The sequence below is a fragment of the Erythrolamprus reginae genome, chromosome Z (genome assembly GCF_031021105.1).
Source record: "Erythrolamprus reginae isolate rEryReg1 chromosome Z, rEryReg1.hap1, whole genome shotgun sequence".
NCBI lineage: Eukaryota > Metazoa > Chordata > Lepidosauria > Squamata > Dipsadidae > Erythrolamprus > Erythrolamprus reginae.
The window spans coordinates 80,069,961-80,313,753 of NC_091963.1; the positions used below are offsets into that span (position 1 = coordinate 80,069,961).

The 243,793-nt window shown below is 43.4% G+C and overlaps 2 protein-coding genes, 1 long non-coding RNA gene and 1 other non-coding gene across 16 annotated transcripts; 2 read left to right on the forward strand and 2 right to left on the reverse strand.

Moving 5' to 3' along the window:
• Positions 1-6,121: 6,121 nt before the first annotated feature.
• Positions 6,122-73,208, reverse strand: KIAA1143 (KIAA1143 ortholog). 2 transcript variants are annotated; one of them, XM_070727385.1, is made up of 3 exons: positions 73,018-73,204; positions 71,793-71,931; positions 6,122-6,835 (listed from the first exon to the last, which is right to left on the reverse strand). In XM_070727385.1, the coding sequence occupies exons 1-3, from the start codon at positions 73,123-73,125 to the stop codon at positions 6,636-6,638; spliced, it is 447 nt and encodes a 148-aa protein (XP_070583486.1). In that variant the 5' UTR covers positions 73,126-73,204; the 3' UTR covers positions 6,122-6,635. The 2 variants fall into 2 exon arrangements, with proteins under 2 accessions (XP_070583486.1, XP_070583487.1); XM_070727386.1 differs by lacking the exon at positions 6,122-6,835 and adding an exon at positions 56,667-58,125 and having other exon boundaries at positions 73,018-73,208.
• Positions 73,209-73,342: 134 nt separating this feature from the next.
• CTNNB1 (catenin beta 1) lies at positions 73,343-243,298 on the forward strand. Of its 12 annotated transcripts, XM_070727373.1 has the most exons (19): positions 73,349-73,493; positions 75,028-75,310; positions 77,184-77,252; positions 180,623-180,834; positions 201,904-201,961; positions 202,337-202,564; positions 202,641-202,894; positions 202,993-203,231; positions 205,328-205,529; positions 209,523-209,667; positions 211,256-211,359; positions 213,953-214,291; positions 215,747-215,905; positions 238,093-238,212; positions 239,954-240,104; positions 240,181-240,302; positions 241,162-241,222; positions 242,138-242,359; positions 242,562-243,298. In XM_070727373.1, exons 5-18 carry the CDS (start codon positions 201,949-201,951, stop codon positions 242,344-242,346), a joined length of 2,346 nt encoding a protein of 781 aa, XP_070583474.1. In that variant the 5' UTR covers positions 73,349-73,493; positions 75,028-75,310; positions 77,184-77,252; positions 180,623-180,834; positions 201,904-201,948; the 3' UTR covers positions 242,347-242,359; positions 242,562-243,298. The 12 variants fall into 12 exon arrangements, with proteins under 12 accessions (XP_070583476.1, XP_070583474.1, XP_070583477.1 ...); XM_070727375.1 differs by lacking the exon at positions 180,623-180,834 and having other exon boundaries at positions 73,343-73,493; XM_070727372.1 differs by lacking the exons at positions 73,349-73,493; positions 75,028-75,310; positions 77,184-77,252 and adding an exon at positions 149,323-149,571.
• On the reverse strand, positions 128,275-149,110 carry LOC139153443 (uncharacterized). Its single transcript, XR_011556831.1, has 3 exons — positions 148,944-149,110; positions 131,667-131,847; positions 128,275-128,463 (listed from the first exon to the last, which is right to left on the reverse strand). It is a non-coding gene; the product is annotated as an uncharacterized lncRNA (long non-coding RNA).
• Positions 230,987-231,060, forward strand: TRNAN-GUU (transfer RNA asparagine (anticodon GUU)). The gene has a single exon. It is a non-coding gene; the product is annotated as a tRNA-Asn (tRNA).
• Positions 243,299-243,793: the final 495 nt, after the last annotated feature.

Below are 243,793 nucleotides of genomic sequence, written 5' to 3' on the forward strand. Positions count from 1 at the left end.
TCCTGAACAGGCAGGAGAGTCTGGAGCATGGAGCCGCTGCCTTCCCACCCTGATGCCTTGCCCATCTCCCCACAAACACCCTCGGCCAATGGCACCCACCCCACCCACTCCAAAAGCTGCGCTGAGTCTGCCCCGAAGCCCCTGCTGCCAGGACAGTGGGGTGGGGCAGCCTCCAGCTGCTTTCCCCACACAGCCCGGATCCACCGGCAAGAGCTTTGCCTTAGCCGTTTCTTTCGAGGGTGGCCCGCTGTCTTCTTTCCTGGGTGTGGAGTTGACGCCCCCCATACCTCCTCCTCTCTGCTGGGCTCTCCTGGCTTTCCTCCTGCCCTCCCCCCCCCCATTCAAAGAAGGCGAGGGGAGATTTGACGAAACGCCTGGCAGCTTTATTTCTTTTTTTAAACAATTTTTTAATTGAATTTTCAAAAGGACAAACAAAGACATACAGCACTAAACATTTAAGGAGCTACCATTGCTCCTCTTGTCGTAGAAGTCTAACTAATACAAAATTATAAAAAATCCTAACTGTAATCAGATCAAAGCAGAAATGCCACACATGTAAGTTACATTCTTGTTAAATTTAACTCTATATTTTTAATATTAAACTTATTAATTAAATTCATTTATATTTTAAAACATTCTATGCTTATACAAAAGAAAAGAAAAATAATTAAGTATTAAAAGGAAAAAAGGAAATATAATATAGTATATAAAATAGTTTTAATAAAAAAATTTATATAAAAATTAAAAAGAGAAGAAAAAAAAGAGAAGAAAAGAAAGGAAAGAAAGAAGAGAAAAAACCTGTTACAGATTATTTAAAGAAAAAGGAAAGAATTTATTTTAAAAGGAAAAAAATGTTTTTATCTAGTATTCCAAAAATGTAGAAAATTACAAAAAAAAGAAATTAATCAAATTAATCAAACAGTAATTATAATAATCACACTTTGAATTAAAAAAGGAAAAGATATCAAAAATCTAAAAGAGGTCCCAAAAAAATTCTAATAAATCCAAGTGAACTAAATCTAAATTATGCTCTATTAAAATTGTCCAAATAAAAAGTAAAAATGAAAGTAAATCCAAAAACCAGTGTAATCTCCAAGTTCAAATACTTATAAAATAATCCAGGTCTCTTTATTTTGTAAAGAGAAAGCGAAAAAGAAAAATATAAAAAGTATCCTTACACCTCTAATATCACACAAAAAATAGTCCCAGTAAATCCAAGAAAGGAAAAAAAGGAAGTAAAAATAATGTCAAAAGTTTTAAAAATAGAGAAATAAAGTAGATAGTCCAAAATTCATTCCAAATAATTATAACTTCAATAAAATTCCATCCAAATAACGTAGATTCAATACAGTTCAGTTCATGGGTTCATGTATTCAATTCATTAATATATTTTACTTCATCCTCTCAGATTAATTACCAAATCAAACTTTAATTTTTATTTAAAAAGAAGAAAAAATCTATATAGCAAAAATATAGCAAGGGAAAGTAAAAAAAAACAAACACACCACACTATGATCTTAAGGTTGGAAAAAAGTGAAAGTTATACTTAATTATAACAAAGACAAGTAGTTCCGGCTGATCTTCTTATCCGCGTATGGATATCACTTACAGTTTTCTTCTTTTGTTTATGTTCGCCTTAAAGTTAATATCTTCTTTTCCCAAGCTTGTTTAAATACCAAAAGAGTTCCGTGTGGTGCTGTCAATCTCCTTTATCTGCCAATCTGCTCCTCGTAGACTTCTTTTCTGTTTTTTGACTTCCGCTATCGGCGACCACTGTGGCTGTGTCCAGGCAGCCGCCTGGGCACAGCTCTCCATCCCTGCAGCTGCGGGGTTGTCCCTAACCCCCGGGGCCGCGGCGATCCGTCCCAGGGGATCCAGGAGACCCCCTGTCCTGGGCCTACCCCTCTGGGTGTCGGCACAACGCAAAACGGCATCCTGCAGGGCGGAAAGGAAGGCTGCGGTGCCAGAGCTCAGCCTCCGCTCCTCCAGCGCGATCGGCCTCCACCCGGAAGTCCCTGGCAGCTTTATTTCAATTCTTCCATCCGGAAGATCCCAGGTGTTTCTTTCAAAAAGACAAAAGAAAAGCGTCCTCTCCTTCTGGGCTTCTAGATAAAGGGGAACAGAGGCTGGGTGAAGAAAAAAAAACTCCTTTGGCATTGCAGACTCCAAAGGGGGTTTTTGAACAAAGATAGACAATTTTTAAAAAGGTGGAAGGACGGAGTTTATCGTGAAGAGTCATATTCAACCACCATCCAGCGAATTGGTACCTCCTTCCCTGTGCAGGAGGGGCTTGAGCAGAGAGGGACACCAGCGGGGGATTTGCCTTCCATCATGGAGGGGAAGGGGGGTTCATGGCACTGAAGCCTCAGGATCCGCAGTGGGGAAGAGCCCATTGAAGTTTTGGCTGTTCCCCTTTTTCTCTTCCACCTCCTCCCCATTACTTTTTCTTCTTCTGCCTCTCCCCTTTCCTTCTCCTCCTCCTTCCCCTTTTTTCTATCCTGCCTTTATCCCCTCTTCCTCCTCCTTCCTCCTCCTATTCCTCTCTTTCCTTCTCCTCTCCTTTCCTTCATCTTCATCTTCCTCTCCCCCTTCCCCCTCCTCTTCCTTTCCTTCTTCTTCCCCCTTCTTTCTCTCCTGCCTTTCTCTCCCCTCCACTTTCTCCTTCCTCCTCTTTCCTCTTTCTTCCTTCCCTTCTTCCTCCTCCACCTTCGTGCGAGAAAACCCTCTCCCCTTCCCTCCCCACTGAGGGCTGAGCTGGGGTTGCCGGGTGATGCCTGGACCACGCTCCCTCCTCATGGCAAGAGGCTCAATGTGATTCCTGCCGAAAAGCTCTCTTCTATGAGAAAAACCTTTTCTCTCTCTCACACACACACAACTCCTGCCTGCGTTTGAAAGGGGGAAGGAGGGGGGAAGGGACCACAGAGCCCATCATCCCCTCCGCACACAGCTTCCACCCCTGCAGCAGGACCTCCCTCAGCCAGCGCAGTCTACCTCTCTCTCTCACACACACACACTCCTACCTGGGTATCAAAGGAGTGGGGGGTGTTGTTGAAAGGATGCTTCTAAACCCCTCCCTGATTGAAGCACCCTCCCCCGCATCACCCTCCACCTCAGAAAATAAGGAAGAGGAAGGGGGAGAGGGAGAATGAAAGAGGAGAAAGAGAGGAGGAGGAGGAAAAAGGGGAGAGTAGACAAGAGGAGGGAAACGGACCCTCGTGGGACCCTCTGTTCTTCTGCTGCACTGTCAAACTGTCAAAAAAAGAGAGAAACCTGTTCTCTCTCTCTCTCACACACACACACACACATCTCCTGCCTGGGTATCAAAAAAGTGTGGGGGGGTCGTTGGAAAGGGTGCTTTTATACCCCTCCCTGATTGAACCATCCCCCCCTTCGCAGACTTTCTGCATACCCCTCCATCTCAAAAAAGAAGGAAGAGGAAGGGAGAAAGGAAGAAAGAGGAGGAAAAGAGAGGAGGAGGAAGCAGGAGGGGAAAGAGGGAAGAGGAGACAAGAGGAGGGAAACGGACCCTCGTGGGACCCTCCATTCTTTTGCTACGCTGTCAAACTGTCAAAAAAATAGAGAGAAACCTGTTCTCTCTCTCTCTCTCACACACACACACACACACACACAACTCCTGCCTGGATATCAAAGGGGCAGGAGCGGGGGAAGGGACTGCAGAGCCCATCATCCCCTCCACACACAGCTTCCACCCCGGCAGCAGAACCTCCGTTCTTTTCCTGCAACGCTACCCACCTGAGTTGAGAGGGGTTTTTTGGAGGAAGAGCGGAGGGCTCCTCGGACACCGCCTTCACACTTTGCTGTGACAGTAGCAGAAGGGTTGGGGGGTGAAGACCCTGCATGGCAAAGCCTGCCTCCAGTTCCCTTGTGATCCTCAGAGCCTACAAACTTAAAAGCGCTTGTTTTGGCCGCTGCTTGCAGTAGCAACAGCCGAGAGAGAAGCGAGGGTTCGTAAGGCAAAAATGGTTTGTAAGAAAAGGCAAAAAAATCTTGAACGTCCGGTTCATATCTTAAAAAGTTCATATTAAGAGGCGTTCATAAGACGAGGTACCACTATACTTAGAAGCAGATTGTCTTTAGATGTGGAATTCAACCCCAATTTGGTTGAGAGCTGGCTGAATAACTCAGTCACTAATTTTTAGTCCAACTCAATTATTGTGGTAGGAAAAATAGCAGGAATAAGGAGTATTTTTTAAAAATGAAAATAAAAATTTTATTGTAGAAACATTAAAGTATTATATATGTTTACCACCTTGTATTATTTATGAAGCACTAAAGAGCAACCCAAGTTTCAATAGATGATGCATAACTGTGTGAACTGGGCATCTCCAACTTGCTCTCCTTTCTTCATACCCCCCCCCCCACTTTTCACTATTTTCCTGCTTCTCATGCCAATCTCTTTCCTTCCCCTGCTTTCTCCCTTGAGCTCAAGTTTCAATGGATGCATGATTGTTGCAGATTCCTTCCTTCCCTCCTTAAATTTATCCTTAATTCGAGGTTGGTTCTTTCTTTGATTAGTTGCCATATGTTGTTCCTTCCCTATCTTCAGGTGCTTTGGAGAATAGGCTGACCCCTTCTTCTTTGGTGCAGACCCTCAAACATTGAAAGATCAACATCTTTTTTATTTCGTGGTGACCTTTAAGAGATACAATATTCCAAGTGTGGTTTTACCAAGGTATTATAAATACCTTATAATTTATTTATTTATTTGGCTCCGAGCCAGCCACCCACTTTTTATTGCAGGGGCAGGCAAGGTTCCTTTTTTGGGCGAGGAGGGAGACGACCCCTGTCTTAGTTCTCTTGAGCACCATCACAAAGTACAGGTCGTACAGATAGCTGAGATGCTGTGAGCTAGTCCTTCACTGTTTCCAGGGCGGCCCCGCGGCCCAGATCTAACCACATTGCAGGCCGGATATGGCCCTCAGGACTTGAATTTGATTCCCTAGCATACAAACTTTAATATTTGCATTAAATAAGTTTATTTAGAGTTAACTATTTATTCTAATGATTTACAGTTTTTACTTGTGTATTTTTCATAGTTTTGTTAAAGCACTTTTGTTTTTTCTTTGAATATATATATTTATCACTATGTCATTGTGTTTAGCTTTTTTTGTCATTAATTAAAAATAAATAATAAATAAAAAAGAATCAAAGTTGCTAGTATCACTAAGATAAAACCAATTGTCATTAGTCTGACTTTTTATTACCACTAGAATTTTACCAGGCTCAGGGTTGACTCAGCCTTCCATACTTCCTGGGCCGGTAAATGAGGATCCAGATTGTTGGGAAAAATATGCTGACTCTGTAAAGCACTTAAAGGGAGCTGTAAAGCGCTGTGAAGTCTAAGTGCTATGCTATTATGTAAAGCACTATATAAGTCTAAGTGCTATTGCTATTATGGGTTTTATTTTAGTTGATTACTGCTTTATATGTTATCTATATATAATACGTTATAACTCATTGAAGTTGGACAGCCTAGAAATATAAAATATAAACAAATGATGGCCAATCAGATGCTAATAATAATCCTGTGCATTTTCTGTTAGAAGATAATGAATATGTGAATATGAATGCTGGAACCTAAAATACAAAACCCACTTTTGTCTAATACTAAAATATGCATCATACATATCTCCTTGAATATTTTCTTCATGATGACCTTGCTGAATATTTAAAGTTTATAATAGTGAAATAAATTGATAAATTCTGCCTCCTCTGTAAAACTATCTCTTTGATCCTCCTAAGAATCTTCTGAAAATGAAGAAAATATATTTTGCTGCTTGCCAGAAGAACCAGCTTCTAGAAGCAAATACACACTTAAACACCCATAACTGCAGTGTTTGCACATAGCTATCAGAGATGACATGAAGCTATATGTTACAAGCAGTAGGAAAGGCAAACTTACCATTCCAGCTTAAAGTGAAGGTTAGAATAGATAAGCATGTGTCTCAAATGCTTTAGAAACTGGATATCCTTTAAGATTCAATTGCACAGGATAATTTACCCGGTGGGGCTTTCTCAATCATATATTTGAGATCTCTATTGTATTTTTTTACACTAAAGGATAATCATTTATAATATAGGAAATAAGAAAAATATTATATACACAGAAAATCTTCTTTATTTGCTGAATCATAGGGATAAAGACAAAAATATTTTTACAGTCAATTAGTAGTAGCTGTAGAATATCAACTTTACTAAAAACAGCTGTTCAGATCAGCTCCTTGATGAAGCCTTACATAGTTAATCCTGCTACATGTTTTGTAGCAGCACAATCCAAACAAGTTACAAGCTTATGGACTTCCAAATATTTTTCTACCAAAGCCTGCATTGTGTCAGGATCTTCTCTTTGAAATCAATATAGTTAGCATGAGCATAATCCCAATAAATTTCCTCAGCAAAAAATAGGAAGCTTTCTTGAAGTAATATTTACATTCTCGGTCCCAAATAAAATGTCTTCCATTCTACAATGGGTATAATGGATTAAAATGTGAAAGTAATTCTAAGTGCAGAATGCAAAGTCTCATTTATAAAATTTAAAGCCTGTTTCTACTTCCACATTGGACTTTTAGCATTTCCCTTTAAGAAAAGGTGTATACAGTAATTACAGATTGTTCCTAATCATCACTTTCTTCAGCATCAAAAGAAAGCAAGCTTTTATTTTTAACTTGCTTAGCTGAATTTTGAAAATTTGGCGAATTCTTCTTTATCTCTTTAATCTTCTTATTTGAAGTAACTGTCAAACCAAAATAATTTTCTTCTGCTGAACGCTTAGACGGCTTCCGGAATATAATCTTCCCATCTTCAGGATTAGCTTCTAGAGGTAATAATAATAATTTATTGGATTTGTATGCCGCCCCTCTCCGTAGACTCGGGGCGGCTAACAACAGTGATAAAAACAGCATGTAACAATCCAATACTAAAACAACTAAAAAACCCTTATTTATAAAACCAAACATACACACAAACATACCATGCATAACTTGTAATGGCCTAGGGGGAAGGAATATCTCAACTCCCCCATGCCTGGCGGTATAAGTGAGTCTTGAGTAGTTTACGAAAGACAGGGAGGGTGGGGGCAGTTCTAATCTCCGGGGGGAGTTGGTTCCAGAGGGCCAGGGCTGCCACAGAGAAGGCTCTTCCTCTGGGGCCCGCCAAACGACATTGTTTAGTTGATGGGACCCGGAGAAGGCCAACTCTGTGGGACCTTATCGGTCACTGGGATTTGTGCGGTAGCAGGCGGTTCCGGAGGTAATCTGGTCCAATGCCATGTAGGGCTTTAAAGGTCATGACCAACACTTTGAATTGTGACCGAAAACTGATCGGCAGCCAATGCAAGCCACGGAGTGTTGAAGAAATGTGGGTGAATCTTGGAAGCCCCACGATGACTCTCACGGCTGCGTTCTGCACGATCTGAAGTTTCTGAACACTTTTCAAAGGTAGCCCCATGGAGAGAGCATTGCAGTAATCGAACCTCGAGGTGATGAGGGCATGAGTGACCGTGAGCAATGACTCCCTATCCAAATAGGGCCGCAACTGGTGCACCAGGCGAACCTGGGCAAACGCCCTCCTTGCCACAGCCGAAAGATAATGTTCCAATGTCAGCTGTGGATCAAGGAGGACGCCCAAGTTGTGAACCCTCTCTGAGCGGGGTCAGTATTTCCCCCCCCCCACCAGGGTAATGGATGGACAGATGGAATTGTCCTGGGGAGGCAAGACCCACAGCGACTCCGTCTTGTCTGGATTGAGTTTGAGTTTGTTGACACCCATCCAGGCCCCAACAGCCTCCAAGCACCGGCACATCACTTCCACTGCTTCGTTGACTGGACATGGGGTGGAGATGTATAACTGGGTATCATTGGCGTATTGATGATACCTCACCCTATGCCCTTGGATGATCTCATCCAGCGGTTTCATGTAGATATTAAATAGTAGGGGGGGGAGAGGACTGACCCCTGAGGCACCCGACAAGGGAGAGACCTTGAGGTCGACCTGTGACCCCCCACTAACACCGACTGTGACCGACCAGAGAGGTAGGAGGGGAACCACTGAAGAACAGTGCCTCCCACTCCCAACCCCTCCAGCCGGCGCAGAAAGATACCATGGTCGATGGTATTGAAAGCCGCTGAGAGGTCAAGAAGCACCAGGACAGAGGACAAGCCCCTGTCCCGGGCCCACCAGAGATCATCCATCAACGCGACCAAAGCAGTTTCTGTGCTGTAGCCGGGCCTGAATCCAGACTGCTGAGGATCTAGATAATCGGCTTCTTCCAAGGACCACTGGAGTTGGAGCGCCCCCACCTTCTCAACAATCTTCCCCATAAAGGGAAGGTTGGAGACTGGATGGTAGTTATTAAACACGGCTGGGTCCAGGGAAGGCTTCTTGAGGAGGGGATGCACAAGTGCCTCCTTATAAAGGGCTGGAAAGGACCCACTCCCCAAGGAGGTGTTGACAATCTCCTGGGCCAAGCTCCGTGTCACCTCTCGGCTGGCCGAAACCAACCAAGAGGGACACGGATCCAGTAGACAGGTGGCGGAACTCACAGCTCCAATGGCCTTATCCACTTCATCATGTGTCACCAAGTCAAACTCCTCCCAGACTGATGGACAAAGATGTTTAGCCCCAGTCACCTCGACTGACTCATTGTCAGCCGATACTGCTATGCAATTGGAGTAGAGATCAGCCCGGATCTGAGCGACTTTATAAGCGAAAATGAGTTAAATTCCTCGGCACTACCCTGCAAGGGCTCCCCAACTCCCCCGATTTAGAAGGGAGCGGATCACCCTAAACAGAGCTGCCAGGCGGGATTCCACTGATGCAATCAATAATAATAATAATAATAATAATAATAATAATAATAATAATAATAATAATTTATTGGATTTGTATGCCACCCCTCTCCACAATCAAGGCGGCATGGTACGCGCATTTTGCCGCCTTGAGCGCCACTTTGTAGGTCTTAATAAAAGCTCTTACAAGTGTTCGGTCAGATTCAGACTTACTCTTTCTCCATCGCTTCGCTAGACGTCTCTTCTGGCGTTTCAACTCCCGGAGCTCCTTGTTGAACCATGGAGCTTTACGGGGTCTAGTGCCAGAGAGAGGTTGCAATAGCGCAATTCGGTCGAGAGCCTGCGCTGCAGCCTTGTTCCAGGCCTCAGCAAGATACACTGCTGAGCTGTGGACAAGTGAATCTGGTAAAACCCCAAGCGCCCTCTGAAAGCCCTCAACGTCCATCAGGGGTCTTGGGTGGAACCGCCTAATCGGTTCCGCCTCCCTGCGGGGGAGGATTGGAGCCAGAAAATCAAGCCGCGGTAGAAAATGGTCTGACCATGACAAAGACAATGCTTCTAAGCCATTATTCAAATGCTCCGAGAGGAATATCATATCGGGTGTGTGTCCACCCTCGTGGGTCGGACCCTGAACTACTTGAGTCAGGTCCATGTCTGTCATGGTGGCCATGAACTCCTGTGCTAATCCAGAGAAACTGCCGAGTGATGGCAGATTGAAGTCCCCCAGGACAATGAGTCCGGGGAACTCCACCACCAACCTGGCCACCTCCTTGAGCAGCACAGGCAGGGCTGTTGACACGCAGCTGGGAGGCAGGTATGTGAGTAACAAGCCCACCTGAACCCCTGAATCCAACTTCACAAGGAGTGACTTACAACCCGCAATCTCAGGGGCAACGAGTCTACGCAGGCGAAGGTTCTCCTTGGCTACAATAGCCACTCCCCCCCTTCCCTGGGGTCGAGGCCGATGCCATATCTGAAACCCGGCTGGGCATAATTCCGAGAGAGGAACTCCTCCCTCTGGGCCCAGCCAGGTTTCAGTCACACATGCCAGATCGGCCTCCTCATCCAGAATTAAATCCCGGATGAGGAGAGCTTTGTTTAATACCGATTTGGCATTGAGTAGCAGCAGCTTGAGCCTAGGGCCCGAATTACATTCGTCACCAGGACCCCGGATTGAGCTCATGGAACTGGAACAAGGGATCGCTATTAAGCAGCGATCTCTTTTTCCTCCAGAACGGCTAGCCCTGTGACTCCCGCCATATCTACCTCTCCCCAGCAGGACCAGAATATTCTGGCTCTCTGTCACCCCGGAGAAAGATGCCCCTATCCCTCCTGTCTCTCTACCGCCAGGTAGGCTAAATTCTGCATTCAAAATATCCCCATTGTATCCATACATAGCATCCCACCCACCCCACTCATTCATATCATATAAATTACAATTACCATTTACCTCATCCATACCATAATCTGACCCATCCCATCCATTCCGCAAATTAATCCAGTCATTCATTCCATTCATTTCATATATGCCTTCCATCCGATCCCAAATATCCATCGCTAAAATTACCCCCCAATAAATTAGTTAAAAATATATAAAAGTTAAAATTAATTAATTAATTAAAATAGGTTAAAGAGGTCAACTAATCAATTATAAAATTAAACTGAGACAATAATATAAATTAGGATCAGTTAATGTAAGATCAGTTCTTAAGTAAGTAGTTCAAAATTCATCAGTCAATCAATCAATCCAGGTCAGGGTGATAATGTCTTTAGTAAATCCTTCTTTAAGATTGCTGTGTTATAAAGTCATCCACTAGGGGCGCAGTTCTTCAACGTTATTCAGTAGGGAATAGGTAAATGCACAAATGATCATTTATATACTTTCTCGTCTTAATTACAATGATCCTACAGATTATATCAAGTATCCTGAGGAATAAAACCTTTCACAGCATTTACATACAAATTTTTCAGATAATATTCTGCATTGCCACAAGATTCAGTCCTAGGCCCAGTACTCTTTAATATAGAAACATAGAAACATAGAAGACTGACGGCAGAAAAAGACCCCATGGTCCATCGAGTCTGCCCTTTTACTATTTCCTGTATTTTATCTTACAATGGATATATGTTTATCCCAGGCATGTTTAAATTCGGTTACTGTGGATTTACCAACCACGTCTGCTGGAAGTTTGTTCCAAGGATCTACTACTCTTTCAGTAAAATAATACTTTCTCATGTTGCCTTTGATCTTTCCCCCAACTAACTTCAGATTGTGTCCCCTTGTTCTTGTGTTCACTTTCCTGTTAAAAACACTTCCCTCCTGAACCTTATTTAACCCTTTAACATATTTAAATGTTTCGATCATGTCCCCCCTTTTCCTTCTGTCTTCCAGACTATACAGATTGAGTTCATTAAGTCTTTCCTGATACGTTTTATACTTCAGACCTTCCACCATTCTTGTAGCCCGTCTTTGGACCCGTTCAATTTTGTCAATATCTTTTTGTAGGTGAGGTCTCCAGAACTGAACACAGTACTCCAAATGTGGTCTCACCAGCGCTCTATATAAGGGGATCACAATCTCCCTCTTCCTGCTTGTTATACCTCTAGCTATGCAGCCAAGCATCCTACTTGCCTTTCCTACTGCCCGACCACACTGCTCACCCATTTTGAGACTGTCAGAAATCACTACCCCTAAATCCTTCTCTTCTGAAGTTTTTGCTAACACAGAACTGCCGATGCAATACTCAGATTTAGGATTCCTTTTCCCCAAGTGCATTATTTTACATTTGGAAACATTAAACTGCAGTTTCCATTGCTTTGACCATTTATCTAGTAACGCTAAATCATTTACCATATTACAGACCCCTCCAGGAATATCAACCCTATTGCACACTTTAGAGTCATCGGCAAATAGGCAAACCTTCCCTACCAAACCTTCCCCTATGTCACTCACAAACATATTAAAAAGAATAGGACCCAGAACAGACCCTTGTGGCACACCGCTTGTAACCTGTCTCTGCTCAGAATACTCGCCATTAACAATAACTCTCTGATGTCTATGCTTCAGCCAGCTTGAAATCCACTGAACTATCCAGGGATTAAGTCCAATCTTCACTAATTTATCTATCAGCTCTTTATGTGGAACCGTATCAAAGGCTTTGCTGAAGTCCAGATAGGCAATATCCACGGCACCACCTTGATCCAACACCTTTGTGACATAGTCAAAGAACTCAATGAGATTAGTCTGACACGATTTGCCTTCAGTAAAGCCATGCTGATTTGGGTCCAATAAGTTATTGTTTTTTAGATGCTGATTTATCCTCTTTTTGAGTAGAGTCTCCATCATTTTAACTACAACTGATGTCAAGCTAACTGGCCTGTAGTTTCCAGCTTCTTCTCTACTGCCCTTCTTGTGGATAGGCACAACACTGGCCATTCTCCAATCCTCAGGAACATCTCTACATATGAACATATTCATTAATGACCTAGATCAGGGAAGAGAGGTAGAATTAATTAAACTTGCAGGTGACACCAAGCTGGTGGGAGTAGCCAATACTCTAAAGGACAGGCTCAAAATACAGACGGACCTTGACAAGCTTGTACAGTGGGCTCAAACAAATAAAATGAAGTTCAAAGCAGAAAAAAAATAAAATCTTACACCTAGGTAAGAAAAACCTAAGGCATACACACAAACTGGGTGAAACCACATTCAATAGCAGTGACTGTGAGAGAGATCTTGGAATCCTGGGTGACAACCAATTAAATATGAGCCAGCAATGTGCAGCGGCAGCCAAAAAGGCCAATACAATCCTAAATTGCATTAAAAGAGGGATACATTCTAAAACTAGGGGGGTATTAATACCACTCTATAAAGCCCTAGTTTTATAGACTACACCTAGAGTACTGCATTCAGTTTTGTTCACAATACTACAAAAAAGACATTGAAACTCTAGAGAAGGTGCAGAAGAGAGCAACCAGGATGATAAGGGGACCGGAAACTAAAACATACAAAGAGAGGTTGCAGGAACTGGGCATGGATAGTCTAGCAAAGAGGAGGACCAGGTAAGACATGATAGCAGTCTTCTAATACTTGAAGGGCTGCTACAGAGAGGAGGGGGTCAGGCTGTTTTCCAAAGCACCAGAAATGATGGAGAGAGTTAACCTCAAAATGAGAAGAAACTTTCTGATGGTGAGAGGCACAAAACTATGCTGTAATTAATAATTGTCTGAGTAAAGCCAAGCTCCTACAAAGATTCACTTTTGTTGTAAACTTTCAGAAATGCAGACTCTGAATCTATTACAAAATTTAAAATGTATTAGAAAATTATTGTGAACATTTACAAAAATTAATTAAATTTAGAGTTTACCTATTAGAGCCAAAAAGGATACAATTAACATGAATAGTAAATGGATTATTTTTAAAAAATTAAAAATCTTTCTGATCAAGATGATCAGAAATTTGATTAGGGTTACAAATCTTGGTTACAAATATATTCAGATGGCCACAAGACTCACAGCTAAGATTAGATCAACATTTGACAGCTGTAGCTAGGGGGACCTTTGCACAGGTACGCCTAGTGCATCAATTGCGACCCTACTTGAATAAGGAGGCATCTTTGACAGTCACTCATACCCTTGTCACTTCATGGTTAGATTATTGCAACACACTCTACATGAGGCTACCCCTGAAGAGTGTTTGGAGACTACAGTTGGTCCAGAATGGAGCTGTGCAAGTTGTTGTGGGTGCACCGAGGTATACCCATATTACACCAATCCTCCGCAAACTGCACTGGATCTGTGGACGCAATTCAAGGTGTTGGTCATTACCTTTAAAGCCCTACATGGCTTAGGGACAGATTCAAGACCGCCTTCTTGTATACAGTGTTGGCTGGCAGCTGGCTGCCCCAGCTCTCTGGAACCAGTTACCTTCTGAGATCTGGACTATCCCCACCCTATTGGCCTTCTGGAAAGCAATAAAGACCTGGCTTTTCTGGCAGGCCCGGGGCCGATAATCTTATGGTGGTAACCAGTGAGATCTGACCATGAATACTATGCAGGGGTTTAACTGTTTGTATTGTAAATTGTTTTAAAATAGTTTTTAGAGGTTTTTGTACTATTATTGGTGTTTTATATTTTTGCTGTGAGCTGCCTGGAGTCCCAAGGGAGTGGGAAATTGAATGAATGAAAGAATGAATGAATGAATGAATAAGACATCCAAATGACATAGAGCACTGAACACGAGAACTAGACATAAGAACAGTTTTTTTCCTGAATGCCATCACTCTGCTAAACAATTTGCTCAACACTGTGAAACTACAGTGACATCTGTCTTACGAACTTAATTGGTTCCAGGACGAGGTTCGTAAGGTGAACGGTTCATAAGATGAAACAATGTTTCCCATAGGAATCAGTGGAAAAGTGATTAATGTGCACAAGCCCAAAATTCACCCCTTTTGCCAGCTGAAGCGCCCATTTTTACGCTGCTGGGATTAGATTAATTAGATATGCATGCTGCCCCTCTCCGAAGACTCGGGGCGGCTCACAACAACAACAATACAATACATAAAATACATATCCAATAGAGTTAAAAAAACGAGATTTAAAACCCATAGATATTAAAAGCAATCATTACTGTACAATCACATCATTCTCATATATTTCAGTCAGGAAAAAAAGGTGGTGGTGGGGGAAGAGATAGTTATTCCCCCCATGGCTGGTGACATAGACAACTTGCGGAAGGTGGGAAGGGTAGGGGCAATTCGAATCTCTGGGGGGAATTGATTCCAGAGGGCCGGGGCCGCCACAGAGAAGGCTCTTCTCCTGGGTCCCACCAAACGGCACTGTTTAGTCAACGGGACCCGGAGAAAGCCAACTCTGTGGGACTTGATTGGTCGCTGGGATTCGTGCAGCAGAAGGCGGTCCCGGAGGTATTCTGGTCCGATACCATATAGGGCTTTATAGGTCATTACCAGCACTTTGAATTGTGACCGGAAACAGTGCAGGCCGCGGAGTGTTGGCTAAACGTGGGCAGACCTTAGAAGCCCCATGATAGCTCTGGCGGCCGCATTCTCCACGATCTGAAGTTTCCGAACACTATTCAAAGAATGCCCCATGTAGAGACCATTGCAGTAGTCAAACCTCGAGGTGATGAGGGCATGAGTGACTGTGAGCAGTAACTCCCGGTCCAACTGGTGCACCAGGTGGACCTGGGCAAACGCCCTCCTCACCACAGCTGAAAGATGGTGCTCTAATGATAGCTGTGGATCAAGGAGGACGCCCAAGTTGCTGACCCACTCTGAGGGGGTCAATAATTTCCCCCCCAGGGTAATGGACGGACAGATGGAATTGTCCTTGGGAGGCAAGACCCACAGCCACTCCATCCTGTCAGGGTTGAGTTTGAGCCTGTTGACACCCATCCAGACCCCAACAGCCTCCAGGCACCGGCACATCACTTCCACTGCTTCGCTGACCGGACATGGGGTGGAGATGTACAACTGGGTGTCATTAGCATACCGATGATACCTCACACCATGCCCTTGGATGATCTCACCCAGCGGTTTCATATTAAATAGCAGATGGGAGAGGACCGACCCCTGAGGCATCCCGCCCCGCAAGTGTTGTGGTTAGCTCTGGCTCAGCTCCTGCCCCAAGGACTGAGGAGGTGGATGAGGGGGAAACATCAATATGTCATAGGCCTGTTTTGCTGCCAACAGAGTCAGACAGTGAATTGTCCTCTGCAGAAGGAAGTGATGGTGAGATGGAGGAGGGGGGCTTGGAAGACAGCCCAGGAAGAAGTCAATCATCCTTATCTTCCTTAGATTCGGATGAGGAAATAATGATAGACCTACGCATGCGTAGAGCGATGCATAGGAATGAACAGCTTCAAAAGCATTATAGGAGATAATTGAGTCCACCTGTGGTTGGGTGGGGTCCAAGTAATTAGGGCTGCTGTTAAATTGGCAGCGTGCTGGCCTCGCAGTGTGGAGATTATCTGATTGTACTGGTTTGGACCATGACTTGCTGTTTCAGGACTCTGTTCAGGACTCTGTTGATTTTTCCAGACTTTGAAACCAAGGCAGAGCAAAGTGTGTGTTTCAACTCGTGGAAGAAGGAGGGCTGTGACATTTCTTCACAGCTGCTAGCTGCTAGCTTCAGGACTGTTTAAGGGTTTTTTACAGCCTACAAGTTTGTTTTGGGAAAAGCGCTCTTTGCAATACAAAAAGGGTACTTTGTTTCTTTTGAATTTTGTGATAAAAAACAATTTTATTTTTTTTATTTTTATTTTTTTACAAATGTGACATACAAGACAAAAGAAAAAACATACATAAAAACATTTGGGAAATGAAAGTTTCCCCAATTGTTTTTGGATTTTTGATCAGAGAATTACACTTCTTTTACATAATATTAATTTTTGAATTATTTTATTTGACGTGTTGCTTTGCAAATTTTTTTATTTATTTCTTTATTGTTCTTTTCTTTAGCCAATCATAAAATTTTGCCCATGTTTTATAGTAATCTGATTCTTCTTTTCCCTCTAATCTTTTGGATAGTCTCTCCATCTCCACACAGTCTAGTATTTTTTTAAATTATTATGTTTTCTTCCGGTATTTTGTCTGTTTTCCACTGTTGGGCATATACTATTCTGGCAGCTGTTAGTATAAGTATAACTAGGTATCTCACCTCTTTTTCTATTTTTTTATTAAAAATACCCAATAAATATAATTCTGGTTTTTTTTTTAATTTCTTCATTTGCTATTTCTTTTAACCAATTTGTTATTTTATTCCAAAACTTTTTTGCCTGTGTGCATGTCCACCATTGGTGGTAGAACGTGCCTCTTTCTTTTTTACACTTCCAACATATTGGAGAGGTTTTTGGGGACATTTTTGGTAGTCTTTCTGGCGATAGGTGCCACCTGTAGAACATTTTTAATTGGTTTTCCTTGAATGTAGTCGATCTTGTCATCTGCCAGTTGTTAATCCATAATTTTTCCCATTTTTCTAGTTCAATTGTGTAGCCAAAATTCATTCCCCAGCTTATCATATTCTCTTTTACAATTTCCACTTCTGTCTCATAACGAATCAAAAGTTTATATATTTTGCCGATTAATTTTTCATCATTTTTTAATAGTGTCCTGTCCAATTCACCCCTCCCCACCAGAAAACCATATTCCCTTTTGTCTTTTTGGTATGCGTCTTTTAATTGTAAATATGTCCACCAATCTAATTTCTTACCGTTATATTCCAATTCTTCCTTTGTTTTTATATTCATTTGTTGATCTAATAATTCTTTATATCTAATTGTATTGTGGGGCCGGGTTAAATTTGGATGATATGTTAGTTCTATTGGTGAAACCCACTCTGGTACCTTAGTATATTGGGTTTCCCCCCCCCCCCCATATTTGGATAAGAGAATTTCGTAATATATGCTTTTTGAAATACTGTATATATGAGTTTTGTCTCTTCCGTACCAGAGATAGGCGTGCCAGCCTAATAATAAATCGTGCCCTTCTATTGTCAATATACGTTTATTTTCTAATGTGATCCACTCTTTGATCCATACCAATGATGTTGCGTAATAATATAGTTTAAAGTTTGGTAGACCCAAACTTCCTCTTTCTTTCACATCTTGCAATGCCTTTAATTTGATTCTTGCTTTTTTACCTAACCATATATATTTTAATATTACTTTGTCTAATTCTTTAAATAAATTTTTACCTGGGTTTATTGGAATTGTCTGGAAAAGGAAGAGGAGCTTGGGCAGGACACTCATTTTAATCGAATTAATTCTACCTATTAATGAGAGTTGTAAATTTTGCCAATTTTTAAAATCTAGTTTAATTTGATTTATTAAACTTATATAATTGTCTTCTTTTAATGTCGTCGTTTTGGCTGTAAGCCATATTCCTAAATATTTCACTTTTTTGACTACTTGCATATTAGTAATTTGTTCTAGATGTTTTGTTTTTTTGTACAATTTTTGGTGATTATTTTCATTTTTTGTTTGTTTAGAGTCCTGCTACTTCACCAAAATCTTCAATTTGTTTAATTAATTTTGGTGCGGTTGTCAATGGTTCTTCAATTATAAATACCAATTATAAATACCAAGGCCTGGACTTTATAAATTTCTTTTCTTATTTTTAGGCCTTTTATGTCTTCATTTTTTCTTATTTTAATTAGTAGTGTTTCCATCGTTAATATAAACAGAAATGGAGAGAGAGGGCATTGCTGTCTCACTCCTTTCTCAATTTTAAATTTTTTGTGTCTTCTGACATTGACTATGTGTAGTATTTCCGATTCCTTGTTTCTTTTAAGTTTCTCTTCTGTTGTACTTCCTTTTGTTCCTGTTTTCCTTCTTCCAACCTTGGTTTCTCTCTTTCTTCCCTCGGTTCCTCTTCCTCCTGACTTGCTGTCTTTAATTCCTCTCTACTTCCCCTACTTTCCTTACTAGCTTGCTCCTCATATAGTAAATTGTTTTCTTCACAGAATTGTCTTGCTTCCTCCAGTGTATTTATTCTAACCCTCCTTTCTTTCCAAGTTATCATCATCCCTTCTGGTAGCAGCCATCTAAACATTACATTCCTTTGGATCAATTTTCTTGCCAGGAATTGATATTGTTTTCTAATTTCACAGATCTTACGTGGCACTTGTTTAAGAATTATTATTTCTTTACCTCTGTATGATATTGATTGGCTGCGTGACCATTTATATATTTCATCTCTCACCATCCGTCTAGTGAATTTAATATGTACTTCGCGCGGCAGATGATGCCTTCTTGCATAATTGGTATGTACCTGGTAAAGTTCATCTATATCCCGTGCCGTCTCTTGTTGGTCTTTGTGTAAAATTTTTGCTAAGATATCTATCATTTTCTCACCCAAATTCTCATCTTGCTCTTCAATTATATTTTGAAATCTTAAACTATATGAGGAAAGATCTAGTTCCAATTGTGAAATAGATTGGTCCATATTCTTGAATGTCAACTCATTTTTCTCTTCTATCCTCTACCTTCTTTTCTACCTTCTCTACCTTCTCTTCTATTATCTTTATTTTTTGTATATTTTCTTTTAATGCTTGTTGCATATCTACAGTCCTTTCATCCATCTCCTTGATCTTGTCTTTTACTTCTCCCATCTCTGTCTTTAATTCTTCGTGTTGTTTTTTAGCTTCTTCTCTGTTGCCTTCCAAGGCTTTTGTCATTGTATATTGTAATTGTACTATCATATCTTGTATTGATTGTAGACTAGTTGTCGAGCCGGACTTGTCTTTTGTTAACATCGTATTTTTGCACAATAACCTACACTTGTAATCAATCTTACTTATAATAGTTTTATACAGCTTCTGAGATATTTGCAAACTATAGAAGTAAGTAAGATAGAACAGATGCAAAAAGATAATAAAAAGGGTAATGACTACAATAATACAATATTAAATTTATCAATTTCAGTAGATAAGAGGATATTTAATACAGTACATTTAATACATTCCCTATACTTAACCTGTAATTAAGTAATATTTACTAAGTACTATAGACACTCTTATACAATAATCAATCTTAACTTATTTCACTATTTACTTGTTTACTTATTTAAACTATTAATTCCTTTCAACTAATATAATTTTTTACTTAATATAATGAATATATTTATCAGAAATAAAGACAAATCACAATCAACTTCAAAACTAAATTAATCTAGGTAAGGTACTCTAATAAATTTTAATATAAGCCGGGAGGAAAAAGAGGTTATTTAATTACTATTCAGATCAAAACTACAAAAAGTAGAAAAAAGGGAATGGGAGTGAGAAGTGGTAATAATAATTAATAGAAATAAAGAGTCTAGAACAGTAAAAAATTTGAAAGAGAAGAAAAAAATGTAAATATTTCAAAAAATATGAATTAAAATAAAAATATTTTTGTATCTGTAAAAATTATTTCAAAAAAAATGTAGAGAGCAAAAAAGAAAGAAAAAGTATTTATTAATAATGAGAATTTTTGCTGGACTAATCTAACAAAGAAAAAGTTTTTCTCCTTATTGTTTTTTCTTAATCTTTTTCACTTTTTGTATTTTTTTTCTTATAAAAAACAATTTTCAAGTGTGTGTGTCTGAATTTTCTACCCTTGAATTTTTGGGAGGTTCATACCATATTGCCCGGCTAAACAGCAAGGGAGAGACCTAGAGGTCGACCTCTGACCCCCCACTAAGACTGACTGCGACTGACCGGAGAGGTAGGAGAACCATTGAAGGATAGTGCCTCCCACTCCCAACCCCTCCAGCCGGCGCAAAAGGATACAATGGTCAATCATATTGAAAGCCGCTGAGGGGTCAAGAAGCACCAGGACAGAGGACAAGCCCCTGTCCCGGGCCCACCAGAGACCACCCATCAGTGTGACCAAAGCAGTTTCCGTGCAGTAGCTGGGCCTGTATCCTGACTGTTGAGGGCCTAGATAATCGGCTTCTTCCAAGGACTGCTGGAGCTGGAGTGCCACCACCTTCTCGACAACCTTCCCCATAAAGGGAAGGTTGGAGACTGGACAATAATTATTAAGTACGGTAGGGTCCAGGGAAGGCTTCTTGAGGAGTGGGCACACAAGTGCCTCCTTGTAAGGAGGCGGGAAGGAACCCCCCCCAAAGAAGCGTTGACAATTCCCTGGACCCAGCTCCGTGTCACCTCTGCTGGCCGAAACCAACCAAATGGGACACAGAGCCAGTAGGCAAGTGGCGGAATTCACAGCTCCAATGGTCTTGTCCACTTCATTAGGTGTCACCAGGTCAAACTCCACCCAGACAGATTGACAAGGACAGGTCCCCGTCACCTCGACTGACTCATTGTCAGTCGGCACTGCTATCCAATTAGAGTCGAGGTCTGTCCGGATCTGAGCGACTTTATCAGCAAAAAATGGGTTAAAATCCTCGGCACTGCTCTGCAAGGGTCCCCTGACTCCCCCAATTAAGAAAGGACCGGGTCACCCTAAACAGAGTGGCCAGGTGGGATTCCGCTGATGCAATCAAGGCCGCATGATATGCGCATCTTGCTGCCTTGAGTGCCACTTTGTAAGTCTTAATATGAACTCTTACAAGTGTTTAGTCAGATTCAGATTTACTCTTCCTCCATCGCTTCTCTAGATGTCTCTTCTGGCGTTTTAACACCCGGAGTTCCTCGGTAAACCAAGGAGCTCTCCAAGGTCTAGTGTCACAAAGAGGTCGCAATGGCGCAATTCGGTCAAGAGCCTCCATCGTAGCCTTGTTCCAGGACACAGCAAGAGACTCCACTGAGCTGTGGACGAGTGAATCCAGTGAGACCCCAAGCGCCCTCTGAAAACCTTCTGGATCCATGTCTGGGGTGGAACCACCTAGGGTTCCGCTTCCCTGCGGGCAAGGATTGGAGCCTTGAAGTCAAGCCATAGCAGGAAATGGTCTGACCATGACAAAGGCACAACTTCTAAGCCCCTTAGTCTCAGACCATTACTCAACTGCTCTGAAAGAAATATCAGGTTGGGTGCGTGTCCCCCCTCGTGAGTCAGACCCTAAACTACTTGGGTCAGGTCCATGGCTGTCATGGTGACCATGAACCCCTGTGCTAGTCCAGAAGATTCGCCGAGCGACAGCAGGTTCAAGTACCCCAGGACAATAAGTCCGGGGGACTCCACCGCCAGCCCAGCTACCTCCTCGAGCAGCACAAGCAGGGCTGTTGACATGCAGCTGGGAGGCAAGTACGTGAGCAACAAGCCCACCTGAACCCTTAGGTCTAACTTCACAAGAAGGGACTCACAACCCGCAATCTTGGGAGCAGCGAGTCTGCACAGGCTAATAGACGCCTTGGCTATAATGGCCACTCCTGCCCCCCTTCCCTGGAGTCATGGCTGATGCTGTACCTGAAACCCGGCTGGGCACATTTCAGAGAGTGGATCTCCTTCCTTTGGGCCCAGCCAGGTCTCAGTCACACATACCAGGTCGGACTCATCCTCCAGGATCAAGTCTCAGATGAGGAGAGCCTTGTTAACTACCGATCTGGCTTTGAGCAGCAGCAGTCCAGGGTCTGGATTACACTCATCACTAGAGCCCCGGGTTGAGTCCAAGGGGCCAGAACGTGGGATTGCTTTCAAGCAGTGTTCCCTCGTTCCCCTGAAATGGCTTGCCCCATGACTCCCACCATATCTGCCTCTCCCCAGCAGCACCAGGATATTCTGGCCCTCTTTCACCCCGGAGATAGGCCCCCTCATCCCTCCCGCCTCTATATCACCAGGCTGACTGACACAGTCATTCGTTCCTTCCATCATTCCATTCAACTCATACATTCCTTCCATCTGGTCCCAAACATCCATCCCTAAAATTACCCCCCCAATAAGTTAGTTAAAAATATAGATCACAATCACACTCACTATCATTATACATATGCATAATCAGTCACACTCCACTCCCCATCCCACCCCACAATAAAATACCTTTAACAATATATCTAAAAACAATTATTAAACATGGTGTAAAACTCAACATAAAAATTATTAATCAGCATCTATACAAACAGGCATATGGGATTGAACTTAAAAACATCTTCTGTAGGAGTTCTCTGTGGTTTATGTCAAAAATTATAATCTGATATAAAATATTGCTCAGTCTAAATGACAGAGACTGTCTCCTGCTCTTGCTTCCCTTACCATTGTCCATGGTTACCACAGTGATGGAAGATGAATGACCAAGTCCAAAAACCATTAAGAGTCCGAGCAGCCCTAAAAGGAACAGGAAGGGTTGCTCTGGCATACTGGTTATTCCGAGTGCTTCAGCGTTGTTCTTTGGCATCTCTGGATTAAATAGACGCCAGCAGCCTTCTCTGGTGGGCCGCCTCCCCGGAAGCCTTCATGGGCGCCGCCCAGGTCGCAGTGGCTCCCCTCCATGGGAAACCCCACCTTTGGACTTCCGCGTTTTTGCGATGCTGCAGGGGAATCCCAGCATCTCAAAAACGGGCGCTTCGCTGGCAACGGAAGTCCGAAGGTGGGGTTTCCCAATGACGGAAGCCTCAGCAAAATTGCACCATCGCAAAAACACCAAAGTCCTTGAAACCCCACCTCCGAACTTCACTGTTTTTGTGATGCTGCGATTTCGCTGAGGCTTCCTTCGCTGGGAAACCCCACCTCCGGACTTCCATTACCAGCAAAGCGCCCGTATTTGCGATGCTGGGATTCCCTGCTGGGATTCCCCTGCAGCATCGCAAAAACGCAGAAGTCTGGAGGTGGGGATCCCCATGGGGTATCCCAGCAGTGCAAAAATGGGCACTTCGCTGGCAACGGAATGTCCAGAGATGGGGGTTTCCCAATGAGGGGAGCCTTCGCCTGGCAATGGAAGTCCGGAGGTGGGACATCGCAGTGGCGCCGGCAGGTTCATAAGGTGAAAATAGTTCAGAAGAAGAGGCAAAAAGATCTTAAACCCCGGGTTCGTATCTCAAAAAGTTTGTATGATGAGGGGTTCGTAAGACAAGATATCACTGTGTTGCACTACTATTAATCTTCTCATCATTCCCATCACCCAGCTACTGCCACTAATGACTCTATTACTGTAACTTGTTGCTTATTAGGGTGCCCAGGGGAAAAGCATTTTGAATTTCCTTGATATTTCCCTGACATTTCCCTGTAACTTGCCATCTACTAAAGGCATGGTCGTAGATGACGTCATACCAAGTGGCTAAGTTGCAAAGAAATATCAATAGATGAGGAAGCAAGTTGTTGCCACAATTATGCTCATTTTTGTTTAATTCTACCAGGTAGCGCAACCCTTTTTTTAACATGATTTTTCCAACTTTTAAATATTTTAATAGTTTGTTTTCCCCCCTGATTTATTCCATTTTTTTCACAAATTCCCTGATATTTCCCGAACCACCAATTTCCCTGATAATTCCGATTTCCCTGTTTTCCAGGTTTGCTGGACACTCTGCTTATATCCCTACAATTTATGTTGACTGCTTCCTAATATGATTTGCTTATGTACACTGTTTTATGTACACTGAGAACATATGCACCAAGACAAATTCCTTGTGTGTCCAATCACACTTGGCCAATAAAGAATTCTATTCTATTCTATTCTGTATCCAGACCATCATTAAGTGTTGTACCTTATGATTCTTGACAAACGTATCTATTATTTTTTCTACACTGAGAACATAAGCTCCAAGACAAATTCCTTGTGTGTCCAATCACCCTCGGCCAATAAAAAAATATATCTATTCTATTCTATCTATCTATCTTCAGAATGTACTGCATTTCTGTGCTTCTGTCCAACTGCTGTGCAGATTTTGGAAGTTGAATCTTGTTGGTCTGAATGTGACATTTCATGACCTCTCCCATAAGATAATAAAAATGGATTCAGTCAACAATTCAGGAAGCTAGCTTCATCAACCAGGAAGCAAAGGATGAAGATTGAGCAAATAAAGGATGAACTGATGACACAAATCTGAAATTCTTTCACCTATATCAAATCAAACTTGGTACACATAAGTTAAGGAGATACTGGTTCACAACTACCATTCAATTAAATTATACACTCCTAAAAATATGGTGGTTGCTCAGCAACACAGATGCAGACACACACAGAATCCAAGTTCTGAACTGTAATATATATATGGCCCTGGGTTGGGCCGAGAGGCAAATAAGGAGCTGTGATGTTCCTTCAATACACCATGGTGATTCGACACAAAAATATGTAACCCTTCCCGGGTGCAGAGCTGAAGGGATTGGATACTGTAACCTAGAGGATAATTCTCGGCCTTACAATCAAAGGTTGCAGGTTCAAGTCCCAGTGGGTATGGCTAGCTGATGAGGCCAAAATAAGGCCGAAATAGATGTGTCCTAGTCTACCTTAATTTTCAAATTCAGCAAAAAAACATGCATGCAATTTAATACTGAGTTTTCCTGAAAATAAGACCCAATCAGAAAATAAGCCCTAGCATTATTTATTATTTTATATATACAGTATATATATATATAAATCTACAAAAACATATATATATATATATATATATATCATATATATATATATATATACATATATGGATGTATCACATGTTTTTTGCTGAAATTTTTAAAATTAAGGGAGACTAGGATGGCACCATTTCGGCCTTGTTCTGGCCTCATCAGCTAGCCACACCCTTACTGGGATTTGATCCGGCAGCTTCTGCCTTGTAAGGCAGAGAATTAACAGCTGAGCCACCAGACCTGATCCCTTCAGCTGTGTACCAGGGATATATATATATATGGATCAGTTCATGAGGTTGTCTTTTGGGATGAAAATACAAAATCAGTAAAAATCAGCTGCTGGATTAAAGTAGCTCATTTAAATATATATATAAAGTAGCTCATTTAAATATATATATTCAAGGCAGTTAATATATTTATAGCTGACAACTATATTCTGTATGTGTTAAATGTTTTTAGCTGGAATTTTAAAATTAAGGGAGACTAGGATGGTCCCATTTCGGCCTTGTTCTGGCCTCATCAGCTAAGGGAGACTAGGATGGTCCCATTTTGGCCTTGTTCTGGCCTCATCAGCTAGCCACACCCTTCCTTACTGGGATTTGATCCTGTGGACTCTGCCTTGTAAGGCAGAGGCTTAGCAGAGGTGCTATCAGATCAGATCCCTTCCAGCTGTGTACCAGGGAGGGGCTATATGTTTTTTTTTTTTTTAATGTCGGATCACCCTGGTATATTTCAAGGAACGTCACAGCTCCTTTTTTGCCTCTAGGCCCAACCCAGGGCCACTTCAAGGCAGTTAATTTTTATTTATAGCCGACAACTATATTCTGTAAGTGTCAAATGTTTTTTTAGCTGGAATTTTAAAATTAAGGGAGACTAGGATGGTCCCATTTCGGCCTTGTTCTGGCCTCATCAGCTAGCCACACCCTTCCTTACTGGGATTTGATAAAAAACATTTAAAAAAACCATATAGCCCCTCCCTGGTACACAGCTGGAAGGGATCTGATCTGATAGCACCTCTGCTAAGCCTCTGCCTTACAAGGCAGAGTCCACAGGATCAAATCCCAGTAAGGAAGGGTGTGGCTAGCTGATGAGGCCAGAACAAGGCCGAAATGGGACCATCCTAGTCTCCCTTAATTTTAAAATTCCAGCTAAAAAAACATTTGACACATACAGAATATAGTTGTCGGCTATAAATAAAAATTAACTGCCTTGAAGTGGCCCTGGGTTGGGCCTAGAGGCAAAAAAGGAGCTGTGACGTTCCTTGAAATATACCAGGGTGATCCGACATTATATATATATATATATATATATATATGTAGATTGTTCTGAGTTCGGGTTTTGCCCTGTGTAATGTTTTGCATGTCTATGCGACGTTTCGGTGAAATCACATTCACCATCATCAGGCTGGAGTTCCAATCTTTGTGTTTTTGCAAATGAATATTAGCAACTGACATTTCTTCTTAGCATGTAGTGTGGGGGTGGAGATTTGCTTTGAATGTAGCAAATAGATTGGGTGACTATGCTTCCGTGATCTGATTGGTTGGTGTAATCATGGTTATAGAAGGAATGGCATGAAGATTATGAAGTGTTTTGTTTAAGTCTGATTTCCAAATATAAAATTCTAAAATCATAATAATTAAAGGATTGACATATTGATTATAATGAGGTGTTTATTTTGTTTAAGGCTGGTTTCCAAATCTCTGGCAGGCGCGAGGTATCATCCCTTTTATTTAAACAAAAAGATCTTTTTTCAATTTCAATAGCTTCTAGAGAGATTCTTTTATATAAATTCTCTGTTTTGTGGAGTAATTTAGTTTTTTCAAAGTCAATTTCGTGCCCTGTTTTTTTAATGTGCTGGACAAGGGAGGAGGTCTTCTCCTGTTTCTTGACTGCATTCATATGTTCTGCCATGCGCTGGCTCACTCTTCGGTTAGTTTGTCCAATGTATGTGGCTGCACATGTTTTGCAAGGGATTTCATAGATACCTTGGTATTCTAATTGGATTTTATCTTTGGGGCTCCTTAGGATATTAGATATTTTTTGGTTAGTGCAAAATGAGGTTTTGATGTTATGTTTTTGTAGAATTTTACTAATTTTATCCGTGGTGCCTTTGATGTAAGGAAGGATGGTGGTGCCATTGTCCTGTTCTTGATCTTGTTTTTTGGGGGGTGTCTCTTTATTGATTAGGTTTGTTATTGTTTTCTCTTTGAATCCATTAGAAATTAGTACATCTTTGAGTTTGTTCAATTCAGTTTTTAAGTGCTCATGGTCAGCTAAGCGTTTGGTTCTGGTGATGAGAGTTTTGGCCACTGAGGTGATTTGTGCGGGGTGGTGGTGTGAGTGTGCATTTAGATAACGGTTGGTATGGGTTTTCTTTTGGTAGATAGTATGTCCTAGGCTGCCATTGGGTTTTTTATAGACCAGTACATCTAGAAAGGGAAGTTGATCATTGATTTCTGTTTCCATAGTAAACTGTATTTTGGGGTGTAGGCTGTTGAGATGAGTGAGGAAATTGTCTAGTTTTTCTTTACCATGTGGCCAAATTACAAAGGTATCATCAACATATCTCAGCCAAAGTTTGGGTTTGTATTTGGCTTGCTCTAAAGCATTATTTTCGAAATATTCCATATAGAGGTTGGCTATGACAGGTGATAGAGGTGATCCCATGGGGGCTCCCTCTATTTGTTTATATCTTTGTTCATTATAGATGAAGTATGTATTGGTCAGGCAGTGGTTGGTAAGGTCTAGGATATATTTGGGGGGTTTGTGTTTGTCTTGGATAGCTGTCAAGGCTTCTGTAATAGGTATTTGTGTGAACAGGGACACGACATCGAAACTTACAAGTAGGTCATTGGGTTGTAGGTTTTGTTTTTTAATTATTTGTATAAAGTGGGATGAATTTTGAACATATGAGGTAATAGTTTCTGTATATGGTTGAAGGTATTTGGCTAAAAATTTGGCAAGGTTTTGTAGAGGGGAGCCTATAGAACTGACTATTGGCCTGAGAGGTATTCCTTCTTTGTGTATTTTTGGAAGGCCATAGAGTTTTGGACATATGGAAGATTTTTCTCTGGGGATGATTTTTTGCTGGATTTCTTCGCTGATGGGAGAGGCCTTGATTTTAGATTTGGTGGTTTTTTCTAGGTAGGTGGTAGGATCTGTGCTTAGGAGTTTGTAGGCTGGGTTTTTTAGTAGATTTGTCATTTTTTCTTTGTATTCTGCTGTGTTCATTACTATAGTGGAGTTTCCTTTATCAGCTGGGAGAATTATTATATCCTGGTTTTTCTTTAGATTGATAAGTGCCTCTCTTTCTTCCTGCTGTATGTTGCTTTTTGGAGGTTTACTAGAGCACAGAATATTAGTGACTTGGAGTCTGATTTTGTTAGCAGTATCTGGGTTGATTTTATGTAAAGTTGTTTCAATTCCACATATGATATTTTCAGTTGGTATTCGTCTTGGAGTTATTGCAAAATTAAATCCTTTTGAAAGAATATTGGTTTCTGTAGTGGTGAGTATCTTGTCTGATATGTTATGTACTGTTTTGGTCATAAGTTGTTGTGGAGGGCTGGGTTTTTGTTGTACCTCTAGTATTTGGAGTTTCTTATTATGTGTGTCTGTTTTGTATTGGGTTTCTGTTTCTGCCCTCCAGATTGATATTTGTTTGAATTTATCCCAGAGTAAAGGGTGTATTTGGTTACTGATTTTAAGGTGAAGAGAGAGTAGACTTTTGTTGATTTCATCAAGTATGAATCTTTTTTTGTGGAGTTCATTTCTGATTAGGGCTAATTCAGTTCTTTTTAGGATCCTCTCTATGGTTGGGGTTTTTGGGTGGAATTTTAGTTGGAAGTATTTGGGAATTATTTTTTTGTCCCTGCAGTTGCGTAGGAATGTGAGATCACATAAGATGGAGGCTTTTCTGACTTCAAGTTTTTCATAGGTCCTAGTCAGTAGGAAAGTGTCCTCCCCGTAGAGGCAAGATATTTGTTTTCGTAAATTTTCACGGGTATATGTATGTAGATTGTTCTGAGTTCGGGTTTTGCCCTGTGTAATGTTTTGCATGTCTATGCGACGTTTCGGTGAAATCACATTCACCATCATCAGGCTGGAGTTCCAATCTTTGTGTTTTTGCAAATGAATATTAGCAACTGACATTTCTTCTTAGCATGTAGTGTGGGGGTGGAGATTTGCTTTGAATGTAGCAAATAGATTGGGTGACTATGCTTCCGTGATCTGATTGGTTGGTGTAATCATGGTTATAGAAGGAATGGCATGAAGATTATGAAGTGTTTTGTTTAAGTCTGATTTCCAAATATAAAATTCTAAAATCATAATAATTAAAGGATTGACATATTGATTATAATGAGGTGTTTATTTTGTTTAAGGCTGGTTTCCAAATCTCTGGCAGGCGCGAGGTATCATCCCTTTTATTTAAACAAAAAGATCTTTTTTCAATTTCAATAGCTTCTAGAGAGATTCTTTTATATAAATTCTCTGTTTTGTGGAGTAATTTAGTTTTTTCAAAGTCAATTTCGTGCCCTGTTTTTTTAATGTGCTGGACAAGGGAGGAGGTCTTCTCCTGTTTCTTGACTGCATTCATATGTTCTGCCATGCGCTGGCTCACTCTTCGGTTAGTTTGTCCAATGTATGTGGCTGCACATGTTTTGCAAGGGATTTCATAGATACCTTGGTATTCTAATTGGATTTTATCTTTGGGGCTCCTTAGGATATTAGATATTTTTTGGTTAGTGCAAAATGAGGTTTTGATGTTATGTTTTTGTAGAATTTTACTAATTTTATCCGTGGTGCCTTTGATGTAAGGAAGGATGGTGGTGCCATTGTCCTGTTCTTGATCTTGTTTTTTGGGGGGTGTCTCTTTATTGATTAGGTTTGTTATTGTTTTCTCTTTGAATCCATTAGAAATTAGTACATCTTTGAGTTTGTTCAATTCAGTTTTTAAGTGCTCATGGTCAGCTAAGCGTTTGGTTCTGGTGATGAGAGTTTTGGCCACTGAGGTGATTTGTGCGGGGTGGTGGTGTGAGTGTGCATTTAGATAACGGTTGGTATGGGTTTTCTTTTGGTAGATAGTATGTCCTAGGCTGCCATTGGGTTTTTTATAGACCAGTACATCTAGAAAGGGAAGTTGATCATTGATTTCTGTTTCCATAGTAAACTGTATTTATAAATAAAGCATTATTTCGAAAATAATGCTTTAGAGCAAGCCAAATACAAACCCAAACTTTGGCTGAGATATGTTGATGATACCTTTGTAATTTGGCCACATGGTAAAGAAAAACTAGACAATTTCCTCACTCATCTCAACAGCCTACACCCCAAAATACAGTTTACTATGGAAACAGAAATCAATGATCAACTTCCCTTTCTAGATGTACTGGTCTATAAAAAACCCAATGGCAGCCTAGGACATACTATCTACCAAAAGAAAACCCATACCAACCGTTATCTAAATGCACACTCACACCACCACCCCGCACAAATCACCTCAGTGGCCAAAACTCTCATCACCAGAACCAAACGCTTAGCTGACCATGAGCACTTAAAAACTGAATTGAACAAACTCAAAGATGTACTAATTTCTAATGGATTCAAAGAGAAAACAATAACAAACCTAATCAATAAAGAGACACCCCCCAAAAAACAAGATCAAGAACAGGACAATGGCACCACCATCCTTCCTTACATCAAAGGCACCACGGATAAAATTAGTAAAATTCTACAAAAACATAACATCAAAACCTCATTTTGCACTAACCAAAAAATATCTAATATCCTAAGGAGCCCCAAAGATAAAATCCAATTAGAATACCAAGGTATCTATGAAATCCCTTGCAAAACATGTGCAGCCACATACATTGGACAAACTAACCGAAGAGTGAGCCAGCGCATGGCAGAACATATGAATGCAGTCAAGAAACAGGAGAAGACCTCCTCCCTTGTCCAGCACATTAAAAAAACAGGGCACGAAATTGACTTTGAAAAAACTAAATTACTCCACAAAACAGAGAATTTATATAAAAGAATCTCTCTAGAAGCTATTGAAATTGAAAAAAGATCTTTTTGTTTAAATAAAAGGGATGATACCTCGCGCCTGCCAGAGATTTGGAAACCAGCCTTAAACAAAATAAACACCTCATTATAATCAATATGTCAATCCTTTAATTATTATGATTTTAGAATTTTATATTTGGAAATCAGACTTAAACAAAACACTTCATAATCTTCATGCCATTCCTTCTATAACCATGATTACACCAACCAATCAGATCACGGAAGCATAGTCACCCAATCTATTTGCTACATTCAAAGCAAATCTCCACCCCCACACTACATGCTAAGAAGAAATGTCAGTTGCTAATATTCATTTGCAAAAACACAAAGATTGGAACTCCAGCCTGATGATGGTGAATGTGATTTCACCGAAACGTCGCATAGACATGCAAAACATTACACAGGGCAAAACCCGAACTCAGAACAATCTACATACATATACCCGTGAAAATTTACGAAAACAAATATCTTGCCTCTACGGGGAGGACACTTTCCTACTGACTAGGACCTATGAAAAACTTGAAGTCAGAAAAGCCTCCATCTTATGTGATCTCACATTCCTACGCAACTGCAGGGACAAAAAAATAATTCCCAAATACTTCCAACTAAAATTCCACCCAAAAACCCCAACCATAGAGAGGATCCTAAAAAGAACTGAATTAGCCCTAATCAGAAATGAACTCCACAAAAAAAGATTCATACTTGATGAAATCAACAAAAGTCTACTCTCTCTTCACCTTAAAATCAGTAACCAAATACACCCTTTACTCTGGGATAAATTCAAACAAATATCAATCTGGAGGGCAGAAACAGAAACCCAATACAAAACAGACACACATAATAAGAAACTCCAAATACTAGAGGTACAACAAAAACCCAGCCCTCCACAACAACTTATGACCAAAACAGTACATAACATATCAGACAAGATACTCACCACTACAGAAACCAATATTCTTTCAAAAGGATTTAATTTTGCAATAACTCCAAGACGAATACCAACTGAAAATATCATATGTGGAATTGAAACAACTTTACATAAAATCAACCCAGATACTGCTAACAAAATCAGACTCCAAGTCACTAATATTCTGTGCTCTAGTAAACCTCCAAAAAGCAACATACAGCAGGAAGAAAGAGAGGCACTTATCAATCTAAAGAAAAACCAGGATATAATAATTCTCCCAGCTGATAAAGGAAACTCCACTATAGTAATGAACACAGCAGAATACAAAGAAAAAATGACAAATCTACTAAAAAACCCAGCCTACAAACTCCTAAGCACAGATCCTACCACCTACCTAGAAAAAACCACCAAATCTAAAATCAAGGCCTCTCCCATCAGCGAAGAAATCCAGCAAAAAATCATCCCCAGAGAAAAATCTTCCATATGTCCAAAACTCTATGGCCTTCCAAAAATACACAAAGAAGGAATACCTCTCAGGCCAATAGTCAGTTCTATAGGCTCCCCTCTACAAAACCTTGCCAAATTTTTAGCCAAATACCTTCAACCATATACAGAAACTATTACCTCATATGTTCAAAATTCATCCCACTTTATACAAATAATTAAAAAACAAAACCTACAACCCAATGACCTACTTGTAAGTTTCGATGTCGTGTCCCTGTTCACACAAATACCTATTACAGAAGCCTTGACAGCTATCCAAGACAAACACAAACCCCCCAAATATATCCTAGACCTTACCAACCACTGCCTGACCAATACATACTTCATCTATAATGAACAAAGATATAAACAAATAGAGGGAGCCCCCATGGGATCACCTCTATCACCTGTCATAGCCAACCTCTATATGGAATATTTCGAAAATAATGCTTTAGAGCAAGCCAAATACAAACCCAAACTTTGGCTGAGATATGTTGATGATACCTTTGTAATTTGGCCACATGGTAAAGAAAAACTAGACAATTTCCTCACTCATCTCAACAGCCTACACCCCAAAATACAGTTTACTATGGAAACAGAAATCAATGATCAACTTCCCTTTCTAGATGTACTGGTCTATAAAAAACCCAATGGCAGCCTAGGACATACTATCTACCAAAAGAAAACCCATACCAACCGTTATCTAAATGCACACTCACACCACCACCCCGCACAAATCACCTCAGTGGCCAAAACTCTCATCACCAGAACCAAACGCTTAGCTGACCATGAGCACTTAAAAACTGAATTGAACAAACTCAAAGATGTACTAATTTCTAATGGATTCAAAGAGAAAACAATAACAAACCTAATCAATAAAGAGACACCCCCCAAAAAACAAGATCAAGAACAGGACAATGGCACCACCATCCTTCCTTACATCAAAGGCACCACGGATAAAATTAGTAAAATTCTACAAAAACATAACATCAAAACCTCATTTTGCACTAACCAAAAAATATCTAATATCCTAAGGAGCCCCAAAGATAAAATCCAATTAGAATACCAAGGTATCTATGAAATCCCTTGCAAAACATGTGCAGCCACATACATTGGACAAACTAACCGAAGAGTGAGCCAGCGCATGGCAGAACATATGAATGCAGTCAAGAAACAGGAGAAGACCTCCTCCCTTGTCCAGCACATTAAAAAAACAGGGCACGAAATTGACTTTGAAAAAACTAAATTACTCCACAAAACAGAGAATTTATATAAAAGAATCTCTCTAGAAGCTATTGAAATTGAAAAAAGATCTTTTTGTTTAAATAAAAGGGATGATACCTCGCGCCTGCCAGAGATTTGGAAACCAGCCTTAAACAAAATAAACACCTCATTATAATCAATATGTCAATCCTTTAATTATTATGATTTTAGAATTTTATATTTGGAAATCAGACTTAAACAAAACACTTCATAATCTTCATGCCATTCCTTCTATAACCATGATTACACCAACCAATCAGATCACGGAAGCATAGTCACCCAATCTATTTGCTACATTCAAAGCAAATCTCCACCCCCACACTACATGCTAAGAAGAAATGTCAGTTGCTAATATTCATTTGCAAAAACACAAAGATTGGAACTCCAGCCTGATGATGGTGAATGTGATTTCACCGAAACGTCGCATAGACATGCAAAACATTACACAGGGCAAAACCCGAACTCAGAACAATCTACATACATATACCCGTGAAAATTTACGAAAACAAATATCTTGCCTCTACGGGGAGGACACTTTCCTACTGACTAGGACCTATGAAAAACTTGAAGTCAGAAAAGCCTCCATCTTATGTGATCTCACATTCCTACGCAACTGCAGGGACAAAAAAATAATTCCCAAATACTTCCAACTAAAATTCCACCCAAAAACCCCAACCATAGAGAGGATCCTAAAAAGAACTGAATTAGCCCTAATCAGAAATGAACTCCACAAAAAAAGATTCATACTTGATGAAATCAACAAAAGTCTACTCTCTCTTCACCTTAAAATCAGTAACCAAATACACCCTTTACTCTGGGATAAATTCAAACAAATATCAATCTGGAGGGCAGAAACAGAAACCCAATACAAAACAGACACACATAATAAGAAACTCCAAATACTAGAGGTACAACAAAAACCCAGCCCTCCACAACAACTTATGACCAAAACAGTACATAACATATCAGACAAGATACTCACCACTACAGAAACCAATATTCTTTCAAAAGGATTTAATTTTGCAATAACTCCAAGACGAATACCAACTGAAAATATCATATGTGGAATTGAAACAACTTTACATAAAATCAACCCAGATACTGCTAACAAAATCAGACTCCAAGTCACTAATATTCTGTGCTCTAGTAAACCTCCAAAAAGCAACATACAGCAGGAAGAAAGAGAGGCACTTATCAATCTAAAGAAAAACCAGGATATAATAATTCTCCCAGCTGATAAAGGAAACTCCACTATAGTAATGAACACAGCAGAATACAAAGAAAAAATGACAAATCTACTAAAAAACCCAGCCTACAAACTCCTAAGCACAGATCCTACCACCTACCTAGAAAAAACCACCAAATCTAAAATCAAGGCCTCTCCCATCAGCGAAGAAATCCAGCAAAAAATCATCCCCAGAGAAAAATCTTCCATATGTCCAAAACTCTATGGCCTTCCAAAAATACACAAAGAAGGAATACCTCTCAGGCCAATAGTCAGTTCTATAGGCTCCCCTCTACAAAACCTTGCCAAATTTTTAGCCAAATACCTTCAACCATATACAGAAACTATTACCTCATATGTTCAAAATTCATCCCACTTTATACAAATAATTAAAAAACAAAACCTACAACCCAATGACCTACTTGTAAGTTTCGATGTCGTGTCCCTGTTCACACAAATACCTATTACAGAAGCCTTGACAGCTATCCAAGACAAACACAAACCCCCCAAATATATCCTAGACCTTACCAACCACTGCCTGACCAATACATACTTCATCTATAATGAACAAAGATATAAACAAATAGAGGGAGCCCCCATGGGATCACCTCTATCACCTGTCATAGCCAACCTCTATATGGAATATTTCGAAAATAATGCTTTAGAGCAAGCCAAATACAAACCCAAACTTTGGCTGAGATATGTTGATGATACCTTTGTAATTTGGCCACATGGTAAAGAAAAACTAGACAATTTCCTCACTCATCTCAACAGCCTACACCCCAAAATACAGTTTACTATGGAAACAGAAATCAATGATCAACTTCCCTTTCTAGATGTACTGGTCTATAAAAAACCCAATGGCAGCCTAGGACATACTATCTACCAAAAGAAAACCCATACCAACCGTTATCTAAATGCACACTCACACCACCACCCCGCACAAATCACCTCAGTGGCCAAAACTCTCATCACCAGAACCAAACGCTTAGCTGACCATGAGCACTTAAAAACTGAATTGAACAAACTCAAAGATGTACTAATTTCTAATGGATTCAAAGAGAAAACAATAACAAACCTAATCAATAAAGAGACACCCCCCAAAAAACAAGATCAAGAACAGGACAATGGCACCACCATCCTTCCTTACATCAAAGGCACCACGGATAAAATTAGTAAAATTCTACAAAAACATAACATCAAAACCTCATTTTGCACTAACCAAAAAATATCTAATATCCTAAGGAGCCCCAAAGATAAAATCCAATTAGAATACCAAGGTATCTATGAAATCCCTTGCAAAACATGTGCAGCCACATACATTGGACAAACTAACCGAAGAGTGAGCCAGCGCATGGCAGAACATATGAATGCAGTCAAGAAACAGGAGAAGACCTCCTCCCTTGTCCAGCACATTAAAAAAACAGGGCACGAAATTGACTTTGAAAAAACTAAATTACTCCACAAAACAGAGAATTTATATAAAAGAATCTCTCTAGAAGCTATTGAAATTGAAAAAAGATCTTTTTGTTTAAATAAAAGGGATGATACCTCGCGCCTGCCAGAGATTTGGAAACCAGCCTTAAACAAAATAAACACCTCATTATAATCAATATGTCAATCCTTTAATTATTATGATTTTAGAATTTTATATTTGGAAATCAGACTTAAACAAAACACTTCATAATCTTCATGCCATTCCTTCTATAACCATGATTACACCAACCAATCAGATCACGGAAGCATAGTCACCCAATCTATTTGCTACATTCAAAGCAAATCTCCACCCCCACACTACATGCTAAGAAGAAATGTCAGTTGCTAATATTCATTTGCAAAAACACAAAGATTGGAACTCCAGCCTGATGATGGTGAATGTGATTTCACCGAAACGTCGCATAGACATGCAAAACATTACACAGGGCAAAACCCGAACTCAGAACAATCTACATACATATACCCGTGAAAATTTACGAAAACAAATATATATATATATATATATATATATATATATATATATATATATATATATATATAAGCTACAGCTATAATTGATGAGCCAAATTTTATGTTGAAATTACCTGCAATTTGTGTGATTTATAAATAATACATTAGCAAAATCATTACGTTTACTGAGCAACCTGTTTAAATAATAAATCAATTTTTTAAATAAAAACTCACTCCAAACTACTGCATGCAATTTAATACTGCATGCAATTTAATACTGAGTTTTCCTGAAAATAAGACCCAATCAGAAAATAAGTCCTAGCATTATTTTTTAGCCTGCTCGTAACCCTTAAACCTTGCTCTCAAAATAATCCCATTAAGATAATCAGCTCTGATGGGGGGCATGGAAGAATTTTTCTTCTTTCTTCTTTTGCCTCGTGGAATGTTCTACATGATCTTAGTCCACAAAGTCCAATATTCCGTTTCAGAGATGTTTCTTGTTAGTTATCTTCAGATGGCTCACTTCCAAGCAGCCAAACCTCCAATAGATATGAAACCAAAATTAAAAGGCTTTACAGATGTTGTTTGCCGTTCACTATTTTTTTTTCTCCTCCTCTTTGTTATTCTTGTATTATCCAATATCAAATAGTTCTTATTTTCCCATGAAGCATTTGCTATGATTCTGCAATTCTACTATGCTTTGCTTGCCATGAGAATGGGGAGGGTTTTGGTCATGGGGGGGGGGGGGAAGAGTGCCCTGTGTAGTGGGATAAGTTTTGTTTTCCTAGAAACCAGGTGACCAGGAGACCATTAGAAGCTGCATTCCATAAATGTAATGAGGGTTTAAAGATGCGTCTACCTGACGGTTATGGAAACTGGGGATTGGCCAATCTCTAAGATGGGGGGGTCAAAAGGGGTTTTGATATGTATCGCGCCTTTTTTCTCAGTCTTTGCTTTTACTTTGATTGCTTTCAGTTTTGAATTTTGGTACTTTTCTTAAATTCCGACTGTACTAGTTGACATTAAGCAAAGACTGCTTTGAAACAGTCATTCCTGTAGGATTAATTCTACCAGGGACTGAGCAACTATGTCCCAGCATGAAAGCAGAGAGGAGCAATCCGAGGAAGATACCAGCTTAAGAAACCCTCCTCCGCCCATACTCCAAAAAGAGGAAGATTCAGGCCAAAGTGAGGATGATCAGCTTCCAGCTGAGCTGCCGCAGAGAGCCCTCAGATGGTCCATGGGAGTCGGAGTAAGTTGCATATCTGAGGATGAACCTCTTTTTTCTGATGCAAATGTGACCCACCGTAGGAAACAAAAGAAAGGGGAGGGGCTTCTGTTAGCTGAGCTGGTTACAGGCATCAAAGAAACCCTACAAGTGGTGGGGAAAAAATAGCCAGCGAGCTCTAGCAGATCCTACAAGTGAGAAGGAAGGGGAGGACGAGGCTACAGCAGGGCCTTCAGGGCAGGGAATGCAGCAGAGAGCAGCAGCCCAAACCCCCCCTCCGGTGCAAGCCCAACCCCGACCCCCACCAGTGCAAACACAGCAGAGGGGAGGGGAAGCTCAGAGGCGAAGAGTACCAGACGCCCCTCCCTTAACGCAACAATACCTAAGGTATTTCTTGGCCCAAGTGAACCAGTACATGGAAGATTATGAAGGGGAATTTCCAGATGATCCGGCCTGGGTGAGCTCAGCTGTGCCGGACGCGCGAAGACATCGCTCCGTCTTCGAGGAATTTTGATGAGTTTATGACGGCTCTCAGAGCGCGTTTCAAAGATCCTTTAGTGGAAAGGAAAGCCAGAACCAAGCTGAAAAACCTAAAACAGGGCAGGAGATCCATGGCTGAATACACCCAGGAGTTTCGTGAGCTGATGGCATACATCAGCACGTACCCAGTGGGAGTGCTCATGGAATACTACATGGATGGCTTTAATGATGAGGTTTACCAACACTGCAAAGCCAGAGCAACACCTAGAAACCTCCGTAGATGGTTCCAGCTGGTGGTGGAGGTGGAGATTGACCTCCTGAGAGGCCAGCATGAGAGAAGGTCCCCCTCGGGGGGGTGGGACAAGGCCCGAGGAACGGTGCCAGATCAAGCATGGAGAAAATCAGACCTACAGCTTGTTTCCGTTGCGGAAAGGAGGGGCATCGGGCAGCAGAGTGCCTTGCAAAACCTGTGCCGAGTGACCCCTATTGGCGGAAAGAAAACAGAGCAGTGCACCAAAAAAAACCCAGATGCTGGGCGAATGGGGAAGGAGGCTTCCCAAAAAGGGGAGGAGCTGGGAGCTACGGCACGTCTGCTCATCAAGGACAGTGAGCATGAAGAAGCTGTTTTGGTAAGTCCTGCCCCGGATGTATATACATTCCTATTACACTACGGGACCCAACGGGGGGGGGACAAGGGAAACCATGTCAGCCCTTCTGGATTTGGGCTGTACCAGGAATCTTATGTCCCCAGAGGTGGCAGAGAATCCTTATGAGATCCCATCTCATTTACCGAACTGGATTGGTCGATGGCAGGGGGGAAGCCAGCCACACATGAGACTGAGACTTTAATCATGACAATGGGCTCCCATCAAGAGACTATACGATTTATTATGGGGGCCCTACCAGACAATGCAATTATTGTGGAATTACTGTGGCTGCAGAAATGGAACCCTGAGATTAATTGGCGCACTGGAGCCGTGACTGTCACTTACAAAGGGAAGAATGAATTGGGCTTTGTTCTAGCAGAATTGGACTGGAGAAAATCAAAGGGGAGGAAAGAATCCCTAGGGAGTACTGGGACCTCAAGGGAGTTTTCAGTGAAAAGGAGGCAGATATGTTACCACTCCATCGGGCCACAGTGTAGCATTGAGATACTACCTGGGGTTAAGCTGATGAAACTGAAAATGGACTCTTTGACCCCTGGAGAACTGAAAGAACTGTGCAGGTTTATTGACAAAAATTTAGCAAGGGGTTTTGTTCAGCCGGCTAGGTCTCTCAGAATGGTGGTTGATTACCGCAATTTAAATATGATTTGCTTGCATAATGTGTACCCCCTACCACTTATGGAGGACATGTTGGCTTATTTGGACACAGGAAAATTTTTCACAAAACTGGATTTGCGTGAGGCTTACTATAGAGTTCGCATCGCCTTTACAATTTTATGCATGGTATGTCTGTATGTATGTTTGGTTTTTTATAATAATGGGTTTTTAACTGCTTTTAGTATTGGATTATTATTATATGCTGTTTTATTATTGCTGTTAGCCACCCCGAGTCTCTGAAGAGGGGCGGCATACAAATCCAATAAATAATAATAATAATAATAGTAATAATAATAATAGTAATAATAATGGAAGGGGATGAATGGAAAATGGCTTTCAATACTCCCCTAGGGTGTTTCCAGTTCTGAGTGCTCCCATTTGGCCTACAGGGGGCGCCAGGAGTTTTCATGCAATTAATCAATGAGGTACTGCATGAACATTTATATAAGGGGGTCCTGATCTACCTTGATGATATATTGATATTCTCAGAGACATTAGAGCAACATGTGGCCCTTGTAAGGGAAGTTCTAAAGAAACTTAAAGCCGCAGTTATACACGAAGCTGTCTAAGAGCGAATTTCACCAGAGCAAAATTGACTACTTGGGCTATTGCATCTCACAGAAAGGAGTGGAGATGGATCTGAAGAAGGTGAGGGCAGTCCTGGAATGGGAGGCCCCACATACTAGAAAGCAATTGCAGAGTTTTTTAGGGTTTGCCAACTTCTACCGACAGTTTATTCCGGTATTCTTTCTACCGACAGTTTATTCCGGTATTCTTCCAAATAGCGTTGCCTATCACAAATCTGTTGAAAACGAAAGGAGAAGGCAAACCCAAACCGAACGGCCCAGTACAATGGACCATAAAATGTCAAGCAGCTTTCAAAAAGTCTTTGGAGAGGGGCGGCATACAAATCTAATAAATAAATAAATAAATAAATAAATAAATAAATAAATAAATAAATAAATAAATAAATAAATAAAAGAGACTTTTTGCGGGTGAGCCCATCCTCAAGCACCCAGATTTGGAGCGTCCTTTTGTAGTTCAAGTCGACGCAAGCGATGTGGCCATGGGAGCAGTCCCGTTGCAGGGAGATGAAGAACAGGCCTTCGTCCCTGTGCATATACTTCTAGGAAACTAACTGAGATTGAACATAGGTGGGCGGTATAGTAAAAAGAAGCATTTGCAGTGCGGTGGGCCCTACTGTCTCTGGAGGCATTTCCTAGAAGGAATTAAACAGCCGTTTGAGGTATGGACTAATCACATAAATTTAGAAGCATTAAAAAAAAAACCTGGAAATTGTCCCCCAAGCAAGCTAGATGAATGCAGCATTTCAGTCAGTTCAACTTCTCATTGCGCTATATACCTGGGGGAAATAATTTTATGGCAGATGCCCTTTTCAGGTTGCCTCAATATAACAGTGGTAGGCTGGAGATCAGTGGTTCAACCAGTGATCCCGGCACAACAATGGGCGTGCCCAGCAATCACCAGAGAGCAGAAGTCAAAGAAGGCCGATCTTCCGGATGACTTGTCAGTGGAACTACAAAAGGCTTTAGAAACCGATAACTCTTTTTTGACTCATCAGGCAGACTGCACTCAACGGTCTGGATTAGCAAGGATAGGATCCAGAGTGTATGTCCCAGCCTCAATGAGAACTGTCATATTAGGGCCCACGATTCAAAAGTGGCAGGACATTTTGCATTTCTGAAAACCTTACACCTGTTGAGGAGACAATTCTGGTGGCCCTCCATGAAAAAGGACATTGAGACTTATGTGGCAAGCTGCCCTGTTTGTGCAGCAGCGAAGCGGCCCCGGGTCGACCACAAGGACTGTTACAAAGTGTGTCAAGACCCGGGGCACCCTGGAAAGACATTTCTGTGGACTTTATTGTGGATTGTGCCGCTCCGAGTCTTCGGAGAGGGGCGGCATACACATCTTATAAATTATTATTATTATTATTATTATTATTATTATTATTATTATTATTATTATTTATTTTTTTACCTGAGAGTGGGGGGAATACAGTTATTTGGTTTGTTACTGATCTTTTTTCCAAGCAGGTTCATTTTGTAGCTTGCCAAAAAATCCCCACTTCCAGGGCCTTAGCAAGGCTTTTCATGCAGCATGAGTATTATCTTCATGGAGTCCCAGAAAGGGTCATTTCGGACCAAGGGGTGCAATTCACTTTGGACTTTTGGAAAGAGTTTCTGAGCTTGTTAAATACCAAGCAGAGGTTAAACGCCCACCACCCACATACTAACGGAGGGTGTGCATGGGCCAACTCCATGTTGGAGCAATATCTCCGGTGTTATTTAAATTACCAACAAGACAATTGGAGCAAATTTTTGCCGTTCGCAGAGGTTGCATATAACAACTTGCTACATAGTAGCACAGGATTTACTCCGTTTAAATTGGTAAATGGACAAGAATTTGTACCTATCCTGGAGTTACCACAGGATTAACCTAAGTATCGTACCTTAAAGGAATGGGTAACCCAGTTGAAGGCAAATTGGCCAGTGGCTCATAGAGCTCTCGATGAGGCTCATAATGCCCATAAGGCGCAAGCAGACAAAAAGTGGAGTCATGCAGTGGATTACAAAGTGGGGGATAGGGTTTTCCTCTCCACAAAGATCTTAAGGACTACTCAAAAGTTGAAAAAATTTGGGGCCAAATATGTGGGACCTTTCCCAATTGTGCAAGTGGTGAATTCAGTAGCTATGAAGCTGGAGCTACCAAAAATGTTATGGAAGATTCAGCCAGTGTTTCATGTTAGTTTACTCAAACCGGAACGCACATCCGACTTGCGTCCTGCTCAAGCAATCCCCCTCCCACCTTTGCTCATAGAAGGAGAGCAACATTTTGAGGTCAAGGAGGTTCTTGATTCTAGAAGGCACAGAGGCAAACTTCAATACTTAGTGGCATGGAAACATTTCCCTGCATCTCATGCAGAGTGGGTTGATGAGAAACACATGAGAGCCCAGAGGGAAATTGATCGTTTTAGAGCGAAGTACCATGACAAACCGTAATATATAACTGTGTGTTGGTTGTTGTCTTTTCTTTTTTGTTTTAGGACTAAAGTCCCTGTTCCAAGGGGTCTGAATGTTAGCTTTCGCTAGGATTCTGCAATTCTATTACGCTTTGGTTGCCATGAGTACGGGGAAGGTTTTGGTCATGGGGGGGGGAGTGCAGGAGGCCCTATGTAATGGGATAAGTTTTGTTTTCTTAGCCGTTTCTTCAAATGGCTCACTTCCAAGCAGCCAAACCTCCAATAAATATGAAACCAAAATTAAAATTAAAATATGTAACACTTCCCTGGTGCAGAGCTGAACGGATTGGATACTGTAGCTTAGAGGATAATTCTCTGCCTTACAAGGCAAAGGTTGCAGGTTCAAGTCCCAGTGGGTATGGCTAGCTGATGAGGCCAAAATAAGGCCGAAATAGATCTATCCTAGTCTACCTTAATTTTGAAATTCAGCAAATAAAATCTACGAAAACATATATATCTCATATCTATCTATCTCTCTCTCTCTCTCTCTCTCTATCTATCTATCTATCTATTTGTTTTCGTAAATTTTCACGGGTATATGTATGTAGATTGTTCTGAGTTCGGGTTTTGCCCTGTGTAATATTTTGCATGTTTATGCGACGTTTCGGTGAAATCACATCCACCATCATCAGGCTGAAGTTTCCAAGCTTCGTGCTGTTGTAAAATGGAATGTTTGCAACTGTCATTTCTTCCTAGTATATAGTGTGGGGGTGGAGATTTGGTTTGAATGTAGCAAATAGATTGGGTGATTATGTTTCAGTGATCCGATTGGTTGGTGTAATCATAATTATTAGAAGGATTGACATGGTGATTTTTATGAAGTGTTTTTTGTTTAAGGTTGGTTTCCAAATTTCCAAATTCTAAATTCATAATTATTAGAAGGATTGACATGGTGATTTTTATGAAGTGTTTTTTGTTTAAGGCTGGTTTCCAAATTCCAAAATTCCAAAATCATAATTATTAGAAGGATTGACATGGTGATTTTTATGAAGTGTTTTTTTTGTTTTTTTTTGTTTAAGGCTAGTTTCCAAGGAGCCCCAAACATAAAATCCAATTGGAATACCAAGGAATCTATGAAATCCCTTGCAAAACATGTGCAGCCACATACATTGGACAAACCAACCGAAGAGTAAGTGCACGCCTTGCAGAACATGTGAATGCAGTTAAAGAAGAAGAAAAGACTTCCTCCCTTGTCCAGCACATTAAAAAAACAGGTCACGAAATTGACTTTGAAAAAACTAAATTACTTCACAAAACAGAGAATTTATATAGAAGAATTGCTCTAGAAGCCATAGAAATTGAGAGGAGACCCCTTTGCATAAATAAAAGAGATGACACGTCCCGCCTACCAGAAATTTGGAAACCAGCCTTAAACAAAATAAACAAAAAAAAACACTTCATAAAAATCACCATGTCAATCCCTTAATTTTCAAATTCAGCAAAAAAACATGTGACATATATGTATGTATGTATGTATGTATATTGTTCTGAGTTCGGGTTTTGCCCCGTGTAATATATACTGTAGTGATAAATGTAGAGAGCGTTGCAGTAGTCAAACCTCGAGGTGATGAGGGCATGAGTGACTGTGAGCAATGACTCCTGGTCCAAATAGGGCCGTAACTGGTGCACCAGGTGGATCTGGGCAAACGCCCTCCTTGCACAGCCAAAAGGTGATGTTCTAATGTCAGCTGTGGATCGAGGAGAACTCCCAACTTGCGGACCTTCTCTGAGGGGGTCTGTAATTCCCCCCCCCTGGGTAATGGATGGACAGATGGAATTGTCTTTTAGAGGCAAAATCCACAGCCACTCCATCTTATCAGGGTTGAGTTTGAGTCTGTTGACATCCATCCAGACCCTAACAGCCTCCAGGCACTAGCACATCACTTCCACTGCTTCACCGACTGGGCATGGGGTGGAGATGTACAGCTGGGTATCATCAGCATACTGATGATACCTTACCCATGCCCTTGGATGATCTCTCCCAGCGGTTTTATGTAGATATTAAACAGCAGGGGGGAGAGGGCCGGGCACTGAGGCACCCTACAAGAGAGAAACCTAGATGTCGACCTCTGACCACCCACTAATACCAAATGTGGCTGACCAGAGGTAGGAAGAAAACCACTGGAGAACAGTGCCTCCCACTCCGAACCCCCCAGCCAGTGCAGAAAGATACCATGGTTATCTAGGTCCCCAGCAGTTGGGTTTCAGGCCCGGTTACAGCACGGAAACTGCTTTGGTCGCGTTGATGGATGATCTCTGGCGGGCCCGGGACAGGGGTTTATCCTCTGTCCTGGTGCTCCTTGACCTCTCAGCGGCTTTCAATACCATCGACCATGATATCCTTCTGCACTGGCTGGAGGGGTTGGGGGTGGGAGGCACTGTTCTTCAGTGGTTCTCCTCCTACCTCTCCGATCGGTCGCAGTCGGTGTTAGTGGGGGGTCAGAGGTCTCCCTTGTGGGGTGCCTCAGGGGTCAGTCCTCTCCCCCCTGCTATTTAATATCTACATGAAACCGCTGGGTGAGATCATCCAAGGGCATGGGGTGAGGTATCATCGGTACGCCGATGATACCCAGCTTTACATCTCCACCCCATGTCCAGTCAACGAAGCAGTGGAAGTGATGTGCCGGTGTCTGGAGGCTGTTGTGGCCTGGATGGGTGTCAACAGACTCAAACTCAACCCGGATAAGACGGAGTGGCTGTGGGTTTTGCCTCCCAAGGACAATTTCATCTGTCCGTCCATTACCCTGGGGGGGGGGGAATTATTGACCCCCTCGGAGAGGGTCCGCAACTTGGGCGTCCTCCTCGATCCACAGCTCACATTAGAGAACCATCTTTCAGCTGTGGCGAGGGGGGCGTTTGCCCAGGTTCGCCTGGTGCACCAGTTTTGGCCCTATCTGGACCGGGACTCATTGCTCACAGTCACTCATGCCCTCATCACCTCGAGGTTCAACTATTGTAACGTTCTCTACATGGGGCTACCTTTGAAAAGTGTTCGGAAACTTCAGATCGTGCAGAACGCAGCTGCGAGAGCAGTCATGGGCTCATGTTTCGCCATCACTCCGCAGTCTGCATTGGCTGCCGATCAATTTCCGGTCACAATTCAAAGTGTTGGTTATGACCTTTAAAGCCCTTCATGGCATTGGACCAGAATATCTCTGAGACTGCCTTCTGCCGCACGAATCCCAGCGACCGATTAGGTCCCACAGAGTGGGCCTTCTCCGGGTCCTGTCAACTAAATAATGTCGGTTGGCGGGCCCCAGGGGAAGAGCCTTCTCTGTGGCAGTCCCGACTCTGTGGAACCAACTCCCCCCAGAGATTAGAACTGCCCCTATTCTCCCTGCCTTCCGTAAACTCCTTAAAACCCACCTTTGCCGTCAGGCATGGGGGAACTGAAACACCTCCCCCGGGCATGTACAATTTATGCATGGTATGTTTGTGTGTGTGCTTGTTAGTAAATGGGGTTCTTTTTAAAAAAAACTTTTTAAAATATTTTAAATTTATTTGGATTTGTTACGATTGTTATATTTTGCTGTGAGCCGCCCCGAGTCCGCGGAGAGGGGCGGCATACAAGTCTGAATAATAAATAAATAAAATAAATAAATAGTCAATGGTATCGAAAGCCGCTGAGAGGTCGAGAAGCACCAGGACAGAAGATAAACCCCTGTTCCGGGCCCGCCAGAGATCATCCACCAGCGTGACCAAAGCAGTTTCCGTGCTGTAGCCAGGCCTGAATCCTGACTGCTGCGGGCCTAGATAATCGGCTTCTTCCAAGGACCGTTGGAGTTGGAGCGCCACCACCTTCTCAACAACCTTCCCCATACAGGGGTGGTTGAAGACTGGACAGTAGTTATTAAGCACAGCTGGGTCCAGGAAAGGCTTCTTGAGGAGGGGGCACACAAGTGCCTCTTTGGAGGGAGCTGGGAAGGACTCCCCCTCAGAGAAGTGTTGACAATCTCCTGGACCCAGCTCCGTGTCACCTCTCTGCTGGCCGAAACCAACCAAGAGGGACATGGATCCAGTAAACAGGTGGCAGAACTCAAAGCTCCAGTGACCTTGTCCACTTCATCAGGTGTCACCAGATCATATTCCTCCCAGACAGTTGGACAAGGACGGGCCTCAGTCACCTCAACTGACTCATTTTCAGCCGACCCTGCTATCCAATCGGAGTCAAGGTCTTTCCGGATCTGAGCGACTATCAGTGAAAAACGAGGTCCTCGGCACTGCTCTGCAAGGGCTCCCCAACCTACCCACCCTGATTAAGAAGGGAGCGGGTCACCCTGAACAGAGTGTCCGGGCAGAATTCCGCTGATGCAATCAAGGTGGCATGATACATCTTGCCACCTTGAGCACCACTTTGTAAGTCTTAATATGAGCTCTTACAAGTGTTCGATCAGATTTGGATGAATACTCTGCATTCACTGTCTACCCCTGTTCGTTCTCAGGCTGAATCCTAACAAAGCTTTCTCCTCTGTCTTCTGCTTCTAAACTGTAACATAATAAAAAATACAGTACAGTGGAACCCCGACATAAGAGCTGCTCTACTTAAGAGCAACTCGAGATAAGAGCTGGGAGGGGAGAGATATTTTTGTTCTACTTACAAGCCCAAATTCGAGATACAAGCGCCAAGGAGCTGTCTCCTGAAGCCAAACGCTAACTTCCGCGTTCGGCTTCAGGAGACAGCTGCGAAGCGGCGCGCGTGTTTTAAAAGGTTGCAGCCGGCCTGGGGGGCTCGGGGGGGTGCTTGCAGCTTTCTTTCTTGCTCTATTTCTTTCTCTCTTTTACCTTCCCTTCCTCTATTTCTTCTTTTCTTTCTCCTTCCCACCTTCTTCCCTCCCTCCCTCCCTTCACTCATTCCTCTCTTACTCTCCCCTTTCATAAGTTTCCTTGCTTCCTTCCTCTGTTCCTGTCCCTTCCCTCTTTCCTTCCTTCCTTCCCACCCTCCGTCCATTCATTCACCCATTCCTCTCTTGATCGCTTAAAGCCGGTCCCTGGTGCAAAAAGGGTTGGGGACCTCTGTCCTACAGGATTGGGTGGCAGAGAAGTTGAACATATGTAAATTTAAAAGTTTAAGAAAGTTTACAAGTTAAGTGAAAGAAACTTCATTATTCATTTATATGTACATGTACATTTCTTCATTAAAAACATGTCTTTCTGCATAATTTAGACTAACTTTGTGAGTTTTTTGAGGGCTGGAACCAATTAAAATTATTTACATTAATTCCTATGGGGAAAAGTCGTTCGAGATAAGAGCTGCTCAACTTAAGAGCCCAGGTCCGGAACGAATTAAACTCGTATCTCGAGGTACCACTGTATATATTACACGGGGCAAAACCCGAACTCAGAACAATCTACATACATACATACATACATATATGTCACGTTTTTTTGCTGAATTTGAAAATTAAGGGATTGACATGGTGATTTTTATGAAGTGTTTTTTTTTTGTTTATTTTGTTTAAGGCTGGTTTCCAAATTTCTGGTAGGCGGGACGTGTCATCTCTTTTATTTATGCAAAGGGGTCTCCTCTCAATTTCTATGGCTTCTAGAGCAATTCTTCTATATAAATTCTCTGTTTTGTGAAGTAATTTAGTTTTTTCAAAGTCAATTTCGTGACCTGTTTTTTTAATGTGCTGGACAAGGGAGGAAGTCTTTTCTTCTTCTTTAACTGCATTCACATGTTCTGCAAGGCGTGCACTTACTCTTCGGTTGGTTTGTCCAATGTATGTGGCTGCACATGTTTTGCAAGGGATTTCATAGATTCCTTGGTATTCCAATTGGATTTTATGTTTGGGGCTCCTTGGAAACTAGCCTTAAACAAAAAAAAACAAAAAAAACACTTCATAAAAATCACCATGTCAATCCTTCTAATAATTATGATTTTGGAATTTTGGAATTTGGAAACCAGCCTTAAACAAAAAACACTTCATAAAAATCACCATGTCAATCCTTCTAATAATTATGAATTTAGAATTTGGAAATTTGGAAACCAACCTTAAACAAAAAACACTTCATAAAAATCACCATGTCAATCCTTCTAATAATTATGATTACACCAACCAATCGGATCACTGAAACATAATCACCCAATCTATTTGCTACATTCAAACCAAATCTCCACCCCCACACTATATACTAGGAAGAAATGACAGTTGCAAACATTCCATTTTACAACAGCACGAAGCTTGGAAACTTCAGCCTGATGATGGTGGATGTGATTTCACCGAAACGTCGCATAAACATGCAAAATATTACACAGGGCAAAACCCGAACTCAGAACAATCTACGTACATATACCCGTGAAAATTTACGAAAACAAATAGATAGATAGATAGATAGAGAGAGAGAGAGAGAGAGAGAGAGATAGAGAGAGAGATATGAGATATATATGTTTTCGTAGATTTTATTTGCTGAATTTCAAAATTAAGGTAGACTAGGATAGATCTATTTCGGCCTTATTTTGGCCTCATCAGCTAGCCATACCCACTGGGACTTGAACCTGCAACCTTTGCCTTGTAAGGCAGAGAATTATCCTCTAAGCTACAGTATCCAATCCGTTCAGCTCTGCACCAGGGAAGTGTTACATATTTTAATTTTAATTTTGGTTTCATATTTATTGGAGGTTTGGCTGCTTGGAAGTGAGCCATTTGAAGAAACGGCTAAGAAAACAAAACTTATCCCATTACATAGGGCCTCCTGCACTCCCCCCCCCATGACCAAAACCTTCCCCGTACTCATGGCAACCAAAGCGTAATAGAATTGCAGAATCCTAGCGAAAGCTAACATTCAGACCCCTTGGAACAGGGACTTTAGTCCTAAAACAAAAAAGAAAAGACAACAACCAACACACAGTTATATATTACGGTTTGTCATGGTACTTCGCTCTAAAACGATCAATTTCCCTCTGGGCTCTCATGTGTTTCTCATCAACCCACTCTGCATGAGATGCAGGGAAATGTTTCCATGCCACTAACTCCCTTCACTCATTCCTCTCTTACTCTCCCCTTTCATAAGTTTCCTTGCTTCCTTCCTCTGTTCCTGTCCCTTCCCTCTTTCCTTCCTTCCCACCCTCCGTCCATTCATTCACCCATTCCTCTCTTGATCGCTTAAAGCCGGTCCCTGGTGCAAAAAGGGTTGGGGACCTCTGTCCTACAGGATTGGGTGGCAGAGAAGTTGAACATATGTAAATTTAAAAGTTTAAGAAAGTTTACAAGTTAAGTGAAAGAAACTTCATTATTCATTTATATGTACATTTCTTCATTAAAAACATGTCTTTCTGCATAATTTAGACTAACTTTGTGAGTTTTTTCAGGGCTGGAACCAATTAAAATTATTTACATTAATTCCTATGGGGAAAAGTCGTTCGAGATAAGAGCTGCTCGACTTAAGAGCCCAGGTCCGGAACGAATTAAACTCGTATCTCGAGGTACCACTGTATTTATATTAAAAGGCTGCCATTGTTTTCACTACTAATAAAAAAAACTAATACAGATATAGTGAAAACCTGGTTGAAATATGCTGCCAAAATCATAGCGTTTATCCGCAGACAGAAAAAGCTGTGTGCAATAGCCCTAATACTCACTTTATAGTAACACTTATACCTCAAGTGTACTGTAAATATTTATTTTTATTACACATCTTTCTTACTTAATATTAATGGTATTTTTCTCACATAGCAATGGCTGCTATTTCTCAAGGAACAGCATTTTATAATATAGTATATGCTGTTGCAATCCTTTTGAAAAAACAGGACATACAATAAGAAAAATCTTAGGCTGGAACAAGATTGGATATTTCATATAAATCCATCAATCAATGCAGACATGAAAATTTGTGAGAGTTAATACTTAATATTAATGGTATAGAAAGCATTTTGAAAAAGAGAAAAATTTTGAAGAACCTGTAACTTCCAACACAGAGGATTTTAAAAATCCGGATTCAACAATAGAGTATTTGAATAAATCACTTTCTAACATCGAAGAATCACCCATTGCAAAAAAAGGAATCCATTATCGAGGTTATTGCCCCCCAAAATTAGAAAAAGTTACAAAATCATTGACCCTTGAGCTGGTAGGTGAAACAGTAGAAGGTGAAGGAAAAATGATTCAGAGATCATTCTGCAGCTTAAAGATAATTTTAAATCCACTCATGGCAGAAGTGAACAGTTCATGATACAGACTACACTACCAAAGGGTTGGACAGTTGAAAGAATAGAAAATGAATTTAATGTTAGCAATAGAATGGTTAGAAAAGCCAAATCTCTAATTGAACAAAAAGGTTTCATGTCTTGTCCTGATCCTAAACCAGGCAGAACATTAGATGAAGCTATAGTAAGTAAAGTGAAAGATTTTTACAATAGTGATGAAGTGAGGATAATTATGCCTGGCAAGAAAGATTGTGTGTCTATGAAAATGAACGGTAAAAACACTCATGTCCAGAAGAGGCTGGTTCTTACCAATTTGAAAGAAACCTAACTTTTTAAAGAAAAAAATTCCACTTCTGCCAAAATAGGATTTTCAAAATTTGCTGAACTGCAACTAAAAAATTGTGTCCTGGCTGGTGGTAGTGGTATGTATAACACACCAAAACACTAAGTTCATGATTGAAGAGGGGAAGCTGCAAGATATTCAGATTGGTGAGTTCAACCTTGGCGATTATAAAGTATGTCTGTCTCAAATATTGTATCCAGAAAAAGATTGGAGTTGTTACTTCAATATTGCTAAAAAATGTCCTTCACTATTGGCTCTTAAAAAATATTAAATCATTTTGAATATAACTTATAAGCAGTGGATATCTGTTGACAGATGTACTTTCGACACTGTTTTTAGAAGTGCCGAAGATTTTCTAAAATGTTTTTGTGGGTATTTTCCCCCCTCCATACAAACTTTTTCAATACATTTCAAAATACTTTCATATTACAATAAAAACAGTATCGAATTAGTAAAACAAATACAATTGCCCCCCAAAATTATTGATTCTAAATTAATTACTTCCGGTATTCATTCATCCACCCAACCTTAACCTCTGATTTTGTCTTCTAGATATCTAGTTTTCTTCTAATTGAATTTAACATTAATTTCCTTTTGACCTTATTAAGTGAAACATTATTCTCCTGCAAATTCAGATATGCCATCATGCCTGCTCATCTGTCTTAAACATTCTCCAAAACCCTTACAAAAAAAAGACTTATAAAGAAAAAAAAACAGATTACAGTATTAAGAAGAAAAAAAGCCAGACTCTATTACTATGAAAACTTAAAAAATCAACAAAACAAAGAACATACAAAAATAGATATTAATCAATCCATTATTTTAAATCTCCAATTCACATTTATCATATTATAATTATGTGATATTATTGTAAAAGTCTATCAAAACTTCAATATGATAAATGAAACCTTTCCACATTTTGCAATTTCAATCATCTAAATAGTTTGTCTATTTCTATATACAGTGGTACCTCAAGATACGAACCCCTCGTCTTACGAACAACTCGTGATACGAACCCGGGGTTCAGAAAAAAATTGCCTCTTCTTACGATCTTTTTTCGAGTTACGAACGCCAAACCCGAACTTCCGGGTTCGGCGTTTGGAGGCTCCTGGGAAGCCGCCCGGCTGTTTTAAAAGGTGACTGCCGGGCTGGGGGGCTTCCCAGCACCCCACCCCGAACCCGGAAGTTTGGCAAAAGTTCGGGGTTTGGGCGGGGTGCTTGGAAGCCCCCCAGCCCGGCGGTCACATTTTAAAATAGCCGGGCGGCTTCCCAGGAGCCTCCGAACGCCGAAAGCGGAAGTTCGGGTTTGGCGTTCGGCTTTGGGGAGGCTCCTGGAAAGCCATGTCTTTAACTCGGCTCTGCTACGTACATTTTCCCTGCAGTTGATCCAAGCACTGCAAGGGAAGGAACGAACTGAAATGCGAGTCAGGAGTCCTGGAAACGTAACAATAAGGGGGTTGGTGGAATAATCATTGGGAATGGGGTGTCCTGGAAGTTGGGATACAGGCTCTCCCAGCCTCTTAATTCCCCCCCCCCGTTTCTTTAAGGCTTCCCCTCTCGTGTGCAAGGGAAAGCAAGGGGTGGGAAATGCGAGTCAGGAGTCCTGGAAACGTAACAATAAGGGGGCTGGTGGAATAACCATTGGGAATGGAGTGTCCTGGAAGTTGGGATACAGGCTCTCCCAGCCTCTTCATCCCCCCCCCCCTGTTTCTTTAAGGCTTCCCCTCTCGTGCGCAAGGGAAAGCAAGGGGTGGGAAATGCGAGTCAGGATTCCTGGAATCGTAACAATAAGGGGGCTGGTGGAATAACCATTGGGAATGGGGTGTCCTGGAAGTTGGGATACAGGCTCTCCCAGCCTCTTCATCCCCCCCCCCCCGTTTCTTTAAGGCTTCCCCTCTCGTGCGCAAGGGAAAGCAAGGGGTGGGAAATGCGAGTCAGGATTCCTGGAATCGTAACAATAAGGGGGCTGGTGGAATAATCATTGAGAATGGGGTGTCCTGGAAGTTGGGATACAGGCTCCCCCAGCCTCCTCATTCCCCCCCCCCCCCGTTTCTTCAAGGCTTCCCCTCTCGTGTGCAAGGCAAAGCAAGGGGTGGGAAATGCGAGTCAGGAGTCCTGGAAACGTAACAATAAGGGGGCTGGTGGAATAATCATTGGGAATGGGGTGTCCTGGAAGTTGGGATACAGGCTCTCCCAGCCTCTTCATTCCCCCCCCCCCGTTTCTTTAAGGCTTCCCCTCTCGTGTGCAAGGGAAAGCAAGGGGTGGGAAATGCGAGTCAGGATTCCTGGAAACGTAACAATAAGGGGGCTGGTGGAATAATCATTGAGAATGGGGTGTCCTGGAAGTTGGGATACAGGCTCCCCCAGCCTCCTCATTCCCCCCCCCCCCCGTTTCTTCAAGGCTTCCCCTCTCGTGTGCAAGGCAAAGCAAGGGGTGGGAAATGCGAGTCAGGAGTCCTGGAAACGTAACAATAAGGGGGCTGGTGGAATAATCATTGGGAATGGGGTGTCCTGGAAGTTGGGATACAGGCTCTCCCAGCCTCTTCATTCCCCCCCCCCCGTTTCTTTAAGGCTTCCTCTCTCGTGTGCAAGGGAAAGCAAGGGGTGGGAAATGCGAGTCAGGATTCCTGGAAACGTAACAATAAGGGGGTTGGTGGAATAATCATTGAGAATGGGGTGTCCTGGAAGTTGGGATACAGGCTCCCCCAGCCTCCTCATTCCCCCCCCCCCCCCCCGTTTCTTCAAGGCTTCCCCTCTCGTGTGCAAGGCAAAGCAAGGGGTGGGAAATGCGAGTCAGGATTCCTGGAAACGTAACAAAAAGGGGGCTGGTGGAATAATCATTGGGAATGGGGTGTCCTGGAAGTTGGGATACAGGCTCCCCCAGCCTCCTCATCTCCCCCCCCCCTGTTTCTTTAAGGCTTCCCCTCTCGTGTGCAAGGGAAAGCAAGGGGTGGGAAATGCGAGTCAGGAGTCCTGGAAACGTAACAAAAAGGGGGCTGGTGGAATAATCATTGGGAATGGGGTGTCCTGGAAGTTGGGATACAGGCTCTCCCAGCCTCCTCATCTCCCTCCCCCCCCTGTTTCTTTAAGGCTTCCCCTCTCGTGTGCAAGGGAAAGCAAGGGGTGGGAAATGCGAGTCAGGAGTCCTGGAAACGTAACAAAAAGGGGGCTGGTGGAATAATCATTGGGAATGGGGTGTCCTGGAAGTTGGGATACAGGTCTCCCAGCCTCCTCATCTCCCTCCCCCCGCCCGTTTCTTTAAGGCTTCCCCTCTCGTGTGCAAGGGAAAGCAAGGGGTGGGAAATGCGAGTCAGGAGTCCTGGAAACGTAACAAAAAGGGGGCTGGTGGAATAATCATTGGGAATGGGGTGTCCTGGAAGTTGGGATACAGGCTCTCCCAGCCTCCTCATTCCCCCCCTCCCTCGTTTCTTTAAGGAGTCTACGGAGAGGGGCGGCATACAAATCTAATAAAGAAAACTTAAAGAAAGGAGGGGGGGAATGAGGAGGCTGGGAGAGCCTGTATCCCAACTTCCAGGACACCCCATTCCCAATGATTATTCCACCAGCCCCCTTTTTGTTACGTTTCCAGGACTCCTGACTCGCATTTCCCACCCCTTGCTTTCCCTTGCACACGAGAGGGGAAGCCTTAAAGAAACGGGGGGGGGGGGGAATTAAGAGGCTGGGAGAGCCTGTATCCCAACTTCCAGGACACCCCATTCCCAATGATTATTCCACCAGCCCCCTTTTTGTTACGTTTCCAGGACTCCTGACTCGCATTTCAGTTCGTTCCTTCCGTGCCAGCGCTTGGATCAACTGCAGAGAAAATGTACGTAGCAGAACTGAGAGAGTAGGAGAGCCGGCCACCCCTTTCCCTCCCTTGCGAGAGAGGGGGAGGCTTAAAGAAACGGGGGAGGGTGTAAATGAGGAGGCTGTGAGAGCCTGTACAGGACAGCCCACTCCCAATGATTATTCTACCAGCCCCTTTTTGTTAGGTTTCCAGGACGCCTGAAATTTGTTCCTTCCCTGCCAGCGCTTGGATCAACTGCAGGGAAAATGTATTGTAGCAGAGATGAGAGGAGGGTAGGAGAGCCAGCCACCCCTTGCCCTCCCTTGCCCTCCCTTGCCAGAGATGGGGGCAGCCTTAAAGAAACGGGGGGATTAGGAGGCTGTGAGTGCCCGTATCTCAACTTCCTCGTGAAGTTTTCAGGGCACTAAACAACCACGCAGCCCCAAACCTGATGGAAGAAATGTGCCCCCCTGCCATCCTCAGAGCCCCCAGTGCTCCAGTTTTCCTCTTCTTTAGTTGACAGATTGACCTCTCTCTATACCGCGTCTCCATTGCCTGCGCTTCGCTGAGGACCGGAGCTCAGAGGCTTGGTCCCCCTGAGCAAAGGGGAAGGAAAAGAGCCTCCCCCTGTTCTCTACCGGCATTCAGGGACCCATACACACACAGCAGAGTGAGAGCCAGGGAGCCTTGTCTGAAGCCGAAGCTCCGGATTCCCCTTTGCTGCCACCTCCGAAAACACTTTCAAGGAGGGTGTAAGCCCTGCCGGCTGACAAGCTGCGAGGCAGCTTCCCACGTGTGTTAATCACCCACAAAGCTCCATACGCAGCCTCTGCTGTGTCCCCCTTCCCTCCTCCCCCTGTCCCCAAACAAGGATCAGAATGCCGGTTGTCATAAGGCAAAAGGGGCGAGTTTTGGACTTGCACGCATTATTCGCTTTTTCATTGATTCCTATGGGAAACATTGTTTCATCTTACGAACTTTTCACCTTACGAACCTTGTCCCAGAACCAATTAAGTTCGTAAGACGGGGTTCCACTGTAGTTCTATATTTTAATAAAATTTCATAAAATCATACGTATGTTAAAACAACACCTAAATGGATCTAATTACATCATTCCATTATCAATGCATATTTAATAATCTATCATCCCTCCTCACGGTGCCATTTTTGCCAATCCCCAAGGAATTTATTTCTTATCTTTTTGTAACCCATTAACCCATTGTAACCCATTCTCCTTTCCGCTCGTTCTACTCAAGTATAGAATCTTTCCAAACTGATTTTACTTCTGTTCTAGTTCTTTTCTTACTCTGCCTATTCCAGGATGTCGGATCACACCTATTCTCAGTTTTATTCTTATTTTTTTATAATCATCATCATCAAGGATGTGACCCTCAACCCCCTCTTCAATCAAACCATTTTCTGATTCATTTGTCTTTTTGCATCCCTTGCCCTCCACTTTCAACTTATTAAATATGAAATCATCTATCTTATCAATATTATATCCTTTAATCTTTCCCTTTTGAAAGTGTCCATCTAGTGACACTTTTATGTTTCCCTCCTTGTTTCCCTGTTGATCAGTCAGTTCCAGCTGTTCGGCATTGTTCTCTTCTTCTCCCTTGCTTTCTCTAAAGCTTTGAATAAAGGAAATGTTGTTGTTTCTGTTTTCTTCTTTCTTTGATATCTTTAAATATGTCCTTAAATAAGTCTTTTATGTCTTCCATTTCATCCAGGATTAATACAGTGGGTTTTAATTAAATTAATTAATTTTAAGTCCATTTAATGCTAATTAAACAGTCTACTAACAGTACGTCCACTTCTGCTTCCGCTTTAGCTCAGCTTCCGAAACAATTTTTTTCAAAAGTCCATATCAAGCTCTCCCTCCAGCATAGTAGCTCACCCTTTTTTCCAAACTTTCTTTTCCTCAACCTCCAGCACAAAAACTTATCTTTCTTCTTCCAGATGACTTCCAATGCTTTAAATCCTATCTTTCCCGTACGTAGTCACTGTGGCTGTGGGGACAGAGGTCATTTCACCTGCTGCCGGTCGAGGTCGAAAACCATCCTACTGCAGGGTATGCCATCCCCCAAAACAGCGGGGACCATACTAGCCCTATACTAGAAATGGGCTCCATTAAAGTGAAAAAAAAGATATTGCCTAGGGTATGGCAATATTGAAATATGTAAATAAGCCCCAGTGAGATCATTTGAAGTAAGGAAGTTGCCCTTCCTAAGGTCCTGCAAGAAGGTAGACAGTGAGTGCATTTTAAACTTTCTACAAATAGTGTGATGGTTTAGTCGTTTGAGATGTAGAACTGCTCTCCATCCCCCGGAGGTCTTGGGCACCACAAACAAGATTGAGTAGAATCCATGTCTGCATTGATCCTCAGGGACTGCCTCTGTGGCTTGGATATTAAGGAAATGATGGATAGCTGTCTGCATGAGGATGCTTTTGGAAGGTACCCTAGACACTGGAAACTGTAAAAAGAACCTTGGGGGAAGGGAGCAGAATTTTAGACTGAGACCAGACTGTATGGTCTCACAGATTCATGTCTGAAGTGGACTCTTCCCATCAGTCCGGAAACGTGGCCAACTGGCCTTTGATGGGGTGCTTGGGAACAATCTCACTGGGAGCATCAGAACGAATGATCTCCTCCCCCTCAAAAGAGCCATTTGCCTCTAAATGCACAGCCTCTGTCTGGGCATTCATTACATGATCTTTGTCTTTGCCCTGATTGGCCAAAGGACCGCTGTGGCGAGGCACTCATACCATTTGGTCAATATGAAGGGTGCCAGTAGTATTGAGAAGTAGTATAGTCAGCCCGTTGGGATACCAAAGGCAGGATCCTCCAATGTCCTTCATCTGAAATAACAGCAGCTCCAGACATTCGCTGAAAAGCTTGTCTCCCGTAAAGAAGGCTGTCGCCAAGCACCATTTATGGTGGACATCAACCTGTCATGATTTCAGCCACAATAGTCTGTGGGCTGCAAGAGGCTCCAATAAACTTGGAAGCATACCACGCTGCATTCAACGTCATTAGCTGGGCCGTTGTGATCAGCTTGTTGATGTCTCGTTTCATTCAAATATCCAAATATTTTTGCAGATGGTCGAAACTCCCACTCTCTATAATGGGGAAAATTGCTGTAATTAAAAGCAATATACTTCCTAGATTTCTATACCTTTTCCAAACTGCACCCATTAAACTAAACAGGACCTTTTTCAAAAACTTACACAAAAAAATTCGCAAATTTATATGGACAAAAAAAAAGGCCAGGATAAAACTTAAAGACCTACAAGACCATAGGTCAAGGGGTGGATTTGGGTTACCAAACATGGAACTATACTACCATTCCTCAATTGTAAACCTACTGAAAGAATGGATAATACTTAAAAATTCTAGAATATTAACACTTGAAGGCTATGACCTTCAATCCAGGTGGCACAAGTTTCTGATGACAGACATAGATAAAATACCAACATATTTCAGATCACACTACATCCGAAAAACCTTAATTAACACCTGGCACTTCATTAAAAAAAACCATTACCTCTGCATCCCAAAATGGATTTCCCCAACAGAAGCCATTATATACCCGAATGCATTAACCCCTGATAAAATTATAACATACGACCAACTACTAAACGAAAATAATGATCTAATCCCTAAGCAAAAACTCATGGAAAAAGGTATTAAAGTAGATTGGTTACACTACCTACAAATAAAATCAAAATATAATGAAGATAAGATCAAATCAGGCTTCCAAAAAAACAACCCCCTCGATAAAATAATTTTTGGTCCACAAAAAAAGCAAATATCAAATATATACAATATCCTCCTTCAACACGATACTGTTGAAGAAATAGTTAAAGGAACTATGATAGCGTGGTCACAAAACTTTGGGTACACAATTTATTTAAACGAATGGGAAAAAATTTGGACTGCTAACTATAATCTAACGATGGCAACCTCATATAAGGAAAACCATTATAAAATGTTCTACAGATGGCACTTGCCACCTGCTAGACTTGCAAAAATGTATCCAAATCTATCACCATTATGTTGGAAATGCAGGGAAAAACCAGGTACATATTACCACATCTGGTGGACATGTGAAACCGCCCAAAAATATTGGGAAAAAATTAAAACTATGCTACAACAAATTACTTCTCAGATCATCCATGCGAAACCCGAACTATTTTTACTAGGAATCATAAGACAAAATTTTAGTAAAGAAAACAGATATATTATAATCCATATTATTACAGCCGCACGGATTTTATATGCACAATTTTGGAAGCAAGAAAAAAACCCAACTGCTCTATCACTCTTGATTAAAATAATGGAATGCGCAGAAATGTCCAAACTAACAATGGAACTGCAAAACAAGGATAAGACAGATTTCTACAAAGCTTGGGATAAATGGTACCTCTGGTTAAAAAAAAGGAATTATCTAAAAATTATTCATCAAGAAAAATATCCAACAAAAACAACTTGAAAAATTAGCAATCTACATCACAAATCATAACATCAAATTGAAACAACAAACTGTAAACATCGATCGACACGGACTTCAATTTTACAAAGAAAATAAACCCCTAAATCACTTATACATATTGGCACTAAAAACTACATTCAAAACATACCAACTACGAGCTCAAACTACAGGCCGCAAATCATGAAAGACCCAGCTCTAACGCTGGTTTTCGCTTATTTATCCCCCCCTCCTTCTTTGCCCCTTTTTCCTATCCCCCTTCCTTCTATATCTACTTCCCTCCCTTCCCAACCCTCTAACCTTCTCCCACTCCCCAATTACTACATAAGTAGATTGTAAATGTTAAAATGTACAGTATGCATATCCCTTTTGTCTTTCTGTATTTTGTTTTTATTGTACATATTCAATAAATTTATTTTCAAAAAAAAAAAAAATCCACATCCTGCATGGACTCCTGTAAGTGGCAGAGCGAAATCAAGAATGACCGGGCAAAAAAGAATGCAGTCGTGGAAGCCCTTACTGCCCATGCCACTGACTGGTGGGCTCGCTGCAGAGGCTGCTCAAATTTATGATCTTCTGGCTTGAGAGTCTCTGCCGGGTCCCCTAGCATGTTGGACCAAAAATGAAAGACAATGACGAGGCTGTCCACTGAGGGCACGTTCAGCTTACACTCTGCATTTGAGGGGTTTATTTATTTTATTTTATTTATTTATTTAGTCCAATACACAATGAGGGTTTTAGTGGGTATCTATCTATATATACATAGTAAAATACATGATGAAGGTTATAGAGGAGATACTCATAGTAAAATATATCTAAGAAAGAATAGAAAAGAAGGTATAGTAATAGAACATATCAATGAAAGAATAGAAGAAGAAATATAGGAATAGAAGGAAGGTATAGGAGATATAGGAGAGCAATAGGACAGGGGACGGAAGGCACTCTAGTGCACTTGTACTCGCCCCTTACTGACCTCTTAGGAATCTGGATAGGTCAACCGTAGATAATCTAAGGGTAAAGTGCTGGGGGTTGGGGATGACACTATGGAGTCCGGTAATGAGTTCCACGCTTCGACAACTCAGTTACTGAAGTCATATTTTTTACAGTCAAGTTTGGAGTGGTTAATATTAAGTTTAAATCTGTTATGTGCTCTTGTGTTGTTGTGGCTGAAGCTGAAGTAGTCGCTGACAGGCAGGACGTCGCAGCATATGATCTTGTGGGCAATACTTAGATCTTGTTTAAGGCGTCTTAGTTCTAAACTTTCTAGGCCCAGGATTGAAAGTCTAGTCTCATAGGGTATTCTATTTCGAGTGGAGGAGTGAAGGGCTCTTCTGGCGAAATATCTTTGGACATTTTCAAGGGTGTTAATGTCTGAGATGTGATATGGGTTCCAAACAGATGAGCTGTATTCGAGGATGGGTCTGGGAAAAGTTTTGTAAGCTCTGGTAAGCAGTGTGAGATTGCCAGAGCAGAAGCTACGTAGGATTAGGTTTACAACTCTTGAAGCCTTCCTGGCTATATTGTTGCAGTGGGCTTTGGCACCTAAATCTTTTGTTATTAGTATACCAAGGTCTTTAACCGAGTGGGGATTATCTGTGATAATTTGATTATTCAGTTCGTATTTGGAGTTCAGATTCTTCTTCCCAATGTGTAGGACAGAGCATTTACTAGTTGAGATTTGGAGTTGCCATGTGTTAGACCACTCAGAAACAGCGTCAAGGTCTTTTTGGAGAGTAGTTGTGTTATCAGTGGTGTTGAAGAGTTTTACATCGTCGGCGAAGAGGACGCAGTTGCTTGTGATGTAATCGCAAAAGTCATTGATGTAGAGAATGAAGAGTGTTGGTCCCAGTACACTACCTTGGGGAACACCGTTTTTAACTGGGACGGGGGGGTGGATATGGTGCTTCCTATTTTGACCACTTGTTGTCTGTTTGACAGGAATGCTGCAATCCAGCTATGGAGGGATCCTGAGATGCCATAGGATTTGAGTTTTAGGAGTAGTTTGTCTTGGACCACTGAATCAAAGGCTGGGCCCTGATCCCTGAGCCATTCACTATCTGGTGATCATATCAACAAATAACTTTGGGGAGGGTACAATCTCCTCCTCCATGGTGCATTCTAAGAAGAGCGGATCAATGTAATCCTGGGGTGACTGATCTGGCTCAGAAGACACTGGAGCCAGGCCTGCAGCTATCTTGGCCTTATGGAGAGGTCTGAACAAATGTATGGGGAAGAGCCCAGTGGTTAAAGGCTTTCCCCCCACCGCGCTCCCATTTGAAAAAGCTCAAGATCTGACCACACTGCCACCTCCAACCACTGGTATTGGTCTTCCTAAGCTGAGTGGTCTGATCCTTGATCACAATATTCCTCGTGGTCATACTTCACTGCTGAGTGAAGCCTATGACCATAATCACTGACTGATGTGTGCAATGGCATTTGTTGGGACTGCTAAATGCCCTCAGCAATTCCCTGCTTAAAGCCCTCCTGGACTATAGTCCGCATATGTTCAGGAAACCTGCTGCTGGTGGGGTGAAGGTCACCTCGGTATCACTCATTGCTGAGGCTCCTGAGGAGTATGGTGCTGGGACAGTGGCAGAAAGCCAGCATTGGGCACCATAGCTCCGTGTTGGAATTTGGGGCCACACTGTCCAGGTAGGACATGCTGTGGGCTGGAAATGAGCTGCCAGTGGCTTCACCTTTAGTGGCCGAAGATGGAGACCTGTATGGACTTCTTTGTGATATATATAGTCTGTCCAAGACCTTATGACATCTATGTTCAGCAGTGATGACTTTGCTGGATGTGGAAGCCTCTGAGGGTGTTTCCTTGGATGACAGGTCAGATTCCTCAGACTTCTGACAGCCTTTATGACTTTTGGTCATGGAGGCCTTTTCTGGAATAGAATCCTCAGATCCCATTTGAACTGATTTGGTATTGGGACTTAACTGCAACTAAGTGAGCTTGCTGTATCAGATCTTGCTGAAGAGCATGACCGTTTGAAAATGGGTCACAAAAAGAATGCTGATAGCCTCAGGATAAATTAATAATGCAGTCAGTTGATCCTGCAAGTGCCTTGCCTTGTGGGCATAGCTATGCCTAACCCCTTGTTTGCCTAGCATTTTGGCTGTGGCAGCTATCTCAGACCCCTTTTTATCCAAATCTGATAAATGTTGATTGGATCTGTATTTATCTTTTGATGGTTAGTTATAGTTCATTTTTTAATTTTAATTTAATTTAAATTTAATTATTATTCTTAAATCCTTCATTTAGTCGATCCCAGCGATGAAGGGTTAATCAGAGGCCCTTCCACCATTTCATTGAACTTACATAGGGTGGAGATGTACAGCTGAGTTAGCATATTGTTGGTAACTCACCTCATATCGTTGGATGATCTCACCCAGCGGTTTCATGTAGATATTAAATAGGAGAGGAGAGAGGACCGACCCCTGATGCATCCCAAAAAGAAGGGCCTAGGAATCAACCTCTGTCCTCCCACTAACACCATCTGTGATTGGCTAGAGAGGTAGGAGAACCACCGTAAAATGGTGCCTCCCACTCCCAACCCCTCCAGTCGTCGCAGAAGGATACCATGGTCGATGGTATCGAAAGCCACTGAGAGGTCAAGAAGCACCAGGATAGAGGAGTGCCCCCTATCTCGGGCCCGTCAGAGATAATCCATCAGTGTGACCAAAACAATTTCCGTGCTGGGTCTCGCTAATCCGTTTCTTCCAAGGTCCACAGGAGTTGGAGTGCCACCACTTTCTCAACAACCTTCCCAACAAAGGGAACCACATCCTTCAGAGGTCGCGGGAAGGACCCCTCACTCAAAGAAGAATTGACAATCATCTGGAGCCAGCCTTGTGTCACCCCACTACTGGCCGAAACCAGCCAGGAGGGGCATGGGTCCAGCAAACAAGTGGAGGGGCTCTTCGCTCCTATGGCTTGTCCACTTCATCAGGGGTCACAGGGTCAAACTCATCCCACACAATGGGACTAGGACTTGCCCCATTACCTTGCTTGATATTGCTCAATTGGAGTCCAGGTCTACCTGAATCTGAGCGACTTTGTCCAACAGAAACTGGACAAAATCCTCAGCTCTGCCCTGCAAGGGATCCTCCGCTTTCTCCATATCAAGAAGGGAGCGGGTCACCCTAAACAGGGCGGCCGGAAGATAATATGTGGACGCAAGAAGAGCGGAAAAATACGCATGTTTTGCTGCCCTTATCGCCACTAGATAAGTCCTTAATGTAGGCTCTTAGTAGTGTTTGGTCAGACTCCGATTTACTGGCCCTCCAGTATCGCTCTAGTCTCTTCTGGCGTTTCATCTCCCGAAGTTCCTTGGTAAACCAAGGAGCTCTTCGGGATCCACTGCTGCAGAGAGGTTGAAGAGGTGCAATCTGATCTAGAGCTCCAGATGCCACCCTGTTCAAGGCAAGCACTAGAGACTCCGCCGGAATGCAGACAAGGGAATCAGGTATCACCCCGAGCTCCCTCTGGAACCCGAGCGGGTCCATTAGGCGCCTGGGGCAGAACCACCTAATCAGCTCCACCTCCCTATAGTGGAGGATTGGCATCTTGTGAGCCGCCCCGAGGCTTCGGAGAAGGGTGGCATACAAATCTAATTAATAATAATAATAATAATAATAATAATAATAATAATAATAATAACAACAACCTTAAAGTCAAGCCTTACCAGGAAATGATCTGACCATGACAAGGGAGAGATATTTATGTCCCTTAAATTCAGATCATGTGTCCACTGCCCGAGAGAAAAACCACCCCATGAGTCGGGACCTCAACTACTTGGTTCAGGTCCATGGTTGTCATAGAAGCCATGAATTAATGCGCTAACCCTGAGGACTCGCCGAGCGAGGGCAGATTAAAGTCTCCCAAGACTATCAGCCTGGGAAACTCCACCACCAGCTCGGCTACTGTCTCGAGCAGCGCAGGCAGGGCTGTTACAATGAAGCTGGGAGGCAGGTACATTACAATAAGTCCACCTGAACCCCAAGGTCCAACTTCAGGAGGAGGTTCTCCTGCCGCCGCCCCACTGACCAGCCATGGTTGCCCCTGCTGCCGCCCAAGCCCAGCTGCCAGCCTTCTGCGGCTCAACTGTTGCCGACCCTGCCCATGCCTAGCCCTGGTTGCCCCGTTGCTGATCAGGCCCAGTCTCCGACCTATGGCGGCCCGCCTGCCACCCAGGCCCAGCCGCTGGCCTGCTCTGGCTCACCCATCACCACCTCGCTGCCCTGGCCCAGCTGCTAGCCTGCCAGCCACCAACCTGCCACAGCCCACCCGCCATACAGGCCAGCTTCCGGCCTGCCATGGTCCGCCGGACTGCACGGGCTCTCCCACCGCCACCACACTGGTAAGCCCCAGCTGCCCCTACCGCCGCCCAGCCCAGCCGCCAGCTTGCTGTAGACTGCCTGCCGCCTAGGCCAAGCCGCAGGCCTGCTGCAGCCCACCCGCTGCCCAGGCCCAGCCGCCAGTCTGCTGCGGCTCACCAGTCGCCAGCCTACCACTTAGGCCTAACCGCCGACTGCTGTGGCCCTCCCGCTAGCCACTTTGTTTGCTCCCGCCGGGTCCATAATTGGGGGGGCACGGCCCTGGCCCAGGCACTGGCATGCTGCGGCCTGCCCGCCCGTCAGCCCCAGGCCTGCGGCGGCCCACCCATCAACTACACAGGCTCTCCCGCCACCGCCCCGCTGCCCAGCCCTGGCCGCCCCGGCCGCAGCCCATGCCCAGCCATAGTTGCTCCTGACACCGCCCAGGTCCAGCCTCTGGCCTGCTGTGGCCCGCCCGCCGCCCAGGCCCAGCAGCCGCGGCCCACCCACTACCCAGGCCCAGGTCAGTCACGGCCCACCTGCCGCCCAAGCCCAGCCGCCGGACTGCCATGGTCCACCTGCTGCCGCCCCACTGCCCAGTCCTGGCTGCCCCTGCCCAGGCCTAGCCTCCAACCTGCTGCGTCTCACCCGTCGCAGTCCCGCTTGCCAGGCTCAGCCGCCGGCCCACAAGGGCTCTCCCGCCGCTGCCCCAGTGCCCAGTCCTGGCTGTCCCTGCCGCTGCCCAGCCCCTGGCCTGGTGTGGCTCACCCGTTGACGCCCCCCCCGCTCAGGCCCAGCTGCCGTCCCACTGCCCAGTCCTGGCTGTCCGTGCCACCGCCTGCAACAGCCTGCACGGGCTCTCCCACTGCCGCTCCACTGTCCAGTCTTGGCTGCCCTGCCCGCCGCCCAGGCCCAGATGCCGGCCTGCCGTGGTCCTCCGGCCCGCAAGAGCACTCCCGCTGTCGCTCCTTTCGCTGGCCAGGCCCAGCCGCCACCCAGTCTCAGCCTGCCTGCCGCCCAGGCCCAGCCGTCGGTCTGCTGTGGCACACCCGTCGCCAGCCTGCCTCCTAGGCCTACCCGCCGGCCTGCTGTGGCCCTCCCACTAGCCCTTTACCATGTGTTGCTGCCGGGTCCATAATCGGGAGGGGGCGGCCATGGAACCTGAATCTGGCCGCCGGCGCCCCACTGCCCAGCCCTGGCTGCCGCTGCCCAGGCCCAGCCAGCGGCCTGCCATGGTCCGCCAGCCTGTAGAGGCGCTCCTGCCACCGCCCTGCCGCCCAGCCTCGGTAGCTACCGCTGCCGAAGCTTAGCCACCAGCCCACACAGGCTCTCTCGCCGCAGCCCTGCTGCCCAATCCTGGCTGCCCCTGCCCAGCCTTAGCCTCCAACCTGCTGCGGCTTACCCATCGCCGTCCCGCCACCCAGGCCCAGTCGCCGACCCGTACGGGCTATCTCGCCGCCGCCCCACTGCGCAGTCCTAGCTATCCCTGCCACTGCCCAGGCTCTGGTCTACTGTGGCCCGCCCCGCTGCCCAGCCCTGGTTGCCCCTGCTGCCGCCCTGCCGCTGGCCTGCTAGTCTGCCGGCTCGCGCAGTCTCTCCAGCTGCCACCCCACTGCTGAGTCCTGGTTGCCCCTGCCACCTGCTACGGCCCGCACGGGCTCTCCCACCGCTGCTCCACTGCCCAGTCCTGGCTGCCCCGCCAGCCGCCCAGGCCCAGCCGCCGGGCTGCTGTGGTCCGCCTGCCGCCTAGGCCCAGACACTAGTCCATCATGGCCTGCCTGCTGCTGGCCTGCCATGGTCCACCGGCCTGTACAGGCTCTCCCACCGCCGCCCCAATGCCCACTCCTGGCTGCCCCTGCCACTGCCCAGGCCTAGCCTCCAACCTGCTGCGGTTCACCCGTCGCCGTCCCGCCGCCCAGGCCCAGCTGCCGGCCCGCACGGGCTCTCCCACCCCCCCCACTGCCCAGTCCTGGCTGCCCCACCCACCACCCAGGCCCAGCCGCTGGCCTGCCATGGTTCACCGGCCCACACAAGCACTCCCACCGCTGCCCCACTGCCCAGCCCCGGCCCCCCCTGCCGCTGGCCAGGCCCAGCCGTCACCCAGCCTCAGCCTGCCCACCGCTCAGGCCCAGCCGCCAGTCTGCTGAGGCTCACCTGTCACTGGCCCACTACCTAGGCCTAGCCGCCGGCCTGCTATGGTCCTCCCGCTAGCCCCTTACCGTGTGCTGCCACCAGGTCCATAATCGGAGGGGGGCAGCCATGGAACCTGAATCTGGCCGTCACCCTCCCGTCGCCCAGGTCCAGCCCCTTGTCGCCTCTCTCTCTGCCGTAGGGAGAGAGGAGAGAAAGAAGGAAAGAGAGGGAGTGAGAAATCTTAGGGGGATAGAAAGGAAAGAGGGAGGGAGAAAAATACAGAGAGAGAGAGAGAAAGATGGAGAGAGAAATATATAGGGGAAGAGATAGAAAGGAAAGAGAAAGAGAGAGAAAGGAAAGAAAGAGAAAAAGGGAGGGAGAGAAAGAGAGAGATAAAGAGATGGGGAGAGAAAGAAAGGAAAGAGAGAAAGGGAGGGAGAAAAAGAGAGAAAAGAGAGGGGGGAGATAGATTGATCTTGGCAAAGATGGAATGGACCAAGACAACGATCAAATGGACAAAGATAAAGATGGAATGGTCATCATCAATGTGAGAGATAGATGTGAGAAACTCTAAGATGAGCCAGACTTTTTGACTTATAATTAAATACATTTATGAATATATTGGATGTTGATAATTAATGTTTTTGATCTGAGACTGACAGACTAAACTTAAAGTTCACAAATACAGTACATCTTGGTATTTCTTGAGGGAAAGATTTATAATTTGCAATGGCTGTTGTAAGAGGCTAATCGTAGCAAGTTTGGGATGTTGAATGATTACTGTGTATTTGAAAATATACTATTGAAAATATAGAATTATGATGTCAGAACTTGCGTATGCGTGATAGCTTTCTTTCTTTTCTTTCTTTCGACTTCTATGCCGCCCAGTCCCGAAGGGACTGCTGCTCAGACACTATACTTTTCTGCCCACACCGGAAAAAAATTAGAGGGAACATTGTTCTCACTATGTTATTCTGTTATTTTGCTTGCCTAATTATTGACGTCACTAGCATACAAAGATTCCAACTGAAATTAGCATGATCAATAATTTAAAGAACAGAAGACTACAAATAGGCAAACCTAGGTCAGCCGATGTGCAAGGGAAGAAACAATGTTAAGCTTGTTTATATCTTATTTGCTAACCAAACTAATTTTTGAGTGGAAATAGTAAATTTAAAAGATATATTTTCCCCCAACTAGTATATTATGTTCACAGAAGGCTTCATTTTAATTTTACTATGTGGTATTCCAAGTGTAATACTGCATTCGGTTTTTGTCGCCACAGTGCAAAAAGGATGTTGAGAGACTCTAGAAAAAGTGCAGAGAAGAGCAACAAAGAAGATCAGTGGACTGGAGGCTAAAACATATAAAGAATGGATGCAGGAACTGGGTATGTCTAGTTTAATGAAAAGTAGGACTAGGGGTGATGGGATAGCAGTGTTCCAATATCTCAGAGGCTGCCACAAAGAAGGGGGAATCAGGTTATTCTCCAGAGCACCTGAGAGTAGGACAAGAGCAATGGGTGGAAACTTATCAAGGAGAGAATCAACTTAGAACTATGGAGAACATTCCTGACAGAACAATGAATGAATCTGTGGAACAGCCTGCCACCAGAAGTTATGAATGCTCCAACAATGGAAGTTTTTAAGATGTTGGGTACCCATTTGTCTGAAGTAGTGTAGGGTTTCCTGCCTAAGCAGGGTGTTGGACTAGAAGACCTCCTAGGTCCCTTCTAATTTTGTTGTTATTATTATACAAGGCAGTTAGAAAATGTTTCACATTTTAAAATATCTGTGCAAGCTACAAGAGACATCTCTTTAGAGGAACATCTTCCCATCTTGTAGACAGTAACCAAGAATAACCATAAACAACTTCTACATCTAGTATCCATGTGCTCCAGTTAGTTCCAACACAGATCGGTTTGACGTGCCTTGATTGTTAATGAATTATCTACTTTCAGTCTCTCTAGAACTTTCAGCTGACTTGCACCTTAAGGAGGTTGTTTCCATTTTTTTTTTTAAAAAAATTGCAAAAGCAAAAGCAACATCATTTAGCAGCAATTAAAAGTGCCTTCAATGAGACTTTTTAAAAATGCCATATTTTTAAACATTTTAACTGAAAATATAACATCTGTACAATACATTTATTGGGTTGGATTCTTTATTGGCCAAGTGTGATTGGGCACACAAGGCATTTGTCTTGGTGCATATGCTCTCAGTGTACATAAAAAGAAAATATAGATTTGTCAAGAAGCATGAGGTACAACACTTAATGATTGTCATAGTGGTCAAATAAGCAATGAAGAAACAATCAATATTAATAAAAATCTTAGGATACAAGCAACAAGTTACAGTCAAACAGTCCTAAGCGGGAGGAAATGGGTGATAGGAATGATAAGAAAAAACTAGTAAAAATAGAAGTGCAGACTTAGTAAAAAGTTTGACAGTGTTGAGGGAATTATTTGTTTAGTAGAGGGATGGCTTTTGGGGGGAAACTGTTCTTGTGTCTAATTGTCTTGGTGTGCAGTGCTCTGTAGCGATGTTTTGAGGATAGGAGTTGAAACAGTTTGTGTCCAGGATGTTGGGTTGCAGAACCAAACCAGACAGTTATAGATGTGAAGATAACAGACAGTCAGCAACAAAGGTAGTCAGGAACAGAGGTAATGTCAAAAAAGGGGAACAAGGAATGTAAAGCTGCTGGTTAGGGGGCTTATTTAGGCATACCAGCTGCCAAAGGTAGCCCGTGTCTACCCGCCTTTTTGCTGCTGTGTGGAGGCCATCAGTGGGTGAGAGAGAGAAAGAAAAAGAATTGGTGTCTTTTCACATCTGTGGCTCCCACGCACCCCCTAAAGTCCCATAAAGTCGTCTTCTAAATAGCCTCTCCCTCAGGCAGCCTCTCCCTCAGGCAGTATTGCTACTACGAGGGCTCGGCTGTGGACGGGTTAGCCCTGAAATGAAGGAACGGTTTTCTACCTCAGGCGTTTTAAAGCGGTACAAAGAAGTGGTGTGATGAACTTCAGTGCACTCTTGAACGCGCCAAGCGCTAAAGCCCAAGGCCTGGGGGTGGCGTTTTATAGCATGAGGCCCGGCGCTGAAACCAAAGCGCCATGGCCCCATTTCTAGGGACCGAGCTCCAGGGGTCCTGAGGCTGAGGGGGGGGTCTTCCTTCCCATGGTTTTCGCTCATGCTACACACTTGGAGCTCATCGCTCAGAGCGATGCCAGTTTTAATGCCGCCCTGGGGGAGAAGGAGGATACGAAGTGGAGCAAGTCCCCAACTCCTTGCCGAGTTCTCTCTCTCTCCTCTCCTTCACAGCTGCACATACTCTTTGCCAAAACTCTCACCGACACCTGTTAAAGGACTGAAAGCACCACAGCGCTGCTCTCCTCCCGCCCCCCTCAGTAGAAAACACCAAACAATGAGGAGCTGGGGGGGGGTAGACGGGGAGTGAGCTGATATTTTAATGAAGATTATCAGGGCAGAGGAGGCTGAGAGAGAGAAGAGAGGCTTCTCTGCGAGGAAGGAAATTGGGCGGGTTGGAGGAACAGAGGTGCTTCCCTCGGAGCCCGCAGTCGCCTCAGAGCCCCAGTTGACAATGGCCGGGTCTCCCATGGGTGGCTGGCAGGTGGTGGTGGAAGGCTATCGACCTTCCTCCTTCTCTCGAATCATGGCGGACGCGACTCTGGGCTGGGATCAGGTGACTGGCACGTCCCTGATCCCCTGTGCCTGCCTGCCTGCCTTCCTCGTTTCATCCTACAGCCGAGTCTCTTTACCTCGGCTGTCTCGGCTTCCTTCCAGGGGGACCGTGGGGGTGGTGTCTCCCTGAGTCTCTTCCTTCCTGGGCCACATGGGAGCTGCAGCTCCAGAAGCTGTGGCACCCACACCAAGTAGCCCAGGAGAGAGAGCAGCTATCCAGCAGGAGAAATAGCACTCGGCTCCTGTGCAGGGTTAAAACCCACACACCTTAGGGGGAACAGTAGTCAGCCTCCTCTTCCAGGAGCATGTCCCGGATTAGAGGGGCTTTGTTGGTTACTGACTTGGCGTTCAGCAGCAGCAGCCTGAGACCAAGGCCCTGACATTCCCTGTCACCAGCTATATGAGTTGAACTTGAGGGATCAGAACAAGGGATCGCTGTGAGATAGTGATAACTATGGTGCTGAAGAAGACTCCTGCGAGTTCCTTGGATTGCAAGGCGATCAAGGCGGTCAGTCTTAGAGAAGATCAACCCTGACTCCTCTTTAGAAGGCCAAATCCTGAAGATGAAACCCAAATACTTTGGCCACTTAATGAGAAGGAAGACCTGATGCTAGGAATGATTGAGGGTAAAAGGGGATGACAGAGAATGTGGTGGCTGCATGGAGTCACTGAAGTAGTCAGCATGAGCTTAAATGGATTCCGGGAGATAGAAGAGGACAGGAAAGCCTGGGGGAACATTGTCCATGGGGTCGTGATGGGTTGCATATGACTCCAATTAACAACAATAGAGGCACTTAAAAAAATATTTTTACTGTAATTATAATTCAATTGCTAATCAAATAAATCCTGTTACTCCTGTTAAGACTGATTAGGTCAGCACCTTTGCAGCATCTTTGTTTTCTGAATTATAATTTTTGCAATCAAAAGGTTGCAAAGCCTAGTGGATAGCTACAGGAAAAGATGAATCCCTCCTGTGCAGCCCTGTTTGTTTGTTTGTTTTATTAAAAAAACAACATCAGACACTTGCAAAGGATGGAAAACTAAACTAGTAGATTGGCTCCCACTACAGCAACGCTGTATTCTGCTTCTTTTCCTAGAGGACAAATGGTATAACAATAACTTGAGAATTAACAACTCCACAATATACCTGTGACTTCTTTGAGTTCCTCTTTGATATTTGCAACTTCTTCTGCAGTTAGATCTCCTTTTTTCAGTACAATCACCTGTGGTTGTTCATCTTCCTTATTACCTCCACTGTCATCTTCAGGAGCTGTAAGCTGTTCTCTCTGGAAAAGATGTCAATACCAATCTACAAAAATAGGTTACCCTTGGAAAAAAAACTTTACGTTGAGGGGAAAGAAAGTTGAGTAGGGTAAGGATTGCGCTAAAATGGTGATGTTGACCTCCTCTTCCAGAACTTTTCTAAGACTTCATATTGTGACCCTATCTCCTGTTTAGAGCAATAGAAAATTTTGATATCATAGGGGATGGGGTGTGTGTGCTATCATATATCCGGAGGGCAGTTCCAGGGGAATAAGGGAAAAGTGACTTCCACAGCAACAGAAAAAAGTGCCTAGACTTGCTATCTATTTCTAAAAAAATCTAAACTTTAATCCAAGGTTTTATCTTTTTTCAGGTTTGTTTCATAGTTTTTCTTTTTCTTCCTTTTCCAGTTTTGCCCTCAATCATATCTACACAGGTGTTTTACCATACTTCCACTATCCCAAAACCAACAGAAAATCATACTATTGTAAATTTCTATAGCATTATAAAGGATGGGACTCGAATATTTCTATGTAGCAAAAAGCCAGGACTCCTTATCTGATCCTAAACCTGCAACTTGACAAGATAATGTATAATAAGAATGTGTAAGTACTGCTAATTAGAAAATTATAGTTAATTTATGAGCTCAGAATCATTGATCTCAGAATCAATGAGCTCAATTGAGCTCAGACTCTCAGTCATTATGCAAAACAGAAATTAAAGTGAGATGTCACAACTGCTTCAGTAATCGCAATTCCAGCACACCAATTATTTGAATGTGGTCATTAAGCAAGCATTATTCCATTTAAGGAGGAAGGAGGACTGTGGTAGGGTGGGAGCTTTCGTTCTGCACAACTACTTTCCACCTCGCGCTGAACTAAACGAAAGACGGGATGAAAGGGAGGGCACAAGGAACAGAAACAGAAGGGCGGAGGAAGTCTATGGAGATTTTCAGTCGTCCAGGTTATGGTTATTCCAAAGGTGCTTTTTCAAGAGCCGAAGAGGGTTCATGGATAAGAAGTGAAACGTCTTCAAAGAAAAACTAGAACTCCAGTTACCTCTTGAAAAAACGCCTTTAGGAGAAGGGGGGGGAAGTTTGATACTGTTACCTTGGTATCCACGGTGGGCCCCTCTCGATAGCCGATTAACTCTTTGAAACGACTCAGGAAAGGGGGTTCGGCCGGCTTCACATACGAAATCCGATTCTTTTTGCTCATAATCGTGGATTGAAGAGACTGCGCCTCCAGTCACTCATCTAACTAGTTTCCGCACAGGTCACGTGGGAGGAGCTGCTCTCAGCGACCTCCTTTCCCTGCTTGCCAATGGTTGCTCCCATCTTGGCTTCAGCGCAGAAACAGAAGCTTCCTGAGCGACTAATTTAAAGAGGGCGCCATTTTGCACGGAGGGAATGTTAATGTTTAATTGAGACGAAACTGGAGGGGAGGAAAAGAAAAGATGGCGTCCGAGAGCCCAAGTGGCTAAAAGAGGACGACTAATGAGAGGTTAAAATGGGTCTATAGGAAGAAGACGAAGCTGAGAAAAAGCTCTATCGGAAGCTTGAAATAGAAATGATCAGGAGAGCCCTGTGAGCATTAACTCATTAGCTTCCAGTTGCCACAATTATACATTCTTTGCTCGCATTGCCGTTTTTAGAGTTAAAATTAAAGAATATCAGCCTGTGAAATACAGCCCCGGGGTATTAGCTGGCCCTGTTTTTCATTCATTAGAATACTAATATTTAGTGTAACTGTACTGATAATGCAATATATTTGTAACATAATATATATTTAAAATGTCTACAATAAGTTGTAATTTAAAAACGCTGTCTGATTCAGTGCACACAAATTCTGCTTTTTCTTACATCAATTAAGGAAACCTAAAATAAATTCATGGAAGCCAAGTCTACTTAGAGCAGAGCTCTTCAAACTTGGCAACTTTCTGGGAGCTGAGGTCCACAAATCTTAAAGTTGCCAAGTTTGGGAACTCCTTATTTAAAGGGTCATGTAATGCATATTGATTGTAAGATTTGGTGTCAAGGTGGAAATTACTCTGATTTGCTTCAGAAAAGCTGTTATCAGAAGTTGGATTCATGAACCCAAAGGCGTATTCAGTCAGTTTAATACATTTTTCTCCTGACTCTGAAGTAACAAGAATATGCCAGTACATAATTTTCTGTGTTTTGCTAGCCAATGAAGGAGGCTAGAAGACAGTGTTCCTGTATCCATTGTATCCACTAAACGCTTTCCTCTAGGTCGAGAGTGTTAGAAAAATTTTCCTGGTCCAATTTTTGTGGTTCCAATTGTAAGATTTGGTGTCAAGGTGGAAAGTACTCTGATTATAAATAAACACTGCTTGGAAGTAGTTTAAGGAATGGTTGAAGGTAGCTTACATTGTTAGGATGTTTAAGATGTGCAGATTGAGATACATATCATGCCTGGACTTTGATTATGAGAAGTAAGTTTAAATGTGTATCGGAAAGCAGGAAACTCTTAGTGTTTAAGCTTTTGAAAGTGGTTAGCATGGGAAATTTGTTAATTTTGGGGGGGAGGGTTGTTTGTTTTTTCCCTAACACTTGCCTGTCTCTGTTTGGAGGTCTCATTATCTGGCACTAAAATTTCAAATATGAAAAGTTATGATTATCTTGGCAATGCAGCAGTGGTTTTTCATAGATTTTTTTCAATTTTATTTTAGAATTTCTTCTAAGTGGAGTAATGTCTCATACCTACAGAGCCCCACCTTTTTTATTCTTATTGTATATTGCAGTTTACTCTTATCTTCTTCCTTTTTAATCTTACTGGCAAATTTGTTTCTTCTAAATGTTTCAATACATTTAGGCATTGCTGCCATGGTATTAAAGATTTTCTTTTATTTATTATATTTCCATGGTGGTTCATCTCAAAGTAAAAACAAAATTGAAACAGTAAACAAAAGTGCAGATAAACAAACACACAACTTTAAAAAGCTTCCACGTTGTCCTACATAATCCCCTTCAAGGGAGAGAAATAAATAAATTTATATGTATACAGGAACACTGTCTTCTGGCCTCCTTACCAAGAGATTGACTTTCAAAACAGAAAATTATACTGACATAGTCTTGTCTTCACCCATTTATGCACCAGGAGGCCAGACAAAGAATAGTGGATGGAAGATACCAAGTAGAGAGAGGCAGGCAGCAGAGGTAGAGCTGCTCCTTTCGAAGTGGAAGAGACATCTCCAAAGTACCTAAAACAATGAAAAAATACTAAAACAACTACTGAAGAGGTGCCCACGGGCTCCTACCTTCTAGCAGAAAGCCTCCACAGAGCTCATCTAGAAGAGAGCTGAAGGACTTCTAACGGAAAGTGTCCACAGGGCACAGCTAAGAGGAAAACCTTTGGATCCTTCAGCTATCCTGATCAAAGGGTAAGCAGGGACTATTGAGATGTTCATGCGGGACGGGTAAAGACCATTTGGGCTAATAAGGCAAGCTTAAACTACTAGGTACAGCTTTGCCATCAGCTTCAAGAGGACTGTTCAAAACTGCTTAAAATTTCAAAGTGCTGGCTGTGAAGGAAGAAGGGGGGGTACTGTACATTTGAAAGCCATTGTTCTTGCCTGTTCCAGCTACGGTGTTCCCTCCATTTTCGCGGGTTCGAACTTCGCGAATAGCCTATACCAGTGTTTCCCAACCTTTTTTGAGCCGCGGCACAGTATTCACATTTACAAAATCCTGGGGAACATTGGGGGGGGGGGTGTTTTGAAAAAAGTTTGGACAAAAAAATATCTCTCTTCCTCCCTTTCGCTCTATTTCTCTCTCTCTCCCTCTTTCTCTCTCTCCCTTCCTTCCTCTTTCTTTCCCCCTCTCTCTCCATCTCTCTTTGTTTCTCCCTTCCTTCCTCTCTTTTTCTCCCTCCTTCTCTCTCCCTCCTTCCCTCCCTCTATGTCTTTCCCTCACCCTCCTTCCCCCCTCTTTCTCTCTCTCTCTTGCTTTCTCTCTCTCTCTTGCTGTCTTTTTCTGTCCCTCTCTCTCTCCCTCTCTCTTTCTCTCTCTTGCTATCACTCTTTTGCTTTCTCTCTTTCTCTCCCCCTCTCTCCCTCTTTCTCTCTCTCCCTCTCTTGCTATCTCTTTCTCTCTCTTTCTCTCCCCCCTCTCTCCCTCTCTTTCTCTCTCTCCCTCTCTTGCTATCTCTTTCTCTCCCCCTCTCTCCCTCTCTTGCTCTCTCTTTCTCTCCCCCCTCTTCCTCTCTTTCTCTCTCTCCCTCTCTTGCTATCTCTTTCCCTCTTTCTCTCCCCCCTCTCTCCCTCTCTTTCTCCCTCTCCCTCTCTTGCTATCTCTTTCTCTCTCTTTCTATCCCCCCTCTCCCTCTCTCTCTCTTTCTCTCTCTCCCTCTCTTGCTATCTCTTTCTCTCTCTTTCTCTCCCCCCTCTCTCTTTCTCTCAGCAGCGGCATTGGGCGGAGCTCCGGAATGGAGGCACCGACCGGCGGCGGCTGGACATTTTGCTGTAGCCATGGGGCGACGGCAGGGTGATCAGCTGTGAGGCGGAGCTCCGGAAGGGAGGCACAGACGGCGGCGGCTAAACGTGTTGCTAGACGCCGTACATATCTAGCGCTGGGCATGGACGTGCTGCGTCCATGCCCAGCGCTAGATATGTACGGCGTCTAGCAACACGTTTAGCCGCCGCCGTCTGTGCCTCCCTTCCGGAGCTCCGCCTCACAGCTGATCACCCTGCCGTCGCCCCATGGCTACAGCAAAATGTCCAGCCGCCGCCGGTCGGTGCCTCCATTCCGGAGCTCCGCTCACAGCTGGCCATCCCATACTGCCCGCTGCCGCCGCCATCACCCTCCCGCTGTGCGCCGCCCCTCCCGCTGCTGCTGCCCTCCCACCAAGCCCCAAAGCTCACCCGCTGCCATCACCAGGGAAACTCCAGCCGGGCGGGGCGCTGCAGCTGCTGGAAAATTTGGAAGGCGCAAAGAAGGAAGCTCAGCTTCCAGTCTCACGACTTTTTGCTCTTCGCAAAAAGTTGCGAGACCAGAAGCTGAGCTTATTTCTTCGCGGCACACCTGACCATGTCTCGCGGCACACCAGTGTGCCGCGGCACACCGGTTGGGAAACACTGGCCTATACCACGGTTTTTCAAAAAAAATTAATTTAAAAATGCTTCACGTTTTTTTTTCTATACTACGTTTTTTCCTGCCCGATGATGTCATACATCATTGCCAAATTAATAACTTTTGCAAATAAATAACAAAAAAAATTAATTATTGTTAATAAATAATTATTTATTTATTACTTAGATTTGTATGCCGCCCCTCTCCGAAGACTCTATGTTTATAAATATCAGGATAACTGTGTCTTATTCAGTGGTGAGTAAATGGTTTTTAAGGGAATGGGAAATGGTAATTTAGGGGTTTAAAGTGATACTGTCCATAGCCAAAAATGGTGTATTTACTTCCACATTTGTACTTCGCGGAATTCGACTTTGGCGGGTGAAAATCGAGGGAACACTGTATTTGCCTCTCTCTTAAAGTTTCAAACTGCTTAAGTGAAGTTGTTAAATATCACCATGACAACCAGGTTGTAAAGAGGCCCACAGAGCAGGAAGCCATAAACCCAGTCAGGGTATTGTTTAAAAGCCAGTATTTTTCTTTCGCTAAGTACAAACTATGCTGGGATTTCCACAGTAATCCCCAAAGCCAGCAAGCCCATTGTCAGCTGAACCCAGAAATAAGGAAATAGCCTTAATTAACCTGGATTCAACTGGTAACTAAAAGACTTTCCTGAAGCACTAAACATCCCCCCTCCCCACATCCTGGAGACAGCTGCTGTTACAGAACAACACAAAGCATCATTCCACATGGCACATCCCAACACCCTATCTTCAGATCTGCAAAGCCTTTCCCAAACCACACCTCCCCCTTCTGATTGCATCAAAGAAGAAGCCTAACTTCTCAAGCATCCTTAAGCATCTGGAAAACATCACTACTCCATTCCATTGCCTCTCCCTCTCCCTCCAGTGCCTCTCCACTGAATCTCAAAGCAGACATGCCAATCAAAAAGAATATACAACAACAAGCAACAATTGATAATCACAACTATCAATGCTTTAAATGCAACGACATTATCAATGATCATGATCATAGTTCCCTGTAAGCTGCGCAGTGTGCTATAGCGCAGAGGTTTCTACTCGTCGGCCCGGGAATTTCAAATTTAGCGCGGAAGACCGACCTCCGTGCTGGAATTTGAAATCAGAACGGTTGCTGCTCTACAACATAGGGCAGCAACAGTTCCTTAAGCAAAGGCGGGAAACAAAGTGCAAAGTGGCCAATCACAGCAGGCCCGCTTTCTTCCCCGCCCCTTAAATCCTGGATTTTCTCCTCCCCGCCCTCCGGCAGCCAAACGGTTGTTTAGCTGATGTCGGGTAAGGTAAGAAAATCGGGCCTCTAAGCCTCGGTGGGGTGGGGGTTGCCGCCGGACTGCCGAGACGGGTGAGGCAGGGCTGGTGGCGCAGCCCACCGCTAGGCCTCTAAGCCTCGGTGTGTGTGTGGGGGGGGGGGGTTGCTTGCTGCCGACCGGGTGCCTCGTCGGTGTGCGTGTGTGGGGTTGCCGCTGACTGCCGAGAGTGACGCAGCAAAGTAAGAGGTCTGGTGGCGCAAGGCCTCTAAGCCTCGGTGTGTGTGGGTGGGTGGGTTGGTTGCCGCCGACCGGGTGCCTCGTCGGTGTGCGTGTGTGGGGTTGCCGCCACCCGCCGACTGCCGAGAGTGACGCAGCAAAGTAAGAGGGCAGGTGGCGCAGCCCACCGCTAGGCCTCTAAGCCTCGGTGTGTGTGTGGAGGGGGGAGGTTGCCGCCGACCGGGTGCCTCGGTGTGTGTGTGTTCTAGGCCTCTAAGCCTGGGGGGGTGCCGACGACTGGGCGTGTTACCTTTCCGCGGGGCCCTCTTACTTGCGCCTTCCGACTTTTCCGGCAGCTGCAGCGCTCCGCCTGGCTGGAGTTTCCCTTGCGGGGGCCGCGTATGAGCTTTGGGGCCCAGAGGGAGGAAGGGTGGCTGGCCGGCAGCAGCGGCACCGGGAGTAGCCGCCTCACAGCTGACCACCTTGCCGCTGCCCCACAGCTAGTCACAATGCCGCTGCTGCCGCTGGCCATCCTTCCTCCCTCCGGGCCCCAAAGCTCATACGCGCCCGCCGCAAGGGAAGCTCCAGCCTGGCGGAGCGCACCGCAAAATAAGAAGAAAAGGTCCCGCGGAAAGGCGGGGGGAAGGCGCGCCTCACAGCTGACCTTTTCTTCTTGTTTTGCGCTGCACTCCGCCCGGCTCGAGCTTCCCTTGCGGCGGCCGCGTGTGAGCTTTGGGGCCCGGAGGAGGGCGGCAGCGGGAGGGTGGAGGCACCGGCACCAGGGCGGGCAGTAGCCATGAGACGGCGTCACGGTGGTCGGCTGCGAACCCCAGGACAGAGGCACCGATGCGGCGTTTGTACGTGTTGCTACACGCCGTACATGCTGGCGTTGCCTGGCTGGCACTTGCCTCCTGGCTGGGCCGGGACGGAGGCTCCAGCCCCATGCCCAACGCAACGCCAGCATGTACGCTGTCTAACACGTCCAGACGCCGCGTCGGTGCCTCTGTTCTGGCCGCCGCTATTGCCCGGTGCCGCCGCCGCCACCGTCCTCCCGCTGCCGCCGTCCACCCTTCCTCCCTCCGGGCCCCAAAGCTCACACGCGGCCGCCACAAGGGAAGCTCCAGCCGGATGGAGCGCACCGCAAAATAAGAAGAAAAGATCCCGCGGAAAGGCGTGGGGGGGGGAGGCGCGCCTCATAGCTGATCTTTTCTTGTTTTGCGCTGCAGTCCGCCCGGCCGAAAACAAAACGGCTCCAAAAGTCGGCCGGGCTCCCGGGAGGCAGTGCGCGACTGTTTCCTGTTCGCTGCAGAGCCGCACGGAGGCGAAGACACGGTGCCCGGCCACGCTCCGCCTCCCGGGAGCCCAGCTGAAAACAAAACGGCTCCAAAAATCGGCTGGGCTCCCGGGAGGCGGAGCGTGGCCGGGCACCGTGTCTTCGCCTCCATGCGGCTCTGCAGCGAAGAGGAAACAGTCGCGCACCGCCTCCCGGGAGCCCGGCCGACTTTTGGAGCCGTTTTGTTTTCGGCCGGGCGGAGGAGGCGCACGGAGGCGAAGACACGGTGCCCAGCCACGCTCCGCCTCCCGGGAGCCCAGCCGATTTTTGGAGCCGTTTTGTTTTCAGCTGGGCTCCCGGGAGGCGGAGCGTGGCCGGGCACCGTGTCTTCGCCTCCGTGCGCCGCCTCCACCCGGCCGAAAACAAAACGGCTCCAAAAGTCAGCCGGGCTCCCGGGAGGCGGTGCGCGACTGTTTCCTCTTCGCTGCAGAGCCGCCGGGCAGAGGCGAAGACAACGGCGCCCTCCACTCTCTCTCCATCTCTCTCTCTCTCTCTCTTTTTCTCTCTGTTGCCGGCGTGGTGAACGAGAGAGAAAGAGAGAGAGAGAGAAAGGAGGGGAGAGAGAATGAGAAAGAAAGCGAGAAAGTAAGCAAGAGAGAAAGACAGGGAAAGAAAGCAAGAGAGAGAGAAAGAGAGGGGGGAAGAAGGGGGAGGGAAAGACATAGAGGGAGGGAAGGAGGGAGAGAGAAAGAACAAAAAAGAGAGGGAGGAAGGAAGAGGGATGGAGAGAGAGGGAATGAAAGATGAAGGAAGGGAGAGAGAAAGGGGGAGGGAGAGATAGAAAGGAGGGAGAAGGGGGTATTTAGGGAGAGGGAAAAGGAAGGGCTTGAAGAAAGGCAGGGGGAAAGAAAGATAGAAAGGAAAGAGGGAGGGAGTGATAGAAAGGAAAAAGGGAGGGAGGAAAGAGGGAGGGAGAGATAGAAAGGAAAAGGGGAGGGAGGAAAGAGGGAGGGAGAGATAGAAAGGAAAGAGGGAGGGAGAGATAGAAAGGAAAGAGGGAGGGAAAGATAGAAAGAAAAGAGGGAGGGAGAGATAGAAAGGAAAGTGGGAGGGAGGAAAGAGGGAGGAAGACATAGAAAGGATAGAATTATGCATGCAAGAACTTGCTCATGTGTGATAGCGCACGCCCACACTTACTTACTTACTTACTTACTTTATTTATTTATTTATTTATTTATTTATACTTATATGCCGCCCAGTGCCAAAGGGACTGCCGCTCAGACACTATACTTTTCCGCTCACCCCGAAAAAAAATTAGAGGGAACACTGATCATGATGGTTTCATAAAATGCCAAACCTGCAACCAGTCTGCACACCACAACTGCCTCAATATTTCTAAACATATTGCCACCTTTCTAAAATCACATTCTTCATTTCTTTATATGTGCTCATCCTGCACCCCCAAGCTAAATATACTCAGTAGTTTGTCTGATGAGATTAACACCTTAAAAGAAGCCATCAAAACCCAATAAGCATTCATAGAAAGTATTGAACCAAAACTTCTCAAAACCCAACAAGCATTCACAGAAAGTATTGAATCAAGACTTTCATCCATGGAGAAAAATATCCAAACACTGATTAATCCAAATCCACCCAACAAAATACTACTCACCACTCCACCACCCCAACCTCAACCACTTTCAATACTCCAAAACCCCACTAAATCTGCCACTGATATCCCTACCCTAGCCAAGGATGCCATGGAACGTGAACAAAAACGCCAGAATGCTATCCTCTTTGGTCTTGAAGAAAGCCAGGAATCAGATATAAGAAAAATAAGAAACATCATCCACCTCCATCACTCACATGCACAAACAATCACCCCAGAAGACATTTTGGAAGTTACCAGAATTGGACCTGAGCACAAGTATAATGATGGCTCAATATCCCCCCGCTTCTGCAAAGTGGTATGCAAAAATGAACAAATAAAACAGCAATTCATCAAGACCATTAACTACATTGCCAGAAATAACAAGTCTTTCAACAAACTCAGATCCAGACCAGATCTTTCTCTCCCCCAACATATTCGCTCTTGTGAACTACGGGCAGAACTCAAGAGATGCTATGAACTTGGTGAAACAAACCTTTACATAGATTACTGCACGGAAATGCATCAAACCCAAAACCAATAATCCTCCCTACATCTTCCAATCTAACTTCTTCCAACCTACCATCTCACAACATCAAACTGACACCTGCCAGACCACCATCCCACAACAACAAATGGACATCCGTACCACCTCAAACAAAGAATAGGAAAGTGTGCCCCTCACTTCCTCTAACCACCCCAAAACCAATCCCCAACACAAGACCAATCTCAAATGTAAACTATTAAATGCTAGAAGTTTAGTCAACAAGATGTCTCAATTCCTTCTTCTACTTGACACCTCCAACTTCGATATAATTTTTATATGCGAAACATGGCTAAACACTTCCTACCCAGACTCCATTATTACATAAAAAAACTACCATGTTTTCCACTCAGACCGTGAATCCCGCAGAGGAGGCGGAGTAGCCATGTTCTAGAAAAAAATCGCTGAATCTAAAAACCCCCAAAGTTGCACTGGATTTATCGGTACCTGAAACTATTGTCTGTGATCTATCCCTAAATACCACAATTCGCTTCTTACTCGACTACAGAGCCCCAGACTACGATATCGATATCGAGTCTGCGGAGAGGGGCGGCATACAAATCTAAATAATAAATAAATAAATAAATAAATAAATAAATAAATAAATTATCCACATTACTAACGTGGGCAACCAACTGTCCATATCCCATTATCTTCCTCGGAGACCTCAACCTACCACACATTAACTGGACCTTAAATGAATGCAGCACGGAACCCATCCATTATGCTATTTATAATACCGTCACCTTTCAGAGTCTCGACCAACTAGTAACTAACAATACCAGACTTGATAACTGTATGGATCTCATCTTCTGCAACAGCAGAAGTGCAATATATGGCTTACAAATAACAGAACCATTTTCCAACAGCGACCACAGCATGATAAACTTCAGTCTTAACCTAAGCCACACTATGATCCACCAAAATAATACAACACTAATTCAATTTCAAAAAAGCGAACTACAGACTCATTGAAGCCCACCTCTCAACATTAAACTGGAAAATTCTATTCTCTAAATGCTACACTACTGATTACCTCTACAGCACATTCCTACTCAAAATGAAAATTATCATCAGACTTCATGTACCTCTAACATGTACCATAAACAAAAAAAAATAACCTCCCCAACTCAATAAGAAAATTACAAACAAGAAAAAAATCTTTCTGGAGGAAAAACAAAAAAGGACAAGTTTCCAACTTCAAAAGCCGATATAAAAGCATTTGCAATCAAATAAAAGCAGAATGCCTTAACTACTACAGCAAACAAGAGGAAAACCTCCTACCCACCAAATCTAATAGAGCTTTCTACAACTTTGTCAGCAATAAACTGAAAGACTCTAGACCTATCCCACCTCTCAAAGGACCCAAAAACAAAGAATACCACGATGATTCAGCCAAAGCAAACCTCCTCAACTCTTGCTTTGGCTCATCCCCCAATTTCATCAATCGCACCTCAAACTCCCTCAATGACCTAACCCAAGTAGACTTTACTGAAGACTGAGTTGAAAAAGCATTACGTGACCTTAAACCTTCTCTATCAGTCGGACCGCATGGCCTATGTGCTTACTGCCTAAAAAAAGGTCTCGTCTGCCATAGCTGAACCACTAAGCATAATTTTCGAAAAATCCTTCAGAACTAAGCTATGGTCGAAAGCAACGGTCATCTCCATCTTCAAAAAAGGAGACCCCTCTCTTGTAGATAACTACAGACCAATTTCACTATGCTGCGTCCCATGCAAAGTCATGGAATCAATTATAAACAAATCAGTTACTCTCCATCTAGAAACTAATTATTTGCTCTCTAACAAACAATTTGGTTTCAGAAAAAAAATTATCCTACAACCTGCAGCTCCTCCACTGGAAAAATATATGGACAACTCATCTAGATCAAGGGAAATCTATAGATGCAATTTATATCGACTTCTGCAAAGCCTTTGATTCAGTGGTCCATGACAAACTACTCCTAAAACTCAAATCTTATGGCATCTCAGGATCCTTCCACAGCTGGATTACAGCATTCCTGTCAAACAGACAAGTGGTCAAAATAGGAAGCACCATATCCACCCCCATCCCAGTTAAAAGCCGTGTTCCCCAAGGTAGTGTACTGGGACCAACACTCTTTATTCTCTACATCAATGACCTTTGCGATTACATCACAAGCAACTGTGTCCTCTTCACCGACGATGTAAAACTCTTCAACATCACCGATAACACAATTACTCTCCAAAAAGACCTTGACGCTTTTTCTGAGTGGTCTTAACATATGGCAACTCCAAATCTCAACTAGCAAATGCTCTGTCCTACACATTGGGAAGAATAATCTGAATTCCAAATACGAACTGAATAATCAAATTATCACAGATAATCCCCACTCGGTTAAAGACTTTGGTATACTAATAACAAAAGGTTTTAAGTGCCAAAGCCCACTGCAAACAACATAGCAAGAAGGCTTCAAGAGTTGTAAACCTAATCCTACATAGCTTCTGCTCTGACAATCTCACTCACTCACTACCAGAGCTTACAAAACTTTTGCCAGACCCATCCTCGAATACAGCTCATCTGTTTGGACCCATATCGCATCTCAGACATTAACATGGCACCGGACCAGATTATCTTTGGGACCGCCTTCTGCTGCATGAATCCCAGCGACCAGTTAGGTCCCACAGAGTGGGTCTTCTCCGGGTCCCGTCAACTAAACAATGCCGCTTGGCGGGACTCAGGGGAAGAGCCTTCTCTGTGGCGGCCCCGGCCCTCTGGAACCAACTCCCCCCAGAGATTAGAATTGCCCCCACCCTCGCCTTTCGTAAGCTACTTAAAACCCACCTCTGCCGCCAGGCATAGAGGAACTGAGATACTCTTTCCCCCTAGGCCGTTACAATTTTATGCATGGTATGTCTATGTCTGTTTGGTTTTTATTATAATGGGTTTTTAATTGTTTTTAGTATTGGATTATTATTATATGCTGTCTTATTACTGCTGTTAGCCGCCCCGAGTCTTCAGAGAGGGGCGGCATACAAATCCAATAAATCAATCAACAATCAATCAATCAATCCCTTGAAAATGTCCAAAGATACTTCACCAGAAAAGCCCTTTACTCCTCCACTTGAAATAGAATACCCTACGAGACTAGACTTTCAATCCTGGGCCTAGAAAGCTTAGAACTAAGATGCCTTAAACAAGATTTAAGTATTGCCCACAAGATCATATGCTGCAACGTCCTGCCTGTCGGCGACTACTTCAGCTTCAACCACAACAACACCAGAGCACACAACAGATTTAAAATTAATATTAACGCTCCAAACTTTACTGTAAAAAATATGACTTCAGTAACCGAGTTGTCGAAGCGTGGAACTCATTACCGGATTCCATAGTGTCATCCCCAAACCCCCAACACTTTAGCCTTAGATTATCCATGATTGAGCTATCCAGATTCCTAAGAGGTCAGTAAGGGGTGAGTACAAGTGCACTAGAGTGCCTTTTGTCCCCTGTCCTATTGCTCTCCTATATCTCCTATATATGGGGTTACGGAGGTTCGCAGCTGGCAACCGATTGCGGGTTACTCACAAATCCAATTGAGAGAAAAAACCTTAAAGAAAGAGGAGTACACACAGGAATCAAACAATTGCCGAGCAATGCATGCATGTCAATAGTCTCACTTAAACAAAATGTGGACACATTAATTTGTTGAGCCAAACGCACCCACAGGTTATACGTAAGGCGTTGCGATAGCTCATGAGGATTAGAGGACATGCGTGATTGAGGAATGTGTCTCCTTACTCTATTGAGGAACCCACTTAAGGCCCCACTAGGGTATGTGAGGAACTTAGGACCCACCAGACCCCTCTGTTCTGTAATATATAATATTGCATTAAAAAAAATAGCAAAACTAACAAACAATGCAATAAGTACACAAGGATAAAAAAAGAGTGATAATTAGCTGTTTTTTGATGAAGCAACGAATATCCCCTGGGAGATTCTTCATGTTCTTCGTAAGGCGGTGGTTGCGGGTGCCCCTGCCCAGTCTCCAGGTCAGGCAGGGGGTCAGCCAGTTGTTGGAGTGCTGTCATCTCTGAGTTTCCCGCAGGAATGAGAGGTGTGTGTGAATGTTCATGTCCCCCTTTTGTGCCTGTATGTTTAGGAAGATATGGTCTTACGTGTCTTCCTGGTACCCATAGCACCCGATCGTCAAGCTGTATTGCAGCATAGCCTCGTCCCCAGGTGATAAGATCTGCTGGGCCTCTCCAGGTGAGATCTGGTAGCTGACGATAGTAGACCAAAGGCCTGGGGGAGGAAACTGGAACTGTGGAAAAATGACGAGTCGTAGCAGAGGATGAAGGAGTGCCAGTCAGATTAAGAAAGTTGAGAGTATATAAACAAATAACTAATTAAACTTAACTAATATTAAGATCTGATTTTATACTATTAATTATTAATTTTATCAATTTTTTCTACTTTCTATTTTATATGTATTTATTGTGACATATTTTATTAGTGTTTTTAACTATTAATTTAATTCTTTTTTAATACTACTGGGGGGGTCTTTTAATTAATGGATGATTGGGGTAGACATAATCTTGTGCATGGAGTGAATGATTGGTATGAGTGTGATGGTTGGGGTGGGTGGGAGTATGGTATGAATGAGAAAATTGGAAATAGTATGAATGACGGATTTGGCCCACCTGACGCTGGAGAGGCGGGAGGAGCGGGGGCACTAATCTCTGGGGTGACAGAGGGTCAGAATATCCCGGTGTTGCTGGGGAGAGGCAGATATGGCTTGGGCCACAGACTTAGCCGTTCCAGGGGAACGAGGGATCGTTGCTTAATAATGATTCCTTGTTCTGGCTCTGTGAGCTCAACCTTGGGTACTGGTGATGAGTGTAATTCTGGCCCTGGGCTCAGGTTGCTGCTGCTTAATGCCAGGTCGGTGGTAAATAAAGCTCTCCTCATCCGGGATTTAATCCTGGATGAGGAGGCCGACCTGGCATGTATTACTGAAACCTGGCAGGGCCCAGAGGGAGGAGTTCCTCTCTCTGAAATTTGCCCAGCTGGGTTTCAGATATGGCATCAACCTCGACCCCAGGGAAGGGGGGGAGGAGTGGCTATTATAGCCAGGGAGAGCCTTTGCCTACGTAGACTCATTACTCCAAAGATTGCGGGCTGTGAGTCTCTCTTGATGAAGTTGGACTTAGGGGTTCAGGTGGGCTTGTTTCTCACGTACCTGCCTCCCAGCTGTGTGTCAAAAGCCCTGCCTGTGCTGCTCGAGGAGGTAGCCGGGTTGGCGGTGGAGTTCCCCAGACTTATTGTCTTGGGGGACTTCAACCTGCCGTCACTCAGCGAAGCCTCTGGACTGGCACAGGAGTTCATGGCCACCATGACAGCCATGGACCTGACTCAAGTAATACAGGTTCCGACTCACGAGGGAGGGCACGCACCCGACATGGTATTCCTCTCTGAGCAATTGAGCAATGGTCTGAGACTAAGGGGCTTAAAAGTATTGCCTTTGTCATGGTCAGACCATTTTCTACTACGGCTTGACTTCCTGGCTCCAATCCTTCCCCACAGGGAGGCGGAACCAATTAAGATGTTCCGCCCCAGACGCCTGATGGACCCAGAGGGCTTTCAGACGGTGCTTGGGGTTATTCCAGATGTACTCGTCCACAGTTCGGCGGAGTCTCTTGCGGAAGCCTGGAACAAGGCTGCAGCGGAGGCTCTTAATCGGATTGCGCCTTTGCGACCTCTCCGTGGCGCTAGACCCCTTAGAGCTCCATGGTTCAACGAGGAGCTCCGGGAGTTGAAACGCCAGAAGAGACGTCTAGAGAAGCGATGGAGGAAGAGTAAGTCTGAATCCTATCGAACACTTGTAAAAGCTTTTATTAAGACTTACAAAGTGGCGCTCAAGGCGGCAAGATGTGCGTATCATGCCGCCTTGATTGCATCAGCGGAATCCCGCCCGGCTGCTCTGTTTAGGGTGACCCGCTCCCTTCTTAATCAGGGGGGAGTTGGGGAGCCCTTACAGAGTAGTGCCGAGGATTTTAACACGTTTTTCGCTGATAAAATCGCTCAGATCCGGGCGGACCTCGACTCCAATTGGAAAACAGAGTCGGCTGACAACGAGTCAGTAGAGGTGACTGGGGCCCGTACTTGTCCACCTGTCTGGGAAGAGTTTGATCTGGTGACACCTGATGAAGTAGACAAGGCCATTGGAGCTGTAAGTTCCGCCACCTGTTTACTGGACCCGTGTCCCTCCTGGCTGGTTTCGGCCAGCAGGGAGGTGACACGGAGCTGGGTCCAGGAGATTATCAATGCTTCCTTGGGGAGGGGATCCTTTCCATCATCCTATAAAGAGGCGCCCGTGCGCCCCCTCCTCAAGAAGCCTTCCCTGGACTCAGCCGTACTCAATAACTACTGTCCAGTCTCCAACATTCCCTTTATGGGGAAGGTTGTCGAGAAGGTGGTGGCACTCCAGCTCCAACAGTCCTTGGAAGAAGCCGATTATCTAGGTCCCCAGCAGTCGGGTTTCAGGCCCGGTTACAGCACGGAAACTGCTTTGGTCGCGTTGATGGATGATCTCTGGCGGGCCCGGGACAGGGGTTTATCCTCTGTCCTGGTGCTTCTTGACCTCTCAGCGGCTTTCGATACCATCGACCATGGTATCCTTCTGCACCGGCTGGAGGGGTTGGGGGTGGGAGGCACTGTTCTCCAGTGGTTCTCCTCCTACCTCTCCAGTCGGTCGCAGTCGGTGTTAGTGGGGGGTCAGAGGTCGACCCCGAGGTCTCTCCCTTGCGGGGTGCCTCAGGGGTCGGTCCTCTCCCCCCTGCTATTTAATATCTACATGAAACCGCTGGGTGAGATCATTCAAGGGCATGGGGTGAGGTATCATCAGTACGCTGATGATACCCAGCTTTACATCTCCACCCCATGTCCAGTCAACGAAGCAGTGGAAGTGATGTGCCGGTGTCTGGAGGCTGTTGGGGCCTGGATGGGTGTCAACAGACTCAAACTCAACCCGGATAAGACGGAGTGGCTGTGGGTTTTGCCTCCCAAGGACAATTCCATCTGTCCTTCCATTACCCTGGGGGGGGAATTATTGACCCCCTCGGAGAGGGTCTGCAACTTGGGCGTCCTCCTCGATCCACAGCTCACATTAGAGAACCATCTTTCAGCTGTGGCGAGGGGGGCGTTTGCCCAGGTTCGCCTGGTGCACCAGTTGCGGCCCTATCTGGACCGGGACTCACTGCTCACAGTCACTCATGCCCTCATCACCTCGAGGTTCGACTACTGTAATGCTCTCTACATGGGGCTACCTTTGAAAAGTGTTCGGAAACTCCAGATCATGCAGAATGCAGCTGCGAGAGCAGTCATGGGCTTACCTACGTATGCCCATGTTTCACCAACACTCCGCAGTCTGCATTGGTTGCAGATTAATTTCCGGTCACAATTCTAAGTGTTGGTTATGACCTTTAAAGCCCTTCATGGCACTGGACCAGTGGGGCGGCATACAAATCTAAATAATAAATAAATAAAGATTAATAGTGTTTTGCACCGCTTGTAGGTTAGGGGCAGTTTTCCCCTGCATCTGATCATATCTGTCCAGGGCATGTTTTAGTGTTAAGTTTGCCCTCTCTGTGAGAGATTGACCCTGACTGTTGTAAGGAATCCCAAATTTATGGACAATGTCCCACTGGTTACAGAAGGCGGCAAAGGCCGCACTACTGTAAGCAGGTGCATTATCCGTTTTCAGTTCTTTTGGACGTCCCAACAATGCAAAGGTGCGGATACAGTGATTTATGACATGTTTGTTGGCTTCACCCCTTTGCGGAGTGGCCATAATGTAGCCTGAATATGTATCAATGGAAATATGAAGATATTTCCAAGAAGTGAAGGGAAGATATTGCGTTACATCCGTTTGCCAAATCTGACAGTATTCCGTACCTCTAGGGTTAACCCCCATAGGTATGGAGTTCGCTTGTTGGCTACAGGTGGGACATTGCTGAATAATAGCAGATGCTTCATTTGCTGTTATGCCAAATTGTTTCATGAGTGCCTTTTTATTCTGGTGAAAATAAGAATGACTTTCCCAAGGAGTCGGGGCTGAAGCAACAGCCATGAGAGAGATGGAGGCAGTTGCTGCTGAAGCTGCAGCATCTGCTACATTTTTCCTTCTTGCAAAAATCCAGGAAAGGGTTGATGACTCCTAATATGGGAAACGAAAAATGCCATGATTAATTTTTGCAAGGAGAGAAACAAAGACAAGAGGTTTGCATCCAATGATGGTGACAGATAGGAATCAAAAATGGAAGAAACAATTTGAGTGACATACAAATTGTCGAGGATCAAATTAAAAGGTTCCTCAGAAAAAATTGTAAATGCCAAAATAGATGCAGCCAGTTCAGCCCTCTCAGCAGAGGTCTGAGGGGGAGTAATTTTTGTTGATCACTGACCCTCGTGCAGCCAGGCACATGCCCTATAAGTCTTGCTACCATCTGCGAATACAGTGACAATGTCAGAAATGGGAGCAGGGGACAGTGGGGAGCGCCATTGAAAAGGGACTGTCCTTACAAGTGACAGTCTTGGGTCAGGGGTGCATGACAAGAAACCTGCCCAGGCCAATCAGCCAGTGCAAACTGAAGATGATCAGAGTTCGCAAACAAAGGGTCCCATACTGATAGAGAGAAGAATATGTACAACACAGAAGGTTCAATTCCAGCCAACAATTTTGCCCTGTGCCGACATTTGACAATGAATGTAGCAAAAAGATGAGACCTCTGAGAGACTGTGGTGCGTGGGGTATGAAAAAGATGAATCCATTCCAGAATTAATAATTTTGAGGACTTTTGTGCAAGAACTGCCATGAGACCCACAGTGTTTAATAAAATCATGACAAGAGGAAGATTAGCTTCCATCCTGTCCACCCACAGATGCTGTAAAGCAGCATTGACTTGTTGCAAGGCCTATACATGAATGGCAGTTAATTGAATGAGGTGCTGAACCCAAAGTGAGCGCAGAAAATAAAGGAGCCAATTGAGAAGTGGTAAGTCCCATATAGGGACGCGCCCAATTTATGGATCCCAGATATTGTTGCAATTTAACCAAAGTAGTGGGTGAAGTTAATTTCAAACAAGGTAACTCAGGAGAAGTATGAGAAGCAAGCAATTTGTGACCCAAATAAGAAAAAGGTTCTGATTTTTAATTTTTTTTCTGAAGCTATGTGCAAACCCTGTTGATGTAATATGGCTGTTAATTCTTTTAAGGTTTGCTGTATTAGGACAATCAACAAACACAAATAACAAAAAAGCCTTTTTAAATGCAGGATTAGTGCAAAATCTCACCCCCACATGTTAGCATGCAAAGGCAAACATCAGGTTTAATGTAAACAAGTAATGGCAAAGCAGGAGGAAAAGAGACAGCATCTACAATCTTGCTAGCCACAGACAGAACAGAGACCAAAGAAGGCTCATATGACATAACAAAAACAACCTTTGGAGTGGGGCTGGCTGCATGCCCCCCCCCTCCTGACTGAGGGGAAGGATTCACACGACATTGATTAGCCCAATGAAAACCCTTTTTGCACCGGGGACATACAGTTTTTGGCTTGCTAGTTTTTAAAGTGTCTTTAGCAGCACCTCCCCCGGGAGCTTTGCATTGAGATTTCCCCACATTTTGCAGTGCCAATGCAAGTGTTTCCATATTATAAGCAGTAGTTCCAATTATACGACAAGCTTGTATATAATCAGCCAGACCCACATCAATTTTACTAAGCAAAGGTTAAATTATGCATTTGCAACAATTTCAATAAGACCTGAGACATAATGATTCCACACAAAGCTACTGCTTGCTTAAGATCTCTGATTAGTTTCATAGGAAACGGCTCTATGTTAGTAATTCTCTAAGACACAGGACAACAATGACTATATTCATCCACCAGCAGTTCCCCCCTTTTGCCTGTTGGAAACCTTGTCTCACTTGTTTTCCCCTCCGGAACAGAGGCTATCAGGGAGCTTTCAGCAGCAGGGGGCAATTTAGAATCAGATTTAGTGTCAGATTGATAAGGTGGCAGAGTGTCCGAAACCCTGTTCAGTGCACTGTCGTGAGACCGAAGACAGTCCATGACCACCCTCCAAGTGAACAATACCTCATGAAGGCATGTTCCCAATTTAGCCCAAACAAAAGATTTAAGAGAGCCTTTCTCAGGATATGCAGGACAGTTTTTATAAATACATTTGAGAAGGCTTTTAAGGTCAGTTTTAGAGGGAATATACAAATTTTTCCCATTAGGTTTTTAAATTATTGAAGCCTTGACTAATTGTCTAAGTTCTTGGAGGTGCGCGACCTGGGGCTTAGAGAATTCTGCCCCCATACTCATGTAAGGGTACTTCGTCTTTGACGACCGGCCCTAGGTGCGGGAGCTCCCTGCTCGACTGAGTACGGAGGTGTCAAGGAACGCAGTCAGTTGATGGGGAGGCCACAACACAATTCATTACGTCGGGGTCACCAGTTATGGGGTTACAGAGGCTTGCAGCTGGCAACTGACTTCGGGTTACTCACAAATCCAATTGAGAGAAAAAACCTCGAACAAGAAACTTGAAAATAACTTTTTCTCTTTGGTGAGACAACCTAGATTCAATCCAGGATGACCCTTTTATTGAAAGCAAACAAAGAAAGGCAGGCTTCTGTGATGCTACATTTCACATGGGTCAATTACACCAATTCGAACTCATAACATAGTAAGCATACAAAATATAACCAATAAAAATCACACAACTTGTGTTACATTTCAAAGTGCTGATTCATGAGAAAAGGAAAGCAAGAGCAAGAGAAGGGCCCCATCAGCCCACCTCATGATATATAATGTTGCACTTTTCTCAGGCTAGCAGCAAAGAAGGCAAGATAAGAGTGCTGGGAAGGAGAATGTTGCAAGAGAAACTGGGTTATCATACGTGTCATGCTCAAGGTCTATGCTTTTCGCACGCACATTCCAAGACACTAGTTCCCACGTTCCCACACCTTTACCTTTCTTCTATTCCTATATCTCTTCTTCTATTCTTTCATTGATATGTTCTATTCATATATCTTCTTTTCTATTCTTTCTTAGATATATTTTACTATGAGTATCTCCTCTATAGCCTTCATCATGTATTTTAATATATATATATATATTCAAATATATATAAATTCAAACAAATATCAATCTGGAGAGCTGAAACAGAAACCCAATACAAGACAGACACACATAATAAAAAACTCCACAAACTAGAAATACAGCAGAAACCCAGCCCTCCACAACAACTTATGACAAAAACAGTACATAACATATCAGACAGGATACTCACCACTACAGAAACCAATATTCTTTCAAAAGGATTCAATTTTGCAATAACCCCCAAACGCATTCCAACTGAAAACATCATATGTGGAATTGAAACTACTCTAAATAAAATCAACCCAGATGAAGCCAACAAAATCAGACTTAAAGTCACTAATATTCTCTGCTCTAGCAAACCACCTAGAAGCAACATACAAAAAGAGGAACGAGATGCACTTATCAATTTGAAGAAAGACAACGATATAATCATCCTCCCAGCAGATAAAGGAAATGCCACAGTAGTGATGAACACAGCAGACTACCAAGAAAAACTTTCCATCCTACTGCAAAACCCTGCCTACAAACTTCTAAACACAGATCCTACCACCTACCTAGAAAAAACCACCAAATCCAAAATAAAGGCCTATCCCATCAGTGAAGAAATCCAGCGAAGAATCATCCCCAGGGAAAAATCTTCCATATGTCCAAAACTCTATGGCCTTCCAAAAATACACAAAGAAGGAATACCTCTCAGGCCAATAGTTAGTTCCATAGGCTCCCCTCTACAAAATCTTGCCAAATTTTTAGCCAAATATCTTCAACCCTATACAGAGACTATCACCTCATATGTACAAAATTCATTCCACTTTATACAAATAATTAAGAAACAAAACCTACAACCTGGTGACCTACTTGTAAGTTTTGATGTCGTGTCCCTTTTCACACAAATACCTATTAAAGAAGCCTTAACAGCTATCCAAAACAAACACAAGCCCCCCAAATATATCCTAGATCTAACCAACCACTGTCTGACTAATACATATTTCATCTATAATGAACAAAGATATAAACAGATAGAGGGAGCCCCCATGGGATCACCCCTCTCACCTGTCATCGCCAACCTCTATATGGAATATTTTGAAAATAATGCATTAGAGCAATCTAAACACAAACCTAAACTTTGGCTGAGATATGTTGATGATACTTTTGTAATTTGGCCACATGGAAGGGAAAAACTAGACAATTTCCTCACACATCTCAACAGCCTACACCCCAAAATACAATTTACTATGGAAACAGAAGTCAATGATCAACTTCTCTTTCTAGATGTACTAATCTATAAAAAACCCAATGGCACCCTAGGACACACCATCTACCAAAAGAAAACCCATACCAACCGTTATCTAAATGCACACTCCCACCACCACCCCGCACAAATCACCTCAGTAGCCAAAACTCTCATCACCAGAACCAAACGCCTAGCTGACCAGGAGCACTTAAAAACTGAATTGAACAAACTCAAAGATGTATTAATTTCTAATGGATTCAAAAGGAAAACAATCACAAACCTAATCAAAAAAGAGACACCCCCCAAAAATCAAGATCAAAAGCTGGACAATAGTACCACCCTTCTCCCTTACATCAAGGGCACCACTGACAAAATTAGTAAAATCCTGCACAAACATAATATTAAAACTTCATTTGTCACTAACCAAAAAATATCAAACATCCTAAGGAACCCAAAAGATAAAATCCGACTAGAACACCAAGGAATCTATGAAATCCCTTGCAAAACATGTGCAGCCACATACATTGGACAAACCAATCGAAGAGTGAGCCAACGCATTGCAGAACATGTGAATGCAGTTAAAAAAGAAGAAAAGACTTCCTCCCTTGTCCAGCACATTAAAAAAACATGGCACGAAATTGACTTTGAAAAAACTAAATTACTTTCCAAAACAGAAAATTTATACAGAAGAATTACTAGAGACGCTATAGAGATTGAGAAACGCCCCCTATGCATGAATAAAAGAGATGATACGTCCCGCCTACCAGAGATTTGGAAACCAGCCTTAAACAAAAAAACATATCAGAATAATCACCATATCAATCTTTCAAGTAAGTATGATTCCACCAACCAATCAAATTACTAAAACATAGTCACCCAATCTATTTGCTACATTCAAACCAAATCTCCACCCCCAACACTATATATAAGGAAGAAATGGCAGTTATAAACATTCCATATTTACAGCAACACGAAGCTTAAAACTTCAGCCTGATGATGGTGAATGTGATTTCACCGAAACGTCGCATAGACATGCAAAATATTACACAGGGCAAAACCCGAACTCAGAACAATCTACATACATACATACATACATACATACATACATACATACATACATATATATTTGTTTTCGTAGATTTTCACGGGTATATGTATGTAGATTGTTCTGAGTTCGGGTTTTGCCCCATGTAATATTTTGCATGTCTATGCGACGTTTCGGTGAAATCACATTCACCATCATCAGGCTGAAGTTGTAAGCTTCGTGCTGCTGTAAATATAGTTTATTTAGAAATTTGAGGTCACATAAGATGGTAGCTCTTTGGACCTCAAGTTTCTCGTAGGTCCTGGTTAGCAAGAAGGTATCCTCCCCGTAGAGGTAAGATATTTGTTTTCGTAGATTTTCACGGGTACAGGTATGACGGTCTTGGTATATTTGGGTTTCTTCCTGTGTAGAATTTGGAAGTTTCTGGCGACGTTTCGACGAGGTCCCACTCGTCATCTTCAGGCTGGTGTTTCTGTCCTTGTTCTAGGGCGAACACAGCGAGACCTGAGCTGCCTTCCTTCTATAAATACTGGTGGCTGGGTATGGTTTGATGGCTCAGCATCTTATGTGACCTCAAATTTCTACGCAACTGCTGAGACAGAAACTTGATCCCCAAATGCTGCCAACTAAAATTCCATTCTAAAACCCCATCCACTGAACGCATCCTGAAAAGAACTGAATTAGCCCTAATCAGAAATGAACTCCACAGGAAAAGATTCCAACTAGACCAAACCAACAAAGACCTACTCACTCTTCACCTCAAACTTAGCAACAGAATCCACCCAATACTCTGGGACAAATCCAAACAACTAGAAACCTCCCTCAATACAGACATACACACCAGGAAACTCCACACTTTGGAAAAACACCAGAAGCCCAAACCCTTTCCACAGCAACTCATGAAGCATACAGTACATAATATATCGGACAGGACCCTCACCACAGCAGAAACCAATGTCCTCTCCAAAGGATTCAACTTTGCAGTCGCCCCCAAACGCATCCCCACTGAAAACATCATATGCGGAGTTGAAGCCATCCTAACCAAAATCAACCAAGATGAAACCAACAAAATCAGACTCGAAGTCACCAATGTCCTCTGCTCCAGCATTCCACCCAGAAGCAACTTACATAAAGATGAACAAAAAGCACTCACCAACTTGAGGAAAGACAATAACATAATCATCCTCTCAGCAGACAAAGGCAATGCCACTGTGGTGATGAACATATCTGACTACCAAGACAAGCTATCCAACCTACTCCAAGACCCCGCTTACAAACCTCTAAGCACAGATCCTACCACCTACCTGGAAAAAACCACCAAATCCAAAATAAAAGCTTCTCCCATCAGTGAAGAAATGCAGCAAAGAATCATCCCCAGAGAAAAATCATCCAGATGCCCCAAGCTCTATGGCCTCCCCAAGATACACAAAGAAGGAACACCACTCAGACCCATAGTCAGCTCCATAGGCTCACCCCTACAGAATCTTGCCAAATTTCTTGCCAAACAACTCCAGCCCTATGCAGAATACATCATGTCTCATGTACAAAACTCATTCCACTTCATAGAAATCATAAAGGAACAAAACCTACAACCCAGTGACCTTCTCGTAAGCTTCGATGTCATATCTCTCTTCACCCAAGTGCCTATCAAAGAAGCCCTGACAGCCATCCAAAACAAATACAACCCCCCGAAGCACATCTTAGATCTGACCAACCACTGTCTGATGAATACATACTTCATCCACAATGGACAAAGATACAAACAGATAGAAGGAGCCCCCATGGGATCACCCCTGTCACCCGTCATCACAAACACAAACCCAAACTCTGGCTTAGATATGTAGATGATACCTTCGTAATTTGGCCACATGGAAAGAAAAACTGGGCAGCTTTCTCACACATCTCAACAGCCTATACCCCAAAATACAATTCACCATGGAAATAGAAACCAACAACAAACTTCCCTTCCTGGATGTACTAATCTACAAAAAACCCAATGGCTCCCTAGGACATACCGTCTACCAGAAGAAGACACACACCAACCGCTACTTGAACGCAAAATCCCACCACCACCCTGCACAGATCAATTCCATAGCCAAGACCCTCATTTCCATAACCAAACGCCTAGCCGGCAGAGACCACCTGGAACCTGAATTACACAGTCTCACAAATGTATTAATTTCCAATGGATTCCAAAGAGAGGCAATCACCAACTTAATCCAAAAAGAGACACCCCCCATGAACCAAGACACAGAACAGGACAATGGCATCGCCCTCCTCCCTTACATCAAAGGCACCACAGATAAAATCAGTAAAATTCTTTGCAAACACAACATCAAGACAGCCTTTGGTACAGATAAAAAAAATAGCCAACATCCTAAGAAACACGAAAGACAATATCCAGCTAGAAAACCAGGGAGTTTATCAAATACCGTGTAAAATCTGCCCAGCCACATATATTGGACAAACTAACAGGAGAGTAAATGCATGTGTTGCAGAACATAAGAATGCATTAAGGAAAAAAAGAAAAAACCTCCTCCCTTTTTCAACATTTCAAAACTACAGGACATGAAATTGATTTTGACAGTACTAAATTAATTTCCAAAACAGAACACTACAGCAAAAGAATAATCATGGAAGCCATTGAGATAGAAAAACATCCCCAAAATATGAACAAGCGGGATGATACCTCCCGCCTACCAGACATCTGGAAACCAGCCCTCAAATGTATCCCAGCCATAGAAACTGAAACCAGACTCAGAACACACATTGCAAAACAATCAAGTAGCCTGCAAGCTCCAACTACTCAGGATATCACGCCTAATCCACAACCATTAACTAATCAGCATACCTCAGTCACATCAACGACCCCAGGTGTTACCCCACTGACTCACCAGGAAGTTTCTACACAGCAGGCAATTGCTGAGCCATCAAACCACACCCAGACACCAGTATTTATAGACCAAGACCGTCATATACAGTGATCCCTCGGTTAGCGTGGGGGTTACGTTCCAAGACCTCCCGCGCTAACCGATTTCCGCGTTATATTGGATGCGGAAGTAAAACCACCATCTGCGCATGTGCGCCATTTTTTTCATGGCCGCACATGCGCAGATGGTGGAGTTTGCGTGTGGGCGGTGGGGAAGACCAAGGGAAGATTCCTTCAGCCGCCCAACAGCTGATCTGCTCCGCAGCGCGGAAGCAGCGAGGAGCCGAAGATGGGGTAAAGGCAAAGGGGAAACCCCATCTTCGGCTCCTCGCTGCTGCCGCGCTGCGGAGCGGATCAGGTGTTGGGCGGCTGAAGGAACCTTCCCTTGGTCTTGCCGCTTGCCAGTCCACACACGCCCCCCTGGATGAGCCGGCCACAGGGGCGAGGGGTGGGGATGAAGGGGCAGGACTTCCCGGGCGGAAGGCATGCTCGGCTCTGCCGCTCCAGCCCCTTTCGGCCGAGCCTCCCCGGCCAAGCAGCCAGGGAAGTCGAGCCAGGCGTGGCGGCGGCAGCGCTGCTTCTCCGGTCGCCCGGTCCTCTCCTGCCTCCTGCGCCGATGTTCCCCGCTGCGACGGAAGGCAGTCGCTTGGCTAGGGAGGCTCGGCCGAAAGGGGCTGGAGCGGCAGAGCCGAGCACGCCTTCCGCCCGGGAAGTCCTGCCCCTTCATCCCCACCCCTCGCCCCTGTGGTCGGCGGGGATGAAAGGGCAGGACTCCCTGGGTGGAAGGCGTGCTCGGCTCTGCCGCTCCAGCCGCTTTCGGCCGAGCCTCCCTAGCCAAGCGACTGCCTTCCGTCGCAGCGGGGAACATCGGCGCAGGAGGCAGGAGAGGACCGGGCGACCGGAGAAGCAGCGCTGCCGCCGCCACGCCTGGCTCGACTTCCCTGGCTGCTTGGCCGGGGAGGCTCGGCCGAAAGGGGCTGGAGCGGCAGAGCCGAGCACGCCTTCCACCCAGGGAGTCCTGCCCTTTCATCCCCGCCGACCACAGGGGCGAGGGGTGGGGATGAAGGGGCAGGACTTCCCGGGCGGAAGGCGTGCTCGGCTCTGCCGCTCCAGCCCCTTTCGGCCGAGCCTCCCCGGCCAAGCGGCAGCCTTCCACCGGGAGGCTCAGCATTCAGTCAGTCGTAGCGCTGGCTGTCAACTTTTCTTTTTTAGCACTGGGGAGGCAAGTCAGCTCCTGCCCAGTTTTAAAAAGAAAAGTTGACAGCCAGCGATTGTTCCGCTGCCGCCAGCATGGCCTGGCTGGCAGCGGAAGATGTAACGGAGCCCACGGGGGATTCGCCTTCCTCCCACCCGCAGCCGAGACTGATTGTGGGCTCCTTCGCAACCTCGGAGAGCTTCCGGGGCATGAAAGCTCACGAAAACCAGGAAGCTCTCCGAGGTTGCGAAGGAGCCCACGATCAGTCGGCTGCCGGCGGTAGGAAAGCGAATGCCACGGGGCTGGGCTCGGCTCCCCCCTCGGCTCCCCCCCTTACCAGCCCCGCCGCGGAAGGCTCCATTCTGTTCCCTGCCGGCCCGATTGAGCGGCCGGCGGTCTCCATTCAGGGAACAGAATAAAAAAAAAATTATTTTTTAATATTTTATTTTTTTAAATAATATTTTTTGAAAAACCGCGTTGCAACGTTTCGCGCTAATCAAGAACGCGCAAGTCGAGGGACCACTGTATATATATCCACTAAAACCCTCATTGTGTATTGGACAAAAAAACAAAGTTAAAATATAAATAAATAAATAAGGAGGAAGTTTCTGATGGTGAAAGCGATCAATTAGTAAAACCGCTTGCCTGCAGCTTGTCTGGAGCCTGTGAGAACTCCAACACTTGAGTCTTTCAGAGGGAGATTGGACTGCCATTTGTCTGAAATGATATAGGGACTCCTGCTTGAGTGGGGGAGGGGGTTGGACTAGATGACCTACAAGGTCCCCTCCAACAGCAACAGCAACAACAACAATAATAATAAAATTTCTCAATATAATTTTTAATTTCTCCATGGTTTTTTGACATTGTCTCTTGTAATTTCACCATTGTTGCCCAAAGTGTTAGCAGAATAGCTTGCATTATTTGCATATTTGGCATTGTGTTGGGGTTTTCAGCTGTTAATGTTTCTTTTAAATTTTTTTTAATTAAATATATACATTTAATGAAATCACAAAATATACAATATGAAAATAAGGGTAAAGTCAAAAAGTAGAAAGGAAAATAAAAGATTAGAGAGAGAGAGAGAGAAAGGGATAGTTTTGTCAACTATCTAGTTGACATTTCCTTAACAAATGACCTGTATGATATCAGTTTCTATAGTGGATGTATACTACCCCTCACTTTTGATTATTTACTATGATGTTTTAATTAGATTTAATTGTATGTATATGATCTTTAACAGTTCCGCTGTTAACATTTCTTTTATCGACCATCGATTTGGTGGGAAGGCCATCCTTGGATTTGATGCGGCTTTTTTCTCTGCCATCAGAATTGTTGTGATACTAATAATTTCTTTCACTATTTTACTTTGTTTTCCAAGGATTCTATAAATACTTTCCCAGATTACCTCCGTTTGCTAACAAATCTTTTCTGACCATCTAATACAAAGTTTCTTGTACTACTATTAATGTATATCTTTGTTCTTAATCAATCCGATCCGATTATTATTCAGTATATATATAAATTCAACTATAAATATACAAGGGTCGCCGAGAAAGCAATGCACCACATTTTTTCCCTCAGCTTACAGTAATGGTATGACTGCGAAACTTTAGATATACATTATTTAAATTGTCAGGAGTGTGTGCATAAATTTTGCGTTTCTTCAGGTAGATAGCGTAGCTGCAGCAGTGTTTCGAAATCGCGCCTGTAAGTAATGTACATTATAAGCAGCGTGTCATCATTGAATTTCTCACTGTGGCGAAAGAAACTGTTGGGAACATTCACAAACGTTTGTGTACAGTTTATGGAGATTCTGAAAATGACAGAAGTATGGTTGGTTGCTGGGCACAAAGGGTGAGGCCATTAGAAGATGGAAATGGCTTCATGACCAGAACAAGGAGTACCAACAAGGCGTACACATCCTTGTGTCTCACTGGAGGAGGGTCATAGAATGGGACAGAGATTATGTAGAAAAATTAGGAGTGTACAAGAAACATAATTCTTTCTTGTGTGTAAGTTTCATTGTGTTCAATAAATAATTGTTGAAGAAAAAAATGTGGTACATTACTTTCTGAGCGACTCTTGTAGATATGTAGATATTAAACATTCTTAAAGTTAATCAGTCTGTATAAGTTAATATATGTATAGACTTAGATATGGGTAAGGATATGAAAATAGATATTAGCATGTCTGTTAATCAGTATATCAGTAAAGTTAATTATAAATACAGATACGTTGGTCAATGTATATAAAAATTTAAATCTAAGTAGAGAAAGAGATATAAATAAATAAATATATAATTACAGGTGTAATACAGTTTTAGATGTAAACAGTTTAAATATTACTTTTATAATTATTAGCTCGTGGGTTGCTTAATTACTTAGCCTTTTTAATATTTGTGCGAAATATGTGTAAGTATTTCTTTCAGCCTCTTAGTTAACTTAGCAAACTAATAAATCAAGGAATTACTTGATAGCATTATGTTCAATATCCAGGCAATTTCTTCTTGTTCCTCCCACTTAGTCCTTCATAAATGCCTTGTTATATGCTATAACTTTTTTAGTCATCTTCCTCCTCCTTGTTTAACACCGAGCCTTTCAGTTTCCTCTCTACTTTGGTTCATTCTTTGTGTGTTTCCCCCTCTCTTTCTGTCGTTCTGGAACATCAGTCTCTTCCTCCAGCCTCTGTCACTAATGCCATCTGCTCAATTCACTCTCGTCACCATAGTCCGCTCTTGCTGTCTTTTGCCCTTTTTTTCTTCTCTTCCTGTCACTCTGGCTATCGTGTCTCTCTCTTCATTCCTCTTTCCTCAATTTCTTGTCTGTATACCCTCTTATGTCTCTCTGTCTCAGGATATTATGTCCTCTCCCCTTTTCACTCTTACAGTTAACTTAGATGAGTCACTGCTCCTTCCACCAGTTCGTAGCTCATTCTTCAGGGGATTCCCCACAGCTTGACCTTTCTTTTTAACCGAATACCTGGGACTTACTTTTATGGCCTATTATGACTGTTGTGGCTCTGGGATTTTCAGCCAAATAGAGTGCCACAGTCTATCAAATATATATTCTCTTCCTTAGCCTCTCTGGCTTTTCACAGCCTCGGGTCTGTCATAAAGCAGTGAAAGACATTTTTGTGTTAGGTTGACAGCGATTTCCTTCATTGCAGCGGGTGATCACTTTTCATCTCACTGCTCTCCAGACTCTCTGTGTATTCTATGTGGCTGCCATGCTCACTGCGCTCTGAGGGATCCCCATTATCTTTACTCCGCAGCAACGTGACATCACCACCGGAAGTCAGTTTCAGTGTTGTAATCATTTAATAGCATATTTGTTTCTAGAAAGTAAATTTCAATGAAAGATGCTCAATCAAAGAAATGTATTTTATGATAGGTTTGCCTTCAATCTGCCATCACTCGGCGGTTCCTCTGGACTGGCACAGGAGTTCATGGCCACTATGACAACCATGGACCTGACCCAAGAAGTTCAGGGTCCGACTCACGAGGGGGGACACCCCCCCGACATGGTATTCCTCTCGGAGCAATTGAGTAATGGTCTGAGACTAACGGGCTTAGAAACATTGCCTTTGTCATGGTCAGATCATTTTCTACTGCAGCTCGATTTCTTGGCTCCAATCCTCCCCCGCAGGGAGGCGGAACCGATTAGGAGGTTCCGCCCCAGATGCCTGATGGACCCAGAGGGCTTTCAGAGGGAGCTTGGGGTTCTACCAGTTTCAGTCCTCCACAGCTCGGCGGAGTCTCTTGCTGAGGCCTGGAACAAGGCTGCAGCGGAGGCTCTTGACCGAATTGCACCACTGCGACCTCTCTGTGGCACTAGACCCGTAGAACCCCATGGTTCAACGAGGAGCTCCGGGAGTTGAAACGCCAGAAGAGACGTCTAGAGAAGCGATGGAGGAAGAGTAAGTCCGAATCCAATTGAACACTTGTAAGAGCTTTTATTAAGACCTACAAAGTGGTGCTCAAGACGGCAAGATGGGTGTACCATGCTGCCTTGATTCCATCAGCGGAATCCCGCCCAGCCTCTCTGTTTAGGGTGACCCGCTCCCTTCTAAATCAGAGGGGAGTTGGGGAGCCCTTGCAGGGCAGTGCCGAGGAATTTAACTCGTTTTTCGCTGATAAAGTCGCTCGGATCCAGGCGGATCTCGACTCCAATTGTATAGCAGTATTGACTGACAATGAGTCAGTCGAGGTGACTGGGGCTAAATGTTTTTGTCCATCCGTCTGGGAGGAGTTTGACTTCGTGACACCTGATGAAGTGGACAAGGCCATTGGAGCTGTGAGTTCCGCCACCTGTTTACTGGATCCGTATCTCTCTTGGTTGGTTTCGGCCGGCTGAGAGGTGACACGAAGCTGGGTCCAGGAGATTCTCAATGCCTCCTTGGGGAGGGGGTCCTTTCCGGCTCCTTATAAGGAGGCACTTGTCCGCCCCCTCCTCAAGAAGCCTTCCTTGGTCCCAGCCGTGCTCAACAACTACCGTCCAGTCTCCAATCTTCCCTTTATGGGGAAGATTGTTGAGAAGGTGGTGGCGCTCCAACTCCAGCGGTCCTTGGAAGAAGCCGATTATCTCGGCTCTCAGCAGTCTGGTTTCAGGCCCGGATACAGCACGGAAACTACTTTGATCGCGTTGATAGATGATCTCTGGCAGCCCCGGGACAGGGGCCTGTCCTCTGTCCTCGTGCTTCTTGACCTCTCAGCGGCTTTCGATACCATCGACCATGGTATCCTTCTGCACCGGCTGGAGGGGTTGGGAGTGGGAGGTACTGTTCTTCAGTGGTTCTCCTACCTCTCCGGTCGGTCGCAGTCAGTGTTAGTGGGGGGGTCAGAGTTCAACCTCTTGGTTTCTCCCTTGTGGGGTGCCTCAGGGGTTGGTCCCCTCCCCCCTGCTATTTAATATCTACATGAAACCGCTGGGTGAGATCATCCAAGGGCATGGGGTGAGGTATCATCAATATGCTGTTGATACCCAGTTATACCTCTCCATCCCATGTCCAGTCAACGAAGCAGCGGAAGTGATGTGCCAGTGCCTGGAGGCTGTTGGGTTCTGGATGGGTGTCAACAAGCTCAAACTCAATCCAGAGAAGATGGAGTGGCTGTGGGTTTTGCCTCCCAGGGACAATTCCATCTGTCCATTACCCGGGGGGTGTGAATTATTGACCCCCTCAGAGAGGGTTCGCAACTTGGGCATCCTCCTCGATCCACAGCTAACATTGCAACATCATTTTCGGCTGTGGTGAAGAGGGCGTTTGCCCAGGTTTGCCTGGTGCATCAGTTGCGACCCTATTTGGATAGGGAGTCATTGCTCACAGTCGCTCATGCCCTTATCCCCTCGAGGTTCGATTACTGCAATGCTCTCTACATGGGGCTACCTTTGAAAAGTGATTGGAAACTTCAGATCGTGCAAAATGCGGTCACGAGAGCTATCCTGGGGCTTCTTAGATTCGCCCACGTTTCTAAACACTTCGTGGCCTGCACTGGCTGCCGATCGGTTTCCTGTCACAATTCAAAGTGTTGGTAATGACCTTTAAAGCCCTTCATGGCATTGGACCAGAACACCTTCGGAACTGCCTTCTGCCGCATGAATCCCAGCGGCCAATAAGGTTCCACAGAGTTGGCCTTCTCCAGGTCCCGTCGACCAAAAAATATCATTTGGAGGGCCCTAGGGGAAGAGCCTTCTCTGTGGCGGCCCCGGCCCTCTGGAATCAACTCCCCTCGGAGATTAGAACAGCCCCCACCCTCCTTGTCTTTCACAATTTACTCAAGACCCACCTATCTCGCCAAACATGGGGGAACGAAGACATCTCCCCCAGGCTTTCTTATATTTTATGTATGGTTTGTATGTGTTGTATGGTTTTTAACAGTTGGGGTTTTTTATATAATTTTTATTATTAGATTTGTTCCATTGTTATGCTGTTTTTATTACTGTTGTGAGCCGCCCCGAGTCTTCGGAGAGGGGCGGCATACAAATCTATTAAATTGAATTGAATTGAATTGAATAAATAAATAAACAAACAAATAAATAAATAAATAATAAGATTGGACTGCCATCTGACTGGAGTGGTGTAGGATTCCTGCTTGAGCAGGGGGTTGAACTAAATGACCTGCAAGGTCCCTTTCAACTCTATTTTTTATTTGTATGTAATGTATTTACAAGAATAAATTACAATATATATATTCATAATAATAGTAGCAATAACATGCAAACAAGTCAACAAGAAAAGACAAAAAACAAAGAACAAAACAACAAAAGACAGAAACAACACCATTTTTACTATAGAAACAGACGATTTTGCATCTTCTCATTTATACAGTCAGACTAAGAACACTATATGCATTGCAAATTTACACAGATTACCAAAAACTGTTCAGAAGTTTGCGGTTTTCCGAGATTTACGATTATACTGCAAATCAGTTTCACAAATCAATCCCCAAATATAATCGCCCATCATGTTTTCATTTCCTTTGATCTGTGACTTGGACGCTTTCATCTAATAAGTTCCATTGCTTGAACCTTGATGTTAGAAGCTCAGCGTTGGACTTGGTGAGACCAAGGTCTCTGATCAGATCGTCGAGGTCTTTTTGGTTAGGGTCGTATGGCTTCCGCTCCTCATCTGCATCTGAAGAGAAATCGTGATCTTCAACGTCTCCCTCGGTGTCTGACCTGCTGCTTTCTTTTGAAGGTGGGGTAGCTCTGTCTGGAGGTGTTGGGGCAATAGATGAAGGAATGTCAGGATACGTTACAGGCGGTGCATTTTTGCCAGTGCGACGTTTGGAAGGGTCCAGCATGCAGAAGTAGCAATTTGTTGAGTGATCAGTCGGTTCACGCCAAATTCTTGGGATAGCAAAATGCATGGCTTTGTACTGTCCCCTGTACCAACCTATAAGCAAACAAAATAAAATTTGGATTGAGAATTTGATTTAGGCCTATTTCACACTAATGATCAGTGATATTTACAATATTAACACAATCTGCTATTTAAGAGAGTAGCATTTATCCACTTACCTTCAAGAGTTTTCTTGCAGTGCTCACATATGAAATGAAGAGCCTATGGTTTGTCTTGGTCACCAACAGGCATGCCGAAGTATGCTTTATAGCCCTCACACATCTTAGCAGATGCTTCCACAGAGTACTTTTTCACTCTTGTCTTTATAAACTGGCCCCATACATAGCAAAAACATCTGCTGGATGCCATCTAAATTGACTAAGTCGCTTAGTCAATTTAGATGGCATCCAGCAACTTAGAATTGACTAAGGAAAAAGGATGTCTCTCCAAACTTGATAAAAATTGTCTTTATTCCATGCAGTATTAAAGTACAAGAGTGTACTGAGGATTCAGCAGAGTAAGATTGATCACCCAGTACCAGAGTAATACACAATATATACATTCACATTCCTAAGCTCCTCCTGTAATGGGTGTGGGGTGAAGTGTGAATACTGTTGTTATCAGAATCTGAATAGATATTGAATTCACACCTATCTGTCTAGGTCAATTCCCCTTTGTCTGTGATGGCCATTGCCCACTTACTATGCAATCCCAATCAATTAGATCCTGTCTCTCCATCTCTCAGGAAGGGCTATAGTGGCCCTATATAACTGTAGTTATACAGCTACCTACAATTCTGTACAGTCCCAGAAAGTTCTAAATAATTCTGGACAGTTCTAGAAACTTCTTGATAGTTCTCACAATTCCAGAAGCTTCTTAAGTATCTTGAAATATTGCGAATATCCTTAAAAATAGATCAATTTCAAAATATAATTGTGCTGACCACAAAAGCAAAGTTTACAGGGAATAATAATTTTTTTCTATTCATTTAAGGTACAAACAATCAGGAAAACACACTTAAGTCTTGATTCTTCGGAGAGGGGTGGCATACAAATCTAATAAAAAATCTAAATTATCTAATCTAATCTAACAACTGGGAACAATTTTTTTTGGGAAAATTGTTACATGGTGTAATCTGTGTCTTCTTTTTCTTTTAAACTCATAGTTAGTCTACTCATTTCTGCCACTTCAAATATTTTATTGATCACTTGTAGGTGAATGGGAACTGTTTCTTTCTTCCATGATTGTGCATAGCAAATCCTTGCCACAGTTGAGATATGGATTATCAAGTATCGTATGTCTTTGTGTATTTTGGTGTCTATTATGCCCAATAGAAATATTTCAGGTTTTAGTTCTACATTAAATGATATAATTTCTCTTAATCAACATTGAGGGTTTTTTCCAAAATGTCCTGGCCCCGTGGCATGTCCACCACACGTGGTAGTAAGTCCCTAGTTCTTTTTTGCACTTCCAACATCTGGGGGATGAGTCAGTTTGGCCAGTCTTGTTGGAGCAAGATCCCACCAATAAAACATTTTGTATACGTTTTCTTTATAAGCTGTGGATATTGTTAGTTTGAAGTTCCAGCTCCATACTCTTTCCCAATCATCTAATTGAATCGTGTGTCCTGTATTTTGGGCCCAAGTAACCATGACTTCTTTGACTCTTTCGTCTTTCATTTTGTAATTTGAAATACAGTTATAAAATCTTGAGATTATTTTTTCATCACGGCCCAATAGTATCTTGTCCATTTCGTGATAGTTTGTCTGAAAACCAAATTGCGCCAAATCGGATTTATATTTCTTGTGTAATTGATAGTATGGCCACCAATCAATATCTTCACCCTCTAGCTAGATCCTCTCTCGTTTTAAGTTTATTATGTTCATCCAATAATGTTTTGTAAGTAATTCTATTAGTTAAGTTTGCTAAATTGGGATGGGTCCCGGCTATCCAAAGGTGATATCCACTTAGGGATTTGAATATAGAAATTTTTCCTGATATCCAGACATTTTTTAATTCAAATCCCACTAATATAATGTATTTGTGGATTTTGTTTTCATCATTCCATAAATATTTGTGCCACCCATACTGCAAATTGTGTCCTTCAATGATTAAGACTCTTTTGTTTATTAACAGGACCCAATCTTTCATGCAAGTCATGGTTGCTGCTTGTTAGTATGCCTTCCAGTTGGATAGGCCCATTCCTCCCTGACACCTTTTTTCTTGCATTAATTTATATTTAATTCTGGGCTTTTCCCCTTTCCATATAAATTTCCTAATTGATTTGTCTAATTCCTTGTGGAATTTTTCATCTAACTGGAGCTGTTTGAAACAGATAGAGGAGTTTAGGTAAAATATTCATTTTTATAGCCGAAATTCTTCCTAATACTGAAATTGGTAGTTTAGTCCAGCTTATTAAATCCTTTTGAATATTTTAAAAATAATTTCAAGTAATTATTTTCTTTTATTGATGCATATTTTGCTGTCAGCCAAATTCCTAAATATTTAATTTTTTTTGTTTTTATTCCCATAGTTTTTTCTTATCTTTCTATCTGGTTTTTTTTTGGGGGGGGGATGTTCTGAATTATCATCTTTGTTTTGTCTTTGTTAATTTTAAGCCCTGCCACTTTTCCAAAATTTTCCATATCTGTCAATAGGATAGGTCCTGAATTTAAGGGGTCTTGAATTATGCAGACCATATCAGCTGCAAAAGCTTAAGTTTTGTATTGCTCCCCTTTTATATTCAAACCTTTAATTTCCTGATAAGGTCTCACTTTGTTTAATAGTACTTCTAATGACATTATAAATAACGATGGAGAAAGCAGGTATCCTTGTCTCACACCTTTTCCGATATAGATCTTCTCTATTGTCTCCCCATTAACTAGAACATTTGTTGTTTGTTGTGAATATATTCCTTCTATTTATCACCAAATTGCATTATTTTAATTTGTTTTTATAAAATTCCAATTTAGATTATCGAACCCTTTTGGGACGTCGACAAATATCAATGCCAATTGTTTGTCTACGCTTGTTTCATAGTATTCCAGTACATTCATTATAATTCTGGTGTTATTGCTTATTTGGCATTTAGGCAAAAGGCCATTCTGATCTTGGTGTATAAATGGGTTTAGAACTATCTTTAACCTTTCTGCCATGATGGAAATGAATATTTTATAATCTGTATTAAGAAGTGAGATAGGTCTATAGTTTTGTACCTAGCCCTTATCCATTTATTCTTTATGTATTAGTGTAATATATGCCTCCCCCCAGTAATTTGGCATCTCGCAATTCTCTAATATTTCATTGTATAATTCAAGCAGTCTGTTTTCAAATTATTTACAATTCTTTTGTATATTTCAAATGGGAGGCCATCTGGTCCCGGAGCTTCATTATTGTTTTGTTTATGGATGGCTGTTTGCAGTTCCTCCAAAGATTTTTCCTTATTTAATATCGACCTCATCTCCTCCGACAAGACTAGTAGTCCCTAATTAATCAAATAATTCTTGACTTTGTCTTCACTGATTTCTTCACTTTCATATAATTTTTGATAAAAATTTTGTACTATCCTTTTCTTCAATTCCATTACACATGTTTCCCTCATCATCCCACAGATGTTGGATTGTTCTCTTTGTTTTTTTCCTTTTCTTAACATATAGGCCAACCACCTCCCAGTTTTATTGGCTTGTTCAAAGAGTTTTTGCTCCATCATTGTTATATTATGTGCTATTTCTTCCTGGGTAATTACGTTGATGTTGTGTTTTATGAGGTTTCTAGTTTCTTTGTATTCATTATTTATTAAATCTTTCTGACATAATATTTCTATGTTTTTCAGTTCTTGCTGTAGCTTGTTAAGTTTTTCTTCATGTTGTCTATTCTTACTTGTTGTATATGCGATTGTAATGCCTCTTACATATGCCTTCATTGTATCCCAGACATTTTGTATTGAGGTCTGCTCTTTGTGGTTTTCTTTTAAAAAATTGTCTAATTCCTTTTCCATCTTGTCCAGATATTGCTTTTGTTGGAGAATACTTTGATTTAATGTCCATTTGTTTCTCTTTTTGGTTTTCCCTTTCCATTACAAAAAGACTCGGTGGTGGTCTGCCCATTTGTTAATCTGCATCTCTATCTTTGTGGTGTTTGATAATAGTGTTGAATTTGCCCATATCATCTCAATCTGGGACCACGACCTATGTGGATATGAGTAAACGTGTACTGTTGGCACTTTGAGTTAAATTTCCGCCATATGTCTTGGAGATCAAATTCAATAACCATATCAGTATATGGGGTGGTAACTGTCTTCTAATATTTTTCTTGCCCATACTCTTATAGTCCATTTTATTGTCCACAATTGCATTAAAGTCACCTAAGATACAAATGTTTTGCCAATTTATTTATTTTCTTATATAAATTTGAATTAAAAAATTGTTTCTGATTCGGAGCATAAATTCCCACCATCAAATCCCCCCCCCCCCCATTTGTAATTTCAGTCATTAGGATTCTCCCTTCTTTATCTGCATATCTCAGTTCTGGATTTAGTCACTTTTTTATATACATAGCTATACTTCATTTTCTCACTGGTGTTGACGCACAAAACAATTTTCTTAATTTTGGGCACTCCAGTAATTTACTGTATTTTTCTATTATATGAGTTTCCTGTATATAAACTATGTCCAACTTTTGTTTCTCCAAGTCCAACAGTACACATTTCCTCTTTATTGTAGAATTGAGACCATTTATATTAACCGAAAATATTCTTGTTTCATAGTACTCTGGTCTTTTATTAGTTATTAGCTTTATGAACTGCTCTCAGATTTGTTTTGATGGGCTCTTGTGCCTTCTCTTTCATTCTTATCTAACTCTCTGATCACTCTTGCCACTCCCTCTTCCGGCCCCTCTATTCGTGTTTCTATTGTTATCTTTTCCTGACTTTTACTCAGCACTTCATCTCTATTGTACTGTTCCTCCTCTCCCAGTATCACTTCATGGAGTTCTTGTGCCTATTCTATTGTATCAATTTTGTATTTTTTCTCCTTCCATGTTACCAGCATCCTTTCAGTTATTTATTTATTTTTGATTTGATTTGATTTAATTTGAATTGAATTGAATTGAATTGAATGCCGCCCCTCTCCATAGACTCGGGCCGGCTAACAACAACAATAAAACAGCATATGACAAATTTAATATTTTACATAATTTAAAAACCCTTATTAAAAACCAAACATACACACAATCATACCATGCATAAATTGTATAGGCCTAGGGGGAAAAGAATATCTCAATTCCCCCATGCCTGATTACAGAGGTGGATTTTAAGGAGCTTACAAAAGGTAAGGAGGGTGGGGACAATTCTGATCTCTGGGGGGAGCTGGTTCCAAAGGGTCGGGGCCGCCACAGAGAAGGCTCTTCCCCTGGGTCCCACCAAACGACATTGTTTAGTCGACAGGACCCGGAGAAGGCCAACTCTATGGGACCTAACTGGTCTCTGGGATTCGTGCGGCAGAAGGCGGTCCCAGAGATATTCTGGTCCGATGCCATGAAGGGCTTTATAGGTCATAACCAACACTTTGAATTGTGACCGGAAACTGATCGGCAACCAATGCAGACTGCGGAGTGTTGTGTAACATGGGCATACTTAGGGAAGCCCATGATTGCTCTCGCAGCTGCATTCTGCATGATCTGAAGTTTCTGAACACTTATGAAAGGTAACCCCATGTAGAGAGCGTTACAGTAGTCGAGCCTCGAGGTGATGAGGGCATGAGTGTCTGTGAGCAGTGATTCCCGGTCCAAATAGGGCCACAACTGGTGCACCAGGCGAACCAGGGCAAACGCCCTCCTTGCCACAGCTGAAAGATATTTCTCTAATGTGAGTTGTGGATCAAGGAGGACGCCCAAGTTGCGGACCCTCTCTGAGGGGGTCAGTGATTCCCCGCCCCCAAGGTGATGGACGGACACATGGAATTGTCCCTGGGAGGCAAAACCCACAGCCACTCCATCTTCTCTGGATTGAGTTTGAGCTTGTTGACACCCATCCAGACCCCAACAGCCTCCAGGCACCGGCACATCACATCCACTGCTTCATTAACTGGACATGGGTGGAGATGTACAACTGGGTCTCATCCGCATAATGATGATACCTCACTCCATGCCCTTGGATGATCTCACCCAGTGGTTTCATGTAGATATTACAGTGTTCCCTCGATTTTCGCAGGTTCGAACTTCGCGAAAAGTCTATACCACGGTTTTTCAAAAATATTATTTAAAAAGTACTTTGCGGTTTCCCCCCCTATACCACGGTTTTTCTTGCCCGATGACGTCATATGTCATCGCCAAACTTTCATCTGCCTTTAATAAATATTTTTTTAAATAAACTTTAATAAATAAACATGGTGAATAATGATCTAAATGGTTGCTAAGGGAATGGGAAATTGCACTTTAGGGGTTAGGGATGGCTTGTGATACTGTCCATAGCCAAAAATGGTGTATTTACTTCCACATCTCTACTTCGCGGAAATTCGACTTTTGCGGGCGGTCTCGGAACGCATCCCCCGCAAAAATCGAGGGAACACTGTAAATAGCAGAGGGGAGAGGACTGACCCCTGAGGCACTCGACAAGGGAGAAGCCTAGAGGTTGACCTCTGGCTGGAGAGGTAGGAGGAGAACCACTGAAGAACAGTGCCTCCTACTCCCAACCCCTCCAGCCGGCACAGAAAGATACCATTGTCGATGGTATCGAAAGCCGCTGAGAGGTCGAGAAGCACCAGGACAGAGGATAACCCCCTGTCCTGGGCGTGCCAGAGATCATCAACGCGAATTTCCGTGCTGTAGCCAGGCCTGAATCCTGACTGCTGAGGACCTAGATAATTGGCTTCTTCCAAGGACTGCTGGAGCGCCACCACCTTCTCAACAACCTTCCCCATAAAGGGAAGGTTGGAGACTAGGCGATAGTTGTTGAGAATGGCTGGGTCCAGGGAAGGCTTCTTGAGGAGGGGGTGCACAAGTGCTTCCTTGTAGGGATCCGGAAAAGAAGCGTTGACAATCTCCTGGACCCAGCTCCGTGTCACCTCCCTGTTGGCCGAGACCAGCCAGAAGGGACATGGCTCCAATAAACAGGTGGTGGAACTCACAGCTCCAATGGCCTTGTCCACTTCATCAGGTGTCACCAGATCAAACTCTTACCATTCAGATGGACAAGTACGGGCCCCAGTCACCTCGACTGACTCGTTGGAGTCGAGGTCCGCTCAGATCCAAGCGATTTTATCAGCGAAATACATGTTAAAGTCCTCGGCACTACTCTGCAAGGACTCCCCAACTCTCCCCTTGTTAAGAAGGGAGCGGGTCACCCTAAACAGGGCGGCTGGGCGGGATTCCCCTGATGCAATCAAGGAGGCATGATATGTGCATCTTGCCGCCTTGAGCGCCACTTTGTAAGTCTTAATATGAGCTCTTACAAGTGTTCGATCGGAATCTGAATGGTATTCTATTTCTGTTGAATTGTGTTGATAAAAATTGGTATCTTCTTCTCTTTTCTCTAATTTTTTTGGGTAATTAGCTTCAATATTAGACTTTCCTTGTCTTTATATCTTAAAGATTCCCCTCTTATCCACCCCCCTGGAGGACTTTGGCACCACCAAAAGAATGGAATAGAAGCCTTGCCCTGCTTGGGAATCTGGTACCTGTTGGATAGCTCGAATTTCCAGCAGGTGATCTTGCTTCTCTCATGTGATGCCTTTTTGTGGGTTATTAAACGCTGGGAATCGAAGGAAGAAATTCAGGGGAGGGGAGAGAAATTCTAGGGAGAGAGAAAATTTCACTGTCTCCCTGACCCATGTGTCAGACGCGATCTTCTCCCATTGGTCAGCGAATAGGAAGAGTTGCCCACCGATGGGAGGATCACCGTTGATTGCGGACTCACTTTGTGCGGTTTTGGGCAGTACGGCCTCCTCTCCCTCAAAATGGCTGTTTGTTAGGCTTGCCCCTGGAATAGCGATCCTGGTAGAACCACTGCCCACCCACCCGTACTTACTTTGGGGCCTTGGGTTAGTTTGTGTCTGCACAGAAAGGTGGTAGGGCTTTCTGGGCTGAGGGGAAAGACGGGTGGTTCCGTGGCGGTTGGTGGCTGGCAGGATCTTCCACTTATCCTTATCCTCGATAAGGAGAGGTTCCAGAGGAAAACCAAAGAGGTGCCAGCTGTCAAATGGTGAAGATGCCAGCTTCGACTTGTGTCGAATGTCAGCTTGTCAGAAGTGGAGCCAGAGAAGACGACGAGCCCCCACAGACGTTCCCATTGTGCAGGAAGCAAAACATGCTACTGTAGTGAAGTGTCTGCCATGTAACGGGCTGCAGCCAGCATTTTGCTGATGTTCTGTTGAAGCCTGACATCAGCTGGTGGAGCGTGTTCTTGAAGTTCCTTGGGCCAGGCAAGGTTGGCTCTCATAAAAAACAAGGCCCCTTATAGCTCAGGCAGCAGCTTGGTGATTTTTGAGGAGCATTTGCTCTAATTTCTTGTCCTCAGGGTATAAGAGCTCAGCTGCATCCCCAGGAAGGCTGGTAAGGGAATGCAGGGCTGCTATCGGTTGGTAAACCATGGCCAAGGAATTTTGCAAGGTCTGGGTCTATTTTAAATAATGTCCTATCGTTTGAAGGCAGAGAGCCTGCCCCTGGGTTCTGCCATTGACCAAGTACTGTGTCTACAAAGAGAGGTGGGCAAGGGACTACCTGAGCCTCTGGGGTAAGCTGCGAGAAGAAAGGATTAAGAGGATTCCCGGCAGCTGTAGAAGGGGTAGCTGTCCCTATATTGGCCGCATTGTGTGCCTTGTGCAATAGGGACTGAAATAGAGACGGGTGGAAGAGCGCTGCCGTTACTGGTGGCTCTGGGTGGATACCCTCATCATCAGACAATTCTAAGTCTGGCCCTCCCTGATCTTCAAGTTGTGCACCCCTGAATTCTGCACTCTGGCCTGAATCTAGTGACTGAGGTGGGTACACCCTTGCACTGGTAACCCCTTGAGAGGTAAAGGCTTTTTCACACATCTAGATTCATCCTTCTTTGCTGCCTTAGGAGTTTTATATCTGGCAGTATTGGCCTTCATTGCCCTCTTCCAGGAGTGGACATACAAAAAGCCCAGGAAGCTGGATGGTGAATTTAATTGCTTCCCCCTCCCCGAATATTTGCTGATTGGGGAGTCTCCCTTGGGTCCTGGTCCTGCACCAATAGTGAAGCCATGAATAATAATCAAGAGCGCTTTATTTTTATTTTTGGACCCTATTAAAATGGTGCTCGGCTGTCAGCTAAAAAGGTAATTAAAATGGCTGCTGCTGAGAGGGCAAAGAAAAAAGTGTGCAAAACCTTACTTCACTACAAATATTCACCAGCAAGCTCTGGGTGGGAGCCCTCCTGGGCAAGTGATCACCCTGGGAGAAATGCGCTTAAATCGGCTCAAAACACACACAGCCCAGCAGGGGAAAAAAGCGATCCTTTTTAAAATTGCATGCTAGAAACTGTCACCAAACAGCTGAGAAGGGGTGATTGACAGCATTGGCTCTACTGGGTGTGCGATTGTCTCCTGAATGACAGCCAAGCGCTGAAGAGGAAATTTAGAGGCCAGGGGCTGAAAATGCAGTTGGAAGCCATTAAAGGTACAGGGAAGTAACTTTTAAAAGATCAGAAATGCTACAGCAGTGGCATAACCCTGGCGACTGCGCCCCAAATAGCCTGGTCATGCTGATTAACTATTTAGAGCAGGCAGGAATGGCCTAGGGCCAGGGGGGATCCCTTTGCCCCGTTTCTCCTTTCTGAGCTGGTGACTGGGCTGTCAGGCCACTTTTAAAAGGAAATACTTTTTTTTAAAGGAATAAATGGAATGGAATGGAATGAAATAGAATGAATGGAGTGGAAACTTACAGATGGTAGAAGGGAAGAAAAAGGGTGGAGGAGATAATATCCAGAGGAGTTGACCACACGTCCCAACTGAAGCGAGGACTGAGCCAAAAGTGGGAAAATGGCTACCGGACAGAAAAGATATTGAAAAACAGGTTCAGTCCTCATTGGCTGATGGATGAGTCAACCCACATCTGGCTGCTGTCTCCTCCCCTCTATGGAAAAAGGGAAGTGGCAAGCTGCCAGATGCTGGTAAGACGTTCGGCACAATATGGGGATGGCAGTCGGGGCAGGGGATGCATGCATGTAATTGGGGAAGGGGATTTATTTTTGGGGTGGCACTTATTTCAATGCATGTCTTGAAAAGCCCTAACAGGCTTATTATAGGACATGTCTTACTTTTAGGGGAAAATGGTATTGTGGTTTAAGAGCCGATCAGATTTAAAGCTGATGTAGGGTTGTAAGCTGATGCAATAGGAATGATTTGGCATTGACATCACCAGTTTAAGATTATGATGGAGTCCACACAAGACTGTTAATGTTGTATCTTGAAATGGCTACCTTGTATTTCCTGTAAATAGTTTGTTCCGTCTTCCAGCGCTGTCTGAGCCGAAGCAGGAAGTCGCTCCTGATTGGCTCAGACGCGGCTGGCTCTGGCTTTGGCGGGAGCCGCAAATGTATAAAAGAAGCGGCTTTTCCAAGCAGAGTCAGTCGGTACTCGCTGGATTGTCACTTGCCTTGCTGAGCTGTCACTTGTTCTCTGAGCTGAATAAAAAGTACCGATTTGCTTGAACCCTGTCTCTGGGTTTACTTCACTGGCGACGAACGGACGGAAGAAACATCGCGTGCAACATGAGCAAAGTCCAGATCGGCCAGGCTCCGGAACTCTTCGACCCCGAAAAAACGTCCTGGGACGAGTATATGGCCACCTTCGAGATCTTCCTCGAGGCAGCGGGGATACAGGACGCCGAAGCCGATCGCAGACGGGCTATTTTTCTGAATTACTGCGGCCCAGAAATCCGTGGCCTCGCCCAGACTCTCACCGACCCGCAGCCGGCAAGAACCGTCGCGTGGGACGTCCTACAAGACAAGTTAGCGAGCCATTTCAAGCCGACCAAACCAGCCATGGTTTTTCGGCATCAGTTCTCTATGATGGCTCAGAAGGAAACAGAATCAATCAACCAGTTTACAACGCGACTTCGGACGGTGCTTGCACAATGCAAGTTTAAAGACCCGGAAGCTCGCCTCACCGATGCCTTGGTTTTTGGCATGAGAAGCGCCACGGTGAGGAACAAACTCCTCACCGAAGACGAGCCGACGCTACAAACCGTAATCAAACTAGCGCAAACCGCAGAAGCCGCCGACGCAGCAGCTAGAGAATTAAAAGAACACGGAAGGCGAGAACTCATCGCCAAGATTGACTCCGCATCTCCCCGCGCCGTGGAATCAGACGACCCCAGCCAACCAGCTCACAACGGGGACAACTGCTTCCTGGTACAAGACCAGCCGAGACACCACAGAGCTACTCACCCAGCCCCCTGTGCGGGCTGCCGGGGAAACCACCAGCGCCATCGATGCCCTTTCCGAGACGCCACATGCCGCCGCTGCAACCGTCGAGGCCACATCGCCATCGCATGCAGAGCAACGGCACCAGAGGAGACATTCGCCACACCGCAATACCAACGACCACAAAACCAGACCCCCCAACCGCGAGAAAATCGGCCGTTCCGCTATTCGGGCCAAAAGAACTACTCAACCGCTAACCGCGACTACTATAGAGGTAACTCTCAATTTTCCGTGAATAACACGGCAACAAAAAAAGGGGCCAAAATTGTTATCTCACTGTTACTAAATAACCAACCATGCTCGATGGAGCTTGATACGGGGTCTAGGTATACCATTATGCCTTGGGAGAAGTTTAAACTGTATATGCCTAATCTGTCTAAATCTGATCTAAAACAAACCTCTTTAGTGATCAGAGATTTTCAAGGGGGGGTAATCTCGGTCCTGGGAACAGCAAATGTACCTATTGTATTCAAGAATGTCAAATGTACCCTACCCATGCTTATTGTAACGGGGGCTAAGCACTCTCTCTTGGGGTTGGCTTGGATGGAACCTTTGGGGATTGAAATTTCGGGTGTGTATAATGTAAACTGTGATAATATGCCTAACTTTGTGCAAGAGTTCCCCGAAGTGTTCAGCCCCACCTTAGGATCGTATAAGGGGCCCCCTATATCATTTTCTATTGACCCCAAGGTCCCACCAGTCAGGCTAAAACCTCGCAGGGTCCCCCTTCCACTTCTTCCCAAACTAGACCTGCAGCTTGATAAACTGATAAGCCAAGGTATTTTGGTCCCAGTGGAACAAGGGCCATGGGAAACTCCCATAGTTACGCCTCTGAAGCCAGATGGTTCTTTAAGGGTTTGCGCTGACTATAAATCTACCCTTAATAAGGCCCTCCAACATCACCCCTACCCCATCCCGGTGGTGCAACAACTCCTACACTCCCTGGGGGAAGGGAAAAGGTTTGCAAAAATCGACCTCGCGCAGGCTTACCAGCAGCTTCCGGTCGATGAACAAACAGCAAACGCACAGACAATCGTAACGCACAGGGGGGCATTCAAATGCACGAGATTACAGTTTGGGGTGAGCATAGCCCCAGGGATATTCCAGAGCATTATGGAACGCCTATTGTCAGGGGTTAATGGGGCCATCCCATATTTTGATGACATCTTAATTGCAGGGGAAAACCAGGAACAAGTAAACAAAAGAATAAGGGAAGTACTTAAGAGGTTACAGGACAAAGGCTTAAGAATCAAGCCTGACAAATGTGTCTGGGGAACCAACAGTATAGAATTCCTAGGATATAAAGTAGACAAGGAAGGTATCCACCCCACAACAGAGAAGCTGAGAGCCATTAGGGAAGCCCCAGAGCCACGAGATAAGAATGAGCTGCAGGCATTTTTAGGCCTCCTTAATTTTTATTCCGTTTTTTTAAAGCAGAAGGCAACAGTAGCAGTGCCTCTACATCGTTTACTCCAGAAGGAAACCCGCTGGACCTGGGGGGAAACTGAACGTGAAGCTTTTTTCCAAATTAAGCAATTACTAACTTCTAAAAGTGTGGTAGTCCAATATAGTGCTTCACTACCCATTAGGCTCACGTGCGACGCTTCACCGTACGGCATAGGAGGAGTCTTAGCTCACGTTCTGCCTAATAAGACAGAGGCCCCAATAGCATTTTTTTCAAGAACCATGACCAGCACAGAGAGGAATTATAGCCAGTTAGACAAAGAGGCTCTAGCTTTAGTGGCAGGGGTAAAGAAATTTCACAATTACATTTTTGGAAGAAGTTTTGAATTAGTCACTGACCACAAGCCTTTACTAGGTCTGCTAGCCCCTAACAAGCCCACTCCACCTTTTATGTCTCCAAGACTGATCAGATGGGCTCTTTTCCTCTCAGGGTACCAGTATGATCTCACCCACAAGGGGGGGAAGGAAATCAATCACGCAGACGGCCTCAGCAGGTGCCCCATAACAGACTTAGTGGAGGACCCTGCTCCTTCCACAGATGTACTAATGATAGAACTCGAGGATAACCCACTAACCACGGCCAAAGAGGTAGCTGCACACACACAGCAAGATCAAATCCTTAAACAAGTGGTAAACTGTGTACTTAAGGGATGGCAAAATGATTCTGTGAAACCTGAATTGTGTGACTTCAAAACCAAAAGACTTGAGTTATCTTATGTAAAGGGTTGTCTGCTGTGGGGAGATAGAGTGATCATCCCCAAAAGCCTAAGGGAAAAGGTACTCAAAATGTTACATGTGGGCCATCCTGGGATTGTCAGGATGAAGAGCCTAGCAAGAGGGCATTTATGGTGGCCAGGTCTGGATGCTGATATTGAGAGCTGGGTTTCAAAGTGTGAACCATGCCAAGAGTCACGGCCTAATCCCCCCAAAACGACTCCGGCTGAGTGGGAGCAGCCTGCTGGTCCTTGGTCAAGAATCCACATTGACTTTGCTGGTCCAGTGGGGTCCCAGTATTTCTTAATAGTGGTTGATGCGTTCTCCAAATGGGTGGAAATAATAGCAATGAACAACATAACCACAAGTGCCACCATCAAGGTATTGAGTAGACTGTTTGCCACCCATGGTTGCCCAGATATCTTAGTGTCTGACAATGGGCCACAGCTAACAGCCAGGCAATTCGAATTGTTCCTAGATGGCCTAGGGGTCAGGCATGCCCTCATCTCGCCTTACTCGCCTTGGGCTAATGGATTGGCAGAACGTTACGTTCGTGTGGCAAAGGAGGCATTGCGCAGGTCAGGCCCTGGGGATGTACAACAAAACTTGGACCAATTCTTACTCACCCAACACATCACCCCTAACTCGCACACACATGTAAGCCCTGCAGAGTTATTAATGGGAAGGAAACTAAGGTCACCACTAGATAGGTTGAACCCAAGATTCTGTATTAATAATAATCAAATGTGTGTAAAACCTGAAAGAGAAATGTATTTGGGACAAAATGTGTATGTAAAAAGTTTTGATGGAAATGTAAACTGGATGAAAGGAATTGTTGTTAAGCAAAATGCACCAAAGACTTATATAGTAAAATTAGAGGATGGTCGTTTGTGGAAATGACACATAGACCACATTCGGAAGCGAACAGAAAATCAATTGCCACAAATCGCTGACATGGACTCTCCCCCTTCAACAGACTTTAACACATTGCCCGAATTAGGAAACACGCAAAGGGACTTATCGGGCCAGGGAGAGCCATCCAGCGACGCCGAGCCATCCTCCTCCTCCGAAGCCTTCGTTGGGCCCGCCAGGCCAAGTCCGCCGCGCCGGGAGAACAGCGGCGAGCCATCCTCCACAATCAGTGTCGAAGGAGAAATTGAACTGCGCAGGTCAGAGCGAGCTTCACGGAGGCCCCACCGATTGGACGACTTTGTCACATGGCTTTCGTGATGGATGTGTCCAACTATGAGGGGAGGGGTGTTGTATCTTGAAATGGCTACCTTGTATTTCCTGTAAATAGTTTGTTCCGTCTTCCAGCGCTGTCTGAGCCGAAGCAGGAAGTCGCTCCTGATTGGCTCAGACGCGGCTGGCTCTGGCTTTGGCGGGAGCCGCAAATGTATAAAAGAAGTGGCTTTTCCAAGCAGAGTCAGTCGGTACTCGCTGGATTGTCACTTGCCTTGCTGAGCTGTCACTTGTTCTCTGAGCTGAATAAAAAGTACCGATTTGCTTGAACCCTGTCTCTGGGTTTACTTCAGTTACCATTTTAAGAGATGTCATATATAGGTAAGCATTAGAGAGCATCTCTCTGTCTCTGTCTTGTGTATCTCACTGCTCTCGCTGTGTCCATATCTGTATGATAAGGTATCTATCATGTATATGTATGTATATATTTACAGTTGTGCTCATAAATTTATATAACCTGGCCATGTTTCAGAGAATAAGAACAACAAGAAAAACTTCATTTCACTTATGGTTAGTGTTTGTCTGAATTAATTTATTATCAATCAACTAGGTTTACTCATTTTCAATCATAATGACAACAGAAAATACCCAAATGTTTCTGATCACAAGTTTTCATACCCCAGTTTTTAATACGGTGTGTTGCCCCCTTTAACATCAATCAGCTTGAAGTATTTTGTGGTATGTGTGGATGAGGCTCTTTATCCTGTCAGATGATAAAGCTCCCTGGCAAAAAGCCTTTAGGTCCTGTAAATTCTTGGGCTATCTTGCATGAACAGCACGTTTGAGATCTCCCCAGAATGGCTCAATGATATTACGTCAGGAGACTGAGATAATCACTCCAGAACCATTGCTTTATTCAGATGTAGCCAATGACAGGTCGACTTGGCCTTTTGCTTACGATAATTTATTAAGATATTCATGAACTGAGAGCACCAATGTTAACAAGGTCAGCCAATAAATAGGCATAGCAATTAAGTCAGCCAATGGGAGCTAAACACTTCTGAGTCTGTGCAGAGAAGAGAGAGAGAGAGAGAGAGAGAGAAAGAGAGATATTTCTGGCTACCTTTTCTAGTTAACTGCAACACTAACTCTTAAAGCTATAGTGTTATAATTCATTACACATACAGTAATACCTCATGATACGAACTTAATTGGTGCAAGGAGGAGGTTCGTAAGACGAAAGGTTCGTAAGACGAAACATTGTTTCCCATAGGAAACAATGTAAAGTCAATCCGTGCAACAAAAAAAAACCCCCGCAAAAAAACGGCGTTCGGCGACTGCTGGGAAGTTGCGCGGCTGTTTTAAAAGGTGACAGCCGCGCTGGGGGGCTTCCCAGCACCCCCCCGAACCCGGAAGTTCGGCAAAGGTTCGGGGTTCGGGGGGTGCTGGGAAGCCCCCCAGCCCGGCTGTGACCTTTTAAAACAGCCGCACGGCTTCCCAGCTGTCTCCCGAAGCCGAACGCCAAACCCGAACTTCCGCGTTCGGCGTTCGGAGACAGCTGGGAAGCCGTGCGGCTGTTTTAAAAGGTGACAGCCGCGCTGGGGGGCTTCCCAGCACCCCCCCGAACCCCGAACCCGGAAGTTCGGCAAAAGTTTGGGGTTCGGGGGGTGCTGGGAAGCCCCCCAGTGCAGCTGTCACCTTTTAAAACAGCCGCACGGCTTCCCAGCTGTCTCCCGAAGCCCAACGCCAAACCCGAACTTTCGCGTTCGGCTTCGGGAGACAGCTGGGAAGCCGCGTGGCTGTTTTAAAAGGTGACAGCCGCGCTGGGGGGCTTCCCAGCACCCCCCCGAACCCCCCGAAGCCGATTCCAAACCCGAACTTCCGCGTTCGGCTTTGGGAGACAGCTGGGAAGCCGCGCGGCTGTTTTAAAAGGTGATAGCCACGCTGGGGGGCTTCCCAGCACCCCCCCCGAACCCCGAACCTGGAAGTTCGGCAAAAGTTCAGGGTTCTGGGGGGTGCTGGGGAGCCCCCCAGCGCGGCTGTCACCTTTTAAAACAGCCGCGCGGCTTCCCAGCTGTCTCCCGAAGCCGAACACCAAACCCGAACTTCCGCGTTCGGCGTTCGGAGACAGCTGGGAAGCCGCACGGCTGTTTTAAAAGGTGACAGCCGCGCTGGGGGACTTCCCAGCACCCCCCCGAACCCCGAACCCGGAAGTTCGGCAAAAGGTCGGGGTCCGGGGGGTGCTGGGAAGCCCCCCAGCCCGGCTGTCACCTTTTAAAACAGCCGCGCAGCTTCCCAGCTGTCTCCCGAAGCCGAACGCCAAACCCGAAGTTCGGACAGCTGGGAAGCTGTGCGGCTGTTTTAAAAGGTGACAGCCGCGCTGGGGGGCTTCCCAGCAACCTCCCGAACCGAACCCGGGGTTCAGAAAAATTTTGCCTCTTCTTACGAACTTTTTTCGAGTTACGAACCGGCGTTCGGGAGGCTTCTGGGAAGCCCCGCCGCCTGGCTGTCACCTTTTAAAACAGCCGTGCAGCTTCCCAGCAGTCTCCGAACGCCGGTTCGTAACTCGAAAAAAGTTTGTAAGAAGAGGCAAATTTTTTCTGAACCCCGGGTTCGTATCTCGAGTTGTTCGTAAGACGAGGGGTTCGTATCTTGAGGTACCACTGTACTTTGACAGTTTCTTTAGATATTATCAAACCCAACCAGTTATGTACATAGTATTAACAGCTCTAGATGTCTCTTCTGGAGCTTCATCTCCTGAAGCTCCTCGGTTAACCAAGGAGCTCTCCTGGATCCACCACCATGGAGAGGTCACAAAGTCTCAATCCAGTCCAGTGCCCCTGATGAAGTCTTGTTCCAGGCAACCACCAGGGACTCAGCTGGATTGTGGGCAAGAGAGTCAGGTATTTCCCCAAGCTCCCTTCTGGGTCCATTAGGCATCTGGGCAGAACCACTTAATTGGCTCCCTGCGATAGAAGATTGGTGTCTTAAAGTCCAACTTCAGCAGGAAATGATTTGACCACAACAAGGGAAAAACATCTATGCCCCTTAATTACCAGATCATGACTCCACTGCTCCAAGAAGAACACTATGTCAAGCGTTTGTCCCCCTCTATGAGTCAGACCCTGAACTACTTGGGCCAGGTACATGGCTGCATGGAAGCCATAAACTCCTGTGCCACGTCCGAGGATTCACCAAGTGACGGTAAATTGAAGTCTCCCAGAACCATAACGCTGGGAAACTCTACTGTCAGTCTGGCTACTGCCTCTAGCAGCATAGGCAGGGCTGTTGTAACACAGCTGTGAGGCAGGAATGTTAATAACAAACACAAGAGGAGAGATTCACATCCAACAATCTTGGGAGCAGGTATCCTGCGAGGACTAAGAGTCTAAGGACTAAGATTAAGAGTCTTGTGGACAATGATTGCCACTCCTCCACCCTTTCCCTGGTGTCACAGCTGATGCAGTACCTGAAACCTGTCTGAAACCTGAAGAGGGAAACACTTCTTTCATGGCCCAGCCAGGTCTCGGTTATACATGTCAGGTCAGTCCCTCCTCCAAGAGTAAATCTTGGACAAGGAGGGTCTTGTTGAAAACAGACCTAGCCTTAAACAGCAGCAGCCTGAGACCAGGACCTGACATCTCATGTCATCAACCATACAGGGTGAGCCCAATGAATCAGAATCAGAGGGGCCAGAACAAAGTAATCACTCTTAGACAGGGATTCCTAATTCCCTGTGAGCAGCCTACTCCCTGGCTCCTGCCTTATCTATTTCTCCCAGTCATAACCATGATGCTCTGGCTCTCCCATCCACTCAGAGATCTCCCCCACCCCACCAGTCCCCCTCCTCCCCGGGAGGTCATACACCTCACCCATACCAAGCCAAGGGTTGTAGTTAGGTTCTCACTTGCTTCTGTTTACACACTCAGAGGCTTCCAAGTCATGCCCCTGGCTTTCTCATTCGTCCAATTCAGTCCCTCCAACCATTCACTCCATTGCACCTCTTGGATATACTCAAACACTCCCCCTCACAGAAAAGACATCAGTATAAGAAAAAGAGATTGCAATAAGTTAATACAAAAAAGTGTGCATAACAACCACCCGACCAGCCAGGTTTGTCCTTTCTCCTCAATATCAGGAGAACCAATAGTGTACTAGGATTTGTTCTTTCTCCTCAATGTACTTGTTGTAAGTGTACTTGCATTGGGAGAAAAAAGTTCCTCCTAACCCAGTTAAGGGTCCCCAAAGAAAAAGTCCTGCAGATACTGTAGTGGTTGGAGCAGTGGTGCCTTTCAGATTTAATGTAAAACTACAGGAGCCTATTAATGAAAGGAAATTCAGGCAGAGATAATGCAAGTCGCAAGGTAATCAGTGTAGCAAAGAGAGTGGCTGAACCAACGGGTTTACTAATACCCAAACTCAGGTCTGTAATAAAAGTAGTAAAGACAGGTGTGCTTGATGTTAATCTTGCAGCAGAGATTGTAGCTGTTTCTATATTAGTCTCCCAAGGTAAAGCCTGTGGGCAGGCTCTGAGCCAAAATGTTTGGTGCTAAAACCCACAGGGGGAGGAGCTGCAGCTGCTGTCAAACTCAACGTCCCAAAGTTAAGGCCCTCAGTTAACATCCCACAGTTGAGGCCCCCAGTCAAGCTCAGGGTGCCTCCGAGAGACAGGCTGTTTCCCCTGCCGGTATATGCAGCAACTGTGGCAATGAAGACTGACATAATGGCAACAGCAGTGGCAGCAAGGCCTCAGCAGCAGGGTTTTATTCCTCACCCAGGAAACAGGCCCAAGAGGCTCCTCTCATGGCCAGGGCCCAGCTGGCAACCCTGCTCACCCACGCAGGCAAAACGTCTGGCTCTTGTCTTTTGCGCTCAAGTGACAGCTTCAGCTCCGCTCTCTGCCTTTTGTGTTTGGCCGCCATCCTCCACAGTTAGCTGCCATGTGGGCAAACAGTGTCATTCCCAATGCCTTGGCGTCATCCCCAGTGTTCCCAGCCTCGGTTGTCATCCTCACCATCCTAAGCACCTGGCCACCATGTGGGCAAATCATCTGGCCATTGCCCTCTGCACCTGATACGATACTCAATTATTGTTCCCTGCACCTGGCCATTGTCCCATTCAATCGTTTCAGTCACCCCCCTTAGCATTTTGTCGCCATCTTCCGTGTCTCGAACCTCCAGCGTTTGAGTTCCATCCATCCAGTCACCAGGCATGGACAAGGCAAGCCCTCGTACAATGTCAAAGTATGGGCAGGTAAGCGTTGGTGCGGTTCTCTGGTGTTAACCATTGTTACCAGCTGCTGCCACTGGATGTTCTGCCGGTGTGTCCCAACCACCTGTAATTACAGGGTAATTAGTCCAAAAAGACACATACCACACGATAGAAGGAAAATCAAAAGTCTTTATCAACAGAAAAGCAGAAAAAACTCCCTTTTTAAATGTCAAAGGGATTTTCTGGTACACACAAGGCACAGGTAAAATACAATCCAATTTATCACCCAGTAACTGGGAAATTGAGTCCAATACCAAAATCCAGAAAGGCTACACGCAGTTTTGAACAGGGAAACAGCAAAACCACGATCTTGACGAAACTATGAATCAGATAAACTTCCACAATGCTAAACTAGCACGCTGCTCTTTTTATCTGTAGCACTAATTACAGCAGCCCCACCCAACCACAGGTGACGTCACTTATCTCCTGTAATAATCCTTCAGTTGTTCTCTCCTATGCATCACTCTACACATGCGTGGGTCTGTCATAAGTTCTTGTTCAGAATCCAGGGATGATAAGGATGATTGATCTCCTCCTGGGCTGTCTGCCAAACTCCCCTCTTCCCTGCTACTCATGCTTCGTCAGAGAAGCCTTCGTCGGGAGATTCTATCGGAAGCAAAACAGGCCCGTGGCATGTGGATGTTTCCCCCACATCCACCTCCACATTCCTTGGGGCAGGAGCTGGGCCAGAGACAACCACAACACTGGAACTGGAAAGGTTTCTTTACATCCTAGTTCATATTGCAGCCCTATTTCTTCCAATGAAGATGCAATGCTTCCTGAAGCGGTTAATTTGAATAAACAGCTTCTGGCCAGATGCTGGGCATCAGCATTTCTGATATATACATGTACATGCCCTTCTTGTGCTTTAGTGCAATTCTATTAACAATCAGGCTTACAGAAGTATTACAGATACAGTACTTCATATTCAAGGTTAAGTATATCATCCAATTTCTTTAAACACTTTTAAATTTTGCTAACTGCTTTTCCTGGGAGTTGAACCTCCCCTTCTTTTATCCTTGTCAAGGATTACAATATTCAGGAGAGAAGGATAATGACAATGCATGGAAAAACAACCAGATACCACACTTTATATTACATTAATTACATTTTATTTTTATTTTGTGCATTTTTGGTTGGCACATGAGTGGGGGGCACAATTACAGTATATTTAAACAGGAAATAGCTTGGATTATATACAGTAGTTCAGATCTCACACACCTGCAGCAAATTAATCGGCTGTAGCATATTAATTATCTCATAGCTTCTATTTAGGCTGCAGCTGTTGCTATTATGTTAATATTTTCAGCAGCACTCTCTCCAACAGGTATATGGCAGCCTCAGACAATTTCTGGGTGGGTCTGCTTCCAGTTGCATGTGGAAATTGAGAAAAGAATCTTTATTTTCTCAGCATTTTTGCTTTTTATTTATTAAGAGATTTGAAAGACTTTGGGAAACTGAACAATGAACAAAGATGGCTCATGCAGAATTTGCAGGGGGGGGAGAGGGGGCAGGGAAAAGAAAAAAAATACTGAATACTGCAGTGTGGGGGTGATGGGTATTTGGGGGTGTCTGTGGAGAAAATGCTGCAGTTTTCATGAAATAATAAGGTGAAGAAGGAGAGGCACACAAAGAGTGGGTTTTTCATTGTCTGTAAAATATAAACACAGATGAATTGTGTCTTTGGTTTGTTCATGCTTTTCACTGCACAGCAGGGATATTCTTAAGAAGTTGACATCTGAGAAATTTCACTAAATGGAAACCATGGAACTTGCATGATGTGATTATAATCATACCAGCTATTCCTTTAGCATAATTTTGCTTGAAATCCAATAAACCATCTCATTTAATAGACACACATATATGCATATACACATATGGAATACCTCCACTTAATATTTTCTTGCCTTTTAAAGCATCTCTATCACAATGTCTTTTGTATCCTACATGTCCTCTGTAGGGAAAGAGTCAAAATCCATATAATAATTTTGAATTCATGTGAAGATATCCATTGCTGGCAATTACTGCAATAGCTCACCATGTTATCTACTAAAAGAAGATAAAAAAACATTTCATACCATAGTGTGCCCAGGATAGAAAAACAAATTTAAAATTTGCATTATTCAAGAAACGAAATAAGAAAAAAAGCTTTAGAAAAAGTTTTAGAATGCTTTAGAGTATAAAATGGTTTTATGCTTTAATTTTATCAATGATTTACTATAATTCTATTATTTTTAGCAGCTGGGACTCTAGAAATGATTTTGATTTTGTAACAGATACATTTGGAGTTTTGCTGCAGTGTACATCTGCAGTCCCAGAATTCTCTAGAAGATAATCCTCCTTGAGAAAGGGAAGTGCTTTTAACCTTTTGTGACTAATATTAAAATGTACAACCATTTTGAAATTTAAGAAGGAAGGGGAAGACCGTGAAGTCATTGATACTGACTCAACATTGAAATAAAAAGTAAAATGAAAATATACTATAGATATTCTGTCTTTTATTGTTTTGACAAAAGACAATGGACAATTCTGACAATTGCTAACTTCATTATGGAGCTTTCACTGATGGATGACACTACAAGATACTTCTAGTATCAATAATTATCACTATCTTGCACATGACTAAGAAATTAAAAGCTAACAATGGAAATGTATGCAATGTTAACACCACTGAATTGCAGAAATATGCATAATTATACACATTTGATAAGAAATAAATTTCACAGACCTGAGATTTGCTCTTAATCTGACTAGAATTGCTGTTTGTACCAATAATATAGATTTAATTCAGACACTTCCTCCCCCTTACTGTTACACTGTCACATTTTATTCTTTTATAGTTGATTTTAGAGAAATATCTAGCAATGAGAATAAGTAATTGTTCTGAAATTGTGTGGCATTCAAAATGAATTTAAAGCAGTTTAGCCTTTTCCATTGTAGAATTGCAATAATTATGAAAAATTAAGTTGGCCAATAAATTACATGAAGACTCCATATATGAAGCTGAGAATCTCCTGGTTATAGGTTAATGAAATTGAAATTTAAAAAATATTATTTTGTTATGTAGGATACATCTGATGGAAGGAATATTAACTCTTAACCAAAGAGGAAGAGAAGGAATTGAAATAATATTTTCAAACTGTTGTTCATTATTCTTTGCTCAACTTCTTTATTTATACTAGGTCTTGATATTTAAAGAGCAATATATTTTAGCACAGAATTAAAATATATAACTTCTAAAATACCCATATAACATTTTTAAAAATCTTGTTTATATTTTAAAAATTGATGTACACACATACGCAAAAACACATTCATTTCCAATCTACAATATTTCAAAAGTATATTCTAGTTCTTGTTAAAAATTATTATTGATTGTAATCACTGCAACATGATTGGAGACAATTATTTTCAGTGACAAATGCTGATATTCTAAGGATCATTTTGAATTGTTCAAATATGTTTTGAATGTAAACTACTGTATATAATATGTAATATGTAAACTAAATGTCAACCACTCCAAACTTGACTGCAAAAAATACATTTTCAGCAACAGAGTAATCTACGCCTGGAATTCATTACCTGACGCTGTGGTTTCTACTCCTAACCCCAAAACCTTTAACCTTAGACTATCTACAATTGACCTCTCCCCCTTTCTAAGAGGTCTGTAAGGGACGTGCATAAGCGCACCATTGTGCCTACCGTCCCTGTTCTATTGTCTTCTTTGTTACTTATCTGTTTTATGTGTACAAATTACCACCCTATAATTGTTTGACAAAATAAATAAATAAATAAATAAATAAATAATGTTTTCTTCCTTTTCTCTAGGGGTTTTTATCTGAGGTTTTTAATATTCACTTTAGATTAGCAATCATCTGGGTATATTTCAGATGCATGCATGTTTACATTTTGAAAATTTCAAATGTAATCGCTTATGTATTCATCTCAAGGGTGATTTTTTTTCAAAAAACTTCAACACTAATCATGCAATTTATTATCCACAATATAAGAACTAATAATCAAATTTCACATCTACCTACCTACCTACCTATATAAAGATTTACTTGTATACCACACTTCTGCCTTATGCTCAAATATTGTATATTGCCAAACTAAGAAGAAAGCTACTTCGGTTATTCGGATGGGGCAAGCAAAATGTTGAAGTTCTAAAAGTGTTTAAAAAAATGTTCCTGAGTTTATTTTTAGTTTTCATATACCAATTCTTAAAACGTTATTTTTATAGATATGGAACACTTTTGAATCCAGAAGAGGCAATTGTTGGACACTAGATCCAAAAAGAAAGCTGTTTTCTTGTTCTATTTACAGTATTTTTCTCTCAAATATGTAACATTGGAATTTAATTATACATATTTTAAAAAGCTTATAGCCAGATATTTCTGTATTTGAAATCTCTTTTCTTATTTAGGATAACCAATTCAGTGTCCCCTCGAAATATGCATAGCTATAATTTAATATTTTCAGTCTATATCAAAACAAATTATGTTTATCTTAATCATAATTTTCTGTATGTTAGCCACTGGCTACTTGATTTTAAACAAAATTAATTTCAATAAATAAAAATAGATTAACATGTTAAAACACTTTTGTCTTTTTTCCTCAAAAAAATAAAAAGGTCAATTCCTTATATATTTGTTATTATAACAGTGTCAGAAAGAGGTTTGACACTTATGGGGCAAAGCTGGAGGGAAAGTAAATCTGTGAAGTGTTAAATCCACTCAACACCAGAAACCTATCAAGCTCTAATCCCTGAGGAAACTTCAAACAGCATTCTTATGAATACATTTAAAAAGTCATAGTTACTCATTTTTAGATACATGTGAATTTAAGCCTAATTCACAAAAGGAAAAACAATGAACCATCTTAATTTATGTATAAATTATATTATGAGTGATGGATTATTATTTCAATTGTAAAAAGTAGTACAAGTTCATTATTAGCAGGGCCCCAAACCAGCCTGATCTCTATAAAACAAACAATAACCCTAATCCAACACTTAAAAGTAATGTATAAAATAAAAGAAACTTTATTTCATAACATGCATATTATTTACATGGCAAAGTGTTCTAAAAACTATACAAAAAGCATAAGCAATGATAAAAATAGAAAAGGAAAGGGGAAAAGCATAGAAGTCAAACCAAATAAATGAATAAATAAATAAAACAAAAAACTTCTCAAAATGATTTTAAAATAAAAGTTGAGAAACTTACTCCTCTAGTAGCCAATTTACATACCCTTCTTCAGTGAGCTTGTTGAATGAGGTACAACAGTATCCCCTCCTACTCCAGCAGCATCTAGAGTTCAATAGCCCCAACTCTTCAGACCTCAGAGGGTAGGATAGTATTAAGTGCCTCTGAATCAGGAACCATGAAATGTTCAAGGGCAGTAGACTGATTTTTCTGTCGTGATAAGGTACTAAATAGGAATTACAGACAATTTGATAATGATATCTAATGGAAACAATATTACTAACTGAATATCTTTGTCCAAAGGCCCCAAAACTGAGCCCTCAGCATCTTTTTAATGAAGGTGAAACATGGTCTTAAGATTGCAAAGGTAAATGTGTTTACTTTTGCTCATTCAGCAGCACAATGGTAAAGAAGTTAAGGATATATTGATGCTTTTAATAAACCATCAAAAGCTAAGATTAAGGCAATGTTTTTGCTTGCTTTTACAATCATTATACCAGATGTGGCTACTAAAAGTAATATCAAGGATTACCAGTTTACAAGACAATCTGGGCTTATTAGCCCAATGTTAAATTTGAAGAAAGGGAGAGGCACACATGGTGGCCGATTAGTTTTATTAGGAATTGGCAACAATTGAAAGGACTTGCAACATAGTATATAAAAGTAACTTGAGGCAAAAGACAAACCACTGGGCAAGGGGTTCCCTTTTTAAAAAGTTTTTATTTTGGTAGGCGCGGCTTTGATAGCCACTTGAATCTCCCGGCTGCGGTTTAGCCAATCCACGGCTGGTATGTAGATGAACCCAATTACCATAACTTATTTACATGGTGGTTATTTACATATTTGAATTTACATACATAACACCCAATGCTTCTTATTTTAAAGGGTGACTGGAACAACTAAGGATTATAAAGTAAAAAGGCTTTCCCTTTTGGAAAAGGGTAACAAAAAATATTGTTCATCCTTCACATGCACACATATATTTTCCAATATTCATGGCAATATTAAATAATTTCTAAAACTCCACTGAAAATTCTCACATTTTATATTAAATTCTTCTAGTTTAGTGTCAAATGAATTATGGGTTTTTTTTCTCTCTTTACTTTAATAATAGAGTAAATTTGGATGGCAATGAAATGAATAGGTACCTATCACTCCTGGCTATTATGAGACAATATATTTCTATCAACAAGAGATAGGATCTCATCCTGAAAACAAACAGTATTTAAAAAGCAGATTGTACTCCACAAAGAGAGAGTTAACTGGATGGTAATTGAGAGAGTGATTTTCCAGGGAGCTTTTTGCCCTAGTAAATCTTGTTCTATTTCTTCTTCTCAATCTCAAAATAAGAGATAGGTGAAGGAACTGAGCTTCATCAGATCAAGCCTGACAAACTTAACTCCTGGGTTGCTTTGCCTTCCACAACCTGTGAATCTTTCAGTAGTGGGGCACTGTCAAGAATCCAGAGCCGAAAGAAATACAGTAGTCAGAATGTGGGGAAAACTGATTTAGACATTTTGGGTTAAACATGTTTCACCCTGTGTATTACAAAATATTGGTGGTAGTTCCACACAAGCTTTTCCAAAGGAGGCTCTCATTCCATTTCCCCCCTATCCTAAATTACTCAAATGGTTATTTGAAAGTATTAAAAAAACATGACATATTCATACAGCTATTAAAATCCAAGATAAGTGACAAGTTAATTGTATTTAAAGTGAGTTACTTCCCTATTATTATTTCTAAAACACAGTGCCATATTTATGTTTTACCCTATATGATTTTCTGTGTTTTATGAGTACACTGCTGAAGATCTGACTTCATAGAGAAAGGCAAACTGCTCAGTGGCTGTCCCCATTTTGGAAAATGTTCCTTAAAATTTAAAAGAAATTATAAAACCCTCTTAAGCAGGCTTCTATGCACTCTGCTGGAAGCACTGCTGTAATTGTTTTTGTGCTATGTGTTTGTGACACAACATTTGCATGGCTCCTTTATAGTGTGGGCCAATAGAATTTTTTGAGTTAAGTGGTAGAAAAGTATTGTAATGTATAATATAATCGTTAGGGTCCCCATACTTGAAATGGGTCTCCCAAATATGTGTATTTGATGTGCAACTGATGTGCACCAATTGCACATCATTCCCGAGTTGCTTACACAAATATTAAATTCTCTTTTAATACATTTATTACAGATCAAAAAGTCATTGGAAACCAACTTTCGAGTAAATCTATTGCAAGATGTGCAAGGATAGTAAGCATTATCTCGAATTAATTAAAGCATAATTTCTTTTTCCCCCCCTTCAGGAATGTGCCAACAGCACACAATTTACAACACAAAAGTTTGTGTTGTGGCATAACAGCAGCATGGCCACACACACTGATTTGCATAAACAACTGACGGTAAAATAACTATAGGATCAAGCACACATTGCTTAATTCTGCAAATTCAGTGAGATCAGCATGCCTACTAAAAACGGCACGAGTCTCGTGTAGAAATCCAGACTTCCTAGAACAACCCCGTAGAATATCAGTACACGATCACACCGTGTAAAGGTGCAAATACAGGATCGGATGGAGAAAAATAATTCTATACGCAAATTCCGTTTCTCCACATGGCTTCCCAGAGACTCTAACCTCCCAATCCCGGCCTCGAACTCCACCTCGCTTTGGAGCAAAAGCAGGGCCAAGGAAAAAGAATAAACAACGCCTTTGGCCCGGATTCCATGTTGCTCGAGTGTAGTATTTTGCCTCGCCTAGGAAGCGTCGAAGTCGCACAAGAGCTAGGAAGCATGTTAGTGTGCGCTGAAATTTTATGAAAAAGTTCACACGAGACGTTTGGACAAAGAGAACAGAAATGTTTATTCTCTCTGGGTATATCAAAAACGGTTTGCAAAGCGGGTACTCTTCCCAAGGGAAGAGACACTTGTACAGAAGCTAAAGAGCAGGTTATATAGGTTTTTACAAATCACAAAGGTACATAGAATTCCTCAACTTATCATAGGGGTACACAGAATTCCTTGCCCAAATATGGTCTACATCCTGCCTCCCTCTCCCGGAGATGAATAGTTTATTGGGTAAACAGCAAACATTTATCTTATTAAACAGCAAACATTTATCTTGTTAAAAACAGATCCCAAAGTGACAGTCACAAGATAAGGAAAAACAGGAAATCCTAATCTTGTTAACTACAGACAGACAGCAAATACTGATATTCTTAAAATAAAACTTAAATTATTTTATACACAATGGATTCTTCCTTCAATTCCTTCATTTCTCTTCTTTGTTTTAATACAAAGCTTTTTAAGATTTTGTTTTATTTCTAACAACTTGCTTTTTTCTTCATTATTCATTTTCTCTTCCTGAATAGTTTGCTGTTCATTCTCCAGTAATTTCAACTCGTCCCCAATCTTTTTCATTACCATTATAGTTTTAATTGATTATTGACCGGATACAATACTTTCAATGGAACTCTGGACAAAACTTCTAATTAAGGAAATAAGACATGGTAACATCATTAGTCCATAGATTATTCTCAGGCATGGTAATATTCTCAGGCACAGTCTTATTGGTTCGAGCAGTAATATTTAAAACTATCATTATTTCACAAGGGACATATCCAATATTAGGGGCATGGAGATTTATTCTATTTACACACCATCTAACAATATACTTATTGTTACTCTTCTTTCTTTATTTTTTATTCTTATCTATCCATTCATAAACATTGTTCCATGTTTCATAAAATTTGGTTTCTTCCTGATCATTCAAGCGTCTTGTCATCATGTCCATTTCCGCGCAGTCTAATATTTTTGCAATAACTCCCTCTTCTTTGGGGATATCTTCCCCTTTCCAATTTTGTGCGTAGATAATCCTTGCCGCTGTAAAAATATGTATAATCAAATACAAAATTTCTTTTTTGTAATTTTGGTTAGTAATTCCTAGCAAACCAAACTCCGGGGTGAAATCTATTTTCTGCTTTGTAATCTCTTTTGTCATTTTCTCAATCATTTTCCAATACATTTTAGCTTTACTACATGTCCACCATTGGTGGTAGTAGGATCCTATTTCTTTCTTGCATTTCCAGCATAAGGGTGATGTCTTTGGGAACATTTTTGCTATTCTACTTGGTGGGAGATGCCATCTATAGAACATTTTAATTTGGTTCTCTTTCATAGAAACTGACTTTGTCATCTTCCAATTACACATCCAAACTTTCTCCCATGTATCTAAATCAATTTCTTTACCTATGTTTCTACACCAATGTATCATACTATCTTTTAATGTTAACTCGATATTCTTATGAGTAATCAAATATTTATATATTTTTCCAATTACCCTATTTTGATTTTTAGTAATTAAGTCACTTAACAGATTTTTACTTTTATTAAATACGTAAAGTATGCTATCTTTCTGATATCTGGATCTAATCTGTGCGTAGTGCCACCAATCAATTTGTATCCCTTCATCTTGTAATTTAATTCTAGATTTCAATTTCATTTGGTTATCTAACAAGTCTTTATATCTTATATTTCTTGTATCATTAATAGAGTTTGGGTGTATTATTGCATCCAAGGGGGTAACCCAATCCGGGATTGTTAAAAAGTGGTTTTTCTTTATATCTTTCCAGACGCCAAATAAATATTTTCTCAACGTATGTCTTTTAAAATAAGAATGATTTTTATCTTTATCATACCAAACAAATGCGTGCCAGCCAAGCATAAGATCATGTCCTTCTAATTTTGATGTTCTTGTGTCCTCTAAAGTTATCCAATTTTTAATCCATGTTAAAGCGGCTGCCTGATAGTATAATTTCCAGTTTGGGAGGGCAAACCCCCCCCCCCTCTTTTATATCTTCTAACATATTTATCTTAATTCTTGCTTTTTTCCCTTGCCATAAAATTTTTTTAACCACGTTTGTTAGATTTTTTTAAAAAAATTGCCCCTGGATTAATTGGGATCACTTGAAATAAAAATCATACCTTAGGTAAGATATTCATCTTAATCGTGGCAATTCTTCCCAAGAATGATATTTTTAAATTATTCCATATTTCTAAATCCTTTTTGATTTCATTAATTAATTTTATGTAGTTATCATTTTTTAATGTTATTGTTTTAGCTGTTAGCCATATTCCCAAGTACTTTACTTTTTTAACTATTTGCATTCCAGTAATACATTCTAAATTACTTTCTTGTATTTTACTCATATTTTTAGTTATAATTTTTGTTTTATTTTTATTTATTTTCAAACCTGCTACCTTACCATATTGTTCTATTGTTTGGATTAATCTTGGTGCTGTAACCAATGGATCTTCCATTATAAAAGTCAAATCATCTGCAAAAGCCTGGACTTTATATGTCTCTTTTCTAACTGTTAAGCCCTTTATCTTTGGGTCTGCTCTTATTTTTATTAAGAGTGTTTCTAAAGTCATAATAAAAAGGGGAGGTGAGATGGGACATCCTTGCCGCACTCCTTTATTTATTTTAAACACTTCTAATTGCTCATTATTTAATATAATTTTTGTCGTTTGTTCTGAATAAATAGCATCTATTAAATTGACAAATTTGGGGCCGAATCTCATTTTGTTTAATTGCATCTTTATAAATGTCCAATTCACGTTGTCAAAAGCTTTTTGGGCATCTAGGAACATTAAAGATAATGTTTTATCTGAATATTGCTCATAGTACTCTAATACATTAATGATTGTTCTAAGATTATTTTTGATTTGTCTACCTGGAAGGAAGCCATTTTGGTCTGGATGAATTTTACTATTTATTACAGTTTTCAGCCTATCTGCATATACAGTGATCCCCCGTTTATTGCGTCCCCAACCATTGCGAACAGGGTACTTCGCTATTTTTCAACCCGGAAGTCAAAAATACCATCTACGCATGCGTGCCGGGCACGCATGCGTAGATGGCAGCGGCTTCCCTGGGTCTTCCCCCTCTTGCTGGCGTCAGCGAGGAGTTTCCCCACCGCCCACGCAAACTCCTCGCTGCCGCCCGCCCTTCGCCCGCCCACGCCGTTCATTCTCGCCGGTTTTGAGCTGAGTCCGGAAGCGAATTCGCTTCCGGACTCAGCTCAAAACCGGTGATAGCAAGCGGCAAGGAACGGCTTGTCTCGGCGCTTTCGAGCTGTCAGCTCGAAAGCGCCGAGACAAGCCGTTCCTTGCCGCTTGCTATCGGCGCTTTTGAGCTGTCCGGAAGCGAATTCGCTTCCGGACTCAGCTCAAAACCGCCGATAGCAAGCGGCAAGGAACGGCTTGTCTCGGCGCTTTCGAGCTGTCAGCTCGAAAGCGCCGAGACAAGCCGTTCCTTGCCGCTTGGTATCACCGGTTTTGAGCTGAGTCCGGAAGCGAATTCGCTTCCGGACAGCTCAAAAGCGCCGATAGCAAGCGGCAAGGAACGGCTTGTCTCGGCGCTTTCGAGCTGTCAGCTCGAAAGCGCCGAGACAAGCCGTTCCTTGCCGCTTGGTATCGCCGGTTTTGAGCTGAGTCCGGAAGCGAATTCGCTTCCGGACAGCTCAAAAGCGCCGATAGCAAGCGGCAAGGAACGGCTTGTCTCGGCGCTTTCGAGCTGTCAGCTCGAAAGCGCCGAGACAAGCCGTTCCTTGCCGCTTGCTATCGGCGCTTTTGAGCTGTCCGGAAGCGAATTCGCTTCCGGACTCAGCTCAAAACCGCCGATAGCAAGGGGGGGCTGCTAGGAAGCCCTCCATGCCGGCGGCAAACAGCCGCCCTGCCCCCAATCTTCGGCTCCTCGCTAGCGCTGTGGGAGTAAAAACACCGTCTGCACATGCGCAGACGGTGTTTTTACTTCCGCATCGCTATTTCGCGAAAACCCGCTCGTTGCGGGGGCTCCTGGAACGGAACCCTCGCAACGAGCGGGGGATCACTGTATTGCTATAAAAATTTTATAATCAACATTCAATAAAGATATTGGTCTATAGTTTTTAATTTTTTCTTTTGCTGTATCTGGTTTATGAATTAAAGTTATCAAAGATTCCGACCATGATTTAGGAATTTTACCATCTATCTACATTCGTTAAAAATTTGCAACATATTATTTCTTAATACTTCATTTTCTATTTTATACCACTCTGCTGGAATAGCGTCCGGCCCCGTGGCTTTATTATTTTTCTGCTTTTTAATAACTGTGAGGAGTTCTTCCATTGTTATTGGACTCTCCATCTTTTCTTGTTGGTCTTCTGTTATTTGTGGTAGCTCTGCACTCTCTAGATATTTAAATACTACTTCTTCTTCAATATTGTCATCTTTGTACAATTCTTTAAAAAAATTCTGAACTATATTTGCTTTTTCCTCTGAATCATGTTTTATTGTTCCATCCTTATCTTCTAACTGTCTAATTAATTTAGATTGTCTCTGTTTTCTCAATTTATATGCTAACCATCTACCTGGTTTATTTGCTTGCTCAAAATATTGTTGCTTAGCTCTTTTTATTTTTTCCAATATCTGGTTTTGTTCTTGTAGTCTAATTTTATGTTTAATTAAATTTATTTATTTTCCCAAGTCTTTATTTTTCACATTTTGTTGTGATAAAGACTCTAATTGTTTTAGTTCATTTATTAATTGTTCATATTTTCTTTTTCTTTCTTTATTATATTTTGCGGTATAGGATATTGTTAATCCTCTTATGTATGCTTTAGTCGCATCCCATAAGTTCTGTGGAGTGGTGTCTGTACAGTGGAACCTTAAGATACGAACTTAATTGGTGCCGGGGGGATGTTCGTAAGATGAAAGGTTCGTAAGACGGAACATTGTTTCCCATAGGAAACAATGTAAAGTCAATTAATCCGTGCAACCAAAAAAAAAAACCGCAAAAAAAACGCTGCCGCCCGGCTGCCACATTTTAAAACAGCCTGGGGGCTTCTCAGCGACCTCCCCAACGCCGGGTTCGGCATTAGGGAGGTCGCCGAGAAGCCCCCAGGCTGTTTTAAAAGGTGACAGCCGGGCTGGGGGGGTTGCTGGGAACATCGGCGCGGGAGGCAGGAGATGATCGGGCGACCGGAGCAGCAACACCGCTGCCGTCGCCGCCACGTCCGGCTCGGCTTCCCTGGCTGCTTGGCCGGGGGGGGGGGCCTCGGGCAAAAGGGGCTGCAGACGCAGAGATTTGCCTCCCACCCCTCGCCCGTGCCGCCGGCGCGTCATCTTCCCTCCCAGACAAAAAAGGCCGGCTTTCGGGGAGGAAGGGGCGTGCTCGGCTCTGCGTCTCCAGCCCCTTTCGGCCAAGCCTCCCTGGCCAAACAGCCAGGGAATCCGGGCCGGGCATGGCGGTGAGGGGCTGGAGATGCAGAGCCGAGCACGCCCCTTCCTCCCCGAAAGCTGGCCTTTTTGTCTGGGAGGGAAGATGATGCGCCGGCAGCACGGGCGAGGGGTGGGAGGCAAATCTGCGTCTCCAGCCACTTTCGGCCGAGCCCCCCTGGCCAAGCAGCCAGGGAAGCCGAGCCGGGCGTGGAACATCGGCGCGGGAGGCAGGAGACAATCGGGCGACCGGAGCAGCAACACTGCCGCCGTCACCGCCACGCCCGGCCCGGATTCCCTGGCTGTTTGGCCAGGGAGGCTCGGCCGAAAGGGGCTGGAGACGCAGAGCCGAGCACGCCCCTTCCTCCCCGAAAGCCGGCCTTTTTGTCTAGGAGGGAAGATGACGCGCCGGCGGCACGGGCGAGGGGTGGGAGGCAAATCTGCGTCTCCAGCCCCTTTCCTCCGAGCCCCGCCGGCCAAGCAGCCAGGGAAGCCGAGCTGGGCGTGGCAGGGAACATCGGCTGGAGATGCAGAGATTTGCCTCCCACCCCTCGCCCGTGCCGCCGGCGCGTCATCTTCCCTCCCAGACAAAAAGGCCGGCTTTCGGGGAGGAAGGGGCGTGCTCGGCTCTGCGTCTCCAGCCCCTTTCGGCCAAGCCTCCCTGGCCAAACAGCCAGGGAATCCGGGCCGGGCGTGGCGGTGAGGGGCTGGAGCCGAGCACGCCCCTTCCTCCCCGAAAGCTGGCCTTTTTGTCTGGGAGGGAAGATGACGCGCCGGCGGCACGGGCGAGGGGTGGGAGGCAAATCTGCATCTCCAGCCCCTTTCCTCCGAGCCCCGCCGGCCAAGCAGCCAGGGAAGCCGAACTGGGCGTGGCAGGGAACATCGGCTGGAGACGCAGAGATTTGCCTCCCACCCCTCGCCCGTGCCGCCGGCGCGTCATCTTCCCTCCCAGACAAAAAGGCCGGCTTTCGGGGAGGAAGGGGCGTGCTCGGCTCTGCGTCTCCAGCCCCTTTCGGCCAAGCCTCCCTGGCCAAACAGCCAGGGAATCCGGGCCGGGCGTGGCGGTGAGGGGCTGGAGACGCAGAGCCGAGCACGCCCCTTCCTCCCCGAAAGCTGGCCTTTTTGTCTGGGAGGGAAGATGACGCGCCGGCAGCACGGGCGAGGGGTGGGAGGCAAATCTGCGTCTCCAGCCCCTTTCCTCCGAGCCCCGCCAGCCAAACACCCAGGGAATCCGGGCCGGGCGTGGCGGTGACGGCGGCAGTGTTGCTGCTCCGGTCGCCCGATTGTCTCCTGCCTCCCGCGCCGATGTTCCACGCCCGGCTCGGCTTCCCTGGCTGCTTGGCCGGGGGGGCTCGGCCGAAAGGGGTTGGAGACGCAGAGCCAAGCACGCCCCCTCATCCCCGAAGGCCGGCCTTTTTGTCTGGGAGGGAAGATGACGTGCCGGCGGCACGGGCGAGGGGTGGGAGGCAAATCTCTGCGTCTCCAGCCCCTTTTGCCCGAGCCCCCCCGGCCAAGCAGCCAGGGAAGCCGAGCCGGGTGTGGCGTGGAACATCGGCGCGGGAGGCAGGAGACGATCGGGGGACCGGAGCAGAGCCAAGCACGCCCCCTCATCCCCGAAGGCCGGCCTTTTAGTCTGGGAGGGAAGATGACGCGCTGGCGGCACAGGGGCGAGTGGCGGGAGGCAAAGCTCTGCGGCTCCAGCCCCTTTCGGCCGAGCCTCCACTGCCAAGCAGCCAGGGAAGCCGAGCCGGGCATGGCGGCGACGGCGGCGGCGCTGCTACTCTGGTCACCCGGTCCTCTCCTGCCTCCCGCACCAATGTTCCCCGCTGCGTCAGGCGCTGCCAGCCCCGAGTCAGACACACCCTCGCCGCCACCACCACAGCACCCAGTCGCTGCCCGCCCCGTCTTGCTGGAGGTCTAGCCGGAGCCTGAGCCGGGCCCGCTCGGCCGCGTCTCCTCGCCCGCCCAGGATGCTGACCTGCTGCCTCGCCCCGCGCCCGTCGCCGCCCCGATCCTGCGCCTCCTCCTTCCCCCCCAGCCAAAAATACAAAGGCAGTCTGCCGCCGCCCACGGGGCAATGGGAAGCTGAAGCTGCCGGCGGTTTCAGCCTCCCTTTGCTGAGCGCTGCTTCGCCCTTGCCTGTCATCTTGGCTCAAGCGGAGACCGTCTTTGTGTTTTTGGCTGGGGGGAGGGAGTCAGGAAGGTCTTCCTGCTCCCCCCCAGCAAAAAACACAAAGACGGTCTGCCGCCGCCTGCTTGAGCCAGGATGACAGGCAGGGCGAAGCAGCGTGGAGCAAAGGGAGGCTGAAACCGCGTTGTCTTGGGAGAAGTACAGTACTGGTGGGAGACGACAGCTGGGCAGCGGGACTTCTCAGAGGCCTCCGGAACCCGAACTTCCGGGTTCAGTGTTCGGGAGGTCGCCGAGAAGCCCCGCCACCCGGCTGTCACCTTTTAAAACAGCCGGGGGGTTTGCCGTTCGTAAGATGAAAAATGTTCGTAAGAAGAGGCAAATTTTTTCTGAACCCCGGGTTCGTATCTCGGGTTGTTCGTAAGACGAGGGGTTCGTATCTTGAGGTACCACTGTATTTTTATTAATTTCAAAAAATATTTTTAATTCCTTTTCAATCCATTCTTTATATTCTTTCTCTTTCAAAATATTTCTATTCATTTGCCAATTATAATACTTTTTAATATTTCTCATATAAACTATAACTGGATTGTGGTCCGCCCAAGTATTAACATCTATTTCTACCTCTTGTATGTATTCTGCTGTTGTTTTAGGAGCCCACACCATATCTATTCTAGTCCAAATTTTGTGGGGGTTTGAGTAAAAAGTATATTGCCTTCTATGAGGATGTCTTTCCCTCCAAATGTCATTCAATAACAATTCTGCTTTCATTTTTTGAAAAATGGAGGGCAATAAATTCTTTTTTTTCTTTTTACAACTTTTCTTCACCCCCGAATGGTCTAATTGTCTGTTTGTTATAGCATTAAAATCTCCAATAATTAACATATTTTCCAAATTTAACTCTATAATTTTTTGATGTAATTTTTCGTAAAATGTAGTTTGATCATCATTTGGGGCATATATAGAAACAATAGCAAGAGGTTTGGGTTCAATATCAACCTGGACAATCAAAATTCTACCTTCATTATCACTAAATAATTGTTTGGAATTTATAGAGCTCTCAACATACATTGCCACTCCTCTTTTCCTTTGATCTGCTAATGCAGCATACATATTTCCAATTTTATTATTTAACAATAAATTCCGATTGCTTTTTTTTATATGTACTTCTTGGAGTATCACAATTTGAGCTTTTTGGTTCTTAATTTTGGAAAACATTTGTTTTCTTTTCTTTGGTTCATTAAGTCCATTGACATTTACTGAGAAGATTTTTAGATCTCTCAATATAGTCATTTATTGTATTTCTTGGTTTCGCGTTGAGGTTGCTTTCTTCTGGCCCCATGGTCCTGCTCCTCCGCTTGGGTGAATGCCCCCATGGCTTCAGCCTGCATTGCTTCCAGTTCTTTTGTTAACTGTTCCATTTCGCTTATTCCACTGTTTTCATAAAAGTCTCTTGCTTGGTCTAAATTCTCCAACTTATATCTTGTTGATTTCCATGTCAATGATAGTCCTTGTGGAATAAGCCAGCGAAAAGTTATATTTTCTTTAATCAAAAGTTTGGTCAAGAAATGATAGTCTCTTCTAGTCTCTCGAACACGTCTCGGAATTTGTTTTAATATTTTTATTTCTTTGCCTTGGTGTTGTAATTGACCCGCTCTTGACCGATGCAGTATGTCATCTCTCAAGCTTTTTCTTACAAATTTGATGTGAATCTCACGTGGAAGATTAAAACGGCGTATGTAGCTATTAGAGATTCTAAAGACTTCATCGATTTCTGTTTTTATGTCAAGTGGGTCCATCTGGAGGATTTTCCCAATAATGTCAGCCATAATGGCCTTTAAATCTTCATCTTTTTCTTCTATTACATTTTGAAATCGAAGTCCATATGACGCACGTTGCATTTCCAGATGTGTGATTGATTCATCATACCCTCTGTAACGTGAAGCAGCTTTGTCCTCCAGATGACCAATTCTTTTCTCCACCTTTTCCGCCTTTTCTTCCACTGCCTTCATTCGTTCTTCATTATCTTGCAAAGCTTGTTTGATCTCCTTCATCTGGTCTTTCATCTCACCTGTATCCACCTTCATTTCAGCCATCTCTGCTTTAATTTCATCTCTCTGTTGGGTTGCATCTCGTTGGGATTGTAACATAAAGTCATTTAATGTAGTTAATGTCTCTTGGATTGAAGCCAGGGAAGGTTGTTTCTCTCTGTCTTTTTCCTTGGTAAACATAGTTGCTGATAAGACCGGCTGTGCGGGGGATGGATGAGGTGAACTTTGCGGAGAAGAAACAACAGTTGTCTGCTTCTTGATTGTTTTAGTATGGGTGGAAGTACTTGACATTTTCAAATTTCAAATTTAAATTTAATGTTATTTTATGTTGGCAGTATGTAGACAAATACTATAAATTCCAAACCCACCGTGTCAGTTGTGCTAAGTTAATAACAATAAGGATTCTAATTCAGATAAAAGGCTCAATTTCAAACACAATTAGAATTCAAAATATAAAATATAGCTAGTTAATGCTCAGCTTATTAATTCTTATTACTCTAAAGTCCAAATTTTATATCAAGAAGAGAAAAGAAAGAGAGGAAAAAAGAAGAAGAGAAGTTGGTTTAGCACAGCAGAAGAAATAAAAAGGAAAGTCAGCAGAAAGAGAAGGTGAATGCAAACAAAGAGAAAAAGAAAATATGAGAAGGGGGGCAATCAAAGTTAAAAATTATTGTTCAATCAAAGAGGAACAGGGAACCAAAGACCAAAAATTTAGCAATGCATAAACAAAACCAAGATTAATTATAATATAATGTAATGTAAAATTGAAATTCAAACGTTAAAGTTATCAGAGGGAAAACGCAAAAAAGAAAAAACAATTATTAATATTCCAATTCTAATAAGATGATTTGATTGAAGATCTAATTTGCTGTCAGAAACACCTTAATGAAAGCTGCAAGGGTATTCCGTAATTTGAAGAAGAATACAGTGGTACCTCGAGATACGAGTTTAATTCGTTCCGGACCTGGGTTCTTAAGTCGAGCAGCTCTTATCTCGAACGACTTTTCCCCATAGGAATTAATGTAAATAATTTTAATTGGTTCCAGCCCTCAAAAAACTCACAAAGTTAGTCTAAATTATGCAGAAAGACATGTTTTTAATGAAGAAATGTACATGTACATATAAATGAATAATGAAGTTTCTTTCACTTAACTTGTAAACTTTCTTAAACTTTTAAATTTACATATGTTCAACTTCTCTGCCACCCAATCCTGTAGGACAGAGGTCCCCAACCCTTTTTGCACCAGGGACCGGCTTTAAGCGATCAAGAGAGGAATGGGTGAATGAATGGACGGAGGGTGGGAAGGAAGGAAGGAAAGAGGGAAGGGACAGGAACAGAGGAAGGAAGCAAGGAAACTTATGAAAGGGGAGAGTAAGAGAGGAATGAGTGAAGGGAGGGAGGGAGGGGAGAAGGTGGGAAGGAGAAAGAAAAGAAGAAATAGAGGAAGGGAAGGTAAAAGAGAGAAAGAAAAAGAGCAAGAAAGAAAGAAAGAAAGAAAGAAAGAAAGGGGGAAGGGACAGGAACAGAGGAAGGAAGCAAGGAAACTTATGAAAGGGGAGAGTAAGAGAGGAATGAGTGAAGGGAGGGAGGGAGGGAAGAAGGTGGGAAGGAGAAAGAAAAGAAGAAATAGAGGAAGGGAAGGTAAAAGAGAGAAAGAAAAAGAGCAAGAAAGAAAGCTGCAAGCACCCCCCCGAGCCCCCCAGGCCGGCTGCAACCTTTTAAAACACGCGCGCCGCTTCGCAGCTGTCTCCTGAAGCCGAACGCGGAAGTTAGCGTTTGGCTTCAGGAGACAGCTCCTTGGCGCTTGTATCTCGAATTTGGGCTTGTAAGTAGAACAAAAATATCTCTCCCCTCCCAGCTCTTATCTCGAGTTGCTCTTAAGTAGAGCAGCTCTTATGTCGGGGTTCCACTGTATAGTCTTTTAAAAGTTTATAAAGCTTTTTCCAAGCAAATGCAGTTTAATTTCACAAAGTTAAAATGAAGTCGGTCCGTCTCTCACAGCCCAGGAAAAACTCTCCGCTGTAAATCCAACGAAACCGCTGTTAATCCAAAACCGCTATTAATCCAAACGAATTCCAAACGAAATACTCCAACGAAATAATCCAAGTGATGTCAATCAAATAGTCCAAATTTTAAAAATCTCAAGTATAGGAAAAAGGTTTTTTTTCTTTATATATATTTATTCAAAAATTGTAGATAGATAATGAGCAGTCCTGATCCTTCCGCTAGAATAATCCCAGCCCGGACTTCATTTTTGCAGTGTTTCGTAACCAATTACTTCAAAAAGGGAAAAGAAAAAATTTTCAACCAAATAATATCATTTTGTATATAATAAATCCTTTAGTGTCTCATTTTTAAAATCCTCTGGATCCCCTTGTTTGCAGAAATTTTACAGTTCCAAATGAGTGAAAGTGTTAAGAATAAGTTCCGGCTGTTAAATCGCGCCTGGATACAATGTTGTTTTAACAACTTTCTCTTTCGCCTTCGTTTAAACTCTCAATTCTCCGTTTTCTTGTATTTCAATCTTCTTACTTAACATGGAACATAGAAATTTTTTACCTTAATTGTAGCTTCTTTTGAGGTATTCCCTTTTCAGATAGAGTTGTTTAATTTCTCTGCTTTTTACTTTCTGATATTTCTTGCTTCCCGCTGGTTAGGTGGGATCGCAATGGCCGTGTCCTCTCGAAAGAGGACCGGTGCTCCCTGCACCAGAGCTGCAGGATGAACCCTCTGTCCCCGGAGCCTCGGCGATGGCTCTCCGGACAGAGGGGAATCCCCTGTTCTAGGATCGAGCCATCCGGACTCGATCCGATCGCGTTGGAGCGACCTCTGGGAGGGTTGAAGGGGTCTCAAGGCAGAGCCCTGCCAAGAGACTCCGCTGCGGTCCTCAGCGAAACCGGAGGTTTCAGCACTATTGAGACTTTCAATTCACACTTCACCAACTTTCGTGCCTCCTTTTCTGGCCAATTCCCTCGCGGGAGGATGGAACCGCAAATCAGGAGTCAACTCTCACATCGTCCTGCAGATCCTCTAATAGGACCCCTCAAAAGGACGTCTCACCACACACACTCAATAGTCTCCAAACAACCTAGCCTACCCGCCCAATAACCGTCTGAGTAAGTAGTCCCTTAGTTGTAAAATGCCATAGCAAATTACAGGTACTTACCAGACCTGTGCACAGGGTTGCCCGGTCCTCGAGGGGCCTTCTATTATTTCTCTTTGTCTCTTCCTCTTTCTGTCTCCTTGTCCTAGTGATCTCGTTTAGCCAATTTTACGGGTCTACCAGAGCCGATTGCCTATCCATGGAGGTTCGTCTTCTGTCCAAATGGGACAGGGTGCACCTAAAGACGTTCCTCCCTGGACAGTCAACAGGATGGAATCCCGGGAGAGCCCCCAAGTTGTGCGCTGAAATTTTATGAAAAGGTTCACACGAGACGTTTGGACAAAGAGAACAGAAATGTTTATTCTCTCTGGGTATATCAAAAACGGTTTGCAAAGCGGGTACTCTTCCCAAAGGAAGAGACACTTGTACAGAAGCTAAAGAGCAGGTTATATAGGTTTTTACAAATCACAAAGGTACATAGAATTCCTCAACTTATCATAGGGGTACACAGAATTCCTTGCCCAAATATGGTCTACATCCTGCCTCCCTCTCCCGGAGATGAATAGTTTATTGGGTAAACAGCAAACATTTATCTTATTAAACAGCAAACATTTATCTTGTTAAAAACAGATCCCAAAGTGACAGTCACAAGATAAGGAAAAACAGGAAATCCTAATCTTGTTAACTACAGACAGACAGCAAATACTGATATTCTTAAAATAAAACTTAAATTATTTTATACACAATGGATTCTTCCTTCATTAGATTTCCTTGCCTCCTTACTAAGCGCACCTTTCGTGTAAATATCTGCTGTAGACCGAATGAGGCAGCAAGTTGTTCAATTTTAAAGTTTGGCATCATTATAGATTCATCAATCACGTAATTCAGTAAGACTGACAAATAAATGTAGGTCATGGCGAGAAAGGGGATCATTATTCGGTTGATCTGAGCAAGATAAACTCTGGTTCATCAGTGAAACGTTCATGTGGAGTTTCCATATGCAAAGTTAATTTCCATGCAGTTTAGAATTTAAATTAAGGAACATCATCTTGGAAGAAACCTAAAAAAATCTGTAGTCCGAGATATTCAAATTAATCAGTGGAACAAAATGTCAGATCGTATTAAATGTTAAAACTACGATAACGTAAAATTCCAATTTGAAGCATTTTTAAAAAGTGCTACAACCCATATAAAATTGTATCTTTTTTTAAAAAAGGTCTCTAATCGAGAATATGTGTTTATTAGAAATTATATGCATTCACGTGAATTGGACTACTCATGGAAACGTTCTTAAGAGTTATAGGTATTTGTACGCAAATACAGGTTCTTAGAATTTATAACACATAAAAATCGCAAACTTAATCTATGCAGGCGCATTTGCAAAATAATCCATGGAAATATAGGAGTTATTATAATCTAATATCTGCACTTCCATTGACTACTCATTCACTGTAAGTGTAGATGAATTGTAATGGAAAAACACGCTTTACTAACTGCTCCTTGCTGAGTATTGAGGGAAGAGTTGTAAAAAGCGTTTCCAACTACGTGAGACAGTCGCCGCCACCGCCTTTCCCGAAACCCGCCCATAATTTAAATTTAAAGGGAGAGGGCGGAAACGGTTAGAAGTGATGGGGATGGGATACTATTAGGAGCTAGGTATTTGTTCTTATTTTATTTGTCTCCAATGAGAATGCAGCAAGGTAAACAGCAGTACCATCGGAAACTCAGAATAAAAACAGAACATTTCGTCAATCTCGCGGCTCAAAATGAGGGAAGAAACGTGATTACCGTCTCTCTCTGAGTCTCGAATAAGACAGCACACCAATTGTACGGTAGATTGCAGGACGTCCCCTGCACCTTTAAAGAGGGCTTACTCTCAGCCAGCTACTACAAGCTATTCCTGCCTACAGGTTAGGAGTATAATTCGTTTTGCCAGTCTCGGGAAAAGTCTCGCTTTCTACCAGCGAGTGATCAACTCTGCCCTCCCCGTTTAGCCTCATCACGCCTCAATTCAGTGTTGAATCCCTACACCCTTTGTGGCTAGTTCTACAGACCTCCCCCCACCTACCCACAATTCTTCGTCTTTCTGAAACTCATTTAGCAGTATCTGGTAAGAGCCCCTCCTCCACCTGTTCATGTTTTTATGTGCTTGTGCGCAAACGAAACAGGAAGTGTAGAGGCGCACTATTTTTCCACCTCCTTTGTATGCATGTATGTACAGTATTTATGTGCACGGCTGCTGCGCTACTGGGTGGGAAGCTGCGCAGTTTGCTGCGCGCAAGGCCTGGCGAGGTGGCGGCAGGATACAATTGAGTTCCTGCAGTGAACGGCTCCTTGTGAACGGCGCCATTTTAAGTCTTTCGCATACCCTCTCAAACGGTTGAGCGATAGCGGCCGCGGCGGACGGCGAGAACTGGTACGAGTTCCGTAGAAAGGGGAAAGGTGGAAACTATTGAATGGCTCGCGTTTGCCCAGAAAAATAGCAAGAGCAGCAAAGGCAGTCATAGCTGGAGACACGACCTGTGTGGGACCTTGCGCTTTATCTTTCTACCAGTGTTTGTGCTGCTTCGAGGTTCCTTTTTACCTTCCTCACGGAACTTGAGTTCAATCTCAGCGTGATTTTTCCTGTTCCGGGATCGGTTCGGTCGCGGGGCCGTGAATGGGGGTGGAGGAGAAAGAGGAGTATGTTGACCCCACACAGGAAGTGACTGGGTGGGATAAATAATTCCCTTGGTTTCTTTTTTAATGATGAAAACTGAAATAACAGATTCATATGCTTTTAAAACATCAAAACAGTGCAAGTGCGGAAATAAGGTTTCCCTGAAAAGTAGTGGGACACTCCGGACCCTGTGCGTCTTTGGATACTGGGCGGGGGTGGGTTTCATGTGCGGGACGTGGGCCTGGAGTCGGGAGTCCCTCTCCACTATACTTTTACACCAGCTATCCTGCGTAAGACCTTTGAGGCGGCTTTGCAGAAGGTAAACGTGGGCCTTGGGAGGATTTTAGGTGGAGAAACTTGAGAAAGGCGAGGACGCTGAGCCGAGGTGGAGGTAGTTGGTGTCCTGTATTTTGTGTACTCGCAAAACGAGATTCGGTAAGTCTAGGTGTGGTGGGAATTGTTGCCGCAGGACCGAAACTAGCAAACCCCCCCCCCCCCAGGCTTGGGGCTGAATTTGGGCGGGGGGGGGTGTTCTGTACAATGTTGATTTGAACTGCGGTAGGTTGGGCGTGGCGGTAATTGTAGGAGTTGTTGAGACTGAAGGCATTCGTTTCAGATTTACTCGTGGTTTTAGTCTGCAGATTAAAAAGAGAAATCTCGAGTTTGTTTAAATAGTGTGCACGGTATCGTTGCTCTTAGAAACACGGGTAATTCTTGCACTACCGGCTGTTGTCTTGATTAAATGTGTATATTTTGCACGAGACGCGCTCTCGACTTAGCAACATAGGGTGTCTCCAATGTTTCTGCTGTTCTGAATCCGGGTGTAACCGAGACATTTTAAAGAGTTAGATGGGTAACTGCGGTGAAGATGGAGAAGAATGAAGGTGTTTCCAGTATTGAAGGAAATGCGTTTTGCTTGGTGGGCAGGCAGGCTGAGGCCTTGTATGTAAGATTTCTCAATAAGAAACTTCAGTTTGTGTTTATTATTACTCAGAAGTTTGTGTCTTTTTAATAAAATATATTGGGACACATAAGTGTTGCTTAATTATCTTTCAATGTTACTTTTTTAAAAAACGAAGGTTTATAAAGGAAGAATGTAACTGCAACAATATTTAGATGATTTCTCTTGATTATTGCTAATACTGTATTGAACAGTTATGGTTTTGAGTCAAAATAAAATTTTCCCCTTAAAATGACTAGCTTGGTAGTGAAATCATAAGCATTTAGAATAAAATCAAAAAGTGTTTAACCCGGTCCTTAATATAATTTATGTGCAATTCTATCCAAAAAGTGTTATTAGACAGAATAGGATTTTTCTTTGGGTGGATGCATTTAAGTTTGTGACCTTAATAATTTAATAGTATTTTCTGTTCAACTAAAATTAAGTTTTAATTCTAAGTAGCTTCCAGGTTGAATCAGAAATAGTACCTTTATAACCTAACTAGGAGAAAAATATTTATTAGGTTTGTTAAGGCAATCTGATTCCAGAGCGACATTGCAGCATTTTCTTGTAGTTTTGAGAGTTAGGTACAATTTTCAACAAGAAATTTATAATATAATCCTCAAAATTTATTATAGAATGTTTAAGAGCATGTTCTAGTTAGTTTGTACATATTAGCTTAATTTTCCTCTTTATATCTTACATTTTGTGTCGCTTCAGAAAACTGGTTTCTGGATGAAGAAAATAAATCTACAATATTATGTTCAGGAAAACAATACTACTGAGGATTAGAATGTTTGTAATACAGAATTTCAGTTTATTCTACAAATTGACATGAGTACCACACCAACCCTTATGTTCAAAATGAATTGTGTTTCCCTATGCTCAATTCTAGAATCTAAATGCTGTCTTGTTTATAACCAGTAATTAATAAGGTATTGTGACCATAGCAATTTGTGTATGTGAGCCTTTGCTTTCATCAGCTTAGACATTTGGTAAATTAATATTGGATTCAAACCTATAAAGCTTTTACAGTAATATCAATATGTTTTAAGAATGAATTCAGTGTTGTTCTAAATTTCTAACTGCTACAGTTCTTTAATTTTAAAAAAAGAGAACCTAGTAATCTATTTGGGTACCATTCAGCTGAAGAAGTTTTTTGTCACATTTTGGGTAAGTTGTGAATTGTATTGCTTAGGAGATGCTAAAAATGGCTATTTTTAATTTTACATGAAAAATGATCATGATCCACCTCCAAAAAAGAAACTTAAACTTAAATGTAGAGGATGCAGCTTTACATGCAAATGGAGTTATCTGCCCTTATAATTTGAGTATAATTTGTGTGTGTGTGTGTGTATGTATGTATGTATGTGTATATATATATATGTGTCACTTTTTTTTTGCTGAATTTGAAAATTAAGGGAGACTAGGATAGATCTATTTCGGCCTTATTTTGGCCTCATCAGCTAGCCATACCCACTGGGACTTGAACCTGCAACCTTTGCCTTGTAAGGCAGAGAATTAACCTCTAGGCTACAGTATCCAATCCCTTCAGCTTATATATATTCAATTATATATATATGTCACATGTTTTTTTGCTGAATTTGAAAATTAAGGGAGACTGGATAGATCTATTTTGGCCTTATTTTGGCCTCATCAGCTAGCCATACCCTCACTGGAACTTGAACCGGCAACCTTTGCCTTATATAATTATGTATGCATGTGTGTTTTGAGAATAGAGAACTTTCCACCTCTGTTAACATTTGACTGGATTGTTTCATTGTTAGCGGTATTAAATTTTTGTAATTGGGATTGAGGAACTTGAAGCCTATCAGAAATGTAATGCAGTTTCCAACATGTACAACCAGCATTATCAGTAATGAATTATAGTATGAATGTAGTGCAGAAAGAAATGGAAGTTAATAAGTTATCTCCTCTTTAAGTTGTTGAGAGAAAAATAACATTTCTTATGTAAACTATTCTGGTTTAACTAGCATGCCTGGACTATTGCAGTGCGTTCTGTCCTTGGGAGAATATTTGGAAGTTAACAATTGATGCAGAATGTGATGGAACACAGTTCTTGGGGGCCCTAAATTAGACCATACTATCCTACTATTCCACAAGCTGCCTTGGCTGCTGCTTTGCTTCCAAGTACAATTCAAATTATTGATTATCATCTTTTAAAGACTTCATGCCAGGCTGTCTCATTCCATTGGGATTGGTTTGCTGAGACATGCTGCAGCAGGAATTTTGGCTATAGAAAAAAAATAATATAGTTTATTGTCATTGTCAATACAACAAAGTTGTCATTGGCAATGAAAATCACATGATGCCTAGAGGGTTCACAAGCAGAGCCTTTTTCCTTTGGAACATCCTGCTTCCTCCCCAAGTGGGATACCTTCCATCGTTCTGATCTTCCTTAAGGACCTAAAGATTTGGCTGTGTCAGTTGGCCTGGGGTCAGAGAGGAGAATGTCACTTTGAAGACAGCTATTCAATTAAGAGAAGATACTCTCACCTCTCCTTATGCACTTCATGGTCCCTTCTTTCCCTTCATTTATTGTTTGGACAGTTGGGGTCAAGATAATCTGCTTCATCCAAGGACTGCAGGAGCTGGAGTAACACCACCTTCTCAGCAACCTATCCCCAAAAGGGAAGGTTGGAGACCGGACAACAGTTATTTAAAATAGCCGGATCCAGAGAAGGCTTCTTGAGGAGTGGGCGCACAACTGCCTTCTTTTATTAAAGGAGCCGGAAAGAACCCTTCCCTCAAAGAAGCATTGATAACTGCCTGGATCCAGCCATGTGTTATCTGCTGGCTGAAACCAACCAGGAGGGACACGGGTCCAACAGGTGGTGGAGCTCACAGCTCATATGGCCTTGTCTACTTCATCAGGTGTTGCCAGAGCAAACTCCTCCTACAACAACAGCACTGCATTCCAGTCAGAGTCCATCAGCGGAATCTTACCCAGCCACCCTGCATCCGGATCTGAGCACTAGTGTTGGGCAAACCCAATGAAGTTTGGGTTTGGCGAACTTACCCTAACTTGACGGTGGAGTTCGGGTAAGTTTGCCAAACCTGAACACTTCTCCGTGATGTCAAAACCCTGCCCCCAGAATCCCATCGTGGGATTCCCCACCTCCGTTTGCTTGCAGCGCCATTCCTGAGGCAGGGTTGCGGCATCCAATCCTTTTCCATAAAAATAAAAGCATAAATAAATAATTTCCCCGCCTCAGGAATGGCGCTGCAAGCAAAAAAAAGGTGGGGAATCCCACAATGGGATTCCAGGGGTGGAGCTTTGATGTCACAGAGACTCCCCGTTTCGGCCGACCAGGAAGGAGTCTCCGTGATGTCAAAGCTCTGCCCCTGGAATCCCATCGTGGGATTCCCCACCTTCTTTTGCGCCTCCCGACCGGCCGACAGCTCCCCGCCGTTCGCCCACCACTGGCGCTTGGCTCCTCCTCCTCTTGCAGAGTCAGAGCCCTCCCCACCTCCCACTTCCACCCACCGTGGTGTTCGAGCGAACACCGAACCCAAACTTTTAAAAAAGTTCATGTTTGGGTTTGGCATGCCGAACATCGCAAAGTTTGGCATGAACCCGAACTTTGCAAGTTCGGTTCGCCCAACACTAATGAGCACCTTTTATTTGTGAAAAATTCATTAAAGACCTCAGCACTACCTTGTAAGGATTCATCACCCCCCCCCCCCTTAAGGAGGGAGCGAGTCACCCTAAATAGGGCAGCTGGGTAAGATTCCGCTGATGCAGTCAAGGCCTCATGATAAATGCATATTGCTGCCTTGAGCACCATCAGATAAGTCTCAATATAAGATCTTACAAGTGTTCCATCAGATTCAGGGTTAATTTTCATCCAACACTTCTCTAGACGTCTCTTCTGGCGTTTCATCCCCCAGAGTTCCTCGGTAAACCAAAGAGATGTCTTGGGTCTACTACCACAGAAATTGAGCCCAAATTTCTATTGGTAAGTGAGTCATTTGTTAAATGAATTTTGTTCCATTTTATGACCTTTCTTGCTGTAATTGTTAAGTGAATACTGCAGTTTTTGCGTTAGTAACACGATTGTTAGGTGAATCTTGGCTTCCCCATTGATTTTGTTTTCAGGAGATTGCCAAAATTGATCATATGACCCTGGGGCATTGCAACTATTATTAATATAAACCAGTTGCCAGTGCTTAGTGAAAAGTGCCCACTACCCTGACAAACACACATACCCCACCACCAAATCGGGGGTGTTTCTTATATAACCCACTTTGACCCAAGAGCAATATATCTATTTACATATTATAGAGTGATTCCAATTTATTTCTTGTAGCTTGGTCTCGGATTCTACTCATCATATATCTTCTTACCTTGTCCCACCGTCCCATCAGTTGTCTCAATTCAGTTTCATTATCCAACTTTATAATTTTATCCATCATTTCAAATTGAATATGGTCCACAATGTACCTATACCAATTTTGCATTGTCCATTTTGTCGTATCCTTCCAACCCAAAACTATTACTGCCTGAGCGCTTTCTATTGCTGCTTGTTTTATTTCTCTAAATTCTCCCATCGATTACTTTTAACTACCCTGTTTCCCCGATAGTAAGGCAGTGTCTTACTTTTTTTTTACCCCCAAAAGCCCCACTGTGTCTTTGGGGGTATGTCTTATATTGTCCCGGGCACCGGGGCCGGCTCGTCTTCGGGCATGGGGAGCTGCCGGAAAGGAGGCGGGCGAAGGAGGGCGCCTGACCGCGCCACTCACCTTTTGGCTGTGCTGATTCTGGCTGCTCATCTTGCAGGGAGCCCCCAATTCTTCTTCCCCGCGTGATGTGATGTGGGCGGCGCCACCGCCTCTTCCCCTGTCGCAATGAAAATACGTCACCGCCGGCAACGCGGGCCATTCTGGGGGATGTAGTTTATTGTTTTTCGCAAGAAAGGTGGGGGACAGGAGATGAGGCACTTCAAAAGCTGGAGGGAGAAAAGGGCTCCTTCTCTCAGCCCGCTCGGCAGGCAGTTTATTTTTGTCATCGTTTGCTTCGAGGCTGATGTTGGCTGGCGCGCGCAGGAGATGAACCAGCGCCCCGAAAAGGAGGGTGAAGAACCGAGCGGCACTAGGACCCGCCTGCTCGCCGAGCGCCCGTCCCTCTCTCTCTCTCTCGGAGGCGGCCGCGCGGGGAAGGCGAGCGCTGCAGGGGCCAGGGCGGAGAGCGGCCGTGGCTGGTGGAGAGAAGCAAGTCGGCGAGAGGCAGTGGAAGGGAGGGAGTAAGTGTCGACCGCCCAGCGCTGGGAAGGGGGGATTCTGTTTGCCGCCCACGCGCCCCTGGCTAACCCGCTCCTTCCCCCCCTCCTTCCCCCCCTCGCTGGCCGCTTGCAGCTGAGCCTCGGCAGGGGAAGAGGCGGTGGCGCCACGGCGAGCGAAGGCGAGGGGCGCGCGGGGAGCTTGGAAGCGACGTCATCGCCCCCCCCCGGCAATACCCCGTGTTTCCCCGAAAGTAAGACATATGTCTTACTTTCGGGGTATGGCTTATATTAGCCGACCCCCCTGAAACCCCCCATATGTCTTACAATCGGGGGGGGGTCTTACTATCGGGGAAACATGGTAATATTGCCATTTCCCTAGTGATTGTCCATTGTATATTTAACATTCTATTAATGTCCTCTTGCAAGAAGTAGTAAATATTTTGCTCCCCCCCAACTCTGCCAGGACAATTGTTTGCAATATTTGGCACATTTTCACTAAAAAAGCTCAAGCGGCTTATCGGCATGATTTGGGTGTAATGTATTTAAGTGACGCTTTAATTTATTTGGCTTCCTGCTGGCCACTGCCAACGTTTTTAGACCCAGTTAACCATACCGGTCTTTCCTTATTTCCTGCCGTAGTCACAGTGAAGTCAAGTGTTAATATATACTTCGTCATATTTCCTCATCTTAGCTTTCGGGAGACTTGCGTTTGTCTCATTATCTTTGTGTGTCTCCTCCTTTCTTTTCAACCCTGATAAATATTTTTCCATTATGTCTTTTAAGGGTTTGTTATCTGCACTTAATATCTTCTGTTCTGTGCTGTGTGTTATGGTTTGGTGCAAAAAACTCCTACTCCCTACAGCAAAAAAATGCATGTTCCCCAGGATCACACACTCCCTGGCATCGCTCTGCACCTCCCCCAGGGGGACCCGACTCACTATTTGAAAAACACTGCCTTATAATGAAAGGAAGAAACAGATCAACAGTACCCCATTTTGCAATAAGTGAATTGATGCATTTCTTTGACCAGCTTTTGATGAGGGGGATGGGGAGCGTAGGATAGTTATACAATCTTTGCAACCTTAAAGCATTATAGATTTCACTAATGCAAATAATTTTAACATCTGGAGTTTAAAATGGGTGGATGGGTCTGGGTGGAAATGTCTGGGTGTCTTATAGAGTGAATGTTGCCAGCCTAGCCCACCCTTTGGCCTCTGCCTCCCAGCAATTTGCTTCCTTGCAAACAGCAAGGACAGCTTCAGTACAGCCCGATTTAGCACAAGCAACTGATTGGCAGTTGGATTTTCTAGGCTGCGGGAATTACCACTGCTACCTATCACTGTTACCGCATGCTCCATTTTATGCCTCCATGAGTCCTATTTTTGGCATGTTCCAGGCAGAATAGACAGTGGTGGCAGCAATTCCTGCTGTTTGGAATGGACAAAAAACAATGTGTGAAGGTTGAAAATGGGGTGTCTGGAGATTAAAAATGTGGGAGGGTGGATGGAGGCAGCATAGGTGGCTGTGATGAGTGGTGGTGATTCCCAGTCTGGAACAGATGATTGGTGATAATTCTTTTCATGTAAATTTGCATAAATCTGTTCTTAGTTTCTTCTAATCTCTTTTCCCTATTACCCTTCTTATTTTTAAATTGCTTCCTTTGGTACCAATTCTCCCCTCTTGCTTTTTTTCTTATCACTGTAAATCCCAGTGTAATCATCAGTTTATCCATCATTTTCAGTTCAGTTTAATTTGTATGTCACTATACCTCCAAATGTTATCAGTCTGTTCTTTTTTCTGTTTCCTTTTCATCTTTGCAGCCTCCCTGCTTTTCTTCATTTTTCTTTCCCATCATTATGTATTTTGTGTAATCTTTATAGTCCAACTTTTTTTCTACCTTTTTTTCATTCCTGATTTCCAGGAGACAATTTTTTATCTCTTCATAAAAATGTTTTAACATCTTCAATTTTTTATAGATGCAGGCCTCCATGTTTTCCACATCTCAGTTCAAAAGTTTCTTTAAGTGTATATAGTCCCTTTGTGTTTCCAGTTCTTTCAGATTTCTATGTATCTCAAAGCAAGGTCAAACTCCAGCTGTCAACAGATTACTTTTACAGTCTATTGCAATATTTATTTTAACCAGCAGTTGGCACTTCCAAATACATCTCTTTGTTTCCCCCTGTTCTTAATAAGTAGCTCTGTATTTTAAGTTCACTTATAAATTATATAATGTTTTCTTCTAATTACCGTATATACTAGAGTATAAGTCAACCCGATTATAAGCCAAGGCAGCTACTTTTGTCACAAAAATTGGGAAAACTTATTGACTTGAATATAAGCCTAGGGTGGAAAATACAGTGACTACTGGTAACTTATAAAAATGGAATATTCTTCTATTGTAGCTTCTTAAAATTGTTTTTGTAGGAGAATTAAAAAAAAACATAAGAAGTCTATGGAAAGGGGCGGCATACAAATCTAATAAAATAAATAAATAATAATAATATCTAGTTTAATGAAAAAAAGGACCAGGGTAGAGATGATAGCATTCTTCCAATATCTCAGGGTTTGCCACAAAGAAGAGAGAGTCAACGTATTCTCCAAAGCACCTGAGAGTAGAACAAGAAGCAATGGGTGGAAAATAAACAAGGAGAGAAGCAACGTAGAACTATGGAGAAAATTCCTGACAGAACAATGAATCTGTGGAACAGCCTGCCACCAGAAGTTGTGAATGCTCCAACACTGGAAGTTTTTAAGATGTTGGATACCCATTTGTCTGAAGTAGTGTAGGGTTTCCTGCCTAGGCAAGGGGTTGGACTAGAACAGTGATTTTCAACCTTTTTTGAGCCGCGGCACATTTTTTACATTTACGAAACCCTGGGGCACATTGAGCGGGGGGGGGGGGGGAGCTAAAAAAAGTTTGAACAAAAAAATTCTCTCTCTTCCTCCCCTTAGCTCTATTTCTTTCTCCCTCCCTCTTTCTCTCCCTTCCTTCCTCTTTCTTTCTCTCTCTCTCCATCCCTCTTTCTTTCTCTTCCTTCATTCCTCTCTTTTTTGCTCTCTTTCTCCCTCCCTACGTCCCTCTATGTCTTTCTCTCTCCTTCCCTCCCTCTCTTTCTCTCTCTCTTGCTTTCTTTCTCTCTAGTTCTTTTTCTCTCTCTCTCTCTCTTTCTCTCTCTTGCTTTCTTTCTCTCTTGCTTTCTCTCTCTCTTGCTTTCTTTCTCTCTGAGCTTCGCGGCACACCTGACCATGTCTCGCGGCACACTAGTGTGCCACGGCACACTGGTTGAAAAACACTGGACTAGAAGACCTCCAAGGTCCCTTCCAACTCTGTTGTTATGATGATGATGTAACTTTTCCTTCCAAAATGTTTTTTATTTCTTGCACCCTTCTTCCTCCCCTTCCAAAATCTCTCTTTTTAATTCCTTCTTTTATCATAACCAAAAACCTCTTAAAATATCTTTAGGAATGTAATCAAACCTGTTATCTTAATCTTCATTACAATATCATAATTTTCTTAATAATTGGGATTTCATATATTATTTCAAAATAATTGCTTAAATCAAGCTTCCATATAAATATTCAGATTTTCCATTTAAAACACATTTCATAAGATAAAATCATTACTATCTCAATAGATCAGTAAATAACAATTGGGGGTACTCAATCATTAATTGTAAAATCTTTCTTCTACATGATATTTATCTTGCAGGAGAAACCATACTCTTAAAAAAAGGTAAATCTATTCATATTAATTATGTAGAACAAATGATTAATGACAAAATTCATACTATTATATTATCCTAACCTTTTTATTGTTTTAAACAAGTCAGCATTAACAGTCCTCTTGGGTATGATAAGTATAGTTGGAAGAAAAAGTTTAATTACACAGTGTTATCCCCACTTGAAGCAATATTTTCTTACAAAATAACCTTCTGTTACTAGAAATTAATCAAATTTAAATGCGTAACTTACATTTTACTTGTACATTTTATTTATTTATTGTTGTTAGCCGCCCCGAGTCTACGGAGAGGGGCAGCATACAAATCCAATAAATAAAATAAATAAATAAAATAAAATATTGTTGCTGGCTTGATCTGAAGAGAAAGCCATGGTTCTTTCTTTCTGAAAGTCTCTTCAACCCTCCCGCCCCTTCCCCCAGTGTTTCCTGTAGAGGAAGAGCTGTGATTGGCTCAGCCTGCTGCTAATCAGACAGCTCTCTCAGTGCTTCCTTTCTGTGTAGAGGAGGAACTGTGATTGGTTAAGCCTGCTGCCAATCAGGCAGCTGAGAGGTGTTGCCGGCTGGACTGTAGCAAGAGCAGAAGCAGCCATGCAAAGAAAAAAAATCTTGCATTGCCAAAGCCATGAGGTTTTCTTTCTCCCTGCCTTTCACATCCGAAGTGTGCATCTTAGGAAAATGCTGCATGGGAGTTTTCAGATCAGTGTATAAGTTGAGGCTGGATTTTTCAGCACAATTTTTGTGCTGAAAATCTCGGTTTATACTTGGGTATATATGGTATTTTTCTTTAACTCCTATCAGATCCATTTATATAAATATCCTCAAAATTGGGCTTTTGAGCTTGTTCCTTTAAGACGGTTGTATTTTTGGTCCTATTTGACAGGGAGTCTCTACTCAGAGTCACTCATGCCCTTATCACCTCAAGGTTCAACTACTGCAATGCTTTCTACATAGGGCTACCTCTGAAGAGTATTCGGAAACTGCAAGTCATACAAAATGCAGCCGCGCGAGCAGTCATGGGCCTTCCTAGGCATGCCCATGTTTCTCTAGCACTCTGCAGACTACATTGCCTGCTGATTGGTTTCCAGACACAATTCAAAGTGTTGGTAATTACCTATAAAGCCTTACATGGCTTTGGGCCAGACTACTTACGGGAGCTCTCCTTCTGCATGAGTCCCAGCGACCGGTTAGATTACACAGAGTCAGCCTTCTCCAGGTCCCATCAACTAGACAATGTTGTTTGTTTGTTTGTTTATTTTATTTATTAGATTACAACATGTTAGCAATAGCACTTTTTAACACAGCCAGCATATTGCCCCCACAATCCAGGTCCTCATTTTACCCACCTCAGAAGGATGGAAGGCTGAGTCAACCTTGAGCCGGTGATGAGATTTGAACTGCTGACCTTCAGATCTACAGTCAGCTTCAGTGGCCTGCAGTACAGCACTCTACCTGCTGCGCCACCCCCACTCTGTTTGGCAGAGCCTAAGGGAAGAGCCTTCCCTGTGGGGGCTCCAGCTCTCTGGAATCAGCTCTCCCAGAGATCTGTACTGCCTCCACCCACCTTGCCTTTTGAAAGAGTCTGAAGACTCATTTATACTGCCAGGCTTGGGGCTACTAGATTCTAGCCCCTGGCCAACGGATGTTTTTGCGTTTGTTATCTGAGTGGGTATGCTTGTTTTTTAATGTAATTGGGAATTTTAGATTAGATTAGCTAAGTGAAATTAATTGGATTTAGGATATTGCATTGTATTGTTTTCCTTTTATATGCAGTAAACTGTCCCCAGTCCTTGGAGAGGGGCAAATAAATAAATAAATGCTAGATAGCCATTCACTCCATTTTAAAACCCCTTTTGTTTCCTTTAAACTTTTTTTGTTTATTTTTTTAAATTTTTCTTCAGCCTTACAAGCACAAAATCAGTAACTTCAAATTTCAATACAATGTACTATCATTCACCAAATTCTTAATTAAAATTCTTAATTTATATCTACCGTATTTTCCGGCGTATAAGACGACTTTTTAACCCCTGAAAATCTTTCCCAAAGTGGGGGGTCGTCTTATACGCCGGATACTGATTCCACAGCACCGTTCCCCGTAGGCTGCGCCCACGCAGACCAAAATACCGCCCCGCGCGCCCTTTTCCATGGGCGCGCAGTCCACATCCCCCTGCCAGCCTATGGGGGGCGGGGGCGGGTAGGCGCCGACAGTAGAAGGCGCTGCCCCCGCCCGATCCGCTCCCTCGCCTCCTCTTCCGCCGAAAGAAACGTGCCGAAGCTGCCTGCTTAAGCCTCGCATTGCTCCACCCTGCTTCGTCCTGCCTGTAATCCTCCGTTGTGTTTTCGGGGGGGGGGGAGCGGCGGGAAAACCCTGTGCTGGCCAGGAAAGCCGGGTTTGCTTTCCGTGAAAGCAGCGTGCCTTTTAAACACGCTGCTTTCCTGGACCTCTTTCCTGGGGGGGGGGAGGGGAGTGGCCTCCTCCCCCACCCACCCAGGAAAATGTTGCAAGAAAGCAGCGTGTTTAAAAGGCGCGCTGCTTTCACGGAAAGCAAACCCGGCTTTCCTGGCCAGCACAGGGCTTTCCCGCCGCTTCCCCCCGAAAACACAACGGAGGTCCAGGATGACAGGCGAAGCGGGGTGGAGCAACGCGAGGCTCAAGCTGGTACCGGAAGACCTCCGTTGTGTTTTCTGCTGGGGGTGGGGGGCAGGAGGACCTTCATGGCTTTTCCGGGCAGCTGGCTTGAGCCTTGTGCATGTCAGCAAAGCCGGAGACGTGGAGAGAAAGGAAAGAGAGGGAGGGATAGAGGAGAGGAAAGAAGGAGGGAGGGAGGGAAGGGAGAGAAAAATGAATGAGAGGGAGAGAGAAAGGGAGGAAGAGAGGAAGGAATGAAGAGATAAATATAAAGGGAGAGAGGGAGGGGAAGGAAGGAAAAGAGAAAGAGAAAAAAGTGGAAGGAAGAGAGAAGGAAAGAAAGGGAGAGAGAAAGAGAGAAGACAGGAAGGAAGAGAGAGTGAGAGAGGGAAAGAAAGAAAGAGTGAGAGAGGAGAGAGGAAGAGAGAGAGTGAGAGAGAGGAAGAAAGCAAGAGAGAGAAAGGAGTGGAAGGAAGAGAGAGGGAGAGAGAAATGATAGAAAAAAGGGGGGAAGAGAAATGAGAAAATGATTGAGGCAGAGAATGACAGGAAAGAGAGAGAAATAGAGAGAGAAGTGACTCTTGATTTAAAGCATATGGTAAAAGCACTTAAATAATAACAGAGAAAACCCCCCCCAGCCCTCACCTGTTTTTATTAATAGTTATGTTTTTGGATTTGCTGGTTGTTTTAGTTTTAATAGTAATAGAGTTTGGTTTTGTTTTATTATTAATTTATTTTAATAAAAAAGTAGAGATTTTATTTATTTATTTATTTATTTATACTCCTATGCCGCCCAGTCCCAAGGGGACTGCCGCTCAGATACTATACTTTTCCGCCGCTTCTTTCTTCTCCGCCTCGCCTCCGCTACTCCCGCTGTTACCTTTGCTCTCCCCGCCGGGGGTAGTCTTATACGGCGAGTATATCTCAAATTCTATATTTTAACTGGAAAAGTTAGGGGGTCGTCTTATACACCCAGTCGTCTTATACGCCGGAAAATACGGTATTTTGTTTTGATATACATTATTTATCTTGTGCAACCTTTTTCTAATTTTGTCACCTGGATTTCAGAGATTGTTTTCTGTTCTCATTCAAGTTCAAAACACTATTAGCTATCAAAATTTCTATTGGCTATTTGCTTTTATCTAATAAATCCATGCCGTAGTGTTTCAGTCCATTTTTTGTATTCTTATTTATTCATGTTTTAACCCTTCTTTTAATATAACTGCCCTTTAAGAGGAAGAATCCAATTTTCCAAATTTACATCTCTTCAACCACAAAAAAATGTCAATTCATATCAGGTATTTCATGCCTTAAATCTTATTACAACAATAGCAATACAGGGGGAAAACAAAAATTATCATTAAGAGTTCAAATTACCTTATCTTCTTTCTGTACTTATTCATTATATCATTTCTTTCATTTAGCAAATATATCATTTCAAATTTGACAAATCAAAATTATAACAATATATTTTCCTATTTATTTTTCACTGTAAATATCTTCCACTGTCAATCCCAGTGATAATCTTCCCTAATCTATGTTTTTCAGTCATTCCCATTGTAATAATCTTTCCTAATCTATCCGTTTTCATTGTCATTCCCAGTGCAATAATCTCCCCTAATGTAGTTTCACTGTCATTCCCAGTGTAGTAAATTTACCTAACCTATGTATCTTTCACTGTCATACCCAGTGTAATAATCTTCCATAATCTATTTTTTCCACTGTCAATCTCAATGAAATAATCTTCCCTAATCTATTTTTTTCACTGTTATTCTCAGTATAATAATCTTCCCTAATCTATTTAGTGTGTAATCTTACTAATCTATTTATTTTCACTGTCACTTGTTCATACCCTTCAATTTCTATTCTACTAATTTTTCTTTAAAAGGTCCCAGATAATTAAAAAAACATTAATTATACTGTATATTGTTTATTTTCTCCAAATTAATCCACCTTTAATAATCATACCTTTGTTATTTCCATTTTCCCTTTCCCCCTGCTTCTCTTTTCCATTATCATTCCTATTATAGTAATCTTATAATTCAAGTAGTCAATTCAAATAATCAATACATTCAAATTTATCTTTATGCCCATTTAGCAATCTTATACATTTATAGTTTTATCATTGTCCAAATCTTCTGCCTGCTCCTTCTTTCAACTCCTGTTTTGTTTTCTTGTTTTTGTTTTCCAAGTACAGTGCTTGCTGCCCTTTCTCAGTTCAGTTTTTGTTTAAATAGAGTCTATAATATAATCTGTAAGTCTTGAAATGATCCTTAATATTGAAGGTGGTTATTTTCATTTTATTCATTGTCCATTTTCCATAGAGGGGAGGAGATAGCAGCCAGCAGCCAGCTGTGGATTGACTCATCCGTCAGGCAATGAGGATTGAGCCTGTTTTTTAATATCTTTTCTGACCGGTAGCCATTTCCCCGCTTTTGGCTCCGTCCTCGCTTCGGTTAGGACATATGAGTCAACTCCTCTGGTTATCTCAACCTTACCTTGCTGATTAACTTTCCTTCCCTGTGTATCCTTGATTTCCTCTGTTAAAAACAAAGTCCCCTGCAGCCCTTTAGCCAGCAGGAAAGGCGGCTTGCTGAGAAGAGACAGGGCAGACAGTAGTTTGTTATAGCAGAAAAGCGGCCAGGCTTTACTTGGGCACAGCCAAAAGGGTTAATCCCAGCACCATTAGCCTTTCTTATCTAGCGTGCTCCTTGCACATTGCTCAGTTCCTCTCAGCATTTGGCTGTCTGACTTGCCCCGGCCTCAATTCACCTCCAGCGCTGTGGCTACAGCAGTGGCAACTTCGCACTTCCCTGGTCCAAGTCTGTCAAACAGCCTCTCAGCTGTTCAGTGGTGACTCGGGAGGCGCTTTTTAAACTGAGATCGCCCTGCGCTGCTTGGGCTGCCTTTTGAGAGCCGATTTCAGTGCTTCTGTCCCACAGGTGCTTGCTTGCTGAAGAGGGCTTTTACCCTGAGCTAGCTGGCTGGCTGTGGAACGAAGAAACCTTGGCAAGTTTCGCACCCTTTTCTTAACTGTCACCACAGCGGCCGCCATTTTGGGTGCTTAACCGGATTTCTCTCTGCTGCAATTTAAACAGCAAAAATAAAATATATTAAAATAAAATAAAGGAAAGAGAAAAAAGGACAAAATAAGACCATTATTTCTTTCCTTATGGCTTCTCTCTATCCAGTCAGGACCAGACCCTAATGGTGCCCCATCAGTCAATTGACAATGGGGAAGGGGAGCCTTCTAATAAGCCATCTTGCTCCCTGGGGTTTCCCTATGCCCATTCTCACAAAAGGGCATTTAAGACCAAGGATGTCAGGCCAAAATCCACCAAGGAGGCCAAAAGAGACGAGTCCAGGTGTCACAAAGTGCTAACTAAAATTTGTGACAAGGCTTCTAACCAAAGCATTATTGATGAAGCCTCTAATCCTGCCCTGGTACCTTATCCGGTTGATAATACCCTCCTCAGGACCTCGAATGAGCCTCTCCCCAGCTCGGATATTTGGGGACCCCTTGCTCCTCCTGTTCCCCAACCTTCAATGTTACCTCTCCCTGCTTCCTTTTCTCTCCCTTTTGTGTCCCCCCCCCCCCAGGTCACCATGACCCTGACAGGACTCTCTCAGGCCTTGCCAGCTCAAATCTATATGCATGATCCCTCTGGCATACAGCCCATGATAGCTGCTGGGATCAAACAAGGTGTGCCTGAATGTATGCAATCTATGAGGGGACAAGCTGCACTTACTCTATCTGTCCCTCAGGCACCTCCAAGCCTTGCAGCAGAGGTCTTAGGCCAGGGCATATCATGGCAGGTTGCACCTCAACCATCCTACAGTGCAGAATTTAGGGGTGCTCAACCTGAGGAGCAGGGAGTGCCAGACTTAGAATTTCTGACGATGAGGGTATCCCTCCAAAGCCACCAGTAACGGCAGGACTTTTCCACCCTTCGCTATTTCAGTCTTTACTGCACAAGGCACGTAATGTGGTCAATTTAGGGACAGCCACCCCTTCTACAGCTGCTGGGAACCCTCTTAACCCTCTCTTCTCAAAGCTTACCCCAGAAACTCAGGCAGTCACTTGCCCACCAACCAATAGCAGCGCTGCATTCCCTGAGTAGCCTTCCCGGAGATGCAGCTGAGATCTTACGCCCAGAGGACAAGAAATTGAAGTGAATGCTCCTTAAAAATCACCAAGCGGCTACCTGGGCCATAGGGGCTGCCATTTTTTATGAGAGCCAAGCTTGCCTGGCTCAAGGAACTTCAAGAACGCGCTCCACCAGCTGATGTCAGGCTTCAATAGGACATCAGCAAAATGCTGTCCGCAGCCCGTTACACGGCAGACACATCATTACAGGCAGCGCGCTTTGCTTCCTGCACCATGGGAACTTCTGTAGTGGTTCCTCGCTTTCTCTGGCTCCACTCCTGGCAAGCTGACATTCTGCTCAAGTCAAAGCTGGCATCTTTACCATTCGATGGCCGGCACCTCTTTGGTCTTCCTCTGGAACGTTTCCTTATTGAGGATAAGGACAAGCAGAAGATCCTGCCTCCTGCCAACCGCCGGGGAACCACCTGTCCTTCCTCTCAGCCCAGAAGGCCCTACCGACCTCCTGCGCAGATGCAAGGCTCCAAGGTCAGTACAGGGGGAGGCAGTGGTTTTACCAGGACCGCTATTCCAGGGACAAGCCTAACAAGCATTCCTTTTGAGGAAGAGGAGGTTGTACTGCCCGAAATCACAAAGTGAGTCCACAGTCGACGATGATTCTCCCATCGGTGGCCAACTCACCCTATTCGCTGACCGATGGGAGGAGATCACATCTGACCCATTGGTCAGAGACTGTGAAATTTGGCCTCTCCCTTGAATTTCTCTCCACTCCCCCGAACTTCTTCCTTCAATGCCCGGCGTCACAATAAGGTGTCTCATGGGAGAAGCAATTGATCACCTGCTGGAAATTCGAGCTATCCAGCAGGTACCAGATTCCCACGCCGGGCAAGGCTTCTATTCCATTCTTTTTGCCAAAGTCCTCCCAGGGGGGTGGGGGGTGGAGAGCAATTCTTGATCTCAAAAGGCTGAACTATCATATTTGATACCGATGGTTCAAGATGCACTCACTTCAGTCCATCTTGGCATGTGTTCGGAGGGGCGACCTTCTGGCTTCTATTGATTTAATGGAGGCCTACCTCCATATTCCCATCCATCCGGATTACCAGCAATACCTCAGGTTTTGCTATGGGGGCGTCCACTACCAGTATAGGGCCTTGCCCTTTGGGCTCTCCTCTGCCCCCAGAGTGTTCACCAAGGTGTTAGCAGCCTTGGTGGGTCACCTGAGACCACTCCCCGTGTGTGTCCACTGCTACCTGGATGACGTCCTCCTTCTGGCTTCCTCCGGGGCTGAAGCCATTCATGATATCCATGTAACCTTAGACACTCTCAGGCAACACGGGTTTTCCATTAACGAGGAGAAAATCATATTTCTCCTTCTACTTGTATTCCCCATCTGGGAGCCACTGTGGACTCCCTGGAGCATAGAGTGTTCCTATCGCAGGAGTAACAGGACAACATCCTTGACTTACTGTTGGTAGTCCTGCGCCATCGCTCTATCAGCCCTCCTGGGGAAACTAATTTCAACAATCAATATTGTCCCTTGGGCATGTCTAGTCTCCAGGGACCTGCAGTGGTTCCTTTTACCTTTCCAGAAATCTGGCAGAGGCTCCTCCTCAGCAAAGGTTCTGCTTCCCCAGAAGGTCCGCCAATCCCTCCTGTGGTGGACTCCCTCCTTCCTATGCCAGGGGTCCCTTTTCTCGGAGCCCACCCGTCTTATCCTAACTATGGATGCCAGCCTCTCTAGTTGGGGAGCACATATTTATTCAACGGTGGCTCAAGGACTGTGGTCGGAGCAGGAATCCCTCCTCCCCATAAACCTTCTGGAACTCTGCGCTATCCACAATGTGCTCCAGGAGTTGGCCCGGCTGATGGTGGGGAATCACATCTTGGTCCTCATCAACAACGCCGCATCCAAGGCCCATGTCAACAGGCAGGGAGGCACCAGGTCCCAGGCACTCATGGATGAAGCCAGAATGGGCAGAACACAATCTCCTCTCCCTGTTGGTGGAGTACATCATGGGGGAGTCCAATGTCCAGACAGACTGATTGAGCTGACAATCCATTGATCAGACAGAGTGGATGCTGGACCCCAAACTCTTCTTGCGGATCTGCAACAGTTTCTGCACTGACGGCCTGGCACTTGAGCGGGTCATTGTGCCCCTGGGAGCCATGGATCTCATTCTCAACAGCAGGCATAAGTCCACTCAATGCATGTATGCCTCTACCTGTAATTGTTGTAAAGGTGTCCCTTGCTCACCTACGGACCTGACAGTAGGCCAATACTGGGGTTCCTCTGGGAGGGGTTTGACAAGGGTCTGGCCCTTAACACTCTTAAAAGACAAGTAGCTGCCTTATCCTCTGTCTTAGCATGCGGAGATCATTCCCCCTTGTCTCAGCATCCCCTCATCAAACAACTTCTCCAAGGGGTGTCCCTCCGAACCCTTTTGAGTGGTGCATTGCTGTCCCACATGGGATCTGACTAAAGTCCTGGACTCCCTCATAAAAGGTCCATACAAGCCTCTACAACATTGCTCCATTCGATGTCTCACTCAGAAGGTGACATTCCTGGTCGCAATATCATCTGCCCGCAGAATTTCTGAGCTCACAGCACTTTCCGCGCACAAAGAACTATGCATCTTCTTCCCAGAGAAAGTTGTGTACCACCTGTCTGGATCCCACCTTCCGTACAAAGGTGAACTCGCGCTATCATAGGGCTCAGGAGCTAATTCTACCTTCCTTCTACTCCCGCCCTTCCCATCCCTTAGAATGTCAGTGGCACACCCTAAACGTAAGGAGAGCGCTTCATATCTACCTAAGGCGCTCAGAAGGGTGGCAAAAGTCTGAGTCCTTATTCCTTTCCTATCTTCCCTCATTCATGAGGCAGAAGGTGTCCGCAGCAATAGTGGGGAGGTGGATTAGAGCAGTGATAGCTGGGGCTTATGACATGTCCTTTTCCAGCCGACCGCTGGGCATAACAACTCACTTGACAAGGAGTGCAGCCACCTATGTGGCCTGGTCCACCCAAGCTTCCCTTGAGGACGTAGGTAAGGCATCCCCTTGGGCTTCCCCTTCTTTCATAAAACACTATAAAATTGACACCTTTGCAGCCGTGGATGCCGCATTTGGTCGCAGTGTTCTACAGTGGGTAGTGCCCTCTGCCTCCAAATACAATTAGTTCCCTCTCGCGGGACATAGGCTTTGGCAGGTCCCACAGCTGGCTGCTATCTCCTCCCCTCTATAGAATATGAACCGTTGTTCTTACCTGAACGGTCATTTTCGTAGAAGGGATGAAATAGCAGCCAACGCCCTCCTGCTAATTTGTCTAATTGATTATGGGGGGATCTTCATTTTTTTTATGTTCTCTTATACCTCACTAACTTGTATTTTCATGAGTGTTTTTCTCCTGCACATATATATCACCTTCCTGTCAAGATTCGCACGAGTTGACCACACTATGAGCCTGTATCACGGAATTCACCAAAAGCGGGAAAATGGCTACCGGACAGAAAAGATATTACAAAACAGGCTCAGTCCTCATTGGCTGATGGATGAGTCAACCCACAGCTGACTGCTATCTCTCCCCTTCTACAAAAATGACCGTTCAGATAAGGAGAACCATGGTTCATTTTCTATTTTATGTTCCATAAATAATCTCTATATTTCAGTAGCTCAGTAATTTTATAACTGTCATTCTGTAAAATAACCTCAGACAATATAAATCCTCATCTTCAAAGTCTTATAGTCTCCACATGCAAGTAATTAAAGATGTTCACAGTCACAAGAGATAAGATGTTCCAAGAGCCAATGCCAACAGTTATTTATACATTCAGCGAGATGTATAAATAATTTCTCCAACCAGCAGGCAGTGGTCTTGTTAGTTCTACAAGTATATTTTCAGTTGCTTTGTATATTAATAGTTAATTTTCTCAATTGATCCTCAGACATTAGACTTTTACTGCCCTTTCAAAAGCTTTCCACTATTGCATATGTTGCTAAATAGCCACTTCCTTTCTCTCTTTTTTTGAAGTTTTGTTCCAGCTTAAAATATATTTTTAAAAAATCAATCCAAGCTCCAGTTGGATGAATCACTCACCAGCACCACTCATACCTCTTGCTCCAGTACATTCCTTAATTCCTCTCTCCAGATGACTGCAAGCTTTCTTTTAAAACATTTTGTTGCGTTGGTGCGGTTTTGTTGGCTTAGACATGGCAGCCTAGCTGATTTTGCACCGCCGCTGGTGGAGGATAAGCCCGGTTTATCTGGGGGGTATGCTTACCCCAAACCAGACCCATGGCAGCATACTCATTTTCACCTCCCCTTCAGGGAGGATCTGGCCTGGTTCCATCGAACCATGACCCCAGGGTGGTGGGGATTTGGGGATCCCCCATGGGCGAAGGGGAACTCTGCCATCAGCACCATTGACCCCGCCCCCTCTCCCCTTTCCTTTAAACTTTGAATTTTTTCTTTCAATTTTTAAAACAGCCAAACACTCACCAGCTTCAGCACTTCTCCACCTCTCTCCAACACAAACACTTAGATCTTGTCACGCAGGCAATCCATGATCTCTCCTTTTCATCAGTCCATTCTGACCCTCCCAGCTAATGGCGACAGAATGTTCTTCCTCAGCTACTGGCAAAGAGACTGTTGCAAGTTTCCTGTGGGGGTGTTGCAAGGCCTCCCAAATCCCATATCTTTTCCACTGCCCCTCCAAGGTGGATCCGACCTGGTTCCAATTGGTTCCATGTCTCCAAGCAGCTGGGATTCAGGGTTTCCCGTGGAGCACAAAGGAAGCCTGTATTGCAGTGATATAGGTCACACCATTTTTCCCTATCTCTGTATCTTTGGTTGTCTCCTCCTCTGTCATTGTATTTCTCTCCCCCTCTTTCTCTGTATCTCCCTTCTCTCTCCCCTCTCTGTATCTTTCTCCCTCTATCTCCCCACTCTCCACCTGTGTCTTCCCCATCTCTTCCCTCCCTCTTTCTGTATCTCTTTGTGTGTGTGTGTGTGTGTGTGTGCCTCTTACTCTTTCGGAAAGCCAAGTGAGCTCTCCTTGGGCTTGTTTGCTACTCCTTTCTTCCTTTTGAAAATCCGAGCTGACTGAGAAATTAGTGCAAATCACATTGGAGGCTTCCCTTTGGGTGGCCCTTCTCTTGCGACCCCCTGGCTGATTGAGGCAGGGTTGGGACAGGCACACGAGAAGGAAAGTCATCAAGTTACCGGGTGCCTGCTCTGTGCGCTCCTTTGCTGAACTTTGACAAAACTCTCTTGATGAGGGTCTCCCTGCTTGTGCGCATCCTCCTGGCCCCATCACAGCTTGCCAAAGGATCACAAGAGGAGAGGGGGAGGGGGGAGGAAGCCTCCTTGTTCTTGTTCTTCAGCTAGTCTGGATTCCCTCTCCCCCAAAAAAGGAGTAGCAAAGAGCCACCCGGGGTGGGCGTGAGCGGTTTGACAGGGCCAGATCCCTTTTCCTGCTGCCCTAAAGTTAAAGCTGCAGCTAAGCACTGTGGGCCTATCCCCCTTTCTGTCATTTCTTTCTCTCAGATCCCATTCCCACCCAACCAGCCTTCAGGTTAACAAGTCTGGAGTATGCTGCAGCTGGGTCGGGTCAGTGTCCCAGGGTGGAGAGCAGGTTGTATGTCTCCCAAAACTACCGAGGCATGCCCAATACCAACAAGGGCCAGGAGAAGCTCCAGCAAGAGTGAGGCACCAAAGAATAAGCCCTGGCTGATTCTTCATCCTCCACCCTCAACCTTGTCTTAGGACAGGTGAGGAGTGATGGGGGAGGGGAGAGGCAAGCCAAGGATAGGACAGGGAGGTGCAGCAAAGGGCCCAGAGAGCTGTGGTTGCCAACACTGGTGTTAATCTTGATATAAATAGATGTTACGTTTTATGATAACAATGGTTAACACAAAAAAATCATCAGCAAAGGTAATATGTCTGTTTTATGGAGTTTGATGTGCTGATTCCAAAAATATGCTTCATTTTGCTCTATCACTTAAATTTTCTGATATAGAAGCATTTTTATTATTATGTTATTGTATTAATGTTACTGTTTTCTTCACGTTTCCAGTATATTTCCTATACCTTATAGTAATGATGCTGCTCCATGGAAACTATATTTGCTACAGAAAAACTGTATACATTTTTTAAAACAGAACAAAAAAAAAGATTCATAAAATTACAAGGTCAACTGCAATGATTACAATTTTTTTTCATAGGCCTGTGTAATTAGAACCTGTCTTAGTTGGAAATACAAGCTGTGCTTGTATTAGTTTATTCTTTTTAATGCACTTTTAAAGATAAAGGCTACAATTAGGTAATGTCTGATCAATATTAATCAGACATTGTGTTCTGCTGTCAAATTTATGAACACAGAAAGATGGAGTGGTTTAAAAAGCAAATTAAAAGTGTTAATTCTGTCACATATTTGAGCTTTTTTATTTTCAAAATTTGATGTTTCCCATTGGTTTTACATGTAAAATAAAGTCAAAATGTCATATCTCAAACATGTGTCATGATATGGGTGTTGGTGATTTTTTTCTGTTGCCATTTTTACCATACATCATGGGGAATATTAATATTTTTCTGAAAAATTTTCTGGTATATATACATAAATTTTATATTGCCTGACTTTTCCAGATTTAACACAACTGCAAAACAAATTGTAAAAAATCAATGCTTAGCTTACGCAAGCCCTTTACAGTGATCCCCCGATTTTCGTGATCTCGATCTTCGAGAAACGCTACACCACGGTTTTTCAAAAAATAATAAATTAAAAATATGTCCGCGTTTTTTTGCTATACCACGGTTTTTCCCACCCGAGGACGTCATACGTCATCACCAAGAGTCACTTTAGTAATTTAAAAATTACAACGCCATCCATTTCCAAAGGGGAGAAAGATTGATTTCGCCTGAGAGAAACTGCTCCCCCCCCACACACAAGCCCTCCCCGGGACCCGCACACGAAATTCGCGGCGCCCCCCATTCATTTGAACCCCCAGTTCCCCCTCTTTTTTTGCCCCCCTCCCGCCCCATTGCTTGGCCGCGGGGTCCGCCAGGTTTGCATTTCTCACATAAATTTCACCAAGAATGGGAAAACACGCGTTGGATGGTCAAAAAAACAAACCCCGGAACGAGCTATTATTGGGCGACGAGGGAGATGCATTTAAAAGGCTAAAAAGGAAGGGATGGAAATTACATTATTTAGCCAGTGAGAGGGGTGGATCGAGCGGCGAGCGGACGGTAGCGGCGAGGGCGCCGGAGGCGCTGGGGGGGCGGGGGCAGCCGGCATTCAAAGCAATCTGTCGGCTTCCGCACTTTCGTCGCTCCCCGCCTCCACCATCTGTGCATGCGCGGCCATGAAAAAAAAGGTGCGCATGCGCAGATGGTGCTTTTACTTCCGCACCACTATACTGCAGAAAATCGATTATCGCGAGAGGTCTTGGAACGTAACCCTCGCGATAATCGAGGGATCACTGTATATACAATATCTATTTTTAAAGACCAAATTAAAACGTTTTATTAGCTTATTATATTATAACCATATTATTTATATAATTGAAATACTGATTCTTTACTTTAAATACTCCATTGTATCTGATAGAAAACATAGATTAAAGTAACCTAGAATTTTTTAAATTAGAGGTCACATATACCGCACACTGCAATAACCCAGGCATGTTTGTTACCGGTACTTTGAAATTTAAATTATTTTCATTTAAAACTGATTTAAGATCTGAAACTGAAATCTGAATTCACCAAGACTATCTCCTCAGCATCAATGTGTCCACTTTCCTAAATTGAAGATCCTTATTCAGTTGAGAAAATGGTTTGTTATGCCAGTATCTAGTCTGGGACTGGGCCAATCATTTTTTTAGTCTAACTATCTCAAGACATATGTTCAGGAACTCCTGTATAAATTAAAAATACATTTATGGCTAAAATAGTAGATTTGTTTATATCTTTTGAATAATGTGCTTGTAACTGATGAGCAATTTTTTCCTCCCAATGAAATGTTTTTGTTATGTTAGCCTTCAGTGCTAGTAAATATCCATTTGAACTAAATTAAAATATAAAAACTACAATATTTTTTCTTAAAATGAAAATGGCTTGTGGAGAACGAGTTAAAAAAGGCATAGTTACTAATGATTACATGGGTGAAAAATTAAACAGAGTAGAGTGATGATGTAATTCATTAGTTGCTTCTGGCACTTGCTCAACCTGTTTGCATGGTGCTTAGACTGCCACAGAAGCCCTATATGTGATGAATGCTTTTTATAATTATGTCTACAATTAGAAAAAAAAAGTGTTATTGCAATGTCTGCTTTGGCCAGAGGAGAAAATTATGATTTATGTGGAGAGTACATGTTTACTCTGAGAAAATTAAGTTTATTGAATAAAAATTCCAAATGACATTTAACAATTTGCAAGATTTTAGCTTACATATCTCACAAAGCCATGTATCATGATTTACAAACCTCCAGGTTCAGCTAAGAAACTAAAGTAAAAAATACTATGGCGCAGTATGATTGAAGAACTTAAGCAGTGCATTGTAAATAGTGATAATTTAATGTTAACATTTTTGAAATTTAATGTGAAATTATATGATTATGATGATTGCATTTATATAGCTGCCATCTATATAAATGCAATCATGCTATATGGAAAAGTGAACATAAGAACAAGGGGACACAATCTGAAGTTAGTTGAGGGATAGATCAAAAGCAACATGAGAAAATATTATTTTACTGAAAGAGTAGTAGATCCTTGGAACAAACTTCTAGCAGACCTGGTGGGTAAATCCACAGTAACTGAATTTAAACATGCCTGGGATAAACATAGATCCATCCTAAGATAAAAGATAAAAATCTTAAATTGGGCAGTTTACAATCAAAAATTAAAATGATACACAAATCAGTAAAAGCAAAAATACACAAGATAGAAGGTATAAGCATTTTAGTAAGAACGTTGTATATAATAAAAACGTATAAATTGCATATGATATCATCAATATATTATGAAAAGTTACCCGATTATAGTTTATTTAGCTTTAAAAACGTTTTCTTACTGAACAGTTTTTTTTCTAAAAATGTGACAAATGGTGATTTTGCCTAACTGGTTAAATTAAACAACACCATTTAACACTCTGTGCCGTGAGAGATGGTCAGGTGTGTCGCGAAGCTCAGCTTCCGAGACCGGAAGTTGAGCTTTATTCTTTGCGCCCAGCTCGAGCTTCCCTTTTGGGGGCGGCAACAAATGTGCTTTGGGGCCCGGCGGGAGGGCACTGGCAGCGGGAACAGGAGGCTGCCAGCTGCAGCGGGCCTGGGCAGTCGCCGGGGGATGGCAGCCGCAAGCAAGAGCTCTAGGGCGGAGGCACTGGCAGTGCCCTGCCGAGCTGGAGCTTCCCAGCGGAGGCAGCAACAAGTGTCCTTTGGGGCCCGGCGGGAGGGCAATGGCAGCAGGAACGGGAGGCTGCCAGCTGCAGCAGCCCCGGGCAGTCGCCGGGGGATGGCGGCAGCGAGAGGGAGCTCCAAGGTGGAAGCACCGACAGTGGTGGACGTGCTGCTGGATGCCATACATGCTGGCGCTGCAGGGCTGTCACTGGTTTATTTGCATGCTCAAAATATTCCTGTTTTGCTCTCTTTATTTTTTCTGCTATCCTTGTTCTATCAATCTTAATTTATTTTTTATTACTTCTCTCTGATTTTTAACTTTATCATCACACTCATCTTTTTGCATTTGCAATTCTAATTTTTTCAATCCTTCCTCTAATTCTTGATAGTATATATTCTTCTCTTTGCTTTTATTTTTGCCATAAAGGAAATGCCTTCGTTGTGTCCCCAACATTTTGTGGGGTAGTATCGTTATTTTTGTTTATTTTTTTTAAAACCTCTAATTCTTTCTCTATCCATTTTTTGTACTCGGATCCTTTACTATATTTCTATTCATCGACCAATTATTTGTTTTTCTTTTACTTTTTCAATATATAACTAAGGGATTATGGTCGGCCCAGGTATTAGTCTCAATCTCAATATCTCTAATTTTTCCCATTATATGTGCTGGGGCCCAGGCCATATCAATCCTGGACCAAGTTTAATGCGGGTTAGAGTAAAAAGTATATTGTTTGTTTTTTAAGTGGTACTCTCGCCATATATCTTTTAATAACAGTTCTGTACCCATTTTCCAAAATGTCGCAGGTAAAATTCTCAATAGATTTCTTCCTCAAGAGACTATCTGCTAAGAATTAAGGAACATTTCTTTAAGGAGCAGCTATCTGCAACTTGTCTTTACAAACACGGAGGAGATTTTAGCACAGGACGAAGCCATTTCCCAGCAATCATGGATCACCCAAAACAAACGCAGATGGCAGAGACGAAGAGGTAAAAGGGCGGAAATTTTAAATAGACTAAAGAACAAGGAATTTAAAAAACCCGCTCCCTTCTGTTGTGGTCCAGCTCCTGCCCCAAGGAATGTGGAGGTGGATGTGTGTTTGCTACAGGCCTGGTTTGTTCCCTATAGAATCTCCCGATGAAGGCTCCTCTGACGAAGGAAGCGTGAGTAGCAGGGAAAAAGGGAGTTTGGCAGACAGCCCAGGAGGAGATCAATCATCCTTATCATCCCTGGATTCTGAACAAGAACTTATGACGGACCCATGCATGCGTAGAGTGATGCATAGGAGAGAACAACTGAAAGATTATTACAGGAGATAAGTGACGTCACCTGTGGTTATGGGGCTGATGTAATTAGTGCTACAGATAAAAAGAGCAGCGTGCTAGTTTAGCCTTGTGGAAGTTTATCTGATTCATAGTTTCGTCAAGATCGTGGTTTTGCTGTTTCCCTGTTCAAGACTGTGTGTGGACTTTCTGGATTTTGGAATTGGACTCAATTTCCCAGTTACTGGGTGAGAAATTGGATTGCCTTTAACCTGTGCCTTGTGTGTACCAGAAAATCCCTTAGACATTTAAAAAGGGAGTTTTTTGTGCTTTTCTGTTGATAAAGACTATTGGTTTTCTTTCTATTGTGTGGTGTGTGTCTGTTTGGACTAATTACCCTGTAATTACAGGCGGTTGGGACACCCCAGCAGAACACCTTCCATCTTTCTTACCAATTTACGTTCACTTGCCAACAAGATGGACAAAATACTGCTTTTAAATAGATGCAATTCTGATTTTCACTACGCACCTGCCCTATGCTTTACTGAAACCTAGCTAAACGAGGAAATTGATGATAATAGTATGCACATATCCGGCTTCCAGATTTTTCGCACAGATCGGAATGCAGAATTATCAGAAAAAAGGGGAGGAGGCTTATGTATATATATCAACAACAGCTGGTCTCAAGACATCATTATACAAAAAATCTGTGGTGAAAACTTGGAGTCTTTAATTATTAATTGCAAATCCTTTTATTCTCCACGTGAGATTCATTCTTTCTTAATATCTGCGATTTACATCCCTCCGCAAGCATGTGTAAAAAAAGCACTAAAAACCCTAGCTGATCAGATTACGGAGACTGAAGCCAAATACCCTGATTCACTGGCCATTATTTTGGGAGATTTAAATAAGGTAAACTTAAAAGATGAGCTACCAAAAATACTTTTAACATGTAAATTGTCCCACCAGAGGCAATAATATCTTAGACTATTGCTACACAACAGTAAAAAATGCTTACGGGCCTTGCCAAGAGCAGCTGTGGGCCATTGTGATCATTGCATGATTCACCTTGTACCTGCTTACAAACAAAGATTTAAAGCCACAAAACCAACAATTAAATCAGTGAGGACTTGGACTGAAGTAGCAAAGTTAAAGCTGGCACTTGCTTTGACTGCACAGACTGGAATATTTTTAAAGACACCTCTGCAGACCTAGATGAACTCACAGATACTGTAACATCATATGTCAGCTTCTGTGAAGACCTATGTGTACCAACCAGGAACTTGCAAATATACAGTAATAATAAACCTTGGTTCACAGCCAAACTCAAGCAATTACGTCATTCCAAAGAGGAAGCCTGCAGAAAAAGTGATAGAATGCTGTACAATCAGGCCAGAAATATATTAACAAGGGAGATCAGAGCAGCAAAAAGGAACTACTCTGAAAAGCTAAAGAATCAATTCTCGAAAAATGAACCAGCAAACATGTGGAAGACTCTCAAAAACATCACTGGCTACAGCAAACCACCTTCCCAAGCTGAAGAAGATCAGCAATTAGCAGATGACTTGAATGTGTTCTACTGCAGGTTTGAAAAGAAACCACAACCACTTATCTGCACAATCTCCATCCCAGACACACCAACAACAGCCAAATCTTCTACCACTGAACCCATCCTGTTGGGTTTACAACCCCTAGTGATCACAGAAAAGGAAGTGAAAGATCTATTTCACAGTCAGAAGCCTGGAAAAGCACCAGGCTCAGACAAGATAATTCCTGCTTGCTTAAAAGTCTGTGCTGACCAATTGGCTCCCATCTTCACCCAAATCTTCAACAAATCACTAGAGTTGTGCTGTGTTCCTTCCTGCTTCAAACGCTCTACTATCATCCCAGTGCCGAAGAAGCCTTCCATCAAGGAACTGAATGACTACAGACCAGTTGCTCTTACATCTGTAGTTATGAAAACCTTTGAAAGGCTAGTGATGTTCCACTTGAAAACCATCACGGATCCACTGTTAGAGCCCCTGCAATTTGCATACCGAGCAAATAGATTGGCAGATGATGATGTTAATATGGCTCTACACTACATCCTTCAACATCTTGAATCTCCAATGACCAACACTAGGGTCCTCTTTGTAGACTTCAGTTCAGCATTCAATACCATCATACCAGGCATTCTCTTAACCAAACTAAATCAGCTAGTGGTACCTGAACACACTTGTAAGTGGATCACAAGCTTCCTGACAGACAGGAAGCATCAGGTGAAGCTAAGGAAAATCACATCAGACTGATCTGCTCGGCAGCGCAGCAGCAGCGAACAGACGAAGATCGGGGTTTCCCCGCCGCCCACGCAAAGGGGAAACCCCGATTCGGCTCCTCGCTGCGCTACCGAGCAGATCAGCTGCTGGGCGGCCGAAGGAACCTTCCCTGGGTCTTCCCCGCCGCCCACGCAAACTCCACCATCTGCGCATGCGCGGCCATGAAAAAAAGGGCACGCATGCGCAGATGGTGTTTTTACTTCCGCAACCCTACATCGCGAAAAATCGATTATCGCGAGGAGTCTTGGAACGGAACCCTCGCGATAATCGAGGGATCACTGTATATGCTTTTTGGGCAGTAGAATGTGAATATAATGTGAGTTTCCGATACCAAGCTTTTGTCCTTATCCTGTTTTTTTTTTAGCAGTAAGCTGTTCCATGATGCACTATATTTGGGAGGAAGCAAAATAAACTAACAGTTTAAATGTACAGAGTGTCCAGAAAACTTGAAAAATAGGGAAATCAGGGAATTATCAGGAAAATCGTGAAAAAAACAGAATAAATCGGGGGAAACCCAAGCTGTATTAAAATGTTTAAAAGTCAGGGAAAAATCATGGAAAAAAATGGATCGCACTGCCTGGCAGAGTCATCATCAAAAACCGTGCCTTAACTTGATCGCAAGTTACAGGGAAATGTCAGGGAAATATTAGGGAATTTCAAATGCTTTCCCCCTGGACACCTTGAATATACAGGGTGTACAGCAAACCTAGAAAACGGAAATAAGAGAATTATCAGGGAACTTGGCGGTTCGGGAAATATCATGTAATTTAAAAAAGCTAGCAATATTTCTCCACAGCTTAGCCATTTGATATGATGTCATCTACAACCGCGCCTTAACTAGATCGCAAGTTACAGGGAAATGTCAGGGAAATATCGGAATTTCAAAATGCTTTCCTCCTGGACATCCTGTGGTTGGCAACTTTGATAGGAAATGAAATTACTTTTTTTTTTTTTTACTAAACTTCCATCTTGTTTTGATATTACCTCTCTCATCTAATATATGATTATAATTCACTATTTTTTTTAACTGAAGGATGTTTGGAGGTGTAAGTTCCTTTATATTGGAGTACCATCTTGGTATTTTAATATAGTGTTCCCTCATAATTTTTATCCATAGCGTCAATAATGAATCTCTAATTATATGATTTTTGAAATATGTTGGAATTTTATTTTTCTCATTCCATAAGAATCCGTGCCAAGCTCTCAGGGCAATTTGTCACTGCCCGGGGGGGCGAGGAATATACCCCATAAACTTCACTTGAAAAGAACCGGCGTTTCGGCAGCCGGCCGAAGCAGCAGTGTCCACACAGCAGGAAGAGGAAGAGTGATTGGAATCAGACCAGAGAAAACAAGATACATCGAAAATAACTAAGAACTCATAAAGATCAAACAACCCCAGGTACTGTTTAAATATTTAACATAAAAGGCGAAAAAGAATAGTGTAATTGAAAGGACCGCAAGTTTGGTTTTTTTACCTTGAAAGACCAAGGAATTTAAAACCACACGCTGCGAAACTGACAGTTAATTGAAATTAAATTTTTCACTACATTTTTCTTTTTCTTTTTTGATGGAACTATAAGTTAAAAATAATTAGTAGCTTTATTTGGAAGAAGACTGAATATCTATAGTGCGAAGAGGAGGCTGAAAAGAAGAACGGGAAAGTGTTAAGGAAGTTGCTGATTACGGACGCCATTGCAACATAATAACAGCAAGAGAGTGACTGAACAGAAAACGAAAGTTGTCAGTGTAAGCAGAAGAAAGTGAGACTGGGTTTTGGAAAAGAGACAGAAATATAGAAACCCCTTCTCTTTGTTTTTCTTTTGACAGAAGATACTACAAATTCAATTTTTCCTTTCCTTTTTACTTTTTTACCTCCTGATCTACTGATAGTAAAATTAATTTTTGTTCTTCCTATATTTTATTATTTGGTATTTTTCTATTTTTTAAAAAATTATTATTATTATTATTTTTATTTATTTTTTCCTAGTGGAAACTTTTTTTCGAAATTTTACTGGACTAATCTAACAAAGAAAAAGTTTTTCTCCTTACTGTTTTTTCTTAATCTTTTTCACTTTCTGCATTTTTTTCTCTTATTATTATTAATAAATACTTTTTCTTTCTCTTTAGCTCGCTACATTTTTTTTAAAAAAATGATTTTTACAGATACAAAAATATTTTTACTTTAACCCTGCTGTTCTGTTCTGTATGTGACCCGAAAGCCATGTTTGAGTCCCTGTAAAAAATTTTCCCTGCATATCTGAAACTTGAAATTTCATGACTTTTCATCATTTCAGGGGTTTTCTCTATGAGAATTTTTTTTGGGGGGTGGGGGGCTTAGTTTTTGCTGGGCAAAAAAAGTCACACTTCTTCCCCCCCCCCCCCTCGGCTGCTTGCAACCATTTTCACTTTATATTTACGCAGGCTTCAAATCCAAAATATTTTAAATATCTTATGCATTCATTTACTCATTTTAACATGGCTGATCATCATAACAATATTTGTGGGGGTGGGGGAAAAAATTTTTTCTGGGCAAAAAAAAATATCACGTTGACTGTTTCGGGTCATATAGACCCGGACCAAAATGATTTTTTTTAGGTACTTGAATTTGGTCTTTTTGAAAACATTTTCCACTGGAAAACTAGTTTGAACATTTATGAACATAATGATATGAAAATTGAACTGAAAAAATTGAGGCTTATATTTTTATTTTGATCAAGAAGCCCCTCCCCCCATGCTTTCTGAATTTTTTGTCAATTTATATTTTTTTAGGCTACAAATCTAAGGAATATTCCCCCAAAAGTTTTGATATACTAAATTGAACAATCCTAAATATAAGAAAAATAGAAATGAACTGAAAAAATGATTCTTATTGGTTTATTTTTGAATATAAGACCATATTGTTTTATATTTACATTTTTCTCTTCTTTTCTCTCTCTTTCAAATCTTTTACTGTTCTAGACTCTTTACTTCTATTAACTATTATTGTCACTTCTCACTCCTATCCCCTTTTTCCTACTTTTTGTAGTTTTGATATGAATAGTAATTAAATGACCTCTTTTTCTTCCCGGCTTGTATTAAAATTTATTAGAGTACCTTATCTAGATTAATTTAGTTTTGAAGTTGATTGTGATTTGTCTCTATTTCTGATAAGTATATTCATTACATTAAGTAAAAATTTATTACTTTATAATAGTTGAAAGGAATTAATAGTTTAAATAAGTAAGCAAGTAAATAGTGAAATAAGTTAAGATTGATTACTGTATAAGAGTGTCTATAGTACCTAGTAGATATTAATTAATTACAGATTAAGTATAGGGAATGTATTAAATGTATTAAATATCCTCTTATCTACTGAAATTGATAAATTTAATATTGTATTATTGTAGTCGTTACCCTTCTTATTATCTTTTCGCATCTGTTCTCCTATCTTACTTACTTCTATAGTTTGCAAATATCTTAGAAGCTGTATAAAATTATTATAAGTAAGAAATTTTTTTTCCTTGATTACAAGTGTAGGTTATTGTGCAAAAATTTAAGAACTTTGTTAAACATGACTAGTATAACTACAACAATGAAGACCACCAAAAAGCAAAATGTAGATTCACCAATACACCAAAAGACATTAGATACAATGTTAACAAAAGACAAGTCCTGCTCGACAACTAGTCTATAATCAATACAAGATATGATAGTACAATTACAAGATACAATGACAAAAGCTTTAGAAAGCAACAGAGAAGAAGCTAAAAAACAACACGAAGAATTAAAGACAGAGATGGGAGAAGTAAAAGACAAGATCAAGGGGATGGATGAAAGGATTGTAGATATGCAACAAACATTAAAAGAAAAGATACAAAAAATAAAGATAATAGAAGAGAAGGTAGAGAAGGTAGAAAAGAAGGTAGAGAGGATAGAAGAGAAAAATGAGTTGACAGTCAAGAATATGGACCAATCTATTTCACAATTGGAATTAGATCTTTCCTCATATAGTTTAAGATTTCAAAATATAATTGAAGAACGAGATGAGAATTTGGGTGAGAAAATGATAGAAATTTTATCAAAAATTTTACATAAAGACGAACAAGAGACGGCGCGGGATATAGATGAACTTTACCGGGTACATACCAATTTTGCAAGGAGGCATCATCTGCCGTGCGAAGTACATATTAAATTCACTAGACGGATGGTGAGAGATGAAATATATAAATGGTCACGCAGCCAATCAATATCATACAGAGGTAAAGAAATAATAACTCTTAAACAAGTGCCACATAAGATTCGTGAAATTAGAAAACAATATCAATTCTTGGCAAGAAAATTGATCCAAAGGAATGTAATGTTTAGATGGCTGCTACCAGAAGGGATGATGATAACTTGGAAAGAAAGGAGAGTTAGAATAAATACAGTGGAGGAAGCAAGACAATTCTGTGAAGAAAACGATTTACTATATGAGAAACAAGTTAGCAAGGAAAGTAGGGGAAGTAGAGAGGAATTAGAGACAGCAAGTCGGGAGGAAGAGGAACCGAGGGAAGAAAGAGAGAAACCAAGGTTGGAAGAAGGAAAACAGGAACAAAAGGAAGTACAACAGGAGAGAAACTTAAAAGAAACAAGGAATCGGAAATATTACGCACAGTTAATGTCAGAAGACACAAGAATAACTTCTATTAATGTAAATGGACTTAATAATCCTAATAAAAGAAGATTGATATTCACAAAATTAAAAAAATTAAAAATGGATGTGATTGCTTTGCAAGAATTACATATACGCAAACGAAATGTAGACCTATTAGAAACTAGGAATTCTTTATACATCTTTAGGAGGGAAAAAAAGGGGGGGCGGCAATATATGTGAAAGAAACGATTAATGCCAAAGAAATATACAAGGATAAGGATGGCAGAATTTTAATAATAGAATTAGAAAAGAATCAGAAATTGCTAACATTAATAGTAATATATGCACCGAATGAAAATCAATTAGAGTTTTATAAAAAACTACATGAAAAAATCATTGAATTAGATTTAGAAAACATAATTCTACTAGGAGATTTCAATGCGGTAGCAGATAAGAAATTAGACTATAAAGGAAACAGAAATATAAAAAAAAAGAAAAACCTCCCTAAAACCTTTTGGGATATAGTTAAGGAGCTAAACTTGAAAGACTCTTGGAGAGAAAAATATGAAAAATACAAACAATATATATATTATTCAAATCCACACCAGAGTTGGTCGCGGATAGACATGGCTTGGGCAACACCGCAAATAAATAATGAAATTGTAAAAATTGAAATAGTAGCAAACACTTGGGCAGACCACAACCCAATATCATTAATTTGGAGAAAGGGAAATAATAAAAAACAAATAAAATAGATTATGGACAGAAAAATAATAAAGGAAAAGCAGTACACTGAAATGTTAGAGAAAGAATTACAGATATTTTTTGAAATAAATAAAACAGACGAAATTTCACCACAAACACTTTGGGATACGACAAAAGCTTATATCAGAGGTTTAACAACATCATATATGGCAATGAAACATAAACAAAAAAAGATTAAACAGGAAAAATTAGAACAAGAATTAAAACAAATAGAAACAGAGCTACAATTAAATCCAAAAAGTAAAAAAATTAAGGAGAAAAAAGATCAAATTAGACATGCAATTAATTTGATACATCAGGAAGAAGTAGAAGAAAATATTAGAACAGCCAAACAGGTATATTTCGACCAAGCAAATAAAACACGAAGGTGGCTAGCACATAAACTCAGAAAAAAAAAAGAAAAAAAAATCATAGACAGATTAGAAGATGAACAAGGTAACATAAAATATGAGAAGGAAGAAAAGAAAAGAATAGCAGTTCAATATTATAAGAAATTATATACACAGGAAGAAGTAAAAAAAGAAGAAATAGAAAAGTATATTGAACTAACAAATATGGAAGCATTAACAGAAGAGCAACAACAAGAATTAAATAGACCAATTACCTTAGTTGAACTTCAGGCAGCGATAAAACAACAAAGAAACAACAAAGCAACAGGTACAGACGGCATACCAGTAGAACTATACAAACAAGAAATAAAAATATTAGAAAATAATATATTGGATATTTATAATCAAATAGCCCGAGATGCAAAGATACCCCAAACATGGACAGAAGCATTAATATCACTTATACCCAAAACAGAAACAGAAAAAGAAAAAATTGAAAATTACAGACCCATATCGTTATTAAATACAGATATTTATCACAATCTACGCAGCAAGGTTAAAAAACATTCTGAATCAATTAATACACACTGATCAAAATGGCTTTCTCCCCAAGAGGCAAATTAAAGATAATTTGAGGATAATAACAAATGTACTAGAATACTATGAGGAACATCCTGGAAAACAGATGGCATTGGTTTTTCTTGACGCACAAAAGGCTTTCGACAATGTAAATTGGAAATTTATGATAACACAATTACAAATGTTGAATTTTGGACAACACTTTACAAATTTAATAAAAACAATATATCTGGAACAAAATGCCAAAATTATAATTAATGGAGAGCAAATGGAAAAATTTAAAATTGAGAAAGGAGTGAGACAGGGATGCCCTATCTCTCCACTTCTGTTTATATTAACGATGGAAACACTACTAATTAAAAAAAGAAAAAATGAAGACATAAAAGGCCTAAAAATAAAAGAAATTTATAAAGTCCAGGCCTTTGCAGATGATTTGGTATTTATAATTGAGGAACCATTGCAACCGCACCAAAATTAATTAAACAAATCGAAGATTTTGGTGAAGTAGCAGGACTCAAAATAAACAAACAAAAAATGAAAATAATCACCAAAAATTGCACAAAAACCCAAATAAAACATCTAGAACAAATTACCAATATGCAAATAGTCAAAAAAGTGAAATATTCAGGAATATGGCTTATAGCCAAAATGTCGACATTAAAAGAAGATAATTATACAAGTTTACTAAATCAAATCAAAGTAGATTTTAAAAATTGGCAAAATTTACAACTCTCATTAATAGATAGAATTAATTCGATTAAAATGAATGTCCTTCCCAAGCTCCTCTTCCTTTTCCAGACAATTCCAATAAACCCAGGTAAAAATTTATTTAAAGAATTAGACAAGGTAATATTAAAATATACAGTCATACCTCGTCTTATGAACCTAATTAGTTCCAAGGGGAGGTTCGTAAGACGAAAGGTTCGTAAGACAAAACATTGTTTCCCACAGGAAACAATGTAAAGTCAATTAATCCGTGCAACCAAAAAAACCCCCCGCAAAAAAACGGCGTTCGGCGACTGCTGGGAAGCCGTGCAGCTATTTTAAAAGGTGACAGCCGGGCTGGGGGGCTTCCCAGCAACCTCCCGAACCCGGAAGTTCGGCAAAAGTTCAGGGATCGGGAGGTTGCTCGGAAGCCCCCCAGGCCGGCTGTCACCTTTTAAAAAAGCCGCACGGCTTCCCAGCAGCTTCCCGAAGCCGAACACCAAACCTGAACTTCCGCGTTCAGTGTTCTGCGACTGCTGGGAAGCCGCGTGGCTGTTTTAAAAGGTGACAGCCAGCCTGGGGGGCTTCCCAGCAACCTCCCGAACCCGGAAGTTCGGCAAAAGTTCGGGGTTCGGGAGGTTGCTGGGAAGCCCCCCAGGCCGGTTGTCACCTTTTAAAACAGCCGTGCGGCTTCCCAGCTGTCTCCCGAAGCCGAACGCCAAACCCGAACCTCCACGGGAAGCCACGCGGCTGTTTTAAAAGGTCACAGCCGGGCTGGGGGGCTTCCCAGCACAACCCCGAACCCCGAACCCGGAAGTTCGGCAAAAGTTCAGGGTTCGGGGGGGTGCTGGGAAGCCCCCCAGCCCGGCTGTCACCTTTTAAAACAGCCGCACGGCTTCCCAACTGTCTCCCGAAGCCAAACGCCAAACCTGATCTTCTGCGTTCGGCGTTCGGAGACAGCTGGGAAGCCGCGCAGCTGTTTTAAAAGGTGACAGACGGGCTGGGGGGCTTCCCAGCAACCTCCCGATCCGAACCCGGGGTTCAGAAAAATTTTGCCTCTTCTTACGAACTTTTTTCGAGTTACGAACCGGCGTTCGGAGACTGCTGGGAAGCCGCGCGGCTGTTTTAAAAGGTGACAGACGGGCTGGGGGGCTTCCCAGCAACCTCCCCAACCGAACCCGGGGTTCAGAAAAATTTTGCCTCTTCTTACAAACTTTTTTCGAGTTACGAACCGACGTTCGGGAGGCTGCTGGGAAGCCCCGCCGCCTGGCTGTCACCTTTTAAAACAGCCGCGCGGCTTCCCAGCAGTCTCCGAACGCCGGTTCGTAACTCGAAAAAAGTTCGTAAGAAGAGGCAAAATTTTTCTGAACCCCGGGTTCGTATCACGAGTTGTTCGTAAGATGAGGGGTTCGTATCTTGAGGTACCACTGTATATGGTTAGGTAAAAAAGAAGAATCAAATTAAAGGCATTACAAGATGTGAAGGAAAGAGGAGGTCTGGGTCTACCAAATTTTAAACTATATTATTACGCAACATCATTGGTATGGATCAAAGAGTGGATCACATTAGAAAATAAACATATTGACAATAGAAGGGCCCGATTTATTATTAGGCTGGCATGCCTATCTCTGGTACGGAAGAGACAAAACTCATAGATATTTCAAAAAACATATATTACGAAATTCTCTTATCCAAATATGGAAAATAATAAAAAAACAACAATATACTAAGGTACCAGAATGGGTGTCACCAATAGAACTAACATACCATCCAAATTTAATCGGGCCTCACAATATAATTAGATATAAAGAATTATTAGATCAACAAATGAACATGAAAACAAAGGAAGAATTGGAATATAACGGTAAGAAATTAGATTGGTGGACATATCTACAATTAAAAGACGCATACCAAAAAGACAAAAAGGAATATGGTTTACTGGTGGGGAGGGGTGAATTGGACAGGACACTATTAAAAAATGATGAAAAATTAACCAGTAAAATATATAAATTTTTGATCCGTTATGAGACAGAAGTGGAAATTGTAAAAGAGAATATGATAAGCTGGGGAATGAATTTTGGCTACACAATTGAACTAGAAAAATGGGAAAATTATGGATTAACAATTGGTAGATGACAAGATCGACCGCATTCAAGGAAAACCAATTAAAAATGTTCTACAGGTGGCACCTATCGCCAGAAAGACTTGCAAAAATGTTCCCAAAAACCTCTCCAATATGTTGGAAGTGTAAAAAAGAAAGAGGCACGTTCTACCACCAATGGTGGACATGCACACAGGCAAAAAAGTTTTGGAATAACATAACAAATTGGTTAAAAGAAATAGCAAATGAAGAAATTGGAAAAAAACCAAAATTATATTTATTGGGTATTTTTAATTAAAAAATAGAAAAAGAAGTAAGATACCTACTTATACATATACTAACAGCTGCCAGAATAGTATATGCCCAACAGTGGAAAACAGATAAAATACTGGAAGAAAACATAATAATTAAAAAATACTAGACTGTGCGGAGATGGACAGGTTATCCAAAAGATTAGAGGGAAAAGAAGAATCAGATTACTATAAAACATGGGCAAAATTTTATGATTGGCTAAAATAAATAAATAAATAAAAATTTATGCAAAGCAACATGTCAAATAAAAGAATTCAAAAATTAATATTATGCAAAAGAAGTGTAATTCTCTGATCAAATATCCAAAAAAAATAGTGGGGAAATTTTCATTTCCCAAATGTATATATGTATGTTTTTTTCCTTTGTCTTGTATGTCACATTTGTAAAAAAAAAAAAAAAAAGAATTAAAAAGAAAAAGAATTCGTGCCACTCTTGTAAAATATCATGTCCCTCTAAAGCTAGTAGTCTTTGATTTTTGACCTCTATCCAGTCTTTAATCCAAAGCAGTATTATTGTTTGGTAGTAAGTTTCAAAATCTGGGAGTCCAAATCCACCTTGTTTTAACTTATCCTGCAACAATTTAAGCTTTATTCTCGGTTTCTTCCCTTCCCATACAAATTTAGAAATTACAGTGATCCCTCGATTTTCGCGATCTTGATCTTCGCGAAACGCTATATCGCGATTTTTCAAAAAATAATAAATTAAAAATACTCCCCGGTTTTTTTGCTATACTGTACCATGGTTTTTCTCACCCGATGACGTCTTTTTTTCTATCATTTCTCTCTCTTCCTTCCACTCTTCTCTCTCTTTCTTCCTCTCTCACACTCTCTTCCTCCCTCTCATCTCTTTTGGGGGGGGGGCGGCGGGCAGGTGCCTACGGGGCATGGTGGCCGCCAGCGCTGGACTCGGCAGTGAGAGGGGCGGGTAGCGGCGAGTGGGCGGGCGGGCGAGTGGCGGGCGGGTGGGTGCTTACGGGGAACGGTGGCCGCCAGTGCTGCTGCAGGAGGACTTGGTGGTGAGAGGGGCGGTAGCGGCGAGCGGGCGGGCGGACAAGCGGCGGGCAGGCAGGCGGCGGACAAGCGGCGGGCGGACAAGCGGCGGGCGGGCGGCGGACAAGCGGCGGGCGGGCGGCGAGCTGTATGTAGCGGAAGTAAAAACACCATGGAAAATTAGTGCGCATGCGCAGATGGTGTTTTTACTTCCGCATCACTATATCGCGAAAAATCGAGTATCGCGAGGGGTCTTGGAACGTAACCCTCGCGATACTCGAGGGATCACTGTATACTATGTAATTTTGCAAAGAATTTTTTATTTAGTTTTATTGGAATCGTTTGGAAAAGGTAAAGAAATTTTTGTAAGATCGTCATTTTAATTGTGGAAATTCTCCCTATCAATGAAATATGTAATTTGTTCCAAATAATCAGTTGTTCTTCTGTTTTTTAAATTAGTGTATCGTAATTATCTTCTTTAATTGTACTACATCTTTTTGTTAGGGTTATGCCTAAGTACAGTGATCCCTCGATCATCACGAGGGTTCCGTTCCAGGACCCCACGCGATGATCAATTTTTAGCGAAGTAGCGGTGCGGAAGTAAAAACACCATCTGCGCATGCGCAGATGGTGTTTTTACTTCCACTGCCGCCCGCCCTTCGCCCGCCCACCCCATTGCTCGCGCCTGGGGTGCGCGCGCGCTTGGGGACACCCCAGCTCCGCTTCCCAGCTGGGAAGTGGAGGTGGGGTGTCCCCAAGCGCGCACGCTTTCCCCAGCAACGCGCGCGCGGTGGGGACACCCTAGCTCCGCTTCCCAGCTGGGAAGCGGAGGTGGGGTGTCCCCAAGCGCGCGCGCTTTCCCCAGCAACGCGCGCGCGGTGGGGACACTCTAGCTCCGCTTCCCAGCTGGGAAGCGGAGGTGGGGTGTCCCCAAGCGCGCGCGCTTTCCCCAGCAACGCGCGCGCGGTGGGGACACCCTAGCTCCGCTTCCCAGCTGGGAAGCGGAGGTGGGGTGTCCCCAAGCTCGCGCGCGCTGCCCGCCCGCCCACACTGTTGCCGGCTCCGCTTCCCAGCTGGGAAGCGGAGCTGGGGTTTCCCGCTCGCGTGCCGCCCGCCAGCCCACGCCGTTGCTCGCGCCGCCGCTGGGGTCTTACCGGGGCAAGAGGGGGAAGACCCAGGGAAGCCTCTGCCCTGCGGGGAAACTCCACCATCTACGCATGCGTGGAAGGGCACGCATGCGCAGATGGTGGAGTTTACTTCCGGGTTGAAAACTCGCGATATAGCCCTTTCGCGATGCTCGAGGACGCGAAACTCGAGGGATCACTGTATATCACTTTCTTTACAGTTTGAATCCCTAAAAGTCTTTCTATTTCCTGATCTTGTTCTGGTTGCATGTTTTTGGTTATGATTTTAGTTTTTTGCTTCTTGATTTTTAAACCTGCCACCTCTCCATATTCTTTTATTTCCCCCATTAAATATTCCCCTGCTTCTATCGGATCATTTATTATAAAGACTAGATTGTCTCCATATGTCTGGACTTTAAATTCTTGTTTTCTAATCTTCAAACCTGTGATCTTTGGATTTGTCCTTATTTGGTTTAACATTGTTTCAACAGATAGTATGTATAATAATGGATATAACGGACAACCTTCACATACACCTCTCCAAATTTGAAATGATTCTGTTAATTCCCCATTAATCATGATTTTTGTGGATTGTGCATGGTATATTGTTTGCATCATTTGAATAAATTTAGGGCCAAATTTCATTTTTTGTAATAGTTCAAATATAAATTCCCATCTCAAATTATCAAATGCTTTCTGTGTGTTTAGGAACATAAGAGCCATTTGTTTCTCGGGGTGTGCCTCATAAAATTCTAATACATCCAATATCGTCCTTATATTGTTTCTTATATACTTTCCTGGCAAGAATCCATTTTGATCTGTATTTATCCAGAATTGATTTCATTCTATCATAATTGACATAAAAATCTTATAATCTACGTTAAGCAATGATATTGGTCTGTAATTTTGAATATTTTTGAGATGTCGTTCGGTATTAGTCTGCATTGGTTGCCGATCAATTTCTGGGCACAATTCAAAGTGTTGGTTATGACCTATAAAGCCCTTCATGGCATCGGACCAGAATACCTCCGGGACCGCCTTCTGCCGCACGAATCTCAGCGACCGGTTAGGTCCCACAGAGTTGGCCTTCTCCGGGTCCCGTCGACTAAACAATGTCGTTTGTTGGGACCCAGGAGAAGAGCCTTCTCTGTGGCGGCCCCGACCCTCTGGAACCAGCTCCTCCCGGAGATTAGAACTTCCCCCACCCTCCTTGCCTTTCGTAAAGTTCTTAAGACCCATCTCTGCTGTCAGGCATGGGGGGACTGACACATCTCCCCTGGGCCTATACAGTTTATACATGGAATGTTTGTGTGTGTGTTTGTGTGTGTGCTTTTAATAATGGGGTTTTTAGTGTTTTTTAAATTATTAGATTTGTTCTTACATTGTTCTTGTTATTGTTGTGAGCCGTCCCAAGTCTACGGAGAGGGGCGGCATACAAATCTAATAAATAAATAAATAAATTAGACTTATTAATACTTCTGTCCAAGATTTTGGTGTTACTCCCTGTTCTAAGACTTCATGAAATATAACTAATAATATTTTACCTAGTGTTTCTTTTAATTCTTTATAAAGTTTACCTGGTATACCATCAGGACCTGGGGATTTGTTGTTTTTTTGTTTCAATATTGCATTTTCCAATTCCATTAAAGTTATTTTCTTGTTTAATATTGTTCTGTCTAATTTTGATATCTCTCCTAATTTTGTTTTTTTTAATATGTATTTAATTGTTCTTCTTTTATCTCCTCTTTTTGATATAATTCTGTAAAATATTTAACCGCAATTTTCTTTTTCGCTTCTATTGTATATTGGCTATCTCCCTTTTCGTCTTCTAATCTTTGTATGTATCATTCTTCTTTTTAAAATTTATATGCCAACCACCTACCAGTTTTGTTTGCGTTTTGAAATTGATTTGTTTGGCTGCCTTAGTTTTACCAGGAATCTCATCCTTTATTAGTAATATTATGTTTTAGTTTATCCCTTCTCTTAATTTCTCATTTTGCAAGTCTTTTTGCATTTCTATTTCTAGGTGTTTTATTTTTATATTCATTCAATTTTTTATCTTTGGATTTCTTTACTTTAGCTGAGTATGCTATTGTTAGCCCCCTTCCTTATGTATGCTTTCATGGTGTCCCATATGTTCTGTGTTGTTGTATCATTATTCCAATTGTCCTGGAAAAATAAATTAAGTTCTTGTTTGATATAGTGAATATAATCTTGTTCTTTGGTCAGTGTTTGATTTAAAGTCCATCTATAATATTCTTTCTTTGGTTCTTTTATCTTTATTATTATTGGGAGGTGGTCTGCCCATATATTCAGTCCTATTTCAACTTCTTCAGTAATGTTCCCTATTTCTTTATCTGCCCAAATCATGTCTATCCTTGACCATGACTTCTGGGGTGGGGAGTAGAAGGTATATTCTAAATTCTGGATGTGTCTTTCCCTCCATAGGTCTGTAAGTCTGTGTTCTCTCACCATCTCAAAGAATTCAATTGGCAAGGTTTTCCTCTATTTTTTATTTTTTACTGTTTTGTAATCTTTTTGGATATTATGTACTGCATTGAAATTGCCAATGATGCATATGTTTTTCCCTCCTATCTGTCTTACCTGTTCTAATTTTTTTTAATATTCTCTCTGATTTGAGTTTGTGGCATATATTAGCATTAGGACTATTTCTTTGGTTCCTATTCTAATTTTTATACTCAATATTCTTCCCTCCTTATCCGCATACATTTTTTTCAGGTTGGAGTTTTTCCCTAATGTATACTTCTATGCCCCTTTTTTTTGAATCTGCAAGTGCAGTAAATAATTTACCTAGTTTTTTGTTTTCTAACAATTTAGATTCTTGATTTCTTATATGTATTTCTTGTAGGCACAATATATCTACATTTTGTTTCAATAATTTGGTCATTATCTGTTTTCTTTTTATGTTTTCTTTTCAATCCATTAATATTTACAGAAAATAATTTTAATGTTTTCGTCATTTTTTTTCTTCTTTTTTCCTTTCCCCCCTTTTCTTCCCCTTCCCCCTCTCCTCCTCTCCCTACTGCTTCTTTGCCGCTGCTCTTGTTATGATTCTTTCCTTTCTTTGTATATCCTTCTCCTGTTCGCTCTCTGTCCCTTTCTCTGTACTGAGAGAGCGGGTCCAGCAGTCACGTGGGTTGCTCGCTGTCCAATCTGTAGAGGACGGAGCCTAGTCTTTAAAAAGCCTGCTGGATCCGCCCCTTCCCCAGAATTTGCTCGGTCCTGCGATCCAGCAGGACTCGTGGTGGCTCGTTCCTCTTGCAAAATACCTTCCCTTCGTCTTCTTTCTATCAGATAAGTAAAATTCATTATTGCCTTTTACTTTAGAGCTTGCCTTGGTTGTGCGGCTTTACTGGGCTCGGCGCCGAGGGAGAAGCCATGGTGCGGGTCCTGTGGGGTTTTTTGCAAACGCCCTGCTCGCGCTGCTGCTGGATTGTATTTACTAGTAAATCTACTCGGCCAGGAGGTTTACCGGCAAGCTAAGGATTGATTTAAAAAGGAAAAAAAGGCTCTTTTTCCTCCTGCGGTGTGGGACTGTTAGCAAGCTTCCCTTGATTGTCTCCCGGACTTTAGACTTCCCTCTGTTTTAAAAATTTTGGAGCGGTTTATTTTGGCACGAAGGCCCTCAGCGCCCAGTAATTGTCGGCCCTTATGGATCGCCCTCATGCATCCTGTCTGGTGCCAGGAAGTCCGCTGCTTGGCCCTGGAGTAAACTTTGAGTCCCCCTGGTTAGGCCTCCAAACTAGTGTGCCTTGGTTTACTTTTTGATTAAGGTTAGTGAGGCCTTCCCTTCTGCACTCCCTGGCACAATCGACCAGATTGACTGTGAGTTGCAGACGCTCCTGGGCCTAGGAGCAGGGCCCCCTTCCTCTTGGGAACATGGCCCTAGAAGCTTCTCCCATCAGATTTTGGCTCAAGTCTTGTCCCTGTAATTTGTTCAGGCCATGACTTTGTTTCCCAAGAGAGGCACATCTAAAGGTCCCAGAGAGGTTAGGCCTACTGGTGATGAAATTGATAATATCCCCCAGGCCTCTACCTGCTCTTCCTCGGGAGCCCCTACAATGGCTAGACCCACCAGGGCTGAGAAGAGAAGGGACCTAGCCCTGCAGAGAATCCATGAAAAATCAGCTAAATGTTTAAAGGTGCAGGCCCAAGTGCACATTAGCCCTGATCCCCCCAGAGGCTTCTAACCTGCCTCCCTCTGGGGTCCCTGTGCTCTCTCTGGATGAGCCAAACCCAAACAGACCCCAACCTAACTTATGGGGTTAGGTCCAGAGGAGCCAGACCCATCTCAGGCTTTCAGGGAATCTCCATCTTTACCTGCAACTATTACTAATCTGGCTCCAGAGTTTCAATCTGTTTTCTGTCTTGTCTAAAGCCATTGACCCCAAGCTCTCGGCTATCAATGTGCCTTCTCACTCTCGTCCCCTTCCACGCGCACCCCGGCCCGTGAGTTCCCTCTCATCCTACAGAGTTCCAATTAATGAGGATTCGGATTCTTCCCAGGATGAGAATGAGGACGTGGACGTAGAGAATACTGATGACCCGTTTCATCGCCTGTCAGAAGATGAGGAATCTCAAATTAAGATTCCAGCCCTGGCTGCAATCTTTCCATTCCAACTCTTCAAATCTCTTCTATTTAAACCAAGAGTTTCTACAGGCTTAGCTGGGCAATATAAACAGCTCTGTTCCTTCCACAGATCCTCCTGAGGAAAATCTACCATACTTCATGGAGAAAGAGGAAGACAAAGAGGTCATTCCAATGCCCAAATTGTTTAAAGATGCTCTGCTCAAGCAGTGGGACCACCCAGCCTTTTGCTTCAACCCCACAACCAAGGACAAGAAATTATATAAGCTTTCCCCTTCTTATGAAAATCTTCTTGTCTGCCCTAAACCTGATGAACCTGTTAAAACTCTACACTCTGCGGCTGCTATGCCGGGTGAAGCAGAGGAGGTTTTAAAACCCGGGCGAACGCCTAGAGCAAATGCTCAAAAGATGTTTCTTCGCAGATACCTGGGCTATCAAGAGTGCAGCAGCAGCAGCATCTTTCTTTTCTAGAGCTATTCTTTTATGGCTTCAACAGCTCTGGCAGCACATCCCCCCTGATGATCTATGTGGCCAACAGGATTTTAACAAAGTTTTTGCAGTGGCCCAATATGTAGCTGATGCTACCCTGCAACCATCAAGATTTGCAGCCAGGTCAGTAGCGGCCTCAACAACGGCCAGAAGACTTCTATGGCTGCGCCCTTGGCAGGCGGAGTGAGGCAAAAATGACAGCTGGCCATGGGTCCTTTGAAGCGCAATCACCTATTTGGCGACCTCCTGGACCCCTTCTCACTGAAACCACTAACAAATAGAAAGTTTTGGGGCCCACCAACAAGAAGGCCATCAAAATGCAACCCTTTCGACGTCCCAATCGTCAACAGGATCAAGGGTTCGCCTTTCAAAGACACTCAGATCAGTATTCCCCTCGTTTTTGCTCCCAATCTGGCAGAAACCCCAGGGGCATAGTTCCTTCTAAGCTGAGCAGTGAGCAATCGCTCACTTAAAAATCATCATCAACTCAGAGTTTTCCAAACCTGCCCAGAAGCCGAGAGGGAAAGAGTGAGAGGGAAGGAGAGAGAGAGGAAGAGAGGAAGGGAGAGAAACAGATAGAAAAAAGAGAGGAAGGAAAAGAGAAAGAAAAAGAATGGGAGTAAGGAAGAGAGAAAGAAAATCAAAATCTAGTTTGAAACTAGCTCAACTATTTAAGTGGCATTTTGATATTGATAGAGTTGCCCTATTATGAGCTCACTGCTATAGACACACAGTACAGTATTTTATTTTGAAATTCTCTGAGGCAAAACAGGGTGGGTTTTTTATTTGTTTTATTTATTTATTTATTTATTTATTTATTTATTTAATGTTTCTGTGCCGCCCAGTCCCGAAGGGACTGCCGCTCAGACACTATACTTTTCCGCCCACCCCAAAAAAAAATTAGAGGGAACACTGCCCAAGGGTAGAGGATCCCGTTACCAAAGAGGTTCCTCCTCGACCAGAGCTTCCAGAAAGCCCAGATGGTGAGATTCATTCCACTCCCATAGGGGGGCACCTGGCTTGGTTCTCCTCCAGATGGCGCCATTCCTGTAAGGACCCCTGGGTTATTGCTACTGTGGAATGGGGCCTTCAGTTGGAGTTTATTTCCATTCCTCCTAAACGTTTTATTTCATACCCATCCCCCAGATCTTCTCCATCTCGTATCCGAATGGAGGAAGCTATTCAACATTTGTTGTCTATGAGGGCTATCCATCCTGTTCCATCTTCCCAAAGAGGTCTGGACTTCTACTCCACCCTCTTCATGGTCCCTAAGATATCTGGAGGATGGAGAGCCATCTTGGATCTTAAAAATTTGAACCAGTTTATTGAATATAGGAAATTCAAGATGCATTCTTTGTCATCCATCTTAACCGCTATCCATCCTTGGGGACTTTATGGTCTCCTTGGATCTCATGGAAGCCTACCTTCATATTCCCATTGCCAAAGGTCACAGGAAATTTCTATCCTTTGTCTTCCAGGGCAAGCACTATCAATATAGGGCCATGCCCTTCGGGCTCTCCTCGGCTCCTCGAGTCTTTACTAAGCTCCTAGGAGCCCTGGCGGCTCACATTCGAGCCACATCCATTCACATTTATGCTATTTGGATGACATATTAATTCATGGGGCCTCTAAAGAGGGCACCTGCTCAGACCTCAACATTACCATGTCTATCCTACAGGATCATGGTTTCTCCATTAATCTCAAAAAAAGTCAGCTCCATTCGTCTACTTCTATTCAACACCTGGGGGCCATCATTAACTCAGATCTCTCTCAGGTCTTGCTCTCTACGGAGAGAAAAGTCAGTATTAAGGAGCTCATTTCCCAATACAATCTCAGAGAAGGACTTCCATCGTTACCCTGTCTTCTCTATTGGGAAAGATGGTATCCTGCATTGGCATTATCCCCTGGGCCCGTCTTCACGCCAGGGATGTCCAATGGCTTCTGTTACCATTCCAGAGATCGGGGAACAGCAACTCGACACGCCTCATCACTGTCCCATCCACAGTTTTAAGATCTCTTATGTGGTGGACCTCCCCCGCTCTGGACAAGGGATCTCCCTTCAGGTGTCCAGACCAATTCACCATCACCACGGATGCCAACTTATCCGGCTGGGGAGCCCATGCCCAGAGCCTGATAGCCCAAGGCACGTGATCAGCAGAGGAGGCTTCCAGACCTATCACCTGGCTGGAATTGAGAGCAGTGTCTTTGGCCCTCAAACAATTCAAACCGCACATCATCAATCAACTTGTTCTGATTCTCACGGACAATACAGCCACAAAGAGTCTTATTTGCAGACAAGGGGGCAGCAGGTCCAAGGCCCTGATGAGAGAAGCCCTGAAGTTGGGTCTCTGGGCAGAGAGGCATCTTCAGTCGTTAAAGGCCGACCACATATCGGGAGTTCTCAATGTACAAGCGGATTGGCTCTCCCGGTCAACTCTAGACCCAGGAGGGTGGAGCCTTCATCCGGCTCTGTTTCAGCAAATCTGCCTCAGGTTCGGTCACCCATCGGTAGACCTATTTGCGACCGAGGTGAATGCTCAACTCCCTCGATTCTTCTCCATGTTACCATCCCCGGGAGCGGAGGCGACCAACACACTCAGAATCCCTTGGCCTCGAGGGCAACTTTACGCCTTCCCTCCAATTCCAATTCTCCCAGATGTGATCCACAAGATCATCCTCAAGAAGCCCCAGGTGATTTTGATAGCCCCTCACTGGCCACGCCGGCCCTTGTTTGCGGACCTGCAATGTCTGTCCGTCCAAGACCCCTGGCGACTCCCTGTTTCGTAGGATATGTTGCAGTAGGGCGCCTCTCTTCATCCAGATCCGGAGTGGTTCCACCTCACTGCTTGGCTATTATCCGGCGCAACTTAGACCTGTGAGGATACGACCTGGACACTGTAGAAATAATCCCAAAAGCCAGAAGAGTGTCCACCAACAGGATTTACGACCATACCTGGTCCAAATTCCACCAATGGTGTTCACAAGAGGATCTATCCCCCCTGTGTCTTCCCATCCACAGGATAGTAGCCTTTATCGTGAAGGGGTTCCATCAAGGCCTTTCATCCAGCACCATCCGTCGTCATCTGGCAGCCCTTTCTTCAGTCTTAGCAGGGCCTCGCAGACAACCACTCTGCTCTTTTCCAGAAATTCAAGAATTTCTTAGAGGTATTTCGAACCTCAGACCTTCTAGGTTTCACAGATACCTGTCCTGGGACTTACCGTGGATTCTCCACTCCCTTACTCAGGCATCATACGAACCCCTAAGATCAGTGTCCTTCAGGTACCTATCGTACAAGGTAGCATTCCTGGTGGCGATAACATCTGCCCGACGCATCTCAGAATTGGCAGCCCTTTCAATTAGTCAGGATCTATGCCAATTCCATCCGGACAAAGTAGTCCTGTGTTTGGACCCCACCTTTCTACCTAAGGTCAGTTCCATGTTCCATAGATCCCAGGACATTGTGTTGCCCTCATTTTGTTCCAACCAAAACCATCATCTTGTGGTCAGATGGCACACCCTAGATCTCACCAGAGCGCTGAGAATCTACATCCAATGGAGAAGAGCCATTCGAAGGTCTGAAGCTCTATTCGTGGCTTACCATCCCAGATTCATGGGATCCAAGGTATCATCAACCGTAATAGGCGTTGGATCTGAGGGACTATCTCAAAGGCTTATGAGTCAGCTTCCCTCACCATACCTAGAAGTATCACAGCACATTCCACAAGAAGTGCAGCCACATCTGCCGCATGGGCAACTCAAGCTCCATTGGAAGAAGTCTACAAAGCAGCCACTTGGACCTCTCCAAACCCTTTCATAAGGCATTACAAAATTGACTCTTATGCTTCAGCAGATGCTGCCTTCGGCAGAAGAGTCCTCCAATCCGTTATCTCTCACGATAGCAAACTAATCCCTCCCTATGGACTCATCTGTTGGGTATGTCCCACGTGACTGCTGGACTCGCGCTCTCAGTACGGAGAATAGGCTTTGATTGCTTACCTGAACACCTCGTACGATAAGCGGGTACAACAGTCACTTCCCTCCCTGTATTTCTTTTCTAACTATGGTTATTCCTTTAACCTGTTTTTTTCCTATCATGGGAGTTGAACACTACTGAGCCACCACAATTGAGCCTAAGTCTACGGATTTGCGAATTCTGGGGAAGGGGCGGATCCAGCAGGCTTTTTAAAGACTAGGCTTGGTCCTCTACGGATTGGATAGCAAGCAACCCACGCGACTGCTGTACCCGCTCATCGTACGAGAATAGGCGCTCAGGTAAGCAATCAACACCTATTCTCTGTTTCTTCTTCTTGGCTTTGATGTTCTATGTCCGAACTGCTATCTCCTTCTTTTTCTAGATATTGTCCATTAAAATAATTAGCCTTTTCAAATGAATCTATTTTGATTTTTTTTTTTCCTTTCCAAGTTATCAGAAGTCCTTCAGGGATTAACCATCGAAATGGTATTTCCCGTCTCAAAAGCTTGGCCGTTAGATAATGAAAATCTCTTCTTTTCTCTCTGATTCATTTTGGAAAGAACAATTATTTCCTTCCCCTGATACATTACTTTCCCATTTCTTGTTTTGTAATTTTCATTTCTGATGGATTTTTTCGTAAACCGTATGTACACGTCTCTTGGTAGTCTGTGATTTTTAGCATAATTGGCTTGAATCCTGTATGTCTCATCAATGTGATTTCTCACCTCTTCTATTTGTGTGTTTTCAGTTATTCTGTCATTTTGTTAAATAAATCATCTTCTGCAGTCTCAGGAATGTTCAGGAAGCTCAAAAAATGTGCGGATTTCTCCATTTCCAACACTGCAATCGAGCCCTCCAGCTCTTTGTTGGCAGCTCTCAAATCTTCCCTCTGCTTCTCCTATTTTATCTTCTGTTTGTACTATATTAGTTTTCATTCTCTTAATTCTTTGGTTTATAATGATTTCCTATATATTCTCCATTCTTGCCTCTAAACTTTCAATTTTCCTTGACATTTTTTGAAAATTCTTGTTTGTTTCCTCCTGATTTTGCTTTATTGTTTCTTGTGTTACTGAAGCACACTCCTGGCTTCGCACCATAAATTATTGGATCAATTGTAGCGAAGCCTGTATTGATTGCAGCGAGGATGTTTGATTTTGTTTTCTACCGTTGCCATTTCTACATTTGCTTTGGTGGTGGATGTAGAAGGGGTTCCAGGTATTGTTTTCTTCAGAGATTTAGAAAATTTTGTTGACATATTCAGTATTCTCCCTAGATGTTCCCAGAGTCTCCCTATGCCTATATTAAAGCTAGTGCACAGATAGTATAATCACCAATATCTACTAGTTAAAGATACAGTAATCTGTCTTTGGACAATCAATCAATCAATCTTATCAATCTTATCAGTTATTAATAAATAACAGTAAATAACAATTTTTTTAAATTCCTAAATGTATATCTATCTTAAATAAATCAATAAGTATACTAATTAATCAGAAAATATACTAATGAATCAGTGAGTTAATATCTATGTAAGAACAATAAGTATAGTGTCTATTTAATTAAGAATAATAGAATAGAATATTGAAGTATATTAAATATGTTAATTGATTAATTAATTAATATAGATTTAATTATTCTATAAGATTCTGTAAAATTCTATTAAATATATTAGCTATAGAGTGTATATCAATTTAGTTGTATAGAGAAATATTTAATAGAACAATTATATTTTTATCTATTACATTTTTCCTTAAGGAAAAAAGCTTTCAGAAAGATTAAGAGATCTTTCTCTAAATAAATTATGCTTCTTTTTAAGTAAACATTTACTTAATTTTATAATCAGAAACTTAACAATTATATTTCTGTTTGTTCTGATTTAGGGTCTGACGTGGAACAGAACACAGTTCTGGGAATATATTTAAAAAATGGCAACTCAAGGTATGGATTAGTATAATCCAGAGGGAAATTAAATAAATTGTGATCACTCGGGCATAATCACCAATTTTCTTTAGTAAGAAATTGAATTTATATATGAAATTACATATAAATTCTGCTATCTTACTTTGATTTGATGTTTAATGATGAACAGATCAAATTCTTTTTCTGCTTTGCACCTTTGCAGAGATGCTAAGCTACTTAACCTTAAGTAGAATTTTAAAGTAACTCATTTAAAAACTTTTTAAAAATGAAATATAGGTTCATTTAAAACATAGGTTAACATTTAATGGAAAAAAGTTTTGAATATGAAACATATCACATTGTTCCACATACTAGGCCACATTATTTTGTTTTTAACCAATTTATTGTCTACAGCTGATTTAATGGAGTTGGATATGGCAATAGAGCCAGACAGAAAAGCAGCCGTCAGTCATTGGCAGCAACAATCATATTTAGATTCTGGTATCCACTCTGGTGCCACAACCACAGCTCCCTCTCTGAGTGGCAAGGGAAATCCTGAAGAAGAAGATGTTGATACCACCCAAGTTCTATATGAATGGGAACAGGGATTCTCTCAATCTTTCACTCAAGATCAGATAGCTGGTAAGTAGAATTCCATGATTATATTAATCAATCAATCGCATATCAGTCAATTAAAAGGAGCTTACTGTTATTACAGATATTGATGGACAATATGCTATGACCCGAGCACAGAGAGTACGTGCTGCCATGTTCCCAGAAACACTGGATGAAGGCATGCAAATCCCATCAACACAGTTTGATGCCGCACATCCAACAAATGTACAACGACTTGCTGAACCTTCCCAGATGTTAAAACATGCTGTGGTTAATTTGATAAACTACCAAGATGATGCAGAGCTAGCAACTCGTGCCATCCCAGAATTGACTAAATTGTTAAATGATGAGGACCAGGTATGTTCACTTTGATTCAGCTTATATTTATTGTGATTGCTAAGAGGCATCACTTAGTGAATATTTTTGGATTTTGAAAATGTTAAATTTTTTATTAGGTTGTGGTGAACAAAGCAGCAGTTATGGTCCATCAATTGTCCAAAAAAGAAGCTTCTCGTCATGCTATCATGCGTTCTCCTCAAATGGTTTCTGCCATTGTGCGTACTATGCAGAATACAAATGATATAGAAACAGCCCGTTGTACTGCAGGTACACTACATAACCTATCCCATCATCGTGAAGGCTTACTAGCAATCTTCAAATCAGGAGGTATTCCTGCTCTGGTTAAAATGCTCGGGTATGTAAATTAATTGATTTGATTTATCTGTTCACTATATTTATTTATTTATTTATTAGATTTCTATGCCGCCCTTCTCACAGCAATTCAGGACGGTGTACAGTATCATAAATACAACAATACATAAAAGAAATCTAATTTACTTTAAAAGACTGATATAGATTACTAAAAGTGTTAAAACCCCATAAAGAGACATACACAATCATCAGATTTAATCATTCATAATATTGGGCAGAGACAATCTCATCACTCTTGGCCCCCATGCCTGCCAGCAGAGGTGGATCTTCAGAGCTTTACGAAAGTCCAGGAGGGAGGGGGCGGTACTTATCTCCGGAGGGAGTTCGTTCCAGAAGGCCGGGGTATCATCAATATGCGGATGATACCCAATTGTACATCTCCACCCCATGTCCAGTCAACGAAGCAGTGGAAGTGATGTGCCGGTGCCTGGAGACTGTTGGGGTCTGGATGGGTGTCAACAGACTCAAACTCAACCCGGATAAGACAGAATGGCTGTGGGTCCTGCCTCCCAGGGACAATTCCATCTGTCTGTCCATAACCCTGGGCGTCCTCCTCGATCCACAGCTCACATTAGAGAAACATCTTTCAGCTGTGGCGAGGGGGGCGTTATCTGGACTGGGACTCACTGCTCACAGTCACTCATGACCTCATCACCTCGAGGTTCGACTATTGTAATGCTCTCTACATAGGGCTACCTTTGAAAAGTGTTCGGAAACTTCAGATCGTGCAGAATGCAGCTGTGAGAGCAATCATGGGCTTCCCAAGGTATGCCCATGTTACACCAACACTCTGCAGTCTGCGTTGGTTGCCGATCAATTTCCGGTCACAATTCAAAGTGTTGGTTATGACCTATAAAGCCCTTCATGGCATCGGACCAGAATACCTCCGGGACCGCCTTCTGCCGCACGAATCCCAGCGACCGGTTAGGTCCCACAGAGTTGGCCTTCTCCGGGTCCCGTCGACTAAACAATGTCGTTTGGTGGGACCCAGGAGAAGAGCCTTCTCTGTGGCGGCCCCGAACCTCTGGAACCAGCTCCTCCCAGAGATTAGAACTGCCCCCAATCTCCTTGCCTTTCGTAAAGTTCTTAAGACCTATCTCTGCTGTCAGGCATGGGGGAACTGAGACATCTCCCCCGGGTCTATACAGTTTATACATGGTATTTTTGTGTGTATGTTTGCTTTTAATAATGGGGTTTTTAGTGTTTTTTAAATTATTAGATTTGTTCTTACATTGTTCTTGTTATTGTTGTGAGCCGCCCCGAGTCTACGGAGAGGGGCGGCATACAAATCTAATAAATAATAATAATAATAATAATAATAATAATAATAATAATAATCACAGAGAAGGCTCTTCTCCTAGGTCCCGCCAGACAACATTGTCTGGCAACAGGACCTGGAGAAGGCTGACTCTGGGACCTAACCAGCCGCTGGGTTACATGAGGCAGAAGATGGTCCCGAAGATAATCTGGACCTAAGCCATGTAGGGCTTTATAGGCCATAACCAGCACTTTGAATTGTGCCCGGAGATCAATTGGCAACCAATGCAGCTCATGGAATGATGTTGAGTTTTGGGCAAATCTTGGTAGCCCCATTATAGCTTGTGAGGCTGCATTTTGCACAATTTGCAGTCTCTGAACACTCTTCAGAGGCAGCCCCATGTAGAGAGCATTGCAGTAATCGAACCTCGATGTGATACGGCTGTGAATAACGGTGAGAAGTGATTCCCTATCCAGATAGGGTCACAACTGGCACACAAGGTGTACCCTTGCCAACACGCCCCTCACCACAGCTGAGAGATGGTCTTCTAAATTCAGCTGTGGATCAAGGAGGACACCCAAGTTGCAGAGGGGTAAATGCACCCCTCCCAGGGTGATGGATGGACAGTTGGAATTGTCCCTATGAGGCAAAACCCACAGCCACTTCATCTTGTCAGGATTGAGTCTGAGCCTATTAACGCCCATACAGACCCTGACAGCCTCCAGACACCGGCACATTACTTCCACTGTTTCACTGAGTGGACGCGGATTGAAAATGTTGGCCTTGGGCAGGATATTTGTTAATTTGACTTTCTCTTTTAGCTCTCCAGTGGATTCTGTGCTTTTCTATGCGATTACTACTCTGCACAATCTTCTGCTGCATCAAGAAGGCGCTAAAATGGCTGTCCGTCTAGCTGGAGGTTTACAAAAAATGGTTGCCTTGCTCAACAAGACAAACGTTAAGTTTCTGGCAATTACAACAGATTGTCTTCAAATTCTTGCATATGGTAATCAAGAAAGCAAGGTAATACTTGAAATTATATTATGTAGTGAATAAATTATAAATTGGGTCATTATAGGACCTATAAAATATTTTACTACAAACAAATCCCATAGTTTGTTCTTGTGTATATGATTTGAGCTTCAAGAATTGTTACATTTATGTCAGTAATAAAACACAAGTTTCACATGCAGATGACTTCAAGTTCATGCATATATAGAATCATTAGAAAGAATTATTGATATTGATATTGGGAGATTAGACAGTGGTCTATAATATGAAATACTTATTACATATACATACATACATACTATATAGTACATATGCATATACACACACATACCATTTCTGAGATTAAAGGAGAAAATGCAGTTTTCTATTTCAATATGCACAGATATGCTCACAGCAGGACAGCATGATATTTTATTTATTTATTTATTCGATTTGTATGCTGCTCCTCTCCAAGGACTTGGGGCGGCTCACAACATATCAAAACAATATACAATATACATATCTGAAAAATCCAATTAATACAGCTAAAAAACTTTAAAAACTACTGACAATTATAATCATTCATTCTAATTCACACAGCAACTCTTAGTACACTCATTGGCCAGGGGGCTAAGGCCCAATGGCCCCAAGCCTGGGGGCACAGATAGGTGTTTAAAGTTTTACTGAAGGCGAGGAGAGTGGGGGCAGTGGGAATCTGGGGGGAGCTGATTCCAGAGGGCTGGGCCCTCCGCAGAGAAGGCTCTTTCCCTATGTCCCGGCAACCGACATTGTCTAGTTGACGGGACCTGGAGAAGGCCAACTATGGGACTCATGCGGCAGAAGGTGGTCTTGGAGGTAATCTGGTCCAATGCCATGTAGGGATTTATAGGTCATAACCAACACTTTGAATTGTATCCGGAAACCAATTGGCAGCCAATGCAGTCCGCAGAGTGCTGGAGAAATATGGATATGCCTTTAAAGGCCCATAACTGCTCATGTGGCTGCATTCTGACAATTTGAAATTTCCGAACACTCTTCAAAGGTAGCCCCATGTTGAGAATATTGCAGTAGTCAAACCTTGAGGTGATAAGGGCATGAGTGACGTGAGTAGAGACTTCCTGTCCAGATAGGGCCGCAACTGGTGCACCAGGCGAACCTGGGCGAACGCCCTCCCTTGCCACAGCAGAAAGATGATGGTCCAATGTCAGCTATGGATCGAGAAGAATGCCCAAATTGCAGACCCTCTCTGAGGGATCAAAAGTTCCGCCTGCGGATAATGGATGGACAGATGGAGGTGTCCTTGGGAGGCAGAACCCACAGCCACCCTGTCTTGTCGGGATTGAGTTTGAGCCTGTTAGTACCCATCCAGACGCTAATAGCCTCCAGACATCGGCACATCACTTCCACTGCTTCATTGAGTGGACATGGGGTGGAGATGTATAGCTGAGTATCATCAGCATGCTGTTGACAACTCACTCTGTGCCCTTGGGTGATCTTACCCAACGGTTTCATGTAGTTATTAAAAAGCAGGAGAGAGAGGATCGACCCCTGAGGAACTCCACCAGGGAGGGACCTAGGAGATGACCTCTGACCCTCCACTAACATTGACTGCGACCGATCAGAGAGGAAGGAGGAGATCCACTGTAAGACGGTGCTTCTCACTCCCAGCCCCTCCAGTCGGCGCAGGATACCATGATCAATGGTATCGAAAGCCACTGAGCGGTCAAGGAGCACCAGGATAGAGGATAAACCCCTCTCCCAGGCTCGCCAGAGATCATCAGTGACCAAAGCAATTTCTATGCTGTAGCCAGGCCTGAATCCTTACTGTTGAGGTCCTAGATAATCGGCTTCATCCAATGACCATTGGAGCTGGAGCGACACCACCTTCTCAACAACTTTCCCCATAAAGGGAAGGTTGGAGACAGGACGATAATTGTTAAATACAGCTGGATCCAAGGAAGGCTTATTGAGGAGCGGGCGCACAAGTGCCTTCTTGTAGGTAGCCAGAAAGGACCCCTCCCTCAAAGAAGTGTTGGTAATCTGGACCCACCTCCGTGTCATCTCCCTGCTGGCCGAAACTAGCCAGGAGGGACATGGGTCCAATAAACAGGTGACGGAACTCACAGTTCCCATGGCCTTGTCCACTTCATCAGGTGTTACCAGGTCAAACTCCTCCGAAACAGATTGACTAGGATAGGCCCCTGTCATCTCGACTGACTCATTGTCAGCCAACACTGCATTCCAATTGGAGTCAAGGTCTGTCCAGATCTGAGCGATTTTATCTGTGAAAAACTTGTTAAAGTCCTCAGCACTACCCTGCAAGGGTTCGTCAACTCCCCCCTGATTAAGGAGGGAGCAAGTCACCCTAAACAGGGCGGCTGGGTGGGATTCTGCAGATGCAATCAGGACAACATTATACGCGCATCTTGTCACCCTGAGCGCCATATGAGTTTTTACAAGTGTTCGGTCAGATTCAGGTTTACTTCTCTAACATTTCTCTAGACATCTTTTCTGGTGTTTCATCCCCCGGAGTTCCTCAGTGAACTAAGGAGATCTTCAGGGTCTACTGCCACAGAGAGGTCGCAAAAGCGCAACTTGGTCTAGAGCCTCCACTGCCGCCATTCCAGGCTGCAGCAGGGGACTCTGCCAAACTGTGTGCAAGTGAATCCGGCAAAACCCCAAGTGTCATCTGAAAGCCCTCTGGGTCTATCAGGCGTCTGGGGTGGAACCTCCTAATCAGTTCCACCTCCCTACGAGGGATGATTGGCGCCTTAAAATCTAGCCGTAGCAGAAAATGATCTGACCATGACAAAGGCAAAGTATCTAAGCCCCTTAATTCCAGATCATTACTCAACTGTTCTGAGAGGAATACCGTATTGGGAGTGTGTTCTCCTTTGTGAATTGCGCCCTGGGTCAGATCAATGGTTGCCATGGTGGCTACGAATTCCTGCACCAACCCGAAGGATTCGCCGAGCGATGGCAGATTGAAGTACCCCAAGACAATAATTCTAGTGAATTCTACTGCCAGCCCGTCTACCTCCTTGAGTAGCGTAGACAGGGCTGTTGACATGCAGCTGGGAGGCAGGTACGTGAGCAGCAAGCCCACCTGTACCACTAGGTCCAGCTTCACAAGGAGGGACTCTCAACCTGGTATCTCAGGAACAGTGAGCTTGCATAGGCTGATGGTGTTCTTGGCTATAATAGCTTCTCCTCCCCCCCTTCCCTGGGGTCGCGATTGGTACCACACCTGAAACCCGAATGGGCACATTTCAGAGAGAGGGACCCCTCCCTCTGGGCCCAACAAGGTCTCAGTCACACATGCCAGGTCGGCCTCCTCATCCAGGAATAAAACCTGGATGAGGGGAGCTTTATTTACAGCCAACCTGGCATTGAGCAGCAGCAGCCTGAGGCCAGGGTCCAGATTACCAGTACCCTGGGCTGTACCCTCTTGTCACCATAACCCCGGGCTGAATTCATGGGGCTAGAACAAGGAATCTCTTTTAAGCAACGATCCCTTGTTCCCCGAGAGCGGCCTACCCCATGTCTCCTGCCATATCTGCCTCTTCCCAGCAAGACCGGGATATTCCGGCCTTCTACCATCCCAGAGATAATCTTCCCCACTCCTCCTGCCTCCAGGCCACCAGACAAACTGGCCCTTCCATTTATCCCAAACATCCTATCTTTCAGTCGTATCCATTCATCCATCGCTAAAATTAATCTTCCTTAATTTAATTAAAATACAGTGATAAAAAATACATTCAATACTGTACTAACATCCATTCATTTATTCCATCTCCCATCATTCACATTCTTCCCCAAACCATACATCATAAAAATCCTATCCTAATCACAGCTAATACAACCCCACCCAATTTAATTTACATTAAAGCCAATCCTAATTTCACTCAACCCTCTTTGCGCCCCATTACAAATTGCAATCCCATCTTTAAAAGATTATCTTGGTTAGCCTATATTATTCTTTTATTATTATTATTATTATTATTATTATTATTATTTTTTGGGCAGTTAATCATTTTGGCAAGTGGTGGACCCCAGGCTCTAGTAAACATAATGAGGACTTATACCTATGAGAAATTATTGTGGACCACAAGTAGAGTCTTGAAAGTGCTATCAGTCTGTTCTAGTAACAAACCAGCAATTGTGGAAGCTGGTAAGTGCTTTAGTTTTCATAAAATCAGGAGTGTTTTTGTTTTGGATTTACTATTATTATTATTGTTGTTGTTCAATTTTTATGCCCCCCTCATGCAAAAATTTCTATGAATTTACTTTTGGGGGAGTAGATAATAAAATTGCTCTTTTATACTGTATAGGGAATATTCTAAACTGAGTGGACTGTATCAATAACAAGGCATTTTAAACAAAAACATGACCAGCTAAGTAAACTAAAAACTATTGATGCAGCAGACATTTTTCCAAAAATCTCCTTCTTGAAATTTTAATGGCTGTTAAAATGCATTTAGTACAGTTTTGATTCTACTAGTGCAATTTTTGTTCTTAACATTTTTTAATAATTTTGATATGTCCAAATGTTTGGGCTTTTGGATAGATTAAACCCATAATCATTTTATTTTGTAACTACTTCTACTTTGATTGAGTTAATGGCTTAGTAGTTTGTCAAACATGGAATGTGTTGCAGTCAGAAGTACAGTGTTCCCTCGATTTTCGCGGGGGTTACGTTACAAGACCTCCTGCGAAAGTCGATTTTCCGCGAAGTAGCGGTGCGGAAGTAAAAACACCATCTGTGCATGCGCACCCTTTTTCCAAGGCCGCGCAAGGGCTTGAAGTTGGGGGCGGGGAGCGACGAAAGTGCGGAGGCAGGCAAAGATTGTTTTGAATGTCGGCTGCCCCAGCACCTCCGGCCCCCTCACCGCTACCGCCCGCCCGATCCACCCCTCTCACCGGCTTTCTTGGGACACGGGTCCTCCTGCAGCAGCGCTGGCGGCTATGGCTTCTCATCCTCCTCATTCGGCCGGTAGCCGCTCTGAGCGCTTTGAGAATGCCTGTCTCGCCCCTCTCACAGTCCCTTAGCTGAGAGCGCTTTCGTCCCAGCTATCAGCGAGGGGGCTGCAGGATAGGCGGGGCAGGCGTTCTCACAGAGAGGGAGAGAGAGAAGGAGAAAGAGAGAGAGAGCAAGAGGGGGGAGAGTGGAAGGTAGAGAGAGAGAAAAATGATAGAAAAAGGGAGAAAAAAGAGAAATGAGAAAATGATTGAAGCAGAGAATGACAGGAAAGAAAGAGAAAGAGAGAGAGAAGTGACTTGGTGATGACGTATGATGTCATCGGGTGGGAAAAACCGTGGTATAGAAAAAAAACCGAGGAGTATTCTTTAATTAATATTTTTTGAAAAACCGTGGTATAGCCGTTTTGCGAAGTTTGAACCCGCGAAAATCGAGGGAACACTGTATATGCCTAATTTTGAGAACTTATTTCAAGTATACATGTGTAATTGTGAATAAAATTGGATCCGAGATAAAAAATTGCTCTACATCATGGGTCATGGCAGTGTCTTGTGACATATTGCCACCGGGTATGCGCATGGCCAGCATGTGACCCATCAGGGCTGCAAATTTGACATCCCTGCTCTGCACAGTTCCCTAAACATTGTAAAGTGGGTATACTTTAATTTCATCATGGTACATAAATACAGTAATTGACCTTGCACTGAAGTAAACACATTAACAATATTTCCTTTAGAACGAGAGGTTAAAATATTGATAGTAAATCCTAATTGATCTTTAGGTGGAATGCAAGCCTTGGGACTCCATCTTACAGATCCAAGCCAACGTCTTGTTCAGAATTGTCTCTGGACTCTTAGAAATCTCTCAGATGCTGCAACTAAGCAGGTAAGGGTTGGCATGTTCAAAATAGTATTAATACTCTATTATAAACTGAACTTGGTATTTGGAAATTATTTTTATTACATTTAGTTGATATACTGTTATTGTGGTCACTGTTCCCTGTAAGCTGCGCCCCAAAATACCCCCCTCGCGCACCCTTTTCCAAGGGCGCGCAAGGGGCGGGGAGCGACGAAAGTGCGGAGGTGCCATGCGTGCTGTGCATCCCCCTGCCAGCCCGCGGGGGGGGGGGCGGGGAGGTGCCGGCAGTAGACATGGGTGGAAGGAACGGGAGCCGCGGCCGCCTCTGGCCCCCTCGCACCCCTGGCTTCTCACCACTGGCCCCCACCCGCCCGATCCGCCCCCTCCAGCTTTCTCCGCCTCCCGCCTTGGGGCACGACTTCTCCCACGGCAGTGGCGGCTGCGGCTTCTCATCCGCGCTCCCTGCCAGGGGGCTGCGAGAGGGTTTTCTCTGCGCGCTTCGGGAATGCCCGCCCCATCCCTCTTGCAACCCCTTCGCTGGGAGTGCTTTCGTCCCGAGCTTTCAGCAAGGGGGCTGCAGTAGAGGCAGGGCAGGCGTTCCCGAAGCGCTTGGAGAAAGCGCTCTCACAGCCCCCTCGCTCAGAGAGAGAGAGCAACAGACAGAGCAAGATTGGAAAGAGAGAGGGAGAGAGAAAGTAAGTGAGAAAGAGAGAGAAAGAGTGGGGGGAGGGAGAGATAGAAAGAGAGAAAAAGAAAGCAAGCGAGAGAGAAAGAAAACGAGTGAGAGAGAGAAAGAGACAGAGAGAGAGCAACAGACAGCGAGATAGAAAGAGGGAGAGAGAAAGTGAGAAAAAGAGAGAGAGAGCAAGAGAGAAAGAGAGTAATGACTCTTGATTTAAAGCATATGGTAAAAAGCACCCAAATAATAACAGAGGGAAAAAAACCCAGCCTCTTGTGTGTGTTTGTGTGTGTGTGTTTGTGTGTGTGTGAACTCTTGAACCATTTCCAATAGCCCTCACCTGTTATTGGAAATGGTTCAAGAGTTCACATACATACACACACACAAGGGGGGAGGAGACAGGGATGGAAAAAGAGGAGAAGATAGTAATAATAGTAATAGATTTTGGTTTTGTTTTATTATTAATTTCTTTTAATAAAAAGGGAATTTTTTTCTTATTTGTTTGTTTCTTTGTTTATTTATTTATACTTCTATGCCGCCCAGTCCCAAAGGAACTGCCACTCAGACATTATACTTTTCCGCCCACAGCAAAAAAAAATTAGAGGGAACATTGATTGTGGTATTTTTCAAAACAAATGATCTTTTAAAAAAAATAGTTTGAAATAAGGGATAGTTCTAGAGAACAATTTAATGGTAAATTCAGAATGCTAAATAGGATTTTCACCATAATCTTAGAATTCTTCTGTAATTTCCTGTTTTTATGTTGAGCCAGATTAATTAATTAAAAGGCAAATTATAATTTCATAGACCTGATTGAAATTGCAAGACACAAATGTAAATGCTTAGTTATCCATAATAAAAAGATATCTTTGAGCTCAAGCCACGTGGTTTTAACATACCATCAGAACTTCTTTCACATTGTATGATTGAAACTAGAGCATAAAGATGTTAAATTATTAATATAAGGTTTTTGTTTCTCTTAAGTGAAAAGCATAATTACCTGATTAATTTGAAATGTGTAAGATCAGGAGAAACAAATATATCAATATCCAGTTCTCTAATCAATTTATTATTTGGTATCAATATGTCCTTATAAAAGCAACTTCCACAATGATGTAAGCATTTCCATAGTGGTATATATAAATTAGATATAAATGAATTTAAAGTATCCTTGAAATAAGAGGCTTCCCATATTAATTTGTTCCAATCATGTTAGAAATAAACATTTATCTTTATGTTCTAAGTATTCCTCAACAATTCATTATCTTTGTACTAACTTCAAAGTACAACAAAGCCCCTTAAGTGCCTTTATTTAGAAAACAATGAGAGCTTATACCTATGAGAAATTATTGTTTCTTGAAGGACTGTTAACTGTAGTGCTGCTGATGAAACAAAACAAAAAAGCTATCTTCTTGATAGTAGCCACAGGTGAGGTTATCTTTACCAAAGAGTGTAGTAAAGATTATATTTCAGTATTACTGCAGGTAGTCCTTGCTGTATGACCAGTTGCTTAACAACTATTCAAAGTTATGACAAGACTTCAAAAAAGCTACTTCACAATGTTACCAATGCCAGTCTCACAGTCATGTGATTGTATTCCAAGTGCTTGGCAAAACTGGCATTTACAACCAGTTGAATCATCCAACAGACATATGATAGTGATTTCCTATGTTTTTTGCCATTTTTCTAGCAGAAAATGGCAAAAAAACAATTGGATATGCTGATTCACCTATTAACAATGTAATAATGTCATTAATTCATTTATTGACCATGGCAACAAGACTTTATGATCATTAAGTCATGTGATGACCCATTTAACAACCACTACAACTTAAAACCAAAATTTCACACTCAATTGTGTTTACAAGCCAGGACTATCTATAATTGCATACATAATAGCATACGATCTTACAGAAAAACTGATATTAAATCTTATTACAGGAAGGAATGGAAGGTCTTTTGGGAACACTTGTGCAGCTTTTAGGATCAGATGATATCAATGTTGTGACTTGTGCTGCTGGCATCCTTTCTAATCTTACTTGCAATAACTACAAGAATAAAATGATGGTGTGTCAAGTTGGTGGAATTGAAGCTCTTGTGCGCACTGTTCTCCGCGCTGGTGACAGGGAAGACATTACTGAGCCAGCTATTTGTGCCCTTCGCCATCTCACCAGCCGGCATCAGGAAGCTGAAATGGCCCAAAATGCAGTGCGCCTTCATTATGGCCTACCAGTGGTGGTTAAACTCTTGCATCCACCTTCCCACTGGCCTCTTATAAAGGTAAGGTGATTTAGTAATGGAATTATCAGTACAGTGATACCTTGTCTTACAAACTTAATTGGTTCTGGGACGAGGTTCTTAAGGTGAAAAGTTTGTAAGACGAAACAATGTTTCCCATTGGAATTAATGGAAAAGTGATTAACGCGTGCAAGCCCAAAATTCACCCCTTTTGCCAGCCGAAGCGCCCATTTTTGCACTGCTGGGATTCCCCTGGGCTCCCCTCCATGGGAAACTCCACCTCTGAACTTTTGTGTTTTTGCGATGCTGCAGCGGAATCCCAGCATCGCAAAAACGAGCGCTTCGCTGAAAACGGAAGTTTGGAGGTGGGGTTTCCCAGCAAAGGGAGCATCAATGAAATCGCAGCATTGCAAAAACACCAAAGTCCTCGAATCCCCACCTCCGGACCTCTGTGTTTTTTGCGATGCTGCGATTTCACTGAGGCTCCCCTCACTGGGAAACCCCACCCCCGAACTTCCGTTGCCAGCGAAGCGCCCATTTTTACGCTGCTGGATTCCCCTGCTGGGATTCCCCTGCAGCATCACAAAAACATGGAAGTCCGGAGGTGGGGTTTCCCATGGAGGGGAGCCTCAGAGGAATCCCAGCAGTGCAAAAACGGGTGCTTTGCTGGCAACAGAAGTCCGGAGATGGGGCATCCCAGTGGCGGCGGTAGGTTTGTAAGGTGAAAATAGTTTGTAAGAAGAGGCAAAAATATCTTAAACCCCGGGTTTGTATCTCGAAAAGTTTGTATGACGAGGCATTTGTAAGACGAGGTATCACTGTATTATCTTTGATTTGAAACTGGGAGGATGCACAAAATCTAGATGGTTTCTAAAAGGATGCAGTAAATTAAAGTTATTATAAAAGCTTGAATTGCGGAACTATATTCTGCATACTGTAAAACAGTGACTTTCAACCTTTTTTTAACCGCGGCACATTTTTTACATTTACGAAACCCTGGGGCACATTGAGCGGGGGGGGGGGGGGGCGCTAAAAAAAGTTTGGACAAAGAAATTATCTCTCTTCCTCCCTTTCGCATTATTTCTCTCTCCCTCCCTCTTTCCCTCTTTCTTTCTCTTCCTTCCTTCCTTCCTCTCTTTTTTGCTCTCTCTCTCCCTCCCTACCTCCCTCTATGTCTTTCTCTCTCTCTCCTTCCCTCCCTCTGTTTCTCTCTCTCTCTCTTGCTTTCTTGCTCTCTCTTGCTCTCTCTCTTGCTTTCTTTTTCTTGTTCTCTTTCTCTCTCTCTTGCTTTCTTTCTCTCTCTGTTCTCTTTCTCTCTTGCTTGCTTTCTCTCTCTCTCTCTCTTGCTTTCTTTCTCTCTCCCTTTCTTTCTCTCTCTGAGCTTCGCGGCACACCTGACCATGTCTCGCGGCACACTAGTGTGCCATGGCACACTGGTTGAAAAACACTGCTGTATAACATGTAATTTCTTTCTAATTGCTTTTCTTACATTGGCAGGCGACTGTTGGCTTGATTCGTAATCTTGCTCTCTGCCCAGCAAATCATGCTCCATTGCGTGAACAAGGAGCAATACCAAGATTAGTGCAACTACTAGTTAGAGCACATCAAGATACTCAACGTCGAACTTCAATGGGTGGTACGCAGCAGCAGTTTGTGGTATGTGATTCTTGATGCAAAATATCATTAATTAGTGTTGCAGGAATTCATGGTAGAAAAGATCACAAGTTCTATTTACTTTTATCAGCCAATATTTTTTTAACTTTAGTTATTGATCTATTTGTTATAAATTAGTATTTCATGAAATAAAATTTAGTATATAAATAAAAAATCTCTACTACTTAAAACAGCTAAATTAATCACTGATTGCCCTTAGTGCCTTTCTTTGTCACTTTCCTCCAAAATCAATAGGGAAGCCAGCAGGAGGTCGCAAAGGTACTGCTGTAATTTGCTGGAAGTCCTGGAATTTCCATTGCTATGCAGTATGGTGATGGGACATTGTTCTATACCAAGGGTGGACAATTAATTTTGCCATGGGGCCGCATGAGAAATTGGGATGGTTTTAGAGGGCCGGACTAATATAATTAACTCAGTTCTACCCAATACTGTATATACTATATACAGTATTGGGCAGAACTGAGTTAATTATATTATAATTATTAATAATAGATTTTGCTATGAACAAATTTTGGAGAGTGTGTGTATCCAAAAATTTTATTTATTTTTTATTTTCTATTTGTTTCAATTTTTAAATTTCTTTTTATTTCCCATTGTTATCCAACGACAGAACAAATTGTTCACCACCCCCACCACACATGTTCTGTGACATTATGGAAAATTATCAAGCAGACCACCAGGCCCTTCGCTTTTCTGAGACAGTGTCAAATGTTCATTAATGTCCAAGCTAATGATTTCCTGCATGACCCAGATAAGGTCGCTTTCATGATAAGCCTATTCTCTGACAGTGGGTATTTCTTGAGTAACATAACCACGACCTTCCAGCGCACACCTTGGTGGATTCTGGAGTGACCATGAATTTCATGGATGAGGGGTTTGCTCGTCATTATACTATTCCCTTGTGCCCAATCAAGACCCCTATGATGGTCAAGACGATCAAGGGATGTGTGTTGCTGTATGGACTGATCAAATTTATGACCCAGCCTGTGCACCTGATTATTGAACAACATGAGGAGGCCATCCAGTTCCATGTCATCAAAGAACTTCATTTCCCCTTGGTCCTCGGCTTTGCATGGCTGAGAATTCATGACCCTCGTATTTTGTGGTCCCAGAACTTTGTGTCGTTTCCTACCCTGCAGTGTGTGGACAACATACATCAAGTCTGTTGTCCACACACTGCAGGGTGCAGTGCAGAATGTGTTTGACTAGAAAGAGGCAGACCAATTGCTCTTGCACCGGCCTTATGATTGTGCCATTGACTTGCTTCCAAATGCCAAGCTTCCAGTAGGACGCATTTACTCAATGTCGGAACCCGAATTGGCCACGATATTGGAGTTTTTGGACAAAAACTTGGCCAGGGGTTTCATCCAACCTTCATTGCCCTTGTCGGCTCCAAAACTCTTCGTAAAAAAGAAAACCGGAGATTTGCGCTTGTGCTATGACTATCATGAATGCCATTACTTTGCGCAACCAGTAACCTTTGCCTTTGATTCCTGAACTCGTGGAAGGACTTCCATCTTCACCAAGCTGGATCTGCATGGGTCTTACAACGTGGTATGCATCCGGGAGAGCGACAAATGGAAGACAACATTCTAGACTCGGTATGGCCATTTTGTGTGTACGGTTATGCACTTTGGACTCACAAATGCTCCAGCTATCTTCCAATGCTTCATGGACAACATCTTCCGGCATCTGTTGGACTAATTTGTCATGGTTTACCTTGATTACATCCTGATCTACACCCCATTGCACACAAGTCACCTTCAGCATCTCCGTCAAGTCCTGCAATATCACATTTATGCCAAGTTAGAAAAATGTCAGTTTTACCTGACCACCATTGGGTTCTTGGGACATCTTATTTTTCCAGAAGGCATTGTGATGGATCTTGGCAAAGTCAAGGCCTTGAAAACGTGGCAGCCACCGTGTTGGGTAAAAGATGTCCAGAGACTCTTAGGATTTATGAACTATTATCGGACATTCATCCCAGGGTTTGCCACCCTGACCATACCCATCACTTCACTCTTGCAAAAGACAGTTGTACAGTGATCCCTCGATTATCGCGAGGGTTCCGTTCCAAGACCCCTCGCGATAATCGATTTTTCGCGATGTAGGGTTGCGGAAGTAAAAACACCATCTGCGCATGCGCGCCCCTTTTTCATGGCCGCGCATGTGCAGATGGTGGAGTTTGCGTGGGCGGCGGGGAAGACCCAGGGAAGGTTCCTTCGGCCGCCCAGCAGCTGATCTGCTCGGCAGCGCAGCGAGGAGCCGAATCGGGGTTTCCCCTTTGCGTGGGCGGCGGGGAAACCCCGATCTTCGTCTGCTCGCTGCTGCTGCGGCGCCCACTCTGCAGCCTGATCATGAACCAGTGCCATGACAACCCTGCAGTGGGACATTTTGCTCTCTTCCACACCCTGCACTAGTTTCTCGGACTTTTTGGTGCCCTAGACTCTGGCATGATGTCCATTCCTTTGTAAAGGAATTTGCTGTCAAGCCAAGATAACCATGGGAGCATCTCCTGGACTCTTACAGCCTTTGCCCATACCGGACAGACCTGGGGGGGGGGGGGGCATTTCTATGGATTTCCTGTTGACTTGCCTCCTGCAGGTTTCATGACTGTGCTTGTAGTAGACATGCTGATGAAGATGGCACATTTCATTCCCTGTCAAGGACTGCCAACTGCTCGCGTCACTGCTCATGTGTGGTGTCAGACAGGAGTCCAGTTCACTGCTAAACTCTGTAAAGAAATCATGACAGCTCTTGAGGTCCAAATCTGTCTAGTGTCAACGCATCACTGATGGAGGTACAGAGAAAGTGATCGGCATTCTGGAGCAGTACCTGCGTTGTTTTGTCAACAACCAGCAGAAGGATTGGTCAGCGTACCTCGCCATGGCAAAATTAGCTTTTAACAACAACAACAACAATAATAATAATAATAATAATTTATTAGATTTGTATGCCGCCCCTCTCCGAAGACTCGGGGCGGCTCATAACAATAATAAAAACAATATTATAGTAGAACAAATCTAATATTAAAAAACATATAAAACCCTATCATTATTTAAAAAACCAAACAACACATTCATACAACTCCCAGCACATTTCCACTCAAACCACTCCATTCTTTCCCAACTATGGTTATCATCCCAGATTCTTTCCACTCACCCTCCTTGATTCTACAGTCACAGTCACAGAAGAATACCTGTCTGAGCTCCAGTCTGTTCTCAAAAATGGTGCGATACTTGAATAAAGCTAAAGAAGACTACAAGAGATTTGCAGACAACTGTTATTGAGACACCCCACCTTTGGCCATTGGAGACCAAATTTGGCTATCCACCAGTGTCTTCAGAGAAACCACACCGCAAGCTCGATCAATGATTTGTGGGTCCATTCCCAGTGGAAAAGATCATCAATCCCCTGACTTACTGTCTGACTTTGCCTAGCTCTCTCCATGTGCATCCAGTGTTTCATCAGTCCCTTCTTCTTCCAGAAAGTCCTGCCTGTCTGCTTCGGCCTCTTGTTCCAACCCTGCCAGTGTCCAGTGTTCAAGATTATCTGCTCAAGTCAGAGATCGTTGGCATTCGAGATTCCTGATGGATCAAGGATCGGTTCCAGTACTTTGTCGAGTGGAAGGAGGGTGGACTGGACAATTGTTCCTGGATGGATGCAGTTTACGTTCTGGTTTGGTTCATGTTTTTCACTTGCAGTTCCCATCTAGACCACAGGGGATAGTGTTGTGAGTGGTCCAATTCTCCACTGCATCTGGAACGAGAGTCCAACATGGGTATTTAACCAATCCTATTGGTAGAGACGGAGTAAAAAATTAACATAATAATTAGGTGCAGCCCCCATGAGCTCAGTTTTAAAAACTCAGTCCCAGAGTAGAGATACTGAGTTTGCTTAGAGCAGCGTTTCCCAACCGGTGTGCCGCGGCACACTAGTGTGCCGCAAGACACAGCCAGGTGTGCTGCCAAGCTCCTAGGGAAAAAGGAGAGCTTAAGGAGAGCCCTGCCCAGCTGGAGATTCCCTTGCAGCACCAGGTAGAAGCCGGCAATGCAGCACCCTTTTCCAGTGCCGCGCAAGGAGCTGGGCGTTGGAGTTTGGGGTAGGGAGCGGTGAAAGTGCGGAGGCCGGCGCCGCGGCTGCCCCCACCCCCCAGTGCCTCCGTTCCCCTCGCGCCCCTGGCTTCTGGCCGCTGACGCCCTCCCGCTCGATCTGCCCCTTTCTCCAGCTCCTCCAGCGAGCGCTCGGAGAAAACCTTCTCACAGCGGAGGTCGGAGAAGGTTCTTTGGAACGTCGGGGGTGCGTGCGCGCGCGCACCCTATCCCCCAGCCAGCCTACCCGGAAAAGCTTTGCCGGCCTCCGCAGAGAAGGAAGAGAGAGAACAAGAGAGAGAAAGAAAGGAAGAGAGAGAAAGAGATAGCAAGAGAGACAGAATAAGAGAGAGAGAGAAAGAGAAAGAGACAGCAAGAGGGGGAAAGGAGGGAGAGAGAAAGAGAGCCAAAGAGAGAGGAAGGAAGGAAGAGAGAAAGAAAGAGATAGCAAGAGAGACAGAATGAGAGAGAGAGAGAAAGAGAAAGAAAGAAAGAGACAGCAAGAGGGGGGAAGGAGGGAGAGAGAAAGAGCAAAAGGGAGGAAGGAAGAGAGAAAGAAAGAGATAGCAAGAGAGACAGAATGAGAGAAAGAAAGGAAAGAAAGAAAGACAGCAAGAGGGGGGAAGGAGGGAGAGAGAAAGAGCAAAAGAGAGAGGAAGGAAGGGAGAAAGAAAGGGATGGAGAGAGAGAAAGAGGGAGGGAGAGAGAAATAGAGCGAAAGGGAGAAAGAGATATTTTTTTTGTCCAAACTTTTTTGCGCCCCCCCCCCCATTGTTCCCCAGGATTTTGAAAATGTGAATAATGTGCCGCGGCTCAAAAAAGGTTGGGAAACACTGGCTTAGAGTAAAAGGAATTGTAATTACCTGTTTAATTTGTTTATTTTGTTTCCTTACAGATCAGATCAGCGTTGGATGAAGGGGTCTCTGTCCTCCGCGGACAACACCCCCGACGTTCTCCTTAGGGGTTGCTTTCCCTCCGAGGGAACTACCTCCAAGAGGAACACCTCAGCCCGGAGTCCCTGGCCTCCGAGGTCAAACTAGGGCTGCGAGCCGAAGGTGGGGGGGTCTGGCCCCCCCCACTGGGAGGCTTGAGGACTGAAACACCCCGGAGGGCTCCGTGGGGAGATACGGAGCCCCGATCAGCTGTTGGGCGGCGAGTGCCAAAAGCGCCGTCGCCGCTGCCCACACCGTCGTTACGATCGCGGGAGAGGACCGGACAAGGAGGGCTTGGCAAGGAGCGGACCGGCGGGGAGCCGAATTCGGCGGCGGCTTGTGGGAAAGGCAAAAAAGCCCGCGTAAACGCTGGGCGCCGCCATTTTGGGTGACTTTCCCCACATAACCCAGCAAGACGCCAACCGTTTCCAGCAGCTGAGAAGTGCGAAAGGAGCTTCGGGCTCTAATGCGCAGCCGCAAGGCGATGGGGTGACCAGCCGCCATTTTCACTCAGTGACAAAGCGTTGGGGGAGAAATTTTGCCGGGCAATACATCTAGACCACCAAAGATTGTGAGTACGATGGAGGACCAACCCGGAGGCGAGAAATCCAGCTCCCCAGTAGTGGCCAAGGAGAAAGTCAAAGGGAAGGCCAAGGAGAGGCCCAAGTCCTCCCAATCTCCTGCCTCAGCAGCCTCTCTTAAGGAGGCAGAGAAGCGCATCAAAGCTCTGGAAAAGAAATTGGAGGCAGCCCTGCATTCTTCCCCCTCGGCAGTGCCATTGACTCAGAGGCAGATATCAACACCTGACCCTATGACCCCACAATCGGCCTTTGGGCACACGAGGACCTTCCAAGAGGGCGACTGGTCACCAGATAGACAATTCCTTACATTGCCACAGGCTGCTCCATCACCAGTCTTATCTTGGACTAGACCTGAGTCGACAGGCCCAGCAAGGCGAAGCTCCCAGGCTCCTTCCGCCACTTTTACCCCCACGGCGGCGGGGCTGAGGTCACAGACTGGCTCATGGCAACACATGCCACCTGACCTACAAGAGATCATCGCCAATGCCTATTCGCAAGGCGTGACCGCTGGAGCAGGCTAGTATACGCATCGTGCTTCGCAGGCTCAGACAAAGAACCTTTGGCCAGTGCCGCCCCCCTCGGGGTTGGGGTCCCTATCAGAGGACCCGGCCTTGGGCGAGGACAGTGACAGAGAGTATGAGTTCTCGGAGGATGAAAACACACCGGAGCAACGGCCTGTTCAAGCCAGCACTATTTAGGACTCTGCTCTTCAAAGCAAAACAGGTGATGGACCTCCAGGGAACGGCTAAAGCAACAGAAGTAGACGCCGGTAAGACTTCAGACACCTTGCTTAGGGAACCCCAACCCGAGTCTGACCATATCCCGCCCTCGCAAATCTTTGTCGGAGTCAAGAAGCCTTGACAGCACCCCGCAGCGGCCCAGGGTCCATGGAATCTGGAAAGAAAGTTTTATACATTCGATGAAGAGGTGGAAAAGCTCCTGGAGTTTCCACCCATTGACCAACCAGTGGTGACACTGGTATCCAGTGCCCTGGTGCCTTCAGAGACGGGGGTAGAGCCTAAAGCCTGAAGATAGGAAGGCGGAAACCCTGTTGCGCAAGGCACATCAAATGTCCAGTTGGGGGTTCAGAGCGGCAGCCGTGGCCTCATTCTTCAATAGGGCCTCCATAATGTGGCTGCAAGAAATGCAGTCACGCCTCGGACCAGAAGAGGGCAGATTGCGCCAGGATCTAAGTAAATTACTGGCTGCAGCCGAGTTTTCAGCCGACGCTACCCTCCACACGGCTAAGTTTGCCAGCAGAAGTAGGGCAACCACGCTTTCTTCGCGCCGCCTGCTGTGGCTAAGAAATTGGCTAGCTGACTTAAAATCTAAATGGCGATTAGCCTCAGCCCCCCTGCAAGAATCGATGCTCTTCGGGGAGATACTAGACAAGGTCCTCATAGAGGATAAGGACAAAAGGAAAGTCCTGTCAAAAGCCAACAGGCGCCGAGACTGCAGGTTCACACCCTACACAAGGCGCCAAACTTCCCGTTGGGATCCACCCGCTGGATCGGGACAAGCAGAGAGAACCTTTGGTCAGAACCAGTATTCACAACAGCCCTTCAGAAGCGATCGGGGGTCCTTTCAGGACAGACCGAGGGGTTACCAACAGTCGAGACGGCCCTTTCGAGGAAACAACCAGAGAGGGTTTCGTCGTTCCAAATGACTCGCCCAGCCCACTGCCGATAGGAGGGAAGCTTCAACACTTCAGTACCTCCTGGCAACTCACTTCCTCAGACAAGTGGGTTCTAGCTACTGTGTCAAAGGGACTTCGTCTGGAGTTCATAGGACTACCCCCACACCGTTTTGTGCAATGCCCGATAATTCGGGATCCACAAGAGACAACAAATGCACAAGGAGATTGCACACTTACTAGAGATACAGGCCATCGAACCTGTGCCCCCACAGGAAGAGGGCAAGGGATTTTATTCCATGATTTTCCTCGTTCCCAAAATATCGGGGGGGGGGGGTACAGGATGATACTAAACTTAAAACAGCTCAACGTCTTTATAAAGTACAGGAGGTTCCACATGCACTCCTTGCAAACTATTCTTCCTTCGATCCGATCTCGAGATCTGTTGACCTCAATAGACTTAAAGGAAGCTTACCTACACGTGCCTGTGCACCCGACACAGGTTCTGTTCAGGGGGCATCCATTACCAGTACAGAGCCTTGCCATTTGGCCTCTCGTCAGCCCCGCGAACCTTTACCAAGTTGCTGGACGTGCTGACGGCCAACCTTCGGTCTCATTCCATCAGGCTGATGGCCTACCTGGACGACATAATTATCTTCTCCAGGTCCCCCAGTCAGGCCAAGGAGGACTTAACCAGAACGGTGCAGACATTAGAAGCCCATGGCTTCACCATCAACGTGGAGAAGAGCCAGATGTCCCCCGCGACCAGGCTGCAACATCTGGGGTCCATCATAGACACTTTATCAGGCACGGTGACCCTTTCTCCAGAAAGACGGAGGAACATTCGTCGCTTGGTTACCGACTTGGGTCGACACAGGCGAGTCCCACTATCACTATTGTCAAAAGTATTGGGGACGCTGGTGTCGGCCATAGGTATTGTACCCTGGGCCAGACATCATATCAGGGGCCTTCAGTGGTTTCTACTACCAGCTCAAAGAGCCAAGGTCAGCCATTCACACAAAACAGTCAAGATACCAAGGGAAGTCAGGGAGTCCTTGAAGTGGTGGACTTCCGGAGCGATTCAGGAAGGTTCCCCCTTTCGCACACAAGACCGTCTCATTCTTACCACGGACGCCAGCCTATATGGATGGGGTGCCCATCTTGGACAACATATGGCTGTGGACTATAGAAGATCTATCACCGATCAACATAAATTTTCTCGAACTCAGAGCGGTGTTCCTAGCCCTGCAAGCCTTTGCCCCCATGGTAGAAGGCAACCATGTACTTGTATTAACAGACAATGTTGCAACCAGGGCCCACCTGAACCACCAGGGGGGCACGAGGTCGCAGCGACTTATGGAGGAGACTACAAACCTTTTCAACTGGGCCGAGACCCATCTGGCCTCGCTGGCTGCGGAGCACATTGCAGGAGTCAGCAATACAAAAGCGGACTGGCTCAGCAGGTCCACCCTGGATCCGTCAGAGTGGACACTCGATCCAGACCTCTTTTATCAGTTGACCCAGAGATACGGAGTCCCCTTAGTGGACTTGTTTGCCAACAGCCAGAACACTCAGCTTCCGAGGTTCTACGCACGCTTTCCGGACCCAGGGGCAGAGGGAACCAATGCTCTTTTATCCCCTTGGCCCCCAGGTCTACTTTATGCCTTTCCTCCCGTGAATCTTATTCCGAGAGTGGTGGAAAAGATCCTCCAGGAAAAAGCGGAAGTGATAATGGTAGCACCACATTGGCCACGCCGCCCGTGGTTCGCCGACTTAGTGACACTATCGGTGTCACCTCCGTGGAAAATTCCGAATCAAATCATCTCTCTCAGCCAGGGGAACCTACAACACCCGGATCCCCAATGGCTACAACTAACAGGTTGGCACTTGAAAGGCATAGACTAAAACAGTTAGACTTACCGGAGAAGGTCATAGATACCATGCAGGCCGCAAGACGCCCATCAACTTCTCAAATATATCAGGCAACTTGGGCAGCCTTTTGTAAGTTTTGTGGCAGGGATCTTCAAGATCCTAGAGAAGCGTCTGTAATCACTGTTTTGGAATTCTTACAAGCAGGGGTAGAGCGAGGCCTGGCCCCCAATACCTTGAAAAGACAGGTGGCAGCTCTTTCCACCATGATACAGACATCAGAGTCTCGTTCATTGGCTCAACATTCTTGGATTCGAGACTTTATTAAGGGAGCCACAAACAAACATTCCCCACTAGTCCGGAGATTCCCGTCCTGGGATCTTACGTTGGTACTTAAGGCCTTGACTAGACCTCCTTTTGAACCATTGAGGACCATACCGCTTAGGTTGCTCTCCTTGAAAACAGCTTTCCTAGTGGCAATTACTTCAGCGCGCAGTGTTTTATCCAGATAGAGTGGTACTTCGGTTAGATCCTTCCTTTGTACCGAAGGTGAACACTGCATTCCACAGAAAACAAGAATTAGTCCTCCCTGATTTTTGTACACATGGGAGCCATCCATCGGAATTACTATGGCATAAGGTCAGGAGGGCTATAAAGATTTACATTAGAAGGACGGAAACGTTCAGGAAATCTGAGACTCTATTCATATCTTTTTCTGAGTATAAGATGGGACTTGGACTGTCTGCAAGTCCATTAGTCGTTGGATTAAAGACTGTATTTCTGAGGCCTACAAGGCCGGGGGACACACTCCTCCGGAAGGGTTGACAGCACACTCAACTAGGAGTGCGTCTACTCCCTTCGGCTTGGTCTACGCAAGCATCGATAGAGGACATCTGTAGAGCTGCAACCTGGGCAGCCCCCACGACATTTATTAGACATTACAAGTTGGATTCCTTTGCTTCAGCTGAAGCGGCCTTTGGCAGACGGGTTCTTCAACGAGTTTGTGTTTCTCCTACGTCCCTAACTAGGCCTTCTCCCTCCCATGGGCGTTAAGATCTTTGGTATATCCCATGTTGGACTCTCCTTCCAGATGCAGTGGAGAAGACCCGTTGTACCTACCTGAACGGTCTTCTCGATGCACTGGAAGGAGAGTCCAAACCCACCCGGCAGTTGACGTTCAGGGACGCCGGAGATTGGGTTAGTTTAATAAGTTATTGAATTGTTCAATAAAAGTTGGTTATCCTCTTTCAGTGCCTTTTTCGTTTTTAAAACTGAGCTCATGGGGGCTGCAAGGGGGCGGTGCCTAATTATTATGTTAATTTTTTACTCAGTCTCTACCAATAGGATTGGTTAAGTACCCATGTTGGACTCTCCTTCCAGTGCATCGAGAAGACCGTTCAGGTAGGTACAACGGGTCATTCAGCTCAGCTGGTCATGGATTTTGAGGAGCAAGAGACGGATGAGTACTGGCACCGTAGGCCAGTGTCCCTGCCATCCAAGTCTGAGAGAGTGAAAGGAACTTAGAGACTGAAGAACCACTAGAGAATCAGCACCCCCAGTTAAGGGATTGAGTGAGTCAGAGGATGATGGGGAATTAGAGGAAAAGTACCCCCTATTAGATGCAAGAGTCAAGAGAACAAGGTACAGACATGAGTATCTGAAAAGAAGGGGTTCTTGGTGCTAATAAAGCTAAGGGACATTTGGCTACACCTTGCCAGTATATAAGGGACAGACTGGGGAAAAGAGGGTGTGGTGAGCAATGTTTATCATCATGGCGATTGGTGAATGAAAGCCAAGGGATCTTTCTGCTTTCACAGACTTCTTTCTCATGCTGTTTCATGAGCTGCTGAGTTCCATTGGTAGTTTTGTCAAGCTACCAGAAACACTTTATGATTTATGACTCTCTGTCTTGCAGCCTGGGCCTCTCTTATCTTCGGCTCATTAGAGCAGAATGCTGCCAGCATGAAAAATCTTTTAGTTAACCAGTTTATTGCATGAACTTGCTTTAATAATAAATTTTGCCTATGATCAAATTTTGGACAGCATGTGTCGCTTTTTATTTCTGATTGTTATCCAATTGAACAGAACAGAAATCATCTTGGATGTGGATGAAAAACTTAAAAAATGGAAGGGAATATATTGAAGAACTTTTTGAGGACAGTAGGGATGATATTGATATGAGAAATATAACAACTGGACCAAATATCACAATGGAGGAGGTTGAACACAGAATAATAATGTCGACCAGTATAAATTTAAAAAATGGTGGAAAACAATGGGAAGACATTTTTACTGCAGCTCTTCAATCTAATATTAAAACAGGAAATATAGCAAATGATTGGCTAAAGTCAACCTTTGTGACAACTCTGCCCCTCCCAAAAAAATAAATGCAAGGAATGCAGAATAATAAGTGTAATGAGTCATACTCTGAAAATATTCCTGAGATTAATTCACCCAAGAATATACAACAAAATTGAGGAGTGGCTAAGTATCACACATTTGGTTTCAGAAACAATATTGGAATAGAAGATGCCCTATTCAGCATTCAAGTTCTTGAACAGCGCTGTCAGTTACAGCATTTACATGTGCTTCATCAATTTTGAAAAAGCATTTGATAAAATAAGATACAGCAAACTATTGCAAATCCTAAAACAAGTGGGACTAGAGGACAAAGACATTTGAATAATAAAAAATCTATAATATCTATATCAGAAATGTGAAGAGGAGTCAGATAGGGTGTATCCTGTCTCTGCTGCTGTTTAATATCTGTTTAATATCTACTATGGGTCAATTTTCAATAAAACAATGGAAAACATTAACGCTGGCCTCAAAGTAAACAACATTCAGATCAACAATTTAAGATACGCTGATGATACAGTTCCGCTTGCCAGTAAGCATGAAGACCTTCAGCTCCTTATCAACAGTCTCAGAAATTTTCTGGAAAATATGGCTTGAAGCTTAACGCCTCAAAAACCAAGATCATGATTGTCAGCTAACAACCCATTAATTAACCACGGATAAATTTTGAAGTAATATCACTAGAAAACTGGGACATGATCAGTGAAGTAAAAACAAGGATACAGAAAGCTGGAAGGGAGGGGATGTCCCATGGCAAGGGAGGAAGAACTTTTTATATTGGGCGTCTTATATTGTTTTAAAATAATTTTTAGTATTGCTTTTAGTTAATTTAAGGGGGAGTAATTTTAGACTTGGATAATTGTGGACTGGATGGAATGTATGTATGATTTAGATGAATGAATTGTATGGAAGGGCCAGCCTGTCTGGCGCTCTGGAGGCAGGAGGAGTGGGGGAGCCAATCTCTGGGGTGGCTGAGGAGAGGAAGATATGGCAGGAGCCTTGGCGTAGGCTGCTCTCAGGGCACAAGAACTCTCTGCTTGAAAAGCGATCCCTTGTTCCGACCCCATGAGCTCAACCCGGGGTACTGGTGATAGGCGAAATCCAGACCCCGGGCTCAGGCTGTTGTTACTTAATGCCAGATCAGTTGTAAACAAAGCTCACCTCATCCAGGATTCCGGCAGGAGGAGACTGACCTGGTGTGACTGAGACCTGGCTGGGCCCAGAGGGAGGAGTTCCTCTCCACAACCCCAGGGAAGTGGGAGGAAAGGCTATTATAACCAGGAAGAACTTCAGCCTATGCAGGTTCTCTGCTCCAGAGATAGCAGGTTGTGATTCCTTCTTTGTGAAGTTGGAACTAGGGGTTCAGGGAGGCTTATTGTTCACGTATCTGCCTCCAAGCTGCGTGTCAACAGCCCTGCCTGCGCTACTCGAGGAGGTAGCCAGGCTGGTGAAGTTCCCCAGACTTATAGTCTTGGGGGACTTCAATATACTGTCGCTCAGCAAATCCTCTGGGTTGGTGTGGGAGTCCATGGCTTCCATGACAACCATGGACCTAACTCAGATAATTCAGGATCTGACTCACGAGGGGGGGGGGGTAAATTCCCAATATTGTTATCCTCTCGGAGCAATTGAGCAATGATCTGAATTTAAGGGGCTTAGACATTTTGCCCTTCTCATAGTTGGATCGTTTTCTGCTACAGTTTGATTTTAAGGCTCCAATCCTCCCCCACAGGGAGGTGGTACCAACTAGGTGGTTCTGCCTCAGGCACCTGATGGTGCCAGAGGGCTTTCAGAGGGCGCTCAGGGTTTTACTGGATTTGCTTATACATAGTTTGGCAGAATTGGTTGTAGCAACCTGGAATACAGCTGTGGCAGGGGCTCTAGACTGGTTTGCGCCTTTGCAACCTCTCCATGACACTAGACCCAAGAGGTCTCCTCCTTGGTATATCAAGGAACTGCAGCATGAAACACCAGAGGAGATGTCTAGAGAAGCATTGGAGGAAAAGTAAATCTGAATCTGACCGAACATTTGTAGGTTCTTATGTTAAGATCTATCAGGTGGCGCTCAAACTGGTGAAGTGTGTGTACCATATTACCCTGATTACATTTGCAGAATCCTGCCAAGCTGTCCTGTTTAGGGTGACTCGCTCGGCCCTTAATCGGGAGGAGTTGATGAACCCTTGCAGGTAGTGCTGAGCAATTTAATGAGTTTTTCACAGATAAAATCGCTGCGATCCAGACAGACCTTGTCTCTGACTGAAAAGCAGTGTTGGCTGACAATGACTCAGCTGAGGTGACAGGCACATCTTGTGTGTGAGGAGTTTGACCTAGTGACACCTGATGAAATGGACAAGACCATGGGAGCTGTGAGCTCCACCACCTGTTCATTGGACCCATGTCCCTCCTGGCTGGTCATTATTGTCAATGCTTTTCTGAGGGAGGGATCCGTTCTGGCTCCCTGCAAGGAAGCAGTTGTGCGCTCCCTCCTCAAGAAGCCTTGCCTGGACCCAGCTGTTTTAAATAACTATCGCCCTGGCTCCAACCCTCCCTTTATAAGGAAGGTTGTTGCAAAGGTGCTATCACTCCAGTTTCAATGGTCCTTGGATGAAGCTGATTATCTGGGCCCATGGCAGTCTGGGTTCAGGCCTGGGTACAGCACTGAAAATGCTTTGGTCGCGTTGACGGATGATTTCTGTTGGGTCCAGGATAGTGGTCACATCTCTATCCTGATGGCTTTCAATACCATTGACCCTGGTATCCTTCTGCAGCAGCTGGAGGGGCTGGGAGTGTGGGGCACTGTTTATGGTGGTTCATCTCGTACCTCTCCAGTCGGTCACAGTTGGTGTTGGCAGGTGACCAGAGGTTGACTCTTAGGTCCCTCCCTTGTGTAGTTCCTCAGTGGTCAGTTCTCTCACCCCTGCTATTTAATATCTACATGAAACCTCTGGATGAAATCATCCAATGGCACAGGGTGAGTTGCCATCAGTATGCTAATGATACTTGGCTATACCTCTCCACCCTGTGTCAACTCATTGAAGCAGTGGAAGTAATGTGCCAGTGTCTGGAGGCTGTGAGGGTTTGGATAGGCGTTAATAGGCTCTGACTCAACCCTGACAATATAGAGAGACTATGGGTTTTGCCTCCCAAGGACAATCCCACCTACCTGTCCATTATCTGGGGGGAGCATCTGTCCCCCTCAGAGAAGGTCTACAAGTTGGGCATCTTCCTTGATCCACAGCTTGAACTTAGAACACCATATTTCAGTTCTGGTGAGGGGGACATTTGCCCAGGTCTGCCTGGTGCGTCAATTGCAGCCCTACCTGGACCGGGAGTCTCTTCTCACAGTCACTCATGCCCTTATCATCTCGAGGTTCGACTATTGTAATGCTCTCTACATGCGGCTATCTTTGAGGAGCATTCAGAAAATACAGATTTGTAGAATGCATCTGTGCGAGCAGTCATGGGCCTTCCTAGGTACACCCATGTCTTCAGCCCTCCGCAAGCTGCATTGGCTGCCGGTTAGTTTGCGAACGCAATTCAAAATGTTGGTTAAGACCTATAAAGCCCTATATGGCATCGGACCAGATTACTTTAAGGAAGTCTCTGTGGCGCAATCGGTTAGCGCGTTCGGCTGTTAACCGAAAGGTTGGTGGTTCGAGCCCACCCAGGGACGCGAGTCACTTTTGGTTCCTATTATTACCCAGTTGTCTTAATCCAGTAACCTCTTCCAAAAAGAGAGAGAGAGAGAATTCAAGAGGAAAATGTAAAGTGTAAATTCTTTGTTGTCGGTAGCCAAATCTACCAGCTCCTGCTTGTTACACTGGAAGTGCATTTTAGTGACAATTCTTATAGTAATTTTATTCAAAATTACTAATGTACACTGAAACACTGAAAAGAAAAGAAAAGAGGCACAGGAAGGGGGGGGAATGAAAAAATGGAAAATAAAGACAAAATAAGAATGTAATAAAGAAAAAGAAAAATATATAAAGAAGTTACTTCATAAAGAACAACACAGAGAGAGAGAGAGAAGATACACCAACCATGCACACAGAAGTCACTCCCCGAACAAGCATAGATGAAGACGGAACTGAATCCATGGTGTGCTGCAGTTTGTGCTCCATGTACTCACTCCTCCCCTCAAACCTCCAAAACTTTACCTGCAACAAATGCAAACTCATCCAGCTACTTGAGGAAAAAAATCGAAAACCTAGAGAAAAACCTAACAACCCTGAAGCACCAACATCACAATGAGAAAATCCATCAGACTCCCAACAAAACCAACACCCCAGAGGAGCTAAGCCGAATCCACGCCCCAGAAACAGTAAATAGCTGGACACACATCACCCTAAGATGAAAAAACAAGCCTCCACCAACTCCAACCCTCCTCCTCCCAACCCCACTGCCTACAAGCAACAAATATTCAGTACTCTCGGAACAAGAAAACCTGCAAACATCTGACAAAGAACCACCAAGAACCAAGCACAGCACAACTCCACCAAAAGCCTCAACAACAGAAGCTAACCTCCCTCACCCCAAGCCAGCCAAAAAGAAAAGGAGAGTACTGGTAATTGGAGACTCAATCCTCAGGGGAACTGAGCCTCCCATCTGCAGACCAGACAACCAATCTAGAGAGGTGTGCTGCCTCCCTGGAGCTAAAATCTCTGACATAACTGAAAACCTCACCAAAATACTCAAACCCACGGACTACTACCCACTATTGGTGATTCATGCGGGAACCAACGACACAGGGAAAGACATGATCCAAATTATGAAAGACTATGACCACTTGGGCAACACAATCAGAAAAACAGGTGCTCAGGTTGTTTTTTCTTCCATCCTCCCCACTAGAGGCCGACACCCCGCCAGAGAACGCAAAATCCCGCAGATAAATCACTGGCTTAAAGGATGGTGTCGCCATAAGAACTTCGGCTTCCTCGACCATGGCCTGCACTATCTCCAAGAAGGGCTTCTAGCAAGCAACGGGCTACACCTCACTAGAGCGGGGAAGAACCTCCTAGGCAACCGACTAGCCCAACTCATCAGGAGGGCTTTAAACTAGCTCTGAGAGGGGAGGGTGACCAAACTATACGACAAAACACTGAACAAAACAAGGAAGGGGAACGGGACAAGCCTACAAACAAACCTGAGAATAAAAAATTTCTACCTGCAAACAAACACAAACATCTAAAATGCCTGTACACGAACGCACAAAGCTTGGGAAACAAACAGGATGAACTGGAATTATTAATACACGAGGGCCAATACGATCTAATTGGAATCACAGAAACCTGGTGGGACGAAACACACGCCTGGAACACACAGATAATAGGTTACAACCTCTTTAAGAAGAACAGGTCAAACAAGAAAGGAGGAGGTGTTGCACTATACATCAAAGACCACTACACTGCCACAGAACTACATCCAACCAAAGATGATAACCCCCTAGAAATCATATGGGTCAACATAAAAGAAAAAAAGAGCAACAACACAATTGGAGTATACTACAGACCACCCAATCAAACAGACACAATGGACGACCTCTTCACATGCCAACTAACAGACATATGCAACAAACACAGCACGACAATAATGGGGGACTTCAACTACCCAGACATCAACTGGAAAACTAACTCAGCACCAAGCGGAAAGTCTGCCAAATTTCTTTCCAGTCTAGCTGACAACTTTCTAACCCAAAAAGTTGAAACAGGAACCAGAGGGAATGCTATATTAGACCTAATACTAACAAACAGGGAAGAAACAATAGAGGGAACAGAAGAAGAAGGGAAACTGGGAGAGAGCGACCACGTCATCCTCAAATTCAACATAGTGCAATCACTAGCTACTATACCCAACACCACTACAGTCCCAGACTTCAGAAAAGCGGACTTTAACAAGCTCAGAGCGAACCTTGAACAATGCCCCTGGAACGAACTCTTAGAAGGAAAAACCACTCAGGAAGCCTGGGTGATCCTAAAAAACAGCATCATAGACGCCCAAAACAACGCAATCCCCATGAAAAGGAAAAACAGGAAAACCAAAACTAAACCTGCATGGCTAAACAAAGCCCTTGCAGATGACATAAAAGGAAAAAAAGCTAAGTACAAACAATGGAAAGAAGGACTCATAACCAAAGCGGAATATCAGCAAACAGCCAGTTCCTGCAAACAAAAAATAAAAACAGCAAAGGCACAATATGAACAACACCTTGCAGCGGAAGTCAAAGACAACAAAAAAAGATTCTTCCAACACATCAACAATAAGAAAAAAATCAAAGAAACAATCGTCACACTAAAAAACGAAGAGGGTAGAGAAATCACAGACAGCAATGACCAAGCACAGCTACTCAACGCCTACTTTGCATCAGTGTTCACACAAAAGGGAACCTCCCTCCAACCAATCTGCAATTTAACTGCAACAAACTGCCCCAGAACCGAACTCAACATAGACAAAAGCACAGTGAGGGACTACCTGAGGGAACTCAACGAATACAAATCACCAGGGCCAGACGGACTTCACCCCAAAGTCCTAAAAGAATTGGCAGACACCATAGCGGAACCACTCCTCCTCGTCTACCAAATATCCTGGATCACTGGAGACCTACCGGAAGACTGGAAGCGAGCTGACGTAGTCCCCATCCACAAAAAATGCAAAAAGACCGACCCAGGTAACTACAGACCAATCAGTCTGACCTCTATACCTGGAAAAATACTGGAGAAAATAATCAAAAAACAACTTACCCACTTCCTAGAAACAAACAAGATCATATCCAATAGCCAGCACGGATTCATCAGAAACAAATCATGCCAAACCAATCTCATATCATTTTTCAACACCATAACCAAGTCAGTTGACCAACGCAACTCAGTGGACCTCATATACTTGGATTTCAGTAAGGCTTTCGATAAAGTCGACCACAATCTCCTAATCCACAAACTAGGAAAAAATGGAGTAGATTACTACACATGTAGATGGATAAACAGTTGGCTGATCAACCGCACCCAACGAGTTGTCCTCAACGGCACCAAATCCACATGGAAAAAAGTAGACAGTGGAGTACCACAGGGCTCTGTCCTGGGTCCTGTACTCTTTAACATCTTCATCAATGACCTGGACGAGGGAATAAAAGGGGAACTAATAAAATTTGCAGATGACACCAAGCTGGCGGGGGTAGCCAACACCCTTGAGGACAGGCTCAGAGTACAAGAAGACCTAGACAGACTATCACAGTGGGCCCATACCAACAAAATGAGGTTCAACACCGACAAATGCAGAGTCCTCCACCTCGGCAAAAAGAACCCTAGACATACATACAGCCTGGGAGATACCCCACTCAGCAGTAGTGACTGCGAAAGAGATCTTGGAGTCTTGGTGGACAATCAACTAAACATGAGTCAGCAATGTGCAGCAGCAGCCAAAAAAGCCAACTCAATCCTAAGCTGCATCAACAGAGGAATACGCTCCAAGACCAGGGAAGTACTAATACCACTCTACTATGCCCTGGTCAGACCCCACCTGGAGTACTGCATCCAATTTTGGTCACCTCACTACAAAAAAGACATCGAAACTCTGGAGAAGGTGCAAAAAAGAGCAACCAAAATGATTAGGGGACTCGAAACCAAGACTTACGAAGAGAGATTGAGAGAACTGGGCATGGACAGCCTAGAAAAAAGAAGGTCTAGAGGGGACATGATAGCAGTTTACAGATACTTGAGGGGTTGCCACGGTGAGGAGGGGGTCTCTTTATTCCCCAGGGCACCAGAGGGCCGGACGAGGAACAATGGTTGGAAGCTGACCAAGGAGAGATTCAACCTGGAAATAAGGAAGAACTTCCTGACGGTCAGAGCGATCAACCAATGGAACTGCCTGCCAGGGGAGGTGGTGAACTCCCCAACTCTGGACACCTTCAAGAGGAGATTGGACTTCCATTTGGCTGGGGTACTGTAGGGTTTCCTGCTCAGGCAGGGGGTTGGACTCGATGACCTAACGGTCCCTTTCAACTCTATTAATAAAATAAAAAATAAAATACTTACGGGACCGCCTTCTGTAACATGAGTCCCAGCGCCTGGTCCCGTCACCTAGACAATGTCGCCTGGCAGTGTCTAGGGGAAGAGCCTTCTCGGTGGGGGCCCTAGCTCTCTGGAATCAGTTTCCCCCAGAGATTCATACTGCCCCCACCCTCCTCGACTTCCACAAGAGCCTAAAGACCTACCTGTACTGACAGGCCTGGGGCTATTAGACATTAGCCCCCAACTGATGAAGGATTTGGGGGTTTAAATTAGTTAATTTTAAATTTGGACTTAGGATGTTTTCTATTGTTCTTTTATATGTTGTGAGCCGCCCTGAGTCTTCGGAGGAGGCGGCATATAAATCCAATTAATTAGCAAACAACAAACATCATCATGGCTTAAAAACCTAAAGGACTGATTTGGACAAAATTCAACAGCAATTTTTCACGCGGCTGATGACAAAAATAAGATTGCCAACATGATCGCCAATGTCTGATGACTGATATAGCACAAGAAGAGGAAGAATGAATTCCCTTTTCTCCCTTGTCTTCCTCCCAAATATGAAAAATAGGAATTGTGAACTATTATCCCTGCCCCTTGCTGTTGCAGTGTTAGATATGCAGTGTGGGCAATAGGTATTTAGTCAGACACCAATTGTTCAAGTTCTCCCACTTAAAAAGATGACAGAGGCCTGTAATTGACATCATAGGTACATCTCAACTATGAGAGACAATATGAGAAAATACATCCAGAAAATCACATAGCCTAATTTTTAACAAATTTATTTGCAAATTTTACTGGAAAATAAGTATTTGGTCACCTACAAACAAGCAAGATTTCTGGCTCTCACAGACCTGTAACTTCTTTAAGAGGCTCCTCTGTCCTCCACTCATTACCTGTAGTAATGGCACCTGTTTGAACTTGTTATCAGCATAAAAGACACCTGTCCAAACAGTCACACTCCATACTCCACTATGGTGAAGACCAAATTGATATCAATGGACACCAGAAACAAAATTGTAGCCTTGCTCCAGACTGGGAAGACTGAATCTGCAATAGGCAAGCAGCTTGGCATGAAGAAATCAACTGTGGGAGCAATAATTAGAAAATGGAAGACATACAAGACCCCTGATAATCTCCCTCGATCCTGGGCTCCATGCAAGATCTCATCCCATGGGGTCAAAATGATCACAAGAATGGTGAGCAAAAATCCCAGAACCACAGGGGGGAACCTAGTGAATAACCTGCAGAGAGCTGGGACCAATGTAACAAAGGCTATCATCAGTAACACACTATGTTGCCAGGGACTCAGATACTGCAGTGCCAGATGTGTCCCTCTGCTTAAGCCAGTACATGTCCAGGCCTGTCTAAAGTTTGCTAGAGAGCATTTGGATGACCCAGAAGAGGATTGGGAGAATGTCATATGGTCAGATGAAACCAAAGTAGAACTGTTTGGCAGAAACACAACTCGTCATGTTTGGAGGAGAAAGAATGCTGAGTTGCTTCCAAAGAACATCATACCTACTATGAAGCATGAGGGTGGCAACATCATGCTTTGGGGCTGTTTCTCTGAAAAGGGACCAGGAGGACTGATCCATGAAAGAATAAATGGGGCCATGTATCATGTGATTTTGAATGCAAACCACCTTCCATCAGCAAGGGCATTGAAGATGAAACATGGCTGGGTCTTTCGACCAAACAGTGTTGGCTGGCGGGACCTAGGGGAAGAACCTTCTCTGTGGGGGCCCTGGCCCTCTGGAATCAGTTCCCCCCGGAGATTCGCACTGCCCCCACTCTCCTTGCCTTCCGAAAGAGTTTAAAAACTCATCTTTGTCGCCAAGCCTGGGGTTATTAGATCTTCCCCCTCACCAATGAATCTTAGTATGATTTGTGGAATGAATTGTTAGTGAGAGTTTTTTTAAATTAGAATTTTTAAGGATTGTTTTTTATGTATATTAATTGGATTGTTTACTACTGTCTCTTTCATATACTGTGAGTGCCCCGAATCCTCAGAGAGGGACGACATACAATCCAATTAAACTTGAAACTTTCATCATGACAATGATCCCAAGTACACTGCCAGGGCAACGAAGGAGTGGCTTCGTAAGAAGCATTTCAAGGTCCTGCAGTGGCATAGCCAGTCTCCAGAGCTCAACCCTATAGAAAACTTTTGGAAGGAGTTGAAAGCCCATGTTGCCCATCGACAGCCCCAACACATCACTGCTCTTGAGGAGATCTGCATGAGGGAATGGGCCAACATACCAGCAACAGGGTGTGCCAACGTGAGGACTTACAGAAAATGTTTAACCTCTGTCATTGGCAACAAAAGATATATAACAAAGTATTAAGTTCATCAAAAATCAAACCATGTTATTTTCTGGATGTGTTTTCTCATGTTGTCTCTCATAATTGAGGTCTACCTATGATGCCAATTACAGGCCTCTCTCATCTTTTTAAGTGAGAGAACTTACACAATTAGTGTCTGACTAAATACGTTTCCCCCCATTCTATCCTTTGAAGCCCTTAGAAAGGCAAAAATGTGTGACTAACCAGAAAACCTATCTGATAATTAAATTGTATGACAGCAGGTGAGTAAATGAAAATATTTACCTGATGAGAAAGAAAAATAATATTGTGATGTTAATAATGATCAAACACTCTTGGCTTATGAATATTAAGACTATTCTGTTTTTGTACAGGAGGGTGTGCGTATGGAGGAAATAGTTGAGGGTTGCACTGGAGCTCTTCATATCCTAGCTAGAGATGTGCACAATCGGATTGTAATTAGGGGTCTAAACACCATTCCACTCTTTGTGCAGGTAGGTGAAAGTCTAATGATCTAATGAAAATACATTGCATATACTTTTTAAAAACTAATCTGAGGTCAGAGATGGCATATGTAGACTTTTATTACAGTCAAAGGCCATCAATGTAATATTAATAATAATTTAAAAAAAACAAAAACAGAACATCCAAGAACTGTTTCAAATTCTTAGAATCTAGACATTTTAGTATCTCTTTGATCATAGTAGCAGATTCTTGGGTGATAAATGTAGTCCTTGACTTACAACAGTTAATTATAATTATGGCCTGTTCATCTTTAAGCAGCCACTGAAGATAGGTAATGTCTGAGTGGCCAGGATACCTTGCAATTAGTGGTAAAATATGTTTTTTCCTAATTTCTGTATAAAAGGAGCATCTCAGGAGCATGTGTCCCTCAGTCTCCATCTCTCTTGAGCCACAAGGGCAAAATCTTTCAGTGGATGGTATTCTTTTGTACTTGCCGTACAAAACGGCGGATGGAAGCGCAAGGCATCGTATAAGAGCAAATGCCCTTCAGTGGCCTCCAGAGATTGGCAGTCAGTACTTTTCCTTGTAAAAGATCCCATGATCTTAGGTGACCCCTGTGAAAGGGTCATTCAACCCCAAGGGGTCCCAAACCCCTTTGGGTGTTGAGAACTACTGGCTTAAACTATGATATCTTGTAATTCTGGGAGCTGAAATCCACCCATCTAAAAACGGGGATTCTGGGAGTTGAAGTCCAGCCCTTTTATAGCCTGCTGGCTGGGGGATTCTGGGAGTTGGCCCACCCCTCTTAAAAAGGATATTGACTGGGGAATTCTGGGACTGGAATTCAAGCCCTCTTCAGTTGCTAAAGTTGCTAAAACCAAGAAATGTTGCCTTATAGAACGATTAGCAACGAGCTCTTGAGTTCAAATTGAAGACCTGGCTTTGCCAACTGACCTGGGTCTGTACCGCCTAGCTCAGGCCAATTAGAATGAATTTTTCTTTTATATTCTGGGTTTTTTTTACTTTGGGTTATTTTAAACTCTTCTGTGCCTCCCAGAGTCTTCAAGGTTTAGAAATTTAAATAATAATAAATTAAAGAATTGAGGAAAGGAAACATAGATGGTCCCTAAATTATGACCATAATTGAACCTGCAATTTTGGTCAGAAGTCATGATGATCATTAAATGGATCACCATGTAATCATGCCCAATTTTATCCGTTCAGCAGCAATTATTAAGGGAACCATTTGTTTTGAGAGTTTTTCCAGAAACTGGAAGTAAATTTATTTATTTATTCGATTTTTATGCCGCCCTTCTCCTTAAACTCAGGGCGGCTTACAACATGTTAGCAATAGCAATTTTTAACAGAGCCAGCCTATTGCCCCCACAATCCGGGTCCTGCTGATTTTCCTTAAAAATATTAATTGCAGTCACATGACTTTCAAGTCCTGCAAATAGCTGCAAATTCAGGCTGGTTGCTGAGCACTCAAATGCAGTTATGTGATGGAACAACAATTGGAACTTCAAATCTGGAGTTAGCTTCTGGGAGTCTATTATAATTTCAAGCAATCCATAAATGACCAGTTACAAGTCAGGACAATTTGTAGTGGATCATTTATTTGCTCCATTTGCAGCTATAGTCTAGTTGTAATATTCAGTATGAAGATTCCTACCACAACTTGGCTGATAATGCGCAGCCATCAAGTCCTAGTTATAAATAATCTGTTTTGTTTTTTTTAAACCCAAATTTATTTATTTTTCTTACTGCTAGTTGCTCTACTCCCCAATTGAGAACATCCAGAGAGTAGCTGCAGGTGTACTATGTGAATTGGCTCAAGATAAAGAAGCTGCTGAGGCAGTTGAAGCAGAAGGAGCTACAGCACCATTAACAGAACTACTACATTCTAGAAATGAGGGTGTGGGTAAGTGAAATAGATAGGGATTCACTTTGCTTTGATTTTAAGTTCCTCTGCTAACATTCTTTTTTTCCATGGACAGCAACATATGCAGCTGCGGTATTATTCAGAATGTCTGAAGATAAACCACAGGATTATAAGAAACGTCTGTCAGTGGAACTAACCAGTTCTCTTTTTAGGACTGAACCATTGGCTTGGAATGAGGTGGGTCAGAGTGCTAAATTTTCTCCATTTAACTTTCTTCCTATTCATGGAATATTCTTTGAATTTCATACTAAATTTCAAACTTTAATCAAATGTTATATGAAAATAGCAAACAAAGTCATCAGGATTTAGATCAGTGGTTCTCAATCTGGGTATCGGGATCCCTTTGGGGGTCAAACGACCATTTCACAGGAGTCGCCTAAGATTGTGTAAAAATACAAATTTCCCATGGTGTTAGGAACTAAAGCTTCTATTCTGGCGCCTTGCAACATATTTTTATAATCCAACCAATCAGGTGTTTACCAGGGGGGGTGGGTCCCTCTGACCTTCCTGCCAATCAGTTTAAAGCTCTGTTGTGAGAATTGGTGCTAGATTTATGGTTGGGGGTCAACACAATATGAGGAACTGTATTAAGGGGTTGTGGCATTAGAAAGGTTAAGAACCACTGATTTAGATAGAGTTCCTAATGGTTATTTTCATCTGTCTTTAGCTTATTTGCCAAATATTTCTTTATGTTCTATGTGGATTAATCTTTAGTGCAAAGTTAAATCACTGGAATACTTTTCCAAATGATATGCCTATAATTTTTTTAATGTAAGAAAGCAAAGTATCCAATATTAGACCTTAGCTGTGCATGACAAATATTTCAGGAACAATTTTACATGGAAAATGTAACGTAAAACATTTTTTAACCTAGGTATTTGACTTAATACTAAAACTAGCTACATAGAAAAGTAACTGGAACTGTCCTTTCTATGCCTACATAGAAATAACTTACTTTTTAAAATTGTGGATCTGTAAACAAGTTAATAAAACTAAGATACATTAAGTTCAGATGTCATTTTTCATATCTTCACAGAGTGCTGATTTGGGCCTTGACATTGGTGCTCAAGGAGAATCTCTTGGCTATCGCCAAGATGGTACGTATCAATTATGCAGCTGACTTGACTCAACCAAAACATTAAATATGAGCTGGCTGACCACATAGTGAATTTAGTTGTTTATATTCTGGTGGAACAATAATATATGCTGATTTATGATGGCAGTTCCAATTCCATTAAGTGGGGAAGCCAACAGGATGTCAACATGACTGCAACTTGCAACATCCTGCTGACTTCTCTATTAATTTTGCTTATCAGAAGTTGGTACTGGTACAAATGGCAATCACTTGACCATAGGATACTATGACCATCATAATTGTGTGACAATTGCAACTGTAAGCAGTAGCCATAATTTTCCTATCTTTGAACAGTGTTTGAATAAGTGGTCACTAAGTAATGAGCGTACAATGTATGTTGAAGCTTTAGTGAGTACTTCACCAAGAAGCGTGCATAAGTGTACCACTGCCTACCGTCCCTGTCCTATTGTCTTCTTTTGTTACTTTTTATCATTACTTATCTAATGTTTTATTTGTACCACTCTATAATTGTTTGACAAAATAAATAAATAAAAATAAAAAATAAATTAGCTGCTTCTATCCTAATATATGAAGAGTACAGATTTATTTATATCAGCAGCAGATTTTTGGACATGTAGATTGAACAAATTTGAAGAAGAAGCCGTACACTTAATCTGGTACCATATATAAAAATCTGTGTTTAAGTTTGTTAAGGTTTGTGTACTAGATTTACAGCAAAATGCAGATCAATGGCTAGGCTGAAATTAGCTTATATTTTTGATAGTATCGGGTAGCATGCTTATCTATATAAAACTGGTTTGGAAAATGACCAGTGTGGCTAGGTTATGAAAGATGCAATAGAAATTCTAGGTATCAGTCTGTGACTAACATATTGACTTTTCCCCTCCTTTCCCCTCTGCAACCTTAACTTTTTTAGATCCTAGCTATCGTTCTTTCCACTCTGGAGGATATGGTCAGGATACCTTGGGTATGGATTCAATGATGGAACATGAAATGGGTGGCCATCACCCTGGTGCTGACTACCCGGTTGATGGACTACCAGATCTAGGACAGGCCCAGGACCTTATGGATGGGCTCCCTCCAGGTGACAGTAATCAGTTGGCCTGGTTCGATACTGATCTGTAAATCATTCTTTTAGGTAAGAAGCTGTATCTACAAGCTGAGAAGTTGGCTGGGAGGGAGGAATTGCTTTGGATTGGTTCACATTGATCAGAAATAAGAATATCAAATTTGAGATGTTAACATGATTAACATAAATATATTATGCTGCAAGTTTGATGCAATTCTTAACATGAGTATTCATAATAATTGTTCTAACTTTTGTTTTGTTTTTTACACAGCTTTGTTTTCTGAGCTTGCATTGTGATTGGCCTGTAGAGTTGCTGAGAGTGCTCATGGGGTGGGCTGGTATCTCAGAAAGTGCCTGACACACTAACCAAGCTGAGTTTCCTATGGGAAAACTGAAGTAAACTTTTTGTTCTGGTCCTTTTGGTCGAGCAGTAACCTATGGATTTGAGGAGTGGCTCATGAAATAGAAGAATGCATAAGAATGAATCACAAAATGAAATTTATCAAACTCTAGCCTTGCTTGTTTAAAACTTTTTTTAATTTTTAAATAACTGTTATGGTACTTAACTTGCTTGCTTCAGAGTAGTTTTCTCTTTTGCAGTAATTGTAGGGGTTTAAGTCTCTGTGTTTAAATTATAGTGAACATGCTACAGCAATTTCTGATTTTTAACGATTGAGTAATGATGTAGAACACTAATTCATAATCACTCTTAATTGTATTCAGAAAAGTGTAACATTGTGTAGCCCTTTTGTATAAAAACAGTTAGACAAATAGAAGTGGCCCAATTAGTTTCCTTTTTAATATGCTTAAAATAAGCAAGTGGATCTATTTCCTGTTTTTGATCAAAAAAAATATCTGGAAATACTGGATTGAGGCCAGTAAAAATTCTTGTATGGAACCTTGTATTGGACAGTTTACCAGTTGCCTTTTATCCAATATTGTAGCCTGCTGTGATACAGATGCTTCATGAAAACAGATGATTCATAATTAAAGTAAACTTTTAATTCATTTTGTCGTGTGAAAAAGTTCTTTCAGTCATGTGCACTGCGATCCGATGAAATACAAATTCATATATTTTTGTCCTAATGATACTATAACAGTTCTTCATTGTTACAATTTTATGTATCAAATAAAATAAGTGGAGGGATTGTAGCCTTCTATTTATTTGATGCTTCCGCCTCCTTGAAATACCATATTTTCGGTGTATAAGACGCACCTGTTTGCCTCAAAAAAGTGGGTGCGTCTTATATATCGAATGTTACATGGGGGGGAGTTGGGTGGTGGCGGCAACGGTGACAATGGCTGGAATTAGAGAGATGATTCTGCCTAAGAGCTGTCGCTGCCATGCCTTCTCGCAGCAGTCAGCAGAAGCTTTCTCATAGTTCCGTTGTGGCAGCTTTTCACTTGGGTTGGCGGTGGGGGCTGGCTTTCATTGCAGCCACTAAAACATTGGAAAGCTACTGCTGCCACCACCTGCGCTATTGGCAACTTCTGCTTCTCCAG

What these genes read in the sequence shown, in the direction of transcription:
- KIAA1143 (XM_070727385.1), bottom strand. Translation starts at nt 73,125, where the DNA reads ATGAGCAAAAAGAATCGGATTTCGTATGTGAAGCCGGCCGAACCCCCT. An exon ending in GGCCCACCGTGGATACCAAG is followed by an intron (nt 71,932 to 73,017) that starts GTAACAGTATCA and finishes CATCTTTTCCAG; the next exon opens with AGAGAACAGCTTACAGCTCC. An exon ending in GGAACTCAAAGAAGTCACAG is followed by an intron (nt 6,836 to 71,792) that starts GTATATTGTGGA and finishes TATTACCTCTAG; the next exon opens with AAGCTAATCCTGAAGATGGG.
- CTNNB1 (XM_070727375.1), top strand. An exon ending in CACTCAAGATCAGATAGCTG is followed by an intron (nt 202,565 to 202,640) that starts GTAAGTAGAATT and finishes CTGTTATTACAG; the next exon opens with ATATTGATGGACAATATGCT. An exon ending in AACCATTGGCTTGGAATGAG is followed by an intron (nt 240,303 to 241,161) that starts GTGGGTCAGAGT and finishes ATATCTTCACAG; the next exon opens with AGTGCTGATTTGGGCCTTGA.